This window comes from Temnothorax nylanderi, unplaced genomic scaffold (assembly GCF_030848795.1).
Source record: "Temnothorax nylanderi isolate EJ_2023f unplaced genomic scaffold, tnyl_v1.0 TNYL_tig0012_pilon, whole genome shotgun sequence".
NCBI lineage: Eukaryota > Metazoa > Arthropoda > Insecta > Hymenoptera > Formicidae > Temnothorax > Temnothorax nylanderi.
In genome coordinates this window covers 242,313-484,675 of record NW_027249074.1, presented here as the reverse complement: position 1 = coordinate 484,675, position 242,363 = coordinate 242,313, and the positions used below count along the sequence as shown (strand labels likewise).

Genomic DNA, 242,363 nt, shown 5'->3' with positions numbered 1-242,363 from the left:
CTCAAAAAATTTCGATTTTGAGTTAAGCCCATAAGAACTATCTCTAAAATGCTGCAGTAATAGTCTCACAAGTCTGTATGCGAAATCCGCTGCACGGGGCAGAAGTATTGTTAAGTTCTTTTAAACCGATTATGTTGCGGTTTCCTGGATGAATAGTGTCATAAATGGATTGACAGGTGAATCACACCAGACCTCTTCAAGAGACAGTATAAGCCTCATTATAACGAAATAAGATAATTGAAATTTTGTTAGCTATCTCACAATTCAAAAAAATTGAATTAAATTTTACCTGTCTCCTGAAAATTGTGAATTTTTTACTTGTGACAGTGTATTCTTCTCGGGGTGCGATAAATTAGATATTTTAACAGAATGCTTTTATTGAGCTTAGAGCCGTCTTCACGGCAATCTTTAGAGCGGATTTCCTATTAAAAGCGAAACTTAGCTTCATTACGGAAATGTCTCCGATATCGGTCGTCTTTGTTCCAATCCAGAAAACTCGACGTTTCGAAGATCATCGGCTAGGATTCAACCGAGGGTGATCATCCGATCTTGGAAACGTCGAGGCTGGACCTGGCGATCGAATCGTTTTCTCGCGATGACTCATTATTCCTTGTAATGGAAATCTATGTAACGGGAAGCCGCGATTGCGACATGCAACGCGGAGTTTCGCGGGCGACCCCGTGGATTTTGGTTTCTGCTGCGTTTACAAGTTTATCAGGTACAAATATCGCGGATCTTTGTACCCGTCAGACTTTGCTCAGAGTCACGCGAAAGAACTGTTTCATGTCGACGAGCGTCGCGGATTGCGTCATTGTCAGTCGGCCGTTGCGCCTCGTCCTGGAAGGTGCGCTCGCTATTTAAGCTGGTCCCTGCGCGCCGATTGTCACGTAGAAGCCATCTCCTCGTCGAGGTGGAACATCAACGACGATCGAGCCACGACGATAAGTATCGGGATCGACCAAGCGGTCATAAAGTTGCTAGAGAAAGTTTTGTTATTCTTAATAATGATATGCGCGCAACGATAAGCGAAAATATGATCATTTTCGAGTTTTGCATTTGGATGGACGCATTTTAATTGCACACTTGAGTGGACATTTTTCAATTGTTACCAGACTTTTAAGTGTTACCTGCGCCCCCGTTTAGAAAATGGACAGTTACCAGGATCATCATCAGGTAGGTTTATCTTAATTCTTTTTCTTAATAAACAGAAGATTGGGAAACAAACGTGCGTATATAATAGATTGATCAGTTTTATCGCGCGATGTGTCACAGCTGCCCCGCTTATCTTCTCTTCTATCTTAATCCGGTTTCCGTAATATTCAGTTAAAGTCGCAGTCAACATTGATCTGCAAGTGTATTAACTTTTATTTTGATATCAATGTCGAGTGCAGCGAGCATCTGTTTTGAACGCATACAAAATTTATCTCAGCCTAGCGATATAAATATGGCTTAATTAACAATAAATATCGATTCTTCTCGTATTAATGATTATCATCGCATACGTTTCTATAAAATTAAAATCGTGCTTTATTTACGGATTTTTTCACGCATTATTTATTTTACTGTGCTACAATTTTCGATCGGAAGCTTCTCAGCAAGTGAAACCTGAAAGAAAATTTCTCTCGAGCCGGTAGGAACAGTTTTTCGCTATCCATTTTGAATTTCTTTCGGCGTACTTCAGCTCGTTCCATTTTTTCGAATCTTCCGCCTCGTGCGCGACTCGTTCGAAATCGCTCGGGCGCCGTGATTGGCCCGAGCGACGGTGGCGGCGGCGGCGGTGGGGTGGGGGGTGGCGCGCGGCCAGCCCAAAGGTCACCTTCAGTCGGTCGGACGTGGCTGTGTGGCGGCGCGGCAGATGTCCGTCAGAGGTCAGAGGAGCGTGAGCAACGGTGGGACATCGTCGTCGTTGCGATCGTCAGTCGCGTCTCTCTGGTGAGTCGAATCGCTCGTCGTCGACGATCGCGATCATCGATCGGTCGCCGATTTTCAAGCGCGCGGCGCGCACCGTCGTCGCGACGCCTGTCATCCACACGCGACTGTCAATTGATCGGTCAAAGTGGTCAAGTGGTTGCGAGTCTCGTCGACTCGCTTCGAAGTTTCGAACCCGATCCGCGTCGTATCCCGATACTGCCGAGCTGGCGAGTTGACATTTTACTCGCTGTTTGATCTCGTTTTAGGTGGCTGCCGAGGGTGCTTTTAGGTTAACTTCTCGCTAGGTAGGCAGGCATGATTACTACGCTGCGGGAGAACAGCTATAACGATTCACGTGACGCTTGTAAATAGCATGGACTCCGATCTCGGTGAATGCCAAACAATTCGACGGACAATAGTTGCATAAGAGGAATCGTGGAATTATCCTCAGAATACGGATCGTAATTGTCTTCGAACGATTGATTTTCTTCGCTTGATGCCTGGGCGAATGGCGATGTTGCTCTAATTAGAGCATCATAGAAGAATTAATTGTCATCGCAGCATCCGTCGTAGGAGCATATATATCTCGCGATGACATACTTAATTGCATCTCACGCGAGATGTTTATCTGCCGTTATCGCGTGTCGCCGGAACGAGCGCGAGATCGGAGCAACGTCTTCGAGAACCTCGAGATTCGTCTCGAGTTTCGCCGTCGCGGTTCGGCGCGGATCTTATTTTTTTTCAACTACGGAAAATTACGAGCTCCGTGCTCCGTTCTCGTCTCTCCGCGTCGCACTTGTAAATTAGAACGTCACGCGACGCGCCGGACGGAAAAAGCCCTGGCGACCAGCGATAACTTCGCAGCCGCGAAGTTGTTGACGCTCCCCCCCCCTCCCCCCCTCGCTTTGAAACGCAGCCAGATTTCGTTCGCGCACGTGTTACTTAATTTTAAAACGCGCTACTCGCGTGTCGCAACCGCCAATTCCGACAGCTCCGGATTGACGGAACTCTTTTAGCATTCGAGCGTATATTGTCGAGCCCACCGGTCTTTTTAAAATATTGCAATACTTATATATATCTGTACCTTAGAGGTAAAGAATTGTATCTTCAGTTTTTGTCAAAATGGAGTTAACTTAATTTTTTAATATACCACAAGCTTAAGGCTGCGGTCCACTTGACGCTACAAATGCTTCGAAGCATTTCTCTTCTCTTTTCTTTCAATGAAGAAAGAAGGAGAAGAAGAACGCTCCAAAGTATTTGTAGCGTCAAGTGGAGGCTGCAGCCTTTAAATTGTATAATGATAAATACGTTTATTGACTTCCCTCAGGGTTGCAAGGCGTTTTGTAGGGACGTTTCCCAACCCTTTATTCCATTCTTATCCAATACTACCCTTTCTCCTCTCACTTAACTCTTTGGACCAACGGTTTAACGTCTCTTTCCGAAAGACGGAGCCCAGTTTGCTCCGCACAAGAGCCTATCTTGCACGGAGGGCGCAGTTTTTCGGAAAAAACTTTCCATGTTACATGGCTCTAGTGGACTCGAACCTAGTTCCTCAGATTACGAGTCTGGCGCTCTACCACTAGACCACACTGCCGCCTTAAATTGTATAATGATAAAGAGTCTTATGTCCATTATTACTAACAATAAGATACAATGTTTAGAAAAAGTCGTATTGGAAATTTTCATAGAAATAAACGTTAAACTCTGTTTTCTCTAAATATAAATTTATAATAATGAAGATTCTTTACTTCTAAAATACAGATTATTCTCCTTAACGTATCTATTACTTTACGTATTATGCGCGAATTGGAGTAATACAATCAATTTGCAAAGGCACTTTTGTTTCATTGAAATAACTCCATGTACATTTCTCTTTTTTATATTGCTTTTTATTATGCACAAATTAGAATACAATTAATTGGAGTACGTACAATAAAGACTGATTTTCACGCAATAATTTACTCGCACGATGGGTAATTGGCACAAAGATATTCCGCGGTATACTTCATCGTTTTTTATTACGAAATGAACTTGTAAAACAGCTGCGATATGTATGTATCTCGAATTGATTGAAATAAGGTTAAAATTTTGGATTAATGTAAAAATTATCGTGTGGAGAAAAATGTCCGAGACCCGTCGAGCCGCTCGGTGCCGTTGCACAAATGCAATTTATTCGGAAAGTTACGCGGAAAGCGACAGCGATTCGGACGACGCTCCAGATACACGCGGAAGCGCTGCAGAAATGCAGGATGTAGATGCGAAGAGAAGCTTGGCGGATTCTACCAGAATTGAATCCTCGGTGATGTCCAGAGACCCCTCGCAAAAGTCCATCGCGGTTGAAGTACTGAAGAAGGTCGATGCCGATAGAGCGAGCAGGATCAGCATGCAAAATTTAAAGCTCTCTTTGTTATTTCCGGAGGCAAGCTTGCGCTCGTTAACAATGTCACTTGCAATTCCGTCTTCTTTTTCTTTTATTAGAAGAGGATAAAAATTTAAATATGATAAACGTTAGAAAATTTCCGTCCGGACAGATGTTCTGGGGACGCGGCTTTGAATCGGTTGAAGAGTTACCAATCGGCTCCTCGTTTGAGATAAAATTCGACGCGGCCGAGGAAGAATACGCCAGAAGCCTGCGTTTCCCGCGGTTTATGAGACATAAAGTTATGACCTTGCTTCTTGTTCGATCTCTTTGTATCTACTGTCTGTTCATTGTAAAATAACGCATAATAGTAAAACATAAAAATTGTTACATCGTTCGACGCGCAAAATATGGAAGATTCGAAAAACAAACGGCGAGTACAGCTTATAAAAAATGTCAGCTTTGTATACGAATTTTTGTATTACAGAGTTATAAGGAATACTGCAATACAGTCATGGCCGAGGACGCGCCTCAGAAGTTTATAAAACCTGGGAGCCACAAGGGCAAAGGCATCGCTGTATTCACCAGTGGTGGCGACTCTCAAGGTATTTCAGAGTAGTCGTATAAATTGCGTATTGCGCGTATTTTGCAGTAAACGCAATTAAATTCGATATTTCGTTTTTCAGGAATGAATGCCGCCGTACGAGCGGTCGTGAGGATGGGCATCTATCTCGGCTGCAGGGTGTACTTTATCAGGGAGGGCTACCAAGGCATGGTAGACGGCGGAAAAAATATCGAGGAAGCTACATGGTCGTCCGTATCTTGCATCATTCATAGGGTACGCGTTAAAGCAATCATTACTGCAATATTGCATAATCATTTGTTCGTATATTATTAACGTATAGTATCCTTTTTGTTTCTTCAGGGTGGCACAGTAATCGGCTCCGCTCGATGCCAAGAATTCAGGGAGCGTCCCGGTCGCCGGAAGGCCGCTAAGAACTTGGTTAGCCAAGGGATAACTAACTTAGTGGTTATAGGTGGAGACGGTTCTCTTACTGGCGCCAATCTCTTCAAGGAAGAGTGGCCTACGCTTCTGAAAGAGCTCGTCGAGTCTGGTAAATAGAGAGAACGTTCAAAAAACTGTTGCTCGATCCCGACGATCTATCACGTGTAATCGAGACTAACGTATTACTTTTCGTTAGGTGATATTACTGTCGAGCAGAGCGAGAAGTACAAGCAGTTGCACATTGCCGGTCTAGTAGGTTCCATTGATAACGATTTTTGCGGTACGGATATGACGATTGGTACCGATTCCGCGTTGCATCGTATCATTGAAAGTATCGATGCTATAGTTAGTACAGCTTACTCCCACCAAAGAACGTTTATAATGGAAGTGATGGGTCGTCATTGCGGGTAAGTGCTGGCTATGTTATCGATTTTGTTACCGAGAAAATGTAGATTTATATCGGTATACGATTTTATTGTCATTAGTTTCCGAATGTAGAAAAGTGTCACCCGCGGTTTGATTACAACACGATTTAGGACACGAGATTTAGCGTCTGTTGTTATCGCGCCGAATCAATGTTGACTCTGGAACTTGAAACATAGATAAACGAACGACTTTCGATTAGGTATCTGGCTATCGTGGGCGCTTTAGCTGCGGAGGCAGACTATGTTTTCTTCCCAGAATGTCCGCCTCCTGTCGACTGGCCTGAAAAATTATGTAAAAAGTTGGAGCAGGCACGTCTAAGAATATAGACTTTCTCAAATTTTATAGATTGCATTGCTAATTTTTTTTACTAACTTGACTAAGCGTGAGGAATGTGTTTTTTTGTATATGTCAGTTTTTTTTGTTGCTAAATGTATCCTGATTTCATATTGGATCATACACGACATCCTGAATGTATATTTCTCTGAACAGTGACGTAAAGAGGAGTGCGAACGAAAAATATACTTACATTTCTCTCATCATCGCGCATCAATTAACATAGAGTCAGATGTATAAATATAATAACATGTCCGATGGTACTGAAGATAATTAGATGACAGAGCCTTTCTCTCAGGTACCTGACATTAGCGTCAAGTTTGTCTACCGAAGCCACCTATTGCTTTATTCCTGAATCTCCGACAAGTGGTGACTGGGTCGAGGAGCTATGCCAAGGTGTGCGACAGGCACGTTTCTCAACCAGTCGTTACTTTAAATTATTATTAGTTAAAGTATCTGGAATAAGCAATTTAATCAGTAATTTAAAGATATACGAGAAAGTCAGAACGTGTTTGTGTATTTTGTACTTTTAAATGGTATAACTTCACTGAGATAATCAATTACAGCCAGATTTTGTACATGTAAATTTTTTTTTCCATTCTTCCTGTTAGAGCACTTAACGCAAAAATTTATCACAGATATGTTAGTTTCTATCTACATTTTTCGATCAAGCATAGCCTTACAAATTCATAATCAAAACCTGATCATGATTGATTATAATGACGCGCAACATTATTTTGCATAATATTTTTAAATATTGCATTGAAGTGAAAGTAGAATTTTAGAGAGTTACAATATAACATTACAGTTATCTGGCTCTGGTGGCAGCTATATGTAGCGAGACTGATTATGTTTTCATCCCAGAATGGCCACCCGAGCAGGATTGGCCCAACAAGCTGTGCAAAAAATTGTTGCAGGTTCGATAATATTTTTTTTTAATTTTTTAAAGCAAGTATATTTATTTCTCCTGATTTATTCAACCTGCAAGATAAATAGCACAAATTGCTTCCTGCAATTCACGCTTTGTTCCTTTCATACCGCAAACTGTTATAATTATTTTAATTGCTTATTTTGATTTTATTTTACTTTGGATGATGAAGTATTTGCTATATGCTTTGAAGGCACTTTTCTCTCCCAATATAGGGAAATAGTAATATTATTTAATAAAGTCAAATGTGCATGCTATACTAATTTATAACATTGTGTGTATGCAACGCTATTCTAACTTAAAAAAATATAACATAATTCTAGAAAAAATGTAACATAAATCTGACATAATTCAAAGACTTACATTTTAAATAATTGTATTATCATCATTAATCTATGTAATCATTCAATGGATCATTATTATGCTATTGTCTTTAATTATCTTTACTTCTATATTCTTTTACAGCCTGCTTTTAGATCTATTCGAACAAAATTTAATTTTAGCACACGCGGAAGATTTTTATTATTATACAATTTTCCTTTCAGGAAAGACTCACTGGTCAGCGGCTTAATATTATTATCGTGGCCGAGGGAGCTGTCGACAGAAACGGCGATCCAATCACCGCTGAAAAGGTGCGCAAAATCGTCGTAGACAAATTACAGCAGGATACAAGAATCACCGTTTTAGGTCATGTGCAAAGAGGTGGCAATCCTTCAGCGTTCGATAGAGTTTTGGTAAGATATGTCGGTTTAGGACTTTTAATATCGAGATATATAATAAGTTTATGTATTATTTTTTAATATGTATTTGATATTTTTTAAATACTCATTTTTTAATGTAACTTAAAGCTCTCTCAATTAACATATTTATTTTTTCCTCATGTACAATATTACAAAATATAATATATGTATGTCAATTATTTTGAGGAATAAACGTGCGTTACAGGGATGCCGGATGGGAGCCGAAGCGGTAATGGCTTTAATGGAGGCAACACCTGAAACAGGAGCCTGCGTCGTTACATTGGACGGTAACCAAGCTGTGAGATTACCACTTATGGAATGTGTTCGTCGTACGAAAGCCGTAGCGCAATCTATGGCCGATAAAAACTGGGATCTTGCTGTTCAGCTTCGAGGAAAGTGAGTGAATCGATAAAGCACGTCGCTATACCAATACGCCAAATGTAAAGTACATTAATAAATGTATGCATCTGTTTATTTTTCTAGGGGCTTTGCACGTAACTTAGAAACGTACAAGATGCTGACTCGTTTGAAAGCGCCGGACCTAGATGATGCCAATAGGGTATAATCTTTTTCCGTTTACAACTAAGTTTATTCTGACGACCCAAAAGCTCTGCTCTGTATCTGACGCGATATTAATGTAGCATTAATATAAAGAAGTAGATAGGATACACGGCAAGAATTTTGGGTCTCTAGCATATAAAATAATAATAAATAATGTATAGAGTACTATATATATTATTTGATACTGCTTCAGGAAGTTAGTGGCCGCGCATTATCGAAGGTAAATCAGTTAAAAGCCTATAAGCATACATTCTTTTATCGGATTTTGTACATAATGTCGATACGAACGCAATCCCCCCTAACGACAGCACATTTTTCCTCCCCTAGCAATACACTTTATGTGGACAAGTGAGTTAATCCTTTGGAGTAGAGAATGTGTGCCTTGTGTTAGAAATACATATCATTTATCGTACTTCACGATCACCTCTCCACAGGCAAACGGAACGACAGCATTGTGCGCTATTTAATGTGCGATTTCATACATAAAATGCCGGTCTTTCAGCTTTCCGTGCACGTTGCATGATGCACCGCGTTGGCTTTCATTTTATAACCGGCGGTTTTTTTACAGGATCATTACACGCTGGCGGTGATGCATATAGGATCGCCGTCTTGCGGCATGAACGCGGCAGTTCGTTCCTTCGTGAGGAATTGTATCTATCGAGGCGATAAGGTACAATACATATATCTAGAAATTCTGAATGCCGTTCCGTGTGTTTTTGTTACGCTCAATTCTACGTCTCGACTTGCAGGTATACGGTATCTGCGATGGAGTGCAGGGCCTAACAGCTGGTAGACTGAAATTGATGGACTGGTCGTCCGTCACCGGCTGGGTCGCAGAGGGTGGCGCGAAATTGGGAACGAAGCGCGCACCGCCCCAGGAGGATCAGTTACCCAAAATCGCTCAGACGCTCAAAGAATTTGGAATACAGGCGTTGCTCATCATAGGTGGATTCGAGGTAACAAATCCGCCCGTACCTTGATTAACCGAAATTAAAAAACCGTCCAGAGATCAGTGTCGATAAAAGTGTATATTTTTATTCCCAGGGTTATCAGACCAGTCTCACATTTTTCAAGGCGAGGGACAAGTACGAGGAGTTCAGAATTCCTATCGCTATGATCCCCGCAACTATTAGCAACAATGTACCAGGCACCGAGTTTTCATTGGGCTGTGACACAGCTTCGAATGAAATAACGGAAGTGAGTTTTGTGATTTCTGTAGATTTTACTTGTGACTTTAGGATTTAATATCATACTAATACGTGTTATCTGTTAGATCTGTGATCGCATTCGGCAATCGGCGCAAGGTACTAAACGTCGCGTATTCATTATCGAGACGATGGGTGGTTTTTGTGGATATTTAGCGACCATCGCTGGTCTAGCCGGCGGTGCCGATGCGGCGTATATCTACGAGGAGAAATTCAATATCAAAGATTTGCATCAAGATGTGATCGCGATGGCAGCGAAGATGTCGGAAGGTGTCGAGAGGGGTCTTATTATCAGAAACGAGGATGCCAATGAGAATTACAATACAGAGTTTATGTACAGACTTTTCAGCGAGGAGGGAAAAGGTTTATTCAGTTGTAGACGGAACATACTCGGTACGTGTTTTTCATTCGCTGCTCTTTTAAGCGAACTTCTGGTTATTTCATTTGATATGGAATTTCGTCATTGCTGAATATTTTTCTATTTTAGGTCACATGCAACAAGGAGGCTCGCCGACGCCTTTCGACCGTAACTTGGGAACAAAGATGGGCTCTAAGGCGGTGGAATGGTTCAGTGATCAATTGAGAAAATGTACCAGCCCCGATGGCAAAACGATCACTACAGCAGCGGACAGTGCAGTGATGCTTGGTATTATCAGACGCCAATACAGATACACGCCATTCATGGACCTTATTGACGTTACCGACTTTGAGTGCGTATCTTATTGAACATTCTAACGACTCGTTTCAATTTCGCTTACGTGTAACGTAATACTTTATAAATTGTTTCAGACATCGCATTCCGACGTATCAATGGTGGATGAAATTGCGTCCGTTGTTGAAAGTATTGGCGAAGCACGAGTCGACGTACGAAGAAGAGGGTCTGTACATAACCGTCGAAGAGATGGACGAACAGAAGGATCCGCCCCTCGTATAAACCGTGAGATTAATCTCTTAAAGAGCGCCGCGGTAGATAACGCAAGATAGATATCGCTAATTGCGTAGATAGGCGCCGATTATTATTAAAAGTATCGCAGTATTGTATAAATTATATTACGATAATTTTACTTCTGCTCGACAAGAAACGAATCTTACATTTGTTTATTGAATTATGTGTATCTGAAAAATTCAACTGTGTATATTAGTGTGGTCATTATTTATTTAAGATTTGCACGCGATTTTTCATTGTATATAATTCAGTCAACCAGCAGATGTGATTGAAAATATACAGGGGAAGGGACGTTTATTTTATTTTCTTTCGGATCTATCTTATTCGTATCTTGAACGTTTTCGAGCTCAGGTAAGAAATGGGTACAAAAGCAGTACCTGAAGCGCAAAGGTATAAAGATAATATCTTCATAATGTAATACCTATCGGTGCAGCTTGCTGATAAGGCTCCGTTGGCAACGAGACACGGAACACGGTATTGTTACAGTATCTTATAGTAATGTTAAATTCACATTGCGTACATTGATGTATAGTATTGAAGATATAAATTAGAATTGGTATATGCAAAATGTAGTGTAGTAAAATATACCAAATTAGAGCGCTAAAGAAATAACGAGGCAATTAATCATTTTTAAGAAATACGTAGCAACACATGACTAAATTGGAGATATGCAAAACCAATATTTGATATGCTACTCGAATCTAGTACACACCATTTTCGCACGTATATTTAATTACTCAACAACGAAACAATTCGCGAAACGTTTATTAACGTCATTAGCAAATAGTGATATTATTTGTGCATTTTTGATGCTTTGGACATTACAGGTGCTTTGTAAGTTAAAAACTAACAGCCTCAAATCTCACTTCGATATTCCGTTTGCTTAATTCTTCAATATAACCAAGTTGGAACGCTTAATTATACTTCTTTTTTTTTAGTTGTAGCACGGATCGAGAAGTAAATCAGATTGAGAGAAATTCCAAGAGTTTTACAGGTTAAACATTCTGAACCGTATTTGTGGTCTACTAAGGCATAGGATTAAAAAGTAATGCGGTATTTTGCGTCGGTGAAAGTGTTTATCTTTCGGTTTAGCGTTACTCGAAGCTATAAAAGGCTATTGGAGAATATACCTGTCTACCTCAAAACATAATTTTGCAACGGTCAACGACTCGTAGGAAAGAAATTGACCTGAGTCGGCGCGTTAGTTGCGCATAACATTAAAAAAAATTTTTGCTAAAATTTAAGGCTTGTGACCACAAAAGTATTTAGATTTAATTCTTTTTCTCTTTCTCTATCTATCCATCTCTTTCTCTCTATCTCTCTCTTTCTCTATACTCGTATATTTAACTTTCGAGAAAGTCGTGCAAGTATTAATCTCATAATTGTTTTCGGCATATAAGATAGCGTTCGTCGTGTCCTTACGAGATTTTAGAAACCAGATAATTACATTCTGGTACCCATCGAAAATGTCTTGTGCAAACTCTTACTCGTGTTCGTGTGAGTTCATTTAAGTGTCAGAATAAAATTACCGACGCGTGATTTTAACGGGGAATACGTGTAAGACGTGAGAAACCTGTGTGCGATAGCGTGTGCCATAATTTTTTCAACGTAGTTAACACGCACTTAAGAATTATGGAGCTCTTAATGAATTTTATTCGAATGCTGATTAGCACTCGCAATACTGTATTTAAGATTGGCTTACAATTAGTATGTAGCGATTAATGCATGCTGCGAGAAGGAAAACTTTGAAAGTACAATGATGTGCGCATACGTTACGATTTACTCGACTGGAGTTTTAAACGTAAAAAAAAATATATATATATATATATACATAAAAATTATTGGACAAATCGCTTGTTTAAAGTCGTTCTGAAGTATATGTCTACTTACTAGTATACGACAGATAAAATAGCTCTTGTTGAAAAGCGACAGAATAATATCGCTTGTTTAAACTAATGAAACTTGTTTAAACGACCACGTAGAAATCACGTTTAGCTAAAGCGATTTTTGGCGCGACTCTGGTATAGCAACCAAAGTGTACCAAACTGTATCGGAACGTTTTCGTGTGTTTGGTAATTTGTGGTATTGTGGTATAGCTGTTTTGGTACGTAGTTGGTTGATACCATGCTGTACCAAGTAATGAAGCAGGATACCTGTTGGTACTTGTTATTAAGTTGCAAATACGCGCCAAATATAACACAAAAATTTATCTTAGATTCGGTATTTCAATCACAGTTATCATATAAGCACAAGTTTTGAGTTCGCGCGTATAGAAAAGTAGCAGTACGTTTTAACGCAATGTTGCGGTACATATTAACAGAATAAGCTCCGCCTCTATCAATAGCAACCTTGGTATATGTACCAAACGATCGCCAAAAATCGCCTCTAATGTCGTATCAAGAGGCTGAACTGTTGAACGAAATAAAACTGCGACGATACGGGAGATACGATAAGGCTCTCGCCAATTATCTGTGCATAAAATTGTAATTTGTAATTGTAATCTGCATCGGTGTGTATGCTTATTATATTTCTTGTACATTTCGATAGGCTTTATTTTCGGACAAGTATACGTATATTATAAATTGTAATCAGGAATATTAATTTTTATAAAAGTTTTTTTTTAATTTTAATGTACAAGTAACTGCAGGATCGGGACAGAGAGCGTCTGATTACAAAATTAACGTTTGATACGAATTGGATATATATCGAGCTTCTGCCGGTACAAATAAATCACGTTGATATTTAATATCCTTCAACATATTCCGTGCAGCCGTTTTGATTCACGAGCCATTGATTAATAGTGTATGTACATATAATTATCGAGCGCCGTATATCATACACTGACACCGTTCTACATACGCAAAAATGTACAAATAGTACTTGCATAATGTCGACCTGTTAGCTGCCCGTCACTAGCGCAATAAGAATATTAAAAAAAAATGATGTAGATTATTTTTAAGATTTTCAGAGATATATTTTTGACTCATTGTTGATCAATGAATTTACATCCTACCCAGCAGAGCACATATATGTATAGTATTAGAGTTGTCGTATTTATTTTTTTTTCCGACATTAAATTGTCGACGTCGCTGCATGCTTGACGGTGCGGTAGACATGAAATTGTAATTCGCCGACAATCCCGGAGCGTCCCGCGAATTGATTGCTGCGCGACGAAACGTCTAAATTTAAGAGAAGTCGCTACACATATTACGCACGATGTTGTATCCATGTCGTGAAATAAACTATATCTTCTAAAAGTGTTATCCAAACATCACCTAAATACATTATTCTTTCTTGTAAAATAATGTTATAAAATACTGTTACGTTAAATGTTGTTATAGTTATATTCACAGTTATATTCTTTACAGAAATAATTTTAAAGAATGCTTATTAGCATAAAAAATTAATAGGTTCACACTTGACAAGGACCAAAACCAATGGTTCTAACATCGTGATGATTATAATTAATAAATCTGGCCAGTTAGGCAGAGTAAAAATCATTGTTAAATTCTTTATATTTAAATGCTGTTCTTCCTATATCGTTTTCTCTCTATTTTATCGCAAGAACGTCGTTCATTAAAAACGCAACATTTTTTTCAATTCAAATCCGCGCGAGATGCGCCGGGTACGTCGCCCTACAAGTCAAGCGAGCGTCTGAATCGAAGCCTTCCTCCGAGTCATTATCGCTGTGTTCCTCTCTCTGTCTCTCGCTGCGTATCTGATATTTTCTAAAATAAAATAAAAGATTAAATATGAATTTTTTCGTACGATTGAGATGGATTAGGAAAGGAATTCCGGAGACGCAGACGAGCATCAATAGTCAGTATGACGCGCGCGGTGCCAACGGGTTGTTAAGAGAGTGAGCGCCACATTGTTGGCGATGTTGGCCGCCGCGTGCGTGGCGTAAGCGCGCATGACGTTTTCCACGCCGTGGCCCTGTCCTCCCGAAAATCGGATGATGGAAATACGTACACAAAGAGAAGGCACATATACGTGTGCGCTCGAAGCTTCGGACAATGGACGAGGACAGCCACATAATAATGTTCTCTCTTTTTCTCCTGTGTTATAACGCGAAAGATACTGTTTATTGCACAATCTATTGTTAAACTCCATACAAATTAAAATACGATGATTTTTGTATTTTTTAATAAAAAAATAAAAACATTGCGCATAGCAATTAGCGTACAGCATTACATATAAACTTGTAAAAAGAAACATTTTTCTCAAATATTAAAATATAAAAATATTATTCTTACATCATTCAATATTTTTGTACATTGCTTTAATTTCTTTGAATTCTTAATTATCTAAACTTTAAGTTTCGAAACTCCTCAAAGTGATGGATATAACTCCGAAATTATATTGTCGAGCCCTTAAAAAGTTGATGCAAAAATATTTTAGATACGTTCGGAATCGTATTCTCCAATTTTTTGGAATTTTGGAAAATTGTTGGAATTTTAGATAGTGCAATCGCTTTGTCAATTATGTTTTTCTGACACTTTGCCGATTTTTGAGATTTTTAGTTTTGATGATTTGAAATCCCGAATTCCGTGATTCTTGGATTTCAGATAGCGCGTAATCTCTTCTCTCGACAATTATGTTCTCCTGATACTTTATCAATGTTAAAAATTGTTATAGCGTTTTCCATTGGGAAAAACTCACTGGCACTGACAGCACTGAGTGCTTGAAGCGTATTTCATTGGTAAAATTAGTGAGCATGTCTCTGAAAAACTCAAAAACTGAGACACTGACAAGGGAACCTCGCGAACTCAAAAATTCTGATTTTAATGAAACTTCCCACACATGTAGGAAGGGTAAAAAGATGAATTTAGAAATTTTTTGTTGCTGCTCAAAAACGGTTTTAAGGTGTGAAACCATCACTCATATGTAGAGCAGCTTTTTGCTTTTCTCGATATATTTCGAAAAGTATTCGAGATATCAAAAAATGTTTCTTATAAAAGTTTTATAGTAAAAAATCTCCTCTATTCAACAACATTGAATATATTTCTTGTCGAAATATTTAAAAAATTAAAAATGCATTTAAAAAATATTTAATTTAAAAAATCTAACAATGCCATTTTAGGTAATATAACAAATAAATTTTGTGAGTCACAATCAATAAATTATGAATTCTTTAACGAATTTTAAATTATTTTTTGCCAAATTTGATCAGTATTTCATAATTTTTAACATCAAGTATTAAAAATTATATTTCTATTAAAGTTTACTTTAAATTAAATGACAAATAAAACTTTGTGACCCTCAACTATTTGTTCATGTCATTCTCAATGACCCCTTTCTGCATGTCATCAGTCAACTGTTATGGCGTGTCACGCGCTGCTTTCGATGGAAGCAAAATTTTTTTCACACAACCAGAGAAATATATTCCGGAGAGATGGATATTTAGTGATCCTGACTGTATACCATCCAAAAATTGCATCCCTACGCGTACCAGCCTTTCGGGGTTGGTTATCGCTATTGTATTGGAAGAGAAATCACCGAGATGGATCTCGCTATATTTACCTTGAAAGTATGTAAACTATTGCCTGTATCGGCTTCGTCGCGGACAAACACCTAAAGAGAATATCGTCGCAACCCCCAACCTGGGGGACCGACCATTCTGGACCAACTGCTTAACGTCTCTTCCGAAAGACGGAGCCCAGAACACGGAGACACGGAGAGCAGGTTGAAGCCTTCATTCGTTCAATCCGCGGACAGTTATGGCCAGTCTACAATAAGTCGTTAGTCGTTAGTCAGATGTCGGAAAAAGTCATAAAACGTATCGTAAGGCGATCGGACTAATGACTCATTGTAGACTGGCCATAACTGTCCGCGGATTGAACGAATGAAGGCTTCAACCTGCTCTCCGTGTCTCCGTCGCGGCGGCGGGCGCGGGCGGACGCTCTCCTTTGTTCTTTTCGTAGCTTTTTCTCTTCAGCTCGACGCGAGTTTCCGCGTTTTCCTCCGGTCGTCACGGCTGTCCGCCGAACGAGACGGACGAGAGGGACGGCTGTCTCGTAGAAGGACAAAAAACCGCGCTGCGAATGACACCACGGATGGACATTACGGCTGCGGTCCACTTGACGCTACAAATGCTTCGAAGCATTCCTCTTCTCTTTTCTTTCAATGAAGAAAGAAGGAGAAGAAGAACGCTCCAAAGCATTTGTAGCGTCAAGTGGACCGCAGCCTACGTTACGTGCGCGAATCGAGATGAGAGACGCGCGAAATAACAGATCATTACGACTCGGCGCGGCGCGGCGCGGCGCGGAGCCGGCTCGGCGCGAGTGCGTAAATGGGCACTTATACTCGCGGTCGTAACTACCACCGAAACACAAGAACAAGTTCGGCTCTTATTGCATAATTTAATTCGAATATTTTTTATATTCTGACCCTCTAATTCTTATTATTTGAATATTTATATATTCTTTGTATCTTTCTGATCTTTCAGAAGCTGCACGTGTTATCGATATCGAATTAGAATTGAATGTAGATTTTGAGAAAAAAGTTCTTAAAGGAAAAGCGATTTTAGCTATAGAAGCAAAACCTTCATGTAAAGAATTAGTAAGTAAATATTTTTTCTGTACTACGCAAAAGTTTTGATTAATACGTAACATGAGGAAATTAGATTTTAGATACTTACAAACTAAAGGTATCAAAAATTAAAGAACATTTTGACAAAAGTGATTTAGAGAACAATTTAGGAGATCATGATGATTCACTAGGAAGTGCACTAAAAATTTCATTACTAGAAAATAAAAAAAACCAGTTTACAGACAATCGGTAAATATTAAAAAATTTTTAAATTTTTTAAATATACAGATATTAAAAACTATGTAATATATAGATATTAGAAATTATAGAGACAAGTAATTGAAATACATATGGTTGTATAATATTTTCAGACACAGAATTGAAATTGAATATGAAACCAGTCCTGAGTCTAAAGCATTATACTGGCTAACACCAGAGCAAACTGCCGATGGTGAACGTTTCTTCCTATTGTCTAAAAACAAGGTAAACTAGTAAAATAAATAAAGCTATGTTTCTACATCAACGTACGTTAAATAAAAATTTCAAATCTTTTAGTATACATATACGCAAGAGCCATGTTCCCATGCCAGGACACCCCATCTGTCAAATTTACGTACACTGCCAAAGTAAGAATAAAAAAAGAACAATATTTTGTATTTATATCTTCTTATATTGCTTTAATTAAAATAAAATACTCCGCTTAACCATTATTTCATATTTATTAGATTGTAGCACCACGTGGTTACACGGTGCTAATGTCTGCGTTGTCGACGCAAAAGTCTCCGATAAACGAGTGCATTTTGCACCAATTTGATCAAACAAAAAAAGTACCGTCTTATGCGGTCATGATTATCGTTGGTGTGTTGAAGTACCAATCATACAAGTATGAAGATTCAACTATTATAGTATATGTCGAGACTAGACATACGATTCGGTTTGTCGACTGTTTGTATTTACAAAATTGTGTAGCACGCATAACACACATAATATTACAGAGAGCGAAAAATTTGTGTGGCTCTTATCCTTGGGGTAAAAGATTTAATTCTATTTGAATTCATATCTAATATTCATTTTTTATTATATGGATTTTACAAATGTGGTATATTATTTTTAGATTTACTTCTTAATATATGTGTACTTCCACCAAGCGTATCACATTTCGATGACATAGAATGCCCATCTTTAGTGTGTATATCGCCGACTTTACTTGGTGGCGATATTTCTTTGATCAGTATGCCGATCGCTCAGCAAATTGCTGGGCATTATGCAGCAATTTCTGTAACATGTACCAACTATAAACATTTATGGCTCAATAAATGTTTCAACACGTTAATTTGTAAACAAATTATGTACGCTCTTCTTCCTAATCATAGGCTATTTATTAACGCGATTGCGTTGAAAGATTTAAGAACTATGGTAAGTTATTAATTTTGATTAAATCGAATGGCTTAGGGAGCAAACCAAAGAAGACATGGTCAGAAGGCATGCTAAAGAAATAAGTGAAATCACCAACGAATTTATCATAAAACTACCAGCATTGAGAAATCCCCAAACAAAGGAATTGCCGAATAATTTCACTCAAATACAAGAGCGAAATTATAAACACCGTAATACCCAAAACTCCCAAGCTCCCCAAGCTTGACGACCAATTTCAAATTTAATGTCTCCTCCGAAAGGATAGTCCAGTTTCTCCGCACGAGCCCCACTCGTGCGGGGGGTGCAGTTTGGAATATAAAAATTCCTGTGATCAGGTGGACTCGTACCCGGTTCCTCGGGGGTTACGAGTCTGGCGCTTTACCACAAGACCACACTGCCACCCAATAAGTGTAATTATTAATATTACTATTGTTCTTTCGCGGTCAGTTAGCTTTAAAATTCGCGATCCTCGTCCATTGTCCAAAACTAGCCGAAGCTCCGAGCTCCGACGCACACGTATTGCATTGCATTTGCATAACGTAACGTTTCTTTGCTCTGTATGCGTATCTCCAATTCCCCACCATTCGATTTTCGGGTGAGCGGGGTGCCGGGGTGAGCCGCGTGCGTGGCGTGTGCGGCGTGTGCGCGCATGACGTTTTCCGCGCCGGTGACGGGTGAAACGCCGTGGCCCGGTTCTCGCTCCCGTCCGCCAGCCGCCTGCCTGCTCCGGGCTCCCGGCTCCGTCTGTTCAGTCTGTTGTGGTCTGTCGTCGCTGTTGTGCCACGTACGCCGCGCAGTGAACAGCACGGCTTCTGTCGGCCAAGATGGTCACGGTGAAGGGACGCAAGAGCTCGAGCAAGAACCCGCCGATCCTCAGCCACGAGTTCGTCATACAGAACCATGCGGACATCGTCTCCTGCGTGGCTATGGTCTTCGTGATCGGCCTCATGGTGCAGGTCGGTAGCTGCGCCGCGCTGTCCCGGCATCCTCGGAGAATTCACATTCCGTTTCGATTTACCATTCATTTGGCGAAATGGGAGAGTCACATTTTTGCGTCGAGTTTCCCCGCGAGGCGGTCCGTTCTCGATCTCCTTTCTGCGTTGCGTTGGGCGGAAATTGGAGATGCCTGAGAAATAGAATGACCATATGTTACTTTGGCTTGTTAATGTCAAGACAATCTGGACCCGTCGCACATACGAATACATTTTTATTTGTCACATCTGTGAAGATTTATTTCTTTGGAGGGGACTTTTGAGTTCTCATTACATCTCATTTATGAACATATTAATGGTGATAGAGAGATATATACACACACACACACATATGTAAACGGGTTACATTCAGTATTATATTTACAAATTTACAATACTTTGTTTTTTTTTTTATAATTTGTATAATCGCAGAAAAGCGAAGGAGAGAAGGATCTATCAAAACGTTGAAATTTATTTTGTCGGAATATCCAACTATACATATTCTTGCGGCAGCGTGTTGTATGTCCTTTTCCTAGCTGTTTGTATAATATAATCTAATAAGATTATTTTCTGTCAGGTTACTTCACCATGGGCCTACATGTTTATTGCTATTCACCATAATGTGACCAATACTACCGAGGATCCAACCGCGGTGATAAAGTATACTACAGGATGGAAAGATGCATGTGCGGTGTTCTTTTACTTCTTGATAGCCATTATAATGCATGCCGTGCTTCAGGAATATATATTTGACGTAAGTATATCCTCCCGACTGAAATATCGGCTGACTGTAGGAATGTATTTCAAGCTTTCACCGATAAAATCACTTTTGTCCGCAGAAAATTTCCAAGCGGCTGCATCTCAGCAAAGTGAAGCTTTCTAAATTTAACGAGTCCAGCCAATTGATAGTGTTTTATACATTGTCTGCGTTGTGGGCCATCGACGTTATAATCAGGTGATACAGATTTTTAGACATATGAGAGAATATTTATAAAGAGATATAAGAGAAATATTTATAAAGAGATATAAGAGAAATATTTATAAAGAGAGAGAAAAAGTACGTATCGACAAAGTAACGTTTCTTCTTCTTTCAGGGAGAATATACTTTTGAATATATGGGCATTGTGGGAGGAATACCCGGCGCCGATGTCCGCCTCCCTTAAACTATTTTTCATCGGTCAGCTTTCCTATTGGTTGCACTGCTATCCCGAGCTTTATTTTCAACGAATTAAGAAAGAAGATATTATGCAACGCGTCCTCCATGCAACCATCGGATTAGTCTTCACATTCGCAGCTTATTTCTTCAAGTTAATATTACAATATATAGACGTTTACTTTCTACTTTCGCCAGTTTGTATTAAAAGATATATTTATCGTTCTCCGCAGCTTCCAACATCTCGCCCTAATCTTGCTAACTCTCCATTACGTGGGAGATGCTTTGCTACATGCAGCCAGACTTGTTCACTTCATTAGCCAGAAAGAAAAGAGAACAAAATGTAAGTTGCCTCAAGCTACTATATTGCGTATAAATAGCGTAACTCTGAATTTATTTATTTATCAGACTTTTTCTTTGCTACAGTGTCATTCCTGGTTGCCAATTCGACTTACGCGTTCGCGCGTATTGCGACCATCGGGCTGACGTGTGTAGTGTTCCTGTACGGTTTAAGGAAGCAGGAGTTCAAGTTTGACTACGTCACCGGCAACTTTAATACTCCCCCTGTACAGTTCTCGGCAGCACTTATTATCTCGCTCTTCCAAGGCTATCTCCTGTATTTCTTCATTAAGAAACAGATTAAGCGTTCACGCGAAAATGCCGCGCCTGTTGTCGTGAAGACGAAGCCGAAGCAGAAGCCGAAGAAACGGGAAGGTGAAAACGGTTTCGTTTATCATTATATACTTTGATATTATTGATTTTATTTTTATTATTTCTATCAGAATTGATTTCTTTGAAGCAAAATGTATACGTATTTTGTATGTTTGTCGCAGGCAAGAAATCCGCCTTGTCCGAAGACGACGATCTCCCAGAAGTAGACCAGGCGACGAAGAAGAATCTGAGAAATCGTCCTTCAGCCAAGGCAAAATAGACGCTCAATAATTTAGAGAAATCATCTTCGCAAGGTTGATTGGACATTCGATTTTATTTGTCTATATGTCACGAACAAAACAGAATATTTGACTAAGGTGTACAAAAACATATTCTTCTTAATGTAAAAAACGAAGCTTCCATAATGTTACCGATTAAAACTCTCGTCGTGCAGAATGTTGAAGGATCTGATAACTCGATTTTGTATTCGACAGATGCGGCAGATTTTAAACGCTTTATGAAAGAGATAGGCACATGATAATCTAAACGAGCGGATATTTTTAACTACAGATAAGTTTTTTTTTCACCATTTTATCGCTTTCATATGAATTATACAGAGATAAATGTTGCATTCATATAGAATCGCAGAATGTTAATGCGCACTTTGCTACATTGTCTTTTTATGCGCGTTATGTAAATTTTTCTAAATATGTAAACGCGCGTTATTTATAATCTAATTAAGAGAAATTTATACGATTTTATCCCTGTTTGCTGCTACTTAAAATTCTCTATAAATTTTTTTGCGCACTGATTTCTTTCGATGAATTTAGAGTCGATTCGAATAGGCCTTTCCAAGTTTCCGCTCTTCGATCTCTCTTTTTTTTCATCGTCCTGCCGATTTAGACGGAGGGGAGATTGAAGAGAAAACTGAGCTCCAACCAGGCTAGGAGCTTTGATCGGTCTTGCTTGTTATCCTGTATTATCATTGGAATAGAATATTCAAATAGAATAGAGACAAACCCCTATTATTCTAGCATTAAGTTACAAGGAATAAAAGTACATAGACATAATGCACGAATTAATCTGGACCATAAATGTGTTACAAGAATCATGCCACGTAAAAATATACATATCCTATTATGGAATTATATTGTTACATTTAAATATAAGTTTTATTATTTTTCAATATATATGTATATCAATGGAAAAAGATGGTTTTGTTATTATATTACTGCGTGCTTGGCGAATAATTATATTTCTTTAAAATTACTGTTCCAAAAGTTACTTTAAAGAATTCAATACATATATCAATGGAAAAAGACGGTTTTGTCATAGCACTGCGTGCTTGGCGAATAAATTATATTTCTTTAAAATTACTATTCCAAGGAAGAGGAATAAAATAGATAAAAGAAAACGAAGTTTTTGATAGATAATTTTTTAAAAATGTTTCCACTGTTCTGCAATCTTATGCAGATTGCCTCCGTTATCTGGAAATAGAGCGTTCCTTCCGTAAGCCGAAATGGCGTAAAGCGAAGAAACAATTACCATTAATTTATATGTATATGGGAAATATTTTTTCGTAAAAGCGAAGTGACGTAAAGCGAACTTTCGAAAAGCGGGGGATACCTGTATTGTCGAATTTCTATTTGTAATTCTACTTTTAGTCGTGCAATAAGAATTTAACACCGCGATCGATCGATCAATTTTCTGTTTGTGCCTGCGATCAATTTTTTCAAGAAGACGGGATATGTAATGACTGTGTAAAAATTTATTGGCTACCTTGTTAAATAAACTTGTGTTAACTGAATAAAATTTACAGTTGTGTTTTTTACACTTCAAGCATGACTTTTGGTAAATATTCTCATATGGCAATGCCAGAAAAGAAAGAGAGATTTCTTTATGTTTTTAAATTTCTTTAAAATATAATATATTATATTTTTAAGAAATTTAGAAGATAATATAATATAAAATATAATAAAATATGGAATATATAAAACATAATATATATTTTTACGAAATTTAGAAACATGAAACATATAATTTTAATAACAAATTTCTCGGTTTTTTTAAATTTTAAATTCTTGACGTATTAAAAAAAAAAAAAAAGAAAAATCTCGTGTCGAGTTCGATGACAGGAAGGAACACTGTTGTACCGATTCTCGGAACGGCGGATAACAGCGATACCGGAGTATCCTTAATTCCCGCTAGCGGGCGCTGGCGCGGTCAGGCGCAGTGCAAGAGTTGGAAGAGTGCAAGCTGCGAAGCTGCCGTAGCTGTGGATCGCGGGGATATGGAAAAATGTATTTGAAGCGCACGTCGAAGCTGCTGGATCTCACGGTGTCGCGCACCACCGCGGACGTGGATCTGCGTGACTTGACGTGCCCGATATGCCGCGGGATCCTGATCGAGCCAGTGACGCTGCCGTGCACACATAACCTCTGCCTGCGCTGCCTGCAAGGTACGTTCGAGCACAACAGCCTGAGCTGCCCGCTCTGCCGGGTCCGGGTGGGCTCCTGGGTGCGCACCGCCACCAGGTCCGAGACGCTGGTGAACCACGGCCTCTGGCAGCTGATCAGGTCCAAGTTCCCGAAGGAGGTCGAGAACAAGCACAATGGTGAGGAGGGGGACCTCGGCTTGGACGCTGGTGAGTGAGACGCGCATATATATATATATATATGCGTGCGTACACGTATACACCCCGCGCGCGCCCGCACAATCCCGCACGCACGCACACACACACACACTCGTGCATCCCAGCAATAAACAAATGTAACATAACCTAAGCGATTTGTGTTTACTTGTCGGGATGACATTTCGCGTGCTTCTGATAGATGCTCCTGCGGATTATGTAATCTCGATGCTTTAATCCGCAGCCTCACCTCGCTCCGTTTTCTTTAACGCGATTTTCAGTCTTAACACGCATCAGCGGTCGTGATTGTTTCTTAACTTTTGTTGAACTTATTAATATAAAATTATTGTAATTGAAGAATACGTAGTGTGTGTTTGCGTGTCAAGCGTGTTGATTTTTGTTACGAGATACCACAGAAGAGTATTTTCCTTTTATGCAGATTATGCGGCGAATAGAATACTCAGCGCGGCTGGAGAGATACGCCGGGAGTACAAGGCTCAACTTCAAAAGGTCGAGGAAGAGAGGCGCCGTCAGAGGCAGGTCGAACAGATAGCCAGCGAGGCTTTGATTCAGCAGATTCAGGCGGAGGAAAAGCAGTTGTTGCTCGCGCAGCTGGCGCAGGATCAGCTGCTGGCTAAGACTCTGGCCAAGCAGCAGCGAAAGGATGCCGCGCAGAAGGAAGCTACAAAGTGTTACAACGAGTGTTTGTCGGTGCCGAGTTATGCCTTTAACGAGTCCAAGTTTAACTATCCGACTATACGTGTAAATAATGTCGAGACGACGCCGCAAACCGAAACTGCACACTTGGAAGGCAGGCACATGGGTCTTCCCGAATCTCTCAGAGACAGCTCGAAAACGAGGCAAATAAATATGTTATCTAAGGTGGACGTGTATTACGGCGTACGCGGCTCTAAGGAGGCAAACACGTCCGGTGTGTACAAAAATCCGGCTACGTATTGTTGCCAGAAACAAATGCCCGTTTATAACGCCGTCGCGAAGAAACTTCAATCCAAGTTTACCCAACCTTGCACCTCAAATTATTCCATGGAGCCCGGCTGCTCCACGTCCAGGGCTTACGCGACGGAGACTAAGGAGGAGTTGCGAGTGCCGAGTGACGTGGTGAACAGCAAGAAGAAGAGTCTCGGGGTGGAGGTGTGCATGACGCTGGCCGACGACGACGAGAGGATAGGCAGCGCCGAGAGTTCCGGCAGTCACGACAGCATAAATCAGGAGATTCATCATTTCAAGCCGATAAAGACGGTGCCGAGAACGAAATTGCTAATTTCTTCAGGTATTTATCTATCAAAAAGAAGGAGAGAAAGTTAATTTATTTGATAGTGTAATAGTTTGTGCAAAAAAAAATTTTTTAATATTTTTATGTTTGTGTATCTGCTTCCAGATGGAAAACAGATAGATCCGAAGTTGATTAGGGTGGTCCCGATTTTAAAGAAAGTGTCTAACGCAGTGCCAAAACCTCCATCGCCGACACACGTGAAACTTATTGGATGCTCTTGGAGCGCCTTCAGAGGTAATTTATAAATATTTGCATGCATATATTATCATGTTACATAGATACTTTTATATGACTAATTAGATTCTTAATTAAAATTGTCTAAAGATATAAGCCTGTTTTTTTTATTTAATTATAAGATGTTGTTATAGGTAAAATTAGACAGGACGCAAAAGAAAAGCACGCTGCGCACAGTCTGAGGGATAATACGGGGACATTAATCGAGCAGAAGCCATCAACATCGCTCGTTCATTCTCAAACGGTTTCGAATAAGTCGACGACGAAGCCTCAGACAAACGACGCTATCCGCCGACTCAATTTTATACCCGAACCGTCGTGCGATAGTAACAAAAATTACACGAAGAATACAAGTAAAATAATCAATGGCACTAAAGTGATTAAGAAGTTGTTGGACGATGAAGTGGACGCGGGAAGAACGCGCGATAAGGCTTGGAGGACGAACGTGCGAAACGGTATGGTAGCGAAATATAAACGGCATAGAAACCTACGGAGCAGAAAGGAAACCAGACTTACCGTGAACGTGACGGATGAGGAGGAGGCCGAGCCGACGGGCTCCAATTCGTCATTCAGTAAAACAAATCCGCAAACCGGCGAGCGAGACGGTGACGATGACGTAGCTGTTGAAAATATAGCGGAACGAATTAAAAGGAGGAAAGAAAACGCAGAGAAGAAGACGCTGGAGCCAGGAACGGAATCCAATGCGTCTAAAAGAAGCAGAACGAGGAAGAAAGCGTTACCTGAGAGGATAGATCGAGCTACGTTCTCGACATCTCAAGAGAGTGCGGAAGTCGACGGCAATTCCATGAAAAGTCCCGCGAAGCGGCGAAAAAAGAGCAGCTCTCAGAACAATACGGAGGTTCTCGGGAAGAACAATCTCTCGACAGACGCTGTGCCCGTCTTGAGGAAGTCCGCGCGAAACTTGACGAGGATTTCTTCCATGGCAAGCGAGTCGGATAACAAGAGTAACAAGAGTAATAACAAGTTTAATTACGACTCGCCGCCGGAGTCCTGCGACGAGACGGATCAGCGCGTCCCGGAGAACGACGACGCCGTCTGCGTCGGCAGACTTCTCTCGGACGAGGAAGTGATCGAGGAGCAGCAGCGGATCGAGCGATTGTTGCTGCAGGAGCGAGAGGACTTCGAGGTGGCTCGTCGCTTGCAGGCCCAGTACGACGAGATGGAGCGAATAGCCGGACGCACCAGACGCTCGAGGCAGGCCACCGAGAGAAGCGATGTGAATTTGCGTGAGGTCGACGCGGCGAGGACGGTTCGTAGGACGAGCGGGGTGCGCAGAGCCGCGAAACGGAAGTCGATTGTCGGTCGAGTCGCGAGTACCGCGGCAATGGGGACGCGCGGTAGGCCGAAACGCATGAAAATCACAGTTGACACGCGCGAGGATGTGACGCGCACGCGATAATCGGCGCCGCCACGGCGCGTGAGAACCCTCCACACACAAAATTGGATGTTCCTATAAGCCATACGTTTGACGAAAGAGGATTCGACTTGTGACTTTTGTACAGTGTCTTGTGTATTTTTTAACAAATTATTTGCCGTATCGAATATGTACCTGGATACATCGCGAGAGTATGAACGAAGGAAGCGGTTTTTGGCTCTTCTTGGATTGTTGTAACGTCCGTTTCCGGTGTCCACACGATGGAACGTCTGTTGTGCTCGTTTTTCTGTTCCTAACGCATCGTTCGTGCACGTTTTGACAACACGGGAAACGCGGTTTGTGCTCATGTACAATACGCCCTGGAACGACCGGCCTAAATTTTAACAAATCTTGACCGACAGATTTTTTTTTCAGCGAGAGAATTTTTTAAGATTGAGGTTGCCGTTTCTCCGGGACACCTCGGCGGCCGGGATTCGTAGTCGGACCTTGTATTTGAGACCGTTTTAAGTAATGTCTTAAGATGCTATGGCCGGTATTCATAGTCAGATCTTATTTCAAGAACGTCTTAAGTAATATCTTAAGGTGCTAATACGGCTCTGTGATTGGTTAATGACATCTTAAGATTGTACTTAAGATGTCATAAACCAATCTTAAATATAAGATCTGACCGCGAATACCGGCCGGCCCTGGTAGCTATTTGATTAGTCTTCGAAAGAGTGAAATTATCGCATTATAATCAAAACGAAGAGTGACAATATTTCAGCGAGACGTTGTTACATTTAACTTGAGGGCGAAAAGGAATCGAGTGCATGCCTGCAATATTGACGGCGAGAGATGGCTGCGAGGTTGAAACTGTAGTTTTATACAGCGATTACATTTATTTTTTAAGAGAGCTTGTCTATTTAAGTAGACTTAAGTCGCTACTCATTATAGCACTCCCATAACAATATTATAATAGGTATATGTAAATTAATTGGCTTCTTTCTTCAAAGTTCGATTATGCTGACAGCTGGTCTTTGGTTCCTTCGCTTTCAGCAAAACGCTAAATCGCGTAGTGATGAGCGCCGCATGATGTGTCGTTGACGTCGTTGTCGCGGTTTCCGACGGAAATTTTCTATGGAGAGCCGTTTTATCGCGAGATACGTGTATTTATATTTCTATGTGTCGTTCTCGTGAAAGTTAGTCAAAATCGAAGGAGATTTAATCGAGTTTTTTAAACGGAAAAAAAAAGAGATGGGGAATTGTTTAAAAAACTCGATTATTTTTAACTAACGTTCACGAGGACCATTTTTACGTGTAAAGTTTGTTACGTGACATTTATACAGATACACCGAGAAAGGCGGATTATGATGAGTAATCGTGTATAGCGTTAAAAGAGAGACTATATGTTTGATAGGATCCGCTTGATATCGCAATCGCGTCTACTGTCAGCTTCGACGGCCTTGATTATCATACCGCAATCGAATTAATTGTTATAAATTAAGTGTTATATTAAGAGAGGATTTATAAACTGTGCGCGATCGTGTGTGACGGACTTAATTCGACGGGCGCAGAGGCTAAGAAACGTAGTTCGCGAGCTACAGTTCCTTCACAGCTCACACAGGTCCGTTTTTTTTTTTTTTTTTTTTTTTTTTTCGGTAGGCTCGAATTCTCTCTCGCCCGTGCACGTTGATTATATAATTCATTCGTATCGTAACATATTCTACCAAGTATTTCTTTTTTTAATTTTTTTTCGAGAGGGGAAATATGGACACAAATTCGCGTCCACGCCTTTCGCGCTTCTCCCAACTTGTGATACTGTCGCAGTATTTTACATTTGAAATTCGTCCTTATTAAGTCTTTATCGTTACTGCCGATAGTATTTTGCTCTGAAATGCTGTCGCAGCTGAGCTCGCGTTTTGTACTCGTAATATAGCGAGCAGATACTATTCTAATAGATCTTTATAATTTAACGCATATATTCTGGGGCTAGCGCAATTTCTTCTCGTGGAAATTTACTGTTGATCGGGAAACTGTGTCAACTTTATCAGAAATATTCTTTATTTGACTCGAGTCAGACCGATCGAGTTCTTCGCGCAAAAATAATCATTATTCTAACGGTAAATCAAATCGAAGATACTCTCGGTGCAATGCAGCCATAATCCCTCTCCTCAAGTCTCACAAAAGAGAGATTCTTTGCCGGACGTTATCTGAATACAGAATGTTCTCTTTAATGTCCATATTTTTAAGTAGGGAGGATATTCGTTAAGAGGGTAGCAGTGTGGTAAAGAAACAGAAACTCTACAAACAGGGGAAGACATTCGGATTCGGGAAACGATTTTAACGAGCCGCGGGTATATTTTTGTCTCCCGAAACAACTGGGGAAAAAAAAGAAAAGAGGGCGGTCTTTCATTCCGAGCTATTTTCTACGACAAATCCAGAATGTGCAGAATTTGCGAATTCAAAGAGGCTTCCGAAAGTTTCCTCGTTAGTGCGGGATAAACGGGAGCAACAAAGGGAAACACGATTGTGAAAGGGAGGATGTTTTCATCACTCCTGTGCTATTGACCTTCCATAGTTTTTTTCTTCTATTCATGATTTAAATTAAACGCGACGTATATATTTGCCGTTAAAATATATTGCACACACACGAATGTTATCCGCTGTATGAATAGTCTTTCAACTATCTATTTTTTTTCTCTTACGTGCATGAATTTTAAGTATATAAAATATATGGCACGCGTGTATCGCGAGTATGTTTAATAAATAATGTAATGTGTAATAAGTAATTGCGAGGAGATGAAATAAAGTCGGTCGATATCGTTAGGGAATCGCACGAATATATTACATATATGGACTAATCTAACAATAATATATAGTGTAAAGAAAAGCGCATGGAATTTATGGAATAAATCATAGAGAATGTATAGAGAAGATATTTAGTTATAGAGCGCGACAGGATAACGTCGAATATTACATATTGATAATGAATAAGTAGCGCATCGTGAGAGAAAGACAGATTGAAGCGAGCCCCGTAATCCATAAACTCGGAATGAATGAAACACACTCATTATGGATTTTTAGGGAGTCGAGTCATTTTTATATTATGTCATATGGTTTTGCGCAATAGAAGACGTAGCAAGAGCAACGGAAGCCTACGAGAAATCGCGGTTTTTTCTCTTGATATGTTTTATATGTGAAAAAAACGAATAAATGACTGTAACTATTCTAAAAAGTGTGCGTCATTTATTTGGCAGCGTGCCAAAGGATCCTCTCTGTCTTGTACGTAAAAATGATTGTCAACGCTTTAATAAGTAAACGATATTATCGAGATCTATTATAAGGTATTTCAATGTGATTAATTTTTCGCTAAAATTCTCCCCTGAATAAGGAAAAACATTTTAATGCAATAAGGATGACACAAGTAGGATAAAATTTTCCCTTCGGGCTATATATAAGAATATAATCTAATAATATTAATGCAATAATAATCTAACAATGTTGTTTTTGCGAAAATTAAGGACGTACGATGATTTCGCGACATTATAATTATATCTTGATTTATAATTTGATTATAAATTTGTTGTTCTTCGGGATGTGCGACGAAAAATTGTTATGCACATTGCGCGATAATTCGGTCAAGAGTATCGCGAAAGTAAATATCCTTTCTTACGCAATGAGATTAGCGAGTTATAACGATATACGTTATAACAAGCAGATAATATTCGTCCACACAAAATAAGAGAGACACTCATAAAGTTACGCAAGGGATTTAATTAAGGGCTGCGACACTGTATCTTTTCAAAGTTGAGTATTTTGTTTCTTTAGATAAAATTTCTCACACATTGGAATTGTAGGACTGAAAAATGTATTATTTGACGAATAATATAAAACTTTTTACTAAAAGTTATGTACAAGATGTTCTCAAAACTAAAGGGTGATGTTTGATACTTTTATACGAAAAATATTAAAATATGTGTAATATTAAAATATAATTAATAACATGTTATATATACTATGTTATTTTCTCCTAACATATAGGAATTACAATTTTTAGAAATAAACAGATCAACAAATCCGATAATAGAAGCTATATGATTTAAGATCCCGATACTTTTATATTTTTGATAATATCTTGCGACTTTCGATAACTTGAAACCTTATTTCATTACTAGTAACCCTTTAACGAGAGTCGCAAATGAGTGATCCGATACGCGTCTAGCCGGGATATTGGTGATATAATAAAGCATTTTTATGAGTTCCGGAAGTCGCATATATACAACTAATTTGTAAAATGTGACACGATTATCTTGCTGAAAAACAGTCGATGTTTTTTTGTTCTTTAATATTTCTCCATTTTTGCGGCTTAAATTATTGACTTCTATATTTATGTAAGGATTAAATAGAAAACAATACGATCGTAATGCAGCCGTATATTATATGACTGATTCGTAACAGGCAGCAAATGATAATTGCGATTTCTTTATTATCCCTCCGCGATTAAAAGAAACTGAAAAGAAACCCTCTCTCGCAGGGGAACCGCCGAAAGGAACCAGCACAACGCAGGTATGCGGCTTGCGCGCGTAATTGCTGGCGATCGCTACAATTGCGACAGCTTAACACCAACAACACACTCGTTGCGTCACGTATCGCCGTGAAACAGCGGGAGCCGATATTCTCGCCGCGCCTCGCACTTTCCGTCGCACGTCCCATCAACCCTATTTTCTCCGACGAACTTCGTCTCGCCCGGGTACTTTTGCCCTGAGATTATACGGACCGTGGTGGAAACAACCGTATAATCCCATTGTTGCCCCCGCAACTCGATTGTGGCCTTCCTGAATAGATCCGATGATTACCGCATGAGTTACATCGCGGAACCTTGCGCCGGGCCCTTATAACGTGGACCATCTTTCCCTTTTACAAACTTGTCCGCCAAGGCGATTTCGTAATCGTTTATTTTTTTATTAAAAGCGCGACGTCTCCCCTCCGCGCGCAACGGCGTCGTTACTTTACTTAGAAGGCACGACCACGAGTCTCGCATCGCGAATTTGCACACTTGCCACCCCTTTTTTTCCTCACGTAATCAATCCGTCGGTAATGCCTGCGATTCAATTAAATCGTAAATAGCTCGGAAGTATGTATACAATGTATATCGCCATTGTGTTACATCTGTAATTGAAAGTTACGTCTCGATTGAATTTTCATGCGCGAGTCAAGCGATAAACCGTGTATTGTTCCCCGGATCGATTGGGCTCTCCCTGTGATGAATAGTTAAAAATATGTTTCATTTAACACACGAAGCCTATTTTAATCGGGCAAACACAAGTTCGTTACGCAAGCCAGGTTTTGCAGATCAATATAGTAACCTCGTTCCACAGTCCCGGCGCGGGCGCTTTAAATCGATAACAAATGGTTATGCAAAATGTATAAACAATTTGTCGACTGAATGCGTAACGCGTTGGAGGGAACTTGCTTTCTATATTTGTTAATCTATTGCACAAATATATAGTCGTTAAAGTAATCCGTTCGTTAGCCAACTCCCAATTTGTTATATATATTTTTAAGAATTACAATGCTAGTACAGTAATTACCTCTCCTGCAGTAAAAATAATCTTAAATCTTATCATTAGAGGGATTCTGCAGAGTCGGCCGAACTTTTGAAAAATATCGCGAGGACAGATTTGTCCCCGATTCGATATCTTTTTGGCAACTTTTCAATTCAGCATCGAATCCCCGCTGAGGAAGAATTTAAATAACAAAACTTCTATTAAAATTCGTTCAATCTGCAGTTCTTCAAATAACATGGTCACTCTCTAAAATTGTTTTCTTAAAAAGCAAAAGAATAAAAACTATCTCGGTAATTAGAACGCCTTTAAATCTTTCAGAGATTTGAAGGACCCCAGAGGGAGAGAGAGAGGAAAATCTGCAAGTTTCTAAGGACATTTCGGCGAAATTTTGAGCATCTTGCGCGAGGATCCCGGATCTTTCGGAGCTCTGCAGTAGAAACAGACGGCCTCGGGCGGACCGAGATGAGGAGAAAAAGCGCTCGCGAGAGCGAGAGGCAGCGAGAGGTGCTCTCCCGAGCGGCCACGGCGGCTGCAACGTGACCGCGGCACCACGTGACCCGCGCAGCCAATTGGATCTGCCGCGGATCGACGGTCACGTTGCACTCGGCGTGGCTCGTTCACCCCCGCACCCTCCTGCACGCTGCCCCCTCGTCCATCGGCCCCCTTCGACTATTCGCACTTCGCATATGCGATCGGCTGTCAGCGCGGTGCGGTGCGCTTTTTCGGTCCCGCGACATATCGCTTGTCCATTCGCGTTCGCTCGCGCGATCGTGCGAAATAAAAAGAAGAAGAAAAGAAGAAACGGGAAGAGTGATTGGTGAACGCGCGCGCGACGAGCGAAGCGCGATCGTCGAGTTCGCGAGTGCGAGCGCGCGAGCCTTTTGCGCGGAACTCGCGAGCCGCGCAAACAGTGAATTATCGTTATCGCTATCATTTGATTGCTTCTGGAATTAAGAGGCTCGGTGGCGCCGATTATTCATATCAATTGTGACGGGACGATTAGCGCGCGAGAACGATGCAGCGAGCGCGTCGTCGATCCAGCGAGTGCCGCGAGTGAATCATCGAATTAATAATTCAGCCGTGCGAAATCGGGCAGTTGACAAGAGCCTCCCGTGACGATCGGCAGCGGTGACTCACGAATGAATCACTGAATTTGCGACGAAGCGAAATATCCAAAAGTCCGCGCAGGAGAAATGAGTGTCGCGGCTGAGACGAACCAGTGACGATTTGAGTTCCGCGATCCGATATCGATCTCGCCCGCTCGTTGAATCTGGGGAACCGAACCGTCGTAGGGCTTCGCGGACTTGCTTAAATCGCCGGCGGGAACTCACAGCGGTTGTATCGCGACGATGCGCGCTCCGCGGCGAGTCCGCCTCGCCGGCCGCGAGTGCATCTCATAGTGGCCCGCGGATTTCTGCGGTGGATCGCGGTGGGTCACATTGCCCCGGCTCTTCTAACTCGGCGGCGCTTTCACCGGCCGCTTCAACGAAAGTAAGAGCTTAGAGAAAGCGGTTACGTAGATTCGCAATCCGCTCGAATAGCGATCAAGGCGTTTCGATGGTTCACTTCCTCCCCCGCCTAAGTTACTATTACAATTAATGTGCAACTAATCAATATATAATTTTATTTTATATATATTGATATATAATATAATTAGATATTTAATTATATATATAATTATTATATCAAATTAATATACATAAATACAGAATGCTTAAACAAAATGTTAATACTTATATGGGAGTAACTTTTTTGGAGAAACAAGAAATCATAGTAACAAATGTATTTTGTCTTCAAAGAGTCTCCACTTGTTTATCATCATTGTCAACACATTCTTGGAATCTTCTCCAGGTGGTCTCCAAAACCCTGAAGCACATTTCTTTGGATATTGTTGCAATCACATTTGCATTTTTCTGTCAGAGATCTTGCACGTTGCAACGATGGTGAACAAGTGACTCTTTGAAGACAAAATACATTTGTTACTATAATTTCTTCTTTCTCTAAAAAACGTTAACATTTTTTTGCAGCACTCTGTTTAACAATTAATATACAATAATTATTACATCGTTACAAACACATAATCTACCAGGTTCCTCTACATACACGATATGCTTAGATCTGACTTTGCAAAACTTGGAAAAATGCGACAGAAATATTTCATTTCTTTGTAAATTTAATTTCCGCGGATATTAATATTCCCAAATCGTTTGAAACTCAAGACAGTACGTTTAAAAAATTAACTTTTTATATATATAGATACAACTTTTTAACCAACCCAGATTTTTCTGCTCAACTTACTGCAGTTCCGACATGATTAATTTTCCGCGCCGGGATATTAAGAAAAAAAAAAAACACTTTGATCTAAGATATATTAAATAAGCAGTCAATCCGCAACGTGTTGAGAGGATGATCGGTGAATAATGTATACGGCGTAATCCATTAATCGTCGCGTGAGGCCCGTGAGGGCCGTGAGGAATTAATAATCCCTGTCACCCGGATAGCAAGAAGAAACGCGACATTAAGAATTTACGGAAGAAAATTTATGGAAAATTCTCCGTCATTAATTACGGAATCATTAGTTCCATTAATGTTGCCGGAGCCTGCGGGGTTTCCGTCATTCGGGTGCGCTGAACCATGTCGGTCCAGGAACAGGTGTTTAATCGTCCCCACGAGGGTTTAACTTATTGACTCGTCTACTCGACGAGCGGATACTTTCGGAACGGAATGGATGTTTCCAACTCGGTCCCCGGTTCTCGACCCTTATCAATTAACGCGTACAAGGGGTTGCCGAAATGTCGCTCGCACCGACGGCGTCGTTACGCCGGCAGCGTTTTGTCACGGAAAACGGAACGCAGAGACGGCGACGGACGTGTGCGTTTAGTCACTGTCGTGTCGCTGCGGGTAAACACGCTGATCCATCAAAGTACCAGTTCAGTCACAGAAGCACGGCCGAGCCTCTCTCGGTTCTTCCTCCTTTTGTCGCTGCTCGATAGGCAGATAACGCGAACGTCTTCCTCGCGACGCGACGTCACGAGTTCCCTATCGCTCTTTTATTCCGAACGACTTTCTGCGAGATGCGATTTACACGTTCGCGATGCACGCGACGCACGCGTGAAAATTGATCTCGGGATATAACGTCGGCGGCGATGCGGAAAATAAAACGGTCGAAATCAAGTGGGAAACAAAGCGAGCGTTAAAATAAACAGGGATTTAAATGAAATGTAAAATTTCGCTGAATTTAACGGGCAAAAATTATTTATCGCGCGATAGCACGAGTGACGCTACAGGTGGTTAATTAAATTTATATGCAATAAGTAAAATCCCGCCCGCTTGTCTTGATTGTGTTAATCGTTAGCGGAGTACACTCTTCCATCGAGTGTATCCCCGGAAGCGTGTAACGATAAGCTGTCAGGTGTGAATTACATTCGATCTAAACATAGTTTCATGCACGAGTGTTTGCACGCTTGCATCGCTATAATTAGCCGTCGTCGGCAACGATGATCTTATGCAATATCGAGACTCGCCGTTTTTTTTTTACAATTTTTATCTCTCTAAAAGCAAGACTGTAACAAGACTATGTACTCGGTAATTCATTCGAGTGGGCTCCGGAATATAAAATTTATCGAAAAAGCACTGAAATGTAACTCCGAAGTTTTTTGGAGCAGATAAAAAGAGGATAACTTTATATATATATACGTATTAAATCCCTTAAGCGGATTCCAAATATTATACTTTTTGCTTCAGCGTTTATACTAGAGTGCCAATATTTATAATAAAAATAAAATCTAATCGACGCAACGCATATAACAATAAAAAAAGTTATCATATCGATTTTTGTAAAGTAGAATCGTTGCGTCATATTCTCTATATTTAATCGTCAGGACACTTTTCGAGACGTCTCAGGAACTCCAGAAATCTCTGGGGAAGAGCCGGAATTCCATTATCGAAACTTTGAGAGCTAACTGCTAACTGCGTGGAAATAAAATAAATGCACTCGTGGCACCGGCCAGTTTAGCCCGTATTTCGCCGGTCGTCTCGAATTTCTGAACGGAATCCTCCGCTGCGGTCAGTAAAGGCGAGTGCACGCGCGAGTCCATCGACATTATCGCGAACGTCGAGAGAGCGCGAGAGCTCTCCCCACTTACATCATAACTCAGGCCGAGGGAAAGACGGTTATGTCAGCGCGCGGCGACGTAACGCCTTTTCCTGGTTTATATAGATCACTCGCTCTCAAAACGCTAATTCTGTACGCGACGCATATGTAATTAATTCTCTTTCGAGCCTGATAAAGGTAGCCCCGAAGTGTATTTGTATCGTTTTCTTCTAGCTAGTTTTGAATTTCTGCTGGCTCTTCAGCAATATCAGCGGCGTTTTCAGCAACGCGGAAGCTGCGTCGCTTATCATCTTCGCGAGATTAGCCCTCTAATATTTTAGGGAATATTTCATTATATTCAATTATTTAATTATGTATTAAATTATACAATTATTGTATCAAATTAACATATCTATAATATACACAGAGTGGTTAAAAAAAAATGTTAAATTAATTTATAGTAACTTTTTTAGAGAAACAGAACCGAAAACACAAGCTGTCATAGTAACAAATGTATTTTGTCTTCAAAGAGTGAATATTTCAGGGAAGAAACGAATCTCTTCTTCGCCCAGTTCGACGACGACACGCGCTCTTTTCGCGCGTCAAATACTTGAAGACGATGCTCTTTTCATAAATGATCCGGCGCACGAAAAGTTTATTTTAGCGGGGCATACATAAATATTTGAGGTGCGGGGGTCTCCTTTTCCGCCGGGAGGCCCTCGGGAGATTAAAGTTAATCCTGCGACGTGAAACAAGTCCGCCTCCTCCTCGCCCGCTCCGATCGCCTCTCTGTTCTCTGTGTGTCGGAATTGAAGTTTCTTTTCTGTTGTGGTCTCTTTCGCGAGAGGAGTTTCCTCGGGAAAATTGCTGCGACGCCACCGCACCGTGAACCGGCGCGGCGAGACGGTCGCAAACATCCGCGGACATGATCGAGACGGCGGATGATCACGATCGCCAAGTTACGACGTATCGTATCGGCTTTAGTGCCTCGTGTATACGCGCATACACGCACACACTCTCTTTCTCTCTGAGAGTGTTCTCGGAAGAAGTTATCGGAGAAACGGTGGGATAATTCCATCAAAAAACGATAAATTTCTATTATATTGCCGCTTCCATGCGGCGCGGCGATGATGTAATAGCGGAACTTTAAATGGAGTTAAGACGGGCGAGTCGGCGATGTTGACGCCTCACGACGACGATATAACGGTACAATTGTCCGTAATAATTTAACGTACTTGCAGAGAATCATCGGCGATGAATTAGCTCGCAAAATGGTCCGAGTGGACGCGGACAGACTGGGACAGACGGTCGTCCAGCGTCTAGTAGGTAAAGACGAGTCTCGGACGGACGGCTGACGCGTCAAGCGGTATTCTACTGTCAATCTTTTCCTGGCGAGCTTAGGCATTGTCCGAACAAATAAAACGTTCGCATTGATGTACATGCTTTTTAGCTAGATATATCGAATCTATTATCGATCTTGATAAATCTGCCGCACCACTTAAAGACTGACTTTCTCCGTAACGCTGAAGACATTATCGGTTAACGCATTAATGCACCTCATGCTTCAGCAACCCCCTTTGCCTTTCCGCATACGCGTCCGCGTTGCGGGCGGAATGAATTCCCGCAATAAATTACTGCAAAACGCACGTCGGTTCCCTCTCGCTCCCCCCTCCCCCCTCCTCGGCTCATGAATAACGCGGCAAAAGATAGCCCTCGTCTGAGGGCTAATCTCGCGGCGGTTTCGCTGCCGTTGCTGGAAAACGACACACACGGAACTCGCGACGATGCAACGGCGCGGCGCAGCAGCGTAACCAACATTCAGGTCACTCTCGTCCGCCCCGCGTCTCCCCCCTTCCGCCCTTTCCGCCCCTGTCCGCGGAGGAACTTCAAAGGATCGATCTTGATTACCTTGCTCTGCTGACGGCGTTCGCCCCAGAATAATAAATTGCTCTATCTCCATCTCTACGTGCTGACATTAATATTAATTGACAATTAATAATGAGAGAAGAATGGGTCAATTATCAGAGTAAATTTAAAACAAATTTTTTTTTCAAGATGAGACGCATGATACATGGCATTTATGCGATGTAATTGTATGTAGATTTTAATTTTCAATGTTGTCTCGATTGAAAATCCACGTCTCTACTCCTCGCGTCGGAGACCGTTAGCTACGCCACTGGTGCACCGGATATAAACGTGCCTGAGGGATAAAATTAATGCACCCATGTCGCTCTGGCCCCTTCGGTTGCCAGGGAAATCAACCGTATATCGCGGAGACGATCCGCCACTCCGTCGAGATTTCGTTAACTGTCCCCGATGCCGCGGGACATGGAATCCGCGGATCTGCGGAGCTGTGATTTTTTTCTCTCGAGACCAGAAATGACGGCTGATTGAATTTATCTCGAAAAAGAATAGCTCTTATTTGTGTAATAATGAAAGAGAGAAAGAGAGGGAGTTTATATAAAGTTACAGCTATAACATTTTATATCTCTGTGGGGAGCAAATAGGTAGAAACGTGGATCGCGGAGAAGATTGCGCATCTATATACGCTTCCAAATTGACGAGCATCTTATAAACTTATTCTTACCCCTCATTCTGTCTCTCGCGGATGGGAGAGAATTTTTCGAGAAGCATGTTTCGCGTGTCCTCAAGTAAACCTCCATCCCGAAATAATGTGCACACGTGCTCGCATACAATGGATACGCTAATTTCGCTTTACAATGGAGTTCACGGCATCGTATGAATCATTGCGCGGCGACAAAACCACGTTGTTGCAATAGTTTCGCGATAGCGCGTCGAGTGTCTCGCGGCAAAATTCAGCGCCGCAATACGAATAGAACGTCAAGGATCTGTTGAAGAATGAGTTATCGGAGTTATATCTCCGATAAGCAATAAGCACTAAACTCGTAGTAGTGTAATCTTGCAAAAATTGGATTTTTGGTATCTCAAAGATTTAACTGTCGTTGACTATTCTAACAACAATCCCTCTTAATCCCAAATAAAAGATGTGTCGTTAATTATTATTAGACAGAAATAAAAGAAAAGCGTAGTAAAATCATAAATATAATAAATTAGAAAAATCGCGTTTAAGAATGCAAACGTGTAAGATCAGAGATTACAATTATCTCTCGCTATAGATCGACTGATAACAGAAATTGACGGGAAAAATATGTAATTCTCCAACGTAGATTGAGGATAAACGATCTTTAAAGCGCTAATAATCGTTTTCGTCCCCGCGGATGGCGAAACGCCAGGTCGGAGTGGGCCAATCGAGAGAGCGTCTTGCAGAAGTAAATCCGGCGGCAACCGAGAAAATCGAATTTTCCGCACGGCATGATGCTCCGCCGAGGATCGAAGCGGAAGTTCTCCTGCCTCAAGGTCGCCGTGTGCAGACCGATTTATTTTCCGGTTTAGCGGTGAAGCAAAAGGGAAGGTAGACGGATCCTTTAGCGTGCACGTTTCGGGCGGACGAGAGTGCAAGGTACATCATTTGTAAGGACTCCCACGGTAATCGATTCGCCGTACTTGTTCGGGCTTCGAGAGCACCCGTCGTATCGGGCTCCTTTTAAGATATCGATAGCGCAAGGAAATTCAAGACGTGCGTTTTTCAGCACTGGTCTGCCGAAAAATCGAGAAGCGATCCCGTAGCGGCGAATGCCGAATGAGTTTTCCTGCGTGGAGTATTTTCTAAAAGTTATACAAGTATTGATAAAAATAAATCGAAGAAGGAAGATAATTATGTGTCTTTGGCGGAAATCGTAGGAATATAACTATCCGAGAAAATTTTATCACGATTAATTTCAAGCGGCGTTTAAAATAAAAACCGGTGATTAGATAAGGAATAGCGTTTACACAAAGAATTCGACTAGGACTGAGGAACTTTGTGAAGGAACTTGCTCGCGGGCGATTCCTAAAAGACCCTGTGAATAAACGTTCCGTCAATTTGTTGTAATAATATAATTAATTTATTGCAATTGCAAGTAGAATAGCAATGGAAATTGCTTTCGCGCGCTGAGTCAACTAATTAAGGATGTCTACTCTTCGAAGGGTGTACTGAGAAAAGATGACGGGAAGTACTAACAACGAGATGGGCCAGGGGGTGACCTCGGGAGTTCGAAGCGACGGCGGGAAGCACACGGTTCACTGGTTCCGTAAGGGACTCCGGCTGCACGACAACCCCTCGTTGAGGGAGGGTCTCGCGGGGGCGTCCACTTTCCGGTGCGTCTTCGTCCTGGACCCCTGGTTCGCCGGAAGTACCAACGTTGGCATCAATAAATGGAGGTGAGCGACCGCGATGACCCGTGGGATCGCGGAAGCGTGATCGATACGCGTCGGGTCTGAAAGTGGAATAACTCAACGGGGCGCATTGGCGCCGGTCTTTTGCATCGTTGTTAATACAAGCGGATAAAATTCGGTTTTTTTTCTATAAATTTTCGCTCCATTTTATTTTATTATTTTACTTGGACCGGTTTCCAAAAAATCGGTAACTAAAAATTATACACTTTATGGCAATCCTCGGAAAAATTCTACCCCTACTTCATATATAATTCTTTAAGATTCGGTCCATTAACGAATAAGTAGTTCGCGGACAGACAGACAGACAAACAGTCGGGTTTTATATTATAGTATGATTTTTTACTTTCCCTCTGCTATTTCTCGGTTTTCCAAATTTTGTTGTGAATAAACAATCGTCGTTTAGCGCGTCGTCGCGAATGATCGCGATAAATCAAGCTCGTCTTTTCGCGTATTAGGTTTAGATGATATTACGACGACGGTAGAGAGTTACGACTGTTTAATTCGTCGATAATGGCGAGTCGATACTGTTCCACAAACGGCGCCCCGTAGATCTTTGTTGCATCCGCGTAATCTCGATGCATTTACTGCGACAGACATTCGAGCGCGGCTTTCCAGTCGTCGATCATTTGTCATGTTGATTAAGCGTTATGTAACCGTTTCCTAAGCGATCGCTTAGAGCTTAGATGTTGTCGATAATCCTACCTGAATCACGGTTGACAAGCAAGACATTAGCGGCGACGTGGACTAAAAATGAGTCAAACGGCAGACGGCAAATGTTGACGCGCGCATTCGTATATCACGTTGCTTTTAATGATAAAAAAGTTACTTCTCAGTTACTACAAAAGCGCTAAATTCAATCGCAGAGGAGATATTTAACAAAGTTATCGTTTTCCATCTTCTGCAATTTTACGCGCACGACAATTTTTTTATTATACTATTGTGAAAAAGTCAATTGGAAAATGGTATTTTAATTTCCATCTTGTTAATAGAAATTATAATTATATTGCAATCAATATTTTTAGAATCTATATATGTATATATTTATTTTTACGTTGTCTAAAAAATTATTAAATGATTTTCTGCGACCGCTGATCGATTTGCTTTACGTGCGATCCGACAGATTCCTGCTGCAATGTTTAGAAGATCTGGACTGTTCTCTGAGGAAAATAAATTCCCGGCTGTTCGTGATCCGGGGACAGCCGGCCGACGCGCTTCCCAAGCTCTTCAAAGAATGGGGCACGACAAACCTGACTTTCGAGGAGGATTCGGAGCCGTTTGGCCGCGTACGAGATCACAATATCTCGGCCCTCTGTAAGGAGCTCGGTATCTCGGTGGTCCAGAGAGTTTCGCACACTCTTTACAGATTAGATGAGTGAGTTCAAAACTTTTCAATAGCGATTTAAGGCTCATCGTATTAATAATATGATTTAACGATGTAAACTTAACACTAGAACTGGCAAAGCAATCAAAATGATGGTTAGGTAAATTTTTCAAATTTATAACGGTGCATTTTCCGAGATTTTCTGATTTTTGTTGCAATATATAAATAATTAAATTGGTCAATTTACTTTTCTTTTTTATCCCTTTTTTCAAAGATGTAGTATATTTAAATAGCATAAATAGTATAATAAGTATTAATTATCGATAGTGAATGATTAATTTTGTGTTGATAGATTATGCAAATTTATTTAATCAGAATATAGCTCGTAATTCATGCGATCAATCTATACAGAATCGTAATTAAAGTCCGACTAATTATAATTCTAAAACTATTTTTAACGAGACATTTATAGGAGAAAAAAGCAGAAATATAGGTATATCTTTTAAGAGCTAAAGTTAGTTAGTTACACGTGTGTCCGAGTGTTTAAAATGGAACCTTAGCGTATACCCGTTAGGAGTAAATATTACGTTGCAACTTTCGCCATTGTTCTCGCAAGCCATTTCGCGACTCCACCGTTCTCGTCGTCCGGCGTTTCAGGATCATAGAGAGAAATGGTGGGAAACCGCCGTTGACCTACCATCAATTTCAAAACGTCGTCGCCGGCATGGACCCGCCAGAACCGCCGGTACCGACGGTGACTGCCGCCTGCATCGGCAGCGCCTATACACCCCTAAAGGACGACCACGACGACCGTTACGGAGTACCCACCCTCGAGGAACTCGGTGAGGAAAGATCGATTTTTCTCCGAGCAGGTTTCAACGTTTCAGAGTTAAGAGTTTGTCATCCCGTAGAACGGGACGTAACAAATCGTCAAAATAATAACTCATTAATTGCGAATCGTTACGAAACAGAGACTCTCAGAATGTCGGAATAACGGCGGCTTTTTTTTTTTAATGAACTTTGACTTCAAGAAAAATCGACTTCGGCTCGGTCGAGCCGACCGATTATCAAAATGAAGGGCAGAGACTGCCAAACGCTCAGTATAAACTAGTTATATAAACTGGAACACTCGGCCGGGACGTTGTTTCGCGGTGATATATCAAGTAATAACGAGTTGTGCATTTCGAATAGAATATCCCGGGCCGGGCAACTGGCAGGGATTAAGCGCGAGTCCGTTTCGCGCTTTGCCATGGAGAATTCATTCGCGGCAGATTAGTCGATGCAGCATTAATGCGCTGTCCGTATGAGGGAGCAATCGGGTATTATTTCGCATAAGGTAATTCATCCTGCGCCGACAGCGCGTCGTAATCCGTAACCGTTCAAACCGTATTAGGGTACTCCGCATCACTCGCGGCGAAATACGAGGTGATCCGATCGATTATTAATTACCTCGGCTGATTGTTCTTATTATTAAGCGTCAGGCGTCTTAAAGTCCCCTCCGGCGCGGCGCAATAGCCCGTTTTACCGTTGACACGTAGCTCCGCGGTATATCGTCAGTAACCCTCACTTTCAAATGTCGCACGTTATTCCGTCATTTCGCGTCTTCTCATTGTTATCAAATGTCAGCGCGTATCCCGAAGGCTTTTCAGGCCTTTTTCTCCTGCAATTCTCTGCAATGCCGAAGGGATGAGGAAACAAGACCTTCGAATAACTTTGTGCTGTACGGAATGTCTACCTACGACTCTTTAATTTCAGTGACAGATGCCTCGGTCGAGTCAACTTTTTCTTAAATAAAACTGTCGAGGCACACCATTCGAGCGCAAAACACGGTACTTTTTACGCAATAAGCTTCTGCGACACAATTGAATAGCAATTTATTGTATACGATCAAATTTTTATTTTCGGAATTTTAATAGTTAAAAAAGCGCCCTAGGAGATTATTCGTCGAGATATTTTATATTATAAAATGAATTCTAATTAGTAACCTCGAAATTTTACTAAATATAAAGAGCCGAAAAAAAATTTTCTTTAATTTGAATGTCAAAATTGGGGTATTTTGATATCGAATTAGGAATGTGTGGACGTCAATTTCGCTGAATTTTCGTCAATTTTCGAAATCTATTCGGAAAAATGAAGCTAATATAAGGCACCGAGTGAAATCGTGTTCCCGACTCGCAGAAAAATTGGAGAATACGACTTTATCTCTGTACGAGTTCCCGGTTTTTATGGTTATAGGCTTCGACACGGAAAATCTGTTGCCGCCGGTGTGGGTCGGCGGCGAGAGCGAGGCCCTGGCTAGGCTCGAACGTCACCTCGAGAGGAAGGCATGGGTGGCGAGCTTCGGCAGGCCGAAGATGACGCCGCAATCCTTATTACCGAGTCAGACCGGGCTCTCGCCATATCTGCGATTCGGCTGTCTCAGTACGCGGCTGTTTTACTATCAGCTCACCGATTTGTACAAAAAGGTACGAGACAGGAGCGAAACGATTATGCGAGATGCATTTATCGCGAAATATATCAGCATTCAGCAGCTTTCCCCGGGAAAGCCGCTCGCGAGCTTCTATTCTTCTCCGCCTCTTCCCTTTCACCCCGAAACTTCGCGATAATAATTAAACGAAACTTCGGGGACGCGTTAATTGCGCCGCGAGATTTTTATTTCTACAAGAAGTCGCGCAAAAGCTGTTCCGCGCGAGAAGTTGGTAATAGTTATGAGGGAATAATGCTCTCGTTGTTTTTCAGCGAGTATCATATTAACGAGACTTTTTATTCCGTTCCTGATGCCTATTTTTTACTCTTAAAGCGACGGTGTTATTTTTTTAATCGTTTTATCAAGCGAATACTTCGTCTTTAAACAATTTTGGAAGTGACTAACTAGTTCGGCTTTCCCTATCAACGATGATGTTTCAGATAAAGAAAGCGGTGCCGCCGCTGTCGTTGCACGGGCAGCTTCTCTGGCGCGAATTCTTTTACTGCGCCGCGACGAAGAATCCGAATTTCGATCGGATGCAGGGCAATCCGATTTGCGTGCAGATACCGTGGGACAAGAACGTGGAGGCGCTCGCAAAGTGGGCGAACGTGAGTGATATTTTGCGCGAACGCAAACGGAGTCTGCAAGCGTAACTTTTGCTTCGCAATTTTGCTCGCACAGGGTGACCAAGTAAGAGATTCTGACGGTATAAAAAATGTTGTAATAATTACGTTGATTTTCATGAATTCACGAAACTATTAGTTATACAAAGAAGTACTTAATAAACTGAAAATAGCTGTTGTATTAGAGAGATGATACAAAAATTGGATTGAAAAATCCTAAAGACCTTCCTAAAGCGAAGAGAGTCATCTTGTGTAATGCAGACTTTTGTATTTATTATCGCAGCAGAGCGAAATTGCGACTTGCAGAAAATTTCGAAGATTTTACCGTACTAAACTTCCCTTTTGCGTCCCAGGGTCAGACGGGATTTCCGTGGATTGATGCGATCATGACGCAGCTGCGGGAAGAGGGTTGGATACATCACCTGGCCAGACACGCGGTGGCTTGCTTCTTGACCAGGGGCGACCTTTGGATTTCATGGGAAGAAGGAATGAAGGTAAAATGTCACGGCATGCCTAGCATTTCAATTCGACACGCGTTGCCCGTTGAATTACTCTCTCTCTCTCTCTCTCTCTCTCTCTCTCTCTCTCTCTCTCTCTCTCTCTCTCTCTCTCTCTCTCTCTCTCTCTCTCTCTCTCTCTCTCTCTCTCTCTCTCTCTCTCTCTCTCTCTCTCTCTCTCTCTCTCTATCTCTCTTTCTACCCATTTGTTCTTATCATTAATATACAGACTTCGTAAGAATATTTCTTGTTGCGGGATTTTCTTTTCCCGGAAATACGTGCGGTGCATCCGTTAGTAGTAATATCCAGTTAAAAAAATAAGCAAATAAACTGGTCGCTCTACAAAGCGTATAACTAACAATAAGACATAGCTTGTTTCTACTCGCTGGAGTAGAAAATAAAATTAGTGAGATGCCTGTTTAATTACGTGTGAAAAGCGTCAAGCGGATAAATACTAATATTAAATAATCCCGAAGTTATGTTTGCTAACTTATTAACTATTTTACTATCTAATGTCTTTCTTTGAGGTGTTCGACGAGCTTCTCTTAGACGCGGACTGGTCCGTCAATGCCGGCATGTGGATGTGGCTGTCGTGCAGTTCGTTCTTCCAACAGTTTTTCCACTGCTACTGCCCCGTACGCTTCGGCAGGAAAGCGGATCCGAACGGCGATTATATCAAGTAATCGATTAAAAAAGCATTTTTAAAAATTCTTTTTGAAATACAAAAAAAACGCGAGAGCGACGTATGCGCGAGAAATTCCGGAAAAAATTTCAAACGGGTGCGTTTATCGGCGGTTTTTTTTTTCCCCACTGAAATAACGTTTACGCTAACGATCGCGTGCACGATGCTATCGGTGCAGTGATTAACGCTCACGCGACGGCCGGACTAAATGGAAATTTTAATCTTGATTGATCTTAATTTGTAATGTATCAGGCGTTAATCTGAGCGAAGCTAAATTCAGCCGCAAGATAGATGGAACGTTAAACAGCTTAGCTCCATTAGAGCTTAATCGTGCAAAAGATCGCCGTGAACGAATCGTCGGCGTTGACAGCGTTCGATTATCACACTATCAATATTTTTGCAGACTAACGTATTCCCTCAACATTTTTACGGAAAACTCAAACAGCGCAATATGTTCTACTTATTTTCTCTGTTTTCTAAACTCCACCCGTTTTCCCGAGTATTTTCATAAATGTTTTATTACGCACGTACGTGTGTTCGTACATGAGGGATTATTGTCTCTCAAGATAAAATCAATCTTGTTCCGACGATCACAGACGCTACCTGCCGGTGCTGAAGAACTTCCCGACCAAGTACATTCACGAGCCCTGGAACGCGCCGCTCAGTATACAGCACGCCGCCAAGTGCATCATCGGCAAGGAGTACTCGTTGCCGATGGTGAACCACAGCAGGAGCTCGCGCATCAACATCGAGCGGATGAAACAGGTGTACCAGCAGCTGAATAAGTATCGCGGTAACGGTGAGTAAAAATTGTAACCGTTCGACGCGCGATCGACTCCGCGACGCGCTCGAAACTGGACTTCGTCTTTCGATAATAAACCACCGTCGAACTTTGCTTCTTTCTTTCGGCGTAGTCTTAAATTCCGACCGATTGGAACGCGAATCTCTTTTAGCGCGAAAGTTATTTTAAAGCGATGACTATATGATCTAATCGAGATTCTTTTCGCCAGGGACCTCGTTTAAGGGCGAGAACATCGGTGAGTAAACTGATTTCGATTGATAATTAATAGCTCGATTAATTGCATTGTACATAAGATGTTATAGTAACGATATTAATAATGCAATGTGTGATTAATATATGTTTTGTCCAAGGCTTGCTGAACGCATTGCTGGCACCACCGGCGAAGGACAGCGACGAGGAGAAGATGAAGCAGGACTCGTCGCATCGGGATAACGAGCAGAAAATGGAGACCATCAGCAGCCCCACGCAACAGCAACAGCAACAACAGCAACAATAGTAGCGACAGTCGGTATAGTGATCTGGCTGATCCGTTAACATGACAATGCTGACATTATTCTTTTTCTACGGATTTTAAAAGCGACTTGAAAATTTCAAATGAATTCTACATCTCCAATCATTTCGATTAATCAGCCCCGAGAAGATCCGTTAATTTATGATTGACATAAAACGGTGCCTTTTGTACCTCAATTTTTTCCCAGTGTCATCGGGAAATAGCTGCCACATATAGTAAATTCTATGAATCATGTCTAATATATATATAAATGTTAGATATATATATAAAATTTTTATACTCTTCGCGATCTTAAGCGATAATTGTTAAAAGTTAATTGTAAAATCGATATCAGATGTTCTGTAAAATACGCAGACCTGCGACAAGAAACCGCGACAAGAAAATATTTTTTAAACATTTGCAGAAAGAGTAATAAATGTTTTTTAGCAGCGAGCGTGTTACTAGAGCGAATCTAATGTTCGCCTAAGATGAGAGATTATCGTTACAACTTGTATATGTATTTTGTCACACAGTTTATATGCAATCTTTAACAATGCTTCCTGCAACGTATTGATTAACAACTGTTGTCCCGTTTAGATTTTTTATGGCTGTAAATCACGATTGTAAATAATGAATAAGACGTACGTTTTAAAAGACACAATCTATGTATGTAAATGACGTGTCGAGATGTCACTTACCTTTCTCTCCCCTTTCCCAGTCGAATCCCTCTCGTTGTTTTCCTGAGCGCGCCGCATATCCCCGACATAACTTTAAATAACTGAATAATAGCTCTCGGAGTAAGTGACGGAAAACGTAACGGAGACACATCGCCTAAGTAATCGTAGCGCTGTGGAATGAACTTCGGTCGACTTGACAAAATGAACATTTAATGGTCTATCTGTCACACTTTGCGCTTTAATGGCACCTCAATCCGGAGATCCTCGATGCAGCTCGACGGGTACCGCCTTTCTGCTACAAAAAGTTGATAACACGGTTTGTCACGGCTATTGTATATCACTATTGCCCACGCGCTTAAACGCTAGACTGAAGCTCGATGCACGCTCTCTCGCTCGCTCTCTCGCTCTCTCTCTTTCTCTCTTGTCTCTTTCGTCGTTTCGAGACTCGCCTAATTGAGACGTTCACGACCCCGTCACGCGACGGTGCGCTCTTCCGTTTACAAACGGGCACGGTACAACGCATCGCGCGTTCTAACTCGCGGCTTCGTTATCATATATATATTGTAGAAGGGAAAACAAAAAACAAAAAAAAATGAATATACAATAATGAAATACACGGGATTCGTATACGCACACGCAATATGCATTGCAATTACGCATATATATGTGTTTGCCGGGATGCGCGTATACCGTCTCTCTCTCTCTTTTGTCTCGACGCTGGCGGACAGAACTCGTGCCACACAGTCGGTTTTTCTTTATTTTTTTTTCATGTCAACAAATGATATATTTTTAGTGCCTATAGTACGTATGGTTTTACAGTACATTTCTCATTAGATTTAAACAATTACAAATGAACATTCTCAACACTCAAAAACGGAACTAATGTTTCTCACGCATTATTTCTTTCTCTCTCTTTCTCTTTCATTCTTCACACACATTCGCACTTTCACTTCTTTCCCATTCTCTCTTTCATTCTCTCGGCTCCCTTTCTTTCTCTCGCGCACTCTTTCTTCGTTAACTTATTTTTTGTGTCACGTGTGTGCCTTACAAACGCTTATATATTTGGTTTTATGTCCTTGCGATAAAAGATCAAAGATTTTTTTTTCTTCTCTGCGAGCGACTCGTGGTCGCAGTAATAAATCTCCATCTCTCTAATAATCGGGACAATATTTAATTATAACCGTTAATAATAATTAATCGTGTTATTTATTCGTCATAGTAACATCATTGTCACGGCGTTTCGCACCCAAAATTATTTTTATCTATACACATTACAACGCCGTTATTTTTTTTTTGCTTATGTAAATATCTCTATGTATACCGATGCCGGCTGCGGTCTCCATCTTTTTTCTTTTTTACGTTTATTACTCGTCGCTAATTTTACACTCTATCGCCGCGGAACACCGAAAAAATACCAGCGCGTACAATATACCACGAATTTCGGACTCCTGCCCCTTTTCTCTCTCTCTCTCTCTCTCTCTCTCTCTCTCTCTCTTTCTCTCTCTCTCTCTCTCTCTCTCTCTCCCCTATCGAGGAAAAGGATAATATTTGTCTCGCCTCGGAAATTCGTAATTCTCGGACGTCGATTACGACGTGTGCGCAAATAACTTCTGTGCGAGGGATTGAGGTCGCGGGACCTGGGAATCCGAGGTTAAGAAACGTATCGAAAGCGTCCATATATCCATCGTCCGTTAACGATCTATTCAGATCCTTGGACTTTGAAATATCGTAATACGGAGATCCAAGGATCTCACGGATCGAAAATTCTCAAGATTTAGGCATATATATGTATGTATTTAAGAACCTCGGGGAAGAGATCCTAAAATCGGATTAATACGATAATTAATTTCTATATCATACTTCGAGATTTCAGAATCCAAGGATTTAAGGACCCAAAGACTCAAGCATCCAAGTATTCGGAAATTTCGCGACTCGAGAACACAAGAATCAACGATTCCCGGGATTCAAGAATCCGAAGGTCCGAGAGTTCAATGCTATTTCCCGAACCCGAGGGTTCACAGAATTTGTGGAACTGAAGGATCGATGCGGATCGGGTATCGGAATTCAATTCGCAAGAGATAGGCATGGGATACCTCCCCTCTCGTTTTCTTCATCTCTCTCTCTCTTTTTTAAATATGGTATTAGATAAACGTACGCACATCTGCACTTCTCTAATTAATTCCTCGTTATTACAACAAACTACGCGCAGAGCTCGGGGGCGTCGACGATCGGGCACCGGAACAAATCGATTTGTTCACCGCAACGTTATATCGCGGCGAGAGTGCGGACCGATTGCGACGGACAGCATCCCATTTAGAATGCACATTTAGGACGAAACCCTCGTTTGGACCGGCGCGCCCGTCGCTTGCGGTTCTGTACAACCCTTTATATACTCGTTCTCTCTCGCCCGAGACTAGTAATTAGTGATAACAACTATATCAGCTCTAATCGATTATTAATTTCCATAGTTTTATCGCCAACTACCGCGCTACTTCTCTCTCTCTCTCTCTCTCTCTCTCTCTCTCTCTCTCTCTCTCTCTCTCTCTCTCTCTCTCTCTCTCTCTCGGATTGCGTGCGCCAATTAACGTCGTCCAGAGTGAATCCCCGGAATTTTCGTCTTTAGTTCAAGCCAAACGGTTTCCGAGAAGCGTCGCGCGAATCCGGACGAGGGCCGAAGAGAGAAAAATCCTCCTCTTTCTCCATACGCACACATACGTCTCGCGCGGAAGTGGTGTCCCGATCGTCGACGATCGCCGGCTCGGCTAACAATACCTTACGCGATCAGGACGCACGTTAAAAAGGACGACGACGACGATTCACTACAAATTCTTCGTCCTCAATTCACGATTAGAGATGCTCTCGCGCCAATCTCGCACTACGCATTGAAACTATCGACAGTATTTTGCCTTCTCCCCGCGCCGTGTCGCCGGCACTGTCGTGGACACTCGTCGTGAGAGATTCGTAAGAGTACGATCGCGAGCGATCGATTCGCGGATACAGCGGTCCGCGATATTAGATCGGGGAAGGAGAAGAAGGGCGCAGAACGCGAGAGGTCCAACTCGTTTCTCGCCTCTCCTCGCTCAGGATTCTCCGCGAAAAATCCTAGCAGATTTTTGCAAGACCCAGAGAGCCACGAAGCGTTCTGTAAACTCGAATCTAAACGTGAATCCACGGAAGAAAGGGTGGAAAAGTTGACTCAAATTATATCCATCATTTCGGTATTAAATGCAGTCAATACGAAAGAGATAATTTTTCTAGGAAGATATTCTTCTAGGAAAAGTCTTTTGAAAATAATACCGCGCGGTGAAATCGCCATTTAATACCAGAAACGATTGAATGGGTGTTCGTTTCGCTGGTCACGCGTTCCGTTAGCTTTGCCAATCGCGTTATTTTTTCAGCGCACATAAAGGAGACTGCGCTTTTAATATTCGACACCTCGATCGAAACGTTTGCAAAATCGGAATATATTCCGCAACAGCGAGGTATTTCGCGCAGGATAAGCGCTCATCGATTTTCCGAGTCAACATTTGCAACTGCCAAGTGCTCCAAGCGACAATTAATCAATTATCCAATCCGCAAGAACATCGAGATTGTTAATAAATCAATCGTATTTATCCAATAAAAAAAAATCCACCGAAATCTACCGCGACTTGATGAGCGATAATACTGATAAATTAGTCGTTTATTCAAAAATTAATGCAAACCTCGAGGATCTTAGCTTCTCTCGAAATTTCGTCTCGCTACGCTCTTCGCTACTCGACTCGCGTTACTTGAAAAATAAACGTCTTCGGCGCCTTTCTTCGCCAATATTATCGTTTCGCGACAGCACGGGCGTCATTAATCATTTCAGATATTTCTCGAGCGATCAGCTTCTCTGTTGATCGAGCATCATTCAGCCAAGATATCGGTAGCTAGCCCGGTGCCAACAAATCAGGTTACGGAGACTCGGGTTTCAGAGTGGCCGATATTGCCCGGTATCGCTGTTCCGGCTAGCCGTTCACGGAGAATTCTCCGGAGAAAATTTCCCGCTCGTGAAATCGCAGCGATAATGCCGTGCCGCGCCGCACGAGGTGAATACACGACGAGTAGTATAGCCACGCGAATTGGCTCGTTATAGGCCAAGGAGGCACACACCGGTCGTCCGAGCTCTATGGCGCCGTGTATACGCCTCATTTACCCGCCGTCGACGTGACTTCCGGCGAGATTCAATGGCCGTGGCGAAGTGTCACGACGGCCCGTTTCCGCACGGCGGCCTTATCGCTCTTTGCGGAAAATCGTCGTGTTATACACCGGAGCCCGAGCGCCCGCGCCGATGTGTATATAACGAGCGTAAATCAGAATATCCTACTCTCGCGAAGGAGGACGGCAAAAAGTGGATGTGCTGCCAATATTATCCAATTAGAATCTTTAATCTCTCATCTGTTCTTAATTCGCGGTAGTTTGGACTCCCGTTCTCGAAATGTGCTCGCAAAGTCTCGGCCGTCGTTTAAATTTCTCGTTTAAAGAAAGAACGAGCGTCCCGAGTTAATCCCGCGTGTATTATACCCGCGTCGTCGACGTCGAAAAAGAGTGTCAACGGTGTTTTAGCTTTTCAAAGGGTCGTCGCCGGGCTTGATCTTGCCAAACGGAGTGCGAAGTGCCTTTTATCTCCGTCAATATTATCTCAATGCAACCCGGTCAAAGATGTTCTTTCGGTCTTTCCTCAAAGTCCGATCTTCCGACGGCCGTATTTACACGAGATATATGTGTGGAAAGCGGCGCGATTTAACTCCGTTTTCTAATTCGCGTGTGTAATGTAATCTTCTTAGGATGCGCTCTTTCGATAATCTGGGCGAATTAACGGGCAAACGAGGGAGAAAAAAAGTCGAGCCGCTCGCACATCCCGGGAACTCGTTTGGGAGTTTTCATTTTCCTGTCGTCTGATGTCGTTCAATTCGAGAGTGTCCCATCGAATTTCCACTTCTCCTCTCTCCCTTTCAACCCCTTTGTGTAACGGGGACTGCGTTGAAAAGCGATCGCAAAATCGTAGGCGGGATAATGGAAGACTATTGAGAAAATATGAAAAAGGAAGCGCGATTCTCTCTCGTTTTCGAAATTATTCGAGGATTTTTGTGGCGTATCACCGACTTTCAGTTATCCTAATCCCATGAGATGAATGCCCAACGTGGCAAATTAAGGGTGATAATTAATTTAATATTAATGAATAAACGTTAGATAGCTTCCCCCGCTTTTTCCCGCGCCAACTTCTGGGCGGATCAAAGTCGTGCCCAAGTTTCCTCCTTGACAAGTGAACTAATCGAGGGGAGGGACGCCTAGAAGGCCGATCGAATCTCGGAATTTTCCTACCCTCCATCGCGTCATCTCCACGACCACAAATCTCCTCTTATTTCGATCGATTCAAATTTATCCAAACTCTGCTCCCGGTAACGCGTGATTATACTATCTTTAGCAACCTATTAACAATCTTCTATCAAGCTCCAAAGGATTACTTTCCACTTTCGGATATTGTTAGAGGAACAATTAATTTTAATATCCGAAAGAACTGGTAACGCACGAGAGAGTAGAATAAAAATTAATTAAACAAACTTGTGGAAAGTTATCTTATTAAAACGGGGAAAATATTTTCAACGAATTATTCAGAGAATTATTTTAGGAGCAGAGTAATAGAGAAGCGAATTATCGGGAATAATAGAAATATACTTTTCTGAAAGAAAGAAAAAAACTGTTACTTCCTTCCAATTGTTTAGCGAAATAATTTACAATACGATTATTCTGTTGTAAATCAATCTTCTCCGTTGTCGATCAAAGTTTAAGACGAGATCAAAGGAAACAACGGTCCAAAGTTCTCGGGACGAGGAAGCAACGGCGGAAATGGAATGGTAAATCTGCCGCGAGGAAGACGAAAGGAAAAAAGGGGCACTTCCGGACGTTGTTTCAATCCTCTTCCCATCGTGCCATTCGCATCCCCGTAGCATGTTCTAATGGTGTCCACAGCCTTCTCAAACGCGTGTACTTTCCTTGAAGCGACAGTAATTCTCGTCGCTTTACAAAGAGCTTTTTGATCTCTCAGTATTTCCCGCTCGAAAAAGAAGCGAGAGAAGACTCGAGTAAATGAGGAAAATAAAAAGGGGAGAATAGATCCTAGACAAAAGTAGACTGTTAAATCGACAAGCGATACGCAATTCGATTAACGAAAGGCGGCTCCTCCCTCCTTCGTCTGGAGAAGCTCTATCGTATTCGGATACAAATTAATTTACAAATCGCCTGTAAATTAACAAAACCCTGCCATTTTTTCGAATTAAACTCGCGATTACTTTCGTTACATACATATATAATAAATCTAGTCCTATCGCGCCGCGTATCGAATAACGTAAGCGTATCGAGGCGCACCGCGATGTCGAACCGCGAAAACGCAGCGTGGCCGATATTATCGATTTCGCAAACCGTAGCAAGTACCGAGCCCGCTTCGAGGCGGGTGGATTAATCCATAGAGCGGATATAGGAAGAGAAACGGGGAGGGAACGATGGGTCGGGGCGCGCGCGCGGGGTGCTTTAATACGACTGTGAGAGAGCGTAACTTCCCCGTCGACGTCGCTATTCATTCAGACAATCTCGGAACATCCAACGTCTTCACTTCCGCGGGCAAATCGCACTTCTGCGGCTCGTTCATTGCATTATTACTCGTGCTTTAACACGGCTCATCGGATAAATTAAACAGGTACGATCTCTCCGCGTACGAGGAGAGAATTGCATCGTCGCCGTCTTTCACTCGAGAACGAACTCACCGGAGCGCGCAGTGTGTCGTCGACGGATCGACCGCCAATTGTGCTCGCTCAGAAATCATCTTCCGTCGTAACCAAGTAACGAGTTCCGATGTTTCTAAAGTGCCGGATTTCAAGGCGAATTATTCTCGATTTGTTTAATTTATAATTTTGATAATTGTGCGTTTTTCTATATTTTGTAATTAATGAAATATATCCTTTTAGAACGAGGCTCAATATGAATATGTATTTTATAATAGCCTGAAAGTTTTTCGAACGTGTGAATCGTGTAATGTCCACAATTTAATATCTCAATTCAAAATTTAAACTTGCCTCACCTCGGAAATTCTCTCTCTTTACGTTTTTTTTTCCTCCCGAGGCAAATTATTCTATGCCATTTTCCTTGCGCCGCGAAACTCGTTTCTATACCCTAAAAGTTGCAACTTCTTCTCTTTCCGATTCCGTGATTATTTGCATAATTCGATTCTTTTTACCGTTAAGTCCCGGCAAGTGAAAAGCGACACGGTACCGACGCAATCTCTCGTCGGTGAGTTTTATCGAGACGGAATCGCGTCCTCTGCTTTAAGTTACTTACATCACGCGTGCATCGCACGCATCCGCATTACGCGTATCTGTCGCGAGCAAACCGCGCGCGAGACTGTCGGATAAGTAACTCGATTAATTAGCGATCAGCGTCGGCTGGGGATATAAACAGTCTCGCGATTACGACAACCACTTAACGAGATCCCTGATGATTTCTTTTGCGTTAATCGCAAAATTGGCGTCTCTCGAGTATTAAAGGCGGAAATGTACGAATTAGTAATTTTATACGGCTATACGATTGAGTGCAGGTGTCGAGAGCTGCAAACGTTTCCTGCGAAACCATGGAAATTTCGATCGCGCGTTATCTTGCGAGATTATTTGCGACAAGCCGTTTCACATCAAAGGAAATAAAGACATTAATTTTCATTAACGCGATTAAAAGATTAATATAGTTAAATTCAAAATCAGCAAAACGCACTATGCAATTCATTGTAATTCGCAGATGATTAATTTTGACGATTAATTTTGAATGAGAAACATGAAGGGAGCATAATGAGTCGCGCCTTCTAATTAAAGTTAAATGAACGATAAAGTGTACTGCGTCAAGATGGAAAATCGTAATCGCACGCTGCATAATTTTCTGTAAAGTTGCCATCAGTCCTCAACGACGCTGCGTCGTCGCGTCGCGACGAAGTGTCCGGGGCGTTGAATTCAACCCCTGTTTTAAGGGCCGACCACCCTCGGTCGGAGTGTCGAAGTGAATTTCCAGCGGTGAAGTTCCGCTGCGCGCGCGCGTGCTCTATTAAATGAGACCTCAACCGTGTTTTGTAATCGAATATACTCCATTCTCGTTGCAGTAATACAACCAGCAGCTGCGCTACTGACTATGCATACAATACAGGCATTTGCAAATTTGCAGTACAAACGCAAAATCGTACTCGGCGCGGTTCCGTTGATACTTGATACAAACGCAATACGGCTCCCATAATGTATTACATTCCGGAGCAGAGATTTTTGCGGCTCCGATCATCTTGCCTGCGATCGCACTAACGATCTGACAAATAAAATCGCAAATTAAGATTACGACTATACGTAAAAATACCAGCAGACTCTTAAATTAATACTTTATGCATTAATGATTGTATGTTAATAACCAGATTAGAAAGAGAAAGTATAAATCTATTTATGGAAGATTAAACGCGTCGTCGTTTCTCCGAACGCTTCTGTGCTCTTCGAATCTATATCCACGATTTTTGCCGAAAATTTCGTCTCGCTTTTCTCCTGTCCGCACACCCCGTCCTTCTTCTCCCTACCTCGCTTTCTCTCTTTCGCACATTCTCTTTCTCTCCCGCTCGCCAATTCACTGTCATACCCGGTTTTGCGACAAGCATATGTAATATATATACACTACGTTAAACTACGCTTTAAGAGGCCTACTTAAGTAATGGGCACACAACACGAGGGGTTAAGGTATAATATATATATATATATATAATACACATTATATATATATTTATGTGTTACGCGCTTAGATACAACGGCTAATTAATTTTACAACGCGTCAACATCTTTGTCCGCCTTGCTTCCTTCCACTAATTGTAAGTGCATCGTTCCTTCTTTTTCTTCCCGCTTCTCTTCTTCCTCCTTCTTCCCGTCATCTTCTTCTTTGGTTTTTTTGTTAACAACAACAGACTTACTTAACTCTAATTATGTTTCTCGTTTGTTACTTTCTAAGGCCTTGTTGCTAGTATGAATCCTGGCTGTCGCTAAGGCAGTGGCTCTTTTTTCTTCTCTCTCTCTCTCTCTCTCTCTCTTTCTCACTCATTCACTCATTCTTTCCACATTCATCCTTTAACATTCGCAGACACGTGCATGCGTACTCCGAACGAGAAATCGACGATCAGCTTCCGGTAGATCCTTGAGATTTGATTCGCGCGCGAACGCAATTCTTTTTCATAAATCGAACACGACACGCTTCTATTCGGAGAATCGACGATTCGTAAAGAAAGTATCGAAGTTCTTTTCACTTTGTTTTCTACCGCAAAAATTGATTGATTATTCAAATCGAATCATTTTCACTTTCTCCATGACTATCGACGTGTTCATGTTGAGGTCACATTGATAATTGCGAGTCGATTTTATGGGTTCACGACACGGAGAGATAGAACAACGAAGCGAATTAGTCGCTGAACCGAAAGATCAATGTTCGTTTCATAATTGTTAACCCAGCTGAACGTAATCTTTGTCTGATTGATAAAATCAGGCTAAACGGAGATCCGTGTGATTAATGAAGTAGATCACGAGCGAGAAGCGATAAGAAGCTGAGTGTAAAAACCGCGTGTCAGATTAAAGGTTTTGACAATGATGTAATAAGTTTGACAGGAGACTTATTAAACCTAAATTAACGGGTATTCCTCTCGACAGATCGATCAATCAGCCACGAATGTAAATTTCCAAGTGTCTTGAAATTATTACAGTATAACATTCGCCTATCTTGTCATTTGAGTTCATGGATACTATATCTGTCCTTTATAATTGGCGTGATAAATAACATCAGAATCAGACATAGTCTTCTTCTTAAACGTGGCTTTTTCTATATTAAATCGTTTTTACGCTTAAATAATGCATGTATCGCGACCATCGTATAGTAAAAGTTTTTATCTCTCGTCTTATATATTCTGATTCACGTAATTACAACGTCGGGACACGGCGAGAATACCGCGCTCTCGACTGTATCGCGAGTACGATATTATGATGACACCTAATAGCGATAATAAGGCTGGAGTTACACGGTCCGCGCGCACCACACCTCTCGCAATAACGAGGAGTATTATGAAATCCGCGGACAGCGCTGCTATTACTCCGCAAACGAGTATTTACCGAGTGCGCCCATCCTCTCATCGTTTCCGGCCTCGTCGAAACGAGAAATTCGCTCGTCATCCGAGCTCGTGCGACCGTGCGAAAACGCGAGTTCTGTATAACCTCGGAGCTAGCGGAGTTAGCGTTAAAGCTGTTTTCGGCCGGGAGACGCGTATCATTTCGCTGATCTTCGGAGCGAGTATCTTATATTTAAAATGAAGAGTCGCAATTACATGCGACAACTTTCGATAACTCAGTTTGTTTAGAACGATATGAATATATGCGTAAGAGTTGAACACGAATAAGAGTTTTAAGTCAAAATAATATCAGCTTACGATATTCATTGCTTATTTTTTTCTCAAATATGAATTTATAAGTAAATAATAAGCATATAATATATAATTGTATCGTGCAGCAACGGAAGGGTTTACAATTTTATATTTCTTGAACTTGCTATAATATCGCTCGAAGATACCAAGCTTCGACAAAGGGGGTAATAACGCGCCGTCATAATTTTTCCCGGGCCGCGGATCTGACAAGGAGTTATTATTAATCGAACTATGGACCACTTGAAGATGACAGCGAAGCTTCGTTGAATTTGCATTACCGCTATCCTCGATACACGGAAACTTGCGCCGCGAAACTTCTCTCAGACATGAAATTGCTCTCAGAAACGAAATTGAAGTTCTTAATATAAATATTTCATCCCAACGCAAATCTGTTATTTATATATACATATATATATATATAAGCTCGTAGAATATAAAATATTGTTGTAAATAGAATTATAAATAAAATGGAAACCACAAATTTGCTCATTCCGTGTTTTATAACTGCATACAGTTAAGCGAAAATTATTAAAATGTTTATTATAAAAAAATTACGTATTATCGCTTAATGTGAGGGATTTCGTTCGATCAACGTTAATGTCGCCGTACTTGTCGGCGATTCGTAGGAACCTGTCGGCCCGGGCATTCGCGCGCGGGGACCTTCGGAACACACATCCGAGGAGATTTTCGGAAAAAGCACAAGGGTTGGCTGGGCGGCTCACATCTCCGACGACGGCAGCCACGAAAAGCCGCGGTGCGTGAAATTGAATTTTAGGTCGCTCGACTCACTCTCGCGCAATATTCGCGGCTCCCCAGTATTAACCCCCTTCCCTCTAACCCTATTCTCCCGGTCTCGTTCTCGTCTCTCCGCGTTCCCGCACACATCTCCGTTGCGAAGGGGAAGGGCCGGTGAAGAGCGGGATACGAACGTTTAATCTGAAATTACGGAAACCTTTGAGGCACCGGAACATCTTCTTCTACTTCTTCGCGCGTCAAAGCAATTTCGCGGTTTCCGTCGAAATTCCGCGAGATGACCGTTGCCGCGACCCTTCCTCCCCGACCCACCCTCGTCCCACAGTCTCTTTCTCCTCGTCTTCTCCCTCGCAACTGGGTCGGCCGCGGTAATATCGCGAATAACGAAGTTTGCGGAAGCAAAGACGATATCATTAACTGAAGAAAACGAGTGACGCGGCAAGCAGAATTAGTTTTAAGCGAAATCATCTAAATTGACGTTGGAAAAACATCTGATTAGTAATTAGTAGTTTGAGGTGTAAATCAGATAAATCTTATTAGTTAGCGCTTGTCTGTCAAATAATTTAACGATGTCGTCCGTGTCAAAATATAGTTATATCAATCGAAATTATTCTGCAGATAAGAATTTAATAATTTCATATAATTATTCTATATACTCTCATGATTACTTCAGATTCAAGTTTCGGATATAGACTTTAGATTCGACTCTTAACTGGCAATGCGAGTCCATTACAATCTTGCAACTACAACGCTATCAAAAGAATCCGGAAAGAAATCGTCGTGAGTGTTACAAGGATCTCCATGAGTGCTCTTAGACTTAACTAACAGAAAAGTCCGAGTTCTTTTCTTCTCTCTCTCTCTCTCGCTCTCTCTCTCTCCCTTTTTCTCTCTCTCGCAATATATCAATAAAAAAGTTTATTAGAAAAAGGACGAGCAAAAAAGGGAGGTAAAGGAGCTTGCAGGATCCCGCTGAATCATTCGCGTCAGCAGTTAAGAGTTAAATCAAATCAAATCTATTGATTCGAGCGAGAGGCTGACCAATTCAGAAGTGAAAACTACCTCCTCTCTCCCTTCTCCTTCTGTTTCACCCCTTTCTCCCGATCTCCCTTTCTCTCTCGCGCTCGTGCAGCAGCATCTCACCTCTTTACCGTCTCGTTAGAAATCAGCCTCGTAGGGACCTCCAAAAATGCAGGACGCAAAGACGTGGATGTCGGCGTCGTCGAGAACGACGTCGGCGACGGTGGCCTGTTTTATGCGGACGCTGTGTGTCGGGTGATTTGTGTGTGTATGTGTGCGTGGGTGTGTGTGGGTGTGTATATGTATGTGTGTGAGATCAATACGTACTCTAGTTCTCTCTCTTTCTCTCTCGCTCTCGCCTCCTCTGTCCACCCTCCCGCCATTCCTCCCACAAGAGAGCGAGAGAGAGAGGAAGAGAGAGAGAGAGAGAGAGAGAGAGAGAGAGAGAGAGAGGGAGAGAGAGAGAGAGGAAGAGAGAGAGAGAGCCCGCCACGACCGAAACCCGACCGGTCCCCTGGTTCCTCCGAGAGAGATCCACCTTCCACCACTCTTTCACCCTCGCCGAGCCCGCTCCTCGCCGCTGCTCCACCGCCGCTCTCCGCGCTCTCTCGCTACCCTTAAGCCGCCGCTGCCTTCTCCTTCGCCTCGTCTCTCGACTACCTTGCACCCCTTTTCGCTCACTCGTCGCTCTGCTCGCGGCTCGTCTTTCCCTACCGTGACCATCCTTCCCTTCCGGCCGGGATTTATTGCCGTTATTATTTTAACGCCCGGTGAATGATTCGCGTCGAGAGGGTGGACTCGCTCGCTCGCTCGCTCGCTCATTCGCTTCGCACGTGACGCGCCGTAAAACACACACCCATCCGCCCCCGCGAATGAGCGTGCGGGCGAGGAAGGTAGACTGCCGCACACAGGGTAGGTAATTCGAAACTCGGCGACTCGACCGGGTGTCGGGGGGTGTTTTTCGGGGCTCGCGAGCCTGTCGGGGGGGAGGGGGTTGTGATAGCGAAAAAATGGTGGATCCGACGGCGGGGGGAGGAGAGGGGGGGGGGCCGAGGGTTCGGTCGCCGGCAGAGATCAGGAGCGTTTAACCCTCGGCGCCGGAAGATGTATCTTCCCTTCGTTCCTTCGCGCCTCCGTCTCCGATTTCCTCGCCCCCCCCCCCCCCGGGGTCCCCCAAAGCGAGGATCGTCGCGCACTTTTTCCATTATTCTCCATTACCGCGCTCATATGTAATTTCTGCCGACGACGCGGCCACGTTTTTATTCGCCGTGTGTCGCTCACCGTTAGCGTTAACTAATGTCGCGGACGTATTATTTAACAATATAATTAATTATTGACTAATCAGTTCTACTTTTTTTCCTGCGCGTCATTATATTCGTTTTTTATATTTGCTATCATTCCGCTACAATTCCTTTATTAACCGCGTTTGCCTTTATTTGTACACTTCCTCTTACACCTCTTCCACACAACTGCACGCTATTTCGGTCCATCGATCCGACAATTCATTAAAGTTCCACGCCGTCGGTCGATCAAATCTGCGGTTTTAGTGTCGCGCCGTTTGAATTCACTCGGAACGAAAAGCGCGATCGTCCCGCGCGCGCGACCAGAGGAATTTTATGTTCGTGCAGAGGAAGAGCAGGGATCGGACTCTATTTACGAAAGCGCAGCGATTTTACGACACTCGATGACACTCGATGATAAAAATGTGACGATGTCATTTTTCAAGGATTCAATAAATTTCGTATTAGCTTCCGAGTGCATTTGAAAAGTAATAACAGGTCGCGCAATTGTTTTTCGGCAATTGTTGAAATCTTAAAACCGACGCGAATGCGAAATGGACGACTCTCGAGAGACCCCGAGCGTCTTTATGCGCGAAATGAGAAACAAATTCGTCTGAGCGAAAATAACGTAAGCGTGTTGTTTTTACGCAATCGGTATGATTTAAAGCGCAGTAAACGCGAGACATCCCGACATTTTAATCAGGAGAAAATCGAGTCGGAAATATTGCCCGTTTATGAGGACGCGCCTATTAACAAATACTTCGTATATATGAATGTCCGTGTATTCTCTCGCCCGCTGATATATCTCACGTCGCCGGCCACGGCGCCCCGTTTTACGACTTGGGCAATAAAATGTCAAGGCAATTATTTATCGGGAAATTGCCGCGATACACGTAATGATGTCTTAATGAGAGCCACGCTTTTTAGAACTGCAAACGGTCTTGCGCACGCAAAAACTATAATCATTTACTGATCACTCGATACGTATCGGAGTATCGTATTCGAGATAGATTCTTCACACCGGGCCTGGAGGGCGGTCCACCCCGGAGAGAGTAAAAATCTGTGAGCGTTTTAAATCGCGAAAGAAAAGCAGAATAGCGTTATTTATTTTCTACCCTGAGATTTTTTCTTCAACTTGGAATATATAAAAGCAAATAGAAAGTAATAATAAGAGTAATAAATAACAATGCAAAACAGATTTTAAAAGAGAAAGAGAGAAAAAACTATCCTTTATACTTGAGGGAAAAACTAAAAAGCAAACAGAAGCAAAATAAAATTAATAAGAAATATTACGAGGAAGTTTAACGTGTTACATTAATTGCACGTGTCAAATTAAGACGACGAAAGATAAAATAAAAAAAAGAACTTGAGAATTGGGAAGAGAAAAATAATGAAGCGTACCACAGAATTCCTAAATATTTTTTAGGAGCGTCATACGCGAATTGCGGGCACTGTTCTCCACGATTGTTGCCGCTACCCCGCTATCACCGGAATAAGACAAGAGAGTGAGGGGGAACGAGGGAAAAAGGTGTTAATTTTCGGGAGAAACTCCAAAATAGGAGCCGAGGAAACTTCGACGTCGCGCTCACGGCAAATCCTTCCGAGCGCTTTAAACAAGTTCGTGGATACCTTCTTCTTTCCGCTTTCCACGCGATGTTGTATTTTTATTACGTGTACCAGCTCGGGAGGGTCTAAGTATAGCGCGATTTCAGCGGATTTTATATAAAGGGAAACAGAGAGAGAAAGACACACATCTGTGTAATAAAATCGGGAAGCTGCTAATGCTCGCCTCAGGACGAAAGATGTGACAATATTTTGCGTCAATATTTATGGCATAATGCGACAATATTTACGTTCGTATTAACGTTGTTGCCACTGTTTACTGAATTCTTGTGGAATATGAATATATATATACGGCGTTTTCTCTTTTTCACTCCTCGTTACGTATTTTATTTCCCAAAAACGTTTTCGGCTGCAAACAATTCAAACTGGCGCTTGATTTTTCTTACATAAAAGTCGTTCTATTTATGAGTTGGAGCTATCTGTCCCACGGACGGTGCTCCCTTAAGGACTCGCATTCGTATCATAAAACCGTGCCGTAAAGATACAAATCGGCACTCGCCGAAGACAATGTAAATGGGAAGACGTACACGCGCGCGCGCGCGTGCGCACACGAGATGTTTTTATCGCGAAAATCGCGGCAGCGGACAATCGGATAACAACTGGATGTGATTAAAATTTCAACAGTCGAGTTACGAATCGCGCGCATTAGGCTGTATCCGATGGCAGAAGCTCGCGAGAGAACAATGGGGGATATTAATTCCGTTTCTCTCGCGACGCTTCTCTCGCGAGAAGCGGAATGCAAATTATTCGAGTGCAACGTGGAAACCAGGGATTTGTTGAGTACAGTCGCTATATAGTATATACCACCGTGGCATTTAGCGTTTTCGTAAAACGTACTGAAATAAAAATCGATCGGATGGACCTAGACTCGCGCTAAAAACCTACGTCCAATTTGTAATTTGCGAAACACGCTGGAAGTCCCGATAGGGGAATAAGTATCCGACAGTTTGTATCTATTGTCGCTTAATGAAACGGCTTGTCGCATATTTTTTTTGATTTTATTTCGTATTCGTTTTCGTAACCGCGGACGATCAGCATTCCGGGGATACCGTGGCCCAGGCCACGTATCGCGATCAAGTATTTCTCAGGGGGACACGAGGCACATCGCGACATATTTAATAAACGACTGTATTTTGTGGCAGCGCCGCGAGCTGCCAAATTGCGACTCGCGCGGAATTACAATTCGTGCGAGTTTCCCCCTCGAAGCTACGGGAGCACGGACGTCCGGCCGCGTGTCGCGCGCGAGACGAGACTTTAATCTGCATTGTACAGACGTATAGCCGGCGCGTTCCTCGCGTCGCATAACGAAGAGGACTGCGAAACGAGTTTCTCACACCTCTCCTTTCGTTCGTTCTCCTCCCGCGTCCTCGTCGCGCTTTTTCTTCTTCCTGGATTTTTCCCAGCCGCAAATCTCTCGCCGCACGCGCTGCGGTAAAGCGCGGCTCCTCGCGCTACGCTGCTACTTTCGCTCGCATATATATTTTTGTCTTTTTTCTTCATTTTCTTTTTGTATATTTTAATCGACTGGTCCGAAAACATTGCTTATCAATTTCCTAGAGGTGAATTCGGCGAGACGAACGATCTCTGCGGATCGTTCTTTCTCGCGCCGACGGGGAGGAAATCGACCGGAAGTCAACGTGATCGATGATGAGGAAGTAGATAATAAAGAGGATCTTCGCGGGAGCTGTCGCAAACGAAGATGAAAATCAGCAACGTTAAACCGTTAATTGCTCGACGAACGCGTTACTCGCGATGGCACCAAAATCATTTTGAAGGGATATCAATATCTGTGAGAAGGACGCTGTATTCGCGTGTGAAAGCTCATGATAAGCGTATCAGAGGGATTTTATGTAAAATCATGTCTCACATTTTGTATAATCACGTTTCTCATTATACGAAATCGTGTTTTACGTCGTATTTTCACAAATTTTTTAATAAGTCTTCAAACAAAATGAATTTCGCAAATTTACTCTATAATGGCTCTTACAAAAATGTGTTCCTTTACAGAAAAATTTCCCTTTAAAGAAAAACTTGGTTGACAGATTGACTTTTCACTCTGATAAGTTTACAATGCGTAAAAGATATCGATGTCCCGAGTTTCATTCCGAGTTTAATCCTGCATGAAGAATGCTTTCCTGCGTGCGGATTAAAATGATCTAGTAGTAAAAAGGAAAGTAGATTGTTCCGACAAAAAAATCGCGATTGATTCGATTTAGCGTGTTGATAGTACGAAGTAAACAATCGTGTTACACGCAGGCAGGCCAGCAAGTAAATTCGCGCAAATTTCCGCATTGGGGAAGACTGATGATTAATTTGGCGCCATCCGCAAGCTCGACGCGCGAGTAAATAATTAATAAACTAATTAGCATCGATCGGCTTATGCACAATCTTCTCCCGACCTCGCATATCGCGGCGTCGATCGAAGGTTGCGGGCTCGCTCCTCCTTCCTCCTCGATCTACGAGCCCCCTTTTTCCCCCCTTAATACTCTTTCCTTACATAATTCTACTTCATGCACACTTTTTCTCCTCTCACCCTTCGCCCTCTCGCTCTCTTGTTAAATCGCGCGTGCCTACGAGGGCTTTTAAGACTCATGTATTCCTACACGACATCGCTCTATGTACATTATACACATTTATATATATATATGTATATGTAAAATATATTATATAACCGTATGAGAGAGAGTATACAGATTGCCGCGCCTCAAGTTCCGAAGTTGCACATTTTCAGACGTATTAAAGATAAGAAAGACGACGGGGGAGAATGATTTCAGTTTCGAGGGCACTATCGGACCTTTTTTCTTCCGGATAGATACCCTTTGTGCGTTACGGTACATTTTTTTTTTCTTTCCGTCTTGAACGTTTCTGAGCGCCAGAACACGTGTGTAGACTTTAAATTATATTCACTCAGAGCGCCTCTGGCGCTCAAGCCCCGTTAAGACTTTTGGAGATATATATACGCGACGTCGGAACTCGAGATAAGGCACCCCGTACACGTGCGGTATATTATACACACGTATACAACTATGCGGTAGGTATTGGCTAGAGATATCTCTCTCCCTCTCTCTCTCTCTTTTTAGAGGCTGTGCACGCTGTTCCGCGCTTTTTCACGTCTGCTTTCCAATCCCTTTCGGAGCGACAACGGTTGCCAAGTCGTCTCTTCGGCTCCTCCGTTTGTGCTCCCGTCGGTGCTGCAGCAGTTAGTTAATTGCCGTTAATCAAGGACCGCGTCGAGGCGGCACCGTCATTTACGTTCGTACCGTAGACGTGGCTCAAGACGACGAACAATATCGAAACAGAGGCGAGGGATAATTTAGTCACTTGATTCAGAAAGCAACTCAATTTTCTTCAAACTCTTTATATGTATACTCTCAAATTATAAGAAAAATTACTTAGAAACGTTAATTTCAGGTTTCAAACATTCAGAATCTGAATCATATTATTTTAAATGACTGCAGATGCTCGTGGAATTGCAGACGAAAGAGGAACTTATCGGCAGAAATCGCGGACCGGTCGATGCGCAAGGGTGCTCGCGGGTGCTCAAAAGGGAAGGGAGAAAACAGGGAGGAAACCTAACGCGAACGTAGTCGACGATGGTGGGCCAGTCCGTGTCGAATTATCTATAATACCGTTATCCACTGTAATACCGTTGAGCCACGGCTACGAGCGGCTGCTGCAACGCGGTTTTGCAGCGCAACGAGAACCGTCACCGTGACCGGGACCAGGACCCCGAATTCCCGGCCGCACCAAGCCACGACCGCAGGACCGCGCCAGGTCCACCTACTCTCCTCTGTCTCTCGATGCCCTTAAATGGACCTGTCGATCGAGAGAGCGGGGGACAAGGACGGAGGGTACGGAAACGGAGAAAGGGACGTGTGCCGGGGTGTATGTATGTGTGTGAAATAACGCGCGATCGACGTTCTCTTTGCCGATGGAATTTAGAAAAACATAGGCGAGATGGCGGAGCGAGGTAGAAGAGCGAGATGGAAAATACGGGTGGAAGAAGGGAGGAGAGGAGAGGAGAGGAGTGAATCCCATATCGGTAAATTGACGTGCGATCGACGTGTTTCTCTAACATCCATCGCCTGCAAAGAGAGGATCGAGGGAGGCAAAGATAGATTGGAGGAAAAAAGTCCCACCCGTCCGGGTTCGGTAGTGTAAATTTCTCCTACGAGCTCTGCCAGCCGTTCGATCTTCCTGACCTCTCGAAACTTGTCCACTTAACCCTCGACTACTGTAGCGTATTTGCCAAGAATTTCAGAGAACAAATCGGACACCACCGCGGCAACTGCGCGATGCAATTTATCGACTTCGATATCAGGAGCTCTCCGGTACATCTGTAAATCGCGAGTGAGTTAAACGCGGGGAATCTGGCGTACTTCCTGGTCGATTACCTCGTTCGTCGCGTTTCTTACATTCCGGCACATGTACACGCTGTAATATCTATTTTTTTCTCTCTTTTTTTTTCGTCCTTTGCTCGGTACACACACGCACGCGCTCGTTGGCCCTCGGCAAACAACATCTCCCTTCTAATTTACGCACACACACACACACACACACACACACACACACACACACACACACACACACACACACACACACACACATACGCGCACAGCCGAGTGTATCCGTCATGCGTGTGCCTACGCGGGCGTGTATACACGGATATATACGTATTTACATGTAATCACGCGCGAAAGAAAATCGAAAGTAGGGTAAACTCTCAAGGGTACGGAAAACTCTCGATCACCCGTGATCGATAACTCCCCCTCCATCTTTCTTTATCTCTCTATCTATCTTTTTTTCCCCGAGACTCCTCATTCCTGTGTTCGCTATTTCGTTTATATATAGTACCTATATTCTCTCATGTCATCTATATTATTTATATATTTTCTTTCTCCTTTTTTCACGACGAGGATGCGAGCGGATCTCCCTTTATTTTCCATATTTCTATCTTATAAGTGTAAATTAGTAACAATCACGTTAGACAATGTTTAACAATATACGATTAACACACGCCGGACGCCTCTTTCCTTCTCACTTTTCCCTCGTCCTCTCTCCGTGACGAGCAACCGGGCACACCCTATTCTCCTGCACGATTTCCTGCAATTACAATGATGACGACGACCGTCCACTCTCTTCCCTTTCTTCTCACCTACCCTCCTTCTCTCTCTTTCTCTACCTTCCCGTTTCTCCTTCTCTTTCTCTCGGCGTATTCCTGCAGTGATGACTGTGCCTTTCCGCCGCGCCGTTTGCTATTTACCCTCCCATTCGCTTTTTCCACCCGTTTTCTTATCGCACAGACATTGTAATCGATTGGGCGAAATGCGCTTCTTAACTACGGAGGAATTTCTGCGGTAAAATGTCGGAATTTCCATCGCGATTAATCCTCGGATGGAAATAGCGTTCTATGTTTTTAATTTCATAACGCACGTCTCTTTGGGGAAAAAAAAAGTTTTTCTCATTACTAAAAAGACTAATTACGATGGATTGAATTAGTTCTTCAATTAACGTTGCAACATTTTTTCGTATTTTACTTGCGTGCGGTACGTATTTATCTTCCAATTACATCTGCCATGCATTTTCTCGTGCATAACGCGCGTTCATAATTTTTCAGAATAGATTCTAGCGAGAACACTTTAGCGTTCTCCCGCTAGACTGAGTAAATAGCAAAACGATCGATCGGTATGGACGATCGTAACTCATCCCGAAACAATTTCTCCTCCGACCGGCATTTTCTCCGCGCCCATATATGATGCACTTATGTCCACATGAATATAGATGATGCGTCCGTAAAATACGGATACTAACATGCCATAGCTGCGTTCCCGAGCAATTCGTTACTTGGCTTTCTTGAAATAATAAAAAGATTCAAGACAAGTTATTTGATTACAAATTTCGGAAAAATTTAAATAAAATTTGAATCGTATCATGTATAATTATGTTTATCTTTTTATATCAAAGTTATATATATTTATTTGTTTTATAATATCAAATTTTCTACTAAAAATATATAAATTAATAATATTTCTAACAGAAATGTTATTATAATTCTCTGCATATAAATTTTCTATACACGTAAGAAACAAAAAACGAAATTTTGAAACTTTAATATAAAAATAATATCAAGAAGTAAAAAATAAATTTTTAATGTGTATGTAAATTAGAGGGAGAATTGACAAGTTTAGGACTATGGATTTGACTTTCTTGGCTCTTGATTGACTCGTCTGTCTGTCAGCGTAGATTTGCCGAATTAAAACAAGATTCGCGTATACGGATCGCGCAAATGAATTTTTTGGACTCTCGCGATAGACGTTTCTCCGAAACGTGGCGTAACAGATTATAATCGGATTCGACGACGATTAATCAAAAGCACAACATTCGCGCGCGACTCAGCTTTTCTATCCTCTTTCGTTCTCTCCCAGCTCTTCGCGTGGATCGAAGTTGATTACAAAATTATGCTCTTCGGAGCTTCGCCCCTTTGACGTAATTAGGCCGTATTTGCCTGTCGGGCAATTTACCCAGTATTAATTATTAACGGGATTGTGAAACGTGTCCGTTCGTTTATTTTGAACTCTCTCGAGTCCGGTTAAAAACGTTTGAAAATCGCTTAATTTGAGAGACATTAAACAATAATCGTAATGACAGGCTCTTTGACTTTGTTCTCTTTGAATAATAATCCAAAAAGCTGGAATACAATAAGAGTGACATAAATGTAACTATTAATAATGTGTATATTTCTTTTTAAATCTGTATTAAATTGAAAATCCGAGCAGGTGTTTTACATAATTGTGAAACTAAGATAAACGAGCGAGATCGACCGTTTTCGCAATTATTTGCACGGGATTTACGATCGAGGACGAGATAGGAAACGCTACGAGAAATCTACGCGGAGAGAAAAAGAGAAGAAGGAGAGAGCTGAGAAATTATCTCCCTCTTATCGAAGCAGAAAGAGCCGTCGGCGTCGCGGTGGTTATTCCTCGAGTCGAATCACCTGTTATATCTCCGATCGGAACATGTGTGACACGCGCAAGACGTTTCCCGCAAGCGTGTCTCGCGCAAAATGCGATCGCATCAACGTGAACGAATTGCGCGTACAGTCTATTTTTATTCGTGTGCGGACGTGTGTGACGTGAATGTGCGGCGTGTGCGATCCTAAGATCGAGGACGAGACGATCCGCAAAATCGAACCGTCCGCGGTTTTTCTTCCATGAAACGGCAGATATATACAGATATATTTCTCGGGAGGCTACCTTTGGTGGGTATACGTCTTCCTTTCTATTTTTTTTTCTCCTCCGTCACTCTGTCCGGCCCTGCGTGGCTTCGCACGGCCTCAACAACGAGAAACAACACGAACAATTAACGACTTCTTTAGGCGGTGGGCGAATTTGTGCGTATCGTGTGATCTCCTCCTTACATTCCTCCTCTCGTCTTACTCATCCCTCTTCGTCGTCCTCTCCTTCCGCACTGTACCGCGCGATCGAGAACTTTCCCTCTCTTGTCGCACTTCTTATTCTACATGATCGACGACACCCTCCTCTTGTTTCCGCGCTTTATTTTACGTAATCGAGAACGTCCTCTCTCCTTGCTCTACGTTTTATTTTACGTCGAAGATGGTGGTTGCATGTGCATGTGTATGTGTGTATCCGTGCCGTTAGATACTTTTCCCCGTCTCCCGTTTTTTTTTCTTCTTCTTCTTCTTCTTTCCGGAGAAGGGTTACCCCGAGTCTCTCGTTACACAAGCAGAACGAGCCGTCCCCTCGAAAACTCGACTTTCCTTTGGTTACTGTATCCTACCATTCTTACGTTGCTACACCCTCGCGCTCCATCCGACCGTGTTCTTTTGCCGGTCGTATCCTTTCGATGTTTCTCCCGCTCGTCCGTTCGAGCACAGCTTTAACTTCGTACACTTTTGTTTCCTAAACTACTTCTTCGTATCTTCAATTCGATGGAGACATTCGTAGGATTTTATTTTTTGGTCTACCGTTCCGTTAAATCAGATAAACTTTGACTGTGTCCTGACTTTCTTCGCGTTCGTTTAGAATTTTCGCTGGCGCAATTAATTCTTATCGTCCCCGCCCCTGAAATCGACTCGCAATTTCTCTGCTCTCGCGACAGATGGAGAATCTTATCTCGAGATATTACATCTCTAGATGCTACATCTCGACATATCCCAAGAATGAATGCACGAACTTCCAAAAAAGAAATCGTCGAGCGAAATAAGGAATAAAACGATAGTCGATAAGGCGCGAGCGAAAGGAACGAAATGAAGAATGGAGTGTAACGGATAAAGGGAGAAAGGCGCGATCGAATCGAATTTGAAATGTAATAAATCTGTCGCAAACTCCGAAGGGGAAAAAAATCGATGACGCTTGAAATCACGGCGAGCCTAAAAGGAAGTCGAAGTTCTGGCGCTCCTTCGCGTGAAACGAATCACCAATATGTGATCTCGCGCGACCAATCACCACGCCGTCCAGCGCCGACATCGCCTTCCGCATGGCCGATCTCGATAATCGAACGCATCGCATCGCATCGCGTCGCATCGTATCGCGTCGCGGTGATGCACCCGAGGATCGAAATGCGGAACGCAGGACGGAAGCTGAGATTTTCTCGGAATTTTGCCTGTTTTTTGCTTCCCCGACGCGACGAACGGAAAAAAAGTCGACTCTAAAATTTTCCCTCCTCTACTCTTTGACCCCCCCCCCTTCATCTACTCTTCTCGATCTCGATCGACAAAACCATCCCTCCCTTCACCGTCCGACGTTTCCTCGTTCTCGTTTCTACAACGTTTCTCTCTCTCTCGGCCCGTCACTTCTCTTTCTCTCTACTTTCCCTTTACTTATCTCTCTTTATCCTCCCAATCCTATCTCCTATCACTCGCACAAATACACATACACGTACATACACATACACACACATGCATATACCCTCTCCACTTCGACTCAGTCCCCGTTACAGGTCTATGTTTTAATATTTACGATTATTATTTGCGGTAATGTCTAAACGAACACATATTATATCGCGATAACGTCGTGCTTATTTATCATCCCGTGCCACACGTTTTCTACACTCTCTCTCCTCTCTCCAGCATGTCCACATCGGCTATATAAGAATATACCAATCCCCCTCCCCTCCCCCTGCGTTCAAAATACCACCCTCTCTCTGGCCGAAGAAACTACCTATCTACGGTTTTTCTTTCTTTAATGTTGCCTCATTAAAGTTTAACGACTTATACCCCAATGTGTATGTGTTCTTTTGTGTGCCTATACGTCTGCTTTTGTCAGATTCTGCAGCTATTCTCTTTTATTATCTGCCCCTCCTTTTATCACCCTTACTTACATACATACATATACACACACACACACACACAACACAGGCGCGCTCTCTCTCTCTTTTCTCTCATTTTTTCACTCTCTTACTCGCATCGTGTGTAACGTATATATAATTTAATATATAATAATAATTGTGTCGTTATCATTCTATCGTTTACTTTAACGTTACTCTTCAATCGTTTCTCTTTATATATATAATATATTTATATATTTATATATTTATATATTTATATCGTTTACTCCATTATTTAATTCTTCATTATTATTTCTCATTATTATTATTGTTAACTATATTATTATTCATTATTTATTATTTTATTTTGTTTTATTCATTATTATTGTATTATTATCATTATTAATAGCTCTAGACATTACGTTTCCTTCGTTCTCGGTTGTTCTTGTCTTTGTGGTTGATGAAGTTGTTCTTTGTTGTTCTCCCTTTCCTCCCTCTTTTGCTCTAGTCTACGGAACCGAAGTCGTCGACGAGACCGGCCCGCGCTCCCCCACTTGTGTGATCCTTGGATCCCTTCGCACCCTGCTACTTCCTCACTATCCTCGCAGTGCTGTGGTGTTCTTTCTACCCGTGCAATATCCCGGGGACATCCCCCGATCCTTTGTATACTTCCTCCGTATTTCGCCCGACGAGACGTTTCGCTACGTCGATCTGTCCTCGATCGAGTTTCGCTTCGATCGAGTCTGCGCGCTTCTCGAGTACTCCGGCACCGTGGAGACAAGCTCTCGCGGACACCTCGCGATAGAAGAAAACCCGTACGATCCTGCGTATCCAGGAAAGCGAAGCTGTGTCCACCCTATGGCGGGTCCTTCCTGGATATCAATTTGGCCGACTTTTCGACGTCCATCCTGAGAATCCTGGAAAGATCCCTTCTTCTCCCGCGTCGTCGACGTGCCGCCCCGTGAGTCGCCGGATGTTTCCTCCGCAGGACAAGCTTCGTGTACCGCTCGCCTGTCGATCCACATTTTCGCCACCGACGCCACAACCACCACCAATCGCGACACCGACACTTCGCCACGAACTTAAGGAACAGCTCGAGAATAGCAATCGACACGCGCAAGACGGACCGCCGGGACGCGACGCCGAAACGGCGAAGAAATTTCCAGCGGAAATGCCGGCTGCTGGACCTCCTCCAGGACCTCCACCACCACCACCCACGACGACGGCACTTCATCACCGCCCGTCCGGGCATCCCGAGGCAACGCACGACGGCAAGCCGGTAGATGCCGGCCGAGCGTGGACCGAAGGAAACGCGAAGATCGTTGAAGGCCCTCCTCAGAACAAACGCGCCCGAAAGAAGCAGGCCGGAACCGATCAGCCGGAGGAATCCGGAGGGACTCCAGGACACGGCGTTGTACTGCAGCGCGTTCGCAGGGAGGGTGATCAGGATCGAACAAAGCCAGAAAAGTTGAAGGACGATCGGCGGGCTCGGTCGGCCGGGCGAGGACGCGCTCGATATCGAGCCGATGCGACCGCTGCCGCAGAACGCCGTGTCCTTTTGGCCGACGGTGGTGGTCGAAGGTGTCGTGGTGTTGGTGTCCTGGTCGTCGCCGCCGTCGGTGGACGTTTCCGGTTGGCCCGCCTGCGAGCCCGGACCTGCGGTCAGAATAATCGGACCATTGACTTTTAGACGAGAATTATATCGATCAAATAAATTAAACGGAAAATTCTGCAGCTTTTTTCGGTATCGGGAATTGTATAGGACTAATTAGCCAAAGAGCTGCTCAAAAAAAGATGATTCTATTCTTGCAAATTTCTCGGAATATAATCGCTTAAATATCCGCATCACAATTTATATATTTGCAAATATAGATATTGTACTGTAAATATTTATAAATAAAAAATGTGAATTAAGTAGAGAGAAGTGCCATTTTCGATCAGGCTGGATCCTGATAGCCCAATAATAATATTTTTGTGTGAATATTTTAATACTTTTTCCAACTTAGCAAACTGTTCAATTATTTATCGGTCTTAAAATGCATTCTCTGTTGATTACAGTAAATCTATATACTTAAATTGTTAATCGATTTAATTTTTGATGTTAATAAGCATCTTTTGTAAATCATTTTGCAATAAAGAATTTATTGCGAAAAATATCATCCCAGCCAGGGTTCAAATCTGGACTTTCCTCCAATTCGTGGTGGATATCTTTAGCAATTCGTCCTCGTATGAAAAAATGTTAAGATTTTTAATTTTCATGAAAATTTTTTCGAAATTCTTACACTTTGTCAATTGTTTTAATCGCTCGCTCGTTTTCGGAATTCTTTTTGTCGGCGCTTACCTGCAGAACCAGATTGAGGGGGGCCCATCTCGCAATGGGGCGCCGTCGCGGGGTCCTGGACCATGCCATGTTTCCACGGCTCCTTGCAGTTGGTGCAGATACCCTCTTTATTATCCTCGGAGCATACGTGGAAGCAGCACTCATCGCCACTGATGCTGTGCAACGCCCTCGCGGCCTGCTCGCCGGTCTCGAGGATGTTCGGGTCTGAAATCATTGCGTTTTCCAACGACCTCGTGCACGGACGGATGCATACGATGGTCGTTCTCCTCACAACCAACAAGAATTTCAGATAGGAGGCGGCAAGAAGCGCGTTTTGGAGAATACATATAAAGCTCGGCGAATCAAAGTAATTATTTCTCAATAAATTTCTTTCGAAGGAGAAGCAGGGAAAAGTGTTCGGGTATATGTATGAGATGTTGCGGAAATAGTACAGATCAAAGCATCGTAAAAGAATTCGCAAACAGAATTCCGTAAACAATTCAGTGAACGATAATCTCCGTGCTCGCGCGCGTCTCCTATTGTTTTCGCGATTTTGTCACACACGGGAGTTTGGATCTAGTTGATTAAAAGCGGATTAGTTGGCACGTAGTCGCTGACGACTCGCCAGATTTTCTGCCAAAGGCCAATTATTATCAGTTAAATCCAAAATCGATCTTACCAAGGACGATTCTCGTTCGCAACTAATTGGCAATCGATTCTTACGAGGAATTGCGGATCAACGACGTGCCAACTTACCTACCATATCTGTCAATTAGATTTTCCTCCTCTCAATGCGACAAACATCGCGACAAATGACAGGATAAATGTCCAATAAGTTAAATTTGTTCTCTATTTTAATTTATTCTGTGTTTCTCTCCACATATTTTTTTTACCGACTCCATGTCTACGCTTCTTCGTATTTAATTCCATCTCTCGCAACCAGGCGTGCCTGCACCAGGTGTCATTTTAAAATCCCACCTTCGCGTTCTAGATCCGCCGTGCTGCGAAGATTTACGTAAACAGCGAAGGAGAAAGAGAAATAAAAGAAAAAGAGAAAAATCTTTTCGTTAGCCGTTACGGAAATACGACAGCGAGTAGTGAAGGGTTGAATGGCGTTCGAGCCGGGGATTACATCGGGCGATCTTGGGATGTCGGTGGGCGCGGGTTGTGCAAAGGGATAAAAAAAATGATAAAGCGTCCAATCTTCCAATAACCGCGCGACACGCGTCCCATTTAACGCAGTTTATACCCAAACGCGGCGGCGCTCCTCCGCCATTTACGACCCTCGCGCCGACGCGACGCATGAAAAAAGAACAAAAAGAGGATGACGAGGAGGTATTCGACGGTTCGGACATTCGCCTTCGTGTGTGCTCGGATACTAACCCGTTGCGCTCAGTACGGTGATATAAACTGAGGGTGGAGACTCCTCGTATAAAATAACACGGTCAATTTCTCTTACGGAGAAACCGGTGGTATTGTATCGTTATACGTTTATCTTTTTCTTCATTGTTTTAATAATTGTTGCGCCATTGTGCTTTATATATATATGTCAAGTTGATAAATCTCTTAAGAAATATATTTCAAATTTGTCCCTTTCATCTTGTGATTTTTAATACAGTCGTATCGGAGTATCCGTAGCGCCGAGCGTAAAGAGCCAAGATTACCGAGTCAACGGGGCTGACAGTGAAGCGTGTCATGCTGGCAGAAACGACAAAACGTCAGATAGCGCGAGAGGCCGGATCATGCTGCGAGGACGCTGCGTAAAAAAAAAATCCGTTCGGGGAAACACAGAGACGCGCGCCGATCTGCTGAATAAAAATTGAAAGAATTCATATTACCCGTTATGGTAAATTACGGGGCGCGAGCCTGAAATGTCATTGATCATGTTATGGCGCGGCGCAGTATGGCAATAATAATTTACACGAGTACGGGGACGCCTCTCCCCCTCCGGCGTAAGGCGTCCGCATTGTTTCGCGAAGCTTATGCAAAGCGTCCACGGCGCGGGCGGCGGCCGTTTATGCGCTTATGCGTATCCTCATGCAAATTTCTATGCCGCGGACTTAGCGCTACGGCGTGAACGCCGAAATGAACGTTCGTCGTGAACAAGAGGAGAAGGACTGATGGCGGTGTGACGGATATCGGTTGCCCGTGTTTCATTACTATTCCTCGCGAACTCGCGAAGCAAGCAGGGTGCCAACTGAACATTTGTACCCTTCTTTCGAGATGGCTCGTTGAACGAAAGAACGACTGAATTAAACGAACGCTTCGACTAACTTCGACAATGATTATGTTTTTTTTTTCTATCTGATTAACGTCTGGTTTTCCTCTTTTCCTTTTTCTATTTCTTTTTCTTTTTACCTCTGCAAAGAAAAGTGGGTTCGCCGGCGTATTGTGTAGGGTATGCGGGGGCACGATCGCCCGGAAGGAAGTAGGGGCAACGTTGCTCCACGGTCTGGCAAAAGGATCGGCAGGGCCTTAATCTGGTCCAGCTGCCCTCTGAGATTTCTTTCGGACTCCTGTGAGCAAAGTAAGGCACCAGGGAGCTGCACACCCATTTCCTATACGCCTCCTGCAATCAGAATCATCGTGCATCGTTAGTCAATCTTTTCCTACACGATTTTTTATAATATAGGGGAGACTGGGGCAAGTTGTTACACGGGTAAAATGGTACAGCGTAAATAGTAGGTTCATGATAAACGGATTTTGAAGATAAATAATCATACATTTCACAATCGTTTATCTAGCGTTTCTAAAGCCTTGTGTCCACGATACTATAGAAATCGCTCCGAGATCTTGGACGGAGAAAAAATTGACCAATCACATTTCAACAATTCGGCAATTGGCCATTGCGATTGGTTAATTCTTTCTCTGTCCGAGATCTCGGAGTGATTTCTAGCATCGTGGACACAAGGCTTTAGACGGTTTCATAAACCTACTTTTTACGCCTGTAACATTTTACCCGTGTAACAATTTGCCCCAGTCTCCCCTACAATTTAATTATACCCAGAGAGATGTGAGAGAGACAGTATATACATCTGATTACAGATAAAGTAAAAATTTTTTCTAATAACCTCTACATAAATTATATATTTGCAACGCGAAATTTTATAATTTCTTGATTATTATTTTTCGTGGAAGAAAAAAGAGCGCGCCAAACTTGCGAGAAAATTTCAGTAGAAAATTTTGCATTATGGCCTGAAGGTTTTAATACGCGCTCCTCTATGTTTAGCCTTCCCATGCTATTCAAGATGCGGTTAACCCAAGCGCAAAATGTGGGACTATATTACAAAGCGTAGAATAAGGAAGCGGGAAATGGGTAAACTAACGACTTAAAGCGCATTACGCTATTATTCCTCCCAGTCTCTCAATTAACGTATTATCATGCTTTCCTCCGTTTGTCAGAAACGTAACTTTCCTAAAAGTGCACGTTGTAACACGTATGTGAGTAAATCATTATTCATACAATAATTTCTTTCGAATAATAATTGCTTTGAAATGAATCTATTTGAACTACTTGGTGAATCACTCTTACAAGACTAAGATATTTCACATATTTTACAGCCTATAAGACTGTATATTTTATATATTGTATTTTTATTTATTTGTTTTTTACATATTCCGTAAGTGATTTATAAAACGTTTGAGACTGTCGCAACGGCTATACAAGTTTTATCGCCAGATCATCGATTGCAAATTGATACATTCGTACTTATCATAAGAATATATTCAAATAAAAATTGCGAACTGTATTGAAAATCGACTGTGCTTGAAATTCGAGCTTAAAAGCTCGTGCAAGATGATTCCATCGTTTGACGTCTCCCCTAGGAGATCATGAGGGTAGGTCAGATCCGTTTATAAAACGGAAGCTGACGGCACTGCAGAAGAAGAAGGCGGCATAGCATCGACGTCGACGTCGATCTATCCGTCCATCCGCTCAAATTAGCTGCCTCCCGCGGGACAGACCGGTTTACGAGCGTCCTATGCTTTTTCGAGGACTATTTGTCAAATATCAAGGATCTTTGAGGTCAGCCCCGGCGAAGTAGGAATAGGCAATAAGGCGGGTGTCTGACCCACATAGCCGTCTTCAAACATGAACACCACACGCTAGAGCGCGTCCCCTTCCGCGAGAGCACGCTATAATTACATACCGACTCCGCAGAATCTTTTATCTGCCGCCAGGCTATCCCCGGAATCTCTACCGGCTGCCCCGCCACGAAACACGCTGAAGCCAGAGTGAACATACTGAAATGTTCCTCGGAATTTGAAGATACGAGTAGAAGTGAAGTTTCCCAAGTTCGGAAATGAATTCGCGTGACAGAATTAGCTCTAATCGTGACTGGTCGCGGGAGAAAGATGGACGCGAATTAATAGCAGATACTTCTTGCCTTCGGATGATGGATGAAAAAAATAGTCCCGGCGAAAAAAATTTCTTTGCATAATACGCGCTGCCTTCCAAAGTTATCCAACTTTGAACTTCTTCTTTTACCTTCAACCCTGAGGGAGATATACAGGTGCTTCTAATGGATCTACCCTCTGCACGCCAGAAAGAGAAAACTTGATCCACAACAAAATTTGTCGTCGGTCGTCTCCCCCTCGAAGCGAATTTAAATCGCGCGAACCCGCCCGTTTATCCGAAACCTTTTGATTTTCAACGAGCTGTAAGCGATTAATCACTGGATGAATCTTTTGCCGAGCGAGAACGAACCGAATAGCGAAGAGGTACAAGTCTCGTTTTTGAAACACCCGATAGACTCGACCCTTTCGCGACTCCCCTTAAAGGCAGCTTATTAAAGTCGCAGTGTAAGTTCGCGCTCGCGTCCGGAAAAAGGGGAGTAGACGTCGAAAGTAACGCAAGGGGTTGTTGAAATGTCATTGCTCTCCGCTGGGAAAACGTTGCACATTGGGAACTCCGCGGAGACAGAAGAAGCAGTATTGCAAAAGTATAAGCAAAGCTACAGGACAGGGTCGGATTTATAAATAGGCTAACCAAGATCGAGGTACAACTTTGAGTCTCGCATCCCGAGGGGCCTTGCACCGTCTTAAAAGCACCGGCTGATAAATAATGCAGATATTTTCAATTTTTTAAACATTTCTCCCCGCTGCTGAATTATGCGTAATTTATCACGTCTTAAATATTATTTAAGATACATTTAAAAGCAATGACGTTTTAGGCTAATCAAAATACAGCTTAAAGACTCGTGTCCCGAGGGTCCCTGCACCATCTTAAAAGCTAAGTATAAATAATTCAGATGTCTCCAACTCTTTCATTTCATTGCTGGATTATATGGAGATTACTTCGTTGGAAATCCATTGAAAGATATTTCTCTTAAAATACATTTAAGAGTGATGATATTTAGAAGAAGTCTGCGCTTTCGGAAGTAGCGTGCTTTAAAATAAAACGTGAAAATCTCAAAGCTGCGTTTTTTTCCTCTTTCATTCATAAAATGTGGATCCAATTATGTAATGGCATCATTCGCGCATGTATTGTTAGAGATTTGCCCGAAGAAAATCAATTCAACGGGAAAGTCTCGGATATAACAAAGAATATCGGCTACCCTTGAGAGATATTCAACGAGATATGGATATTGACCTTATCGAGTATCGCACGTATGCACGATGCATCATCGAAATTGCGCTCGGAATACGGAATACAATTTCTTCGAGTGTATAGCGCCGGGCAAGTAACGAATTTCCGACACGCTGTAGCATTGGGACGAAAATATTCTATAACGAGCAATATGCAAGAAGTACTGCATTTCACGCGATCCAGTTACGTTATACTGAACGTCTCGGGGTTCTTTTCAATGCGAACATTTTATCGAAATTAAATTAGTCAAACTAGTTAGACGCTGAATTTCACAGGGCCGTATATTTCTCTAAAATGTTTTAGTACTAACATTTTATGCAGTACCTTTAAAAATTTAGATTTATAAAAATTCGTAGCACGAAGACGATTCTTTTAGCCAAGACTGTCTAATCATAAAGGTTAAATAAATTCGTTTTCTCAAAGAGTATCCCGGACGTATCTTCAGATTGACCGAAACGGCCGTCTCTTTAGAAAAGCCAAACGAGACTCGAGAAGAAATGTTTTTCGCGATATAGCGAAGAGATTCATTCCCGATCCCTTTGTTGCGCCGCTAGGATATTCGCCATAATGACGATGTAGACAAGGAGTGACAAAGGGAAAGGCTTTTGATAAGAAAGAATGAGGAATAACCGGGACGATAAATGCGGAAGTGCAAACGGCGCTACAGAGAACGAGGAGATGAGGGGAGAAGGTAGCGATGTTATTAGTCGGCGATTACTGGAATTATAACGAAAATTTCAGTACACGGAAAGGCATTAATCTCGTCATAATTGCGTATAAGAGAGCAGTTTGAAAATTTAAGAGTAACGACGTAACCGTGCAGTAACTTCTTTACATTTTATAATGCAGTAATATCTTCCTACGGACCGTCAGTGCTTAAAAATATATTCAAATATAATTACAATGATTTTTCATATATCAAGCGTACAATAATTTCCTCTTTCCAAATAGCGATAAAAAATATCTAGCAATCTTCCACGCGCGAACTGAGGCCGCGATTGTTGTATCAGCACATGTCTCCACTTTAACTCAGCCGATAGTTTGTCATAGTCATTTTACCTTCGACGCTACAGCCTTCTCGAGCGGCGCACGAGGGTAGGCAGGGTGGCCCTGCTACTCTCTAGGAAGATAGGTACCTACACCTGAAGTACCCTCCAAGCCCGCTGACCCAATTCTCTCTTCTACCCTCCGACGATCTGCGTTAGTACGAACCAGACAGATGCGGCAGCTATCATCCCTTCCTGCTCTCTTCAATCCTCCGCAACCCTACCTCCACCAGTGCCAACCTCCACCCTGTCCGCGTGTTCGCGTTGCTTCAATCCGTCCCTTTTTCGTTCTTCGTTCCTTTCGAGTATTATTCAACAATAATTACGGAATTTTATCGTTTAATTTTTGCATAATTTATTTCTTTCTTATCCCTTTTTTCCCATAATTTTAGTATTTTAAGTTCCAAGCTTAAATCGGAGCTTTTTCGAAGTTTCGACACGAAAACTGGGGATTCGTGGAAAATGCTTACTGTATACTTTACACAGTGCGTTCGCGATTCGCTTGAGGTTTACAAAGGCGCGGAACGTTTCGCGCATGCAAACAGCCGCTTCAAAATACATATTAGACAAAGGCATACTTGAAGTGGAACTGAAGGGAAAGAAAAGCAACAGACGAATACGCAAGTCACTGTATTGTGGAACATGACAAATGCGATTGCATTGGCTGCACATATCGTGAGCTATAATAAAACGCATGAGTTGTTACGTCATATTAAACAAGTCGGTAATTTTCAAAAGAATCGCTCTTGCTTAACAGAAATATACACAAATATTAAATAAATGAATCTCCAAAGATTTCTCGATTTTTACATCTTCTGTGCCATTGCTAAATTCGCGTATGGACGAAATGCGAAGATATCGGATGCCGAAATTCGTGATTCTGAGTCGCGAAGCAAAAGGGGTACAAGAACTCGGACAAAAAAAAGCTCCCCGCCAAAGGCCTCGACACAATGGGTAACAAACTGACAACGTAATCGGCGCGGGAAAATCCCAGCGCCCCAGTAAAAGGAAGGCAGAACGAGTGTTTCCACTATCCGTCCGTCCCCGACCACCCGCGCAGTCTGGACCAATCGTTATCGTGTAATCCGACGGCATTCCGTGTGGTCTTGTCTAATCGATAACGAACCGCCGCTCCGGTGGGATTAAAAATTAAAACCGTTGTTTAAACGGCCTTAATGGCGCTAAAAAAAAGATATTAAAAAAAAAGAAAGAAAAACCGCACGTGGGAACGAAATGTTTTTGTTTTCAATCTTAATGAATTTTTTTTTTAGGAAAAAGCTGTGTAATTGCAGTAACAGAGCGCATTTTAACAGAGCATATCTGTGACTTGCTACAAATTAACATCTCGCAAAATAAATGTGGCTCTCTCTCTCTCTCTCTCTCTCTCTCTCTCTCTCTCTCTCTCTCTTTCTATCTCTGTTTTATCATCGCATTTATGCGCATACAAATGGAGTCTAAATGAAGTATTAATTCGGCGTTGCTATATCACGACGCGGTTATTGCGCGACGGACACGCGCGCGAAGTGCCACTTCGCCATAAAATTGTCCACGATGTGAAACGAACGCAAAAGGGAATGTCTCGCGCGCAGGGGAAAACACGCAACCCGCGCGTGCAAGCCGGAAAATGGCGAGATGGCACTTATTAGCCCTTAGGTGCCGGCGCCTCTTCAGTATCTTCTCTCGAGAAACCCCGAGCGAGCACGTTTCTCCGCACTCCTCTTTTTCGTTCCCCTCACCTCTGTCCCTCACCCCTTTGCGCTTTAAGAGGTAGAGATAGGTCATAAGCAACACTCGAGAAAAATTACGCAGCTAAAAATATACATTCTCTATTCTAGACTTATTATCACTAACTCTACGAGTTTCTCAAGACACACCGTGTATATGGGAAACGGAGTTTCCTGAGTGAATTGTTTTGCGGCTACGAGAACCACAATTGGATCGCGTTGATTTCAAAGAGCCTTTTCACCTGCTTTCTGGAAATCATCGTTTCTGCCGCGATAGACACCCTCCCGTGCGCTACGCACGAGTACGACGAGAACTCGTGAAGGGATTAAACGAGATATTGAGCAGGGCTCGCAGGCGTGAGAAAGGAAAAGTCACAGAGCGCAAGGGGTTTCTCCGGAGAGGAGAAACCCCTTAACTATGCACGGAAGGAAGTAACCCATCCGCGAGGAGCGAGACAGGGATGAAACAGGATGACGTATCGTAAATAAGAAAGAGGTAGTCGTCTGTCGAAGCTGCGACACACAAGAGGGGACACGTTGTCGCCGTCGTCGTCGTCGTCGTCGTCCTCGTATCGGATCGGGACACCGACAGCAGGGGGTTGTGATGCGACACGAGGGGGTGGTTGGATAGGAGGGGGGACGGTCGCGCGGCGGCAAAAGCAATGCCCTCAGTCAGGGTGACCCAGTTACCTGGCCCATATCTGCCCAACCGCTTCCCTCCCGCTGCCCGCCAACCCAAAATCCACGCGCTTGCTCGTCATCCTCCTCCTCAATTCTTTCCCCCCATCGCGCATCGTCGCCGTTGTCCCCGAAGGCATCCGCTCTCTTTTTTTTCTCTTCCGCTTCCCCCTTTCTCTCTCTCCCTCTCTCTCTCTATCTTTCACTGCAACTCTTCTTAAAGTCTCCAATCGTAGAATACAGCTGGCAATTATCAATGCACTCACGTGTCTTCTCGCCCTTTCGCAACTCCGCGCGAAACCCAACCATCCCCATCGCAACCCTTGTTTTCCTTCGTTTTTCTGTTTTCCTTCCGGTGACAGCTTTGTCGCTCGTGGAGAGTTGGACTCATTACGAAGTGATTTACGGACGAGATAATGGGGCCGGGGGACGTCGCCGACACAAGGGATTCGCTTGTATCGGCCGCAGCCATCGCGCGGTGTCCACGCGAGCACGGACAGTCAGTCGGTCGGTCACCGGAAACGGAAAGCCCGTTCCGCTTCTGTATTTTATTCCGTACTTGACAAGCGCAAAATTCTTCTCCAAGTTTTATTTTATTGTCATTTTCGATAAGATATATTTCGTCCCGTGAATTCTGAAAAATTTGTGCCGGCTTTTAATTCAAGGAGTAAGACCGATTCAAAAGACTGTTTCTCGCGCACAAAATGGAGATAAAGCGTTTAAAATTAGCACTGCTGGTGCTAGTTAATTCATTTCCGTGGTACAAATTTAATACTCATTTAAATTAAATTTTCTGTATGTATCTTTTAGTGAGGTTTTCACCAAGTACGGTATTAAGAGTTTTATATTGCAAGACAAATTAATTTATTTGGTTAAAAATTTGTCGACATTTGACTTCTCTAATATTTGTGTAAGGAAAGTGTCGTAATTGGATAATATCCCGAACAGCAATTTCAACTCCCTTTTAAAACCGTAGATGTTTGGCAAGACTTAAATAATGTTCTCTCGAAGGCTAAAGCGGCTAATAAACAATCACGCGAATTTCTTTTCTACAAAAAGTGAATCCCGCAATAACGGCTTTAACGAAGCGCGCGCTGCCAATTTGCAATGGGAAAAAAGATAAAAGATAGGGGAAAAAAGAGAGAAAGAGAGAAAGGGAGATCGCACAATTAATCCGGGAACTCGATCCGCGACGGGGGGGAAAAAAAAAGACCATCCAAATACTAGCGGTATAATTGGATTAAATTCCACACCTCCGCCTCGAGTCACTCATTTGCCGACCACTGGCGACGTTGCGTGTTCTTTTTCTTTCTCTTTTTTTATTTTTAATTATCACCGCGGCCTTTTTCCAGGACATTAAATTTATGCGCGGCGCGCCCAGAAGCCTACCTACGCGCCGTATAATCACTAACAAGAATATTGGCGCGGCTCGGTCGCCGGCGCGGCGTTTCACACTAATTTTATATATATATGTGTACACGTCGTATCCGCGCTAATATCCATGCCAATGCTCTTATCGTGAGCCGAGTCACTCGACAATCGATATTCGCTATCGCGCACGCGGTACCAATCCGGCGGCCCGTAAATCATGTTCGATTTGATCAACAGCACATTTGACTCTATCGAATTACGAGCGAAACTGATCAACAAATAAACATGTGCAGCCCATCCGGTTATTTACCGCTCGCAATCTTGCACGCACAAATAAATTGATTAATTGATATCTACAGGGATGAATTGGGATCAGGTGAGCAAAGGAGCAATCGCACGTGCGGCTGACATGAGAGTTTATTTTGTATTTTATATAAGCAGATAAATAGGCTGTCTGTGAATTTTTTATAAATTTCGAAAATCGAAGGCTCTCTCGGATCGTAAATTTCATGCTTTCAAAATTCTCGAAATGTCAAATATTCGGAATCGCGATTGGTCTAGAATTCTAGATACGCTTCTCTGTTATTTATCGCTTGAAATTTCCAGAGCGGCTCTACTCAGATTTGGTGACGGTAATAACGATGGAAGCTGCCCACTCAAATTCGTCAAGGAAATCTATTATTCAAGTTAAGGTCGAGAGTTTCCCTGTAGCGGGGATTGTACGTCCGAGTCCTTTCTCGTCATCGCCGGATTTTCCCCGTATAAATCCTACATCAAGATGAATTTCACGCAAACATCGAAATTCTAATATCGCTGCCTCCGCTTGCCAATTAGTTGCGCTCCAGATAATGAACGTGAATTTCACAACCGGCAAATATTTTCTACCGTGACCGCGGATGCGCGTGTGCGTGGTATTGGCCGCAAGGGTATTAATAGGAAAACATTTTATCCTGAAAATCCGGTATTACTTCCGGCGATCTGTACGTGCGTCCTGTACGTTCGCTTACACGTGTGTCGGCGTAACCCGGATGCACCGCTGCGACGTGTCGCAATAACTCGCCCATAGCGAGCCCCGAGAAGGGGACCGGAAAAATGCGAAAAGCGAAAGGATTTAGGATTCAATATCGAGTGATTTTTACGCTCGCGCCACTCTCAATCTGGCCGTTATCGAGACTCGGAGCACTATCTGGAAATCCGATGGTATGTGTTATTGAGTGATATTGAGTGATATTGAGACCAATAAATTACTTAAAAAATATAATTAATCCGGCGCATTTGTCTCTTGATTATTTTATTCTACAAAATATTATGTGATCCAACATATTAGATAAAAGTAAGAAGGAGTACGAATTGAAGTACACTGACTGTAACCCCAAACTTCTTGCTTATTTTAATAATTGAAATAATTAAAATAAAATGATAAGATTATTGAGAAGCCAATAATTCTGATTGGCTTCTCTTATCACCTAATTCTGGAGTATCTTTCTCAAAACGCTTTTCCTTTTTTTTTTTCTTAAATGCAGTCCATGACGAGCAAGAGGCCGTCGCGGGAGATTTAAGGGAAGAAAGCTCCTGGTGCTTTGTGGAGAAAAGCGAATCGCGCGCCGACGTGTGCGGCTGCGGCTCACTTGCAGCTCGATAAAGCTGCCGTGGTCGTTGGGAAGACAATTGCCCGGAAGACAGCCCCTGGCAAGTGTCACTTTTGTATGCATACAAAGCGGAGTGGGCGCGCGAGGCAAAGAGTCCGGAAAAAAGTGCACCTCTACGCTTCGCCGCCTTTTGGCGAGCCGAGCATCAGGAATTTTGCATGTTTGCCGAACGAACGACTCGAATGTCACGACTCGTTCCGATAACAGAGGCCCTTGAAACCGTATCTAGATTGTTAATTTGTGAATCTCTATTTTATTTAAGTAGATTTTCAGATAAACGTCTGCCGTTAATAATTATTAAAGATTCTAATTAAAGCGACTTAAGAAATAACTGATAAATTAAAGTCACGCGTTTACATAATTAACACTTTTTTCTAATAAAATAGCTTACATTCTATTTTTTCGCATAATTTAAACACTCCTTACGCAGCCATCGTACATTATATAGTTATTCAATCATTCAAGTATAAAACTTTGCAATTTCTATTATTTCTTATAATATTTAACAGAGTTTTCTTGGTTTTCTCTTTTTCGTGAGATGTATATATCATCTCATTAATAAGTCATTTTAAATTCTTCACTTCTCGCAAAGATGCTCCCTCGTACTGCTCACTAATTCAACTTAAACATCTGTATTAATTGCAAAAAAGATTAATTTTGATTCAACATTTAATTAATTATCATTAAATTAGTTGCGGACATAGATACGACGCGTTATCAATTAAAAGAATTGATTTCTTTAGCAAGCGAATATACGTTTCTCACTAATGAGATCTCACGATAAGTCAAGGTTATAACAATGGCTGCAGAAACTTTTTTTTTTCACTCTGTCGACGCCACGGTTTTCTCTTTTCTTCAGCGTTGTTAAAAGCGACGAGTCATCAAGACAGCTTTGTGATGAAAAATTATGTGGCGAAAATAGAGCATAAGGATCTACGGAATACGCAAATTTTCAGTTCATTATCGCGAAAATAAAAGAATGTTTTTTTATGCAAACGCATCGTGGGTAGAATTAATGGCGATAGTCATTGCATTACTTATATAGCAGTTTTATATTATAATTATCGTAAGATTAATAATAAGAATCATAAAAAATAATTACAATACGTATTTAGAAGTAGCAAAAAATATAAAATATAATATGGTATATCAAATAGAATCTCAATTCTCAAAGAATTATAGTCAATTCAAGATTGACGTATATTTAATGAGATTTAAAAATCGATTTAATAAAAATGATTAGGGTAAACTCGGGTAAGATGGCCATAGAGGAAAGATGGCCAACCCACGTTCATTCGATGTTTCATGGCGAACTAGATTGAAAGAACATAGGTTGGCCATCTTTCCTCTATGGCGATCTTACCCGAGTTTACCCTAATGTGCAATACTAAATATTAATAAGGATCGATAACAAGAGTTATAAATTATCGTTAATTATTGCAGTTGCTTGTCTGTATGACGCTAATTTCTGTTTTATGTCGCATTAATATTATGTGCGGGCTTTCTGTGTACAAACGCGACGCGACGCGATACGGCCTTCCTCGGCCGACGGCGTCGAAATCCCCGGCGTCGTTTCCGGCAAAGCCGTATAATTACATTATCTGTATTTTCGACCGTATAATAGGCTTCAGCGGGGAATTCCGGTTTTCGCGTCACGACAAGGTATTACATCGATTATTGGATATTGCGAGCCAACTCGCCGACCGAACGCCGAGCTCATTTTGATTGCACCACACCGAACTTAGGACTAAACCCTTTACAGGCTTTACCGCCTCTTGCACCTGCGATTGCGACTAATAACACACTCGCCAACGGTCTTGCTAAATCCAGTTGAATTTTTACGGGCCACCTCTCACGCTTTCCGTCGCACCAAATCAAATAAAAGTTGTCCGAACATATCACGCTTTATTTTGTACCCGCACCTGCATCGTGTATCTTTAAATAAAAAGAGAGAGAGATGCCGTTCGGTACCGTGTGTAAAAAAGAAATTTATTTTGTCGAGAAAAAGAAGAGGGTGTGGATTAAAAATTCGGAATATTTACCGGGAGAAAACACACATCAGGATGTAGACAAGCCGCTCCATCAAAAGAGATGACAAACGCCCGTGTCGCGAACCACGCAAAGTGAATAATTCCCGGCGAGTTCAAAGCGCGCGGCGCGAATCGTGGCGGCGACAGGACGATGGACGAATTGAAAATGTAAATACACCTGCGGTGGATAAAGGGAAAGGGGATGTTACGGCGGCTAACTTCACTGTAACCGCCGTCATCTCCGACGGGCGAATATCCACGGGGTCGGACCGTCGGCAGCGGGATGCGCGGAATATGCCGACATGTGTGGATGCGGATAAATGACGTGCGATGAGTGATGGAACGATCGTTCTCGTTTCGGGAAGCTCTTGTCGAAGCTGTCGGATTTAAGGCGAGGATATACTTGCTCTTCTATCTCGCGCCCTCGCGATTTGGATATCATGCCGTCAAGTTTAAAAGGAATTTCTCTCTCTCTCTCTCTCTCTCTCTCTCTCTCTCTCTCTCTCTCTCTCTCTCTCTCTCTCTCTCTCTCTCTCTCTCTCTCTCTTTCTCTCTCTAATATTCTTTTCATAAAATAAAAATTATTTTTCACATATCGCGTCGTGTAACATATTTACGCCTGACACGTCTTAATTTTTTATTTGCATATTGATTATTGATAATAAATCTAAATGACATAAAGATGCTGATTACGTTTCGACGAGATAGAGCAGAGATTCTATGCGATAAGTTGTCTCAATGCGAAATGCCTCCGATGCAGAATCGCCGCGGCGTCATCGCAGAGGAAATTCCTCGCGTTTTCCAACGGAATCGTGCGCACGTGCGGAACGCAACAGTTTGTGTGAAACCTCGGGTAAACGTATGGGTGGGTCGAATTTCGAGTCGATTATAGATCGCACGCTCTTCCCCCGCTAAAATTGAAACTGTTGACATTTCTATCAAGCGACTAGCTATTATGAACACACATTCGTCCCGCGAATTCTCTCTCTCCCTCTCTCTCTGTCTTTCTTACTCTCTTTCTATCATCCGAGGCTGCAGTTGCTAGCAGCTGTTAGATGTACCTCGCCAGGTCATATTAAATAAACTGATACGTCTCCGCTATAAAAACCGCGACCGTGTGTACCGAGCTTGTGTCGCGCTTAATAAACGTGGAACCGTGGACAAAATTCCATCGAATCGAGGCACGGCAATACTGCTCATCGAGCAAATAGCGAAAAGCTCGCCGTTAAATCGCATCCATTGCAGCGAAGTTACGAGCTTACGAGTTAATTAGTTGAACTTACGATCTGCAAGTTGATAAGTTAAAAATTATGAGCTGTGCGTTAACGAGTTAATACTCGGCGGTGAGAGCTCAGGAATTAAAATTTTCAGCTATGAATCAGTCTTTTGATACACACTTTTGCGTTCGTTTTTTTTCCTCGTGCAGCGCAAGTTTGTAATCGGTGTCTTACTAATAACGTGACACGTGTCTGCATTATAATTGCATAAATCAATCGCAACGGTAGCATTGCATGCCAGTAAATTAATTAAATTGTATAACAAAATTAATTTATCGCTCTTCTATAACGGCATGTCTTTTAAGAGCGCATCGTATTACGTAGACAGATTTATTAAATCGTACCTGCTAATATGCAATCGAGTTGCAGGGGAGTTGCGGCAATAAACTGCGACGGGTGCAGATGTTTGGGACACGCGGGACAAAAAAAAAGAACTATCGAATTTTGCTCATCGACCCCGCGGACGCGGTAAAGCGAGGCGAGAGTAATTAATTTAAATCAAATGAAACGTTTACATGCGTACACGTTGTGTGTATAGCGGGAGAGTTCTCGATAAATTAAATCGAAATGATATTATAGTATCACAGTATTATCAAAAGATCCATAATTATCGAAATTACGCATTGAGGCGGCGGTAATTATTGTTCCGTTACACGTCCACCAAGTGCCACGCTAATTGGCGAGTTTAGCGTAACTGCTATACGCGAATCTGCCGCCTGCCGCGGCTATCGTTCTGTTAGCCACACAAATATTGACAAACACCGCATACGTTACATCCATGTATGATACGCAAAGCGTCCACAAAGGAAAATTTGATATGATATAAGATAACGACGGGAATGGCAATTATTTGCTCCTACATTGTAATCTTTTATGTATTCAATGAAAACATCACGTCCTGTGTATAGAACGAGTAAATTTCTTAACTATCTAATTATGTTCTAGATACGATACGATAGAAGTAAATTCATCTGTTATTTCTTATATTGGAGGATATATAAATTTAATAAGACGTCTTAATTATATATGTAATGTTTTAAAAAGAAAGAAAGAAATTGTATATTTTTCTACTTTCTTGCATTTAATCCCTTATCAGTGATAAATAAATTATCGCCTAGTTAATACCGTCGTTTTTATAATGCGGACCATCGTAAAAAAAATTCTTGTAAGGACCAGCTGCAGAGCACTATTTATACGCGGTGATTCGAGATGAGATCGATGCTCTGTGACGTCCGCGATGCCCGAACGTCGAAAGTTCAAACGCCGATACCTCAAAGGGTTCCAAATATAAACGGTGTCTTTCGTTGTCGTGGAGAATGTATATGATGCTCCGAAAAAATGACAGCGAGGACGATCTTACGGCTTTTTCTCGTAAGAAAGAACGGGGTTACCTGATAGGCGGAGAGTAAGCCTGTTACATGTATACCTATCGGTAAAACTTAAGGAGATTTCTGGTAACCAATTTGACCTCGTTTGGTAACCAGTGATTGTTGCATTATAAGCAAGCGTCGCGTATCCAGTCTTGTAAACGCGCCCTCTCTCTCTCTCTCTCTCTCTCTCTCTCTCTCTCTCTCTCTCTCTCTCTCTCTCTCTCTCTCTCTCTCTCGCTCGCTCGCTTGCTGAAACCTGAAACTGTCGTTGCTACGCCGAAATTGAACCGTAACGAATTTCGTCATCGGTGAACGGGATCGATGTTCGACCATGATATACCTTCCGCAACCATCCAACCATCCATCCATCTACCTATCTATCTATCTATCCATCCATCCATCCATCCATCCAGCCAGCCAGCCAGCCAGCCGATGAAGCTGTACGTTTCCAGAGTGGTGGCACTTTCCAGATATGGATTCTTCGCCGCTGCCAGAAAACTCGCTCGCTCTTTAAACGTAAATCAGGCGTTATCCGTACTCGCGAAGATGAAGAGAAATTTCGCGGAAGAATAAGTCATCTCTCGAGTTGATAAACTCATGCAGCGACTCGTACTTCAATGGGGAGCGCCTCATGTAATTACGCGAACTCTGGAATGCGCGGACCTTTTTCACGGGTGATATCTATTTTATAGCTAGATAATAATATATATAAATAAAAAATAAATAAAAATAAAAGAATAAAATCTCAATCTTGAAATAACACGATCAATAATTATGCTTTATCGTACAAAATTATTTCTGTTTTACATAAATTTTAATAATTTATGGATAATGAATTTTAGGCTGGTGAGATAAAAAAACCGAAAAATAAGGCACAGAGAATAAATGTTATAAAAAATTCATAACATACAAACATGTATATAATAATAGCTATTTTTATATGTTGGCGTTTAAAAAGACGCACGAAATTGGCGGTGACGACAAATCATCCGTGGAATGAGCGGTGGTGCCAAAATATTCATGAGCCGCATTTATAGGTATTAACTATTGCAAGATAGTCCTTTATTTAACCCCTTCACTGTCAATGTCGTGTACACGTCATGATGAAATAAATGTAGAATGCCCCGGACATTTTTGGCCCACTTTGTGATTTTCGTCTAAATAGTGAAGGGATTAAGGTAACGAAAATAAATCGCTCAAATAAGGCATATATTTTTATGTTATAATTTTGTTCATGCAAATCCTCATACTTCGAACTCGGCAAAACGCAGTTCAAAATCATAAAATTGCGCCGTCAGCATAAAGTTCAGATAATTGGAGAATTTCGCGAAGAATATGTAAAAAGTCAGAAGAAGTCGCGAGAGAAGAAGAATAAAATGTCTGTCAACGTTGATTGCCGAGACATAATAAACGTAAAAGCCGAGACATTTTTCGCTCTTGCGAGACGCGCCCCATCTCGACAAGTATTTTCCTGTATTAAATTCTACCCTTCGCCGTTCATCCCCCCAATTAAATAAAATTCTTCGGAAATATTTCGCGGTCTACTGTTACCATGTTAATATCGACGGAGCCCAATTAGCGGGTCTGATAATTTTGAGAGAAAAGTACAAAGGGCAGACGCACTTATGCTAATTACGTTGGTTGAGCGAACAAAAAACTTAGCCGCGTCACTTCTACAAATGAAGTATAATAAAAAACGAGCGATAGGATTGCAAAATAAAATACCAAAATACATCATTGATCGCTAAATAAATTGCAAGGACAATTTCATTTAAGTGACTGAAGATGTATGTGAAGAAATGCGCATTTTCGTAGGACTCGCGAGAGGGTTAAGTATTATCGTCGGTGAGTATACCTCTCGTATCTTGAAACGAACGTCTCGTGGAGCTGTTGCAACTCCTTCGAAGGACACCCACGGGACTTATGCTCGCGGGACGAAATGTTTGTCCGAATCGCTATCATCTGACATGACGGGACCTTCTCAAAGGGAAAAGATAAGATCAGCATTGAGGTAGAAACAGAACGATCGTGAAACACGATGTGAAACACAAGTCAAAAGGTCTTGTTTCGACGTCGTCCTGGAGAACAATTTCCCAACAATGTTCTACTGTCTGACTAATGTCTGTGTTTTAATTGGCATAAAAGCTTGAACGTTAATCACTCTTTGGAAACCATAGATTGTGTAAAAATTTAAAGATTTGACTTTTTAAATATAAAACAGCTAATTAAATAGATTTAATATCACTTATCTAATTTGACTAGAAATATTTTCCTCAATGTCTAAGATTAATATTTAAACAGTAGTACTAAACACGTCGTTTAGTACTAATTATTGTGCATATAAATTTGTGGATTATAATGAAGAGAAAAGCTTGCCGTATATTAAAAAAAAAAAAAAAAAACAATAAAATTCTAAAGCTGGTAAAAAAGATTCGCGGAGCTTTGCTACTCCAAAGCGCTTATTTTTAATAAAGCGGTAACGGATAAAACGCATTTTTTACGCAATTGCGCGCAGGCAGGTAAAAAGAAACGACGCGAGGCGCCGAGGGCGGAAAGGAGCTTTTCGAAATAGCCGGCTGGTTGTACCATCGGCGGCATGACACAGGGTGGCTTACAATGGGGAGGGTGGCTTTACTCGCTCGTCGTCGTGTCGGCGGCGACAAGGAGGGTAGCCTCTCCCGGAGAGAATCGATAATCGAAAGAAGAAGCGTGTATACGCGACGCGTCAACGTGATACCGCCACGTGAGTCATCGTCGAATTTAAGGGCGCGTCCGTTCCCTCAAAGCGCGCATAATTGACGATGCAACGCGATGCACCTATATATCCGACGGCGTGCGCATAACGAAGGGGAGTCCTTTGTGCCGCGTGAGCGGCACGTTTCGCTCCGCACGTAATTAACTCTTTACAACAGAGAAATTACGGAGCGACATCGCGGGGAGGACGACTTCGTGCGACGCACAACGTGACCGGCGTACATTAAAGATTCCACTATCTCGACCGTAAACACTGAAAGTTAACTCTGTTCGACGCTTCTATCTATATTCTCAATGTAAAAAGAAAAGTTCCATATATTATATTGAAGAGAATATATGTAACGTTGTAACTGAGTAAATCAAACTCGGATCATTGTTTACAAGTTAAATATATGTTAATTATTTTATAAAACCAGAATTTATGATCTTCGAAATATGATTACTTTCGGTAGAGTGTTTCTCAATATCGCGATATCTCACAATATAATGATAATCTGATATTAAATCACGTAAACGAGCGGTCCACGTGTATTATTAAAGCGGTACAATCATCGATTAGACTTACAGACGATAACGTTTAAACGCCATAAACGTGACATACTGCCTTTATCCAGGGAGTATATTAATCGCTGCTTCAATAAAAACGGTTTTACAATCCGCTACGCATTTTCTGTACGCCTGTCGCTATAAAGCCCAGAATAGTTTAAATAGATTTCTCTCACTTGCGGTTTGCCGCGCTTAATTCCTCCGAGGGAAAAAATAAACGCACGAAAATCGAGTCATCCGTCGAACTCGATTTTCAAGTTGCCGAACGGCGGAACATTTTGACACTTCCGTCATTCGGACAAGGTTCGAGGGGTTTTCCTTCCCATGTGGATTTAAAGTCCGACCCCAGCGTGTAAATCGTTCCACGCCGTGTAACAGGGGCGGAGGAATGGCGTGTGTGCCGGCTCTGGTCACCCATTGTGAGTCCGTGTGTAAACACAACGGAGGAGGGAGGTCGATCGGGCGAGAATTTGGTGGATGAAAGCATCGGCAGCAGGGAGAGAAAGTGCCGCGCGCGCGCGCGCGTATGTGTGTGCCCGAGCTTGTGTATTTATGTATGTATGTTCGGAAGCGTTCAACTCTTCGTCGCCGGTATGTCGGCCCAAATGAGTGTACAGGATCGTTCGCGAGCACGGTGATCAACGAGACACCGATCCTTGGCCTACCGCCAAAATCGGGATATTAAGTTAGTACTAGCGATTCAGTCGAACTCAACGAGAATTCACCGCGTTACCACCGTCTGGAATTTGATCGCCCTTTCGAACGTGAGCCGCAAATTGAACCTTCGCTTTACATCCCAGGAGGCATTAACCTTAGTGTTACCGAGGGATCCGAGCACTTAGTATCTACTGATCGCACATCCATATCTGATTTCATTATTTGATTGCAAAAATAAAACTTCCACGAAGCAATAAAACCATGAAATAATAATTCTATGATAACCTAGTGATATTTCTGAAAAAAAGAGAGAAACAGTATTTTATAAATCGTCAATAAATATAGGAATAATACATGTAGCAATATCGATTTGCTATAATTTAAGAAAGAAAAATTTTGATATAATTAACAAAAGTTGCTAAGTGTATATTCCTATTAAGACTAACTATTTATATTCATCAAGCCAATGTAAAATATATCTAATACACGCCCGGGCAATAATATATGATAAATTTCTGGCGATTATCAGCGGGTCGTTGTAAAATTGCAGCGGCGTGTTGTAAGAGATTAAAATGGCCGGAGCAAGGTATCGGACATGTAAGACGCTATCAATCAGGACACGATGGACGATATATAGAGGAAGTGATGGACGAACGAGAGGCCCTCTTCGACCTCACTGTGTCTCCTCCCGTCCGCAGGAAACGCATCAGTGTCAGTTTCGAGGAAGACCATCCTTTCGCGTCGGACGACGTATCGATAGACCGTCGTCCGCGATATATCGCAATTTTACACCGTAATTTTGCCTTGCCACACATACTCTCTTTTCCTCTCTTTTATATAAATTACTCTGTATTATATTCCACAGGGTGTCCCAGATACTTCACGCTCGCCTTCATCCATTTCTGGAGATTCTTCAGCAAACTATTTTTTTTCTCAGCGAAGATCGAACATCACGTTTTCTCGCAATCTTTTAATATATTTGATTTCTATATGTAAGGTAAATGTACCAATGCCTGGACACGTACCTATGTCTAGACATTTTTATTATTTTAGTCTTTAAATAAGTTATAACGCGAATTAAAATGAAAGAATCAAAGATGAAAATATTTTTCTTGTATTATATTTTTATCTTTGATTTTAATTCGCGTTATACTTATTTAAAAACTAAAATAATAAAGGTGTCCAGACGTAGGTCTTAAGTGTACCGGCATTGGTACATTTACCTTATTTAATTAATTCTGAATTGAAAATTTGTATTAAGATTAAGTATGTAAAGAATAAAATTTTTAACTATGTGAAAGAAATCTAAAAAAATTTTCTTGCATTCTGCTTCCCATTTCGTCTTATTGATATCATTTTATTGACGGTATTCCATTACTGACAATTAGTCTGAATATACAACTAAAGACGTATTCGATCTTATTGCGGGCAGATTGCGACAGCTTGTAGCCGCAATCTTCGAAGTCACTAGAATCGATTCCGGGGTTATTCGTACTATTCCCGCGGGACTGCGGCTCTCCACCTCCTCCTCTCTACCTACCTCCGAATATATCCCCGTGGAATTTCACGTAGAGAAATAAGTAGATGTTATTTCTTGGTCAAGCGACTTTTTCGCGGGACGTCTTCGTCTCGCGCGACTCTGAGACGAAAGTTCCTAATTTTTATTGCAGTACGGGGCACTCGTCAAGGCAGTATAAGGTTCATACACTGCTCCCCAAAGGCACCCCTTCCTCCCATATGTACACCCCCCAAACTGCCTTAGAAGCCCGCAAACAACAAGCAAGTCCGCTGTGTCACGAACGTCGCCCGCCTCGCAAGACGTCGAGCTATACTACTGTCCTGACCGCTTGTAGTGGAAAAAGAAGCGTCAGAGGAGTGACAAACACGGGCACCGACATTGTTTTGTTCCTCTACTCCTGCCGTATACTATGAAACTTGTGATTAATATTCTTCAAAGATATGGAAGAGATAAGAATATTAATTATTTAATAAGAAAAGCCATTAAATAAGAATAAGAATTTTAATTAACTCTGCAGTAAGGTATCTATAATATGTCTCATGATTCTTTTTTGTGATAGAGACGTTACTTAGAAAGTATGTTTAGCATTAAGCTCAAAATTATATATAGATTAATTCAAAATGTTATACATTCCTAATATTAATTTCGTGCATTGATTAATTACATCGATCGTATTTATTTATTTCATGACTGATACTTAGAATTTCTCGCTGCTTTTTCCGGCAAACGATGAACACTTAGGTATACAGGACATCGCAATGGCAATGCAACCACATTTACAGACAAGTACGCCCTTCATTTCCGCAACGATTCGCCGCTACGTTTCTCGCCGCAGTCATTCCCATGAACAACGTCTTTTGTTCTCCCATTGCAAAGTGCCGCGATAACGCTTATCGAACAACACAGGTGTTTCAGAACGAACGAAGACAAGCTCTTTCGATTCAAATCGAGCTTTCTATGTTCTCGGCTTAACGCGTGTCGCGATTTTAACTCGCAAATCTGTTTTGTCAAAATTCGTAAAGTTTGAAAATTTATTGTTAATCCATTTTAAAATTGCCTAAATTGATTCTTTGAAAAAACAATTGAAAAGGCTATTATCTTGTAATTTATTGAATATATTTTTTTAGCTTAAAATAAAATTTATTTGAAATTATTAGAAGCTTAACAATGTCACAAGCCTAAACTCGCACAATTTTAAGAGCCCAGCCACGGCGAAAGAAATATGGAAATTATCGTGCGTTGTCGACGAGGCTTCTATAGAGATGCAAATCTTTCGGCAAGTTTTCCATAGTGGCCCTGATGACTTTCCAATGGCTTCCAACCACTGTCGTCGTTTTCTCATGGCTGCAGCACTTAAGCGAACCATGATTTCCCTTCGTGACAAACTTGTTCAACTCGCAGAAACTTACGAAGCTTCAGACATATTCAATTATTTCTCGGAACTCGCACATATCCGCGCGTTTCCTATGACACTTTGTATTATTCAATCGAAGACAATTTGCATGCCAGCACGGTATGCACCGAGACACTCAACTGTAATCTTATGATAAATTTCTCAATCAATTTTACAATTAGTAGAATTGTCGTATCAAGTGTAAAATTTTATTATTTCTATTTGTTTTCTTTCCTTCACTTTTATATTTAAGAATATTAAAATAATTAATCTGTTATCTGCAGCTAGTTACAATTTCTTCTCTTTTTCCTTTAATCTGTCATTAAATTAATGCTAATTTTAAGAGCATATGTTTATGATAAATTGTCTGTCCAAACTATCTAACATCACTATTTTATATTATTATGCGTATCGGAAAATCGGATGTGACAGATGGCACTAGACAATAGATGTTTGATTGATATTGCGGCCGTGACTTCGCGCCAAGTTCGGTGGTTTCGAAACCCGACGCGATGTCATATTCGTTATTCGTCGCTGCATCGTATTCCGACCACGTCCTCCGCCGATCAGGACCGTACTCCCCTTCTCTTTTGTCGTTTTTCTAAACAACACTCTGTTTTCTTTTCTTTTGTTGTTCATCTCATTCTCTTTTTTTTTCCTCCCCCCCCCCCTCTCTCCCTCTCTCTTTCTGTCTCAACCCCTATGGAAAGTATCCCTTTATACGTACAAAAAGCAACTTAATGATGATGACACTATAGTAATTGCATCTATTCATAAGAAAGACAAATTGCTATTTGTGAACAACATAATGTGCTATTGTATATTTAAACTCGATGAAGCTAATAACAGAACAAATGATAAACTCTCGATTATGTCCTATTTTTATAACATCATTTTCATACGATATATTCAAACGACACATACATAGGTAAGGATAAGTATCGTTGGGATGAAATGTAATTAAGTGTAGTATAATATCTCAGAAGAGACACATAACGATAATCGCGATGATTGGGACTGCAAAGTAGGAGACTGAAGGCACGAAAAGAAGCGCAGCATATAGATACATACACATGTACATATATCATATTTTTTAAAAGTTTCCCTCCCTTTATTTTATTTCGCCGTATTGATCGAAGGAATTTTCTGCTGCACGCCCGCAGATGGAACTCGCGTGCCAACAGTGCTTACGATTACACTGCGGTACAGCGAACGGGATACATCGCGCTATATACATAGAAATTGCGGCGGACAACAGACGTTTCTCCTTTCCCGCCGGATTTTTATCTCGTAGACTGAATTAAGCTAAGTAATGGCGACACGGACACCCCTCGGAGGAAAGCGCGTTGTCGGTATGATTAAATTAGCGCGTTCGCGTCGACGCTACTCGCAGCTACGACGTTTCGAGCTGTCGGATTCCTGACAGAATAACTTGAGGACTTGTGTTCAACAGTGAAATGAATCTTTTCCGTATGAATTAAGGAGTAAGTGTATCGAAATTCTGTAATTTTCGCGCAGACCGGCCGTTGCAACATCATAAATCATAACTTTAAATGTCAAAACTTTTCGACTTTTCCCCCAATTAAGATCAAGACGTCAAGAATTTTTTTATTTATAAACAAGTTATATATCGCTTATACAGATTTATCAAATTTTTGTTATATATCTATCACACACAGATATTTATATTATTTTGTTTCTAACTTTAGAAAAATGTGAATACTTTTTCTTAAGGAAATAACATGACTTTGTGTTTGAATAAAATTTAGAATACGTTGCTTCACGTTATTCATTTTTGTTAAATTAGAATTCTATTTAGATATAGCATTATTTACATGTTTGTTTAGTAAAATATATGTTAATCTAAAGAGATCGTGTAGACGTGTTTCTCTTTCTGCGGGAAAATTTACTTTGAAAATTCCGACCTTATGCGACTCGGCGACGGCCAACGAACTCATCTGCTTTTATTGCAACAAAACTTTACTTTCTTCCCGTCTCCAAAGCATAATAGTAAAAATCTCTTGGCGCGCGCGCGCGCGGATTGCCTACCGAGTGAAGAAAAAAGGGAGAGAAAAAAAAGAGAATTGATGCACCCTTGGCACCGCGCCAAGGAGGGTCGTGCGATTATCAGAGAGAGAAAGAGAGAGAGAGAGAGAGAGAGAAGAGAAAGACGGCGTGACAGAGCGAGAAAAGAAGAGAGCAAAAGGAGAACGTCACGACAATTCATACAAGAGCCGCTTATAAAACCGCAGTTTTCACACAGCGTGCGAGTTTTTTTTTTGCCGCGAGGTTAATAGCGGGGAAAAGTGACGAACGGTCAATATCCCGACGACTGTAATTGCTTTCCATAAAGCCACCAACAATCGCACTCCCGATGAATGATGGAACTCCTCGAAAGTGACGAGCGCACTTAAACGATCCTTCAGGAAACAATCGTGTTTTTCGCAATTTATTGTAACGTACGCATTAAAGACGACGTTACTTCGTAAAGAAATACCAACAATTTCGTTAGGACAATGTACACAAAGAATAATAGGTAAAAAGAATAACAGATGAAAAAAAGAAAGCTGATTAGAAAAATTATTCTAAGCACAAAACGCAGGAAGTTAATGGTGCGTGCAAAAAAATCTCGCGCCGCAACTTCTTTCGCTTGTCGTACACAGGCTTCAGCATCTCTCCCGTGTCTTCTCGCCCTTTTCTTCTCTCGCGCCGGGACCGCCACCCTCGCCTCGTTTTTGTGCGAGCCCTCAAGCCACCGGGGACCAACTTTCCACTGTCTCTCGCTTTCTTTCGAGACGCAAGAAGGGAGAGACAGCATCGTGTTAGTTCTCTCTTTTCCTAGATTCCAGGAGAGCTCACGGCCCTCGAGAGAATAGAAGGAGTAAGAGAGAACGAGGAAAAGAGTGAGAGGAAAAGAGAGACAAACAAAGGAAGAGACAGTCTGGGATGACGGCCGGGATGGGCGAGGGAGAGCCTACGGAGGACAGAGCGAGAAACAGGGAGAGTAGGAGAAAAGCTGCTCCGGAGAGAGGACTAGTTCCGCGCGAATGGAATACGGATCAATATCAGGAACCGAGGAGAGACCTCGCTCTGCCTGTTCGGTCCAACTCCTTCGGCCTTCGGAGATATCTCGTCCTGTCTTGTGCTTTTGACGAGAGCGCGTGAGAAGAGATTCTTCCTATCCTCTAACACCCGGGAGATTTAATAGAGACGACAACCGGAAGGAAACGGAACGGAAGCGCGTTATTCCCGACACGGCTCGCCCCGTTGTGCCTTTCTGTAGCTAACACGGTGAAAAGAGATGGGCCGATCGCTTTTAAATCCTCTAGAGAATACGTGCCATTATGATTTTATTTGGAAATCCTAATCCAATCCATTTTCACTTGTAATTTTCCTATCGATTTATCTTCTTTTTAAAATTATGTATATTTTTTTATGTAAGTAGAAATTCCAAATATAATTGAAATATTTAAAATTTTAACAATTTGAAAATTATAAGAAAACATTCCATCCAACGCAATTATCCTGGAACAAAAGCACTTCGAAATTCGACGGAAAAGACTTCATTATACAAGTTGTCTGACGGATCCTATTCTGCACGGTAAAAATAATGATTAAACAATTTGCGCGCGCCTGATACGCGGACGTGCGTGAAAATGCACAAAAGCGCTCATTAGAAAATCCGTACATCGTTCCAGCGTGAAGACAAAGCACTGGCAGAGAAAAAAAAAGGATTATTGCCGGTTTCAATGCGGCGCTTGTTTCCCTCGTTTCCCGACCGTACAAGATGCAACTTTTTCCACTTGTCTTAAGTTTCGAGTAGCTTCCCAAACCCGTTCGAGGTTCGTTGCAGCTGCGTGCAAGCTCGACGGCAGCTACACAACCATCCGAGCTCGACATCGAGTCGCTGCGGAGTCTTAGGGCTCCGTTTTCTTCTTTTGTTTGCCGCAATGTTTCTTTTTTAACTATCCTTAATAACGCGGGATCGCGTTTCCACCGTCTGGCGGAACTTTCTCAACCTTCCTATTAGAACGTTGTATAATCGCGCGAATTACCGACGTGCTTATGAATAATTAAATGGGATGTTTACTGATTTTCAAGATAAGACCTTTGTTTCATTATACGTAATGAATATTCCGTCATTCAAAAATGATTAGCAGTATTAATTTCCGTCAATTGTCTTATAAGTTCTTTATCTACGTTTTAATTTTAATAATTTTAGCATTTGAGATTTTTCTAAGCATACGTTATATGTGTTAAATTATTTTCCAAGTTGATTATAATTAATCTTCTTTTAAATATAATAAGCTATACAAATTAAATAATTATCTAAGGTAGTTCAGAAATGTCGTCTAATTTTAACTCTTTCGAACGTACACAAATTAATAATTGATATCAGCAAAATGTCTAATTTTAATTCTTTCAAACATGCACAAATAAATAATTGATGTCAGCAAAATGTCAGCGACACATTAAAATAAGATATATGGATTTGATAGAAAGTCAATTAGATAATTGAAAAATTTAATGAAAATTGCGTGTAATTGCCAACTTAAAAACAATAAAAACATTGTATAAAGATATTGCAGTCGTATAATGGAAAAGGGAGATTTCATTGTGTTTGTATGTGTACGTAATCTAAATGCGTATCTACTTTGAATGGAGTTGTTCGCCACATACGACCATCCGCGATGTTTACATCGATGTCACGTGAGATGCATTATCTGCTTGAAGTGTACTTAGGCACACGCAAATAGCCGAACGGAATGGGGTTTAAATGAGCGGACAGTTAATTATCGTTTTAATTATAACTAGCGCCGGCCACTCCTTGTACCCGTATAAATGTCCGATCTATCGCGAATATGCGATTCCTAACACACACGTCAGTGGTGTTTCTCAACATTATCAACATTATATATTCCGATGCGATTTGAAAAGTTCCGTATAAACGGATGCAGAAATAATAAATCGCTACAATTTGGCAGAAACGCGGTGATAAATTCCCAAGTTACCCCAATTCTTTCAGCCTTGGATCCTTTGCCAAAATAAAAATTATCGAACCATAAATGATTGTTATTATCTTGGACGTGCAGAATACGTGAATAGCAATTTTATTCCAAATGTGGCACGCAATATTTTAAAAATATTAATTGAGTCACATATTAGTGTTTGAGCATTATCAAAAGAGTTTACAATAATCATGATAAAATTAATTGTCATCAATACATGTTACGTTCCTTTAAAAACGCAATATTTTACTTTAATCACTCGAAATCGTGTTAATATGTTTCTTTACTATTCTACTGTGGCTTTCCATTTACATCCCTGGATAAAAAGAATTACCCGCGTTGTACTCCATCACCGATGTAATCCCATCACAAGACAAGGCAAACGTATGCACTTTGATCGTGCGATAAACGGTCCCGATAATATAATCGGCGGCTTAAAGCCAACGCAGGAGGCACATCGATACACAGGGATGAAGTATTCATGGTATCTCGACGCCTCGTGCGTTTCCCTAGGTAACTATATTCACGTTAACCGCACACATACATATCCAAGTACTCACGTGTAAGTATAGCATGTAAGCATGCTAAATGATTTATTATGAAGTTGCATCTTCGAAAAAAACGCACTTTAAATCGACGACTAAAAATTATTTCTTTTCTCTTGGGTTACTTGAAAGTCGTAATCCAAGTGGAAAGCAAGGAAATAATTTTTGTCGTCATTGTGGCCGGATAAAAAGGATGGAGCACAAAGAAATGATTGGTAACTATATCATCTCGCAAATCTGGTTTCGAGTCTTTTTTTATAATTCATAATATTTTGAATATTTAGGAAATATTACAAATATTCATATTTTTCCATTGTCTGTTATAATATTGATATAATCAATCAACATTAATTTTTTATTATCTGTTATAATATTGGAGAATCTACACCAATATCAATTGTTCAGTTGTCATTAACAAGTAATATCCTCGACATACAATATATACACTTAATTAATTTCCATGTAGTAATTTACAGAAATTTGTATCACAGTACGAATAAAATTTACTTATTTATAACCAGTGTTTTGTTTAATAATTTCGAAGATTAAACGTTCTGCGGAACTGCAGCTGATAACGCCAAGTTGAGCGGATGAAATGTGCGTAGATCTTAGGTGGCGCGATATTGAAATCGGAAGAAAAACAGGGCATATATAAAATCTACGGTCTGCCCATTTGCAAAGAAAGCGGAGGGAAACGGGAGAAATTTGAGATACCCGCGCCCCAGTTATCGCCCGACGGTTATCAGGTCCACCGCCGGAAACTGGGAAACTTTTCAGGGCGCCTTTTGCACGCGATGATGCCGTTAAGCCGCGGTCGCTCCCGTCGCGCCGCCACCGCCGCCGCCGCCGCCGTCGTTCGGCTACAGCCCCCTATGCTCCCTGTATCCCCGCCCTGGCACATGCAACACCCCCGCGTAGATCTGCAATCGTAACAGCTCTACGTGTGTGTCTATAACGGTCCTATATTGGCGTCGAGTAGCGACCGAGCGAGGGCAATCTCGCTATTGATTGCACCTTGCATCCTACCCGAACGATCCCCACGTCGCCTCACCACCCACCGTCCCAACCTATTTCGCCCTCTGCCGCCGCTCCACCCCGGCCACCCCAATTCCATCGTCCTGGTCCCTTTCAATCCGCCACCAGCATCCCGCCACTGTCGCCCCCTCCCTCCTACCCGTCCGCCAGCCTTTCCTCTCCCGCCACAGTGTCCTTCGTCCCCTCTTCTCACGACCCCTCTCGAAATAACGGTGCCTATTTTTGGTGGGATATCGCAACGGCCTGGTACCTGGGCTAGCTCCCGCTCGTCGCGATCCTCCCTCTTCGACATCAATCTTGTTAATTAATTCGTCTCTATTAGAATATATCTCGGGCGACTCCCGGTATCGGAGTTGCGGCTGCATCACGACGCTCGAGCATTCCGAACTCCCGCGTGTTCTCACGAACTTTCGTTCGGGCATTGATACACACGGAGAAGGAACTTTGGCCGGATAAGAGAGACGGAAACATGAACGCGTTTCAAGTCTTGTTTCAATTACGCAGATAAAAAATATTAATCAACAAAATTAATAGTTACAAGTTTATAATTACACGATTCGTTACATAAGTAACGACGTTGTTCTCTCATGACTAATTTCAATAATAATTTATTCCAACGAAATTGATAAATTATAATATTTCTCATTTGTCCTCACATGTTAAACCATTAAAGTTTTTCTTAAAAAAATCTACTTATGTACTTAATAATGGGTAATAAAACTCAAGTGCATTACCATAGAAAAGATACGATAAGTTTTTAATATAGTTTTATCGCCACTGTTTCGTTTTTTACGAAGGAATATGTGCCCCGTATCTTAGACTCGAGATGTGTCCGAAATCCGCCGCTGGATACGTTGTCTACTTTGAGCTCGGGGGTCGTTAGAGTCGTTCCCGAGAGTCCTTGGAACTTGTCGCTGAAGTCGAAGAAAAGGGCTGTTCTTGCGCGCATATACGGACAACTCTTTCTCATGGTAAAAACTTCCTTTCACGTATGATAAATATACCTGTCACGGAAAGCTGTACAGCGCTTTAACACGAAGTCTGCCCGCGATAAGCCGTATTATGTCGCTCCCGTGATGTAATGCCGACATAAAACGACAATCAAGCGGACGCGTAATATAATCTCTTTGGCGAGAGATCATCGATGGATCTATGTTGCGGAAAGATACTATATTTTCCGTGCAACTGCAAACAACTGTAAACTGTTCCTCCATAAGACTCTCAACGAAGATTCGATTGAAGATAGAATGGCATATAACAGCATAACTAAATAATAGAAATAATTTCCGATTCGTCGAATATAAACGCGAATTGTTACAACGCGTTTACATATGGCGCTGATGGGGGTTTTTGATGATAGTCGCGGCTGATTGCCTCGATTTACTCGTTCGATTGCGTTTGATTTGCGTCGAATTAAACGAAATCGTATAATTTCATTATAAGTATGGCGTGGTAACAGGTTCGATTAGCTCTGTCGACCCGCAGTTCCCCCCGGGCTCTAGAAACGACGTTGTCCTCTCCTTGTCTTCCACCAGGGATCGATACTCTCGTCCTTCCCCTCGTCGGGGATATAGGGACTCGAAGGGAAACGCCTTAATGTCTTGCTTACCTTCGGGCCGATAAGGATAGCGGCCCTCTATCCACAACATTGGCGCCGGAGAGCTGTACTCAAAGTCGTGCGGCCTGATACGATATCCCGGAATTTCGTTCAATTCCATTACCGATCCGATGAACGAGCCTGCTCTCTATCTCGATGCCGAGCGCCTAATTTGATCTGCATTTTGAAACCCCAGCGGAAATGCGGCCATTTACAGAATCGATCCATTAACGGGACCCCTCGCAAATCATCCCCCGCGCGATCGCGGCGTTCAGCATTCTGGAGATATTTGTACGTAATTTATTTTGCCAATTTTTCAGCACTTAATATTAAATAATTCAATAATAAAATTCGTGGATTAAGATCCGCACATTGCTTAAGATTAATAGATAATAATATTTTGTTATTTATTGACAGCTATTTGAAGCTATAATTTACAAACGTCTTTCATCTTATTTAATATCCAAAGATAACGTGATATTTTTGTGAAGAAAACAAAAATGTTTGTTGAAAATTTGTCGATAAATTTTGCTACGTAAAGCATATTTATAGCCAGGCTAGAAGTACATCTATGTTAGTGTGAAAAGTAATGTTGCTTAGTGCTTACAAGCGTAATGATGATCGTCCTTCATTTCACTGGAATGACAAAGCTAACATCCATCAATTTAAGGAAAGTAAAGATAGGAGTGTCCCGTGCCGATTCCGCTCCGAAGAAATATTTGGCGGCGATCCCTTTCGAGGGATGAAGGGAGGGGCTCCGGAAGAAAGCTCGGAAATTACGAAAGTCGGTGTAATCGATGGCCGTTTTTCGATTGATCTTCCCCGGTTCGGGTTCGCTCCTCCGCGAAGCGTGCGTGCCATCGTATCGGAGGGGGACAATTTGTTTTCCGTTTACACTTTTTTATACCGTTGCTTGACTATATTTTGCCGACGACACGTTTTACGACGCGCACTTTATTGCACTCGATATCGGAGACCGTTTCGTCGCGTGTGGAGGAAATGCTGTCTAAAGCCCCGATCAAAAGCCTCGATTTGATGGCTAATTTTGACCAGAAGTTCATTTTAGGACAGACATCATCTATTTTCAATGGCCAAAATGACAGCTTTGCTCTATCGTTGAACATTGTTGCGAAATTTCTTGGAATATTCATATAAAAATTTAAGCAAATTTTTCCTATGGCGGATTAAGATTTAAAAAAGCCTCTTATATATATGTATATATTTTTATTTTCATTTAATTTATATTTTTATTTATATAACTTCTGATCACATTTTATTTATATGTCGTTTCTCGCTTCTTTTATTTCTTTTTCAAGAAGATTTCATTATTTGTCGACGTCACATTTTCGTATTTTCTCGGCAGATAACGCATAAATCTTCGCGCGAGCCGTGACAAATTGATTCATTCATCAAATAGCGGCGTTCCGCGATTTTCGAGTAAATTTACCGACAAAAGGGTATTAATACGCTCGCGATGCACGCGCGATATGTTTTCGCGGAGAGTCCCCGTTTTCGTTGCAACTTTTCGCAGCGGCTACCGTCGTGTTGGATTAATGTCAAACTTCGTCCCTATTAACTTTACCCTCGACTCAACCTTGATTTATGAGCATCGATGCGCGGAGATGTGCCAAGGGTGGCGTGGAGCACGGTAGGGTTGCGGACTGAAGCGGGATTTACGAGAGATTCGTATTCGGGGAAAGAGAAAAGAACTGAGAGCACCGCTAACAAGACTTACGACTTTTCGCAGCCCGCACAGAATGCCGGTTATTTTGATTTTTGTAATATTCACGAGGAACACCGTATTGTCATCAATAATAATTTGCCAATGAAGTATACAGAATGGAAGAACCGTTGATATGAAGAGTTGATACTACTCATCAAAATCTAATAAATTGAAATCGAAATATTAAATTGAAAAATCGATCGTTTCCAAGACGTGGTTTGTCTTCATTGACAGCGATAGGATCAGAATAGCATCTCTTCGCGGAACCTCGATAACAATTGGCGCGTTCAGTAGAACAAACCGCTCAGTAGCAATCGAACGTGATTGGCTCTTACTTTAGTTTAGAGCCAACAAATCAGCGTAGCGTGTTGATAAGACACTCAACAGTTGTGTCTGCTGAACGCGGCCAATATCAGTTTTGACAAGTATCTCTCACAGTCGACATTATATCTAGAAATTGGAAATTTTGTGTATCAGGCCTTTATTATTTTAACTTTCTTATATTTCAACAATTTTTCATTACCTGTGCGTCAGACTGCTAAAAGAAAATTTTATCTTTTTTACAGTAAAGTTAATTTGTCACATTTATTTTTAACCATATATGTAAGTTATAGAAGTGTTTATAATTTGAAATTAAATCAGCGTCATTAAATTTCAGGGATGAGTGAAGCTGCCTGAATTCTAACATGTATACGAAACGTATACGAGCACCGAGTGGGTCGGCGTTTCGATATATTTCGGGGTCAAAGTAATCACGGGTAGCGCCATCACGATTTTTATCACCGTGTTACACGCGCCTGTTACACGCTCGCGTTCCGCGCAATTTGCGCCGACGAAACGCACTGACGAAACGCCAGATCAACGAACAATTTGCAGCCGGCCGCGTTGTCGCGCTTCCGCAACAGCGAGGAAGTTGACAAATGGTGCACTAATTACGCATTAATATCTCAAACGAGCGGCTGTCGTTCCGTTTCGCTGAAAGGCCGTTTCCTAAATGCGCGATATAAATTGCGGCTCTTTGTATCGCTCGCGAGACACGCCTCTATTTGATTTCTCGGGACCTAGATTCGTTGTTTTAATTATAAGACGGGGGATTCAAGGAATGTAGTATTTCTCTAACTATACTATTAAAAGAAAGAAATGAGGAACATGTAAAAATCAATATGAGTACGAAATAATTAAAGTACAATAACATCCTTCAGTTGATAACTCTATAAATACAAAAATCCAAGTAGAATCCAAGAATCTATAAATTTGAGAATACGCGAATTTCAACTATATTAAATCACCGGCTTTTCTCTCGTAGTATTTCTATTTGCGGCCGCTGCTTTGTAAAGGCGAGAATCGCACATCTTTGCCGAAACACATCCGCGTCGATAAACGGTTCACGCCATGACTGCTCGGCCCGTAAATCTAACGACGACATAAAAAGGAAGATATTAAACGACGATACCCCTCTATCGCACAGTCGATACTGCGTAGTCGACCGTTTTTATCACCCTGGTGTACGATCGAAAGATCCACGCGCGAAATTCTTCCTTCTAAACACATACGTAGAAGGGGCAGAAATGCTGATACGAAGAAGGGATGATTTTACATGAGGAACACTTTATAAGAGACTATTATACTTTCGGTTCCGAAACGACACAGCGTTGAAGATGAATAATTGATTGCATGTGATATCCCTCGGGGAAATTTAGAGCAGCGAGAGAGAGAGGGAAGACGGGGGAAAGCTCATCGACGGTGTGCAACGAGACTGCCACGAGGATAAGCCGCGTCGAACGTTTCGTGAATGAACTTTATACAGTCACGAAACAGTCTCTAGGGACATTAATAAGCGATAACCGCCGGGGAGATTAAGCGCCTTAATAAATAACGGAGAGAGCGTTTTCACGTCGAACGTTAATCTTTCCGAGACAGAGACCGACGTATTAATCTATAATTACTTGTTTAGCGAATTTGCATTTTTCAACGAGGATGTGCGCCGCGTTCAGGCAAAAATGCCGGGGTGATTAATATCATCCGGTGATATTTCGACGCATAAATTTATTTCTACTTTCTGCACTTAATTTATTTCGAAGGTGCGTATGTCCGTGAGTTACGATCTTCTCGAGGGTCTTCTTCGAATGTGATGCAGTTTTCGCGCTCCTCGGGTATAGGATTTGTATTTACGATCCTGGCGAACGCGACACGTGTTACGAGATGCTGGGCACGAGTTGGTCCTAGGAGAATATATCGGCTTTATCGAGGTAATAACGAAACACACAGGTCATATCCGTGACCACGGCTCGTTGCCAAATATCCGAAGTGTTTGTCCCCCTACACCTCTCGCCAGTACGACGGGGGGCCAGACTCCGGATGAGGAATGGATGTCCGCCGACACACGGGCGCGCGCACACTCGCGTGCACGTGCATACGTGCACACGTGAACAAGCGGCCGAGCGTGAGGATGAGGACTATGAGGAGTGACTTGCCGTCTGCGAGCGACAGGCCGCAACTGCATACATACATCGGCAATGCAACCACATGCAATCGCGTACTAACTCGTGGAGCTAACGGCGGCGGACGTTTCGACTACTACTACGACGACGAGACGAAGACGATAACGCCCGTGTGACTTTTTCGCGGATTCACTTATACGTGTCGCGACACGTGTAATTCCTTTCAGGAGAAGAAATTCAGCCGGATTTGCGGCGGAGAGAGAATTTACGGCGCAATTCGTGCGTGCGTGACTCTTGATCGTCGATCTTTTTATTCGAGGCACACTGTTATCAGAGCAAAGATGGATACTTTTCCAGATGTGATTCATCATGAACGATATACGCCGGATAATGTTACATTCTCGATAATGGTATAGCCATAGCCTACTTCGTAAGACAAATACACTGTCCATCTTATGACGGGATTTCTATTAAAGAAAATAATATTCTGTTAAAGATAAACTGTAATCAAGCGCTTATTGATATTTGCCAACATGTTTTCACGATTATTGGCATTGTTACTTGAAATTTGAATCGAATTATTAGTCGCCGATAATTTATTATCCGTAAAGGGACGTGTGCCGCGGCTCGGATAACAATATCGCGATTGAAACACCTCTGACATTGAATTGTTATACAAGATTATCCGGGACGGCGTCAATACATTTGTGTATGCGCGTGCATACACAAACGCCTGACAACTATCATCGCGACCGGGGTGCACATATACATATACATATACGAAAGAGAAGTGGTCGGCGTCTGCACACGACAGGCTGTAACTCCATACGCATCATTTCGATGGTAATTCGACGGTATGCAAAATGATGACAATATCAATTCCCGTGACACGTTCGAATGAATAATGCCCCGCCCGCTAGAGACGTAACGCGCATTTCCCGCATTTTTCACCGCGAGTACCCTCGTCATCGCCGCTGAAAACGCTGGCAGTTCCCGCCACGGAAAAGAGGGACACGCGAAATCCAGGATCGTAGAGTGCGAGGAAGCGTGAAAAACGCGGTCTGGGAATCCGCAAATCCGTGGACACGCGGAAAACCGTGTAGATCCAAAGATCCTTGTATTTGAGGTTGTATGAATTTATAAATCCGCAGGCCCTCCCTCCTTTGAGCAAATAATCTTGCAGCAATCCACTTATTCTCGATTTTCGGGTCATGAAGAATATATTCAAAAATTTAAGATTGAAAAATGGATGAAATTAAAACCTATGAGTATATATAGAAAATGTGCCTGAAAATCAAATCCATGATTCAAATTAAAGAATTCTTAGTAACAATTTACGTTTCAGATGTCTCTTTTTTTTTAGAGAACGTACATACATACATTCCGACGATTCCATATCGAATTACTAGAACAAGAAAAAATTAGACTTTCCGGGGGTTAATAAAATATTTGAAACGCTATTGAACGAGCTCTGCGAATAACGGAGCCACGTCGTTATCGCGTGATCGTCGGGGTCTTGCGCATCGTGATCAATCGCTAACAAACGGGCGATCTGTGTTGAATTCGCGCGAGGAAAACACGGTAAACGCTCGCGGAGAAAGAGTGGACGAGAGATGGAGGAGGAACTTTTGCGGTTATACGTCGAACAATAAACCATTAAGCGACCCGCCGCGCCGCTCACACGGCGTGCGCGTGTACACGCATACGCGAAAGATAGAGAGATGTGGCGACCGTCTGCATGCGACAGGGGCTGAAGCTGCAACTGCGCGACGGCGGCGGTCGTCATATCTGGTGCACGTGCACCGGGCCGCCATCGACCGCTGCAGTGCGAGGGACGCGCGGCGCGATAATTATTACGCCGTGATAATAATGATAATAATAATTAGCGCATCGCGATTTTGCGATCGACTGCCTCGTTTTTTCGACAAGCAGCTGTCACGCTTTTCTTCTCTCTCTCTTTGATGCGCATTCACGCAAATGCACTGCAAATGACTGTGGTGCGAACAAATAAACGTGCAATGAAAAATGCAGTACAGATCAAGTGCCGTTTGCGATAATGGAAACGACGCCCGGAAAAACGACGGTCGCGGCCGTAAAATTTGTCAGCTAAAAACGTATCGCTGCAAATTCAGAATACAACAACACATAGCTATTATTTTAATAAGAGCAATAAAATGGATTGTTTTTGTTCACGAGTTGTTTTTATTTGAATTATTGTTTTTTATTCGTCCAAAAAATGTCTGATGATTAAATGTCGCTAAATATAACAGTCTATCAAAGATCGTTTAAATCTGTTTCGGTTGCGACGTCGTTCAGACCATAAAATTGTGCGCTACTCTGAAAATATAAAGTAAAGTTTTAATACCCCGTAAAATTGTTAAACGTCAATATCCAATAACATCTACGATCGCCAGCTGTGCGAGATAAATGGTATTGTTTGCCGCGTTACAATGCGAATTGTGTACTACATACATTTTTTTACGCTCTCATATCAATGCCATTTTTGTATGTCCAAAAGTGTATCAGTTACATCACGTCATACTCGAAATTTGTGCTCTGAATTACGTTACATTATTCATATCAATTGACGATACCTGTGTCAACGCGCCTCGTCCTCGATTATTCAATCAACGACGAGATTTGCATCCAAAGTCACCGAAGTTTGTCGCACAGCTACAGAATTAAGGAAGTTTCTCGGCAAGACAACAGAACTGTCCGCGGAATTAGAAATATTTTTCCACGACGGGATGACCGGCGGAATCCAGAGAAAAAGCAAAGAGAGGGACGCTTTACCCGCAGTTTATCCTGCCGCGAATCGATTTCCGTACGCAAATGGCGCGGCGGCAATTTCCGCGCGAGAGAAGTTCTGCCGGGGCGCGCAAAACTTTCGCTTGCCGATTTATTCTGCTAAAATGGCGATTCGCGCTGCAGAGAGCGATCTCGCGACCCAGAGACCCCGCGAAATTGCCGCGGAACATCGCAGTTGTGATCAAATTCATCGTTCGTACGAGAAGCCATATAAAACTCGTATTTTTTTTCTTTTTTTATTCAAAACTGATTTCAAAAGAAATTTTATTTATCCCAGAATAGCTATACAGAATTAAAAAATGCAGATATCTTCTAAATATTTATTTTAAAAAATTCATTTTAATCTTATATTTCATACAAGTTAAACATTTTATTTTATTTTAAAAACTTTGTTTTATAAAAATTGTACGGATCTACTATTACAATATTAATGACAAAAAGATTTCTAAAATATAATAATGTAGCAATATTCAAAAATGAATATCAGCTTCAGTATCAGTGATTATACATATTATATTATGACTATCTTCGCTAAGACATCGAAGATCAGGCGTGGCACGCCGCGAATCCTATATAAAAATCAAATTACTAGCGGGCGGCCGTAACATCCTCCCCTGATATCCTTTCGGCGCGAGAAATCCGATCCGGTGGCACGTGTTCAATCATATCGGCTAAGGAAGATCGGTAGTAACGACGGCGCCGTAAGTGATAACGCGATATCCCGTAGCGAAATCCCGGCACCGTAGTCTCGCGTACGCGGCGTTAAAGTAAAATCCCGGATCGTAAACCTCCATTTGACTGCACGTAAGATGCACCGTGGGAACGTGGAAAACTCTCGCCGATAAAATCGGATAACTGCGACTGATAACGATGTCCGACGCGTTGGAAATGTCCGCCTGACACGTGTAGACCCGCGATTTCTTCAAGTCGCACAACCGAAACTGAAAATAATTGTGAAATATAATTGACGGATAGAGCGGTATTTAGAGTCACTTTTTAAGTGACGAGCGAGTTTATAGTAATTTCTTGAATTAAATTTAAAATTTCTCTATTATCTTAATACACAGACAGATAGTTTACTAAAAGATTCCTGAAAGCGTGTGTCTTTAAATAAATATCTGAAGAAACAAGGTAATCTCTGATGGGTAATGTGCCGCGAATAATTTTTCAGAAGCTTGTACCTGGCAGGAGTTAACTGTGAGTAAGCTAATGCGCTAATTTAACGTGACGCATTAGCGTTTCGCGCGACCGGTTTCCGGATTCAATTATTTCGCACTCTGATCCATTACGAGATCCCTCGAAATTAGAGAGGACCGGGTGCGCTTTTTAGGGAACGAAATCGCTTGTAAATCCACGTTTCTCGCTCGACTACGTCGTCGTTGACGCAGTCATCAACCTCGTATTTTATATAATACCTATCTGAATCTTGATTCGTCGCGCGCGGTTAACCGGAATTTAGCTCGCCGTGTTATGTTGACATAGCGTGACTTGGAGGCGGCTCGCGAGCTTAATGTCGCCTTTATGATTCTCGACGTGAATGTCCTGTTTATATCATTAATCCCAGATTATCGCGCCGAACGGAACATCGACAGAGAGCGAGTCTGCTGCTTTATCACCTCTGATAACCGGAACGTTTCCCAGTCTTTGAACGCGTTTCCTTGTCTTGAGAATTTACGTACGTAAGATAAAACTGCAATAAGCTGCTTTTATGGGCTTTACGTAACAAATGTTTCACACACACATTTCCGCCATCTAAAATATATATCCTTCAATTTAAAAGTATTATAGATAAGAAGTACTATGGAGATGACCAATTTAACCTGATTTACATAATTAGTTACAATTTACATCCCTGTTATGTAAAACATCTGCCTTAAATTTCATAACATCACGAATAAGATTTTCTTTCCAAATACAAAAATTAAAATTTCTTACTTCATATATGTACTAACGTACTCGTTATTTTATACCACTTAAAGTCAGTATCAGCTTTTAATTTCTCGTATAATGGACTATCGCTTACTCGTCATCCTTATTAAATATCGCAACAGGATTAACATTATTACTTAAGTAGAGATGAAAAAAATTTCAAGAGTCTCGGACCAAAAATTATCGCGCTCGTTTCGGACCCTCGTAGAGGGAGTTAGAAATTCGAGGGAAGTGGATGCTCGTAAACAGGCGGGTTAGTCGTGACGAGAATCTCGCGTAATTCTCCCGAGATTGAAGAGATCCCAGGTTCCCCTTCTGGCATGCGCTCCGCTACGAAAGGACATCGTATCCTCCGCGAACGGAGGCACATCCCACAGTTTAACCGAAGTCCCTGCGCGATATCCCGCTTGCTCGTCCGTCTCTAACTAGATCGGGCAATCAAGCGAGAGCCTCACTTGACAAACAATCACTTGTACGTCCGTCGTTGATTAGACGAGAGGTTGACGAACCTCTGTATGCGTTTTGATCTCTACGTTATGTATGTATTTTTTGTTCAAACGTTTTCGGTAATCAATATATGATTTTCTGTATAAAATGAGGTTATTCTAAAAAAGACAGAAATTTAACCAATTTTAAATATAATTGCTTTTCTTTTAACAATAACGTATCCGGTTTCTAAAATATTATTATAATATTATTATAATATTATTTATATAATATTATAATATTATATAAATAATATAATTATTACTACGTAATTTTTACTGTATAAATAATATGATAAATAAAATGATAGATGAGAATCAATCAAATGCAGATTAAAAAAGTATAGCAGTATTCCTAATAAATCATCACGTTATTGATGCTAAACAAATGTTTTAATCTGGAATTATTTTGGTAGAACCCGAAAAGGATGAACCTCGTCTTACGCGCCGAGTATCTCCGTCGATCGTTTCTCTCCACTTAAGTGGCGCAAAGCTAATATCTGAATTATATGCGGGTTCCCTCATCATGACCAGGTTGACTTAATTGATGCCTTCATAAAAATTACGACGCCCGACGCGCGTGTTTGATGAAATCAATTGAGCGGTTCCGGCCAAGGCCGTAGGTAATCGCATCATGTGGAAGGCCGATAAATAGAATATCGCTGTAGCCAAAGAGCGAGACAAATTAAATAATATAGGTTCGATTGAACAAATTGAACCTATTGCACGATCTAATATCCACCACGATTATCCGAAACGTTACAAGATCGAGAACTTTCGAATCACGTAGAGAAGTCGCCTTGAAGAACGCTTCATATAGATTATGCGTCGTCTTTGTTTTGTATGTATACTTTTTTTTGGTTATAGTATCGTACATTTAGATTTTTATAACGACTTCATGTTAATTACATTTCGGATGTCTTAGATTCCATTACTTTTCTTTATATACTTCTTGTTATTCGATTTTATTGCACTGCAAAGTTGCAATAAGATTGTAAAATAGAAAAAGAATAATAGTTATTTATTATTAGAGTTAAATTGATTATATTATGATCAATATAGTATTAACTGTATTAATCACGTACAATTTATACCTACCCAAAAAACATTGAGGTCTTGCAGATATCTAAAAGATATCTTATTAAAGATATCTTTAAGATATTTCTAGAAGTTATATCTAAAAGTTGTCTGAAAGATGTCTAAGGGCCAATTTCTTCACCGTTGGATAACTCTATCCTTCGGTTAACCTTACTCTTCATCTCTTTCTAACTGCCCCCTTAGAATGTAAGTGTAACTGTGTGTTTATGTCCGCGATGTGGTGAACTCGAGATGCCGTAGGTGCGTTAGGCCCAAGGAATTGCGTGGATCACTTCCCCCTGCGGCCTACTCCTCCGTAAGCGCTCGTAAAGTTTAAGGTGCTGTCATACTGTGGTGCTGTACTGGGTGCAGTCGCTGCGACGTTGCCAAATCTCCCTTGTTATTCGAAGCACGCTACGTGAACTGTGATATGGCCTGTTTCAATAGCCAATATCACAAAATTTTACATGATAACCGATGCTAAAATTTTTCGAGCACTTTTCTCGCATCTCAATTTATACGTCCATGAAGTTTTTTTTCCCATTTTTAGACATCCATTATCTGTAGAACCTCCTTAAGATAACGATAATATGATAAGATTATCATATTAAATATAGGTATAGTGAAGCAATTCAAAACGATTTTATTATTTCATAATTCCTTTACAATTAACAATTTGTTACATAATAAATTGCAGAAAGATTTCCAATATAATGAGAAAGTAACATAATGACCGTCAATTAATAATATTAGAAATCCATATCCATATTGACAATCAGCTTTTCAACAAGTTACAATTGATAGTTACATTAAACTATCAACTTTTGGATTTTTTTGGCATTTGCTATTAAACATATTATTACGCCTGTTATTACGCCCATAACAAAATCGCGTCGCAACGCCAATCGTCGCAACGCCAATCGTCGCAACGCCAGTCGCAACGCCAAACGCAAATATGCCCCAGGAAAATGCCATCTGCAAAAATATGTTATTCATGGAATTCTAAGCTGTTCATGCATAGGCTTTTTTAGAAATCCAAATTAGAATCGGAATTCCTAATATCTTGTGTATGAATTATGCGCACAACCATGAAATTTCCTTAGCAAAAATTTTATTTATTTTGCAAGAATATAAAAGCTATATCTCAAAAAATATTAGGTAGAAAAAATGTTGCTATCAATTCGTCATAAAATATTAATTTAGCACGACAAGCTAGTTTCAATATATAATCATTCCCACTATTTTATTTAAATATCACTGATTAAACGAATAATATTTTAACTTGCAAGCAATAAAATGTTGTCTATCAAAGCAGAAAACATTTTATTAATTTGATATTTTTTTAGGACACATTTTTACAAGTGCACAAATAATTTTATAATACTAATTTTTTATTGATACAACGTCTTTAATTTACTTACTGTTTTTATTCTTTGTTTATCTCTCACTGTGGGTACTGGTGAGAATAATACACTCTTTAATATACAACAAAAGCACACTGTGGATGTTTCACCGCCGTACGCCCTTACTTTCGACTGCTTCTGTAAATGCGACTGATCACGACGACTGTTGTCGATAGAATACGTCTGCCACACACCGACCGCTACAAGCGCCGCACGCGGCCGTGTATTACTACGCGCGATAGCAGAAGCCGCGCCAATAATCATGAGAGTTGCCTGAACAAATTACCAGAAACGGTGCGCGATACAAATAGGCGCGCACACTCACGATCCGTTTGGAAGTATTCGTTTATACTCAAGTCTACTTATGCTGCTGCACACACTTGTCTACTTAAGCTACGGTATCCGACACGAATGTCAAGGAACAAATGTTTAGTCTCAAGCCATTTAGCGGATATATATGAGTGTAGAGAAAATATGAGGGTAGGGAAAATATATGAATGTATGAGTGTATATGTGTATATATGTATGTATATATTATGTGTGAGAGAGTAAGTGAACGAGCGGAAGAGAACTAAGAAAACATCGACAAAGGACCCCGCACCATTCTTATGGGAAAATGTCTTTCTGCGGATTTGGCTAATTTTTGGATATGTTGTAGTTCTCGTCATTCTGAACAAATGTCTCAATGGGCACAACTTGATCCTATGAGCCGTTTCCGCGGTATAAGCCCTGGAAGGTTCAGATTTGACATGTAAAGGTTTAAGCTTTTCGACTCGATATGTGTGACCCTCGGTCTAGTGTGTGTGCGCGTGTGCGTGCGTGCGCGCGTGTGTGTGTGTGTGTGTGTGTGTGTGTGTGTGTGTGTGTGTGTGTGTGACGCATTACTATACGTTAATATGGCACGGAACTCACGTTCGCATATATAAACCTACGCAATTCTGCGCGCACGCACGCACGCACGCACACACACACACACACACACACACACACACACACACGCGCGCGCGCGCACGCACACGCACACACATTAGACCGAGGGTCATATATATCGAGTCGAAAAGCCTATACATGTCAAATCTGGACCTTTCAGGGCTTATACCGCGGAAACGGCTCATATTTTTGTTCAGAATGACGAGAACTACAACATATCCAAAAATTAGCCAAATCCGCAGAAAGACATTTTCCCATAAGAATGGTACGGAGTCCTTTCAAGTTCAGCATTCTAACAAAGGAAGAAATGAACTCCGCCGATTTTGATGAAACCCCGAATGTAATGATACATCTATTTGGGTGTAAACGGTCAACTATTTTCGAGATATTTTAATAATAAATTTAATGGCGTCTTTAGAATAGAGTTTATTAGGACACTCACAGATGAGTATTTTTCGCCGTAAATACGCGAAAGTACGCTCATGTTAATAGATGCATTCAGTAAGTGCATTCAGTATTATATAACCACTCACTAAGCGGCTAAGTAGTAGTCAAACAGTTTATTTCTAATTTTTGATATGCCCTTTATGTCCCTATCAAATTGTAAATAAAAGTTTGAATATGCATAAAAGTAAGCTATAAGTATTGATAATTTATTTTATTAAATAAACTGTATTATTTTATTTTAATTTCTATGTATGTAATTGGATAATGTTATTGGATATTATGTAAGAGTATTTTAATAATTTATCTATAATTTTTCGCCTAATTGTTTCAGTTACTGCGATATTAAATAAAGTATATTTTCTCAGTTTTATATTAAATATTTAAATGTTTTTTGCTTTAAAAAAATTTATATTATATAATTAACATTATTTTTCCACATTAAAATGTTCTCTTATTATTTACGTGTTAAAATTCAATCTAATAATAATTACATTGTTAATTAAAAATTATATTTCAACGATTCGGTTCGAAAGTATTTGATTCGCTTCAATTCGAATGAAATTTTGCCGATTCGATTCGATTCGATTTGACATAAAAAATCTTTGATTTGCAACTCTAGTTATTAATACATACTAACCCTAGCTCGCCTCACTCCGGTTCAGTGGACCGCTGAACATTTTTCGGTTTTCTAGTTTTCACATAATAACATAATTTTCTAGTTTCCTTATAATAAGTTCAGTTTAAATTTAAATCATTTTCAAGAAAAACTCTATTTTTAATCGACAACATTTGGCAATGTCGTGACAATTCGACCATTGGTTTTGGTCGGATTAATCGTCACGTTTCGACCATGGTTTTGGTCTTTTCTAAATTTCTTGTTAATCACTTATTGGCAGAACAAATATATACTTTTCTGTGATTATACACCGTTGACCTAAAAATCGGTGTTTCCATCTTATTGTTAGTATTATTCATCTTAAGATGTGTTATTGCGAAAAACATTACCACATGCCTCAGTGGTCGAATTGGTACGACGCCCTACACGGAATGAAGAAAGTTCCAGGTTCGAATCCTGGCTGAGGTAATATTTTTCGTAATAAATTTAATAATTTAATTTAATAAAAATGAGATGCTCATACATAAGTATCAAAGATTATATCAATTTAGAAAAGACCAAAACCAATAGTCGAATTGTCACGCCATTGCCAAATCTTGTCGATTAAAAATAGAGTTTTTCTTGTTAATCACTTATTGGCGGAACAAATATATACTTTTCTTAAATCATTTTCTTCACCTGATATTATCAAACATTTTATTCAAAGTCTATATTTCCAATTTCTATATATACACGGAGAGAATTTTCTCTTAAAACTTACCCTGAAATCATGATAGTTGTGGGACAACATGTACCACCAAGAATTTTATGTGAGCTATTCTGATTAATATCCACCATAATAAGAAATATTAATATCTATTTCATTAAAATATAAAATATATTTGATTAATTTTACTAAAATATATCTAGAAAATTTCAATAATTTTTCAAAATTTACCAATCTGCATGGTAATTTTTATCACGTTGTTTGTAAAATGTCTTTTGTATATTTTAAAAATTCCTTGGTTGCCAAGTTGTCCCAAGTTTGTAGTGAATTTAAGGGTAAAATATAACAAAAAATTCTCTCCGTGTAGTACAAGCTTAAAAATATTAATTAAAATGAAAATGACAATGCGACAAAGTCGAGCGGTCTCACGGACCGAAGTGTGACAAATTAAGGACTCGAAAATAAGTGTGGCTAGCTAGGATTAATTATAATTATGTTCCTTTAGATCTGAAATTATTATTATGATGTGTTACGTTAGTAGATATACGGTTGTATAAGAACAGTATAGATACATTAATTTATTTTAAAATGATTCTGCTTAGAAAACGATAGAATTTAATGGTTTTTGCTCGAAATAAAATTACTGAAATTTTATTTGGTAAAATTAAATTGTGAAAGAAATGATAAGAAAACGGGATTATGATGTTAAATATGGATACAGTGAAGTAATTCGAAACGATTTGATTATTTCATAAGTTTCTTTATAATTAACGATCTGTTACATAATAAATTGCAGAAAGATTTTCAATACAATGAGTAAGTAACATAATGACCGTCAATATTAATCCATATTAACCGATTAAAATAGAGACAAGAAAATCCATTTTAACAATTGGCTCTCGGGTTTCTCGGTATGAGGTGGAGATTTATTTGTTAAAATTACACCTATTACCAAACCCAAAACGAATCCCATCAAAAATGGGCCCATCTGCAAAAAATAAGTTATTTGTGGAATTGTAAGCTGTTTTATGCATAGGCATTTTTAGAAATCCAAATTAAGATCGGAATTCTTAATATCTTGTATATGAATTATGCGCACAGACATGAAATCTCCTTAGCATAAAATTTATTTATTTTGTAGGAATATAGAATCTATAAAGCCAAACGTTATTGCAAAAAGTACTAGATAGAAAAAATTTCAGTTTGTCATAAAATATTAATTTAGCACGACACGCTAGCTCCAATATAAAATCACTTCCACTATTTTATTTAAATATCACTGATTAAACGAATGATATTTCACAACAACTTGCGAGCTATAAAATGTTATCCACCAAAGTAAAAGAAATTTTGTTAACTTAATATTTTTTAGAACACATTTTTAGAAGTGCATAAATAATTTTTTAATATTAATTTTTTATCGATCCAATTACTTTAATTTACTTACTGTTCTTGTTCTTTGTTTATCACGATTATGAAAGTACTCGTTTATACTCAAGTACACTGTCTGCTTATGCTGCTGTATCCGACACGAATGTGACGAACGTCAAAGAGCAAATGAAGGTCTCAAGCTACTTAGCGAATATGTATGTAGGAAATATGATGAGTAAGGAACAAGCGGGAGAGAACTAAGAAAATGTATCAGCCTTCTAAGTAACGAATCTGTAAAGTAACGAGAAATGTTCAGTCTCGATTACATATGTTAACACAGATATTCTTATCGTATTTTTTTAACGGTCTACAACGATTTTAATAAATGTCTATGTAATTTTTATATGTTTTTATATTATTGCTTTCGGGTATTAATCACATAATTGATAATATATAATTTTATTTCATATTCATAATTTTTATCCCTATCAATTTTATTAAGCCGCGATATCTTTACCGTTTTTATATCATTTTCATTATTTTTAATCTGTATAATTCTTTCATAGAAATAATTTAGTTTATGCCTGTCTTAGACCACTATTTTACAATTCAATCAGAAATGATTAAATATTTGCTCATAGTCACGAGGCCGTTAAGAGAACATTTTGCGTGTTATTTGGTTGAAGCTTATCAAACTGTAGGCAGGTGCAACAATCGATTACCGATAGGACGATTACAACGCGTCTGTTCTACTATTTGCATGACAGTTACAAGAGATGCCACAATGTTAACGGTATCTATGAAAGATACATTTGTCTCTTCGACGGGTATCAGACATCGCATTGGTCTGCAGATCGACAGATCGGAAGATAGATGCAATTATTTGCAGCAAGATGATCTCAATTAAGGGCATCGCGACCAAACTTGTATGTCGATCAACTTATTAAGTTTATAAGCATTATAATCATATCAATTATATTTCACGGTAATAATTATTTAGTCATGTTCTTATGTGTCTAACTAATTGTAAGCAATTATATCTGTACGGTATAATTACTTACAATTATAGTTATGTTCTTATAACGAATATGTTACGATAATAATTATTTCGTAATATTTTAAAAACTTATAATATGGAAAAAATGAAGCTATAGAATCCTTTTAATTTATTGAAAAATATATCGCATTTTCTTAATTATTATAATTAACGTAAAGTAGTTATAAAAATATGAACGTGCGAAATCGTAATGAAAATGTAATGCAGTATATCTGTTTTTTATTTAAATCTTTAGAGATTAATCAATCATTAATTGCTTACCCGTTCTTTCTCCGTAAAAACTATAATTGTCTATATTAAAGCAATTTCTTAGTAGGTACTCTTTTGTGACTAAAACGTCCTGTATATTGTAATCTAATCCTGTATATTATATTTCACAATTCTTTTCAGAGAAAAAGTTATCAACTAACGAGCTACTGAGATTGCAAGTAACACGATCGGGCAGCGCCGTAATCTTTCGCATAAATTTCAACGAGAAATAAATAATAGCACAGTATAATGCAACTTAAAGACAATATTAAAGACATTCGAATATGTAATAAAATTAAAAAAATTATAGCAAAGAAATTAAAGATATATATGTTAAAATATATCTATTAATGTACCTTACAATTAGTTGTATCAGTGTAAAAATAACGAGTATAAAATAAAAATAAATAAAATAAGATAAAATAAAATTAATGTAAAACTAGAAAAGTTTTGTAAAACAATAAAAAAATAATGATTTAAAATTAAAATGTTATCTAAGGCGATAGCTATTATTGTGTATCATCTTGGAGTTTTCTTCCCATGTAATTGTTTTTTTATTAAAGCACCATAATAAATTTCGTGCTTGTGGTATATTTCCGATAATACTTCGTCGATTGCTTTTCACTACAAAACTAATCCGCGATGAGTGATAAATACTCCGCAAGATCGGAACGAGCTTTCGGAACGAAATTGAGAAAAAGATGGCACTCTTCGATGTTCATGAGACTTTCCGGTCTCTTTTGATCGAAAGTTCCGTTAACATCGCGTTTTTCCCCGACGTTTTCTCGCTCCTCTTCCCGAAACAGCCGAAGGCGTGCGGGCGGCAACGAGCTTCATTAAACAAACCGGCAACTTTTGTCTACTTTTTGAAGGGAGTAGCAAACGGATCGCTGGGCAAACTTGTGATCCCAACAATCAACAAGCGTATACGCCATCGCGGAAATCGCAGGAATGCTTTTTATCCGAGAGAGGGAAAAAAGAAAGAATAAAAGAGACGAAATTTTCGACGAAAGATGTCGAAAACCAGGATTTTCGTAATAATTATAATGGCGCGCGATGAAACGCGCGCGGGAACGATAAGCCGCTAGGGAATGCGTTTCGAGAAAATTATATGAACAGCGAGCTATAATCCCGAGATTGTAATGCAGTAGTTCGCAGGGAGTAAAACTCCAAGTGCGAGCCTTTGAAATGGAAACCATCGTGAGCTGCACGTTCCTCGTTTAAGAAGTTAAACACGCATTCCACGGTAAATTGCAATTCTCTCTCTTCGATCATGTTGAATTCGACAGCAATAAATATTTGGCCGTAAATAGCTCAATTAAGTAACAAAATATATTACGCGAATTTGTATAATAATAAATTATTATCGTAAAAGTATTAATGAATTTCATAAACAGGCTGCTTAAAAATATAATTTAAGAAAGACGTATTTAATACTTTAGCGATTAATAGCAATTTCGATATGATTTAGACATTTAGAAAAACAATACTGGAGAAATATGATAGAATTAATAATAAAATTACGCATCTAACATAAATAAATGGTAATTTCTATGCTATTCTAAACTGCATGCTTAATTATACGATACGTGCAACATTATTCAATTGTACGTAACGTTTAATCTCTCCTAAAAGCCCGCTATTAATTTTCACTGTTCACCTTTCTATATATATTACCCGTTTCTAATCAATTACACGTAGAAATTCTTATCATTCGCCATTATAACAAGAGAGAGAGAGTTTTATCTCGCTGCGATCGATAACGGAGGAAAAAGAATGTTCGATAATACATTTCCAATTCAATAACGCACGAATTGCCGTGACGCATATCAAGCCATCGTTGAATTAGTTAATTGATTATTAAATCGAATTTAAAACAGATCGTGTAAAAATAGCCACAAAAGACTGCAGAAAAACGATTCGAGAATGCTCGCGCACGGGATCTTTTTCATCAGAACCGTTGTGTGCATTGTTCCGGAAATGGAAGAGCAATTCTATAATGCGCAAGTATAACTTTGCTAAAGCGCTCATAGCCAATTTACGCATTTCGACGTATCCGATATCGACGATGTCATGCGCACGGCCCGTAAACGATGCGCCAACACTCACGCGTCGGGAAGCTCGCGATTGATCGCCTCGCATCCTGCGAAAATCGTGTTCGTCAACGAATTCGTCACCGAGTGCGAGAAAAAAATATTGCTGTTTGAAAACTAGAAGAGAAAAAGATGGAGAGGAGAGAAAAAGAGAAAGATACGAACCGAATCGTGCGATCATAATTGTAAATTAGTTTAGATTTTATATTAATTGATTGCGGTAAAATTGTGCGCATAATAGTTATGAATATTTTATTATAATATATACTAATATTAATCTAATGACTGATCTAGTACACTTAGCACATTGTTAATTTAGAATTTCCTAACCGCGCGCGAATTATTTTTAGACTCGAGGCTCTTGTGAGGGCGGGATTTAATAGCTAATCCGTCGGTAGAAACGCGGGAAGAGAGACGATAGAATAAACTTAGGAATAAATTGGCGAGAATACCCTAAAATCGATTCACGGCCATTATTATCCCATCTGGAATTTGATTGCGAGAGATCGTCCCATCCTCGCGTATGTTTTTACTTTAAAGTTTCACTTGTGCGCGGATTTAGTCACCCACTCACCGACTCACCTACTCCGCAGAGGAGCTGTCTAAGAATGCCCGCGATCCATATATCAACTCGACCACTCGGATGCGACGGGTTATTTTAAAAAGGCACATAGGTGCATACCTACACGGGGCTAAGCGGACTCGCTGCTTGACCTTTGTCATCCACGAGCAGAAATCTTTGCCACTCGCGCGTGCGGCTTCGTGGATTAATTTAGCCGCTCTTTAAGCTAACCGCAAAATTATCTGTGAATCGCGGAACTGTCTCGTTTTACAACGCATTGCACATCCGGAAATTTTTCGAGAGTGCACTAGCATGTCGCTAGATTAATATCGATAATATAGAATTTATTTATCAAAGTATCTGAACGTTTTTCTAAGGTAAGATTCTCGTCGGGGATTTCTGAGAAATAAAACGCAACTTTAGTTTGTTGTCGGGCGATAAGAGACTTAAAAATATTGGCATAAGTTGAATGACTATAAGGGGTACAATCCCCGCGATTAGACCTCACAATTGAATTTCGCCGATAAAATCGTCCACTCCGACGATTGTAAGCGCCCGCGATATCTACCCACCTTGCAATGTAACTCTGCCGCGCGCTGAACAATAAAAGTACTTAAATCAGTTCGTCGAAACTTCACGGCGCGGAGGTAAAAATTGAACGGTTATATGCATTTAGAGTACGCCCTCGAAAGAAACTTCGCCTACTTAATACGCGCATAAACTTATCTCGAATGGACTTCGTCTGTACGTCGAGCGAGAGCACTGTGCTTATTTATCCGCGCGGAAGCTTCCTTAATAAAAATTGCATTTTCCCGTAGAAATTCTCGATCGCGGAATATTTTGTGCAGCGAGTAGTAGTAATTCGTCGACTGTTTGCATAATAAATTCGTGTCGAATCTCTCGTCTGTTAAGTTAACTAAATAAATGGAGCATAATTTGTTTAAGGGTTCACGGTGGCTGAAATATCTCTCCGTTAATCGATATTAAGATACATTCATTAAAATACCGGTACGTTGTCGGGGTCGCCGACCGTTTTGCGAACCGACGGCACACGTGTGGTCTACACACGTACAGCACGGGAGGATTATATTGGGCTTTGCTGGTCACCCCGTCGATTCAATAAGTGATAAATATGACCGCCACTCGGCACGTAACCCACACGTAATATCCTCTCCGCGACGCCAATACCGGTTTATATCATAATTTTCTCATCTTTTTAAGATGGCGGCGCGGGTGGAATCAGGTCATAATAGGATTTTTGCTCGAGGGAAGGATACTACTACGGATCTCTCTATATACCGCCAATGGCTCCTGCAAAACGAGAATGAGGATGAAAGGGGGGAGGGGGGGAGCGATAGGGGGGAGTACCAGGACGTACGGAGTACCAGAGCGGATGAGAGATGAGCTTTATTAATGTCACCGAGCGAGCGCTTTGCCGAGTGTAATATACGAAAGTACAGTCGTCTGTAAACAATTTTGTCATTTTTCCACGTGCGTAAGACTGAACGCGACGCGACTAATGAACGAAGCACGTTAACGATATTAATTCCGACGAATAAAAGCCTTATTATTCGTGCCCTATGGAAAAAGGAAGAAATATCGCTAACAAAATCAAGATGACATGGAATAATACAATTTGCGCATATATTATACAACATGTACATGTATTATATAACAGAGAAATATTTTTCTTTATATTGTTTTTAATATCTTAATTATCTCTTAAAATAAAATAAACCTGCATGACATAATTTTCATCACTCCTCTCTTTTCGATTAATTTCAAACTTTGTTAGTAAACTTTGAATCATAAATAACAAAAATAATCGAGAACAACTGTGTTTGTATTTAATTATTTCTTCAAATGCTCTCCTCTCTGAAATGATAAACGCACGACGATTTAATCCGTAAATAAATTATGGGTAACCATTTGTATGTGTTATCAATTCTCTCTTTCTCTGTCCTAATAATTAATAATTGAATATTAAATCTGTACTTGTATCGCTTTTGTAATAATTAATTTTCGATCATTTTTGTTACATATTATTTGTACAATATTTGCTTATTTATATAATATTGTTTTACTATATTACATATAATATCATGCCTTTATTTATTATATAACATTCTATTTTATTTTACATGTATATCTTTATATATAATATATTTTTTACACTAATATAACGTTAATATTAGTTTAATTGTTTTAAAAGACATAAGAGTTAAATGTGTTGATTATTATATTATTTCTTAGGACAACTTGAGCTTACCAAACGATGCGCAGCAGCGGAGTTTTAAACTGCATTGCAAACTGCGCTGAACCTGTAAAATACAAATAAATCCAAATTATATTACGTTCAAGATAATCAATATTTGCAAGGAAAACTATTACACGCATCGAATTATTTGCCTTTGAGAAATATTTAGTAAAATTATTAAATATAATTAAAATCACGAAATAATTTCCAAAAAAGTGTTAAACAAAACTATTATATAAATTCCAAAAAAGAAGATTAACAAAATTATATAATTTTGGAGAGAGATCTCCTGCCTAAACAAAATTTTTTATAAAAGTTCTTATATTCCCTCTTTTATTTAAGTTATCTAAATAAATCATCGGTGGAAGATCACCGCGTTAATCGTGAATACGCAGGAATAAACGTTCAATACCGCAAATATAAATAAAATAATATGATATAATATATGCATACATAATAAATTTTACTCACCCTGTGGTTGCTTCGCCGTCGCCCGATGCCTCCTAGACCTTCCTCCTCCTCTCAAGTTAGGTTAGGTCGCATTTGCACACTCACTCGCGGAAACGCGAGTTAATTATCGCGTGCGAATTACACGATTATCGGGCAATACGACTCTCGCACGGCACTCCCGACGAATAATCCCGTTAATCGCGCGCGACGTACACTTTATTGAGAAAGGACAGGCGTCGAGCAGATCGCGCATGAATAAAACGCAATCTACTCGACGCCCGTGGCGAATTGACGGAGCAGAAGATTCTCGGACGATCGGGGCGTTCTAACGGGGATACAAACGCGAAATTTATGTCACGCTTTCGACAAACACGATATTAATTACAAATACGTTCACTAATTGAACGCGTCGCGACGCCGCTGGGCTCGGGAATCGATCCGCTTCGTGATCACGCTTCGCGTTCCGCCAAGGGCCGAGCCGGCCGAGCCGGCCGAGAGAGATTCGAACGTCGACAACTTCACACCGCGGCAACGACGCGACGCCGCGCGAAGGCACTACGCGAGTCGAGTCGGCCAGCCAGTTCGAGGCGCGAACGAACCGTTTGAAAAAACTTACACTCGCGATGTTATTCGAGCGCGCGAATAAATCCGCGAGACACAAATGCGATTAAACACGTCGATACATCGTTCCGTTACTCGAGTCGCACGATCCGCGATTTTACGTACTACTACGTCACGTAGTCGCGCGCGCCAACGACTCACGCAGTACCTACGCGGCGCGAGAGGGGGACGCGCAGATCATTCCCGAGTCGACGAGGCGCGAGGTGCGCGACGATCCCGCGAGAAACGGTCGTCGGCCGGTAAGTATAATATTCACTCACGAGACGTTGAGTTAGTTCCTTCAGCTCCTCCCCTCGCCGCGATTCCCGCGGATGAACCGCGCGAGACACTCACCGCGCGACGATTCGACCAGAGCCACGAAAGTCTCTGCAGCGCTTTCGACGCGAGTCGTGCAAATGGCGGGAATCGGGCGGGAGCTGCGTGATGGGCGAGCAACGCGACGCGAGACGGTTAGTGGAGAACGATTCATCTTTCTGAGACTCGCGGCACTAATCGCGGCACATTTCGCGGCGTTAGGAACACTGCACGGGGAGCGAGTCGCTCTGCTACGTGCCGCTTCGAGCGTCGGGAGGGGAATGGAATATGGAGAATGGACAGCGCGGCGCGCGGGGGTTGCGTGACGCGGCGTACGGCGGCACACCAACGCAAAACCGAGCGCCGAGCGGCAACCGCCTCGTCACCCGCGCCGCGCCGCCCCGCTAGTAATATTTGCGTAGTGCACAACGCGGAAATAACGTTACACTGCATATTTTGTGCCTTAGATTTTGACGGACCATCAATCGGAGTAATGTATCTCCGCATCGTCTTGTGCTTCGGTTTGGTGGACTCGTCAGCGTCGCTTAAGATAACGAACGCCGACCTGTGAAAGAGCTCTTGTTGGATTTTAAGTAAGTATTTCCAATACTTTTAAAATCTCGCTCGCAATCGAGCGCATTAATTAATAGATGTCGAAGACGATGAATTCGCGAAGCGAAGAACACGATGTGCGACGATAGTCTCATCGAGATTAATTGAAAGAGTAGGTATGTAGTATTAATAATAAACCGTGTGCATTAAAAAAAAGTACTTTAGAAAAGAGAAGGCAAATTTTTCTATATACGATTATATTTATTGTGTATATAATTCAGAGTTCACTATCAGAGTTTGATTAGAGAAGAAGCGCCAGAAATAATTAGCTGGTATGTTTATTTATTTTAAAAAGAAAAATTTATTTATTTCAAAAGAAAGAACGTAATTTATTTAGAAAATATATGTAATGTGATATACAGAGTGTCCAATAATTGTACGATACTTTAATAATGTATTCTGGATCAGAGAAAATTCTAAATAAAAAAACGTGATTTTACTAAATCAAGAAAATTAAATCGTTGCGAAAGATTTATCTTATTCTCTTATGTATTAAATTCATACAAATTTTATTTCTTTCGGAATAGAAAATTGGAGAGGGAAAAACAGTAAGAATAATAAATTAATTTTCGCAAATTTTTTTTTATAAAAACAAATAAATTTTAATTTTTAAGAAAATGTTACAATATTTTCTAAGTAAAGTAATTAACAAAATATTATATAATTTATTTCACGTAAGATTTAAACTTATTGTTAGCTATCATCTAATCGATATCAATACCCAGTACTTAAACATGAAAAAGTAAGAGATCAGTAAGAATTTATTTATTTATTTAAAAAAAGAAGAGCGTAATTTCTCTTTTGAAAATATATGCAATGTGATATACAGAGTGTCCAATAATTGTAGAATATATTAATAATATATTCTGGAAATAATTAATAAATTCTAAAGAAAAAAACGAGGTTTTAATGATTCAAGAAAATTAAATCGCTACGAAAAATTTATCTTATCTTTGTAATGTATTAAACTCGCACAAATTTATTTCTTTTGAAATAGAAAATATTGGGGAGGGAAAAACAGTAAAATATAATAATAAATTAATTTCCGCAAATTTTTTTCCGATAAAAATAGAAATAGATATACTTTAATTTTTATGAAAAACGTCATAATTTTTTCTAAGTAAAGTAATTAACAACAGATTAAATAATTTATTTTACATAAGATTTAAACTTAGCTATCGATATCAACTGAATACCCAGTATTTAAACGTAAGAAAGTAAAAAATCAGTTAAGCGGTAAAAATTTATATCGTCTATAAAATCTATTGCTGATGATGATAGATCGATACTCCATGTACCTAAATATAATTATGGATTTAAGAGTTTAACTACGTGATATTATCCTTAATTATTTAGAACACTCAGAAACTGTTGCGATTACTTTCTGAACATGATCGTTAAGATTTGCAATTAATAATTGCGAAATTTTACCGCATTTCTTGACTTAGAATTTTTTATTTTAATTGCAAAAGAATATGATGTGCATTAAAATATTGTTGACACACAGTGGTTTAGACATTCTATATATAGAATATGGATAATAATAGATGATGTATTTAATATATGTGAGCGAGAGTATAATGCATAGCGTTATCTGCGGAAGAGCGAACTCTGCGTTTTCATATGGAGTAATTGTATCCATTTTCTACCAATTTTACGGCAACGCTTGCACGGCAAAATATAATTCCCGCACAGTCCTAACAGATGGTCTATTCACGTCAAGAATAAAACAATCATTTTAGATGAAATTCTCCTCGTTAGTCGGGCTATGTTTTGCCGAAACGTCAGTAGGTAAATTTGGACAAATTTGCTCGGAGCGTCGCTCCCGTAGGAAATAAGATCATTCCGCTCTCTCTCGGTGGATGGAAAACGGGGACAAGGGAAAGGGAGTAAGGAGGAGCTCCCGACGATAAATTTAATTCGCTTTTAAGAGCACACTTTTCCGCTGGAAACGCTCATTAGTGCTGATTGTGAGGCAGCTCGTTCACGTTCTGCGGGCGCATTCTACACACGTCGCTATGCAGTTTGCCAATAGCGATGCGGTCTCGTCTCGAAAACCGACGAAAATCAATCCGCGTCTCGATCTCACGTAACAAACGAACTGAATTAAACGAGCAAGGATCGTATTTACCACAGCCGAACGCTTTAGATATATTTTTCGTAGTAACAAATGATATCGCGATAAGGTAACGAGATAAATTGGAGCGAATAAATTGCATAATACTCGAATAACCGCGATAATCAACGGGGGTAACACAACGCAATTAATTTTTCCAATGTATAATTATCGGCGGTGGCTGTTAACCACCTCTTTTACGAGCGTGTCGGACGCGTGTTTATCTAATTACCTCGATTGCAGCCTTATTGTATCGCTGACGATAGGGCGAATTAAGTCAATCAACGCAATCGAAGGACTGAATGCGAATCGATAAACGCGTAATTAGGCCGTTTCTGATGACGATCGCGCACGGTAAAAAAAAATACAGATTCGAGCCTACGACGAGACTAACGACTGGGAGGGATGTTGCCGATCATGAATCACGGGGTGCACTGGCTGGGCAGTATCATTATCGTGTAAACCACGTCGCGAGCGCATAATGCGCTCTCGTATTATTGCCGCTCATTGTGAATTACCCGCGCGCGCGAACTCTGCCACTCTCGTGTATGCTCTTGTATGGACGATGATAATGATGCGAACAACGCGGCAAGCGGAGAAAGACGGACGGTATACTGTCGGTTGGAAATAGTTTCGATGCTCGTTGAATGAATCGGACCGCGAATCACTAAGCGAGCAATTTATGCGTCGGCGTTATCGGCCGGACGAGGGAGAAACACCTGTTCGTTAACTCATTCGACGACGGAGTCGACGACGACGACGACGACGACGACGACGATGACGACGACGACGACAGCGGCGACGACGACAGAGTGTTCGCTTTCCAAGGCAAACCGCCCACGATTTACCATTCATCTGGAAATTAGTCCTGTCTGTCGTAGACACCGGGACGTCTATCGACAGACCACGCGCGCGACTCGAATAATTCGTCCCGCTGCAATTGAGCGCCATGGAGTGATATTTATAGCAGTGTTAGCTATGTTTATATACAAATCTGAGGGTAGAGAAAATCATGGATCTTCTCTTGCGGATTCTCTTGAATCCGCGCGCTCGAGAATACGGGCGCCCTCCAAATAGTCCAAATATAGTCGACCAAGCAGTTAGTCACGGTTGTAAGTGTCCAAGTTAACAGCGTGGCTGCTCGACTTCGCGCATTTCGAGATTTATGCGTCTAAAGACGTACACGTGGAAGATCTACGCGTTTAGATGAGACGCTCGCGGCGAAATCTCGTGGAAACAGAGTCTGAGGAATCTCTCCACGGTTCTTCTAATCTCAACGAATGCCTCATATCAAATTATGATACGTAATGCTTCGCATAATTTACGCGTTCAACTTAACGGCGAACGGCGTAAGGCACCGCAAACCCGTCTACTGTCTCTCTCTTTCTCACGGTGCCGCGAGGAGATCTCATGGTGAAATGCCGTGAGTAAATTTACTACGCCCCATATTAGACACGAGGGTGATACAAACTCCCGGGAACAGCCCGCGAGAATTTCCAACAATTTCGCTCACGCTCACGAACGCTTGCGATCGCGCAAAACTCTTTTGCATTCCAATCAAAACGGATTAACGCGCATCCTAATCGCTTAATTGTTCATAAATAACTGCATATGAGCGATATGTCACAAATACGGTACAAGCCCGATTTTGAAATATCATGAATGTTGGCAAAGCTCAAATATAACTAGCACGATATGAGCATTACTTTCAAAACAATTCTATGCACACGTGTTTAAAACATCCGAGAGAGAGATTTATACATCTATAATAACGATTAGCTGCAGAAATTCAGTGTGTCATTCAGATTGTAGTAGGCCTAGTAGGGTATCGAATATTTTACAATTATACGTATAACAGAGAGATAAAGATGGTTAAGTTTATTAAATTGCTAATAACGGGTAAAAGTAATTAATGTCTCGATTTCTGTCCAAAATATATTTTAAATACAGTTTATTTTTTCTACCAGCTTTTTCCAAAATAGAGCAGGCTTGAACTTTTAAATTTTCAACCGTGAAAAATATTGCAAATTACTTACGATTTATGACCTTTTATAGAAAGCTAAAATAATTTTTTTCAGAAACATCACGCGCGACAAAGCGTACGAAGCGTATAAATGTGTACGAATAAATAAATTCAATACACATTTACGATTTTACGAAGTTAATATTTATGAAATACTAAAATACATAAAATCTCTATATGTGTACTTCAATTTGTGCAAAGATCCTAAAAATATCGAACGTTCAAATTCACTATCATCCCGCATCATTTATTTATAAATTTACGAAGTTAATATTTATAAAATATTAAAAAACATAAAATACTCTGTACCCCAAAAATGTCGGACGTTCAAATTCAGTATCATCCCGCGTATCGTTCTGTCATTTATACGTAGGTGACAATGTCCTCCAAATTGACAAAGCGATCCACATGAAATTCGCGCATCTAAACGGTTCTCTCTCTCTCTCTCTCTCTCTCTCTCTCTCTCTCTCTCTCTCTCTCTCTCTCTCTCTCTCTCTCTCTCTCATCGTGAATATGTGGAAATTGCCCTCTTACCTTGCAATGGGTGCAGTTGTGGATGACGGAGTACGGCTGGGCGCAATCGTAGCGCTGCAGTACCTCCTCGAATTCGCAATGCAGCCTCGCGGCCAGGGCATCAACTTGCAACAGCTTGTCCAAGACATTATTGCACTCATCGTTGCCTTCTAGCACGTTCTCTAGCACGCCGAGCGGACCGCCCGGCGCCAGGGCGTTGAACACCGCGTGCTCGCAGCAGTGCCGTAGACGTAGCCGACGCAGCAGATCGGTATTCCTCGTTTTCTTATTCTTTTGACAGATGATCTTCTTGTGCGATTCCTCGAGATATAAAAGGCACTGTTCCTTCTCCTCCTTCTTTTCAGCGGTGCTATATTTATCACCATGTCGACTGCCGCTCTCGCCTCCGTCCTCGACCCCCCTATTTATCTCCATATTGTAGGTCTTCATTATCCCGGAAGCGTTTTCGCATGGATTCGGGCAGTACTCGGGTATTTCCCGTGCTCCACAGCTACCCTGAAGATCGGTCGGCGCTGGTCCCGCCAGATCGCAAGCCGACAGCCAGGGATTTATCATGTTCACCTCCCAAGTGTATTCGTTGTAGGGGTACCGCTGCTCGGAATTCTCTTGATCCGACTGTTCCTGTTGCTCCTCCTTCTTCTGTTGCTGCTGCTGCTGCTGTTGCTGGTGATGACGATGACGCTCGCTATCGGTATTGTGATCGGTATCGCTACCCTGAACGTATTGTTGCGAATGCTGGTATTGGTGCTCGATGACTGTCGACGACGAGAACAACGATGGGTCCGGCGGTGTGGCGTTACCTCGGTGCGCGGGATTCTTGGCGTGCGCGAAGGTCGGGTTCTGCGCGAAAGTCGAGGTGAGGTGACCTGAGGGACTGCTCGAGCACAGGAGGGGCCACGCCAGAAGATACAACACGAACAGCAGCAGCCTGTAATAGCTTCTGCGTATACGCGGCTTGTCCCCCGTTCCTCTTGCTTTTTCTCCTTCGCCTCTTCCTTTTCTCCTAGTGATTGGCTTTTGGAACCAGGCAGTGTTATCGGTACGTCTCCTCTCGTTACATCTTTCTCTCTTTCTTCGTCCTTGCCCTTCGAACACCTCGTCCATTGTCGGGTACCCGCAACCATAGTCATCGACGCGTTCGCGATCCTTCTTCCCGTCAAACGAAGAGGATTGCGATGCCCACTGATCACTCTTGAATACACCACGATTACTCGCATCCATCTCGGTGCGGATGTAGTCCTCGCGAGGCGCGTTCTCGTCCGCGTTTTCATGTTCGTATTCGTTACGCGAATTATTCGAAACACTAACACGCGCGTTGTCATCGTTTTCATCTTCCTCGTATTCGTCACGGGTCTCCTCGGACCCACCGTGGGTTCTCTTACGCTCGCAATGCGCTTGTCTCTCGTTGTCATCGTCGTCGTCATCGTCGTTTTCTTTATCGTCGTCGTCGTCTCTGTCATCGCTATAGGCAGTGTAAGCATGCACGTCGACGAAAGAAACGGCCGAGGTAGCCACATCGGGCCCGTCCTCGGAGATCGCTCCGTTCCCTCGTCTTCTTCGTGACCTTCTTCTTGCTCTTCGAGCGAATCGCGGGGCCCGTCGTCGTCGCGGCGACGAACGATCAGCGCGAAGAATGCGTGTCCGCGCGCGCAACGCGTCGCTATCATTATCATCCTCGTCCTCGTGATCGTCCTCTTGGCGATTACGTGTGCGCGCGCGCACCTCGCCGCGCGAAGCGGAATCGCGAGAGATGCGAAAGGCAGTGGCAGTTCCGGCTTTCTCGTCGGGTCCGTGCCCGGCCTCGTAGTGTCGGGCTTCGTGATGGTGTTGCGCGGCGGATACGCCACCGTCGTCGACGACGCGATCGCGAATCGACTTGGGAAACGGCCTGGACGACGCGTACGAACGACACGCGGCGCGGTCAGACCGTATGCACTCCACGAACGAGATCGATGACAACGACGACGACGACGATAACCAGAGCTGCTGCTCTTTCTCCTCCTTCTGCTCCCTTCTCTTCCCCTTTCTCCATTTTTTCGACGTAGGTGGTCCCGTGAGTCCGAACGGGTCGAGCCGCATGGGCGCGACGGGATAATCGGGGACGCTAACGTCCCCGACGTCCTGCCGTCGTCGTCGCGCTCCTCCTCGTCGACGTTCCTCGGCGCGCACGTTCGTAGCCGTACGACGCGACGTGCTTCGCCTTCCTCCAGCAAAACCGACCGATCTTCTCGCTGCCGCTGCCTCCTTTCCCTCGGTATCGCGCACGCCGGTTGATGACAAAAAAGATGACTCGCGATGGACTCGTTGCGTAGATGATCCGTGTCGCAGCCGGGCTGCTGCAGGAGGCCCCGCATCGCTGCCACCAAATCTGAGGCCCGCCTCTCGGCACGCGCTCTGTTCCCCGACACTCGACTCTTCGTGCTCCCGGAACGCCGTACGCGGAGCGACCCGTGACGCTGCTGCTGCTGCTGCTGCTGCTGCTGCTGCTGCTGCTGCTGCTGCTGCTGCTGCTGCTGCTACAGCTGCTACCGTTATTTCCGGTACGTCTGCTGTGACACGACGCCAGCAACGCTGCGCAACGTGACCGTTCAGGCGACTCCGCTTCCGAATGTTTCCTCGAAGATATATCGGAGATATTCTTCCGCCACTCGATAACTCGCGCCAGATTTTCCTCACTCTCCCTCTCCACTGTGCAGCGATACACGTCAACGCCTTCCTGGTCGGGTGATCGAACCTCGACGTATCTTCGCTCTCGACCGGAACGCTCTTCCCTCGTTTCCGTTTCTCTTCTCGTTCGCGTCCCTCGTCGTCGCGGTGACGGGCAAACTCGCGCCACGATAACCCGCGTCGTCGTCCACCCCGTCGCTCTGTCGGCGAGCGACCACTCGCCGGGGTGTCCCCGCTGTTCGATGATGTCAGCCCCGCTCGTGCGTATCCCGGACCAGTCGCCCAGGTGCCTGCCTGAGCGGTCCGGGTTGGCGGGGCCCTTAGAAGTTCCCCTGGACCAGCGTACCACGGCCGACCGAGACGGCGGCGACTGCAATAGTCGCGGCTGCTGCGGTGGTTGCGGCGACGACGGCAATACCGGCAAGGAGCTCTCTCGACGGCGACAGCAACAACGGCAACGCAACGCGTTCGTAATAATCCACCACCTCCGCTTTCGTTTCTTCCTCCTGCCGCGCCACCTGCACCTCTTGCACCACCTCGTGTCTCTCGTTGGCCTGGCGGTGCCTTCTCTCCCTGATGATGATGATACTGCTGCTGCTGCTGCTGCTGGTGCTGTTGCTGTCCCCGCTGTGCCAGGTGTTGTGCACCACTTCCGAGTGAGCGCGACGACGCCGGCGGCGGCGGCAGTTCTCGACGCGCGCGACGACGTTGCGTGTATCGAGGACAACCTGATGCGAAAGCACCTGAACAACACCCGCTTCGTCGTCGTCGTAGTCCCCCTGCCGAGGCTCGCGAGCTCCCAGTGCGGGGCACCGAGGTTCATGCTGCATCCTGAACGCCCGGCTACGTACCCTCCTCCTCCTCCTTCTCTTTCTCCTCTTCCTCCTTCTCCTTGCACCCTTTGCTGCTGCCTGTCGTTGCCGATGATCACGGCCGGTGGTGGCACGACAATACGCACCACCACGACGATAACGACGACGACGACGACGACGACGACGACGACGACGACGGCGGCGGCGGCGGCGGCGGCGGCGGCGGCGATAGCGGTGACGATGACGCGGACGACAGCGGCAATCTGTTCAGAAATCGCCGCACCCGAGATCTCATGGACGCATCCCGAGGTCACTGCGTGTCGGTAACCGATCAACCAACCCGACCCGAACGTCACTAATACAGAGATACAAAGGCGCACTCACTCGAATCGCGTCAGAATCGCGACGACGACGAGAGATGAACACACGGCGATTCGAACTCGACACAGCAACATTGATGTCACAGTGATTCTTCAGCGGTGGTTCCTGGGCGAGAGAGGGAGAAAGAGTGAAGGTTATGGCGTTTCACCACTCAAACCACACCATCGCCACCGCCACTCTCGCGTTCGCCTATACCCAGAAGACGGGATGACCAAATTAATTACGCGTACAGAGGATTCACGCGCAAAACCGGAGGGCGCACTTTTTCTCTCTCTCTCTCTCTTTTTCTCTCACGGTTCTCGATTACGTTTTCGAAGAAGGGCGAGAAAGACGACGATGACGAAATATCACGGCGATGACGATGAGTATGGGCAGACACCAGCGGGTATCTCGCGGTCGCGACGAAGAAGGAACGTACGAAGGGGCATTATTAGGATTAGGACATCGTCGTCATAGCGAGGATTGCCGCGACGCTGGAGGTACGCGCTGGAGGCCGCTCCGTGCTGGCGGTGGTGCTCGGGACCCTGCTGCTGCTGCTGCTGCTGCTGCTGCTGCTGCTGGCACCACCGTCGTCGCATCGGCGCATTGTCACCCCCGTGTGTGCAGCCTTGTCGCGGCGCTCCTCTGCGCCCGACGATTCCACTCTTGGATCTCGACGATGGACGGCGGCACGCGCCACCGAAGAATAACGCTTCGCTCGGACGGATCCTCGTCGAAAAGCTCGTAACGTGGTGACGACGATGATGACAAAATCGGAATTAACATCCACTCGTCGCGTTGCGGGAAAAATTCTTCTTGTTCTCGGTGAACTGTGGGATCTATCCTACGCTCCGCTTACGACGTTGTTTTTATCAATTCTATTTTTCCGATAGGTTCTCTTTGGAGTAATGTTACCTACTTAGGAGATTATCTCGTTTTTCTCTCCTTTTTCTCGCATCTCTTTAACGCGCTTGTAATACCAATATGCACACGTGCAACAATCTAGCACATGCACGGGGAAGGGAAAGGCGATGTTCTATGTATGTACGCGTAAGCACGTTCCTCCTCATCAGCGCGATCGTTGTCGGGATTACTGATCTATATTGGTAATTGATACATTTGTTATATAACATTTGCCTCTCTCTCTTTCTCTGGGATGCAATACCATTGCTTTGCGCGCGGGGGACCCCAATCCTCCGTTAGCTATTTATTCTCCACTCCACTCGCTTGATGTGCTTCGACGATCGTAATCCACGATCGCAAATATCGGGTACGTCGATCGCGGACGGACGTTCGCGAGGGGAGGAGGCGGGGGAATGAAGATGAGAGAAAAGAGACAGGTAGGGGGTGTTGTTCGCGCGACACGAACGACGGCTTCGAAAGGGTTACGGCGAATCCACTCTGTTCGCGCCCCCCCGAACGGGGGAGGGTTAGACCCGCGGCGGGTGCGTCGGGTTGCGCGGCGACACGACGCGGATCCGATGTATCCGGATGTTACACCGAGGTGGAAGTAGGTGTGCTCTCCCCTTTATATCCCTATCTTGGCTCTAAAGGACGGCGAAGGCGACGGAGGTGGCGGAGACGGCGGTGACAGTAACGGCGGCGACGGCGACGACGGTCGTACGTCGGAACGGGCCCGGCGACGTAGGAAGGGACGACAGGGAGCACAGTGGGCGAGCGCACCAGACTAATAGTAGGACACACACACACACAACATGTACACACCACTCTTCGCTCGCTCGCTCGTTCGCTCGCTTGCCCGCTCGCGCGGTCGAGCGCGCGCGCGCGCGTTTTGACACGACGTACGAAGAAGAAGAGGAAAGAAGAAACACCGCGGAAGCGCGATCCGCGCCGACACCAGGCACTGCGCGCTAGCTCGTTATCGGCTAGCTCCTGTACTACACGGACGTACCCGAGGATCCCTCTTGGAGAGACTCGTCGCAAAACTTCGGGGGAGAGCGCCCTCTCTCTCGCGCGGATCGTGTCCCTCCGTGTCGCGCTGTTTAGCGCGCGCGCATCACGCACCCTTTCGCCGTCCACCCCTTCCATCACGCTCCCTTCTCCGTTCTTTCGCCAACCCCCGACAACCCCCGGTACCCACTCTTTGTGTCCTCTACTCTGCCTCCCGTTCTCCATCCGCGTCTCTTTCCTGCCTGTCTATCCGCTTCGGCTACCTTCTCCCTCTCGCGCTGCGCGCTTATCCTTCTCTCTCTCTCTCTTTCTCTCTCCCTTCGAAACCCCATCGACCCCTTCTATCGAGAACTTGCATCCGCTCTCTCTTTCTCTTTCCCTATCACCCTTGTCCCCGCGGAAAGAGATTTGCAGGGCGGATTCTTTCTCCTCGCGGAAGTCGCGCCACCTGCGTCCTCGTTCTCGCGCCCCGTGGCAACGCTATTCCCTTTTCTCGACGGGGGCACCGACAACGTTAATGGGACACGTTCTCCAACGAACGTCCGATCTCCCGATCTTCATGATCGTCGTCGCAATATGCAGCATTCAATGTATCTGGATTTCTGTGTCTCGTGCCCGCGAATGTTAATGACGACAACGTGATGGGCGTCATCGAGCGCAAGCCGCCATCTTCGTTCTCGCGCCGCTCCCCGTCCGGGGACGGCGGCTTCGAGCGTTTCCATCCCCCCATGCGATCGTTCCCCTTCGCGTCCCCATACTCTCTGCATCCCTCATCAACCCTTCGTCCATACAGCCGCGATCCTTCTCGCTCATCATCCCCTTTCGCTCGCCTCTTCCTCATCTTCCTTCGCCCCCTTCTCTCTTCCTTCTCCTACGATCTCCGTCTCTCTCACACCTCGAGCCGCATTAACCATTCCTCTCCCTTCCTGTCCATGTCGCTCCCTCCCCTCTGTTTTCTTCTTTCAGCCACCGCCTACCCCTGACGCATACGGCGCTACACACGGTTTCCGACTTTGCTACCTTCCCCCCTCGTTTTCTCTGATCCCCGAGTTTCATCCCCGCGGAGAGCTCTCCGCCAGCCTCTACTCCGTTTTCTTCTCTCTAACTTCCTCTAACGTCGTCCCTCCTCCTTCTCATCCTTCTTCTTCTCGTCGCTGCTACCCTGCTGGTTCGCTCACTACCCGCCCCTCCTCCCTTCTCAATACCGACGAACGAGGCGCTCGCCGAAAAAAAGAGAGAAGCGAAGCCGGCCCAAGTACGATCCTCGGCTCTCTTGCGCGCGTGGCGCAGTATGGATTTGTGCTCGTTCCGAGATTCGAGCGACCATCCGAACGACCCGAATATATCGACGGTGGCGGCGGCGGCGGCGGCGGCCACGGCCGCGCGCCGCGGCGCGCGTTATATACGCTTCGACTTCGATCGGCGTCGAGGTCGAGAGGCCGAGCCGAACCCGAGAGGGCGAGAAAGAAAGGGAGGAACAGAGAGAGGGAGAGAGAGAGAGAGAGAGAGAGAGAGAGAGAGAGAGAGAGAGAGAGAGAGAGAGAGAGAGAGAGAGAGAGAGAGAGAGAGAGAGAGAGAGAGAGAGAGCCCGCGAGAGATCGGACCGCGCACGGTCTGAGCTGACTTTGCAATCGTCTGGTCTCGGCTTCCGATTATGAGGAGCGATGGATGCACCGTCATTCTTCGTGGGGCTCTCGAACAGTATAGAGACCACCCTCTTATTCTAGGAAACGCTAGACTCGAGAAGATTCTTGCGGAGCTAGCGCGTATACACGATAACGCTTATCGGTGAAAGAACATCGCCGATTCAACGATTCTAAACTGAAATTCGCGGTTTATAAAGAAATTCGCGATACTTAACTGTTATAGAATTAAAGGGAAAAAATACAGAAAGAAAGAGAGAGATTAAAATAAAGTAGCTATTAGAGCAAGAATTGTTAATTCTCCATATGTATATTTTACATGTACATCTCATTATAATTATATATTTTTTATAATATAGGATAGCCACGTGGAAAAGAAGTATGATAATAATAATATTAAAATGAAAAAGAAGATATCCTCAAAATAGCAGAAGTATTCTCTTTTCTATTAATAGTATTATGGAAGTTTTATTTATAAAGCACTTTGTGTAGCTTCTAACAATTTTTCAGGCTTGTAGTTTTCTTGTTACTTCACGCGTAAAATGATGTGTGTGATAAGTACCTTGCTCATCATATATCGGCGTAATTTTTTTTACAAACATCCATTATCTAATTCGTCTTTTTTCTTCGTCGCTCTTTTATGAGGAACGTATATTTTTTCAACTAGACTATCTCATTATATAAAATATATTATAATTTTTATTTACGATCGTGTATCCGTTGAAGAATTCAATTGAAACTAATTTTGAAACTTGATACAATTCGATCAATATATCTTAAAAGTCAATATGATATTCGTAATGTCATTTGTAATCACTATTTAACTAAAGAACACTTAGATGAAATTTGTCTTGAGACATAGTCTAAGTTCTATTTCTCGTCAGGAAAATTTAATAATCAATTCTTGAGAGAGCATTGTACGTATTCGTATTAATAGTCTTTAAATCATGTATGCACGGAGTATTGAATTGGAAGTAATTGCATATTGTTTAAATGTTATCCGGAGATATTTTTGAGAGCATGATTTTCACTCACGTGAAAAGTCTGTCTTGTGATTTAAAAATAGATTTTTGACATTTTTTTTCCCCTCCGATCCAAAGAAATATTTAATAATCCCCATTATGTTATTTCAGTTTCCTGATGTAATATTACATGACAATCTTTTTGTAATGCATATTGATCCATATGTAAAACGAATTTACGGAAATTATTAATTTAATTTAATATTATTACTTTTTTCCAATTTTTTAATATTTTACAAGCATTGAAATTATCTCATTTTAATAGATAAGTAAGATTAAGTCATGAACTTTTTAATTTATTAAAATCTTGATACACAACACTTGATTTACTAACATTACACAATTTTACTTTTCTCAGATAAAAATATTAGAAAAAGCAATAACAATGAATTAATTTAATAATAAATATATTTATTTTTATCAAAATAGATACAAATATTCTTTAATTATACATTAAATAATAATTCCTTCTAACACAAATGCTAAATCAACCGTGCAAAGTTTTATTTAAAAAATAATAATTATTATTATAGTTTTTGTTGAAAATATATTATTATTATTAATACATTGTATAATTTAATATTACACATTTATACATGTATCAATCAAATTGCGTATTTATTAAATTATAATACAAGTTATAATATTTCCATTTAAAAAAATGTTCTCAATTGAATGAAATTATCGTTTTAGATAACGCTAACGAATCTGTAAAATCGAGCGTAAAATTTGCGATAATAGTCTGTTCATTAAAATGTAAGGAACGGAATATATTCAGCGGTATAGGTATTACAATATTTCTGAGACACTGTGTAAAATGTTATTGTTATTGTGTTTACTAGCAGCGAGACGGTTGGCACGCGGCGACAGTATTTGTTTTTTCGTAGAGTACTTACGCGCCGTACGCCGCGTCGTAAACCGCGCCACGTTTGTAGAAAGATCACCGTACTATCATTCCCCTCCCGACACTCGAAGCGACAGGTAGCAGAGCGAATTGCTCCGTGTGAGGTGTTACTGTGCCGCGAAATGTGTCGCGATAACTATCACGACGATACCATAGGTATTAGAAAGATGAATCGTTCTCTATTAATTGTCGGATTATCCGTCTATACGCTACTGATTGACTTACTGCTTGCGAACGTAACGAGATGCTATATAGTCGTTCGACGCAAAGCGGGTCTTTCGCGTGGTTTATCCATAAAGATTGGAGCGAGGGGAAAATCAGAGCACTAGATTAACGTTCCGGTTTAACGTCGCGTTTTAACGACGATTTATCTAACGATGATTATTTCTTAAAGGATAATTAAACTTGAATGCGAAGCGCTTTTGCATCAAAAGCGCGGACTAATACGCGAATCGACGAATTGCGCGATTTGTATGATGGAATGCGCGGATCAAGTGATTTAAGTAACGGAATGCAGTGATGTGTTGACCGTTTAATTGCACTTGTATCTCGTGGAATTTATGCGCTCGAATTGTGTAGCAAGCGTGTCTCGAGTGCATTTTCAGATGATTCGTTCAATTCAGTTGGTTACTGAATCGACTCACGTTGTACCTGCGCGGAGTCGATATGAATATTGTTGATGCTCGAATCTCTCGATAAATTTATATTTAGATAATGGAAGAATGCCATAATACATCGCTTCATTTCGGGAATGTTTAATAAGGCATCGCATCATTTTACTAATTTTATTTTTTACTACCAATTTTTAGCTGTAAGAAATATATTTTTTACTTGCGACAATTAATTCGCTCTCAATCGCGTTACCGTGTGAGTGCTGAGTCGTGATCGAGTGTGCAGCGAAGGAACTTGGATGATGAGGAAAAGGAGGCATCAGGTTTATTGGCAGGGCATCGTATCGATGAGTTTTTTTTCCATTAACTTAAGATGAAGTAATAGATCTATGAATATATCATGATTAGATGTAACATTTCACAGATTTATATTGCCTTGAAATGGATGGGCAGCTAGGACAAATTATTACAAATATTTAACCCTGGAATAGATGTAATCGCTCGTCGATTTATTGTGCACATAAAAATGCACGAAGTTCATAGGAAAGAACTTATAATTAGAACTTATAAAAGAACTTATCGATGGATTATTGCCGGATCACTTACTTGCATATTTTAATGTTACTTGCATAATAATTACAAGGGGCACAAACAGTTTGAAATGTACACAAATTTGCTTCTATAGAAATAAATAAAAAGACAAGTAAAAAATATAATTCTAATATTAATATATAATATTAATATATTGTAATTGATTACATTTTTTTTAGTTCAGTGCTTCGATAAATAGTACAAAATAAAAAAAAGAAAGAAATAAAATAAAACTGTAAATAAGTAAACTGTTGAATATTTTTGAAATATAACATTTTTATTTAATTTTATTTCCTTCGTGATATTTATTTTATAGATAAAAATCGGAGTAAAATATTTATTCTACTGCAGTATACACTTACAAAATAATTAATAATATTATGTATAGAGTAGAGAAGAAGTTTTGAAGTATTTAAATGTGTTAGTTTATTTTCTCTTCCTTTTTTTCCCTCAAATATCATTTAAATAAAGTCTAATTTTGTAAAGGGCTTGCGTCTCTATTTTCCATCAGGGTTAAATATTATATAAATTGGTGCAAATGAAAGAAATATAGAAATCTTTTTAATATGTTTAATTTAGAAACACTTATAGAAAAAAGAAAATAATATTTTAGCATTACGCAATATATCTTAAATAATTGAATAAGAAGTTCAATGCGCGTAACAATTATTTAATTGAATCGTTTATTTATATGTTTCAGAAAATAAGGAAAGAAGCATTATCGTATCGAGGGAATTCAAGCTGACGAACAGAGATAGCTTGAGAGGAGGAAGAGGAGGCCTATAGGGTCGGGTGCCGGCGGAACAACTTTGCGGTAAATATTATTTTTAATTTTGTGTAAAAATAATTTTTTTTCCTGTTTATTCTTGCCATTTTATTTCACTATAATTCAGAAATAATAATTACAAATGTAGAAGTAATTTTCAATTGTTTTTTAAAAGTTTATTCTTGTAAAGATCTTTTTCAGAGAATGAATAGTTATTTATATAAATATCTAATTGAATAATGAATAGAAATTTCGATGCGCGTAAAAATAATATTTTGAAATATTGGTTTTCTTGAATGCTATTTTAATATGAATTTTATATTTGTATGTTACAGAATCTACGTAGCTACGTGGCAGATACAGCTCCGCTGCTGCGCATCGGGGTCGGTGAGTGATGAATTCACTTATTTATTGAGGTAACGGATGTGTGGCAACTTATTAAATATATATATATATATGTATATATATATATATATGTATAATACCATATATCTAGATGCATGTATGTAATTTTATAATAATATAAAGATGTTACAGATTAGTATAGGTAAAGCATTCCATATATTCGTTGCCTCAAAATAGATAAGTTAGAAGCAGATTAGGATAAGTTTAATCCTAGATCCTCTTTATTATATTTATATTGCATTTATTGATAAATTTAGTGTGCACATGCGCAATGTACTCGTATGCACACATTATATAAAGATATAGGTTTTTTGAAAAATTGGGAATACCATGAGATAATACCATGACATAATAGAATTTTACTTATTAATAATTATATTAATTAATAATATTACTTTGTCAATATTAGTATCAAATATATCAAAATTTATTAGATTTTAGTTTTATTATACGTATAAATTATATATTTTTTTACAAATACTAACTTACTTAAATTTATTCATGGTATTATATATCTTGTAATTAGCAAAGAGAAAGAATAAAATATTTGTATATTTTTATATATATAGATATAATAAAGAAAATAAAAATGTATAATAAAATTAAAAAATGAGTAAAAAATAATTAAAGTAAATAATATTGTTATAATATTAAAAAATGATTGTTACAATGTAATAAATATTGTATTATTTTTATCTATCTCTTTTTCCCAAATATTTATTTAGGATTAAACTTTATACAAGTTAGTGCAAAGAAGTAATATATATGTATAGATATTGCTTTCTAAAAGATTTTTTAATTAGCATTATGATTATATAGGTATATATATATAGGTATATATTATACTAAATGAAATAATAACAAATATTTTAGTATCGCGCAATATATTTATTGATCTCGCTTTTTCATAAAAGACATGCTTACTCTATTACAATTATTATTACTTATTTTAACGCATTAACTTTAGCCTAAACTGTTATAACTTATTCATATGTAGTGATTGATAATACTACTTACTGTATAAAAATATGGATTTTATACCAGTTAAAGTAGTAAAGTGTGACGTGAGATTCCATATATATTTTGTTATGAAATAGAAGAATTTATTTCTAGTAATTGTTTAAGAATTGATCAGTTTCTCATCACTTAAAAATTCTTGATTTTGAAATAACTAGCACCACAGACGCGCGCTTCGCGCGCGCTATTTAGCTTTAACATTATGCTATTACTATTACACTATTAATTTCTTGATACACACAACTGTCAAAATATACGATGACAGCTGCAAATGAAGTAAGCGCAGCGAGAAAACCAATCAGCATCGCGGAAAAGCGGCAACAATAAATTCGACTATCGACTTAACATGCCTTTTTTTATATAGGATATATACGAAAAATTTTAATAAGTACAAAGTATACAAAGAGATGTTTTTATCTATTCTCTAATTGTGAAGGAAAATTATTCCTTTCGGATCTTACGTCATTCTTCTGAATTTCTCATCTCTGCATGCTTTTGAGATGAGATTCAGCAACGAATCGTTCGAATCGTTGAAAATACGCACATGGGCCTTGGATTCTGTCGAATGGCGCGTCTAGCAATTTTCAAATATTTATTTTCAAATTCAAGTTGCGTTGTTTATATTATAAAATTTAATATAATAATTAATGTAATATAATATAATAATTAAAAGTTTAATATAAAGTTTATACTGGACTTGGTTAAATGGCGCATGTGTGAATGGTAGCGGTGAAAGTGCGTTGTGCGATTTTAGCTTTGTTTCTGGGTTTAAAGATTAGTATGTGGCAAGTAGGGATAATGGAAAGATAGGGAGTAAGTAGGGGATGCGATGAGAATGAAGGGAGATATAGTAGGATGCAAGTAGAGAAAAGTAGTATAGAAGTGTTTGTGGAGAACGTGGTAGGATGAGGTTATGGTGACGAGTCAGATAGGCGGTAAAGGTGGTAAAGGTAATGTAGGTAAAGTAGGGAAGGTTTCGACCGATGATTGTAAAGAAGATTGTATGATAAGTGATTAGCTAAGGAGCCTTCGGTCGTAAATTAAGCATAGGTTAAGAAGATAGTTAAAGGGTTGACAGGTTGAACTCAGAACACAGGTAAATTTTAGATTGGGAAAATTAGATTGGGAAATATAGGATCAAGAATAAGAAGAGGAAGAAGAGGTAAGGGGAAGAAAACAGAGAAGAGGACAAGAGGTAGGTGAAAAAGCGCTGTTATAGAAGAGGTTATACGAAACAAGGAAGGATTAAATGTGGAGAGGATTATCGAAGAAGAAAGAAGAAAAAAGTAGTCGTAAAAGTAAAAGCTCTAGAGTCACGGGTTAATGGAAATAAAAAGAAGGAAGGAGAAATAAAGCTAGGATACAAGGATTGGCGGGTCCAGAGGAGTTCCAGGAAAGGAAAGTAAAAGAAGAAAAGAAGATAAGTAACTGAGGAAGGGTTAAGCCAATGATGAAGAAGAGAGAAGATGAAAAGAAGAAAGGTGAAGGAAAGCTATTGGCATATTCCTGAAACAAGGATTGGCGAAACTGATCTGCGTTGTAGGAAAGGAAAGGTAAAAGAAGATGGAAATAGGAAAAGGAGTAAACGAGGACACAAGGCTTGGTGAGAGAAGGAGAAGAAGAAGAGGAAGGAAATGTGGAAGGAGAAAAATGAGAGGTATGAACGTTACAGTTTAAGAAAGGACGCAGCAGTTTTCTGGAATTTTTAGAATATTTGAATGGCACGGATGCGAACCCAGGTATATTAGTTATGCAACGGCAGATACGAGGTACGAGAAGATAACCAGAGAACGCGCGCGCGGAGGAAATAAAGATTGCTCCAGAGGGAACGAGAGAAGAAGGGCTAGGAGGCAATTTATTAGGAGTGGAGAGGTGCAGCGCTGAGGAATTTGGCAAATAAGGAAGAGGAATGGAGCGATTTGAGGGTACAGAAGTTTTTTGAGTTAAATTAGGAATGAATTCAAAAGATCAGGAAGATTAGGAAGATAATACATTGGAAGAGAAAAGAAGAGGAGGGAGGGGCATACAGGGAGGTGTGATGAGTTCGGTAGGGCATGGGGACATAGGAAAGTATTAGTTAGGAAGCAGGAGATTTGTTATTAGTCAGGTTTATTATATGTATGTAGGTGTATGTAAATATTTGAGTGTAGTAAGGGAAGATAGGAGTTTATAAGGTATATGATAGGTTATGGAGTATAAGGTTTATAGAGAAGGCATTGATTTAGAATAAGTTTCAGGATGCAAGGAATGTTATTTTAGAGACAAAGCGAGATGGAATATTAGTTGTTGTGCGTTGTTGCAGGAAGGTATGTGTGTGTGTATAAGTGAATAATGTTCGTTTCTTGGCCTATGCTGAAGCGGACTAGGTTCAAATGAGTTTAGGTTGTGAGTTTAACGTGCAATTAATAGGTGCGCAAGGTAAGGATGGATGAGTGTGGATGAGAGATGAATTGTAAACCAAGTCCCTTCCTGGCATGTAAAGCTGAAGTAATAAAACTAGCATATAAAGTTTATACTCATAATTAAATCTCTTCGAATCAAAACGCGTCGACATAGAAATTCTTTTCAAATTTAGATTTGTTTCCATCGAATATGTATCTTATGTATGTACTTTAATTACTACGAATAAACGCGTGTAAATAAATACGAGATTAATTTGTATGCAAATGAAATTATTATTATTGTTAATTGTTAATTTTGTACTTAATTAATTTGATTAATGGGATGGCCTCTTCGCGACGCGTTTGTGTTTCGCGCATCATAAAAGCGTAAAATTTTACGCTTATTGCTGGCAATGATTAGCCGGCAGCAGAAGGAGTATTTCTCCTTGTTGTCGATCTCTGGCTATATGAAGCCAGAATATTGGCCAGGTATTACAAAAGGTAGATTCAATCTGGCCAGAAGAAAGAAGACGAAGAGGATTTTACAAGGTAGGTTGGTGTACAACACCAATCAAGATATAAAGGTACATGTAAAGGTAAGTCTATAATATAAGATTTTCTTACAAACGTGTAATTACACGTAATCGGAGACGGAAAAATGCCGTCTTGAATTAAATCTCTCTTCCGCGTAAATTAAACTCCGAATAAAATTCCCAAACGGTCACGATTTAAAACCAAAAACTCGCGAACTTTTTTTTATTTTGAATAATCGCGGTCGTAACGGTATATTATAGATAAAGATACGGTAAGAATATTATGCGTGTAGGTACAAGTAGAAATACAGGTAAAAGCTATATAAAAATCAGGTAGGTAGGAAAACGAATATGCAAGGATACATATTTTACGTTATTGCCGTTGTCCCTCGAAAATTTACTGTCAATGTGCCATCAAAGAAATGATGGAAACAATTATATATGATATTTTTATATCGGGTTTAATTTAAACGATATGAGAAAAATAGGAATAAAAAAAGTTTCTCTATACGGGGGTAATATGTTATGTTTCGCCTTCGAATTTTGTTGCAAATAATTGTCTAGATGATCATCATGATAGATCATCTAAAGACTTCATAAATTTACTTGATACTGAATTGTTTCAACTTCTGCGACTGCACTTTACGCTATCGGCCCGGTCTTCTGCTAGTTCGTCTATCAATTATTCGCGTATATCCGCTACATCCAAGTGATTTTTTTCTCACATTTTTTGTAACACCATTCTTTTTTCCTTTTCGTATCCCTTACTATTTCGTTTCGTATGAATTATTTATTTATTCTTTTTAATCGATTAGAGGATTTTCTCTCTCGGTTTCCATTCTTCCTTTTTTATATTATTTAAAACTTTAAAATGTATAAATAATACAGTAAGGGAATATATATCTTCGCGGGCGGAACGAAAGAATTATTTACATAAATTATTTCAAAATTTATTGTATACATATATGGAACTATAAAACTAAATTTTTTATTATTTTTACTGTCTCTTTCTCTCTCTTCCTTTGTCTAATTCGAGGTTCATTATCGAAGTTCGATAGTAATTAAAGAGATAAGAAATAATAATGTAACACATTTATGTCGAATTTGTTACATAATTATTTTTATTGCTTCTTTAATCATTGAATTCTGAAAGTAAATCTTGAATTATACGTAGTAAAGATAATCATAAAGAAGTCTGTTTGCATCTGACTATTTTCTTAATATTACCATTTGCAATATAAAGACAGCAAAACGTACACCGCATAGATACGTATATAACTAATAAAAATAGACGATAAGTCCGAGTATATAAATTTTGTATGGAAACTTAGAAGTTCCGATGTTATTGGTACACTTTCTACTTTCTACCTTCTGTTCATTTCTATTTTCTTTCTACTTTCTTTTAGTTCAGCAACGATTGGCCAATAATTATTATATAATTTACGTTGAATTTATTTTAGAAGATATCGGTAGAGTAGAACACAAAAAGAATTCTTTGTAATGCGCATATAATACTCACTACAGATACTATCAGCTGATATTAATAAGTAGAGTACTGATAACCAATTATAAATATTGCACACAGTTTATTTAATCCTTTGTTTTAATAAAAAATTATTATGGTTAAATAATTATTTTATTTGAAGAGAATTTGAAATTTAAAGGATAAAATTTATCTTTATTCTGTGAATAAAAATAGAAAATAAATAAATTTAATATTATTATTTTTCTTTTTTCAATTTTATCTTAAAATTTTATTTTATCTTCTCTAATCTTAAAGATAACTTATTTACGACAAATATTATTATCTTTTAAATAATTATTGATTGATCTAAAGTAATCGTCTTGAATACTCTGGTTGAAAATTGAGGATTATCTAATAAAACAATATTTTAATATTATGAAGAGTATTTTAAATATTATGGAGGCTAACGAATTTTAAGCAAGATATTTCGACGTTATACTTTTTGCCAGATTAACTTGTGAATATAAAAGTAATCAAGATAACAACGTAAGTGAGATGCACGCAACGAAATGACATTTGAATGTTATGAGAGTATTTCAAACATTGTGGAAGATGAGGAACATTGGAGGATATTCCAGCGTTAATATTTTTTATCACAGATTAACCAGCGGGTACTAGAGTAATCAAGACGATAACATAAGTAAAAATCACACAGAAGAAAGATAACCAGTCGATAATAGCAGCAAAGTATTTCCAGGACGATTCCTTCATGCTTATTTCAGATTTGGGAGCATCCAAGTTTTCTTCAGTCACAATATCTCTGTCTATTATCTTACAATTAGACTCGTCGTCTTTAAGGATCAGAAAACGCCCAGCTTTGTTGTTCAAAACAAATGCTGTAGTAAACGAGACCCAATTTGGTATCTCTGTGCTCATATCTTCCAGTTTGCGTAACAAAGCCGTCAGAATTATCGCGAAGGTAGCCAATGCCAAGGATTCACGGTAAAATAACACTGCAAGATAAATATGAAATTCATAAATTTATTAATAATTTACTCACATTTGTTATATAATTGAAACTATAGGGTTTTTAAGTCCGATTTTAATGCTAATTAATGCTTATCGTTTGTTATGTATGATATACTGGAAATTTTTCGACATAATTTTAATTCTAGTTGATAGTTCTAATATAATGTTATATCTTATATTTTCTTCAGTAAATTAAATCAACGAATATTTTAAGTCTGTTTTAATATATTTTAACTTTTAATTCAGCAAAATGCTGTTTTCAAATTAATAATTAGAAAATTAAAAATTATTTGGATTATATATATTCTTTACATGTTATATTTTTTTATGATCTTTCGTTACTTACATATATTAGGGGGATTAATCCTGTTGTATGGTATACTCCAATGCACAACGTACATACAGAGGAAATGACAAACAAAATTCACGCTCGCTACCGCCATTCGTTCAACCGACTTCAAGTCGAGGCAGAGCACTATTAAAGTGAGTAGCATCAAAGCTGGAAAGAAATGTATCGTCCTTATTGTTAGTTCCTTGCACTTTTGCGAACAATTACTCACCGATAGCCGGTATGATAATAGACGAGTGATGTTTGCCGTGATGGCGCGTCAACAAGAAGTTATAATTGATCTTTGGATACGTGTCGTTCGGACAGCACTTATATTTTTTGACTTCCCTCATCGAATTGATAAACTTGAAATCCCACCTCGTGTCATTTATGTAGCTGCTCATAGTAATCTGCGAAAGAAGATATCGATTTTTTAACAGTAAGAATATTCACCAAACTAATGTGAATAGATACGATTAAATATTGTAATTTTTTAATGTAAAATAATCTTTTTTACATTTTTTACATGGACAAGCTCGCACTATAAAAAAAAATACAAAAATATTTAAAAAATACGCAGTTATAATATAAAAGTATCTCTTATTAATCCTAAATGCGTTATAATTTGATTTTTGCAACGCGTAGTTTTTAAATAATTTTATCAAATTGGTATCTACCCACGTGCATACACAGAGAAAGTATTATTCGGAAAGAAATGGGAATTAACAGGCACTGTTTTATGTAATAATTATGATAGATCAAATAATTAGGGAATTAAATGATTTTCGATTAGAGCGCATACCCCAATTCCACTCATCAGCAAATCGACTTCTTCCCCTTTGTGCCTCGATGAAATAAACGTGACGCGACATTGATGTTTATCGTAAGGCCAATACGTATAATCGGGATCGCATTTTGAAATAAATTTTACTACGGGGACGCAGCTGACGGAGCCCGAGTTGAAGAGCAAACACTCTGTCGTAGGTAGCTCATACTGATCACTCGACATATCGGCACTAAAAAAGATAGAACAGACAAGTAAAAGATTTAAGAGAATAACGTGATATAAAAGATTTTTGTTGCTTTCTGTTACTCTTTGCCTATAAAGAAAATGGATTGTTAAAACACAATTTACCTTAAAGCGGAAAGAGTTGGATTAATTTTCATAAATTATTAGAAAAAGTTTACTTACGAATTGTTGAGACATAGATCGGGCGTCCAGATCTCCCAGCTTTTTACATGAATTAAAGTTATATCGTCGTAATCGCTCGGTGTCCAAGTAAGTCGCGGATCCGTCCACGTCTGTCAAATAAATACTATATTGAAGTGAATTTATTAAATATTTTAATATTACACCAAAAAAACGAGGCGTAATGACAAAGAAATTATGTACTCACAAGTGGCATCCAACTGTGCAATAATAGCTTAGCATTGTCTGTTTTCTGTAAATGAAGTTATTTAATTTTTTTACACGCAATATATTATTAAATAGTTATCAAATATTAGGGAAAAAATAAGCTTTCTATAAAAATTCGGGTCTTAAGTAACAGTAGCGAAGCTATTATTTTGTTGAGGAATATATTTTATGTCATGAAATGAAACTAAAATTTATTAGTCCTATAAATTTTATATTTGAAGAATGGACACACTTTATTACGATTTTCCACAGTTGGATAACTATAATTTATATATTATAATGTTTCTTATGTACACTTACGAAATTCATTAGCTTTGGCATCAATGTCAGAGTAACATTGGTTGTTTTAGGATAATTCGGATGAACAGTATCGTCGTAATCGCAAAAAAGATGCTTTTTAAGGCGTAATAATGGCGATAAAGTTTCCAAATTCTTGCAATTTCGTTTCACTATATCCAAATCCGATACCTTATATCCGTCAAATCGAATATCCACTTTGTTATTGAAAGCATCTATGAAAACATTAACGAAATATTTATACTGATTTGTATATATTGATAATAAATCTACTACAATATCGATAGATTAAATTATATTTTATTTAAATATTACTTTTGATTAAAATGATTTTTAAGGCAATATGATCATAATATAAAAAAATTATTTTTAAAATTATTTTAGATAGAAATATCGATAACATGACTACAACATTATTGAACTTGTTAAAAATACGTAATTACGTAAATAGTTCTATTTTAATGATATCAATTGTCTTACGTACTGAATTGTTCGAAATTGATGCAGAGGATACCAAAAAATCCGAATACGTTTAATATTCTCATATTGATCGTTACGAGCCAACGATTTCGAGTCGACTAATTCTGTTCATTATAGTACCAGTTTAATTATCGCCGAGTTCGTGAAACTCGACGCTGTTGATACGCCGAACGCCCCCAAGATATGGACGTCAATGTAGAAACTTTGTGACAACCAATCAAGTAAAAATCTATACAATATGAAATTCGAAATTTGCAATTCTTTAAATTCTTTTTTTTTTTAAATTGTCACGCTGACTCATAAGGTATTTTGAGCTGACTTGCGGCGGTACTTTGAAGTTATACATGTGACATTTTTTATGATAAAAGATAAGAATTTTTCTACTTTTATATTGCTATATGAAAAGATTTACTTACCTTTAATACCGAAATAATTCTTTCTCCTGCGATTGTGATAATTTGGTGGGAAACTGTCTGTATGTTATATACGAGAAATGTTTATTTCTATATGTACACGCGGTAATTCCACAGAACATCAACATATCACAGAAATTACAACGAATATATGGAGCGATTAACTGTTAGTGCGTCGCGTTTGTATGTAAATCTAAAAGTATTTCAGAGATTTTCATTAGCAGGGCGATAAAAATATGACAAGATCTAATTTTCAGTTAATTGACAACGTTGCCTAACTTGTACGATATTCCGATCGCGAATGCAGAGAGCTCGCTTAAAAGTCTATATGAAATATATATAATCAAGAATAGAGTGAAGTATAAGAATAGCGAGGTATTCGAGGCAGGGTTACGAATTTTTCGGAATAACTACATTTCAATATGATTTGGACGGAGCATATTTACATTTCTCGTGCATGATACTCTACACATTTACAAAAATAGCGATTACAGCAGTTATACTCGCTTTTCCGTCTTCTTCCGTGTTAGAGAAGATTAAACATAGTCGAGATACGATCTGACACGTTAATCGTTATTCATTAAAAAAAAGTCTACAATCATCGAATCATAATTGTCCATAATTCATAATTTGTCTTATGACTAGAAAGTACAATACGTTTGTAATATTACGTCATTCCGTTGCACGTAACAGAAGATTATTCATATGATTGCTAAATATAACAACGTTTAACGTGTCAAAACATGTCCCGTCCGATCCCCCCCCTCCCCCAAAACATCGTCGTACCGATACAACATTCTCAGCCGTAAAATAGCAATAATCTTTATTGCGCTCCCATATGTAGCAATTACAACGTAAATTTCACAGATTCGCTCTGTTATCGATATACTCGTCGTCGTCGTCCGCGAACTTGATACCATCCTCGTTCTCGCGGATCAAGTCGTAGAAGGAGTCGCGCGAATCCGTCTTCATGTCGCTCTCGACCCCGTAATCCGGGCTCTGAATCTCTTTCTTGGACAGACTGATGTTCAGGTTGTCCGTCGTCAGTCTTCGCGTCGCCGCCGGCGAGTTCAATCGCGGCCCCGAGAACTCAATCATCGGAATATTAGTGCAGTCCGAGAGTTTATTGATCTCGCGCGGTTGCGTGAACTGCGTGAAATCTCGGTACTTGCACGGGCCGCTCACATTCAGGTTTGTCAGAACGATGTCTGATTTCGGATCGTCCTTGGCACTCTGAAGACCTCTGTCCCTGCCGTCCGCGTATCCTTGAGTCTTCGAGCTGGTCGACTTGCTAGACAACTTAGACGCGTTCTCGTTTTTAAAATAGCGGTTCTTTTTGTCGACCTGAGAAACATCCTTCGCTTTTTGACTCACGTGAGGCCTCGAAGTACCGTGATGAAGTACCGCCTCTTCGGGATGCCTCTTGAAGGCCTGCCTCGATTGCTCCGATTTATCCTCCGCCTTCGCCGCGACGCCGTCGAAGATATTTACATAGTTGTCCTGCCGACTGCTTCTCGAAGCGCTCTGTTCCTGGGAGAGATCAGGTTTAGTGCCGTGAAGACGATTGGGAATGGTCCTGTCAATCGCAAGTTGACTGCACAGAGACTCCTCGCTGACCCGTGTCCTAGAGTCCTCCAGGATCCGATGGATCGGCAGTAGGTGTTCGTTCAGCCTGGTGGTTCTGCACTCGCTGATGCTATCCTCGGACAGAACGCTAGCCGATGACGAATCGTTCCTCGACGACGACGAGGACGTCGAGTCTTGGCGTTGCTGTTCGAGACTCGGTCTAGTCTCCTCGACGCTAGACGCGATTTGATGTCGCATACGCCGATACTCGGCCGGGGTCAGGGTCGCGCCTTCAGTGCTCTCCGGCAGTCGGTACAACGCCGGGCTCGTCGTCGTGCCTTGAAAACAATCCGGACAATCCGCAGACGGACCTTGAGAATCCTCGGACATCGACAACGGGGGTATCCATAGGAGAAAAGCTGGATCCATACCTAAGTACGAGCCCGGCGCGGCGCCGGCGTTCGCGACGTTGTAATCGTAATAGTCGATCTCCATATCCGTCTCCGGATTTGTCAGACTGAACTCCGAACCGGGCCCTTGTAGCAGTCGCTCGCGATTTCGACGGTCCTTCGTCTCCTTACCGCTGCGTAACGTGGATGTGCCCGATAATGGACTGCTCGTCGACGAATCCTGATAACAGTTTTCGGTCGCAGTAATTAAATAACTTTTCTAGCGCAAAATGTCGAGTTAAAATTGAAGTTTACCTTCTTCTTGAATTTTCCCCGAATAACATTACATTTATTTGACTTGTATTTGAGTAATTATTTGAGATCGTCTGTTTTATTGTAATTGATTTAATTAAATTTAATTAACGTTAGACATTATATTGATAAAATATTGTTGCGTTATTAATTAGACGAATAATCTAGCTTCTTTCTTTTCTTAATTCTGTTTTAACTACTTTTCTGTGTGGTTTTAAGTGAAATACACGCAATCAGATTAGATCTCTACCTTAGACTGCAAAGGATTAGACGTGTAACGATGAATTCTCGCAATATGCGGGCTGTCGGTAATACTCGCTCTGCTTTGACATCTCGTCGTGTTGCCCGACGTCAATTTATTCGCGGGACTGACAGATCCCAGAGTGCGTAATCTGCAATGTACAAACTATTAAACTGTCCATTCGACTGTCGGAGGCATTCCAAAACGTGGCCGGAGATTACATTGACATGGATATTATATAAAATATTTCTTCATTAAGTTTAATGAATTATACTTACTTGACTGGTGTGGCATATTTTACTTCCGGCTGGCCAATTGCCATAATAGCCGATACCGTCGCTGGTGGTTCATCGGCGTGCAATTTGTTCGGTATTACACTCCTCTCCATACAGCTTTCCTCGTTATCTCGGAACTTCAAGGTGGTCGAGCTCAAGCTGGTCTCGTCTTCGTATCTATATTACATCAAAAGTATACCTTAGAATAGAATACAGGTAGTTGATATAGGTTGCAAATAAAATATTCAATAAATCGATAGCTCTCTCATAGAATGAATAAAGCAAAATTGCACAATACTCAGTAATGTTAAAATATTAAATACATAAATACGATCAAATTAAAAATATTTAACCATCCATACATCAAAATATTAATATAAGATCTTAATTTATTAAGTCCAAATTGTCACTTACTCCGCCAAAGTTTCCGAACTATCATAACCATCCTCCACCGCGCAAGGTGCTTTGCGTTTCGACAGTCTTGGTGTGCACTTCTTTGGTAGTCCCACCAGAGACGCGACTTCCGAAATTAGTGTCGTAGAAGACATCGATTTCGCTCGGCCCACCATCATATCGCTACATCCTGAATAATTTATCAATTTTAATGTTTTCATGTTCTAATATGTTTTTATATAACACATAATATATTAGTTGTTTTAATATTAATTAATTCTATTCTGTACGATTAGCGCTTGTTGTCGACATTAACTTCTTAATAATCAATGCCTAATCTTTTAATACACGAAATTATATCAGATACTCACCGGAGTGCTCGCTCAGAGTATCCAAGTCCTCCGCGATATGATACTTCCTATATTTCAGTGCAAATTGTAGTGCTAGAAAAATAGATATAAAGAATATGAGTATCAAAAGGGATGCTGTTGCTAGATGCGCGGGTCCCCAGAAGATCCATTGCTCAACAGTGAGGGTGGAATTCGTTTCCGAAGGGAGCGAAGCCGACGTCTTATTCTCGTACAATTTTTCTGAAAATATCAATTACGTAAATTGCATCGAATACAGTAACGAGTACGGAAACAGTGTAAATAAAAGTACACAGTGATTTTATGTAATTGATAATTTGGTGCACTTATATAATATTTATTATTATATATTTGATAGATATCTATTGATATTAGATTTTATTTTATTTTATATAATACATGTTAAGTAACGCTTACGAAACGTGCTCGCGTGTCCCAAAAAACCACCCACGCAGGAATTCCCCGAGGCAGTGTGCTCGTCGCTAAAGAATTCGAGCAGCAAGCTTTGACCCGAGGAAAATATCGTTCCCGTCACAGGGGCAACCTTGTCAAAAGCGATATCCGTCAAGAGTTCCGCGCTCAGCGAATCACCGTCGCGAGCACGAAAATATTGTCCCGGACAGGGAAACTGCGTTTGATCCAAATGCAGTCTGATTATGTAGTCCGATTTTGCCTACGCAAATCGGGATTTATTGTTAGGTATCTTCAAAGGCCGAAGAAGAATAAAGTACTATTACTTTTCATTGACCGAGTATAAGATTATTCGAGTTGTATTTAAAATAATTAGAACAATGTGCGCGAGAGAGATTTACCTGCAGCAGCCAGAAGGAACGACCGGGACAGGCTTGGGTATTTGCCGCCAGTATCTTATTCAAGGCATTATCGCCGAAATTGATAATGCAACCACACCGACACTGCGCGCCGATCTGAGCCGTAACTTCCGGTCTCGCGGCCGCTAATGTCGTTCCGTGTCGGCACTCCCATCCCTCGGTATTCCACGCCTCCTGGAAATCGATCCTGCCGGTGCCGCCGCAGGATTCCGTCTCGACCGCTCTTCCCTGTTTCATTTTTTTTTTTTTTCGAGCAAACGCGTCACTGTTTGATCCGATTGCCACGTATTTTGCATTTTGTCGGCCGTTAAAACTCACCTGACAGAATTTCGCTCCGTATTTCGGCGGTGGAGTGTCGCAAAATCGATATCGATTACGAACGCCACCCACGCAGGAGCTGCTGCAAGGGCTCCACGCGCTCCAAGGACCCCAACCGGCCGCGTCGTTTTCTGCATTAATAATTAAGATGAGTAGGGAGGAGAATATATATAGAGTGTCTCAAAAGTCGAGCACTTTGTCACGGCTCAAAATTGCTTGAAGAAATTGAAATTTAATGAGACACGCATGCTTTTTCGCAATCTCTTAATCTTCGATATCGTCTGCAGTCGAGAAATTTTCAATCATTCGTGTTTCAATCATTTTTGTGGGAATTAATTTATTTACCGCTCAAAGAAAATATAAAAATACACGCGCGATTTATTTTCTTAGTGATTAATGAATAGAATCGGATCAAATCAAAACTCGTCAGAGTAAATATAATAATAAAACGTAACAGTATATCATTGACAGTATAGTCATGAACGAAATTAATTTATGCTCCAGTTTTATTTCACCGAAAACAATCGCACACGTCTTTTATTTTGACCTACATCGAACGGTACGTCGAACGAGCAATCGCGAGGCTCGTTAAGAGGATAAAAATCTACGCGCAGCGCGCGATCTCTCGAGGTGAATTACGAGGCGGTAAATCTGTCGGGGACGGGAGGCACCCGGCTTTTAAGCGTTTGCATGTCACTCACCCAGAAGCGGGAAGGTCGGTATACACGCGAGCTTCACCTCCGCCATCGCGCCGGTGATCGCCTGGCTCACGTAAATGAAGCAATACTCGATGAACTTCTCGGTGAAGATATCGCAGTCGAAATTCAGCGAATGCTTGCCCGGCGCCGCCTTCAATTCCGCCACGTAGTGCAAGGCGGACGGCGGCGCCAGGGAACTCACGTCCGCTCGCAGGCGGCCGTAAACGCGCACGCGATCGCCCTGAAGACGGCACGCGGGGTACTGAAAGAGGACCGATATGCCCGCCGATCCCTCGCAAGGATAGATCGATCTCGCGTGGACGTTGAAGCTAAACTCGTCGGACCATTCCACCTGCGAGTAAAACAGACGTGCATATATATATATAATTAGTTTACATATATGTACATATGTAAACTAATTGTTTTAATTTATATATATATAATAAGCGCGTGTGATGATATTAACCCTTCTATGCCCTAGTAATTACTTCCGTAATTATTACCTTCCGCAACCATGCTCCAATTATTTTAATTAAGAAACTTAATTACCTTAATGTACGCGCTGGTTGTTGGCGCGGATGGATTGACGTCCGAGGCCTTTAATCTGAGCGCGTAATTTCCGGCCAGTCCGAAAAATTCGCATTTCAACTTGACAATCTTCGGCGAGGCGAAGCCGTTTATTTCCTCGTAATAGAGCACCTAAGGAAAGTTCGAGGAACGTAAGGGATTGAATTTCGCGACGTTCTCGCGCGTTTTACACGACACTCCCTTTATTAAATGTGGCGCTTACTTGCATGCGACCGTTGTTCTGTGGATCGCAGGCGGCCGCGGTCGTGCCGCAATATATGAGTTGCAAAATATAAGCTGCCACCGGAACACCGTTGGCAGGTACACATGAAATTCCGTTGTACTTTATAGTAGCTATTACCGGCTGGCTAGGATATGTACCGAAGTGTTGGGATTCCAAAAGCAGAGAAGGGGTTGGCCATTTTACGTCTAAGGCACTGCTCATCTAGATACGTTTTGCATTTCAATTAGGCAACACTTTCAAACGAGACACCGATATTATAAATACGACGTTCGTTAAGATTTTTTTCACGATTCTTTCACGTTCCCGAAAAAATACATAAAGTCAAATCTCGAGAAAAATGGATTTCGACCTTTATGTATAATTTATGTGTAATAAACGTATAGTGTTTATCGATCTTGAATTTTATCTTGCCTGGATATATTAATTTCTCTAATTTCTACTAAAGAAAAGTTTTATAATATGACTGCTAGAAATAGCCAATAATTTTAAAGATTTAACATAGCAAATTATGCTGTTATTATTAACTCTGTTACTCAAGTTCTGTATATTAAATTAATTATCTATTTGATAATAAGATATAACATGATTACGTGGAGTATAATTTGATAGTTGAAGTAGTATGCTGACCTCAATTTCGGGCAGCCCAGCAATGGCAGTGTTGTATCTGGCAGCCACGGTTGAGAACTTGTACTGAAGTCGTAGTGTATAAATTCCGCCGCGTGAGAAGACACCACAAGGTATTATCACAGAAATATTCTCACTCTTATGCGGCAAGGTATCCAGAGGGAAATCACCGATCAATTCCGACGTGAGGCCATCGACGTATAGTACTCTGAAATTAATGCGCGAAATTAAGATACGATATATATCAATGCAATCATTTATATTACGATACGATATCGCATCGATAATAAATTAATTCATTTATTCTACGAAATTCGAAGAAGAAAAGTAGAAAGGAAAAGTTTATTATCATCCATTTGTTTTAGACATATATTTATTTATATTTGGACAAAATATCTATAAAAATTGTTTTGCAAATACTTTTAATTACGAACACGGTTTAACGTCGTCTAGTTCATTTCAATGCTCGATTATTTAGGGGTGTATGTAAACAGCTGAACATTTCAGGACGCCGCGTGCATGTTCGTGAAGTTTTACGATTTTTTTACATACCTAAGCACGAGCGGTTCATGACCCGCGCTAACTCCATCTTTCTTCGGATCGATTTTTTCTTTCTCGTCTTTCTTTATGCCATTTGTGGCGTTGGTGGACATGGTACTTGTGGATACCATAGATGATTCCTTTTCCGAGTCCAAGATAAAAACGGTCACATCGCCGGACAAAGCCGTGTGGGACGGAGGAGCGACAACTTTTAATAGTATCGGCTCCTTCGCGTCTGTCATCGATCTTGTGATACCTGAAACCGGTAAACACAAACATCTAAAGTTGCGCAAAGTTAAATATTTCCTTTAATAGAGGCGTTAGTCAATTACCATTAATTAATTTAAATAATTAGGAATTAATAATTTAATTTAAAAAATGCGGATTCAATATCCACGATTAAAGCTAAATTAATAAGAATGTACAAACTAGTCTTTTAATCTTAATAATCATTTTTAATCGCTAACTTAATATAGTTAATATATAGTTAAATAATAGAGTTATTATTTCATTCAATTGTGTTATTCATTATTGTGGTACGATATCATATATTTTCTTAAGTACAATGTTGCATTTCTTATACGTCTATGCGAAAATTAAAATCTTTAATGTTAATACCGCATCTCAGGAGAAGGATGATTAATAATCCCAATGATGACCGTTCGGATGTCCAATTCATGTCCGGCTCTTCATTGATGACTGCCAGGGCCTAACCGAGATATTTCGGTGCCCCGGAAAATGTAACAAATCTGCGTTTCTATTCTGTTAAGGATAATAAAAAGAGCATTAAGTTTGACCGTCATTAAATAAATTAGACTACCGTTACCGATATGAAATAAGTTAAAGCAAAGTAGAGCATACTAGATTACGTTCAAAGAAAGTAAACCAGAGTAACCCAGATTACGTCGGAATAATAAACGCTCCTATAAAGGTCCTGAAATATTTTTAACCCCAATGATAACTATCGAACATGCAATTCAGGCATTATGTGTTCCAAAAAGTTGTTTATTGTGAGGTCATGGTTTAAATTAAATATTAAGACACTTTATATAATTTAACAGCATTTATGATTTTACTTTCGATATTCTCTTACAATTAGTATAATTTCCCATCCGTAAATCAATTTTTACACGGGAAATTAAGAAATCTCTATTCTCTCGTTCAAATAAGAAAAAGGAATTTGTAAAAAGCTGATTACATTATTGATAATGTAATGCTCTTTTCGCAGATATTAATTTCAAATTTTTTTGCTTGAATAATATAATATTATTTTAATTTTAAGCGCAATAATTGTGAGCATGGTAAATAAAATTATCTTCTAAATATTTATAACTTTTATTCATTAATTTTGATCTTAATTTTTATTAAGAAATTAAGATTAAATTGATATAAAATAAACATTCTCAATAATTGAAAAGTTAGGCATTTATGATCTTACAGCGTAAACTCTTGCTAAATCTATCTAGCCCTAATCGCCAAAATCTTATTTTTGCGAACGATATATTAATGCAAGATACATCGTCGATTTAGTTGCTTCCCAGATGCAAATAAGTTAATGCCGGTAGCGGCATAATTTTGCTTCGGGCCAACGATCAAAGTCACCGGGCGGCGTGCTTGCGTTTTACACCCCCGTTCCGCTTCTGAAAATCTGCAGCCTCGTATAATTGCACGTGTTGCACCCTTAGGGCAACCCCGCATCGCTTCTCGGAGGGAAATCGAAATCGGGCATCGTCCTTTCCCGTCCGTATCGATCGGCCGCGTCCCTATATAGCGTGCACCGTTTCAGAAAACGCACGTATGTACGCGTCTGTGTACGACGTCGACCGCATTAGGGGGTACGATATTTCATGTCTATCATGATACTCGTAAGGCTAATAGACAGATAGCACAATTAACATTTGCAAACTTAATGAATGACATATTTAACGTAGAATTCTATTTTTATCGCGCACTTAAAATGTGTGAAATAAATAAAAACGAAATAAATGAAAACCACAATTTTCTTATGTTGCATAATGTGCGATAAACTTCTGCATAAATTTTTATATTGCATATTGAATACTTTTTGAAATAATTTTTATTATAGATAGTATTTTGTTGAATATAACTTACGGAAAAGTTTGTTTTTCATAAATTTATTTTGAAGACAGTAATGATTTGACATTAATAGCTGAAAGACGTTAATAACTTTTAAAGCATTTTTGTTTATATTCAATTTTATATCAACTTTTAACTAAGTAGTTGACTATAAAACTGACTAATGCGAAATATACGATGTTCGTCTGAATCGTTTTCCGATATCGCCTATGTTCACAAAATATTTGCGCATATCTGTGAAAGACCTGACTGGTCTCCGCGGGGTGTCTCGAACCCCCTGAGGATTCTTTTCACGCGAAAGAAAAATGGATGGATGGTGGACCCTTCCATAAATGTGCTCGTTAAAATCGAGATTTCTCACTATCCGCGTTCCCCTGCTAATTTACGAGAAAACGCGATCCATGTGTGAACCTTTTCCTTGTTAAAATTTCTCGTTTGAAAAACCAAAAAAATATGATATATAATAAAATTTCTATTATAGATATTATAGATATTAGAATATAATATTGTAGAATAATTTTGATTTATTATGTTCATGATTAAAATAAAGTTATTATTAAAGCAAGGAAATTATTATTATAGAGCAAGAAATCAAATTCTACGAAGAGAGAATTACTTATGTTATCAGTAACTTTTTTATAATTTCAGTTTTCTTCTCTGTGCAAGAGAAAAAAAGAGAAAAAAAAATTCTTTTATTACGTATATAGTACTGGATTGTTACTGACAAGAATTTATTTTGCATTTGTTTTTAAGTACTTATATAATGACGTAATAATGTGAGGATGATAGATGTGCCCAATGTGGACAGTGTCGGAATGGCGTAGAAAGTATTTGGATCGATTATGCAATTGGAATAATGAGTTCGTAGTTGCGTACAAAAGGGAATACCGACCCCACACAGACAGACACGCATTGCTTATCGCAGCGAACACGCGTAGTGGTGATTAACATTGATATATCACAGATAAACATCGCCCCTCTGCCGGAGGCGCGACGATAGGGCAACATCGAGCACTCTTGCAGTAACAATCGCGAAACATGCACAAGATGCATCGACGATTTATGGCGTAAAATAAATTTTTGGTAATTTTTTTAAGATATTTCTGTGAATCTCGGTAGAAAATTGCTAAATAATTAAATTAATAAATCTTAGTCTTGTATCAAGCATTGAAGACATTTTTTAAATAATTATAAAATTACGACAACAACTGTGCACTAATATTTTCTTATCACTTTACGTCTTTAACTAACTGTTTCTCTTGAATTGAAGTCTAATTTACAATTATATTTTCTAATTATTCTAATACAAAAGAAAAATTTGATAAAAAAGTTAACTTTATATTAATTAATAATGCAATGATGGTGCCAAGCGCTCACTTTTTATAGTTTATATATTTGTTAATATATATTATAAGTTTATATATTTGAAGAATTTTTCTATTTAAAGTTAAAATTATTTATTATTTATCTTTAAATTATCTTTACTAATTCTTTGAAATTTATACTCAATTATCTCTAATTATCAGTTATTGTCAAGCATTTTTGAATATTTTCTAAAAGCAACATAGAAGTCATGATGTGAAAGATATTTTCAAGCTCCTCAAACATTCGATGGATATCCTAATTTTAAATAAAATATCTTCGAAACATCTTTGCGATGTCTTTGCAACATTTATATTGTTTAAAAGTCAACGTGCTTCGCTTACGCAATGTTTCTTATCCTGACACGGTCCGCATCTTCTTTGGATTAATCGCAGACCGGTATAGATTTCTTCCGCCCCGGGCAGGACAATATAGATGAATTCGATCGTCGGCTCTCCGACCCGATCGATCGATCTTGCCTCTCATTGATCCCCCCTCCGCGTATCGACGACGACGATGTCAACGAGCGGCCGTTTTGCCGACCGAAGGACGACGAAGGGGGTGCGCGATTACTCCGACGGTGGCGGCGGCCTCCTAGAATCGATATCGAGAGCCACACGCGAAATTGCCGGCTCGCCTATCCACGCCGCACAAACACCCTCGCGCGCATCCCCGCGCTGCTCCGAGGGTCGACCCTCCGACGGACACGAAATTACCCTCCCGCCGAGGGAGAATGCCGACGATGTTTATGAGAGTCGGGTCTTCTAAGAAACCGACACTATTCTTACTTCGTCTCTTTCTCTCCCGGCTCCTTTTTCCCTTTTCTTTGGTAAACGAGAAGTAATTTCGAGTTGTTTTATTTATTAAATCTTTAAAAGTAAGTCCATAGCTGCGACGTGTGCATTTTTCAAGTTAACACGGGAAGAAATAAACGCTTTTCTTCATATTCCTCAGTCGTTTTCTTAGAATTGCTGTCAATACCGCGATGCTATAATGACACCGTGAAGACTGAAGCACTAAATCGACAGAAACTGAGTTCAGAAACTAAACAATTTGTTTTTCCTCGCAACTGTCTGGTCGAATTGTTCAGGTATCACTACCACTCTCCCTCGTTTCAAATTATTCCGTAAGATCGGAAAGAAATTTACGACGTGATCGGCGCGAGATTTTTGCCCGTCGGCGAGGGATCTCTCGCGGAAATGCGAAACAGGGAGCAACTGCGATGGGGCGACGCGCACATCGCGACTAAAGCCGGGGTCGCCGGCCACCCCTCTTTCCCTGTGTCGGATGGGGTCGAATCGCCGCCACCGCCACTGCCGCCGCCGCTGCCGCTGCCGCAGCCATGCCGCCGTCGCCGTCGCCGTCGCCGCCCCCGCTAGCACCCCCGTTCATCGCTCGACGGGGTGCGCCTTAGGGGTGAGCATTATGACAGAAGGTTGGCTTCTATGAATGAATGCCCGATCTATACGTGATAGCACGTTACCCCGTTGCGTGTTTTCGGAGCCGGGAACGCGAGACCGATTTCGCCTTGGGGGGTGGCAATTTGATATCCGAAGAAACGGCGAAGAGGCGAGAGATTGCGAAGGCGCCAAAGTCGGGAGTGGTTTTGAGCAATATCGGCGCTGAGGAAGCGAAGGATAGTGTTGGTAGGAAGATCAATGTGATATGATGTTTCGAGAGGGGAAGAAAGAATAATTTGTACATTAAATGTAGATATGAGACGTATACATCTTCTTTTATCCCCTTTAATGATATTAAGGGTATTCTCCGATGTCTGAAATATTAATGCGATACATCATAAATATGTAGTATAATAAAATATTATTTTATATAAGTTTTAATATATTATTAAGGAAATTGATTGAAGCAAGTCGATTTAAATCTCAGATTAGACAATTTAAATTATATTTTTCTTCTATCTTTGATAAACAATTTGTTTTTAACGTTTAAATCTACAAAATTAGTCTAATTAATTCTATATATATAAATTAATTCTACTAATGTTAATATATTAGCAATATTTTTACCGAAGATATTACAAAGAAAGATTATAAATTTTATTAAAAAAGAGAATATTTTTAAAGTTTTGTTATTTTCGGTATCTATATAATTTTTGTCATATTTAATTAATAATTTAATATTTCTATATTTTTATATAAAAAGAGAAAAGTTTGCGAACAGAAATCATTAAAAATCTTTCAAATTTTCTTTTTCTTCGATCAATATATTTTGCACTGTACAGTCGTTTCTACCATCTTGTTTTTACAAACAAGATTGCAAATTGCAAAGACCTGTTTTTCAATAAATAAATACAAGATAGAAGACGGACATAATATAGTGCGTAAGGGAATATCCTCTGCAGAATTCCATATTTCTTATTCAGCTCAATAAATCATTGGATAACGAGACACGACGAGTAATTATCGCGAGTAATGTTCAAACAAACGAGGGTTTGAGTGCTTAACTTCCCGGGGCGCGAGCCACTTCTGCGCAGCCCTTCGTATAGCTGCAAATCGAAAGAGAATGGAGGGTCGTTGCAGGGAGGCATACCTCAGCCAATTAACGAGTGCAGCCTTTATTTAAAAACCTTCCTTTTTCTTCTACGTTGAATCTTTCCTATTTATTGTTTGTCTGCTCGACGGTAGGGGCGGCATTCTCTTCATCCCGGCACTTCTTCTTGCACCTCCTCGGCGGCGACGATAGTACAGCTTGAATAATCGATACTTCCAGCATTTCTCCACCGCTGCACACGCACGGCTATCGGCGTCTACCGAAACCTAATTGCGCGGTGTTCCGAGAACAAAGGAATCGCTGGTTCTTTTTTGTTCTTTATGACGAACGACAACTATGGGGTGAATGTCCCTTTTCAACGCGAACCCTTGTTTTTTCGGTTGTAGATCAGCGTCTCCCACTGCATGCTTGCAGTCAATTGCAGGGAAAACCATTGCACAGATAAAAAGAAATATAACTTGGAGGGAAAGAAAATTTAAAGAGCTTTTAATGATTTCTGCAAACTCTTGTTTCTTCTTATGTGAAAAATATGATAATATCAAATTATCAACCAAATATGGTAGAAATTACGCAGATATCGATGTAGACAAAAAATTGTTAAAATTCGAAGTATAGGTTCCAATGGAAAAAACCGGGCTAACTAAGAACCAGCGCGGTAAATGATGCGCGAAAGTTTTGCTTATATATTTTTATTTTACATATTTTCCAACCTTTGACTGCGTGCCGACTAGATTTGTCAGACTTGAAACACAGCTCCGGTTGGAGTAGTAAAATCCCCCCCCCCCTACACCTAATTAAATCGATTCGATTTAATTTTTGATGCTATATGCATCTAAATAACTGTAAAGAAATCATTACGAAAAATATTACATAATAGGGTGTCAACCCTGGCTGAGGTAATATTTTTCGTAATGATTTCTTTACAGTTATTTAGATGCATATAGCATCAAAAATTAAATCGAATCGATTTAATTAGGTGTAGGGGGGGGGGGGATTTTACTACTCCAACCGGAGCTGTGTTTCAAGTCTGACAAATCTAGTCGGCACGCAGTCAAAGGTTGGAAAATATGTAAAATAAAAATATATAAATAAAACTTTCGCGCATCATTTACCGCGCTGGTTCTTATAGTTAGCCCGGTTTATTCGTACAAAAAATTGTTGATCTTTGCACACGAATTTCAACTACTAAATAATAGATAATTATAAAATCGAGTTTTTGTTAAAAACACATTTTTGCATGCGATTAATAATGGATAAGAAGGAAAGGCGACTATAAGTTGAAACATTTTAAGCGTTTAAGCAGCAACATTTCAAGCAGTTTTTATTAGACTCAAACAGCAATTATTAACAATCGTACATAACAACGAAATAAACAACAAACAGATCCAGGATAATATTACAAATGAATATGTACGTACAATTCGCTTTTTTCTTTTTGTAACTTCACACAAATACACTTGCTTCAAAATAACAATTGCACATAGGACTAAAGAGATTTACGTACAGTAACATACGTAGAGATTTACGTAGTAACTCTGCATACACAGAATTTTGAATAAAATGCATTATTTTGACCATTCGTAACATACAACGCTTGATCATTTCATACAGAAATATATTATAAAATAAACTTTGTTTCTGCAAAGCTTGACAGTACGATGATATATTACAATAAAAGTAGATGCTAGTAGATGATAATCATGTTAATACAGTTTACAGATTAATATATACATACGATCCGTTATTACAAATCTCGTAATATAGAATGGAAACGGCGGTCCACAATCCTCCTGGATCATTTGAATGAGCAATATCTTTATTAAATAATTCTTACATTAAGATTTTCCTTAATCCTGCAGGCAAGTTATATATACATCGAAGCGTTAGGGAGTATGGCGAATTAAATCACGATAAAAACATGCGTTTCTGTATAAAAGACTGTGACTTCCACTTTATTATCACATTAAAATAAGTTACTACTTTTTAGCGTTCGTAGTAACTTATAATTAGTTTCATACTTAGCGTACGGTTTAATGTTATCTGAAAGATCACTCTATTTATATAGCATTTGTCGATTCTGAACATCTTTATAAATATATCTATTTAATGGTTCATAAATATTAAAACAGGAAGTATACAATAGAACTAACGAAAAATTTAAAGAAGAGTTACAACACATATAGACTTTTCTAGTTATCAATAACATTATTAAAATAAGAAATGTAGATGGAATATATATACATATATATATATATATATATATATATATGTATGACAAGTTTTATATAAAACCGCATAATGTCCGATCATACATTTTAAGTGCTGGAGACAAAAAAATATTGCGAAAACAAGCATTTTATTTTCGAAAACATTGTATAAGCATATTAATTCTGCAAATTGTAAGTGAACATCCTTTTCTTCGGTAATAATTTTTTGTTCTCCAAGATTTCTCAAGATCCGCAATTCAATTACTTTACGCTAAACAGCCTCAATATAAAATATACACTAAAATTATTTAATATTCATCTAATATTGCAATCTTTGATTGCTTGTGCTAATACAAAGGATGATTAATTTCTCTTTTTGCGATTATTATATAACGTGACTTTCATCTTCGATAATGCTGTCAGAAATCACGCTAGAGAATATGTATTACAATCACTGTTTTTACAATCAGCGTTTTTATATCGCTAACGATGTAGCTGTCTCTTTTGTTTCATCTTTCTAATTTCAAAAATGATACTGGTCTCTGTCAGCATTGTAATGCAATAACAACTTGGCTTCTTCAATTCTGTTCTTAGAAACTTCTCTTCGAAACTTAGTTAGCTTCGGTCTTCGATTCTTATAATTTGATATATTTGGTGATGCTCCACACAATTCAGTAACAGCTCACATCTTTCAGTATATCCATACTGAATTAATCATTTCTTGCTGAAATGATTATGCAGAACAATTAAAACTTGACGACATAGTGTAAAAATATTTTTAAAAGAGACCCACAAAGAAACGTATTGGTATATGATTCCTTTACCAGTGATGTCCAATCGGCATTATCTTTTGTATTAGGATTAAATCTATTAACTAAGCAAATCCATGATATCTTGCGTGGATGAATTAGGTTTGTTCGTATTGGTTTGCATATTAGTGGGCGACAAAAGAGGTTGCAAAGTTCCAGGAAAGTTTAAGTTTGGTTTAACTTCTGGTTGTGCTGCAAAATTTACATTATTCTGGGGAATGATAGAGTTCCACATCAAGGTAGATTGTGGCGAGTTCCAGTTCATGGGCGCGTTCATTCCATTGGAATTCCAATTCATTGGCCTATTCAATGTTGTTTGCGAATTAAGTGTTGGAGATGTTAAAAATTGCGATTGCGTTAGACCAATGTCGTTATATTTATATGCATTTTTAGTAGCCGAGTAATCCGGTTGTGACATGGTCGATCTTGACATAGACAGATTTAATTCGTCTAGATTGTTTTTTAACAAAGTCGCAGTTAAATCCTTTGGCTGCGACTTTACAGGTTGTGGTGCAGCTTTAGGAGTCAACATAGATTGAGACTGCAATCTTTGATGCGTTTCTTGCTGTTGAATTAATCTGAAAAGAAATAAATGTAAATAGCAATTAGTATGTCGAGTAAAATATGAAATTTTTGAAAATAGCTGAGACAAACCTGTACTTGTCTTCGATGGTTAATCCATTTTCAATATTTACTGTTTTAGTATTAGCGTTCGGGGATAGAACTTGAGGCGATAGATTAATGTCGCTTAGACTGTTGTTTTGCATAAAAGTGGGCGACGTCACTTGAGAAAGTGCCTGATCGAGTTGTTGCGTCTCCCGGCGCACCGCATCCAATTGTCGTAATGCCTCTCGATGCTCGCTGGTTACTCGATTTATCATATCGACGACTAGCGTGGAAAGTGCCTCGTATTGTGTCATGCTAAGATTTTGTTCTATGCAGAGAGGCAACAGAAACGGTAGTACTTTCGTTGCCAATATTTCTTTGCCCATACCTAGCTTACCGTGAGTAAGCAACATTCTGTAAATACCTGGCAACATAAAAAAAAATATTTTTATTAACTTTTTTTCGGAACGAAATTGGACAAACTGCAATAAATGTAAAATTATCTTAAAAATATTACCTATAATAGCCATCAAAATTGCTGGTTCGCCAGAATGAGGAACTTCCTGAAGGAATGGTAATATCTGATCGAATACCAGCCAGCGATCGAAACTCGGCAGCATTTTCGCGAGACACAGTAAGCAATTAACGCGTACTCCAAGACTAGTAGATTTCTTTCCCGGTGACAAACATATCTTTTTCATCCGTGGAAGTATGGAATTTTTTATGACTGGTCCCTCGATCATCGTCACTATATTCGGCAGGGCCGATAAGCAGAGTTCCTGGAGCTGTTCCCATTCGGATTCCAGTGCACGCAGTAGCATAGGCACTATGTCGGTCTTAATGACGTCCGTGGGGCACAATTTCAATAATAAATTTACTTGTTGCATAAGAACCAGACTGATCTATAAAAAAAATACATTATATTCGTTACACAAATATTTTATCATCATTATTTTTAACTTATTATACATCTTACTTTACTGGCCCTGTAGAAAAATGCATGCTTACTTGTGGCGGGTCTTCTAAAGCAAGAACAGGTTTCAGATTAGGTAGGATATGTTCTCGAAATTCCTCTACTTCGGTAACCTCCATTACTTGCAATATGCTCGGCAATACAAACGGTATCATAGGTGGATTAACTAATTCCTTGTAGAGTGCAGGTAATACTCTATGTAGCACAACTCTGTGTGGCAACTGTTTTAATAGCTGTGGAAGACCTTTGTAAAATTGCGACTTTTGGAGATTATCCCACTGGAATAACTTGTCCAAATAATTTAACGTCTTAACGCCAATGTCTGTGAAGTATTCGATCTACAACAATGTATAACAATGGAGTAAATATCATTATTTTTAGAATTCCTTTTTTATATTCTTAATTATCTTAAATACATTTTTTTCTTTGCATTTCACATGAAATAAATTACTTAAAGAAAAAACAAATAGACTACCTTGATAAATTGATGAGCATCTAATCGCAATTCAGGACTATGACTTAGCATGAGTTTTACAGTATCTCTTAGACTTTCGGGGATTGGAAGAAGCTTTGCCGAGACATTAGTTCCTTTGAAATTTTCCAAGAAACGTCGGGATTTTCCTAAATCATTGTGAGATTCTAGCAGCGGTTGATGTTCCGAGGAATGTATCGTATATATCAGCATGCCCAGGGCAAAAATATCGCTAGGTGGTCCATTGCTACTCGCTAATACGCACTCGGGTGCTTGATAATTTAAATGAGGTTGCACAACCGCCGGGAGCGTAGAATCATATTCCAGGTAAGACCATGTTGGCTGCAATTAAAAAAAATAATGCAAAATACAGTAATTGACCCAAATATTTAGTTCGTAAATACATAATTTAATAATTGCTAGATTTATTTTTGGTTTATAAAATATAGACAGTATAACTGCATATTGTTTTTCAATTTATCGCATTAAGACGTAGCCAACAATTGTGCTTATCTTAATACTTGATGCTTATCTTTATATACTTGACGAAGCTCGTACCTGTTTACTATCTGAATTTTGATTTAAGGCACAAAAGTCAAAACCAAATATCTTCCAAGCTCCATGAACATTCATAACAATCGATTCTGGACACAAATTCCTGTGCAACAGTTTTACATCGCCGTGTAAAAACGCCAGACCTTCTCCCAGTTGCAGCAATCCATACCGTATTTCTATATCATGCAGCTTGTAGTCTTTCAAGTTTGCTGGAGTCGGTTGAGGTATATTCTCATAATTACCTGCAATATGTATCTCATATGTAAATATTGTCGATACTAAGTGAATTCAGATCATAGAGATATAAGAATAAAATGAAAAGCAAGCGAGCTGAAAAAGCGATATAGGAATAGAAAGAGAAAGCTGCATATGGGCCCCTTCTGTCTTTGTCTGACAGAATGGGCCTATATGTAGCTTTCTTTTCCTATTCCTATACCGCAGCCTCTTACGTGCTAGCATATAACTCTCGCACTCTAGTCTTATATCTCTATGATTCAGATAGAACACGCAATTGAATTTAATCTTTGCAACAGTATAGAATTGATGTGCTAACAGATAATACAAAATTTATGTATCGTCTACCTAGTACATTAGCCAGACTAGCAAACACTGGCTCGGTCGCAAACGCCAGACTGTCTCTCGACTCCTCGAGTGGATGCTGCACAGTCAGAACTTGCGGGTGCCTCAACTTCGTTAACTGCATCACGCCTCGCTTCAGAGTCTCCAGCACAAGCTCCCGATCTGCCTTGGCGGACCATCTCTCCAGCATGCGCTTCTCAAAAACGAAAATAGCTGCCTCTTGCTTAGTGGACTTCTTGTAGCCGCTGTAGATCTTCCACAACAATCCCGGCCCAGCGCTCGCCACGTGAGCGGTCGCCTCGAACTCCCTGGTGACTGGATTGCCAGGTAGAACGCTGGACAGCTGCGATAGACCGTACGCTGTGTTTTGGACGGTATTGCTGATAGTGTTGCTGACTGTGTTGCGAAGCTTGTTCAGGACGTCCATCCTGTCAACTGCTACTTGGCGACGATGTCAATCGTGAAAAGATGCACACGCGTGGAGTATCAGGCGGAACGCGCTTTGGAATATTGAAACGACTATCCGACTATAGGAGATCGATATTTGTATCTGTGTATATAAATGTCTCAGCGAGGCTAAAGTTCCAAAAATCGCTGCTATATATCACCATGAGTCATCGTACGGAGCGTAGTGGAGCGTAGTTCGTACGATACTCCAGAAGAAGCGCCTTTTAAACGTCTCTACAACCTGTGCTCCGATCACTGGACACAGTACGAAATCTATATCGAGTGTCTAGTAACATTTTAATGACATCCTTCGCCATTTTCAGGCTAATTACGTTTGTATTTTTCAAACACATGGTTTAAGCTGGCCACACACACTTTTTCGGAACAGTAACAGTAGGATTTCGACCAATCGCATTACTCGATTCGGAAACGTACGGCCGTACGTTCCCGAATCGAGCAACGCGATTGGTCGAAATCCTACTGTTACTGTTACGAAAAAGTGTGTGTGGCCAGCTTTAGTGAGCAGTATTTACGCAGTTTATTAATAAAAAATAAATTTAATTAAATATAGTTTGTATATATAAATATTATTATTATATTATAATAAGTATATCTATAAAACAAATAATATGGATAAAATTTAATAAAAAATTGTCAAATTTAGATTAACTTTAATCTTGGTTTAACTTAACTTTTATCTTTTATTTTTTTTTTAGTTTAAAGAATTAGAAAACGCGATGTTTTAGCAATGTTAATACTTAAGATTTTCAATATTATCAGTATATTTCATATCTCATATTATTTTCTATTACTTTCTCTTCGATAATTTCATTTGTCGTGCAGCAAATTCGTCAAATATATCAATTAGCTACGGAATTATAAAGTTTCCGCGTCTCCGGAATTCTCTATCCTGTAGCCAATAGCATTTCGAAAAATTTGTCGCGCGACAGAACACAATTGAGATTTCGCCCTAAGGGTGCGCCTTGCCTCGCGAGAAGTTGCCGTATTGGACAATCGTCGCTGACGTCGCTTGTTATCCACAACCGGACGAGCTAACTTCTCGGCGCAGCTGACATCTACAATTCTTGGGCGCACCTTGAACCACAGGGAACCGGTGGACCAGGCGTAGTAAGTAGGTAGTACCGTAGTGAGGTACTTTTGCTCGGACTTCGGTAGTTTGGAGTCATTCCAAGTCATTCGGAGCAATTCGGAGTGCGAATTCACGCGAGGAGGACCAGGATTCCGTCTGTTGTTGGACGTCGCGAGAGGTCTTCCCCTCCTCGATGACGTGACGGCGACGCGCGGTGATCGATAGCATCCCGCGCGCCCCTGCGACGTCGCCGAGGCGATATATCCCGCCTCCGTCCGAATCGCCACCGGGCTGCTATGTCTCGCGGTCCTAAGTAGATTAGGCGATTAACGTTTGCCCTTTGACTGACAGCGAACTGCGCCGTGTGCGTTGCATCGGATGCCGGGCGGTCCCCCCGACCTCGCGCTGAGAATCCGACGTCACGACGGCCGGCAGCATGTCCAACGCGACGAATTTGAAGTTCAGCTGCGTCAACGATCTCCTGCAAAAGGCCAAGATCAATTTTGCGGGTAAGGAGCCGCGCAACGTGTACCAGAGGCTCCCCGCTATGCGAGAGAAGTCCGATCTGGCGAAGAAGCAAGGGGACGACGAGACCGCTTACATCATGCTGAAGAGGTGGCTGGACTCGGTCGAGTGGCTGAGGAGAACTCGCGTTAAGGATGGCAGGTCGGTCTATTCCTTTGCTACGAAGATGACCGTCGACCAGGTAAGAAGTATACCTGTATTTCTACAACTAACCAGCCCGACGTGTGTCGTACAGATGGTGGAATACATGAATGTTTATATTCTAGATAAATGAAGTGAAAAACATACTTGCAGACATGAAGCAAAAATTAGAAGTACGCTATGAGCTTAATTCGAAGAAACAAATTAATACGGTGGAAAAAATGGAGGTAGAGACGAATGAGTTGGACGCGCCGAATAGCGACATTGGATTGAAATTGCCAGAAATACCGACGGAAGAACCCTTATATATAAGTCTGTGTAGCGATAGTGACCAGTTTATATCGTGCGATCAGTTATATTATCTAATACAAAAGATAGGTGTTAGATTTTTGATAATTGATACTAGGCTGAAGGCCCATTATGAAAGTTCCATGATACTGTCGGAGAGATGTATTAACATTTCACAGTCTGAAATTAAAAAAGGGTAAGCGAGGCATTTTCCTGCAATCTTTCCTATGATTTTTTATCTTTCAATTCTATCGGGTCTCTTAATGTATATTAATTTTTTATGGTGGGTTTTTGCTTGTAGGTTACTGGGTAATTCCTTTGTAAAATGTTTCCCAAAAGATACGTATGCGCGTGAATTATATGTTAATCGATCAGAACAGGACATAGACATTTTAGTCTTGCTAGACTGGAATGCTACGCAAGAGACTCTGGCACAGTGTGTTCATGTAAAAATATTGAAGGAGATTTTCGAGAAATGGGATCCCGGTGTAAAGCATAATAAGATTAAGATTCTGAATGGTGGCTATCAGGAATGGCTGGAGCGGTATCCAGCATTTACAACGAATCCCAATATCCAAATACCAAATATCAACAATATCGAGAATGAGATTTTGGAGACATTTGAATATCCAGATTTGTCCGCAGTGTACTCTAATGAGGAAGAAGAGCGAATAAGAAAGAAGAAATTGAATAACAAGAACATCGACGTGGAAATGGATCATGGTGACAACAAATCAGCGATATCCAGGCATATCAAATCGAACATCAATGACACAGTTTCTCCAAACAAATCCAAGAATTTCGTTACTCAGGTAACGATATCAATTGACGACAAACGGCCGTCTCGGGGCGACGGTGTGACTGGGCAACAATTGGATAGTCCTGAAAGTCCAGTGTTATCTCGGCCTAGGATAAGGTCAAATAAAGTGTTACAAAACGTGAGCGTGAAACCGATGATTGATCGCAGTAGTAAACCAATCACCTTGAAGACGTGTGATCCACGATGTAAGGAAGTCTTAAGATTTATGAAAGAGTTGAATGAACTGGCGAAATCGAAAGAGAAGCTTGCCAACGAATTGTTTTGCCAAGAATACGAGCTTCATTCGCAGCGTGAGGATAAGTACAGTGCCAGTGACGAGAACTATCTGCGAGCAGATATAAAATCTCTGATAGTGAAATTGGAGGATATGGTACTTGTTCATTTATTTTTGATAATCCGCTTCAATTTGTTGACTGCTACACAACGCGCAAGAACTATAAATCATGTGATAAATTTAATGTTCAATTTTTATCATTTATGTTACAGCACAAAATGTACCTCAAAATCGAAAATGAGTATAAGACATATTTGAACGAAGCGGGTACAATAAACTATAATGCCACTGAGGACAATGAGAAGAAAAATCTTGAACTTGCTCTCTTTTCTCTAAAGAATAAAATCAAAGACATTGAAACCAGAAGAAAAAAACTACAAGAGTAAATATATATACATATTTTATTTATATTGTATGAAAGTCTTAATATATTTTGACACATTGAATGTCATTGTACAGCTTTATTCTCGATGCTATTTTTATGGCCAGTCTACAATGAGCCGTTAGTCGTTAGTCAGATGTCGGAAGAGAGTCGAAAAAAGTCATAAGCGTATCGTAAGGCGATTGGAAGTCTGTAATCGGCGATCGTAAGCGATTGGCCAAATGCCATCTCTTACGATCACCGATTACAGACTTCCGATTGCCTTACGATACGCTTATGACTATTTCTTCCGACTCTTTTCCGACATCTGACTAACGACTAACGACTCATTGTAGACTGGCCATTATATTAACATGTTAATATGTTACTTAATTATATTTATTTTTTATTACACGCAAAAAGCTCATAATATTTTTTTACCTTAAAAAATCAAATTGGCAAACAGTTGACATTTATATATCTATAAATTGCCACTTAGTTGATTAAGTTAATTCAGCAATCAATGTGTTAATAATAATAGAAAAAAGGGGTTAGTACAAACTAGAGTCTAATCAGAGTCTGGCCAACTTGCAATTCTGGCAAAATTCTACGAGAGAGAAGAATACAAGAGAGAAAGAGAGCGATATACATTTATATCGCTTTTTTTTCTCTTTTATATCTTTTTCTCTTTCTGTTCCTCTTGCTTTTGCCAAGAAATGGCGAACCAATCAAAAGTTGCTACTGTATGGACAGACTCTGATTAGAGGGACTCTAGTACAAACCATCGGTAACGCGGTAACCGATTACATTTTTTACGCATCTATTATTTTAGCAGGCGGTAAATCAGCTACCGCATTGCTTCTTACTGTGCAGAAAGCATTTCCCTCTTTATATGTATCACAAATTTAGTCTGTTTAATAAAAAATTCGCAAGAAATTCTTTTGTGCAATAAGAAACAATGGGTCTGTTTTCTATTGCTGAACTGGCTGCACTAGTTCAGAGTTTATCTCTTTCCTTTTAATGTGGAGTAAAAAAGATAAACTCTATGGGGGTCGATGTACTTATCTTTTCCCTTAGGACGGAAACGTGAAAAGTGAAAAGTTTCATGTAACTATCTCTTTCTATTGATGTTGAATAGAAAGAGATAGTCATATGAAATTTTTCACCATTGAAGTTAATGGCGAAAATTTTCACTTTTCACATTTCCGTTCTAAGGAAAAAGATACACGATCGATCGCCAGGGGGATCCCTAGGAATCTTTTTTTCCTAGGGCGGAAATGTGAAAATTTTCGCCATTAACTTCAATGGTGAAACTTTTATATGTAAAGCATAATGTCCATAATGCCCATTAGCTGGGCTGCATTCGGAAACACTCACTGGTGTGTTTCTAATAGACAACCGTTCGGAAAAGCTGGTGTGTAGGTACGTGCATTCGAGTGAGATCGTTCGGAAATGTAGAGAGAATCACACCGAGTGTCACAGGATCATTCGCGGAAAAAGCAAGAGGACTCGTTGTGAGACGGTTTGTTAGCTACTGTCCGGAAACGTCACCCGAAAGCACACGGTACCTCTACTACTTCTCCACTGAAATCACCGAAGCACATCAACGAGTGATGATTTCGAACGCAGCCCTAATCAGGGCTTTTGTTCTTAAAGTAGACTTTAGCTCTCTAAGGCTAAAATTTATTATTAAAATTTATTTAAAAATGAACGACGACAAGTAGACATTTTTTTTTCAAACAGATGTCCTTAATTACAAGGACAGACAGGTACTTCATTACTAGTAATTTTGGAAAAATGGAAAATTATTTTGGGGGTAGGAGGACATGAAATATAGTTCCTAAATAGTTAAGAAGAAAGAAGAAAGCTAAGAAAGGCTACTGATTCCTATTCTATCCATATTATTTTACTGTTGTCGCATGTGAACGAAAGCTAGTGAATCGAATGAAAATGATTAAATAAGTGAATTTTATCATGTTTGGACTAATAATATTTATTTTTATTCTCGAATCATTAATGGTTTATTTTTTGTGTCTATTTTTATCAATGACTTGTATCACATTATTAAAATTACACTTTGCAACCGAGTCCATTTCTCGATTTCATTCATATTATGTTGTGTGATTGTAGAGATCTTTTCCAAAGAGAGCACAAGGAGATAATAAAGCAAAACGACAGTGACATTCACAAGGAACCCTTGAAGACGGACGGTTCACCCATTAACACCGGCTTGGAGCGTTCTTATTCAAGTCCAAATCTACTACAGGTACGAAGAACTTCGCGCTACAATCTTACAATCAATCCGTTTTTTTTGTTTATCTATTTAAAATAGCAATCGCATAATTACATAATTCCATTAGTTGGGAGATCGTAAAACACCTCAGATAGATAGAACTTCTAAGCCACATATTTCGTCTCGCAATCAAAATGGATTGGGAATTGGGAATGAGAACATCAAAGTGTCTCCTCTTAGTTGGGGAAATCGGGAGGAACGAATGACCCCTATTCACGGCACTGTTGTAAGTACTTATTCGGACAAGATTGTACGGGCGCTTTCCGGCAAAATTGCTAATATCGATCTTACATACGAATATTGTCACAGCTTTCGCTTTCATTACATCCGTTTTCGCGACATTGGAGACGAACGTCCGTGTTTTAAACGATCAAAAATGCTTGTGGTGTTAGGTTCTTGTTGGGTTGGGGTCTTCCACTTCATATAAAAGGCTTGGCACAAGTCGCGTGTATGATATTGAACTGCAAGTGATATCGGCATGATAATAACAATGGAATTTGCGAATAGGAATACAACGCTGTTAACACAACATCAGTTTAAGATCTTAGGCATAATTACATGGAATTTTACAGTTTAATTTTATATTAGGTATTACGTTTGAAATTCGGGAATTAATTTCCTTTTATTTAAAATCTTCATGCAAGTATTAAAATATGAATTAGTACTGTTATTATAATTGAGATTTTATTTGAAAAGAATCTTTTAAAATTTTTTTAAACGTTTCTTCAACAGTTCAAAAATTAGTAATGTAGATTATAAAATATAATTTCAAATATATTACAGAGTAGTTTTTCAGGAAGATATTGCACATATATTTATACAACAAAGTATTCTATATAATATGATAGTTTTTGTCCTTAAAGAGAACTTTAACCTTTTGACTAAAAACTATTTGAAAGATATTTTATCATTATCTTTGTAACCCACATTATTTTTGAAAAGTGTATCTTGTCAATAGTAAAAATAAAATAGATAGTAAGCTTTATATAATATTATACATTAACAATAATTATACATATTGTGATTTTAAAGTTATGTCTATCCATTAAAATATTTCCTCTGATTTTTGGTATTTGTAATATTTTCCCAAAGAGATTCTCTGTAATTTGTAAGAAACTCATTAAAACCGAAATAAGTTTCTCATTATAATTGTAAATATAGAGTGAACATTTTTTAAATTAACAGATAAATAGCATAAAAGTCATTAAGTCGATTGATACGTATATAATGATTTCTGTCGCGAGGAATCTTCGTAGAACACGTGCAACATAATTATAATAAATAAATGTACGCTCACGTGTACACGTGAGGAGTGACTCAACATACGTGGGGTTTCTCAATCCAATCCACAGACAAACTTTCGACGATTAGTGCTACGACAAATACGCGCCAGTGTCCGAGCAACATTTGCCAGATCGGGGATATCACCTGTCAGAGGTGTTCCCTCCTAAAAGTATTAGCGATATCTTTTTTTACGCTATAAAGAGACATTTCTTACAATTAAAAACTGATTATAATGAAATATTAATTGTCCAAGAAAATCCGTTGTGTATATATGCGTGTGTGTATGTGTGTGTGTGTGCGTCCGTTAATATATTTATATTACATTAATATATCTGCTACGGCTTAAGATTCATTCACTCGTGAGCTTGCAATAAGGATATAATGTTTAATTGTAATTTGATGCACGATAATATAGTCAAACATTCATATGGGTACAATGCTTACTATCTCGTGATAAAATAATTTTTCGTTGGTGTGATGAAAAATGATAGAGACAATGGTGTATCTTCAAAGAAGATTTATTTTGTTGCAATTGCTTAATTATTTTAAAAAGGTAATGAATAGTAGAAAAACAATTTTAAATTAATATTTAAGTTATTTATTTGACATGATATAGAAATTAAATAAAGGTATTATTCTTTTTTTATTTATAATAACCGCTGAGTGTATATCTCTGGTTCCTATAAAAATTATTGTATCTAATTGAATATTTGTACTTATAACTATATATAATTATTTTTTACATGGAACTAACATAACTTTGAACATTTTAATGAATACTAAGCTCGTCCATGATTTTCTAATGAAATGTTTTAAATGCCATGCTTTAAGAAATAACTCATTAATGCCATTTATTAAAAAATAACTTACTAATAAATATCATCTATTAAGAAATAATAAATAGCAAATTGGTCTTTACGTCAATATACGATACATAAATACGTAAGTGCGTCAGAGTAAATGCGTCAGAGTAAGTGCGTTATAAGGTTTGATTGACCACCGCATGTTGATGTAAATAAATCGATATACCACTCGCTTAATTACATTATATGGAAAACAAATCGCGCAGTTCTGCAACTGTGAATTCCACTCTTTGAGAAAGGATCAATTGTTCGCGCAGTTATTCTTTTATTGTAAAAATTCTATAAAATTGGATTTCTAAAATAATTCTAACAGTTGTCACCTTATACGAAAAGTTTGTTTTAAAGTTTTAAATATGGTATTTAAACAGACGATTAAGATTAAAGTGGAGCACCGCGTATAAGAGACGAGTTAAGTAAAATCTAAATGTTGAAATCTTTCAAAATTCTGTATCTGTACTCTCTCCTGTCATAACACGCGGTGGGTGTGTGCGTGTGTATGTCGTGTATATACGGCACAATCATACGCAATTGATAACATGATTTGTCAGCGTAAAAATAGCCTCCTTGTACTTGCAGCATCCGGGCATAACCGGCCTGAAGAATTTGGGCAATTCTTGTTACATGAACAGCATCATTCAGTGCCTGAGTAACACGACGAACTTAGCGAAATATTTTACTGATAACTCATATGCCGACGATCTCAACACGAATAATGACAATATGACGCGAGGCCAAGTGGTGGAAGAAGTCGCTCAAGTAATTAAAGCGTTGTGGAGAGGCCAGTATAAAAGTATATCTCCTCTCGACCTAAAGGTACTTTAGTCGTTCATAGGCCTTACTCTTAAATCAATGCCAATGCAATTTGTACAATTGTCATGAACTATTATCATTGCAGGCGGCAGTTGGACAATACAAATTACAATTTGAAAGTTACGAGCAACAAGACTCTCACGAATTCCTCACATTCCTTTTAGACTGGATGCATAATGATCTTAAGAAGGTAAAAGTTTGCGATGAGCATTCCAACGAAAATTTAATTAATATTAAAATGAATATTAAGGTACTAAAAATGTCTTTTGCTTGCAGGAGGCAAATATTCCAGTCGAAATGACTAATGCGGAGAAAGAATGGGACAAAGCGATGAACTCTCAGAGATCTATAATATCGGATTTATTTTTCGGACAATTGAGATCCACTATTACATGTTCATCTTGCAAGCAAGCGAGTACTACATACGAGACATTTAATAGTTTAACAATGTCTTTATCTCAGTCCAATCGGTGTTCTTTAAATGTGAGTATTTTACAAAATACGATATTACATATGTATATCATACTTGAATGGTATGATTTTTTTCATTTTTCTCTCCCTCTTTTCTTATATGTGTAAGCGTAATATAAATATAAATAAATAAGTTGAAACGATATGTAGCGTTTTATGGCAACTATATGTCTCATATGAAATTGCTTTATTATTTTAGGACTGCATGGAGAAGTTTGTGACAGGACAGAAAGTGAGCGGATGGAAGTGTCCCAAGTGCCAGACACCACGCGACGCGACGAAGAAGTTCGATTTCGTCAAACTCGCACCCATCGTCGTGATTCACTTGAACCGCTTTGCCGAGAGCGGTGGATGGTTGGAAAAGCGCAACACCGCCGTCGATTTTCCTCTCACGGGATTCAACTTGAAGCCGTACCTCGTCATGGAGAACACGATCGCAATCATGTCAAACAATATCCGTAATTACAATTACTCTCTTTACGCGATATCGAATCACTATGGAACAATGGACGGTGGTCACTACACGGCGTACTGCAAAAACGCTACGCAAAATAAGTGCGTATAGTATTTATATGGTAGATCCGAAATTCAAGAATTTACATTTCCAAACAAATTTACGAAAGAATAAGACTTAAACATTAATTTTTTTTTAAGTATTTCTTTTCTAATAATCTTTTATAGAATATGAGTATTTTTCGATAGAAATCTACATTAGAAACATTGGAGACAAGTTTTTATGACTTTGTTATAATGATAATGTCTGTATATTTACAGATGGTACAAGTATGATGATCAAACTGTCACGGAGGTGTCGCCGAGCCAAGTGAAGTCTCAAAATACGAGTGCCTATTTGTTATTTTATACGTCATTTCCAAATACGATCATGTAGTATGAGGACACGGCCAAGGATGTGATTAAGATCCAGTTATGACGAAAGTCTTCAGTGTGATATTACTTAAGGGAAGGAGGAATATGATTTTCAACGCTCTGTAGATATATTAAACGATTATATTTTGTATGATAAATCTCCTATGCGCGAGCAAAATGTATAGGGGCTGTGACGATATTGAAAGCTTTATCGGTGCTGGCATTCATTAAGAATATGTATATACGTATGGCGATTTTTCTGTATTTCTACAGTCTGTCGCTTTAAAGATAAAGCAAAACATAGTTTGTGCTCGAGAATATTTCACTGAAATATGTGTATAGCTTTGTATAATTATATTAACATACCTAGATAGATTAGTCAGATTATATATTATATTCGTTTGACATTTTGCATTATTGCAGTCGGATTATCATTTTTGCTTTTGTATCAAAACGAAGCGGAAGGGGCCATAGTTCCTTGGCTTATTGAGCAATTTAGATAACATTTTCGAAGAATTTATTCGAATTTGGAATCCATCTGTTAAAAATATGTTCTGTTTATTCATATTTTGCACAAATGGTTTCAACAGTCATAAATAGCGTTTAGCCATAGGCAAGACGCATACGTCGCGTGCGGTTTAGATAGATTAGCAGCACACTAACTGCCTTCTTCGCTGCGCTGCCAGTATTGTCACAACGTACGACCATTTTGTACGTGAAGCAAAACGCTTCGTTGAAACGTACGCTTCTTAAAGAAAAAAACAGTTAAATAGGATTCCGTTATGTACGAACTATTGTGTGCGTGTATATGTAAGCTTATTGGCTTCAAGCAGCCCAAAGAAATCACATTTTATAATTAGTCAAATATAATATTTCTATACCTCATATAGAGATCATCGTGTTTCAATGAAGACTATATATAGCATACAGTCTTTGCAAATACAAGCTACTTCCATACTTGGTGGCAATACGTTTATGTATATAATTATATTAATATTTTGTAATTTATGTATATAATTATATTGGTATAATTATGCTTATATATTTATGTATATAAATATATTCCCGCAAATAGCATAATATAACGATCCTCGAATATTTTATATGTTTTTGCCGTACATATTGACATAGAGTATGAAAGCAACTTGCACTCGCAAAAGCTAGAATTAGAAAAATTCTGCGAGCTCGCTAGTTTTATCACGCAACTCATGTTACTGATTTATTATTGCCATATACGATTATATTATTATTATAATTATTCATGAGGTGCGTAATATACATCTAAAATGTCAAGGGACAACGTCAATAACATCATTACAATTTTGTGCAACGTATTTATTTCTTTAAATTTGTTCCTAATTCTTTTACAGAAAACATATATGCAATGTTCTCTCTCTCTCCATACTTTGATCATGAGATATGCTGTGCTAATATTTTCGAAGAATTCGAAAAATTCGAAAAGTTCACACACAGTGTCGCGTTTAAGGACGCTAATACAATTAAAACATCTAAGAAGTGACTCGTGTGTTAAGCACGCGATTCTTCAATCATCTTGCAGTCTGATATAATTCTAGACATTGATTTCGCAAAGACTTAACAAAGAGTCAATACTTTGTTTTAATAGATATGAAATATCTTTAATACGAGATGTATATCAGACAATTCCTTTTATCACTTGTGCTATTCACTTTGATTTCGCTATTATTCCATTCACGTGAGAACGTATTAGATTAGACGACAATTTTTATTTTTTTATCGTGTTAATGCTACTCTTCTCGTCATATTGCATTTTATGACAGTTAACATACATCGATCTCTATTACGGTAAATATATTATCTGAATACGTCCTTTCTTTAAATTTATTAGATTTTTTCCAACGAGTATATTTTTCCAATTAGTTCTACTATGTACTTATTTTGTTTTCTTATCAGCTTCCATCTACGCATTCGAAAGAAAATCCAGTTTTACGAATTCATAAAAGTCTGAATGTATAAGTAGTATCTTGCAATATAAATTGACGCCTAATTAAATACAATAATTAAATTTTATAATTAGAAGTAAAGACAAAACAATCTTCGATTTAATAAAAAGATCCATGAAACGTGAGAGTTAAATTGTCCAAGTCTCGCGAGTCACCGTACATAAAATTCGAAGACACGCTTGTCCATTCGTGTCCATTCTTCTTAATTAAATACTAATTAACTAATTAATTGTACTGTCGCATTGCGATCGACGTGCATGTTTTCGGCGAAGTTGGCCCGCTCACGCCGCGAATTCGCGCTCGTATACGATTCGTGCCAGCGCCAGCACAGCCCGCGCCCCGCGGTCGACGCAATTAGCATCGGCCACCCCTCGCGAGAGAAGTGCCCAACTTTTTCCGCGCGTCGTTAATAACCGCCGCCCAATCTGTAGTTCAATACACGTCCCGCGCGATCCCGAGCCTTAATCGGAAACTTCTCGCCGTTTTTTCTCCGACCCACCACTCCCTCCGCGGGGGACGATTTATATTCTTTTATCCTTTAATGCGACTCTTTTCCCCCGGGGGAGTATTACACCCCCCCGTGTCGTCGCCGTGTCGCGGGCGCGCGCGCTCGGCCCAACTTTTTCCATATTCCAATTAGGAATATTTCCCATTGATTTAAGGCCCGGCCGCCCGAGAAGGCGGGCAAATATTAACGCCTTAACGCCGCGATAAATTTACAGCGCCGATACGCCGCGCGGGGGCTGTACCCCCCGTCCCAGAGAAGGAGAGAAGCTTAGGGGGCAGAGGGGGGCGGAGAAGGGAGCGACGTAAGGATCGCGCGCGTTTACGTGTCGCCGACACACTTTACGAGTCGCAAAAACTCTCGTTAACATTAATCACCGTGCTTATCCGAAATCGATACGTCGAGGCCGCGAGGGTGAAGGGGTCACGCGCGTGTCACGCCGTCTGTTTACGAGTGTTTCTTTCGTTTCCCCAACCCTCGCTGCGAAAAAGGAAAATCATCTCGGGGGCTGCGCGTAGATCTTCGCCGAGAATTTATAAGCTCAGGAGGACGCGAGACGCGAGAGAGATTCGCGAGTATAAGCGCCGCGCCCTTCGATACTCTCCCCTTTCGATTGAAGGAGGCTTTACTCGCCACGTGCTCTCTCTCTCTCTCTCTCTCTCTCTCTCTCTCTCTCTCTCTCTCTCTCCCTCTCTCTCTTTCCTCTCTCTCTCTCTCTCTCTCTCTCTCTCTCTCTCTCTCTCTCTCTCTCTCTCTCTCTCTCTCTCTCTCTCTTTCGATCGTCAACAATTACATTACTATTTCTGAGCGCCATGCCTTTAAAATTATCTCGGAAGGAGGGTTTCTTCCAGTCTCTTCGATATTTAGAAGGGCAACTTTTTTAATAACGTTTGTGGGTGCTTTCTTTTGTCAAACGTTTTATTGTTGGATTATGTGAGAATTCGCCTCGAGAAACTAAACTTCTGATCTTGCGGAAATAAATGATGAGTTACAGGAATTGTGGTTTTAAAATTTAATAGCGAATAATAGAAAATAAATAGAAAATAAATTTCCTCGCTTTTTTTGCTTTTAATACATTGACGTCGTGCTGTGCATTTTTCAATTAATTATATTTAGTGTTAGATTTGGTGTTAAATTTACACTAAATAAACTGTCTAAGCAGATTGTCGATGGCAATGATGATTTTACATTTAATAACGCAGTTAAATATGTTTTAAGAATGGCTTGACATTTAATAATGTAATTAAAAATGCCTTAAGAATAATTTCCGGTAAAAAGAGGCGCGAGAATAATCGAGCTGTTCTACTTACGCGACGCCAAGTAGTCACGGTCAGGCTTAAATCAGCCGTAGTTGACGACGCCGCGCACAGATGGCGCTCGCGGTGATTTTGTCGAGCGTTTCGGATCGAGAGACGGGCGGATCGAAGAGCGCTCGGCGGAGTCTAGTGAGTCCAGTTCGCGCGGTTGTTGCTGCTCCGATGCGTCGTGGATCCGGCTACTGATCGCGAACCATGTCGCGTTTCTAGGTAAATATCTAATAACATCGCGAGATGTACTCTGACGAGATACCCCGCTACTTTTACGCCGCGAAAGCGTCTCGCCCCGTTGAACTTCCGCGTCGGAGCATCGTATAAGCTCCCGAGCGGAATTTCGAAGGCTCGGCAGTCATCTTATTCTAACTCGTCTTGTTCCGATAGATTGATTCCAAATCGCGAAGATCGTAATGCAAAGTAGCGGAATTAGTAATTAAACAATATTTACGTAAATTAATAGGTACCTACGCGGCATTGAACATCCCAATGTTGCAGCGTTCCCGCAATATCGCAGGAATGTTCTGCGTATAGATATGCTATATATAGATATTGTAACGTAATAATATATAATGTAAAATAAAATCAATAATCATATAAATATAGTAAACACTCCAAGAGAGATTTTTTTTTATACGGAGAGAATTTTCTTTTAGAATTTACCCTGAAATCATAGTAGTTGTGGGACAACATGCATGTATCCACCAAGAATTTTATGCGAGCTATTCCGATTAATATCTACCATAATAAAAAGTATTAATATCTATTACATTAAAATATAAAATATGTTTGATTAATTTTACTAAAATATAATATCTAGAAAATTTCAATAATTTTTCAAAATTTACCAATCTGCTTGGTAATTTATCACCTGTTTGTAAAATGTCTTGTATATTTCAAAAATTCCTTGGTTGCCAAGCTGTCCCAAATTTGTAGTGAATTAAGGGTAAAATATAACAAAAAATTCTCTCCGTGATACTTGAATGTCTAAAATAATTTTGCGCGCAGCGATCCAAGAAAGACAATACGCGCGTGTTTAGTATCTTATTCACTTGTACTCGTCGCGTGTTAAAACTTCTGGCATTGTACGCAAAAGTTGATGTGCGATACGACGATCGTATGCCGCCATAATGCCGAGATATTTATTCTTTTGCGGCAAAGTTGAAGCGGCAGATAATTTGCCACTCGCTCGCAAAAAGCGAGCGTTCTTCTAGGAATTCGTTCTAGGAAATCACTTCCGCCATTCAAATTTTTTGCATCCACCTCTCCTCCTTCAACTCTCCCCCTCTTCCCCTCCCTCCTTCCTACCTCTCTGCCTCGCGATGGCCGATTAATTGCGCGCTAATGCTCTTCCTCCGGGCGCGCTCACGAACTACAGCAATCGCCGGGACTAAGACTAAGTTGCAAATAATTTCGCCAGACACGGATACGTGGCTTCATATAGCGCGAGTTACGCGGAGATTGCGTTGTAACCGCGATTTAATCAGAATACGGAGGTGCCGATTAACAGTATATCGCGCCCGTGCGTTAAAATTGCACGCGAGAAACAGCAAAAAGGGCTCGACAGCCGCATCATACGTATTAAGATAAAAGGATTTATCTCTCTCTCCCCCCTGCCCGTTATATTTATTTATATTTTCGTTGTTCCGTATAGTTTTGTTTCGCGCGTTATACCGGAAGCAGCGTTTCCACCTCTGTCGTAATCGATGTATATATCGATGTATAATTGTGGTAAATAATAAAATGCAAAATTTATTCTAACATATTTTCTACTTTCAGGCGTGACGGAGAGAAAAAGGTCGATGGAAGGAGATCGGTTGGGAGAATCTGTTCGGGACTTTCGGGAGCACGGATCTGGTAACCTGCAGGTCATCGCCGGTAAGTGACTCCACCGCGTATTTTGCATATCTTGCGAACTTTATCAACTTTATTCTCTTTATTGCGCGACGTTAATCCGATAACATGATGCTTTTTCAAAATGGAGAAATTCGATCGCTATCCCAGTTGAACGGACTCTGAAATAAAAGAAATTACCACTTTGGTACGATAACATTTATCATCGGTAATGAAAGAATATTATTTTAACGGTGTTTTACTCTAACTTCGTTATACTTGCAATTAAACGAATGTTTGGCCGTTTTTTAAAGCTAAATGAATTTTAATCGAATGAAAACGTGCATCGATTACGACGCTTTTAACAATGCACGGAGCTGTGAAAATTGCGTATACGCGATAATCGAGGAGGGAGGCGGGACGGGATAAATGAAGTGAACGCATTACGAGATATATAATATAATTCTACAATTATACCATAATACGTGTTCCATTTATTAAATTGGAGATATAATACACAAGCGATAGATAACACGTATGTATAATTTATACAGTATTTTATACAGATTGTCTCTACCTCGTCCATTAACAATTCACCTAGGTTTACTGTACAGCAATGTGTGTGTGTGTTGTCGGATACTCGATAGACGTTACAAGAGACTTAGGAATACGCCTTTTAGGAAAACGATCGCTCGATTAGTCACAGCGCGCGAAATAGCGAAGCGTTCTTCCTCTTTTTTTTTCTGCGAAAACCCCTTTGCCCCCTTCAGGACCCTGCCTGCTGCCGAATCTTTCTGAACACAGCGCTTATCAAGTTCTACGGTTTGCATTCCCGCCGCATGTTAGACCAAAAGGCAAACGCAAGAAATTATTTTCTTCTTTTTAATCTGAAGAAAAGCTTCGGAAATAAATGAGAAATCTAATACTTAATCTCTCCGTAAAAAGACGTTACATTATAATGAAAGTTACACTTTGATCAATGTTGGATTAAAACGACATCTTAATATTTATTCGCGCAATGTGAGGACTTTAGAAGACAATTACTAAAACATATAAAAATCTCCATAAAATCTCCTATGCTGTATAAAGCAAAGTACACATACACTGTTAAAATAACGTCTTTACATCAAGCGTAAGCTCGGGATCACGTAATCGTATTTAGCGCTAACCTGCGGCAAGAATACAGAAGGTTCGTTCTTTTTAGTTGCACTTTTCCTTTACTGTATTTCCTTTTTCTTCCCCTTCTTCCCCCCTCCCCCCCGAAAGCCCGAATATACACCTGTCTCATTTTAAATGCGGAAAATGTAAGGAAGTGCAGCTGAAAAAAACAGAGCCAGAGTTACGAGTTTAGATCGCACGCCACGTGCGATTTATATATATATATATTTGTGTGTGTATGTATATATATATATATTCTCCTATTCCTCTGCATTTTTTATTTTAGTCTACAATAGACGATATCTACTTACTTCACTTACGCGCCTAGACCGAACGCCGTATTAAATACGTTAGATATCACATTCACGTTTATCGTATATCTACATAATATACAAAGTCCATTTTCGCGCGATCCGTCGACGCGCAAAGTCCATTCGAACGTGTTAAAAAAATTCACGTATATAATTTATCTCTCAGATATATATTTTCTTTTCTTTTGATGTGGATCTGTGACTTTGCCATAATTTATAGGGTTAAAAATGGTTAAAAACGATAAAAAAATCTCCATCACTTGCTGGCAGTTTAGGCAAATAAATAAATATCCGTGTGTAAAGAATAAAATCATACAAAGATAAACGAATTAATTTTCTAATAATTTAAAAATTTTTCCAACAAGGGAATGCTTTTAGTTGTTTTGCAGAGTTTCAATTCTCCAGGAAATAACATTAATTTTAAAATTAATTTAATTCTTTTCCGAGGCAAACGATTTTTATTTGTCGATAGCGAGATCACTAGTTCAGTACAGTTGGTTAAATTGTCACCTCGCGTTATTTGAGTTATAACCTCGACGTCATTCAACATACGATTAGAAAGTTGCAAAATTAGAAAGATATCTTTCATATTTGGCAAATAGATAGTTTCATTAAGCGGCACGCGAGCGCGAAGCCGGGTGTTAAACGGCACTATCCTCCTGTAAAGCAACATGCCTTTGTCACATCCTTGAATCCGCGATATTTAATGCTTTCCGATAAAAAAAAACGGTCAGTTGCGTGTTTATGGCATAATGGCGAGTAATTTCCTCGGGGCGTTTTGAGTCTAGCGCATTTTTGCATATAATTATTTATTCAATCAGGGAGAATAATTTGCGCCTTTTTCCCGGTGACGAGTCGACTAGTTTAGAACGACGTACAGATTGCCGGGGGCCCTGGGATTTATGGTTATCCATTAACACCTTCTTGACGGGGGCTGACGTTACGTCGCGTGCGTTGTTTGCCATATTTGCCGTGTGTTGTTTGTCGGATGGATAACAAAGCCCCCGGCGACTAATCTGCCATCGCATAAGCAGCTCGGCAAACCCTTCCTATCGATTCCTCCGTATGTAGCTCTCGCAGCTACAGACTAAATATGCACACGCGATCGAGAGATTTTGGGGATGGTAACACGTCGCGATCCAGAAGGTGGTTAACGATATATTTGGACGTCGCTATATTTTCCTGTCAAACAACACAGAAGTGTTGTCATAGCGAGCTGTCATGTGATTGTGCCTGCCAAACCGATTTTAAATCTACATAGACACGCGCGAGTTCTATTCTCAGTTCATCGATATGGAATTTAACGATTATTTAAAATGACGTTAATTTATCACGTATGCTATTTCACGATGATCTCGTTCGGAAAAGTATAAATTTTAACATAAATGTAAGTATTTAATACGATATATTTGCTTGACAACCAAATCTGATTGCGTTAGCATTTACCACACACTAGATTCGTATTTATTTCCTGGAGCAAGATAGTTAGAAAGTAGTCGTACAAATATTACTGTACTCGCACAAAAGCAAGCTCACTTTATGACAATAAATTGGTATCGTGACTGCTCGCGATTAATTGAAGTCTCCGGATCGATAAACGCGCTCAATTTGGTCGAGCGATTTGACGTCATATTTCGAGATCAGCGACGAATCGGTAGTCTTTATCGATGCTTTCGAATTATCATAGAGATCAGTTTGGCAACGGGACTTAATTCGGATTCCAATTGTCATTTTGTCGGATGGCAGATTTATTGTGCCTCGAAATTTTTATTTAATAAGAAACTCTCTACTCACGAAAATGTTCCTCTATTTAATAATCGCGATATATTCACAATAATATTCACAACAATAAATAATAATAAATATATTTATAATAATAAAAAAATTTTTTTTATCGAGATAAAAAATAAATAAATAAATGGTATTTCGCTTTATACATTGTAGCGCTTAATTTCGATTTAAATGATCGTCGTTTCGTTAATACTTACTTAAACCATCACTGGTTCTCGAGCACCGACAAATCCGCCATCAACAAAATCAACGCTTCGCAATTCGCAATGTTTCAGAGCGAATCGAAACGTCCGTTAGAACCGGACGAAATGTTTGACACCGTTCAAAATTAATGGCAATCACCATAAAAGATTTATTTGCTTCAAAGAGCCACGATCGTCGTCGACTATATACTGACACGGTATTGTCGCGAGAAACACTTACGCCCCGTTTCACGAACGTTAGACATATCGGACGTCCCGTAAATCGCGCGCGCTTCCTCTCGCGGTTGCAGAGTTCCTTAATATAATCTTGGAAAATCAAGTTCTCCTTACGAAAGACTAGGCGACGACAATTAAACTTCTCTAATTAAAATTTCGCTCCGGCAAAAATTCACCTGGAAGTTAACTCGAAAGTAAATCCTCTCTACTTTCCTTCGTAGATCGTCCGACGTTACGCCCGTAACTCAATAAGAATCGACTCGGCGAGCCTCAAAATTCTCAATCGGCTCTCTATTAAAATTCTAAAACCGTTCCCTCGTACTTTCCCGTGATACGGAGAAGACGCGCGACTTCCCGAACATCCCGTACGTCACTCGCGACGCCGCGTTAAGCGTCCGGCTAAATCACGAAGAAAGACACGCGGACACACACACTCGTGCAACGAACGTCTCTCTTTCTCCCTCTCTCTTTCTCTTTCTTCGTTTCTCTCTTTCTCTTTCCGCCGCCGCCGTACAGTCGTTCCACGATCATTTCTGAGCCGACACGCGCGTTGTTCTCCGAACAAGCCGCGAGGAACCCTCCGGAACGCGCCGCCCCCGGGCCACGCCTTATCCTTCTCCTCCGCGTCCCTCTTTTCCCTTTTTTCGCGCCCCCGCGTGTCCCCGGGCAACCCCCGCCGTCCCCGGCGGTTCTCAATGCCTGTACTGCTGTTCGAGCTCCCTTCGCAGCCTCTTCGCGGCGGTCTCGCCGCCACCACCGCCGCCGCCACCGCCACCACCGCCACCGCCGCCGCCGCCGCCGCTGCTACCGCCGTCGGCCTCAGCATCGCTGCAACCGTCCTCACCCTCGGCGACGACGCCCTCGACCTCCTCCTGCCGCCGCTTCGCCGTCGCCATCTCCGCCGCGTGCTTCTTCCGCCACTTCGTCCGCCGATTCTGGAACCACACCTGGAAATCCAGAAACGGACGCCCGTGTTAACAGGTCCATGATAATTAAATCGTGATTTTAATTCTCCGACGCATTCGTTTAAGCTCAAACCCGATCTCCGAAAAATTTCACCGGTCTCCGAAAATTGTAATTTAAAATAACTAAGACGTATGAATCGGCCTGACTGGCAATAATTTATCGTGCAATAATTTATAGTACTTTAAAATGCTCATGAATATTCATGTTGCAGTTTTATATTAGTTGTGATGCGATAAATGTAAAATAAGGTAAAAAGACTTGTCCAAGGTGACATTCTTAAAGTCGTATGTAATATGAAAATTAAATGTTGTGACGTACAATGTGCAACAGAATGCATCGAAGATTTCCGAGCTTTTTTAATAATTATTTCGTTACTGTAATAGAACGCTAATAATTCTTTCTCTATTACATTATTAAAAATTAATCACTGTTAAAAAGATTCCGACATCCAATTTGATAATGCTACAGTCTTTTTAAATAAATTTCACCTCTTGTTTATTCAGCTAAGTTGTTATAAATGATAAACGAATAGAAATCACGATGAGATGGCTTTCTAAACCTTATCAAATACGTTTCAATTCGATTTTCGAAGAACGAATTAACCCTCGTGGTAAAAATCCCCATCGCGGAGCAAAGCTTTCGACGCGAATCGACCGGTGAATTATTGAAATAGTCGGCTCTCGACGTCTTTAACATCGCCTACCCGCGGAGTCCATTCGACCTCTTTCGATTAATACGCCGGCCTCGACTCTAGACCGGGCGTCTATAACATTTGAATTAACGGGCAAAGGTCCCGGAGAAAATTCATTGGCGACTGGCCTCCCGCGGGGACCGGAAGGGGGTCGGAAACGCCGCTAACTTAAGGTGCCCCTCTGCACCTATAAAGCTCGAGATACACAGTAGGAGTCTGTGTCCCCGCAACAATGTATTTAATTAACGTAACGGGTGTCAGGGGAGCACGGGGAAGCTTCACCGTAGCGCGATTGCACCCACAAACCACCCCCGATCCATGCCAGCGTGTGGCCCCCGCTAAACTCCTCCTCTTCCTCTTCGCTCCCTCGTCCTCTCTCCCTCCCTCCGGCCATCCCGTTTGCCGCCACCGCCACTGCCGCTCTTCCGTATCCAACCCCAATCCGCAGGCTTGTTCAATGGCCGCCAAGTCGAGAGCTTAAATTAAAGATATAAGCGTCCCGGCGAGCGAGCACGGGCGCGAAGCGGTAAACGAATTAAAAAGTAAACGGCCGGCCGTAAAAGTTAATGGTTGTTCGGATGAAAATTAAAATACTCGAGGAATTAAGATAACGGAGAGGCAGGTGAATGGACAATCTGCAGGGATTGACTGCAGGCAAATGCCGGACGTAAAAAAGCAGTTCGGCCCGGCTACGAAAGTCCAATTTATATTTCATGTTGGTCTTCATAAAGAAAGAGAAAGAGAGAGAGAGAGAGAGAGAAACAGAGCAAGAGAAAGAGCTAAAGGGTGGAAGAAAGCGAGATACGCGAGGAAAAGATTAGGCGGCGCATCAGGCTGTCCTCTTAAGTCGCTTAATCTTTGATTATAATTTTGAAAGAATCTTTCTTGATTTATAATAAATCTTCCCAAAAATTCCTTTAAAAGAATTTTCATCCTTCTCTCTTTCTCCGACATAAAAGTGCAGATATTTTCGATAAATATTTTAATTAGAAAAAAAGAAAAGATCCCCCTTTTTAGAGGGATGCCAAGATTAATAACGCATCGATTTATCGAACAGCGATATTGATATTATAATATTACTCGAGATATACAAACGCATTTCGCAGAAAAGTAGATGCTCGATCGCCGGGCTTGTCTGTACTTATGCGATTGTGATTTCGCAATCGTGATAAACAAGCTCCTTCCGTCCGCGAGGATTCGCAATTTCAGAGATATCGTTCAATGGATCGGAGAAACTGAGGACAATCAAAATTGATACTAAGTTTACCGAACTCCCCCTCGGGATCGTGCGAGCCGACCTAGTTTCTCTCTATTAGTACCGACCCTGTTTACTTTGCTAAAACAAACTTTAAAGACGATAAAGCACTTAGTTAAGCCCTTAATAAATTCAAATGCGATGTCCTATTTTTCCAGAAACGCGGATGTTGCAGATTTGTCGGATAAAGATTTATCACGTTCTTCTCTTTTCGAGATAAGAACATTTTGCCTTTCGTTAATTGCTAAATGTGCACATTCAGAAATACTTTTATTAAAATTATTGTTTGTAAAACGAACAAAAAATATGCGGTTAGTTTGTTGCTTTCATCAAAATTACTTAAAATTTTTATTTATTTATCAGAGATACATTTTTCAATCAAATACCATTTACGTGATTCTGACGGTAATGTAACATTTTTATTTTTATCGTTTGATAAATTGCATTAGTCATTGTATGATAAGGAAAATTTCTGTGAGCAATGTTCGAAAAATGGGGGCCGACAATTCGCAGTCGCAATTCCGATCTCTTCTCGATGAAACGATGAAAAACCGATTTGGGGATGTAACCGCAAAGCCCTTCCCGATCGTTATTCTTTAAATCGTCGCGACTGATACAGTGCGAAAATGTAAATGCAAAGAAAGTCCTGGCCGGGATCCATCCATCTTGTTTTTGAACGCATTAGTCACGCGCACGTTGCCGGGGCCGGGGGCGGGGAACCGGCGCGGTTGTCGTTCTCTCTCCCTCCCCCTTCGTTCCCCTCGACGCCGACATTGCGCGTCGCCTCACAACTGTTCGATTTATTAAATCAGGATTATCTAAGCCCATTACTTTGTCCCGTCGAGAGCTAGATACAAAACCGCATTTGTAACTCGCGTAAAGCCCTTAGGGCGGGCCCGCAGAGCGACCGGCACTGATTTCCGCGGTCGTCCACCTACCCTTTCCTTCCCCGCGTCCGTAACAGATAATACCGATAGCATCTGATCTCGCCGTTGATATCGCCGCTGGGACAATTTATTATGCGAAAGATTACGGCCGTGTGACTCAGTTCTCACCCTCGAAGGGGGGTGGCAAAATTCGCGCGAGTTACTTCTCGAGTCAAAATTGTGACGAGACCATCGCGAATATAATTATCTAGACAAGTATTGTGATTTAAATGCGTAAACCTTATTCTTAATCTAATTATTCGAATATGCACGATAAAGTGGTTTTAAAAATCCATTTTATCTTTATCATATTTTATTTGTCTAATGACATCTAAAATGATTTTTAATATGTTTGCTGCTCACGTAGAGAAAAGATTGCGATTCTCAGAACGTTCTTTATACGATTCTTATACGATTTTTTAAATGGCAACTCTCTCTTTAGAATTATTTTATTAGATAACAATATTTTAAGAATTTGGCAGTTAAAAAATTTCTCTCGAAGCACAATGATTGTATTAACAAGAGTATTTTTTAAGTGTCTAAGGTTTGAAAGAAACGTCATTTTCGTACGGTTGATTCCGAGATGTAACCATATAGCGATAATAAAAAGACAGTAGAGAAAGCCGATAGACACAGATACCGGGAAGGTAAAGCGTGGCAGGGGTAAAAGAACGTTAAAGACAGACATGCGAAAGGAGACGGAACGGTCGGAAAAGAAGCAAGGAGTGTAAATTAACGCAAAACCTGGATGCAGGTGGAAATCGGGGGAGAGGGAAGAAAATAGAAAGAGAGAAACGACTGACAAGGTGGGATATTCCGCTGGGAGAGAAACGAGAGAGGCGCGAGTAAGGGGGTGGCACAGAGATTACGAGAGAAAGAGAGAGGGAGAGATGGAAGAACTGTGTATGCATAGGAACGGATTTCGATGTAAATGCGTGAAAAGGAAAGGAAACTGCGGATTGCAGTTACAGATTGCTCTCTTTCTCTTTCTCCTTTCTCTTGTCCAAAGCCGCGTATATTCTGAGATGCCATTGGCGCAGCTCTGATAGTCCTAATCAGTTTTTCCTTCTGCTTCCCATAGGAGAGAGATATCACGATGGTATATGTCTTTCGTCGCTATTTGTGAAACATTATTTTGTATTAAAATACAAGTAAATTTTAAACACAAGTAAAAAGTTAAAAAGTTGCAATGAATACCTATATAGAACAACGTCAGATTATATCAAGCTGCTATTGAGGACTAAATACGGTAAAAAAGTATTTAAACATTATATATATATTTTTTTTTATATTTAGGAATATTTTAAATATGTGTAAAAGACATATTATTTATTCGTATTACAAATACAAACTAAGCAAAAATTATATCAAGTCATCATTAAAATATTGAATAGACTTTCGAAGGTAAAACATCATCGCCAAATGACAATTCGATGATTTCTCGTTCGCGGGAAACGGATCGCGCTGAAAGCGCGGGAAACGGAGCACTTAGGATTCTCGAGGACTCTCGGTAACGCTGATTGCCAAAAAGTCAATTAATCGGAAGCGCTGCCAGAAATACGGTGGAACTTCCGTTCCGTGCGATTGAATTACGTCGCGTATTAAGAGCGAAACGATGCACATAAGAGAAATATATTTTTCCAATTAAAAAAGAGGAAAAGAGGAAAAGAGGATCGTGTTTTCTGTCTCTACTGCATTTGGGATGCATTATTTTCAATAGCTTGGCACGCTTTTCTGATAGTTACTATATACTAGCACACGTATCGCATATAGAATACTCGTTTTCAATACTTTTAATAACCTAAATGGATATATATACCCCAGTCTTTTTTACTCCTAATAGTAGCTTTCTATATTTTTCACCCACAATCGTGCTTATTAAGTTAAAAAATAGATCAAAATTATTTTTGTCAGTTTAGGCTTACAAACTCGACAAAACTTTATCCAATTTATTGTTATCATAATTTTTTATTTCATATAAACAATTAATGTATTCTGGAGAAATAGAACATAAAATATTATCAATTTTACTTTAAATACTTTTTTTTACAAATTCTTCTTTTTTATAAATTTTTATAAAATCTTAATTTTCTTTGCAACAGTTTTATTATATAATCTGAAGTTTATTATCTTCACTCTGTTATTTTTACTTATTACTTTACAAGAGATAAACTTTACGATATATAACAATAAATATATGTATAATATATTACAAACGCTTTCATGTATTTAAAAAAATGATATAGACAGGAACGACGTTATGGAAATTGATATTCGTACATCAGTCGAATTTTTCGTCACGAAGAACCCGTTCGTTGTTTTTAAATAGCACGTACGATTAATCCGCGATCGATCCCGTCGTCCGTTGAGATACGCGAGATCTACCACCGACGTCGTCGTCGCGTCGACGAGGGAAACGTAACTCCCGTAACTTTTTCCAAAATCCATATCCGCGTCTGGCGCGTAAAAAGGTGCACCGGAGCTTAAAAATTTATCGGCGATCCGATGAAAGCGTACCCTTTGAATAATAAGCGATTCGACCAATGATGCGGAAAACCTTCGAGTAAATGTCACACATGACTCCGCACGCGTCGTTAAGCATTATCGCGGCCCCGGCGTGTTTAGCGGAATTTTACCCTTGTAACCCCTTGCCTCTCGTCTTCCGTGCGCGGATTTCACAGATGCATCTTATGAGCTTTGAATTTCGATAACTGCAGTACATATATACGAGGTATATATTAATCTATAAACAGCGGGAAGTAATATGTTCTATTGGACACGATTGTCTATAGTCACTTTGCGCGATAAAAATAAATCTGGAACAAGAATTACGTACAGATAGCATAGATGCGCTAATTTTATCATTTTTATAGACTTGATTGTCGAGTCCAACTCGAAAGAAATTATATATTATAATCTCAATCTTTTTCTCCAATAAAACATTTTGATCAAGATTCGGCAAATTTCGATTTTATATATTATATAGGACGGTAATTACCAGTTTTATTCGAAACTGACTGAATACATCGTAAGATAACGGAGAACGGTGGTTTTAATACCCGCTTTTTTGCGACGCGTTATATGCCGTGACGGAAAAACCTGGCTTTTGCCTTTTGTCATGTTGATGCATGTGGTATGATAGTATAGCGAGAGACATATCCGTGTGATGCAAACAAAACTATTGAGCCTCGACCGATGCCCTTTAACGCATTGACTGCCCGGGCTTCTTTTAGTATAAAATTTGCATTTACGCCATATGGCGTGACGCGACAGCCTATTTGTAACCCACCGACCGGGGTGGAGTAACGAGAGCTCCTAAATGCCATCAAACCGAGAGTGTTAACCGCCGCAGGCTCGATATTTGTGTCACATGTTACATTAGCTTTGTACGTAAGGCAAGGTCGATGATGGCAGTCGCACTTTTCTGTCGACTTGTCAAAAATTGCGGAGTGAATAATTAAACGAACGATGATGACGGGATTATTTACGATTGACATAAGTAATCGCACTTGTCAGTCTAACTGAAATTTTAATTTGTAAAAAAAAACACTTGACAAAAACACTTAAGAACTAGATTTATTTCGATTCAATTTTATTTTTATGGAAATCATGTAAGACGTTTCAGAATGAACAGAAAATATTTCTTATTATAAGAGGATCTTTAACTTGAATCTACAAGCAATGAAGTGATTTATTTAACAACCCTGTTTGTTTTATAAAACTTTTTAATATTAAATAAAATTGAACATTAATATTTTATTGCAATGTTGTTTTCCGTGTTTTTCCTATTCGGAGCAAAAATTTCAAAAATTTTTTGCGCGTATGATTTTCAACTTCGCTCATTTCTCTGTTGTCGGTTCTGATAGAGATATATAAGGATTGGATAAATGCGATATACATATATATTTATGCATTATACAGAATCGGAAATGGAGATTCTCTCGTCGCGCACCCTCGTGCGCGATCCGAATCGCGCAGGGTGTCGCGAATCGCAAACGCGGCCGCGATTTTGCGTCGTCAATCGGTTCGGAGTAATCGCAAGATTCCACGGTTCGCAATATTACAGAGTGCTCGGAACAGAACGTTTCTTCGAGTAATAAGTAACGCGATCCTCTTCGCGGGTACGGCCGGAAGAGGGAGAGGGAGGGCAGGCGGACGGGAGGAGGGCGAGTCGGACGACGGAGGGTAGTTGGCTTGCCGGCGATAATGCGCTCCTCTGTATTCCGTTGCCGTAGCGCTTCCCCATATCGATATGTTTCCTCTCTTCCCCCTGCTCCTTCCCCGCGACACCCCCCGACCGCCCATTTGGCCCCGCGTGGAGATCAAATGGCTTCACCGATTCGCGTTATCCCCAATATTCTATTTTTATTTCGGAATCAAATTTCGCGACGGGCGTCGCGATCCGGGCGTACTTTTACGATTCTCTCTCTCTCTCCCTTTCTCTCTCTCCTTCTCCCGGAGGGACGCCCGAGGATCCTACGTTCTTCTTGGGAAAACTCGTCGTGGCGATTCGATCTCGATATTCGCCATTATGAAGTGAGTTATCAGATATAACAGCGTATTGAAATGTCAAATAAACATCACCACAATGGTCGAAGTTATTAATGAATCTTCTCGAGTCGCGAGGCGTAGAGCACATTTCGCTTTTTTTTTTGCGCCTTTTCCCATTTTCACGCGCGTGCTAACTTTACATCGCGAACATTCTCAGCGTTCGAGTCACGAATCTCTGTGTGCGAGAGCACTTTCCCGTTAGAGCAGCTGCTCTTAATTCTCCGAGATGTACTCTCCCGCTCGCCCGGCGCCTTAATAGAAAAGAACTGTTTCTCTTTTATACGTTACCGTCCCCAATCGGGATGCTCCCGCGTTTATTAAAATACTCCCTGTTTAATTTCCACGCAACGTTCCGGTGTTTAGAACGCAGGAGGATTCTCTCTCTGTCAGTTCAAATACTGAAGAAATCTGATTATTAAAGAAGTATTTTACTGGACACTTTTCAGCGGGAAAATTGCATCATCCATTTTTACAATGTAGCATAAATATGCCATTCCTAATGTCAAAAAATTTATCCAATTATTACGCATAAATCTTTGCCTGTCTCATTTGTAAAATTCTGTCATTTTATGACTATAAGAATAATACAGAATCCATTTTTCGGTATCCAAAATCGTCGCTAAGATCCTTTCGAACATCTTTCTTCAGCTAAAAATATTCAGCGCTCGCCATCGCCGATGGGACGATGTAAATGCGATCAAAAATTTATTTTATTGTCTATCATCCTCGGGCCGTAAACGCCTTCTCGATCTCCTTATAAAATCCTTCCGAAAATGATTTCGCGCCCATGATGATAGAGAGATCGATCGAATTGATGTAGTTCGAGGGGAATCCGGCACGGCCATCGCGAAAAGAAATATAAGTAATAGAGAAATATTAATACTTATATATGTAAAGTAATCCCGATAAAATTAACATTGATAAAAATTTAATTGGATAATTTTCATCGATAACTTATGAACACAAGTATCGTTTATCGAATATATTTGAAGATTTGTGTTCTCTTTTATCTTGGAGGAAGGAATCATGTTTTATAGAATCTGTCTATTTATGAAATACAAGCTGTCCCTATTGAGAAATTGTTCCCAGTAGCAGTTACTCCTGATTTATGGAAATTAACTTTTTGCGAACGCGGACTGCAACTCTAATGCGAATTTCCGGAAACGGTACGATGTGCGTGACATGTGTACGCGAAGGAACGGTATATGTTAACGCACAGTGCCGCTAATTTAGACAAGAAACGCATTATGTAGAATATCTTTAGACGTCTCGATACGAGCGGTCGACTGACTCGATGATGAACACCGGTCAAACTAAATGCATCGAAACGATCCTCGTGGTGCGGCAAATAAACCTTCCACGATCATTCTTACGTATAATAATTAGAAACGTGTATAAAGAAATACATAAAAATAAATAATGCGATTGCACTAACGATATAGAATGTATTGAACGATATAAAATACATGAAAATTGTGCGACGCAAATATGAATGTATTTACGCGATGTTTTTAAATTTATCATAAAATATTATTTATTAATTACTGTCGAGTATTTATATATTGTTATCTGGCATTAATTAAAGTATCGAAGTATAAATTAATATCACAATTTTATTACATGTTTTTCCCTTTCTTTGCCAACAAACTTTTTTTTATTTTATTAAACTGAACGTAAATATAAACTTTTTTTAAACCTTCTTCGTTTTTTTTCACACGCACTTTTTGTTGCTTTATTATAAATTAGCTCAAATAAATGCGTTAGGTATACAAGCTTATATTGTCGGTGTCCTATATATTTTTGTATTGCGTTAATGATGTTAACTGGCGATATCATATAGTGTCTCAAAAATTAGCAAGAACGCCTCGCGTTCAAGGTGCAGAGTACCGTGTCCAAGCACGGAATGTGTGCATTTCGAAAATAACTGGCAGGGTTACTGTAAGCGTTCATCGGATGTGAGTGAAGCGACGTCATCGAAAAGCAATTATCGCATGCATCGTCGCGACCGACCCAAAAGCTACGCGCGTCCGGTTTATCAAACGTCGACCGACGCAGTTTCTCGCCACCGCGATAATCGAACTTACCGCGTTACAGCAAGCAGGGGGCATTACTTTCCTTTGCGCCGGTATCGAAATATTGGCCCCCCGGAAAAAGGTTCCTAATAATTTCCCGAGACCGGCCCATACAATTACGCGGCCCATAAAACATAATGGCGTCTCGGGCGCCCGTGTATACACCCCGATATAATTCCGTGCCGGCGATCTCGACGAGATCGTTCCGCTGGCAGGGTCGAGCGGAAGGAAGGGAAGGAGCGAGAGAAAGATGGATGGACGAACTGAGGTGGGACACGCGAGACGAACGGAGAGAGAAGATCCGAGCAACAGCGGCCGGGAAGGTAGCTTGGCAGGTTTGGCCGAAAAATAAAGTCGGTTTTATCGAGAAAGAGAGAAAGAGAGAGAGAGACAGAAGGAAAGAGAGCAGGACCGAGAGGCAAGCCGAGTCGGTGGAATCGCGGGCATTATGGAGTCAAGTACATGTGGGCCAATTTCGAGGGTACGCGATGTGGTGTGGTGTGGTGTGGTGCAGCGCGATACGGCACACTGATGGTGGTAGTGGGAGGTGAATGAAGGGTACGCCGCCTGCTGCCGTGATTTATCACGCCACGCCGCGCCGCGCCGCGTACATACACCGCCATGATGATACATGGCAGAGGCGGAGAAGCGGGGCAGAAGAGAGAGAGAGAGAGAGAGAGAGAGAGGGGGGGGGAAGAAGGGGGAGAGAGAGACCTTCCGCCTCGTACTAATTGACGTCATCGATATTGGTATCCGTCGACGAGCAGATTACTCCGCCGTAAACAACTCGGCCAACCAACCCCCCAGTCACCGAGCCGGTCCCCCTCCGGTAGCTGCTGCTGCTGCTGCTGCCGCACATTCTGCCTGGACGGGGAACCACTTTGCCATCAGCATCAGCATCACCATCACCGCTATCGTACAGCGTGAATAGGGATACGCAGCGCACGTTGTAAGGCACGTTGCAATTCCGCGTGTACTGGTGACCCTATCCATAGCGTTTGCCCTTTGGAGGAGACACAGTCGTAGCGAAGGGCCCGAGCCCGTTTTGCGACGTGTAGTTTGATATCGTGTTTAATGTGTTGGGGATGCCGCTGTTTTCAATTAACTCGAAATGGTGCAGGATGTTTTGCTTAAAAGCAATGGCGAAAGGAAGGGAAGTTACTAAAGTAGGGTGAGTCGGTTGATTGTGTGGTAAAAGTGACGCTATGAATGTCCTCCAATGATAAGGTTGATACAACGCTCTAATGATGTCATTACAATTAAATAAATACTTATTGTTTTTAATAACTTTTTAATAATTATTAAGTTCTATTTTTTCTAACGTACAGCGTAAAGCATTCATACGAATATTCGTTTATTATATACTTTTATTAATCAGAATTATATTATTCCTACAGAAACATTCAAGGAAATTATATTAAAAAACTAATTTTTTAAGATTTATTTTAACTATATGTCTCATATTATTTATATAAATCTTCGTCTTCTCCTAATGATTCTGTCCTGAGTTCAAGACACAGTACATTAGAAAAAGTTTTCGGTGAATTTATAGTCAACTTTTTTTAAATGGCATCTTCAAGTCCGAATCTACAATCCATTCAAATAGGATTCGTGCAATTCAGACAACTATTAGACCGCGCTTTAGAGATAAAGGACCATCCCCGCTCCCCCCCCCCCCGCACACACTTCAACCAGCTCAACAAAGTTATAGTCTATCCAAACACTCCCTTCCGCCGTATCCGCAATCGCCTCGATAAAGAGAGAGGCTGCAGAGACCGCTGACTTTCCGTCGCGGCAATGAATCGCGACTACCACACCCCCGGCATCATCTGTACAAGAAAGTATCTAATCCCCCTGATTCACTGTCGATGCCATCGCTATACACAACCCTGTCCAACTCCCTCCCTCTTTCTCTCTTGCTTTCTCTTTCTCTGTCACTATCCTCGTACAACCCCCCGTGCTGTCGCTCGCTCTCGCGCTCTTCATCGCCCTCGAAGCTACCCTCTATCTCTCGTTCTCCCTCGTGATACACGCTCCGATATGAGAGAGATAGAGCCCGCCTACGAGACAGGGGCGCCACGGTCTTTAACTCGCAAATGCCCCGCGTTCACTTTGCCGTATTAGATTCTAATAGGGGGACACGCGCGCTAGCTGAGGGGGTCATTCATGCTAAAAGCTCTTCGTCTCGTCTCGTCGCGTCGCGTTGCACTTGACTTGCCTTAACTGAGTGTTTACGCGGTGGTCCCTGATTAAATCGTGCGACGGACATCATTGCCAATTTCGACAATGACGAAATTATACCCATTCGATCGCGCTATTCATTAGACGCGCGACGAAATTAATGAATCCGTTTGAGGAAATATTGTATAAATGAATTGTATATGTATATAAATGTATCAAGCATATATTTTGATGCGGAATTCCGAAGAATTAACGATGGCAATTTTTTCAAACAAGTGTTCGTGGTATTTAATTTAACTTAATTTTCTTTCTTTTTGTAGATAATAATATTTACAATTTAGAAGGAATAAATATGTCTCTCGAGGAGAAAGTCATCACTATGTTAAAAATTAACGCTTGTTGGTTTATTAATTAAACAATGTAATATATCTTCAATGCAATAAAACAATATAATATATATATATATATAATAACATAATATATAATAATGTAATAATAAAAAGGTTCTACAGACCTGTAGTGATTTTAAATTCAATGTTACATATATGTCGCGTACAAAATACTATACGTACGTATGTGTGGTGTGTATGTGAGACACCTGTATCATTTATTAGCTCAGATTACGCATATACATCACCGGCAAATATTTCATCGCAAGAATTTATGCGAACACCGACCGCGCGCATTACGGAGAGACGCTCCTTCCCGTGTCGTTCCGCGAGAAGGATATGGGAGTCACATTCGTGCAACGACGTTCGGTTGATCGAATATATTAACGTGCGGGCAATTTGTACAGCCTGACGGATATAACCCCGTGAACCATCGGTGGCAAAATGTATTCCGGGAGATTACATCTCCCGAAATCCGCACAGTCGCGCTATTAGGCGAACAAAAAAGGAAAAAAAAGAGAGAAAGAATCGCGCGCGCGCGCGCGCTCTCTCTCTCTCTCTCTCTCTCTCGCGTGCCCCCATACAGACGCGGTCGTCGGTAAGGTATACGTTTCGATAATGAAAAAGTTATAAATCTGGAATTGTGAAATGGCGGGCCGGTATAAATCTTCATCGGGCAGCGCTGCCAAATCCCTTCGTACCGCGTAAATCCCTTTCCAATATTGAAAAAAGTGATAGGTCCAGTATGTAATGATCCGGTATTACCCGAAACCGCGAGGGAACGGTATCGATCTATCGTTGATATTCCGCTCGCATCGACCGCATCGTTCTCTACATCCTCCCGCGTATCCCAATTATAAGATACCACCCTCGAATAAAACAACCATTGCGCACACAGTCGCAATGCCGCGCCGCGCGAGCGCAGTTACGCGATTTCTTTAATTTCGGACAAGCGACAGATTTATTGAAATCTTTCGTATACGCTTTTTCTCCCCTTTTTTTTTAATGACAAAGCTTTCGAATTCTTGGAATCGATTCTATTAGCGGATGATCTCATTTTCGAAGAAAATTGGAACATTTAGATCGAAATCTCTCGCGTAGGGGTGAAGCCGCTGAATGTGTAAAGCAACAGCTGTAATCAAGTTGATATCGCCATTTTTTTCCCCTATCATACAGATATATATATATGTTATACCGCAGATAGTTTCACGATTGCCGCTGAGAAACTTTAAAGGAAATCGCACGATACCGCGAGATAACGCGGGATTCATCGGGGGTGTTGATGTAAACAAGCCCTCCCTTTCTCCCGATCTTTTTTTCCCAAGTCAGCCGGTCGCGCAAAAGAGTACGCGGGTATATATTGTCGTAATATTTCGAAAAACGCGCCGGCACTCTCCGAGATCCGGGGGCAATCTCGCCCTCGAAGATGGCATATACGCGGAGGTGAATCGCCTCTTCCCGAGGAAATCCGAGGTAATTGAATGCTAACCCTCCTCACCCCCGCGACGCGATCCCTCGCCCCGCGCGCTCTTGTTCCGCGCAACTCCTCCTCGGCCACCCTCCGTGTCGCGTCCCTCGTCTACCCCCCCGGCCACCCCAACCCCCGTGGGCTTCAGGGGGCGCCACGCTCGCACTCTCGCTCCCCCTTCGCCATCACTCACCGACACAGACTTGTAGCTTTCAATAAAAATGTAAATATGGCGGCGTAGAACGAGCCAATGACAGCGCTACATCGACGCCCGAGTCCGCGAGGGATAGATAGATAGAGAGAGAGAAAGAGAGTGAGACAGAGAGGGAGAGAAAGGGAAAACCCTGCCCTGCAGCAGGGGTTGAGGGTTTCCAAATGGGAAGCTTTCTCTCTCTCTCTTTCTCTCTCTCTCTCTCAGAGGGTCGAAGATGGCGAGAGAAGAGGAAGAGGAGGAAAAGGGAGACGAAGGGTGGAGAGGAAAGCTTCGACTCGGAGCGGAACGCCGAAGGTGGATGGCGAAGAGGCGGAGGAGCTTGCGGGGGGCCAGAGAGATGCCCGGGGAGGAAGAAGAGGAGTGCAAAAGCTCACTCTCTCTCCCTCCGTCCTTTCGCTCACCGTCACCGCGGCCTCACCCGAGTTTCACCCGTGTCTCACCCGGTGTTCCCCGTTCTTCTCCCTTCCGGTGACGGTGAGAGGGTAGCGAAAGGGAGAGGGGGGACGCACCGCCGGCATCCGCGAGAGAGCGACGCCGAGGATGACGCAGGTGCCGCAAAGCTTGACACGTCTCCGGCTGTTTTGTCACCTTCTTTTATCCTTCGAACTTTTTTACCGGCTACCTCGTTAGATGCCCTCCCTTCCCGCCTCCTCCGTTCGCCCCCTCCCCCTTTCTCGCTCCCCGTGCCTTCCCTGCCCCGCGGGCGGGGCGCGTTGATGGAGTAAGCCGGGCAACGAGCAGGACGTTTTTTAAAATCGCGCCTCCGCGCGCGAGCGAGCCGCTTTTTGCGGGAGCCATCGTGGAAGGGCCCCTCTCGGGGCGTCGACGGGCGATCGCGGGCGGATTTCTTTCTTCGGAGGGAGATTTTTCGGTCGCGGATTACTTCGCAGCGCGCGCGGATTTGCGTTTCCCGCGCCGGGGCGATGCTTTGATCGATCTCTCGGTGTCAGCGGCGAACTCGAAGACAAATGTCTCCTCGCCTTCTTTTTCACGAAGGGATACTCGCGATATGGTTTTGACGAGTGTCGAGATATTTACAATGTGAATCACGTAAAACCCTTATATCTATTGTATTGGCCTATCGCTCTTGCAAAGTACCTCTCGTCAAATATTAAACAAAAAATATTAAACCTCTTTTCCACACAACTAAGCATCTAAAAAGAGATATCTTTAATTTCGGAGATAAACGTAAAAGATTATATTCTTCTTTTAGAAGACGTGGCGATTTTTAAACAACGAAAGACAGAATTATGCAGATTGATCGAACAAACGTGTCATTCGCGTCAATTCGCCGAATGTACAGTGAGAGTGCATGGTTGCGGAGATGTTACCTTGACTTGGGATTCCGACATCCCGAGGGCGTACGCCAATTTGGCGCGCTCCGGGCCGGCTAGGTACTTGGTCTGCTCGAAGGTCTTCTCTAGGGCGAAGATCTGCTGTCCACTGAACGTGGGCCTCGTGTGCTTCTTCTTGCCTCCCTCGTGTTCCCCGGCGCCGCCGCCCGCGCCCGTCATCGCTTGCTGACAGCCCAGCTGTTGCGACACTGCAACATTCGCGTCACCCGATGAGTGGCTCCTGAATATCCGTTTCGCTTCGCTGCGAATGGAGTAATTAGCCTTGGTCAATAGCATAGGGCGGCGTTCTGTTTAATTTAACCTAAGACGTAGCGTTCGAAGCGAGAGAGATTAAGAGAAGAGATCACACATAATGGTCACTTTAAAAATACAGTCGCATCTAACAGATTGAAAAATTTATTATTCTGCTTTTTTCAAGCTTCTGAAAATCGCCATCCTCTGCCGAATTATTTTTTATAAACGTGTACTTTTTAATTCGCATGTTGATATATTACGTCATTTGGTAGAAAACGCCGATTCTTGGAACAGTTAAAATAAGAGGCGTTGAATTCGATAGTCAAAAAAGTTACAACGGAATTTTAATGTCACACCTACGACGAGCCGATTGTAAACTTTTATTGCGTTTTCGAGCAATTGTGTGCATCCGATTGTGCGTGCCGTCGTGCGGGCATTCTATCGGGCCCCTCATGATCTTTTTTTCGATTCGTAGAATTGAAGGGGAAACTCCAAGTCCCATCTGTGACTTTCGTCATGACAAGTCATAGGGAAATATCGTCATATTTTACTTTGTTATACTAACATCAATACCTTGGATTATAGATAAGCGAATATAAGATGCATAAGTGGGGCACGTGCATGTAACCTTAATAAATTTGATTTCGTTATATTGCCAGTATGCTAATTATACAGCGCAATGAAATTTATTACGATGATGCAACGCTATTATATGCACTTGCCCCATATACACACTTACCCCCATTTGTTCTACGTAGGAAAAATATGTCTGCGATATATCTTGGAGCATAATTAGCTTCCGTGTTATAACCGTAAGAAGTATTTCATTTTAACCGCAGTTCGAAATTAATTCGCCATATTCCGGGAATTAATTACGGTCCTTATAACGTTGGTAATTATTGCCGCAGACATTTAATATTTCTCTCTTTCATTCGGCTCGCGATTACAGCTGACTGATTTTTCTACGATATGTCTTCTACTTCTTCAATTATTTATATTTTAATTACCGACGTAAATCAGTCTGGGCGAATATTTAAAGCAAACTAATCTGTCTTTATATATTTGCAATTTATACTGTTCTGATATTTCGATAATTTAATTTCATTAATTTAATTATTTTATTTATAGTTACAATATTTACAATCTCTTAAAAATTGCAGACTAGGAATATATGAAACGATATCATTTTTTCCCTTCATATTTTTCATATTCTTTTCACGAGCGCATTAATTTTAAGGTACTTATTCTCAACATCATATGAATGATTTTCTTTATATTCTTATCTCTAAACAACTAAAATCGACATTTTAGATTACATTACTCTTTTCTCCAGTTTATTCAAAGCTGGTTTTTTAAAGACATTTATATCATTTCGAATTTCTAATCAACGATTATTATCGAGCGTCAGCGTCAACAGTATCATCTAGAAAACCTTCATAGATTAAACGACTTTATCTCATTTGCGTCGGCTGATTATTTTTAATCTCGGCCACACTCGGTCGAGCCGTCCAAGTCTTAATTAGATCGGAAAAAAGAGGCTCGAGAAAATTTTCGAGGGTAATCGAGAGGGACAGTCGAGGGGGACGTCTTCTGCGGAGAGACGAGGGGGCCGCACACGGTCCGATGCGGCATGTGGGCGCGTATATACAAGGGGGCGAGAAGCGAAAGGGACTCGGAGGGGGGGTGGGTAGAAGGAAGGGTCGGCCGCGCAGGGTCGTCGTGACGCGGTACAGTGTGGGTTGTGGGACTTTAATTTAATAAAGCAATTTGTAACGGAATACGGAACGAGGCAATAATGGCCGGTCGGCGGGGAGGGTTCTAATGAGCTGCTTACCGCACTCCAACCCCGGGTTGCCTTCGACGGCGACGGGGCTGGTATACGTTTCTCCGCCGCGTTGGATATCCCCCCATTCGTCCTACTAAGCCGCCGTGCATATCTCCGCGGCCGCCTCCGCAAAACGCGATAAGTCCGCGTTTTTATCAAAATTTGTATGCGCCGCATACGGCGCGCCGCGGGATTTTCTTTCGCGGTATAATTTCAGACTTGCCTCTCGCGAGATAAAGCGTTATCAGTGTCATTGGCGATGGCGTAATTTGTCAGGGAACTTACGAGAAACGATCGAACTCTTGATTGAGCGTAACAATTAAATTCGGATTTTAATTAATTGTGAAAAATTTACTAAGACGTCAAGATAAAATTCCAACATTAAACTTAAAATTAAATAAAAGCTCGTGATATATACGGTTATATATGGTTATTTGGACATTTATGATATTAGGAATTTTTCACAAAGAATGATGAACGATTCATCATGATATATTTTGTAACATATATATAATATGTTAAGCAATACATATAACGAAGAAATATTGCGTTTCCAAACGCGTGAGCTTTTTAATTAAAGTACTTTCTTGATTTTTTTAAACAAGCCGGATGTCCGGTTGTGTCGGGTCGTTCCGACGATTTATTGCCCGGCTCTTTCCACAAAATATTTTTTTCACTCGGGAATTCGGGGACCTGTGGTATAAAGTTTTAACCCATCTATCGACCATACCGTCCAATTCCAATTGAATCCGCCGGCACCGTTTCGCGCGCGAGAGTTTTTCCCGCAAAGAACTAGTTAATACAATAAATGAAATAAACGATCGTTTCCGCGCCATCCGAATTCCTGTGTGTTCAGATTATATACGCAACACGATGTTGTTTTTACGCAAACAAAATCCACGAAAAGAGACTCGTCCGCTCGGTCGAGTCGTTTACGCATCACGTCGATCAAAGGACTATTTGTCTTCGGCACGTGGTCATATCTGTCGAAGGTATCATCCTCCGCTACGCCAACGGATTCCGGATTAATCTTTGTAGCGTGTCGCGGGCATGATAGAGGGTGGGCGAGGAGAGGGAAGGGAAGGACCATAATTTAATCAGCCGATTTAGAGTGAACAAGTGACACGCGTGTCGCGGCCGGTGTATGCGAGCGAAATCGCTCCGGATAATGCGTATATATCGATACCGCCTCCACATGTAGCCATCGCGCGCGCGCGCGCGCGCGCACGCGCGGCATCGCCGCCGCGGATAACGCTCCGATGTCCGATTAGACGAAATATCGGCACGGCAAATTGATGCGTCCGCCCGCACCGTGTCGATGTAAATCAGCGGCAGGTGACCGTATCGGCGTGAGCGCGCGCGGCGTTTCAAAAAAGAGGAACGATCAAAAACGAGACACCGTCCGGCCATTCGTAATATTCGTTATCGGCGAACGGAAGTCCGGGTGCGAGGCTCGGCCGCGCTCGATTGCTCGATTTATACGGGGTGAGCGACCCCCCCTCGCGCGCGCACACGGTGTCACGGGCCGTTTTATCCACCCGAGAGTTCGGGGCGAAACAAATCATTCGTGGTAAAGATGCGTCGCGATTCGGATATAGAGAGAGAGAGAGAGAGAGAGAGAGAGAGAGAGAGAGAGAGAGAGAGAGAGAGAGAGAGAGAGAAGAGAGGGAGGGGATCGATAGGATAGTTTCAATTATTTTTTTTTAGCAGTATCAGAATTTATTCTTGTTTGAGCGCTTGTGGCTGCTGTTTCCACTTAGGAATTTTAAAGCATCGAAAAAGGAATTTTATTATTAAACTAACAATAAGACAATGTTAAGTTATACTAAAAAAATATATCCCTTTAATTTTTTAGTGTCTGATTGTACTCATTAAAGGATTGAGCAATATTTAGAAATAATGGCAGGTAGACACATGTGCAATAAATAATATCTCTCTTTATTTAATCTGTAAGTAAAATTTTGAATCACAAATAGAATGTACATTTTTATATTGAGTTATAATATTACAATATTAAGAGAAATAATTTCCGAGGCAAAACGTTTTGACGTCAAATGTACTCCATCAATAATAATTATATTCAAGTGGATATTCAGCGCGATGCTTTTGTGTCGGAATAAAAAGTCCGGGATGACGTAGGGCGATGGTCCGTCACTTCGACGTAATTGAATCGGATATCACTCGACTTCTAGAAAGCATGATCGGGCGCTCTCTTGAAGGGGCTGCTCGCTCCATCGACGACCTGAGTAATAACGACGCGCATCGAGTCGACTGACGTCCGGAGAGGAATGCTTTATCGAGTGTGCAAAGTGTGTTGTCACCAAAAGTAAATGGATGCTTAGTTAATTCGAGCTAACGAGACTTCCCCGCCGCCGCACTGGTAGCGCGAGATCCATTAACGGTAGTATTGGCGCCGATCGAAGGGTCACGATCATTAGCGAGACTCGCAAGAAAGAATGTATTGCAAATAACATTACATCGATCCTTCCATATAGATAATATTCGGATAACGAAGAAATTTAAAGCAGTAAGAAATAATACAAAAATTGGAACTGAAATGATTAATCATGATATAATGCTTAATTTCAAATATTCTAATTATTTATATGTAACTATTAAAATTTATATGAGAGACTCTGTGCATAAAAATAACTTTTCAAAAGTGATGTAAATTTTTTGAGAAATCAATCGTCGAGGGGCTGTTCTTGATTTCTACGTCGAGACTACGGCGACGTACCCCGTGAAACACACTCGCGAAAAGTTATTGGAAGTCTGATCGCGGTCGGCTTCTCCCTGCTAGGGTGATTCGCTCTCCATGGATATATCGTGTGTAATAACAATATACATCGGCCGGCATGGACCGCCACCGGAATCTCGTCGCGTCAGCGACGTTTTCATTACCGGGTTCGCTTACGTGACGCTTATCCGGGTGAGTTTCGTGTCCATAAAGCCCACCAAATGAGGAGGCGAGGAGAGACAGGAGACTGGTGAGCGCGAGGGGAAAATAGGGGGGGAAACACGGAAAAGAACGGGCGATGACGGCGTGAAAAAAAGTGTGGAGAAATGAGAAGGAAAATACAGGAAGGAGTGGCAGAAATAACATTGTACGTCGTGGATATCTAAACAGAAATAAGGTGCACGATATCCGACGTTCTCGTTATGGGAATGAGAACGAAGGGAAGGACGTGCGGATGGATAGATGCCCGTCATTTTCACGAGAGGTTCGTGTTTTATGCATAGGATAGGATTTTATGCTACACGGGAGTGAAATCGGAGTGTTATGAGGGGATTTTATGCGGGAAATCTTGTGCGTGGATTACAAATTAATATCAACGAAAGTTATTAAAAGTTTTAACGTTAAAACTTCTGTTTATTAATTAATATTGACAAAGGCTTAGAGAGAAAACTTTTGTAACGTTACAAAGTTCTGTGATATTAAAAATACAAAATACTGTAACAGTAAAACTATACAACGAAAATATTAATTGACATTATAGAAGGTCTAAAAATTTAAGTTTATTCTTTAAAGTTTCAAAACCGTGCCCCATTTAAAAGATTAATACAATTAAAAAATTCTTGAGATATAAGAGGAATGCCTTTGTAAATGTAATTCTTCTTTCCCTCTCTAAAGCCGTAATCACATTACGGGTTGCGGGTTCGGTTATGGGTTGAGGTTACGATTGAGTGTTGGAAACCAACCAATCAGAACGAAGCAGTCCACCGGCTGAGTTGCAGGTTACAATTTAGACGTGAGTCTATTTGATCAATCTGCAACTCTTAACCGTAACGCCAACAGCAACCGAGCCCGCAACCCGTAGTGGGCGTAGTGTGATTACGGCTTAACGCAGGTTCAACACTAAGGTTCCCTACAATTAAAATCTTTCTAATTACTTTCGAAAAATTCTTGATACAATTGATACAAATCAAATACTTTAATCAATTTAGAGCTCATGTTCTTAATTATATAGCTATACGAGTCTTAAGTCTCTAACAAATATCGAGACGATTATTGTTACTGCTAGCCTCTGCCAGGTGCGAGGAAAATAAGGATGACGGGGGCAGGAAGGATGGAAGTCGGTCCGGGCTGGCTTATCCCGGGTATAGTTGTAGGTATCCCGGATATATATATGGTGCGGAGGCATAAATAGACGACGGTTCCCGCGGCGATCGTTCGGCGATGCCTCGCGAGGGCCATGAGCCGATCAACGTTTCGCCCCGGAATATAAAATATACCGGGTAGCCGGGTGTAACTCTTACGTTACGTGCGAAGGGGAGTGCACGCTGGTCCCTCTGTCCCCTCCTCCGTCGCCCCACGGGAGGAGGATGGCGACGAAGGGGGCGAGGAGGTATCCACCGCAGCGTGTACCGTTGGGCGGTAGAAAAGGCAGGCGCGGATGCCCCGATGCCGCAGTTAAAATATTGCCGGAGTTATTCGCGCGAGTGTGGAAAACGTAGCGCGCGGTAGAGGAGGAGGAGGAGAGGCAACGGGGAGAGCGACGGAGATGGGGCGGCCGACGGCCGGCGGCGGTCGCACCCGGGGGTTGGGGGCCAGGGTTGATATTGAATATGATGATATCCCGGACCCGACGCCGCAGCGGACTACCGCTACCACCCTCTTATTCGCCCCCCACGGTTCGTACGACACTCTCTTCCTCTTTCTCCCCTGTCACTCTCTCTCTCTCTCTTTCCTTTTGCCGACATGCCGCACGGCGCGGCGGTGAGCACACCCGAAACACACACGCGCCCACACACGTGCCTCCACACGGTGTGTCCACGCCCGCGTTCCACACGCTCTTCTTACGTCGCGACGCGGCCGCGGCACATGTGCCGTTCTGTCCCCCACAGAGGGTTGATGTATCGTATTGTCTTTCCACCGTCTCTCGCCTTCACTTGCCATTGCTCTCCGTCTCCGTCGTCCGTTTTCGTCGAAAGGGGAACCAGACGGGACGTCACGTGTTCCTTCACTTTGTTTGTGATTTTTTCTCTCTCTCTCTCTCTCTCTCTCTCTCTCTCTCTCTCTCTCTCTCTCTCTCTCTCTCTCTCTCTCTCTCTCTCTCTCTCTCTCTCTCTCTCTCTCTCTCTCTCTCTCTCTCTCTCTCTCTCTCTCTCTCTCTCTCTCTCTCTCTCTCTGCGGTGCCCTTAATCGTCTTCTCGTAAGGACGGGGGTGTATACACGGCAGCCGTACTACCATCGGGAATGTCCCGGTATGTATGTCGGGGGGATCCCGCCGGCTAATTGAGCGTGAACCGTCCAAGTGCCCGAGGGAGTGCGAAGGGAGTGTGTCGGCACTTGATAACGATCGGGATCGACCTGCTGCGATCGGCGTGGCCGGTGCCTACACGTAAACGCGATGATCGTATAGTCTCATATAACCTAGATATGAATGGCCAAGTTCCACAGATGTTCTAACTCGTAATTTGTAACGTTTTATTGAGAGGTTCGCATACAAGGGAGCAGTCAGATAGATATCGAATTTAATAAACCTACTTTAATACATGATTGACAAATCTAATAAATTATGATTGTCTGAATAATCAGTACGTTGAGATCAAAAAATGCCTTGCATAATATTATTTTCTATTCGACTTAAAAATGCTCGTATATCTTCCTGATTTTGATTAAATAATTTTAATTAAATACGATAAATCTGGAATTAACAATGTGCTTTCGAATCGAACATGAAAAATTTTGAATTGACCTACCTCATTTAGCTACTCATGCGTCCGTTTCTTTGCCACAAAATTGCATGTAAAAGATGATGTATATTAGTGTAAATTGGGAAGTAATAGATTACACGAATATTTGCAATTCAATTAGTAATTAGTATGCGTTGCATTATATTGATGAAACTGTAAACTCGATAACTCGATTTAATTTTAAATTCAACGTTCAATATCCCTCGCGGCATGCACTGCACAATTTCGTCTAGCTAGCTGGTAGAATTTCATTTTTCTCGAAATTATTCTACATAATTCCAATTGTACTGTGTGCAATTCCGTAAATTCCCAATTATATATATAAATAATCACTCTGTGACATCTATAAATATGATATATCGCATATTTATAGATAATATTCAGGCACGCACACGAATAATAGGCCGAACAATTATATTTGCTTGGCACCCAACATGTAATATTTTATATATTGCATGGCAGTTCTCATTCTATAATTAATCCGTTATTCAGCGCATAAAATTACTTTATTTTCTAACCACATTTGAAGATTCCAAGGGAGTTAAAATCCTGATAATTCTCGAGCAAATTAAATAACATACGGCAAAAGGGCTATTGGAGATGTGTCTTTTCAAGTGGTCAAATTTTCCGTTTGTGTGTCATCTACGTCAATGTCTCCGTTCAGATTGAGGGTCCCCCCTTCGTCCTTTTCGTGGCCGCGGGAGCCTTCGCTCCACGACTTCCTTTCCCGCGCTCTCCGCGCGCGACGATGGTTTCCACGCATTTTTTAAATTCCTCCCCGTAGGCGACCCACGCCGAGAGAAAGAGAGTCGCTTCAAACGACTTTCCGGGCACGCCGTTACAAACGGAGACACGTTCGGCAGCACGTGTTTCTTCACTTCGGCCCTGTGATTTTCCTGCCGCGAAAGCAAACACGCGCAGCTGTCAAACCCGCCGCGACGGTGCCCGGGGAAAGGTAACGAAACATCCGCAGGCGGTTGAGACGTACGACGACAATGCGCGTATTTATTAGAAGTGATGATAATACGTCCCTCTATTGCCGAAGGAATAAGATGCTCGAAGAAATGCTCGAGTAAGATAAAAAGATGAAACGTAAGAGAGAGAGAGAGGAAAGTACTGAAGGCGTACGTTAAGAACAAAGTTTGGCAAGTGAGGCATAATTGAATATAGTTGAGCATCTCACTCCAACAAATTTTTGTGACCAATAAGCTTTGAATAAGTTGTAATTAAATATAATCATGCGATGAATCGTTTTCAGTTTTGTTGTAGTACGAGTATGTGAATATTCAAAATGGTATTTTTTCCATATATGTAATGTTACATATGTATATGTATACATATGTATATAAGAGATGTGTGAAAGATATTGGACTTACATGTGTGTAATCTTGCCCGCCATGCGAGAGGATCGCTGACTAGTCCCTGAAGGCCCGGCCAATAGACAGCGGTGTGTCGTGGTTCCGCTCTTTGTTGAAATTGACCGATACCTAGGGAGATATACAAATGAACACTTACGTATTACGTGCGAATTTTTACTTAAGACCGGTTATTCCGAAGTCTGCGCGAATCAATGGGGCCGCACACTTTTCCCAGACAATCTTTACGACGTCTTTCAGACATACGTGCTATCTGGGTTCTCAATATTCCGCTTACAAATAATCCTTACAAATAATAAGTAACACCAGCAAGTCCTTAGTTGGTCCACAACAATACTAACCAATTCCTTTCTAAGATACAAAAGAAATATAATTGCAAATTGAAAATAATGTGTTAAGTTTTAATCTTTTAAGAAATCTCAACGAGATGCAGAAAATATATGTGATCATGTGTACTTTTCTTTCTTCTCTTCCTCGAAAAAAAAAGTATATCGCGTATGACCATTAATAACCATTCGCGATATTAATAATGGTTGATCTATATTTAACTGATATTGGAATTAAACGCAGCGGGCATAACATATGCTTTGGTTCGTCGGCGTAGATAACGATATTGGATTTACGATAATTCAGATAGCAGCGCATATTGAAGTAATAATCGAAGGAAGCCGTAAAATGCACAACGGCGAGATGTAGAACGGGCGCGCATTTACTGACCGAGTGAAACAGCTTCCTCGGATCGATGTCGGCCAAGTCGTCCCGTTTTCTCCACCGTAAACCGCTTTATTAAAGCTTCAGTTTTTTTCCCCCCCGCTCGTTTCCACATCTACGCGATTCATTTCACATTTTTATCATACGCTATTTTCATACAACTCGCATCCGCCCGGGATATGCAAGCGGAATTTAAATGCCGCAATTTTATAAGCCACGCGACCTCGCGACAGATTTCAATCTCGTTCCTTCCCCTTTTCCCTCCTCCCCGCCAAATAATTAAACGTCAAATTGAGAAAATTCCAAACGTCCGTTATTGTATTACAAATAGTTACAATTTTATTTTAACTCTCTTGCGAATCATACAGCTTTTTGATCCTTTAGGTTTCGATTGGTTGAGAATGGCATGATAATCGACACTGTATATACCTAATTTGAATAATGTAATTCGTGTTAGAGGTATCGAGAGAGAGAGATAATTACACAGACGAAATGGAAAAAAATTGTTAAAAGATCTCCAGCCATTTTCGTTTCGCCTCAGGGCCCGGTGGTTTAGCTCGGCGGAAATTCGTATCTACCCGAATCTGGTGTTTCAGTCGAGATTATCGGCGACCGCATACTCGTGCACACGCACACGTGACGCCAATTCGATTCGCAGCCTCGAGAGAGGTAGGTACCGCGGCAACTCTCCGCTGTGCGGAGACCTTAATGATCCGACCTTTCGAACGCGAGAAATTAGTCGACTTAAGCCGGGCTCTATGCGAGGTAATGGTGGCTGAGATATCGAATCCGTAAATATCGGTCGTCGGGATCCGACGGACTTTTTGCGCGGATTAAGGGAGATTAAATTGATCTCTCTCTCTCTCTCTCTCTCTCTCTCTCTCTCTCTCTCTCTCTCTGACCGATCGAAACGCGCGAATCGAATAAGACACGGCGGAATTATATCATTGTTCGCCTTTCCAGGAATTATTATTATCTTATCGTCTTTGTGAAAAAGACGTGAGACTTATACGTGCATTTGTGCATATTTCTGAGAGTTTTTATACTTTCAAAAGCAATTACTTCTTTCAATAAATTCATTCTGTTATCACATCATTTACATTTTCTAATTAATTTTAGAATGCAATTTTTTATTTAATTTTATTATTGTACTTCTTATTAATTAGAAAAGTTGGCAATGATTTAATTTCGTTTGTAGACCGAATTTGTTATTAATGTTTTAGTACGTCGGGCTCAAAATGATTAATTCACAATCATTAAAATATTTAAAAGACCATCGTTTCGGTATCGAGAACTTTACAGGATGTATATCTTCGTAGTATAATTTTGGAAAGTTATTTACACCCACGTTTAATTGATCGTTATCATACAATGGGCCACGTATTCCCGCAATATTTCATCGGGGACATTCACGGACGACGCTTACTAAAGAAAATCATCTAACGATCGGCGACATCGTCGTCCGCATTCAAAAATTAGCCATAATCGCGATTGAGAGCGTTGCAGCTCCCGGTTGCGTGGGCACGTTTAATTCGTTTCAGTTGCGTGTTTCTACCGGCCGTCTACGCTTGTCCATCCGAACAATAAAGCGCCATTTCCATTTTACCGTCGACGACGACGAGAACGGGAACGAGAATAATGGGATACGCGCGATACGGCCATCCGATCGCCGCTCCTTTTGTCCGTTACGCCGAAATCAGACGGAATTTATGGGATCATAAACGGCTTAACCCGCGCGCGCTCATCAACAAAAATATCCGCGATCATGCTCTTTGTCCGGCGGGGCCCACGTGGCCGGGGCCCGGCGAGGGAAAGGAGTGGAAAGGTGAGGTCTTCTCGATTCTCAAACGGACCCCCGGCACGCGCTTTTACGACGCCTCGTTCGAGAACGCCGTGAATCGGGCAATTAAAAGCGTTTAAAAATGTATATGCGTGATACCCTGAATACCCGATCTTAATCTTAATTACAGATACTCTAACAATCAATCTTTGAAGAAAGTCTTGAGATTTAAGGCTGTTATCTTTTATAGTTCTTTAATATTTAGTATTAAATGTCTTGACACGATAAAACACGGTAAATCACGAACTAAATTTCAAATAAAAATTCTGTAAAAACGAAAAATTTACTTAATATCAAGAACAAAATTCTCTTATTTGCATGAGCATTCGAGATTTAATTCGCAGGAATCTCTGTGCTGAGAAAAGCTATCGACGCATCAACGTTTTTGCCAAAAAGAGTTTGCTTTAAAACGCAAACTAGAACATCCTACGTGTATATATGCAATACGTTGCATTTATTGAAACGACTGCTATACCAATCGGGGAAACACGGCGCGTGATCGTCGGCTATAAATATTTGACGCACTGAATATCGCGGTGAATAAGGTACGGACGCGACGTCGACGGGCGAGTAAGCGGACGAAATATTTATCGTTTAATACCGCACATTTTGATGGGCTTTTTGTCATTTATACAGCGGCGATCGGCAGTCTCGCGCGCGCGTCCGTACGGCGAGAATTTAATTAATGACCATCGGTGTAAAGCGTGCGCGCGCGAGAGATCGATCGGTATCAGATGTCAATTAGCGGCGCGCGTTGCGAATCGCATAATCGCGATGACGATAGTGCGGGCGTGAAACGTGAAAAAGAAGAGCGATTCTCTGCGTACTTTGTGACGCGATTATAATCCAATATTTTTATATTCTATAAATAGATAATATTCCCTCGACAATAATAGGTCGGTTAAATTATTTTCTTTATACGTTTTACGTTTATTGTAAATAGCATCGTGAATAAAGGGAATAGCTCTCGATTTTTAAGATAACTTTGGCAAGTTACCTATCTTTGACAGCATCCTTTTCGTTAAACCATTTTATTTCAGTCAGTCGAATCGAATCGCGGGTCGATGTCGCGACGCGTTCAAATCGGCGGGGCGGTTATTGATATGAATAAAACGCGACGATGGTGTTTTAGCGGACGAAATTTATACGGGAATATGTACACTGTACGTATCGCATATATATATATGCAGCCGATACTCATACATACGTATATGGTATCCGGTGATCGTCTATAATTCTAACCAGAGCGGCATTCGCGCGCCACCGAATTCTCGTCGTAAATACGAGCCGCGCGCTGCTCGTCGTATTTGTAATCGACGTAATCTGTCTAATACGACAATGAAGTCGGTTACCCATTAAACCGTTATTGAAACCGTATACGATTACGGCGAATTACATGCGGGGTAGTTCCGACGTACGCGCCATCGCGCGAACGCGCATATGCCCCAAATGCCCGGGTGTATACACCGCGCCGATTTGAAATACAGGCAAATATCGCAAATGCATTTGACAGGATTACGCAATAACGATATATGACTATTTTATTTTGCCGCGCTAAAATTCTATATGTGCGTTCGCGTGTTGCGTTTTGCACATCAGGTACATGCGCGTGTCACCGTTTCAAAATATTCGATATTTTCATTTCCAAACGTACGCTTCTGCAAAATATCCGAAAAGATACCGTTTTGAAGCCGATATTAACGCCTAAAAAACTATTTTGACGAAGTGCATACAAGGCATTTCTATTGTACAAGGATTATTCGGTCGTGTCAAATTTGCAACGTGTAATCTTTTGAAAAAATCCGCAGCGGATTCCATATTTTAAAATTTAGTTCATCTAATTGGACGCGGCCTTCCGCGCGCAAGTACACGTGTTTAAGAAACGTTTCGCTTCTCTATCGATTCCCGTGCTCATTGGCTGCTCCCGAATTTATTCGCCAGATAACTGCGTTTATATTGCAAGCGCGGGGTGCCTCTTAATGCATGGCAGTCACCGACGGCAATTCGATTGCGCAGGAATTTTCAGACCTCCGTGAATCACGTAGCCTTGCATTGCACCGTATAAAAAGAAAATGCCTCGTTGTCGCGAAAGATGCGAGTCGCGAGGAAGGTTCCGAGATTTTCGCGAGGTGCGCTTAAAAAGGGGGACGAGAAAACGGCGTAATTTATGACACAGAAACCAGAGCAGATGTCACGCAATATTTCCGAGGTTTCTACTACAGGCGATAAAAAATGAAAGACACACGTGAAGAGGCACATGGCGTGTCGAGCAGTTCCTTTTCTAGGATGATGTGAATATCTGCTTTCAAGATAAACCTACCGCCTCATGATATTCGACTCCGAAGGGGCGTTGCTCTATTTCGGAAACGTACACCTGCAGAATTGTCGCCCAATTTCGACACGAGTGCCCGATTTCCGGCATTCGAATGATACTAATTTCTGCGAGATATATGGCAGTGATATTAGATCCGCGCGCGTTATCCCTCCCCTTCGAAATCGATCAGACACAATCGCGCAAAACGCGTAGAATAACAATTTTAAAAAGGATGATGTAGCGAAGAGCAGCGGCGGTAATAATTCCGCGCGGTATTATTGGCGTCGCGAAAAATCCGCAGGATGTAATTCGTCACGAAGAACGACGCAAGAACGTAACCGCGATATTTTTGCGGTGAACTTTCCAAAATTGAATTGCTCGCGCGCGCGCGCGCGCGCGCGCGCTGTGTCGCATCTCGATATGATTCTCGTTTCTTTCTGTTTTTTTTCTTTTTACAAAACTGGAGTAATGAAGGATTTATTTACGGCAAGCTTTAGCGCGGTCGCAGCCGTTACTATCGTCTTTATTTTTCGAACGCTGCTCTCTTGCGCGAAGTCTCTCCTTTCGTACGTGGCATTACATTTACACGCATCCCCTTATTTTATCGTCACTTTTTATCATCGCCGTACTGCACCCGTTTACCGCTGTAGTTTATCGTAACGCGATCTTTTTGTTCGTTCAACCGCAAAGTGGACCAGAGGATCGTGTGCATCCTCTCGCGGAAATCCGAATTCGCCACCAAGCCGCGCATGGTCGTCAGTTGGTTAACCCGCAATATCCTAACTTCCGCTTGTATATGGTCGCCCTATTTGGCTATCAAATAATTCGCGTCCTATTGTAAACACCTATTGTAACCACCCGCGATATAATATTGTCTCCTTCTTAATTCTTCTACGATGTAAGTAAAATGATCAGTAACATACAACTTGATGTGACTCGACTTTCTAAAAAATTTAGCAATAAAAATCGAGGCAGTAATAAAAAATAATTATTAATAGAGATGTGCCACTGTAAAAAAATTTGGTAAAATTACAACTGTTATAGTGGGTAATTTTGAGACCCACTATAATAGTTGTAATTTTACAAAATTACAGTACGGAAGGAAAAAGTAATTTTGTATTACAATTACACAAATTAAAAATGTGTGGAAATTTACACCTATTATAGTGGGTCTCAAAATTACCTACTATAATAGTTGTAATTTTACAAAATTTTTTTACAGTGTGTGGCTAAAATATGTCAAAGATACAATGCTTTAAAATAAATAGAAGATAACTATTTGTACCTTTATTTATTTCAATTACTCGATTTTTCATTTAATTATCAGTATCGTGACAGAAAAAGATAATAATTTTTAACATGTAAAAAAATAGAGCGAAATCATAAATAGAGATTAAAATTGAAGAAGGCGCAGAGAGTTCTCAGCTTAAAGTTATCTCCTTCGCTATTATTACGCACGCATATATCGTATTATCACGCGATAAAATCGAACTCGCGATTAGCACATTTCGACATGCGAAACATATAAATCGCGGATATATTAGCGCGCGCTGTTTAGCGATTCGTTATTACGAAGTATAACCGCGCTCTGTCGGGAGCAAATCATTTAGAAATTTAATGCCATGAATGTTAAGTAACGTCCCTCGTTTGCGTCGCTCGTTAATGTACCAGGGGAGAGAGCAGGTAATTCGGTAAGCATAAATTTTAGAGCCACCGTTCCGCGTCCGCCGCACCTTCCGGTCAATATTTCAATCAAAGTCACGTTGCAATTCTTATTCGCATTCTTGTTTTTATTTAATTTGCCATTTAAGCGTTAAACAAAGTACTCTTTTGGTCGTTCGCGATTGAAAGCGATAAAAGAAATCGAGCGAAGTGACGCTGTTTAATTAATTCTGTGATAATTATTTCAGGATATTTCAGGGCTGTTCTTATTTGCATTACTCGTTCAGTATTAGATAAAGCTACGAAATATTTTTGAATGCTTCAAAGATATTACTATGTTTGTATTCATCATTCCAAGAGTTTTCGACGTAATATTTGTTAATTATGTGAATGTTACAGTTTCAAATCACTACATTTAGATAGCGTTTCGTTTAGGCAGAAGGCGCGCGATAAAATCATTTTAACAGATTATAGATTATAAACCGTGATAACCGGTATTTATGAATTAAACCCACGTCTCCGATATTACCGCGATATTGTACGACACGTTATTTGTGAGAACACAACTTCATAATACGACCCTATCTTCCCTCCGTTGTAACATCGACCCCCCCGATAATTCTAAAATTGATGCCTGAATACATTCCTGATAGCCGAGGAATGAAAAGTGACGCGTAAAATGATGCGGGGGAGATTTTCACAAAATGTGACTAAAAATTTATAATCCTCATTTTAACAAAACAAATTTTATTTATATAGTTATAGATCGTAAAGTAAATCAGTAATTATCATATTTTGTTTGAGTGGCATCGAGTCTGGAATGATTATGCGTTCTGTAATTTTATTGTCTCGAGATATTATTGAGATAAATTCTTTTGAATCATGTTAGCACTTTTACACTTTTATAGACTTCAATATTGTTAAAGATTCGAGAAGCATCTCTCCAAAGTAAGGCTCGGCTCGGTATTCGGTGATATTTTGACTCGTTGCACAAGGCATAAGCCGCGAAAGGTCATCCTTTGCTCGCTCAATAGAATCACGTGAATTCACATGATTCGAGGATCATTACGCGTACGTTGATCCTTGGACTATGTGAATTCACGTGATTCTAGTGAGCGAGCAAATCGGCCGTTGGAATTCCGCAATCGGAAATATTTTTGCTTCAGTCGGAGATCGAAAATCGCGCGGCGCACATCATTGTTAATGCCAAATAATTTAGTGTCAAATATCAATAATGCGGTCCGCATCGTATTTAGCTTAATGTATACGCGAGGTTAAACGTTGCACGAAAGCGCTCTTGAACGTGACATCTTTTCACAAGCTTTCAAGGCGATGACAAACGCCTTCTGCTTTGTCGCGCGCCACCCGATGGAAAAGTTATGCATTTGCAACATCACAAACGAGGTCTTGATGGCGCGGGCTGCCAACAACAAAACACGAGGAAGTGACATTGTAAAAGTGAATTGAAAGCTCGTGCATTTACGTCAAAAAAATGTATTTCATAAAGAACGAGATTCTTCATTATAAGCTCTTCGTAACTTTTCTGTGGCGAATTTAAGGAAAATTGCATCTTTGAAATTAATAGGACGCCGAGATCATTTCAGAGCATTTCTATTATAAATTTATACGTTTTCTTTAGTTTTATATTTTCTCTCACGACTCTTGTGTATACACGAGTCTTTATGCAAATTTTATTTATCTCGCCAATAAATCAAAAGCCGCAGTTGATATTTATCTCTTCGTTAGGCTAGAATGGATTAAAACGGGCGATAGTGATTCGCGCGCGATTCAAAGTGGAAAATCAGACTCCGACTATATGTAAATCCGTGAATTATACGCCGGGGCCGATTGTATCGAATGCACAGATAGTTTCGTAATAGATTCGTAACTCCTAGTCGCGCTTTCGTCTGGCCCGCGGTTGTTCGATCGACCGCCCTTGGTAATTCTACGATTAATGCGTTCAATCCGTCCCGCATTACATGCTATCGCAGCACGCGACGATTTGTGCGTGGAGAACGGTGGTTTCCCCCGATTTTCTATCGCAAACGCGCGAATGGCTACCGAATTGTTACCGTTGCAGATGCTACTAATATCTACAAGCATCAATAACCCTCGACGTTTATCTCCGTTCCACGTTTGCAAAATATTTTTCAAACGATATTTTCACCTCGATCGCTAGCTCCTTTGTCATAAAATCACATTGTCGTGAGAAAATTTATATTGAAGCTTTATATTTTAGTAAAACGACAGGTTTATTGCAAAAAAACACATAATTAATCAATCAAAGAAATGGAGCGTGGAGCCGTAACAAGGTGTTGGTGTTCATATATTCTATACTTTCGTAAAGAATTAACGAATTGTAATGTACATCTGTACATATACATATATTCCAATTTAATAAACTGCGCGCCGCAAATTTGTCGGACTTGAAACACAGCTATCTTGGAAAATTAATACCCTTCCCTACCCCGGAATTATTAATTACTATATATTTGCTGTCAAAGTTACTCGCCTATAGAGTTTTCAATATATCTCAATTTCTTAATACTCTGACTTTGCTAAACGGTAGTTATAATTAGACATAAATGTAACAATTTTTATGAGACTTTCCCAAATAATGATCTTAAATATTATTCCGATGGTTCCACAAAATAGCTTTATACAAAATGATGTATCTTTATGTCGTATTTATCTTCTCGAAATTTAATTAACAGCTTTACGGATCTAGCAAGCAATGCTGAATGTCTAGAACATATTAGATAGGAGAGAAGGAATATATATTTGTAAATGACATATATTCGCAACTTTAAGTATCCTGACCATTCCGAGCAAGCTCTGAAAGTTTTCTGCATCTTTTGTCGTTTTCAAGATCACACAGACATGAAGTAAAAAGGTTAAGACTTTTTCAAAAGAAAATGTTTAAGTTATCCAAGGTATCTAATGTTCAAACAGATTCTTTCTCTCCATATCTAACATTCGTTTATCTGGAACGATACGGGTTGACCAGAACGGCCATTCTTGCTTAATCATACATGCAACCGCGTCACCCGCATTTAAGTTATCGAACTTAGGTAGTACGTACCCGAGGACGCCGTAAAGCCGGCGTGCATGGCGTATCGCGGCGCGGCCATGTGCTGGGGATGCGGGGTCGGTGGCAGGGTCGCGTGTGACGGCGGTACCGTCGCCTGGGGATGAACTGTTGCCGTCGGTCTCGAGAGTATCGTGTCGATGCCGTGGGGGTTGCTGCCGACGGAGGTGATGGAGGTCGCTGGGCTGTGCTTGCCGCTGCCGGTGGGCGACGATTGGCCCTGCGTGATAGTGGATAACGGCACTGTGATACGCGGCAATTGAATGCCGCCCTGTTGCTGCTGATGCGGCGGATGATGCTGCTGATGCGACTGCTGTTGCTGTTGTTGCTGTTGTTGTTGCTGCTGCTGATGCTGCTGCTGTTGCTGCTGCTGCTGCTGCTGCTGTTGCTGCTGATGCTGATGACTCCTCTCTGCCATAGAGTGCAGCGCTGCCAGCGGCTGACTACCGAGCATGCCGCCCCCGGCGGCACTCAGATTGAGAAACTGCAAAACGTGGGGCGCGGCCGCCGCATGAAAGTCGTGGAGCCAAGGCGGTCGCGGGGGCGGCGGCGAGTGGCTCGAGGCGGGCGGCGGCGAGCACGAGCCCAGCGAGGAACCCGCGGACGAGCTGCGGTCGCCCTGGTCCAGATGGTGGTTATTGTTGCGTCGGTGCGCGTCGCTGAGCGACGACGACATGTTCTCGGCGATCTCGAGTCCGCCGCCCTCCGGCGTGGAGCGCGATGGCGGGTCCGGGCACGGGTCTCCGCTGTCGGCGCAGGCCTTGCCGCTAGTCAGAGAACACACCATCTCGCACCACGCATAGTTCGGTAGTGAGCGAAAAATCTTAGCCGGTGCTTAGCTGCGCGCTGGATGAGGCGTGCGGCCGCCTCGGAGCCGCCGCGGAGTCCTCCTCGCGCGCGAGGGGGTTTTTCCCGAGTACCGCCTGCCGTGCCGGGGAGGAAGTCCCGCGGCGATGTCGGTCGTTCGATCGGAGGTGCGTACCGCGACGACGGTTGTCTCACTGCGCGTTTCGTCCGAATAACGACGTCGAACCACCGACGATGACACAGGACACGCTCGACACTCTCCGCGATCGCGACCGCGAGTGGCACTGTTCTCGAAGGGGGAGGATATTCTGACGCTCCTCTTCCCTTTTCCCGTTTCTTCCGTTTCACCGGTGTCTCACCCAGGTCAATCACTTGATCCCCATGGTTTCCCGCGGATCGCACGACGCGTCGTCTGCGCGCGACAGGCTGACGATGACACGTTCCGCGCGAGTGGACGATCGATGAGCGGAAAGAAGTAGTCACCGCACACCGTGAGCAGTCACCGGTTCGCCGGTTCCGCGCGATGACATGGAGAACGTATGATCGCGGAACGTATGATCAGTCACGGGCTGTTCCGGGCCTGAACTGTCATCGACGGATGGCCGACACGCGCGATCAGGAAGTCGTTGTCCGTGCCGCGACGGTATACGGGATCCTCGCCGAGTGACTCGCCGCGTCGCCAAATGGTGTGCGAGCAGGGTGCATCGGGCGCGCGCGCTCTCACTCCGGCGGGAGATCGAGTCTCTCTCCCGTGCTTTCGTCCTTGCCCTCGTCCTCGCGCGCGCGTTCCGGAAACCGCCGCGGCGGAGGGAGAGATGGGTCGGCCCTCGACGCGAGTCGATTGGCGTGCCGTCCGTGGGTCGTTTAAGTGCTCGGGGGCGGTACCGCCATCGGATTGGTCGGCCCGGTGGTTTTCCACCGGAAGGAGAGGTGTTCCGGGCGGGGCCTCTCAATCTCGCGTTAGCTTCTTGTTAAGCGTCTTTCATTGTGTGTTTAAATTCGTAATTTATGATCCCGACTGAATAAAACAAGAACTTGCTGGTTCGCTCGCTCGTCCGCTTGCTCGCTCGCTCGCTCGCTCGTGTACTGGCAGGCAGGCAGGCAGGCTGGCTGGCTGGCTGGTTGGCTGGTTGGCTGACTGAGCCTCTTTGGCTCTGAGACTGGCCCTCTAGTTTGCTCGACGACTGGGCACCTCCGCACGACTACGGTGACACTACTGTCTCGATAACTCGCTTCCTTCCTTCCGTCGGTCCTTCCTCTCGCTACCTACCTAACCGTCTCCTACCGTATCTCTTCCCTTCACCCTCTCGCACCATTTAGCTCCATCCTTCCCGCCCACTCGACTTCTGTCCACCACCTACCTACCCTTCGGGGCCTTTCAGCGTTTCAGCCAGTCGAGTATACGCGTAGACAGAACAAATCGAGTTATTCGCTGTCGATGGTTCATTTGGCCTGCTCCGCTTCCTGCCTGCCCGCTGTACGTATGCCGATACGTACACGTGTCAACGAGAATTCGGTTACTTCATACCGATGAACCATCGCCGCGTCGCCCTCGGTGCGGCGCGCGGCTGACGTAACTAATGTCGGATGAACTCGCCGGCTCTCTCTCCGGCTCTCTGGCAGCCGACCAATGTAATGTCGGCCGCGCTTCGTCGCTCGGTTCCGCTCTCGTCTATTGGATCCGCGTTTTAGACTCGCCTTCGACCGAACGGATAATTTACGGCGGCTGACTGCACTTCGCGCTCCCGGTCATTAAGCGCCGCGTAGGTGGGGTATGCTGCTTCTCCTCTCTCTGTCTCTCTTTCTCTCCGTTCGCACTCTCCCTTTCCTCCCCGCGCACTCGCACGAGAAGGAGCTGCTCCGGTTCGACGTGCGACCGTATAGTCCTCAAACGAAATCCTCGCAAATTTCTTCCGCTCACCGTATGTGAGATAAATATTCTCAAACTTGGAGCAGGTTTCTTTCGGTTTGAAATTTTTTACGTTCACGCTTTAAACGTAGATCTTTCCGATCTTACGTGCTAAACGCTTCTGTAAGGACGAATAAAATTTTCGAATGTTTCAGTTGTAGCTACGATATATAATTTGTAATATCCGTCTTGCCACGAAATCGTTACTTGATAAAAAAGTTCAATTCAAACGAGCGGTGAAACTTGAAGTAAAACTTTGGAGTTGCGAAAAATCATTAATACACAGACGTGACATTTTGAACGACAGAGTGTACGTCCGAGCGCAGTATCTGCATCATTAAACGCGAGCGTGCCGAGATCGATCGTTTAAGAGTAATTATGCTAATGCGGCCCGATTATGATGAAGGCTCGAAATAAGCTTACAGGGTATCATCATTACCACGTTCAAATACGTGCGTATTATTAATAATGAAACAATAATGGATATTATTAAAGCAGCATGACGCAATAATAGCCGGCAAGCAGCGCAGTTGCCAATATTTGTTGCATCGTATTAATCACCAGTCGCATTAATATTGCACTTGCGCGCGTAGGAGGCTTTTGCAACACCGTTTCGCGCTACAAATTGTTGTCTAATTTCGCAAGAAAGCTTTTCGAACGCTTTTTCATAGTTCGGAAACAGTGGACTACCCGGAGCGCAGACCGAACATTTCTATTATCGCAGGTCCGACGATGACTTTCTTGCAAAGTATATGCATTTTCCTTGTACCCTCTATTTAATTATCATGTCGATTCTTAACGCTTGGCAAGGGGCGACGGTGTAAAACGGAAAAGAGGCCGGTATTCTCCTCGGCGAGAAGACCGGGCGGGATTTAAATCTATTTTATTTGACCCCGAAGGATCAGTCCTTTTCATGGAGAAGCGACTTTCTCTCGAGGGCAGGACGAGGAAGAGGAAACTCTCGCCGTCCCTCTTTCCGTCTTCCGGCCTTCCGCGCGCCTCTACGGACGCTCCTCGCAAATTATATGTAAAACACGACGCGGGCAGCCAGCGACAAGTATTGATTCCCATCGCCGGATGTTTTACGACGCGTATTATTTTCGCGAGGAACAGTCGTCCGGCTCGGGCGGAAACCGCTCGTTTCTCGTTCGCGCGAATTTCTCGCGAGCGAAAAATTCTGTTTCATTCAGGACGATCTCTCCCATTACGCGAACTATATAACAGATCACGACGATGAGGAAAATTATTTTTCCAACGAATTCTGTGCAGATGCGTAACGACGCGCAATAAAGATTCGACACTCGAGTGGAATTTTTTCTTCTCTCGAATTGAAGATTTATCTTGCTGTTTCCAGTTACCTACTTTTGTAACGATCATCTCGTTACGTTTCAAAGAATTCAATGATAAATTATACACATGACAATTTTTTTAAATATTTCTCTGTGTCTCTTCTATGTAACTCTTATTATTTGACATTATATCGGGATCTTTTTTCTCGAATTATCGATTATTCTCTGGGACAGGATATTTCTGTCATTAGGTGAGCCAACGTTTGACGTGTCGAATATCCGGCGCGAATCGAGTGGCAATAAAAGCGTTCTTATTTAAACACCGTTTCGCAGGATTATTACGAATAATTTGTTAGCTCCGATAAGCGCGCAGTAGAGCACGCCATATGCCGCGCGCGATCGTGAAATATTAAATCCTAGTTGTGCCACGTATCATTGCGTTACCTCGGCGTTGCCACGGCGAGCTTATCTGTCAAATATACCTCGCTTTAATAAACCACGCAGCACGAGGTATCACGTTATTCTCAGCAAATAAGAGCGGCTCGCCGCCGTTCTGCCACTGTTACTCCTACATTTTCGTTATATTTATATTCGTGTCTACAAATATATGCGGGTAATTTCGAAGGCGGTTCCGGCGAGCCAAACAGTCGTGAATACTCCTTGACACCTCGCATAATCGCTTTGAGATACAACGCGTGCTCGGGACATAAATTTGTCGTTAAAAACTACGCCCATTATTCGGCTTCCCTTCCTAGTAGAAAGTCCGCTATACAAATTCGGCTGCTCGTGTTCCCGGAGTCCCACCCCTTAACCCTCCCTATCGGCGACTGCCTCTTCCCTAAACTCTCTCTGATGGACCCCCCCCCTCTCTCTCTCTCTCTCTCTCTCTCTTTTGTTATCCCTTCGGTTTAGGGTGAAATTATTATGCAGAGACCAAAGTGTCCCATAAAATCGCGCAAATTACACGCCCCGATGCGTGTCTAAGCTTCATCGTAGTGATTAACTGACAATAACGGTGAAAACTGGCGATTCGATGGCGCCGATTAATTGGATATTTACCGGCGCAGGACCGCCTGCGGAGGACTCTCCGCGATCGACGTCGTTTTAGGGTTTTACGCGTACATCAGCTGTCGTGGCCTCTTTACCGCGTGACGATGGGTTAATTTATCGGAAGATTAGCCTCGATTAAGGGCGAGAGGAAAAGCGAGTGTTTATCCAATCGTGGGTAATCGGCCATGAAAAAAAATGTAGTCTTGGAATTTGAATTCCTTAACAAATCATACAAATTCAGTCATCGTCACATCATTAGCAGTTTAAATGCAAAGAGTAAAAGTAAAATTATTCTAGTTGTTTTGCTCATTTTTTTAGTGCATAGAAAGAAAGTCCGAGTTTTCATTCGCCAAATATTTTCATTAGATATCACTTTTCAGCTGGAATCTCTTATATCGCTCGATTAGTAAAACGATAAGACTTAAGATTTGCTCTTCTTGCGCTCTCTCGTCGGGACATAAACGCGGAATTAGCAGTCCATTCGTACGCCCGAGCGGCAGCTACTGAAAATCTTCATCTACACGCGGAAGGAACATGCGGAACTCCCCCGTTATACTCGTGTCGCCGGTACGGCTAATTCGTATTCGCGGCACGGCCGCGCGTCGCATGATCACGCCGTATGGATTCGAATCCGAAACGCATCGAAAGTTCGCGATGTCGTTTTGCCGCCGCGTAACTCACGGAGGACACGAAAACTTTTTCGGTGCCCCTCGGCCCGATAATACGTTTCCGTCGAACTTCGAAACAAGTCGCTCGGAAAAGGGCGGTCGGTGAGGACACGATCGCCGTCAAACGTGATTTTTTCCCTTCCTCTATCGATTCGCGATTATTATTTCGCGAATCGCTTTCAAATGGCAGTTTGAGAAGCGCGAGGACCGGACGGTTCATTCTTAATCCGTTGTTGCGTCTACGTGCGTACGGTGCTGCGAATTTAATGCGATATGTGGAAAAGATCCGAGGTAGAAAGAGAAAAGAAAGAACGGGAAAGACAGGCATTGGGAAATAATTAATTTTATATATATAACTGAATTAAATAATTGAAGAAATTTTTTTATTTATATGATATCATAGATTATATTATACACTATTTTTGTGCATACAGTGCCGAAGTAATTATATTATAAACTAATAAGACAATTATAGGTCAAAGATATATTTTACCCAGATAATTTCTCGATTGCCCGTTAGATGTAATAAATACGTACGCTGATTTCCCGAAAATTTTAGGAGAGTTAAAAGGACATGAAATTTATCTCAACTGTCTAGCACTAAATGTCCCGATCTTTCGCCGCTATGTATTAATTCGCCATACGACAGGACTTTTGTCCCGCCCTTTCGTGCAATACATAAATTTTTCCGCCTAATACACACACGTGCGTTTTATATGTACAATAGAACATATGTGTGTATACGTGTACATTATATTAACGTCTGTATTCTTCCACAGGCATTTCCTTCCGTGCAGGACACGACGGCGGTGAACGGGACAGCGAGCGGCGTCTCATCTCGACATCTCGGGGCCCGGGGGGGGGGGCGGCCTCGGTAAGTGCGACCTAATTTTACGGAACATCGGCTTTTATTAATGACGCGACAAAGCGCAGGGCAGGTGAAGAGAGCCATATAGCTTGGCTGTCGGTGAAGAAGTCATTTCGCGCGGACACCGGGCCCCGGGCGCCATTGTTGCGCCTGCGAGTCGTCACACGCCGATGATTGCATTATATTAGGCGTGCAGAGTCGATCGCTCGCCCGTGGATAATCCGCATCCGTGGCGGGCCCGTGCGCGCGCGGCAGTTATTCCCTTATTCATCCCCCTCGCCGTAATAGCCCGTGCTTTTTGCCGCGCCCCGGGATCGCCTTTGCAGTTTGGCTGCATATGGCCAATATTGTTTTATTTCTGCCCCAGACATTATATCGATCGACTGCGTCGTAAAGATGTCGATTTCGCGACGGACCTACGAATATGACTTTTCGAGAGGGATTTCGAGAGGGAGTCGAGGGATGAGGTAGAGGTTTTTTCAAGAACACGAGAGAGAGTTTTTCTAGTTTCATCAAGTCTTCTTTTATATTTCACGTCTAGTTGAAATATAAAATATAATCAGACACGATGTGTAATAAAATTAAATTTTTTTATTATAAACAACTTAATTTAAATAACAAAAATGCGCTTACAAAATTACGTAATATAAATTATACCTGTCGCAATATGAAGTAATGGTTCTAATCTCGACTCGTGTAGCGATGTTGTTAATGAGCCATTTTAGCCCTTCGGGGAACCATATCGCATAAGCGTCATAATTCATCCCCGTGTAGACGACAAACAATAAGGCAGACTTCGCGAAAACACGCGGTAATACCGGAACGGATGGACGTATATATTGTTGTACGAGATAATTGCGTTAATTTGAAAACGAGAAGATCCGTTTCCAGCGTAAAGAAATTTCGCGAAATTAATATGAACCGGCTGGCACGAAGTACGGTGAATATAATTTGAACCACAACGGTCCGAAGTCCGTTTAACTTGTCGACATATCGTGCCAAGAAACTAAACGTTACTTTATTCTTAAATTAAATTCTACAGATCCATTACATTTATATATATTATCGATGCATCAGCGTTGACTTCATTAAAATTTCTCGTTGAGTTATTGATAGAGAACGTGCATCTTTGAAATTTCGACAGATGAAGCACTACATGTTCATCCAAGAGCATTAATACGTAGAACGTATTGTGAGTTTTTACGTACAGTATTGTCTGGCAAAACTCGTTGCAATTCTCAATGGGGCCGGCACAATGACGATGACTCCTCCAGCGACGCGGGCTAATGCCGCGGGAATAGACAGCGAATATGAGATCTCCGTCTTCTTAAAACACTATTCGTCAGGGAATAATTCGGGGCTACCCTCCCCGTGAGTGAAAAGCTCATATTTTACGCGGGGAACAAAACGTGTCTCGGAACGGCTACCCCTTGTGCGAGAGACTCCGACACACAACGGAGCGCGACCGAGAATCGAGATCCTATCCCGGGATTTAGCCCGGGTAGCCCTCTCGACTTCAAAGGATTAGACGGAGGATGGCGATAGCAGGCAGCCGAGAGGTGTTTCTCTCGTCTCGGACGGCTCTCTTTCTCCCGCGGCGAGTAGTTTTACATTTCGTCACATTGTTGCGGCCGACATTTATAAATGCTTGCGGTCCAGCGGCGGCCGATTACGACGATTATCTGACGACGAGCAGGAAACAGGGGGGGGGGGGAGGAGGGAGACCGGAGATGACGCTGGATGTGCGATGGGACCGAGTGTGATTCAGCGAAATCAATGCGTCTTCAGGAATACTGGAACGCCTGTTAGTGACGCTTCATCATTTCGCGATAATATTCGCGGCGCGCCGCGCCGATTAATGAGCCGGGGGGCTCGTCGTCGCCTTTGAATACACGGCGTATCCGGAGTCTCTAACAGCCGCGCGCATCCTCCTTTAAAAACGTATTATCCCGGCGAAAGCGATCCGCCGAATAATATTTTAATGAAATTCGAATTGAGATGGTTGGCATCATGTTTTCATTTCATAAACAACGCGCGCCGGCTGCTGCTGGGATAAGTTAACATCGATACGAGATCGTTTTATGTCGCGTCAAAAGACGTTCGGTGAAATGTTGTTGCCTTTGTGCAACGATGGAATAGACTCGCTGTGCAAAAAAAATATGACAAATGGCAGAAAAGTTGCAGAGTTTTCTTCGTGGAAATTTCGTATAAATATAGATACGCGTGTGAATACGGGAATATACATAATTAATTTATCTGACAGAGTTAATGTAGTTAACTATTTGCGCTTGCAACTATTTGTATTCGCTCCAACGAGTAAACAATTAATGTACATAATTAACATACAGATTATTACACGGCTAATTGCTGCTGAATTTTAAGTGCAATCCGCCATTTATTGGTATTGATTCGCTCGGTGAATCGAGTCGATTCTGTAAATGAGAATTACTAAAAAGCGAATTATGTCCCTGCACGCACATTTGCAATTCGCATTTTTATATTTAATAAAATATGCTTTAAATAAACATAAAAAAAAACAATAAAATATTTCGTAATGTAAAATTTATTCAAGATTATTGCAAATTAGTGCATTTCTCTTTATTTAATAAAGTCGAGTTTTTAATGCTTACATTTTGTTTAAAAGAACACATGGAGGAGTAAAAACCATAGTGGTGTAAGTCTGCAAATTTTTTTTAATTTTTTCTCGTGTGCATAGATGCAATCTGTACAATATATAAATTACATCTATGCACACAAGAAAATATTTTTAAAAATTTGACTTACACCACTATGGTTTTTACCCCTCCACATGTTCATGGAAAGTCTTAGACTGCTTTCCAGACTATTTTCAAGCCGGAATAAAAAAAAACAATTTCTTTAACAATATCGTTAACCATGAGCAGAGGAAGTATTGCGGTACTTCCGTCACTATGCCTCGCATTCGTTATGATACGGTGCTGTGACGGAAATAAACAAAGCTGCAGCAAAGCTGAAGCACCTTTTTGACGTGAAAAATGTTCGGCACCGGTGCTGTGCTTCGGTGTCCGATATGCAGTCAGTTTAACTCGAATCCTTGAAGCGTGTATGCTACGAATAAAAGAATTTCAAACCTCACACATACGCTTTTTCATCGCGATTCACATATACTCTTTATACTCCAAAGCACTTAATTGTTCATTACTAAATTATAGTTAAATGTGCCTCAAGTAGGTACAATGACTGTCTTTATCTAGTAAATTTAATAAAATTCCCTTTGCTGAAATTATAAGATCTAAATGGCGCTCCAATACCGGTTGCATTAAAAAAAGCGCTTTTCGATAATCGGACGTTTGATTCCGAGGCCGAATAATCGACGCTCCACAACATCGTAGCGCCATTAATGGCCTACCGGTGATCAGTGCTTCTTTCCTAGGGCCACTTTATATCCGCGGCTGTAAAACGCTTATACGATCCGCCGTAAAAGATCGAAACGCATATATTACGCGGAAAACGGGGTGTATCGTATACATCGCGATACACACAAAACACACACGACCCGGGGCGGAGACCGGCGCGGGATCGCCGGGACGTCGTTTTTACGATCACAAACCCTATAACTACATCCGATGGAATTATTTGAATTTCCCAACGTTTCAAGATATTAAAAGCCCCGGCAGTCGGAATAACGTGGCGGCCGTATTAATCATTCGTCCGCGTCAAATCTGTGTTGAAGCCGAAACGCGGCATATATATCCGCAAGTTACGCGGATCGATTTGCGATTTATCGGCCGTTTTAGCGGCGCCGATATTCGCATCATTTCGGCATTAGCGGAGATAATCGAGGCGAATCAATTGTATTTTCGGGGGATTAACAGCGATCACACGTATTTCCCCGTATTTTTCCATGTATTTCATGTGGCGGAAGGAGACGCGGATAAGGGCACTTTATTTTCCGTTGCAATGTTACATGCTACAATATGTGTTTTCATCCTTTTTTTATCTTATTATGTAATTCCCCTTATAAAAATCTACGTCAGAGCTCATAATACAAAATTGATAACTGACAGGTGTACATCACAGTGTCAGCTTCCATTCTACAGAATATCTCACAAACATCAATGACGAACGTCATAATTGACGTTAACTACCTGAGAAACAGCTTTAACGGTGTCACCGTCCGCTTTCGCGATGAACGGAAAAGTCATCCCGTCGTGGGAGAAGGTTCTTCAATTTCGCCATGAATACGGCCCAAATCTATGCCGCTGGCTCTCTCAGCTTCCGTACTGTGTAGTCTCGTAACCCGTTTTCGTTCGCTTCGCGCAACGCGCCTGACGTGCTACACGCCGCATCGGAGAGTTAGGTGTAAAAGCGTGACTTCCAGCGGTGTGCGTGTCGCCACCGGCCACCAGATACCCTGTGAATGGACCTATATAACGCTCGGATGCTTTCTCCGTACGCTCACGATGACTGATAGACCGAGGAAGGACACTGACTTAAGCCTGTTTGTCGGCCCTTACCAGCCCCGGAGCAGCAGCTGTATCCCCTCCCCCTCCCCTTCCCGTCGTTCTCGTTCGGGGCACCGGATCCTTTCATGGCCCCCCAACAAAAGCGGCTGTCGTATTTGGACAGCATTAGCGTTAAATTTGGTCAATGAAATGGTTTAACAGGACACTGCCGTAGAATATGGTGCTGGGGGAGAACCTATACCTTTGATCCGAGAGAATTTCCCGTCGCGGATACGCGACTGACACGATTGTGTTGTAACAATCGAAAAGTGAAGCGTGATGGTGACTCCTTTAGCTCTATATAAAATACGATTAAATTTAATTATATGACGTTATATTTAACTACATTGACACAAATTCGTAGCACTTGTCTCCTTTTAAAGAAAGAGGATCTACGGCAATCTATATGCTGTTGTCTATTATACTACGAAGCGAAAAACAAAAGCGCGATAGTGACTTTTTAGCTCTATGTAAGATATGATTGAATTTAAATTCTG

General features: G+C 41.1%; 10 protein-coding genes and 3 long non-coding RNA genes across 27 annotated transcripts; 7 read left to right on the top strand and 6 right to left on the bottom strand.

The window, feature by feature from the left end:
* Positions 1-842: 842 nt before the first annotated feature.
* On the top strand, positions 843-13,684 carry Pfk (ATP-dependent 6-phosphofructokinase). Of its 9 annotated transcripts, XM_071697406.1 has the most exons (18): positions 1,844-1,932; positions 2,178-2,216; positions 4,758-4,875; positions 4,957-5,108; positions 5,196-5,385; positions 5,473-5,683; positions 6,844-6,952; positions 7,509-7,697; positions 7,909-8,099; positions 8,187-8,262; positions 8,458-8,484; positions 8,592-8,612; positions 8,833-8,934; positions 9,014-9,220; positions 9,309-9,461; positions 9,538-9,862; positions 9,957-10,179; positions 10,259-13,684. In XM_071697406.1, exons 3-18 carry the CDS (start codon positions 4,785-4,787, stop codon positions 10,401-10,403), a joined length of 2,412 nt encoding a protein of 803 aa, XP_071553507.1. In that variant the 5' UTR covers positions 1,844-1,932; positions 2,178-2,216; positions 4,758-4,784; the 3' UTR covers positions 10,404-13,684. The 9 variants fall into 9 exon arrangements, with proteins under 9 accessions (XP_071553501.1, XP_071553502.1, XP_071553503.1 ...); XM_071697400.1 differs by lacking the exons at positions 1,844-1,932; positions 2,178-2,216 and adding an exon at positions 843-1,173; XM_071697401.1 differs by lacking the exons at positions 1,844-1,932; positions 2,178-2,216; positions 6,844-6,952 and adding exons at positions 843-1,173; positions 5,902-6,010.
* Positions 13,685-18,995: 5,311 nt separating this feature from the next.
* Tram (translocating chain-associated membrane protein 1) lies at positions 18,996-22,949 on the top strand. Its single transcript, XM_071697399.1, has 7 exons — positions 18,996-19,318; positions 19,911-20,087; positions 20,173-20,288; positions 20,428-20,640; positions 20,720-20,829; positions 20,913-21,200; positions 21,320-22,949. The coding sequence occupies exons 1-7, from the start codon at positions 19,187-19,189 to the stop codon at positions 21,415-21,417; spliced, it is 1,134 nt and encodes a 377-aa protein (XP_071553500.1). The 5' UTR covers positions 18,996-19,186; the 3' UTR covers positions 21,418-22,949.
* Positions 22,950-23,238: 289 nt separating this feature from the next.
* Positions 23,239-30,678, top strand: LOC139767787 (uncharacterized). The gene is made up of 4 exons (XM_071697397.1): positions 23,239-23,781; positions 24,206-25,057; positions 25,166-25,294; positions 25,429-30,678. The coding sequence occupies exons 1-4, from the start codon at positions 23,436-23,438 to the stop codon at positions 26,712-26,714; spliced, it is 2,613 nt and encodes an 870-aa protein (XP_071553498.1). The 5' UTR covers positions 23,239-23,435; the 3' UTR covers positions 26,715-30,678.
* Positions 30,679-32,907: 2,229 nt separating this feature from the next.
* On the top strand, positions 32,908-48,168 carry Cry2 (cryptochrome 2). 2 transcript variants are annotated; one of them, XM_071697395.1, is made up of 11 exons: positions 32,908-33,727; positions 40,377-40,610; positions 41,746-41,997; positions 42,604-42,788; positions 44,182-44,411; positions 44,854-45,021; positions 45,390-45,530; positions 46,061-46,212; positions 46,812-47,014; positions 47,226-47,252; positions 47,368-48,168. In XM_071697395.1, exons 2-11 carry the CDS (start codon positions 40,393-40,395, stop codon positions 47,511-47,513), a joined length of 1,722 nt encoding a protein of 573 aa, XP_071553496.1. In that variant the 5' UTR covers positions 32,908-33,727; positions 40,377-40,392; the 3' UTR covers positions 47,514-48,168. The 2 variants fall into 2 exon arrangements, with proteins under 2 accessions (XP_071553496.1, XP_071553497.1); XM_071697396.1 differs by having other exon boundaries at positions 40,314-40,610.
* A 234-nt stretch (positions 48,169-48,402) lies between these two features.
* Mid1 (calcium-permeable channel component Mid1) lies at positions 48,403-137,624 on the bottom strand. The gene is made up of 4 exons (XM_071697394.1): positions 135,546-137,624; positions 77,313-77,523; positions 74,976-75,179; positions 48,403-74,290 (listed from the first exon to the last, which is right to left on the bottom strand). The coding sequence occupies exons 1-4, from the start codon at positions 137,622-137,624 to the stop codon at positions 73,491-73,493; spliced, it is 3,294 nt and encodes a 1,097-aa protein (XP_071553495.1). The 3' UTR covers positions 48,403-73,490.
* On the bottom strand, positions 117,846-119,222 carry LOC139767785 (uncharacterized). Its single transcript, XR_011717222.1, has 2 exons — positions 118,626-119,222; positions 117,846-118,179 (listed from the first exon to the last, which is right to left on the bottom strand). It is a non-coding gene; the product is annotated as an uncharacterized lncRNA (long non-coding RNA).
* LOC139767786 (uncharacterized) lies at positions 129,749-147,762 on the top strand. Its single transcript, XR_011717223.1, has 4 exons — positions 129,749-130,205; positions 130,728-130,853; positions 146,767-146,880; positions 147,168-147,762. It is a non-coding gene; the product is annotated as an uncharacterized lncRNA (long non-coding RNA).
* Positions 147,763-152,106: 4,344 nt separating this feature from the next.
* Positions 152,107-156,296, bottom strand: LOC139767781 (neuronal acetylcholine receptor subunit alpha-2-like). Its single transcript, XM_071697393.1, has 8 exons — positions 156,189-156,296; positions 155,708-155,919; positions 155,388-155,432; positions 155,183-155,292; positions 154,793-155,006; positions 154,223-154,400; positions 154,009-154,161; positions 152,107-153,646 (listed from the first exon to the last, which is right to left on the bottom strand). The coding sequence occupies exons 1-8, from the start codon at positions 156,247-156,249 to the stop codon at positions 153,294-153,296; spliced, it is 1,326 nt and encodes a 441-aa protein (XP_071553494.1). The 5' UTR covers positions 156,250-156,296; the 3' UTR covers positions 152,107-153,293.
* Positions 156,297-156,660: 364 nt separating this feature from the next.
* Positions 156,661-168,686, bottom strand: Gogo (golden goal). 2 transcript variants are annotated; one of them, XM_071697392.1, is made up of 16 exons: positions 167,766-168,686; positions 164,581-164,724; positions 163,975-164,218; positions 163,426-163,630; positions 162,778-162,999; positions 162,537-162,686; positions 161,991-162,339; positions 161,290-161,420; positions 160,954-161,199; positions 160,559-160,814; positions 160,145-160,363; positions 159,795-159,963; positions 159,384-159,557; positions 159,115-159,256; positions 158,595-158,793; positions 156,661-158,501 (listed from the first exon to the last, which is right to left on the bottom strand). In XM_071697392.1, the coding sequence occupies exons 2-16, from the start codon at positions 164,639-164,641 to the stop codon at positions 157,459-157,461; spliced, it is 3,810 nt and encodes a 1,269-aa protein (XP_071553493.1). In that variant the 5' UTR covers positions 164,642-164,724; positions 167,766-168,686; the 3' UTR covers positions 156,661-157,458. The 2 variants fall into 2 exon arrangements, with proteins under 2 accessions (XP_071553493.1, XP_071553492.1); XM_071697391.1 differs by having other exon boundaries at positions 156,661-158,793; positions 167,766-168,685.
* A 2,550-nt stretch (positions 168,687-171,236) lies between these two features.
* On the bottom strand, positions 171,237-176,891 carry LOC139767779 (SCY1-like protein 2). The gene is made up of 7 exons (XM_071697390.1): positions 176,137-176,891; positions 175,558-175,796; positions 175,003-175,341; positions 174,563-174,865; positions 174,072-174,456; positions 173,603-173,978; positions 171,237-173,526 (listed from the first exon to the last, which is right to left on the bottom strand). Exons 1-7 carry the CDS (start codon positions 176,558-176,560, stop codon positions 173,010-173,012), a joined length of 2,583 nt encoding a protein of 860 aa, XP_071553491.1. The 5' UTR covers positions 176,561-176,891; the 3' UTR covers positions 171,237-173,009.
* A 705-nt stretch (positions 176,892-177,596) lies between these two features.
* On the top strand, positions 177,597-188,001 carry LOC139767777 (uncharacterized). Of its 5 annotated transcripts, none has more exons than XM_071697385.1 (12): positions 177,597-177,708; positions 178,022-178,376; positions 178,462-178,820; positions 178,926-179,814; positions 179,931-180,100; positions 182,210-182,345; positions 182,440-182,598; positions 185,096-185,332; positions 185,415-185,519; positions 185,606-185,812; positions 186,000-186,355; positions 186,575-188,001. In XM_071697385.1, exons 2-12 carry the CDS (start codon positions 178,107-178,109, stop codon positions 186,687-186,689), a joined length of 3,003 nt encoding a protein of 1,000 aa, XP_071553486.1. In that variant the 5' UTR covers positions 177,597-177,708; positions 178,022-178,106; the 3' UTR covers positions 186,690-188,001. The 5 variants fall into 5 exon arrangements, with proteins under 5 accessions (XP_071553486.1, XP_071553487.1, XP_071553485.1 ...); XM_071697386.1 differs by lacking the exon at positions 177,597-177,708 and adding an exon at positions 177,723-177,848; XM_071697384.1 differs by lacking the exon at positions 177,597-177,708 and adding an exon at positions 177,723-177,848 and having other exon boundaries at positions 177,926-178,376.
* A 1,848-nt stretch (positions 188,002-189,849) lies between these two features.
* Positions 189,850-237,383, top strand: LOC139767778 (uncharacterized). Its single transcript, XR_011717221.1, has 3 exons — positions 189,850-190,680; positions 192,244-192,342; positions 237,294-237,383. It is a non-coding gene; the product is annotated as an uncharacterized lncRNA (long non-coding RNA).
* Hgtx (HGTX homeodomain transcription factor) lies at positions 192,741-232,334 on the bottom strand. The gene is made up of 4 exons (XM_071697383.1): positions 230,786-232,334; positions 221,177-221,287; positions 212,021-212,232; positions 192,741-196,923 (listed from the first exon to the last, which is right to left on the bottom strand). Exons 1-4 carry the CDS (start codon positions 231,576-231,578, stop codon positions 196,669-196,671), a joined length of 1,371 nt encoding a protein of 456 aa, XP_071553484.1. The 5' UTR covers positions 231,579-232,334; the 3' UTR covers positions 192,741-196,668.
* Positions 237,384-242,363: the final 4,980 nt, after the last annotated feature.

What these genes read in the sequence shown, in the direction of transcription:
- Pfk (XM_071697400.1), top strand. Translation starts at nt 1,147, where the DNA reads ATGGACAGTTACCAGGATCATCATCAG. An exon ending in GTTACCAGGATCATCATCAG is followed by an intron (nt 1,174 to 4,757) that starts GTAGGTTTATCT and finishes TTTGTATTACAG; the next exon opens with AGTTATAAGGAATACTGCAA. An exon ending in TATCTTGCATCATTCATAGG is followed by an intron (nt 5,109 to 5,195) that starts GTACGCGTTAAA and finishes TTGTTTCTTCAG; the next exon opens with GGTGGCACAGTAATCGGCTC.
- Tram (XM_071697399.1), top strand. Translation starts at nt 19,187, where the DNA reads ATGGTCACGGTGAAGGGACGCAAGAGCTCGAGCAAGAACCCGCCGATC. An exon ending in GCCATCGACGTTATAATCAG is followed by an intron (nt 20,289 to 20,427) that starts GTGATACAGATT and finishes TTCTTCTTTCAG; the next exon opens with GGAGAATATACTTTTGAATA. An exon ending in GAAGCCGAAGAAACGGGAAG is followed by an intron (nt 21,201 to 21,319) that starts GTGAAAACGGTT and finishes TGTTTGTCGCAG; the next exon opens with GCAAGAAATCCGCCTTGTCC.
- LOC139767787 (XM_071697397.1), top strand. Translation starts at nt 23,436, where the DNA reads ATGTATTTGAAGCGCACGTCGAAGCTGCTGGATCTCACGGTGTCGCGC. An exon ending in GGACCTCGGCTTGGACGCTG is followed by an intron (nt 23,782 to 24,205) that starts GTGAGTGAGACG and finishes CCTTTTATGCAG; the next exon opens with ATTATGCGGCGAATAGAATA. An exon ending in CTCTTGGAGCGCCTTCAGAG is followed by an intron (nt 25,295 to 25,428) that starts GTAATTTATAAA and finishes ATGTTGTTATAG; the next exon opens with GTAAAATTAGACAGGACGCA.
- Cry2 (XM_071697395.1), top strand. Translation starts at nt 40,393, where the DNA reads ATGACGGGAAGTACTAACAACGAGATGGGCCAGGGGGTGACCTCGGGA. An exon ending in CATGGGAAGAAGGAATGAAG is followed by an intron (nt 45,531 to 46,060) that starts GTAAAATGTCAC and finishes TCTTTCTTTGAG; the next exon opens with GTGTTCGACGAGCTTCTCTT. An exon ending in GAATAAGTATCGCGGTAACG is followed by an intron (nt 47,015 to 47,225) that starts GTGAGTAAAAAT and finishes TCTTTTCGCCAG; the next exon opens with GGACCTCGTTTAAGGGCGAG.
- Mid1 (XM_071697394.1), bottom strand. Translation starts at nt 137,624, where the DNA reads ATGCGGCTCGACCCGTTCGGACTCACGGGACCACCTACGTCGAAAAAA. An exon ending in ACCCACTTTTCTTTGCAGAG is followed by an intron (nt 75,180 to 77,312) that starts GTAAAAAGAAAA and finishes CAATGATTTCAG; the next exon opens with ACCCGAACATCCTCGAGACC. An exon ending in CCCTCAATCTGGTTCTGCAG is followed by an intron (nt 74,291 to 74,975) that starts GTAAGCGCCGAC and finishes TTCTGACCGCAG; the next exon opens with GTCCGGGCTCGCAGGCGGGC.
- LOC139767781 (XM_071697393.1), bottom strand. Translation starts at nt 156,249, where the DNA reads ATGAGAATATTAAACGTATTCGGATTTTTTGGTATCCTCTGCATCAAT. An exon ending in TGCTGATGAGTGGAATTGGG is followed by an intron (nt 154,401 to 154,792) that starts GTATGCGCTCTA and finishes CTTCTTTCGCAG; the next exon opens with ATTACTATGAGCAGCTACAT. An exon ending in TATTATCATACCGGCTATCG is followed by an intron (nt 154,162 to 154,222) that starts GTGAGTAATTGT and finishes ATTTCTTTCCAG; the next exon opens with CTTTGATGCTACTCACTTTA.
- Gogo (XM_071697391.1), bottom strand. Translation starts at nt 164,641, where the DNA reads ATGAATTGGACATCCGAACGGTCATCATTGGGATTATTAATCATCCTT. An exon ending in CATGAACCGCTCGTGCTTAG is followed by an intron (nt 163,631 to 163,974) that starts GTATGTAAAAAA and finishes CATTAATTTCAG; the next exon opens with AGTACTATACGTCGATGGCC. An exon ending in AGAACAACGGTCGCATGCAA is followed by an intron (nt 162,687 to 162,777) that starts GTAAGCGCCACA and finishes AACTTTCCTTAG; the next exon opens with GTGCTCTATTACGAGGAAAT.
- LOC139767779 (XM_071697390.1), bottom strand. Translation starts at nt 176,560, where the DNA reads ATGGACGTCCTGAACAAGCTTCGCAACACAGTCAGCAACACTATCAGC. An exon ending in AAAATTCAGATAGTAAACAG is followed by an intron (nt 175,342 to 175,557) that starts GTACGAGCTTCG and finishes TTTTAATTGCAG; the next exon opens with CCAACATGGTCTTACCTGGA. An exon ending in AATTTTGATGGCTATTATAG is followed by an intron (nt 173,979 to 174,071) that starts GTAATATTTTTA and finishes TTATGTTGCCAG; the next exon opens with GTATTTACAGAATGTTGCTT.
- LOC139767777 (XM_071697385.1), top strand. Translation starts at nt 178,107, where the DNA reads ATGTCCAACGCGACGAATTTGAAGTTCAGCTGCGTCAACGATCTCCTG. An exon ending in CAGTCTGAAATTAAAAAAGG is followed by an intron (nt 178,821 to 178,925) that starts GTAAGCGAGGCA and finishes TTTTGCTTGTAG; the next exon opens with GTTACTGGGTAATTCCTTTG. An exon ending in TGCATAATGATCTTAAGAAG is followed by an intron (nt 185,520 to 185,605) that starts GTAAAAGTTTGC and finishes TTTTGCTTGCAG; the next exon opens with GAGGCAAATATTCCAGTCGA.
- Hgtx (XM_071697383.1), bottom strand. Translation starts at nt 231,578, where the DNA reads ATGGTGTGTTCTCTGACTAGCGGCAAGGCCTGCGCCGACAGCGGAGAC. An exon ending in CGGCTTTACGGCGTCCTCGG is followed by an intron (nt 221,288 to 230,785) that starts GTACGTACTACC and finishes ATATCTCCCTAG; the next exon opens with GTATCGGTCAATTTCAACAA. An exon ending in GCGGGCAAGATTACACACAT is followed by an intron (nt 212,233 to 221,176) that starts GTAAGTCCAATA and finishes CGAATGTTGCAG; the next exon opens with TGTCGCAACAGCTGGGCTGT.